At 50.9% G+C, this 237,801-nt stretch overlaps 13 protein-coding genes and 2 long non-coding RNA genes across 37 annotated transcripts; 7 read left to right on the forward strand and 8 right to left on the reverse strand.

The window, feature by feature from the left end:
- The first annotated feature begins 8,424 nt into the window (after positions 1 to 8,424).
- Positions 8,425 to 11,868, forward strand: MLN (motilin). Its single transcript, XM_064472461.1, is given in 5 exon segments — positions 8,425 to 8,541; positions 10,062 to 10,079; positions 10,082 to 10,177; positions 11,577 to 11,685; positions 11,810 to 11,868. Coding segments are annotated over 5 exon segments (399 nt in total).
- Positions 11,869 to 17,410: 5,542 nt separating this feature from the next.
- On the forward strand, positions 17,411 to 30,577 carry LEMD2 (LEM domain nuclear envelope protein 2). The gene is made up of 9 exons (XM_009500443.2): positions 17,411 to 19,141; positions 20,474 to 20,514; positions 21,213 to 21,288; positions 22,562 to 22,638; positions 23,289 to 23,368; positions 25,724 to 25,869; positions 26,898 to 26,999; positions 27,091 to 27,193; positions 28,346 to 30,577. The coding sequence occupies exons 1-9, from the start codon at positions 17,458 to 17,460 to the stop codon at positions 28,494 to 28,496; spliced, it is 2,460 nt and encodes an 819-aa protein (XP_009498738.2). The 5' UTR covers positions 17,411 to 17,457; the 3' UTR covers positions 28,497 to 30,577.
- A 6,550-nt stretch (positions 30,578 to 37,127) lies between these two features.
- IP6K3 (inositol hexakisphosphate kinase 3) lies at positions 37,128 to 52,192 on the forward strand. Of its 2 annotated transcripts, none has more exons than XM_064472418.1 (6): positions 37,128 to 37,289; positions 41,828 to 42,153; positions 47,094 to 47,316; positions 48,347 to 48,519; positions 49,216 to 49,391; positions 50,636 to 52,192. In XM_064472418.1, the coding sequence occupies exons 2-6, from the start codon at positions 41,955 to 41,957 to the stop codon at positions 51,104 to 51,106; spliced, it is 1,242 nt and encodes a 413-aa protein (XP_064328488.1). In that variant the 5' UTR covers positions 37,128 to 37,289; positions 41,828 to 41,954; the 3' UTR covers positions 51,107 to 52,192. The 2 variants fall into 2 exon arrangements, with proteins under 2 accessions (XP_064328488.1, XP_064328489.1); XM_064472419.1 differs by lacking the exon at positions 37,128 to 37,289 and adding an exon at positions 40,478 to 40,636.
- Positions 52,193 to 53,465: 1,273 nt separating this feature from the next.
- Positions 53,466 to 59,701, forward strand: LOC104053102 (ubiquinol-cytochrome c reductase complex assembly factor 2). Its single transcript, XM_064472402.1, has 4 exons — positions 53,466 to 53,659; positions 58,315 to 58,389; positions 58,731 to 58,800; positions 59,519 to 59,701. The coding sequence occupies exons 1-4, from the start codon at positions 53,522 to 53,524 to the stop codon at positions 59,611 to 59,613; spliced, it is 378 nt and encodes a 125-aa protein (XP_064328472.1). The 5' UTR covers positions 53,466 to 53,521; the 3' UTR covers positions 59,614 to 59,701.
- Positions 59,702 to 60,776: 1,075 nt separating this feature from the next.
- Positions 60,777 to 111,066, reverse strand: ITPR3 (inositol 1,4,5-trisphosphate receptor type 3). Of its 2 annotated transcripts, XM_064472399.1 has the most exons (59): positions 111,052 to 111,066; positions 103,337 to 103,803; positions 95,426 to 95,496; positions 91,346 to 91,467; positions 88,045 to 88,131; positions 87,724 to 87,882; positions 87,493 to 87,591; positions 87,284 to 87,367; positions 86,177 to 86,323; positions 85,698 to 85,793; positions 84,415 to 84,465; positions 83,679 to 83,821; positions 83,425 to 83,524; positions 82,970 to 83,130; positions 82,124 to 82,265; positions 81,718 to 81,879; positions 81,428 to 81,600; positions 81,181 to 81,300; positions 80,837 to 81,019; positions 80,501 to 80,752; positions 80,073 to 80,217; positions 79,769 to 79,916; positions 79,264 to 79,460; positions 78,984 to 79,113; positions 78,641 to 78,698; positions 78,267 to 78,432; positions 77,937 to 78,101; positions 77,653 to 77,721; positions 77,073 to 77,198; positions 76,775 to 76,897; positions 76,388 to 76,588; positions 75,767 to 76,018; positions 75,548 to 75,673; positions 75,106 to 75,231; positions 74,867 to 74,987; positions 73,935 to 74,119; positions 73,650 to 73,798; positions 73,362 to 73,470; positions 73,103 to 73,193; positions 72,694 to 72,863; positions 71,838 to 72,012; positions 71,571 to 71,755; positions 71,002 to 71,202; positions 70,464 to 70,574; positions 70,064 to 70,159; positions 69,700 to 69,801; positions 69,326 to 69,412; positions 68,532 to 68,642; positions 67,838 to 68,030; positions 66,720 to 66,845; positions 66,071 to 66,243; positions 65,792 to 65,956; positions 65,117 to 65,309; positions 64,496 to 64,591; positions 63,928 to 64,052; positions 63,497 to 63,662; positions 62,666 to 62,826; positions 62,015 to 62,176; positions 60,777 to 61,666 (listed from the first exon to the last, which is right to left on the reverse strand). In XM_064472399.1, exons 2-59 carry the CDS (start codon positions 103,423 to 103,425, stop codon positions 61,598 to 61,600), a joined length of 7,995 nt encoding a protein of 2,664 aa, XP_064328469.1. In that variant the 5' UTR covers positions 103,426 to 103,803; positions 111,052 to 111,066; the 3' UTR covers positions 60,777 to 61,597. The 2 variants fall into 2 exon arrangements, with proteins under 2 accessions (XP_064328469.1, XP_064328470.1); XM_064472400.1 differs by lacking the exon at positions 84,415 to 84,465.
- Positions 111,067 to 119,183: 8,117 nt separating this feature from the next.
- On the reverse strand, positions 119,184 to 126,789 carry LOC135316844 (uncharacterized). Its single transcript, XR_010376069.1, has 3 exons — positions 126,524 to 126,789; positions 120,932 to 121,664; positions 119,184 to 119,522 (listed from the first exon to the last, which is right to left on the reverse strand). It is a non-coding gene; the product is annotated as an uncharacterized LOC135316844 (long non-coding RNA).
- A 3,594-nt stretch (positions 126,790 to 130,383) lies between these two features.
- Positions 130,384 to 145,495, forward strand: BAK1 (BCL2 antagonist/killer 1). The gene is made up of 5 exons (XM_009504425.2): positions 130,384 to 130,496; positions 136,976 to 137,111; positions 137,250 to 137,393; positions 139,542 to 139,722; positions 139,918 to 145,495. The coding sequence occupies exons 1-5, from the start codon at positions 130,409 to 130,411 to the stop codon at positions 140,020 to 140,022; spliced, it is 654 nt and encodes a 217-aa protein (XP_009502720.2). The 5' UTR covers positions 130,384 to 130,408; the 3' UTR covers positions 140,023 to 145,495.
- On the reverse strand, positions 145,434 to 155,218 carry LOC135316843 (uncharacterized). The gene is made up of 2 exons (XR_010376068.1): positions 152,258 to 155,218; positions 145,434 to 149,898 (listed from the first exon to the last, which is right to left on the reverse strand). It is a non-coding gene; the product is annotated as an uncharacterized LOC135316843 (long non-coding RNA).
- A 45-nt stretch (positions 155,219 to 155,263) lies between these two features.
- APOBEC2 (apolipoprotein B mRNA editing enzyme catalytic subunit 2) lies at positions 155,264 to 176,577 on the forward strand. Its single transcript, XM_064471718.1, is given in 6 exon segments — positions 155,264 to 155,394; positions 157,018 to 157,224; positions 157,689 to 157,827; positions 167,580 to 167,740; positions 174,828 to 175,375; positions 175,950 to 176,577. Coding segments are annotated over 4 exon segments (1,014 nt in total). The 5' UTR covers positions 155,264 to 155,394; positions 157,018 to 157,051; the 3' UTR covers positions 175,369 to 175,375; positions 175,950 to 176,577.
- Positions 176,578 to 177,125: 548 nt separating this feature from the next.
- OARD1 (O-acyl-ADP-ribose deacylase 1) lies at positions 177,126 to 181,487 on the reverse strand. 4 transcript variants are annotated; one of them, XM_064471717.1, is made up of 6 exons: positions 181,468 to 181,487; positions 180,891 to 180,958; positions 180,206 to 180,350; positions 179,997 to 180,055; positions 178,911 to 179,023; positions 177,126 to 178,594 (listed from the first exon to the last, which is right to left on the reverse strand). In XM_064471717.1, exons 2-6 carry the CDS (start codon positions 180,924 to 180,926, stop codon positions 178,492 to 178,494), a joined length of 456 nt encoding a protein of 151 aa, XP_064327787.1. In that variant the 5' UTR covers positions 180,927 to 180,958; positions 181,468 to 181,487; the 3' UTR covers positions 177,126 to 178,491. The 4 variants fall into 4 exon arrangements, with proteins under 4 accessions (XP_064327787.1, XP_064327785.1, XP_064327784.1 ...); XM_064471715.1 differs by lacking the exon at positions 181,468 to 181,487 and adding an exon at positions 181,370 to 181,430; XM_064471714.1 differs by lacking the exon at positions 181,468 to 181,487 and adding an exon at positions 181,271 to 181,427.
- A 182-nt stretch (positions 181,488 to 181,669) lies between these two features.
- On the forward strand, positions 181,670 to 198,009 carry NFYA (nuclear transcription factor Y subunit alpha). Of its 12 annotated transcripts, none has more exons than XM_064471701.1 (10): positions 181,670 to 181,810; positions 184,942 to 185,063; positions 186,724 to 186,810; positions 189,080 to 189,226; positions 190,526 to 190,657; positions 191,315 to 191,420; positions 191,947 to 192,113; positions 192,919 to 193,092; positions 193,478 to 193,579; positions 194,395 to 198,009. In XM_064471701.1, the coding sequence occupies exons 2-10, from the start codon at positions 184,989 to 184,991 to the stop codon at positions 194,446 to 194,448; spliced, it is 1,044 nt and encodes a 347-aa protein (XP_064327771.1). In that variant the 5' UTR covers positions 181,670 to 181,810; positions 184,942 to 184,988; the 3' UTR covers positions 194,449 to 198,009. The 12 variants fall into 12 exon arrangements, with proteins under 12 accessions (XP_064327771.1, XP_064327774.1, XP_064327773.1 ...); XM_064471704.1 differs by having other exon boundaries at positions 186,724 to 186,807; XM_064471703.1 differs by having other exon boundaries at positions 186,727 to 186,810.
- A 4,765-nt stretch (positions 198,010 to 202,774) lies between these two features.
- Positions 202,775 to 215,593, reverse strand: LOC104049348 (triggering receptor expressed on myeloid cells 2). Of its 5 annotated transcripts, XM_064471940.1 has the most exons (5): positions 215,413 to 215,593; positions 212,437 to 212,781; positions 212,041 to 212,095; positions 204,928 to 205,031; positions 202,775 to 204,015 (listed from the first exon to the last, which is right to left on the reverse strand). In XM_064471940.1, the coding sequence occupies exons 1-5, from the start codon at positions 215,579 to 215,581 to the stop codon at positions 203,990 to 203,992; spliced, it is 699 nt and encodes a 232-aa protein (XP_064328010.1). In that variant the 5' UTR covers positions 215,582 to 215,593; the 3' UTR covers positions 202,775 to 203,989. The 5 variants fall into 5 exon arrangements, with proteins under 5 accessions (XP_064328010.1, XP_064328013.1, XP_064328012.1 ...); XM_064471943.1 differs by lacking the exons at positions 202,775 to 204,015; positions 204,928 to 205,031 and adding an exon at positions 205,038 to 205,894 and having other exon boundaries at positions 215,413 to 215,589; XM_064471942.1 differs by lacking the exons at positions 202,775 to 204,015; positions 204,928 to 205,031 and adding an exon at positions 207,898 to 208,581 and having other exon boundaries at positions 215,413 to 215,592.
- Positions 215,594 to 218,325: 2,732 nt separating this feature from the next.
- On the reverse strand, positions 218,326 to 222,589 carry LOC135316884 (CMRF35-like molecule 1). The gene is made up of 5 exons (XM_064471944.1): positions 221,766 to 222,589; positions 220,600 to 220,675; positions 219,731 to 219,846; positions 219,264 to 219,313; positions 218,326 to 218,817 (listed from the first exon to the last, which is right to left on the reverse strand). Exons 1-5 carry the CDS (start codon positions 221,968 to 221,970, stop codon positions 218,611 to 218,613), a joined length of 654 nt encoding a protein of 217 aa, XP_064328014.1. The 5' UTR covers positions 221,971 to 222,589; the 3' UTR covers positions 218,326 to 218,610.
- LOC135316977 (triggering receptor expressed on myeloid cells 1-like) lies at positions 222,332 to 225,610 on the reverse strand. Its single transcript, XM_064472462.1, has 4 exons — positions 225,149 to 225,610; positions 223,488 to 223,838; positions 222,793 to 223,113; positions 222,332 to 222,345 (listed from the first exon to the last, which is right to left on the reverse strand). Exons 1-4 carry the CDS (start codon positions 225,195 to 225,197, stop codon positions 222,332 to 222,334), a joined length of 735 nt encoding a protein of 244 aa, XP_064328532.1. The 5' UTR covers positions 225,198 to 225,610.
- Positions 225,611 to 228,178: 2,568 nt separating this feature from the next.
- On the reverse strand, positions 228,179 to 235,568 carry LOC135316883 (uncharacterized). Of its 3 annotated transcripts, none has more exons than XM_064471938.1 (7): positions 235,353 to 235,568; positions 233,692 to 234,042; positions 232,997 to 233,317; positions 231,970 to 232,299; positions 230,490 to 230,586; positions 229,355 to 229,477; positions 228,179 to 228,475 (listed from the first exon to the last, which is right to left on the reverse strand). In XM_064471938.1, exons 1-6 carry the CDS (start codon positions 235,399 to 235,401, stop codon positions 229,357 to 229,359), a joined length of 1,269 nt encoding a protein of 422 aa, XP_064328008.1. In that variant the 5' UTR covers positions 235,402 to 235,568; the 3' UTR covers positions 228,179 to 228,475; positions 229,355 to 229,356. The 3 variants fall into 3 exon arrangements, with proteins under 3 accessions (XP_064328008.1, XP_064328009.1, XP_064328006.1); XM_064471939.1 differs by lacking the exon at positions 228,179 to 228,475 and adding an exon at positions 228,482 to 229,027; XM_064471936.1 differs by lacking the exon at positions 228,179 to 228,475 and having other exon boundaries at positions 228,482 to 229,477.
- Positions 235,569 to 237,801: the final 2,233 nt, after the last annotated feature.

The following is a 237,801-nucleotide window of genomic DNA, read 5'->3' on the forward strand; positions in this document are numbered from 1 at the left end:
ATCCCTATAGGACCATGAACAGCCAACCTGGTGTTCCAGCTCCAAGAAAAGCCGGGTCCTGGTGGTACTTTGGGTCTCCCAGGGAGAAACCCTCACATCACTGCCCCGGCCATGCTCTCAGGCAGCTGAAGAGCCCCATCCGCTGTATTTTGCCCCATTTTGAGGCCCCTGCTCCTCTTGGTGGCAGCTGGGTGTCCTGCATTGGAATTCATTTTTGCCCTGTTCTTGCTGTCCCTGCTTTAAAGTCTTCTGGGGATTTGCTCCAGACCAAACGTGTCCTTTCCCTCCCTTTGCCCTTCATCCTATAATTGGATTCATTTCTTCCATCCAGCCCACACCGTGCTGCTCCCCATCCCTTTACATAATGACACTGGCTCCAGGCTGTGCCAAGCCCCGGCCCTTGGGGCTTGACCTGCAGCCACTGAAACCGGCGGAGGGGTTTGCACCGATTCCTATTGCACATTGCACCCCGCGTTGGTACGACGACCCTTTTCTTTTGCAGTTCCTGCTCCCTTCCCGTTTGCTGCCTCTTTTTCTTTTGCATGTGCAACGTGTGCTCCCTCCAGCCCCTGCATTGCTCGGGCAGTGGTTGCATCTCTGCATGAACCCCCTGAGCACGTGGTCCTACGGCGCGAGAGGCGGGATAGACGCAACAGCCCTGCACAGATGAGCAAAGCAGTGGCAGGATGGTCTGGAAAAAATGATTGATTTTTCCACTCCTTTCATTAATATTTATTCTCCTTAATTCCCAGTCTTTACTATTTAGCTCTCTAAAGCCTTTGTGGTTGAAAGGCTTTCACTGAGGTTGCTGTTCATCATCTAAGCAAAACATCCATGGATTAAATGGGCATTTTATCAAATTTGAGGCCTGTGCTGGAATCACATCTGCCTAGACAGGCCCAAATGTCTCTGCAGATCTTTCTGCTGTTGTCTGAGTTTCCCATTTGGTTTTCCTGGCTCCGTGTCCCAGCCGGGATGGATGTGCCGCTGCGTTTCACTCATCACCAAGTTTCTCCCCTGAGAAACTCTCACCAGTGAGCACACTGACTTGCCATGTGTGCTGCCTCTTTTTCACCCTGAAGGCATCCGACCCTGTTTCCTTGTTGCCTTGCAGAATGAATTGGTGTCTGAAAGTCTGAAAGGAGACAGAGCAGCAGCAAACTCTTCTCTCCTGTTGCAGATAAACTGCTGAGGGTTTCTGGAATGAGAAGGGTGACTCTCCTTTGAAAGTGCTGATAAATCCTGGGCATCCAGCATAATCCAGTCCACTGTATCAGGAAATCTCTTGGGAGCTGACAGCATTGAGCACAGCAATGCCTCTTCATGCTACAGTTCTCCCATGGGCAGATAATCTCCAACTGTGAATGCTGGAGGTTGGATCCTGACTGCTCTTACCCCCTTCTCAGCAAAACAACCGCTGCTGCCTGCCGCGAGACAGGGCTTACCTGCAAACTTCGTCTGCAGCGGTGACCGCAGGACCAAATTTTGCATCCCTTGTGTGAGCAAGAATATCATACATCGTCCTCCTGCTGATTTAACAGTGCAAGCAGCCCTGCAAAGCAGCGGTGTAATGCACTTCTTGGTGCCTTAGCATTTCGTCTTGCTATGCTTAACCTGATATACTGTTTGATACGGGAACAGTAGGGAGGGTAAAAGGAGGTAATAAGAAAATAAAAGGTCAGTGGGTGCCTGGTGTTTGTAAAGGCTAAATTGCTCTTTCATCAAACCTAATAAATATTCCCTGGGAGTGGGGTAGGGAGCTCCTTTTCTGAAATGCTAAGTGATTTCCCTGCCTCAGAGCCTCAGCCCAGGACTCAGGTTATCACATGCAGGCAGGGTTTGCCGTCGCCGGCTGCGGCTCCTCGCCTGCTCCGGGGTCACCGCCAGCCAAGCCCTGCGCCTGCAGAGTCCCGAGGGGCCGGGGCAGCGGGGTGCGAAGGGAGGGCAGCGGGGTGCGAAGGGAGGGCACCCAGGTGCGAGGGACGAGCCAGCCGCAGCCCCTCGCTGCGCATGAAACTGCATGTTTCTGCCATTCCTAAAAATATTCCTGAGCCTTACAGTGAAAACCCGGTGGTTTGGTTTTGAAAACCAAAATGGAAACAGATGAGATGCATCCCATCTTCTTTTCTCACCTCCTCTCCTTTCTCTCTGCACTTGTTCCAGATTGGGGAGAGAGTAGCAAAGGAGTGACCAAAAATGAAGAAAAACAAAGCAAGGAAACAGTATTTTCTTGTTTATTTTATTCCTTGTTTGAGAAACTAGAAAGTTTTTATAAACACAGAAATATGTTTTATATAAAAAAAGGGATTTTTTTAGACTTTTGTTTTTTAAAGTCTGATAGAAGATGATTGTTATGAGACAGGACACTTTGGCCAGTGCCTGTATCCTCCACCACTGGCAGAGAAGCTAAATCCATCCACACTACAGCCAGAAACATGTGCTTTCCTCTTTCTTTTGCCCTTCCATAGAGAAAACAAGGTAGCCGGCAGAATTTCCAGATGTCACCAATTTTGAGGTGTTCAGGACACCTCAGGCCTGGTTTCCCGAGAGGCATTACGGGGTGCAGCACTCATTTGTCACGCTTTAAATGCCTGTGGCAAGCTCTTGCAGGTGCATTGGAGGCCCAGAGGAGCTCAGTGAGCTGCCGAGGATGTAAATCGTCGTGGTGCCCCTGGGGATGGGTCTGCTGCGAAGATGCTGCTCCATCTGGGGTCTCTTGGGAGATGTTGGTGCTGAAGAGCTACAGAGCATTGCATTTGCAGGTGAAACTGAGATTGCCGCCTCTGAAGGGTGAGCAGTGGGATGCTCCCTACCCTCTGCTGCACATCCAAACCTTCACCTCCTTCCCCATGTCTGACCCGCAGCTTATCCAGAGCTCACTGCCATCAGCAAGAAGAGCCGCCAGTCTCTGGGTTAACTGTAGAAACCAGGCAGAGTGGGAGGAGAGAGAAACAACGCGAGACAAATTCCCATTAATCTAAAAGATCATTATTCGATGCTAGAACCAGGAGGGTGAACTGTTTTTGGGAGTCAGCAGGAGTTAAATCCTTGCTATCGATCCTCGCCCAGCCCGGCTGCGCAGCCGTGAATTGCCGTGAATTACACCGCCAAGCAGGGGGGAGAAATTGAAGTGGGCACCAGGCAAGCATGGGGGCGGGAGGGGGAGGTCTGCGCCCTTAAAATATTTATGCTGCAAATTAACATGTGTCTTAAGCCTGTGATTCTTCAAATATTTATCTAGCGTTAATATTTTGAAAACCGCATTAAAATTTGCCACTGGTGCTTTATTCGTTAGGAGCATTCGGCAGCCACAGACAGCAGCGCCTGCTAAATCTGTAATGTGTCCATGCAGAGACAGCAGCTGGAGGATGGTGCCTGGGCTGTGAGAAAGAGATTTCTGCTCCCACTTCCAAAGCAGGGAGCCTAAAATGAACTCCTTACCCACGTCAACTTCAGCTGTGTGACTGCAGAGGTTCAATTCAGCAGAGCATGCGCCACGTTTTTGACCCATCTGACTCCAAGCAAAAATAATTTAATGTGAGTGGGATGAGATAGATACCCCTGTGGGCAGCGGGAAGGGGAACTGGGGCTGGGGGACATGTTTTTTTTCCAAGCCTGATGGCTGCTGTGGGTCTGGTGGGGCTGTGAGAGCAAACTGGATGTGGGTGAAGCGATGTCCTTCCTTCTCATGTGCCAGCCTCACCCAAGGAGGTTGTCAGATACGGGGGAAGAGAGGGCGATCTGGCCCACCGTGGCTGTCAGGGCGAGTGCTTCAGCTCTGATGCTCACCCCCGAATTGGAAGCTTTGCTGGGGGACAGCAAGAGTGAGGCAGAGCGGCACTGCAGGATGTCAGCCCTTCACACTCTCCCCGTGTGCTCTCCGCCCGCTGCGTTAGCCTAGGGCTGAAACTCAGCTTCAGACGCGCGTTGGCTTCGCTCTCCTGTTTTTAATGCAACCCACTTGCCAAAATACCCCGAGCACAAAGCGACTTGGAGGGAGAAGTACAGGACATGGAGACAAATGCTCAGTGTCGCTGGCACAGGGAGCTCATTTACCCTTGATTCCTTGACATTGCAATTGATGCATGGCTTAATGGACTTTACTACTATTGCCAGTTTCCTGTTAAAATTACTCCCAGTTACAGCAAATGTTTAACTTTAGGTACCAGCGGAACCGCAAGCAGCTCCATTTTGTACACCATATTTTTGGTCAGCTTCTAACCTCTGCTGCAATTTTGCTTCATAAACCAAGGGGAGTTTCAGGGGGCCTGCAGACTGCAAACGGTTACAGGGACTGCAGCAGGACGGACTTTTTTTTTGCATTATAATGCTAGGGAGTGAGATTTCCAGCTGTGATTTTTATTTTCATTTATCCTCATTTTGCTTTGGCAACGGGGACATGCCAAAAGCTGCTTTTACGGCCTGAGCAAACCTCAAGCAAAAAAGTGCCTGTTGCTTCCACCCGCTCTGTGCTTCCACTGAAGAAGCCTTGGAGTCAAGTCCCTTATTTTCACCTCTCCGTTTCCTTTCCTTTTTGAGTACTCTTGCATAATTAAGAGGTGAAGCTGGAAGACAGCACCCAGCTAATACAGATATGATTGATTTTCATCTTCCCTTTTTATTTTAAAGTTTGTCCTTTCCAATCCAGAAAGCTTCATCGCAGATGGATGGGAAACCTGCCAGGCAGCCGCATTTTTGAGGTAAAAGGGGAAAAGACATGGGAAAGTTTAGTCCTTTGAAAAAGTGACCTTTCTTGGTAATTAATTTGTCACTTCCCACCACCATCTGCTGACTCGTCAGCTGCATCCATCATAACCACGCACAAAATACTGGAAAAGTCAATTAAAATGAGAACCGGTGTCAAATGGGCTCTGTGCAGATTCTTTAGCAAAGGAAGCGGCGGGGGCGGAATAACCTATGGTCTAACGTCCTTTCCATCAATGCACGTAAACGCGGTCCCAGGGAGCACAACTATGTTGACTTCTCTGGAAGTGTTAGAGCTAGGGCCACTTCACTGCCTGGTGCGAAGCTGGAGGAAATGCACAGGGATCTGGGAAGCCTCCAAGCAACTGCCACGTTTTGTCAGAAGGGGTTTGGCCCAAACTGAGCGTTACTGACTGCGGCGACAGCAGCAAGTGCCTTGTGAGGACCAGTGCTCAGTGCAGCGCGTACGCGGCGTATTGACTAGCTCCGGTGGACTAGGTGAGAAAAGTCATTTTACAGGCTTGGTAAAGTGCTTTTCCCCTTGTCTCCAGCAAATATTGGTGGTGCTTAGTTTCCAACCAGCCAGGCAGGAATGCCGCTGCACACCCCTGCTGTAACAACCCTTAAAGCCATTTGATGCAGGAGAATTTAATTGCTTCCCCAACTCACTTTTCTCCTCTTACATCTCGCCTGCTTTCGGCTGGTTGCTCTCAGGTTTCCTCACACGTAGCCACCCGTCTGTGAGAAGCACCAGGATGTTTCTGGCCTGATCCCAAACCCTCCAGCATCAGCACCTGTCTGATAGTCTTGGGAGATCAAAGATGAGATCTGACGCAAGCCACTTGCTCTCTCTGCACCTCATTTGTCTGCGGAGAGGTGTCCGTGCACAGTTTTGTGTCCCTGAGGGGGTTTAGTGTGTCCAGAACTGTGTGAGGTGCTCAGTTATGGTGGTAAAAGGGGCTACAGGAAGAATCAAAATGAACAGATAAATCCCCTGGACCACTTTGGTATCTCCCCACTCATCTGCTCAGTTTATAAAGCTTTTTGATGATAGATTTAGTATGTATAGTTGTATTTATTATTTTAATATTTAGCCCTAGATCCTGCCAGGGAATTTATTACCTTAAATCTATGCTTTGTGTAATGCTGGCGGGTCAACCTTCATTCTTCATTATGCTTGTTTTGTGGCAACATTGTTATTGTGATTTGTCCGTGTTACAGTAGAAATATAATTAAGATATAGGCATTGTTTTACCGTTGGTACCCTCACATCATGAACGCTTTATCCTGGAGGGCTCATGATCTGAAAAGACAAGCTGGGAAACAGGGATTTTCCCATCTCATAGCTGGGGAAACCAAGGCAGAGAGATTCCCCTGCCGGCTGTGGGACCCACCGAGAACAGCTGCCAGCCTGAAGACAGAAGCCTGGGGAGGGAGGAAAGGGGATCTTCCTGGAAATGAGAAACTCTGAAAAAGCCAATGCAGATAACAACGTTCCCTCTCCGGCAAACCCATTTCCAGGTTCGTCATGCCAGGTTCGTCAGCTCTGCTGGAAGCGTGGGCACCTGCGCAGGTAAGCGATCGCACAGCGGTGCCCGTACGCGTATGTAACGGGTGGGAAACCCAGCAGAGGCATCCAGGCGTGAGCAGGAGCAAGAGGAGGTCTGACCTCCAGCGTCCCCTGGCTGCGCTCGCCAAGCAGGGGCTTGGTCTCCGCTCCCGTTTGCAGGCTTGGTGGGGTGGGCACTTCATGGGTGCCCAGATAGGCACTGGTGTTGCCAGCGTGTGTTGGCTTCAGAGAGAGCTCTTATGAGAAAGAAGAAACAAAATCAATGCTGAAACAAGGGGAAAGGTGTTTTCTGCTTACCCCTCATTGTGGGAGCATCGATTCCACCAGCTCCTGCCTCCCCTCTTGTCGTGAGCACCCAGCAGACATCGAAGAGTACTGCAGAGGCGCAGGGAGCCCTGGGTGCCCTCTGCGCTCGGGAGCTGCTTCGAACAGACAGAAAACGAGTCACAGACAGTTCCTATTGACAGTAACGATTTGGTGGTTTTGGAAGATAAGCGTTCTGTCTTGTCACAGTGCTCACACCAGTACCAGGTGGATGTTCACCCCTCCTGCCCCCCAAATTGGCATTTCACCCCATTTTACACCGCAATAAGCAAAGCTGGGAAATGCTGCACCCAGCCCCATGTGACCACAGTACTTTGTTGTGGTGATGCTGAACTCCGGATCCTTCTGCTTTGTGCTTTCTCTTTGTAGCTGGGAAGTAAATTCACTAACAACAAAGTACATATCTGCCTGGAGAGGCATTGAGCTAGAGATCTCAGGGCTGAAAGACATGTCCTGCTTACAAAATAAGGAAGGGACATGGAGAAAAGACATTTTTTGACTGGAGTAATGTGTGGGGGTGTTCCTCCGGGGGAAGAGGGAGAGAATCAATTCACAAAGGGACAGTCAATAGAGATGAAGGAGGTGACTGGGTTTATTTCTTTGTATATGGAAGTATTTTGTTGCGGTGATAGAATAAATGACAAGGCACCAAAGAATGATGCTACTGAGATAACACCGTATTATCTGCACATATGCATATCAACGCACTCTATTACAAGGGGAGAGCCTCAGAAATCCTCTTCCGATCACCGCAGCAAATGGTACGTCTGGCTGGGTCACCCAGGGGGGTGTCCCAGTGCAGCTGATAGCTCTGATGACCCAGCGTGGGTGGGCAGGGGGCAGGTGGGACTGGTGCTGCCCTGAGCAGTGCCAAGGGAGAGGAGAGGGGCTGCAGCCGCCTTCGCTCGCCGTCAGCCCTCCCCTGGCCTGGCACACAGCGGAGGGATGTGACTGGCAAGTGCTATGGAAAGGGAATATTTATTAACTTCACCAGCCCTCAGTTCAATACTAGCTGATATTTATGGGAAATCTAATTTAGGGGTCAAATTTGGCCTAACAATGTCTTTTCAATAACGTCTAAGTGAAGAGGTTTCTGAAACTAATTAAGGATCAGGCTCCAATCAGGTAGAGTAGTTAAGCTGTGGGACCAGACTTCATTAAAGTAGTCCAGAGAGAGAATATTTTAATATTTAAAGAGAACATTTAATGTTTACGTAAGTCCTCTTCTGACATGAAGTCGCTGTTAAATCGCTTCAGAAGGTAGTTTTTAAAGCCCTTTATACCAGGGTCTTATGGAGTTGGGCTGGCAAATGCCCTTCCCAGCTCTCTTGGACCCAGTGAGGCTTATTAAAAGATTCAGTCCATCAAGGCAGGTTTTCAGGCATGTGGAATATGAAAACAAAATTTAACAAAACAGCTGTCTTAAGGTTTTTCTCTCTTACAGCATCACTCTGTCTCCCTTGCTGTCAGTGGGATTGATGGGAGCGTTTTGCTCTGGATGTGTGCGGGTCTTAAACCAGTACAGCTGGAGGGCTAAAGCTTGCAGAACAGAGGGAGTCTTTAACAGTACTGAAGGGCTGGGCTTGAAGTCTCTGGAGATATTGCTCAAGAACAAATCTGTTTACAGAAGAAGGTTTGAGAGGAGAATTGTCAGTCAAGACACTTCTATTCTCAGCTCAGGAGCAACTGGAAGAGTAAATATACTTCTGGTTAGCTGGTGGATAAATTAGATTGCAGCTGATCTAAAGCCAAAGGGATTTCTTGTCAAATGGTCCTCTCCACTGTCACCCTGGCATCTTCTTTCCTGTGTCATTCAGACTCTCATGATGGTTTCAAAGAAGGTGGTGGCCAGTTTGCTCTTGGCGTGCATGGTGTCTATGCTGGCTGAGCAGGCCGAAGGCTTCATGCCCTTTTTCACCCAGAGTGACTTCTGGAAAATGCAGGTAACACCAAGAAACGCACTGCAGGGGCTGGAGCCCTGAACAAACCAGGAAAGGTGTTTCTTCCTCCCTCATCCTCCAAGCTCTGCCTATTCACACTGTGCCACCATCATCCTCATCATCTGCCCCGTCTGTTCAAACAGGAGATACAATGATACTGGCAGTGCCTCACTTGTCCCAAAGTTAAGGGCTATGGGAGAGGGCAGAGACAGCTTTTAAGGTGTGAAACTAGAAGGAACAGCCTGGACTCCTTTACATAAGAACTAAAAGACCTGTGTGGGTTATCATCTGCAGCTAGTGGCTCTCATTTTCCCTTCCGCCGTGCTAGTGGCTGTAATTTTTATAGAGAAGCTGCAGCCTCCCATCACCATACTGATGGGTCTTTTTCTTGTAACAAATAATTAACTATCCTCCAGATTGTTGTCACCTCTGGGATGTGCAGAGAGGAGCGTGTTTTTTCTTTTGATGTGAAACTAATACTGTTGAAAGGTGTCAGGCGGGCAGGCTCAGCAACTGCATCTTCTTAAACACAGCCAAAGTGAGCTTCCCCCGCACAATACAACCCATTGATACTGGGGAGAAATGGTTTCCAACACCTATCCGCTTGCTGGATAGCAATTGCTTTTTGTGGGGAGTACAGTCATCCTTCAGTCTCCTTGAGGAAGATGATGGGGACCCATGCATCGATTGTTCGTGCACCACAACCCTTGTAGCTATGTGTCTGCTAGTGATTGAGGGTCTTCTAGATGTACGTGGGTGAAATCAGTCTTCCAGAGGCTGCCTCCTCTCCTCTGAGCATGCATCCAAACCAAAGCAAGCGCACAGCAAGCAGTTTGACACCGAGTACAGCCTTCGCTGCATTTTACATGTCTTGTCATGTCTGTCATATCCCAAAGCAACTTTGGCTTTTCTCTTTGGGCTGAGAAGAAAGGGAGGGTCCTGAAGCCAAGCTTAGCCCCATAAATGGGAAAGGACTGGCATTACAGACCTGCAAGAAAGGCTGGTAATACTTAAAGTCTGCACAGAGCTCTACATTTGCAATGAGGCTGTGCAGGCTTCTATTAAACTTCATTGCCACTGCCACAGGACCAGGACCTGGCCTCTGGAATAGCTCTGTAAGGTCAGTATACTTGGCTACCGCATCCTGCTGACAGTGTTGTCTTGCACAGATCAAAGGAGTCATCTACGAGTGTCATGTTTGCTACCGATCTTTACATGCAGTCCTGTAACCTGACCTTACACCCAACGTCGCAGCCTCTGCTGCATGTCAGAATTATGGTCCCCAAGGCCATGCTGACCGCAGCCGATGGGTCCCTTCCCAGTGAGCCGTGGCCCTGGGGAAGGATGCTGCGTTGGCTACAGGCAGCGGTTAGACCTCCAGTCCCACTGGCTTTGTGCCCACCTCCGCAGGCTCCTGGCTGCTGGGCATTACACTGTTGATATGGCACAGGGCGCGTTTGGTACCCGCACAATGCTGCATCCCAGCATCACTGCCCTGTCTGCTCTGTACTGTGAAGTTGCAGGAAAAGGAGGGGAACAAGGAGGGCAGAAGAAATCCCTGCCTGCTCTGCAGCAGCTGGAAGAGGAAGGCTTCTCTGAGCAATCCGGTGCAGATGTCAAAAAGGTCAAGACCACCCAGGTACATTGAACCATGTGACTCTAAGGAGCCCATGAGGACGCACAGGGGGACAAGTAGCCCAAGAGTTAGCCCACAGTGCCTGGCTACGGAGGAGTGTTTGGTGGTGCTGCGTGAGAAGACAGCAGTGTTATCAGGGAGATCCCAGTCAATATAAAGGAATACGCCCTGTTTCCCACCATCCCTGCCAGGCAACTGAACAAGGTTTGTACCTCCACCCTATAAATTACCTTGGACATTCAGCAGCCTGGTCACCCCTCAGACCTGCCTGGCTTCTCCCTTAGGAAAAGGGAAACAACACGAGGTCTGTCTTTGCCATTCAGTGAACACCAGTCAACTGCAAGTGAGGAATTTGCAGCTTTGCTTCAGCTCTGGGTTTAACTTGTCACTTTTTCACCCAGCTCCAGATTAGCTGCCTGGTGTCACCTCTGATCTCACAGTCCTCTGCACTGGCACTTTATTTATAAGCTCAGGCCCATACAGCTGCACCCCCCCAAAGTCTGTATACAGAGCAGAAAATTGCCAATTTTAGGGATTTAAGTGCCAGTCTAAGCCCTCAAAGGGATGCTTACCTGGTTAGCCAAGTCTGAAAATTGTGCTTTTCCACTTGAATATGGGGAACTCTTTGCCCTGTCCGTGGAGCTGCTCCTGCGGTGAGCTCAGCCATTCTCTCTGCCAGCAAAAGGAGCATGTATGTCCACCCCAAACTGTGGGGGAGACTGAATGGGACAGGCCGCGGGACTAGCTAGGCAGGAATTTGGCCAAGACACAGGTAAATGTGCAACTACTCTCGCAAAGGTGGTGCACCAACAATCAATAATAGGATTTAAACAGCAAGGATTCACAGTTCAAAGCATTAAATAACTGGCACATCCCAGTGTCTAACGCCACCCCCCCCTGCCCCCCGCTGCAACCACAAGCCCTCCTGTGCCTCCAGCCGTGACCGGAACAACTCTATTTACTGCGGGTACATCTGAGCCACAGCTGGCTCAAAGTCAGTCAGTCCGGAGGCAGGATGATGTCTCATCCTCAGTCTTCACTAAGGCAGGGTGCTTCAACAGCATCAGTAAAGCTGATGGCTTGAAGGGACAAGGTGTGAGATAGTGGAGGATTATAAGGTTCAGAAATTATTTTCTTCTTTACAGCCCCTGTTGCCAGGAGGTACCTTTATCTGTGTTTCTGAGTCAGCCCATAGATGATCCAATGCATGAAAACTTTGGCACTCTCAACAGCACAAGATTGCATTGACTTTAAAATGTTGCTTTTCCTCATATAAGGATCATCCCTTCAGATCAGCCCCAGACCCTCTACTGACTTGAGCAAAGTGGGGTCAAAGCAACCCAGCCTGCCTCCCTGTGCTCCCCTCAACGTTTCCTTCTGATTTCTCTGGCTTCCTCCACAGCTAGCTGTTCCTATCAAAGCCGGGATGTGGCTCACCGCAAGGCAGCTGGAAAAATACCAAGATGTCCTGGAGAAACCGCTAGCAGAGGTGTTACAGGACACCCCATATGGTACTGTCAGGAGGCTGATTTCTGCCTTGGGAATTCTGCCTTTCCCTCCTCTTACCAGCTCATCATCATGGAGATATTTATATTCCTCAGAAGGGCTTTTGTGTCATGTTTGCTCACTTTACAGAGTCCTCAGATACCCCAACCGCTCTCATGTACACGCTCTTCTTCTGGGAAGGTTATTAATTCTCTTAGGGTGCTGTCTGTGCCCTAGAGCTGATATTGACCGTTAGCAGCACTGCAACACTTCCCAGCAGCTCTCCTTGGAGCTGCTTCCCCCTTCCCTCCTCCTCCTCCCCAAAAGTCCTCAGTCTTCAGGGTGTAACTTCCATCTGAGCTCATAACGCAAACTACACCTGCAAGGCAGCTCAGCACCTGCAGTCAGACCTGAACACCTTGCTCTCTGCACAGGGGCTTAACACTAACAATTACAGCTAGAACTAGCTGCAATTCAAGGTGTCGAGCGCTCACAAATCCAGCCCTGGGCTTCGCTCTTAGTCTATTGGAATTACAAAAGGAAATATCCAGGGGCAGTATGTGATGCAGCTATTCCTGCCTGCAGACTTGTGGGGTGGTGGAATGGGTCTCACTAGTGTTATCCCTGGCCCTTTGTCTTGTCTGGGCTTAAAGGTCCCAAACAAGAGGGTCCCCCCATCCCTGTGGGAGTTGTTATTCCCCTTCGTGGTGCTGATTTCACTTTACCTTCTAGCTTTTTAGCTGGGGAGCTGAGGATAAGGAAACAATAAATAAAGCCTAGGAAAGACAGAATGACAAAATTAACGATACTTGTTCTTTCCTCTCTTTTCTTTTTAGTTGACTGATATCTGCAGAATCAGAAGAGAAAGCGATATAGTTTGCTAAAGCTAAGACTCCACTTACGTAAACGAAATCTGTAAAAGAGATTAACAACAAAATCTGAGGTGAGATAATAAAATGTGCAGTATAATTAAACGGAGGATTTGTGTCTTATTTTCTGCATGCCTCTCAGCCAGATGGCAAGCAGCAAGTGTGGGATAGAAGAGAGGGAGGGTTTCCAGTTCTAGAGAACATCACTGTCCTTCTGAGAAGTGCAAAGCATGTTGCAAATCCTGAGTAATTAATCTTTGTGGGCTAATAAGTTTTAGCCCGTCCTTTTAGCAATGAGGGAAACTGAGGCAAATATTTACCACATCTCCTAGCCAAACTGGTGACACAAGTGTAGGATGCGGAGTGCTGGGTGGGGGACCTGGGTGTCCCTAGCCAGGGTCCCTGCGCTGGATGCGGGAGGGCACTCTCCCACACTGCTGGGAGAAAGCGGGAGCCCTGATTTGCAGTTCCCACCTGCTCTCTTAACCCCCTCTTACTCACCCAGGCGATATAAATCTAAATAACATTGTGAGGAGCACCTCTCCCACAGCTATGGTGCGAACAGGCACAGCCTGGGTGAAACAAGGCAGAGCTCCGGCTTTATTTCTGCCTCTCAAACAGGCCTAGAGATGAAATCGTAATTCCACTTGAACATATTGCTCTCCATTTACATACCTTTGGCTTATTTTAGAGCCGCTCCTCTATATTGGCAGCAGGAAATCCAACATATGTAAAGTAAGGACGGATGAGATCAATGGTATGTATGTGAATATATCCAATTTCAATCCAATTTTATCCTCCCAACCTAACACAAATTCTGTTCTCACTGTGGCTCATTTAAATAGCTGTGTTTGTGCTAGAACAACACTCCTCAGTATGCTCTTTGCTGCAAGCCATCCCTTAGGAGGAAAGAAATCTCCCAATGTATAATGCAACATCCAGCATGGAGCGGATTCCAGCTATAACATTTTATTCAAAGGCATACTCCTAGTCCATGGACTGATCAGCTCAGCGTAACTCAAAGTTTGCAGGGATTATTGCTGAGGCAGGTTGAGCTATGAAATCACTATAAATGAGCCTGAGTGGTTGGAAGATAGAAAATAATACATTCCATTAGGCTGAAAGTGAAAGCAACTGCATGTACTGCTGGGCTAGAGGAGCTCAGCCAGTGCAAATCAGTCTGCAGTGGAGTGATATCCGTGGGAGATCTGGCATGGAAATCACCAGAGGAGCTGCGCCACATTTACACCAGTGTCCAGCAAGATCAGAGACAAGACTGTTTGCTTCAAAAGGGGCACTGTTGACTCATTCCTTCTGAAAGACCCAAACCTTTATCCCAGGTTTAAATTTGTCCTGCCATGGGGAAACAAGGAGGGTTTCCCCATGAAGGGCAAACTGCTCCAAAAAAACCCACATAAGCCCCGCTGCAGCTCAGAGCTGTCTCTAGAGCATTCCCTCTTGCCCAGCCCTTTCACTCAAGTGGTTTCTTGGGCTGACAGGTCCCCTGTGCCATCCGGGAAGGAACGCTACCCAGTGACAGCAAGAAAGTAAGTTAACATGAGCCTGTTGAATTTGCTTCCTGAACCATTTCCCACCAGGGTGATGGTGTGGCTGATGCTGCGGAGACTTCCCTAAGGAGACCCACAAGTGTGACTTTGCAGGGATATCACCCTCTGCTCTTATATTTTGAATCAGACAAGCTGCAGCAGCAAATGTCTGCTTTTACCCTGGCCATCGGTTGTGCCAATAGCTCTTCCCAGTTGACCCAGCTATAAATGAGCTCAGGGATGTATGGCTGGTTGTGACAGCAATCATGTGAAACCCCTGCCTTGTCCTGCAGCAACAACTGTGCCATCCAAATAGGCCCAAAGTGCAAGGGAGCCTTCAGCTTTTGGAAGTAAATTCCCTTCAGCCTCAGGGGCTCGAGCAGTGGGAAAGAAGCAGATATTCTTCTGATAGAAGGAGAATGTGGATGGGCCCCAACCATCCTCCCAGGCATGGCTCCCGCTGTCAGGGCTATATCTCTTGTTAAGGAGAAAAATGGTCTCCAAGTTGCAGGAGAGATCTGTGTCCCCAGTGCCCTGGAAGGCTGCTTTGGCAGCCAGCAGTCCCTAAATCCATGCCTGCAAGTAGGTAGGAAGATCTTGCTGCTCCAAAAACCAAACAAGATTTTTGTGGCAGGATGAGCAGCCAAACAGTCAGGGGAAAGAGGCAGGGAAAGGAGGAGAGAAAAGAATGAAATCAGGACTGACTTTCTAACCTAATAAGAAGCTTGCCAGACTGAGGACATGACATACGATCGGGAGGATGAGGAGCGGTGTTCTTGGGTCACACCTGTGCTGTGGCTGTGAGTGACAGGGTGTTAAATTGGCACAGTTGGCTTCCAAGTAAGATTTGACACTTCCCCTGGCGACATATTCAGGACTGTTGTCCAAATGCCATGGGATAAGAAGAGTGGGTGGGATGGCGGGGGTTTTCAGCAGCCCCTCTGTCAGGGATAGAAGGGTTCATCTGCTGCCTTTGCTTTTCAGGGTGCAGCACGGTCCCCTCTTCGGGCACCTTATAAAGATGGTGCAGATCTATTTCCACCTCTCTGCTTACACCAGTCCTTTCTTGATACTTCAAGAGAAGAAGCAGACGGCACGGCACGCCTGCTTTTCCCATTCGATATCTGAGTCACTGCCAGCAGACCTAAGGCAGCTTCTGGGCTAGCAGGGAAGGTGGAGGCTGTCCCCTCCTTGCTATCCCATCTTCCCACATCCAGATCAGGATATTTACAGCCAAGATATTCGAGAGCTGCGCCGTGGGCTGGGAAACTGGCTTTTCACAGCCGAGCAGCTCTAAGCATCACAGCCCATCTGCAGCATCAGCAGGCCTGGGCTCGCCCCAGCAGCCTTTGCTGCTGCCCAGAGCTGTGGGGATGACGAAGGGGCTGCAAAAAGCAGAAACTCCACCGTCAGCCTCATAGTTGGCAATGCGGGCAGGGTGATGGGAACAAATAGGTGCTTGTCCATGGGGCTACCGGCTCTGTCACGTCTGATAGTCAGAGGGCTGTCTTGTCCTGCTGCCTTCTCTGTGGTAGCCAGGTACCTTCCAGAGGAGGCAGGGATGCTCCCAAGGGTTGCCTTGCTAGGGGGAGGAAGGGACGGGGGTCATGGATTGCTCTCCACAAAGAAGAGGCATCTGTTCCTGCTGAGCATCGGAGCCACCAAGCTCCCTTCTGTGAAGGAATCACAGCTTTTCCCCATCCCTCCAGTTCTCAAACACCACTCCTGTGTTCTCCACTCTGAAGGTCATGCAACGAGGCTGCTGGGCCTAACTCTGTCCTGGTGTAACTTCCCTGACATCCAGAAACACAAGAACTTGAAGGATTGGCAGGGTTTTTTTGGTTGCTTTTGTGCTTTTTTTCCACAGCAAGATTAATTCACTTAATTCATAAGCTTGTATCAGCTCAGGCTTAGATGCCATCATGCACCTGCATGTCTAGGCAGAGCTTCTCCAGACGGAAAGCTGTGAACTTACAAAAACTGTGTTCTAAGAGCATACTCTAACTGTGTATTTACATTAGACACCACTCCAAATTATTAGCTGTCAGTTGTGCTTTCCTGCTAGCGAGCAGGGGAGGCTCAGCTTAACACGTTCACACTTCCCATCTGAACTGACTATGCTCTTTTAATGGGCTCCCTGGCCTCTACTAAGTGTATATTTGCTGTTGCCAACCCGATTAACAAATCTCAGCATCTTGTTGCTGCTTTGTTGCATAAATCAGGAAGAGTGAAGCAAGCTTTGCGTGATGCCCTAAACAAGAAGGACACGGCAGCAAAGTGAGCGTGAAAGGAGGGATATCTCTAAAGAAGTTTTTATGATGTAAAGGCACAGTTTAACATCTCCAGCCTCATGGCAGCAAGTGATGGGGGTCCACGCTGAGCTCTCCCGGAGCCCCCTCAGCTCCCACTTGCTGCGTGTCCCTCTCCTGTGGGACCGCCAAGTTTCCGCCATTCCAGTATCATCCGGCAACCATAAAAACGGCGATGCGCAGACAGCCCGCACGCATTCATCACTACTTTTTCATTATCTTTAATTAAATTCCAATATTACGCCACAGTATTTCAGCCACTTTCATTACTTTCTTTATAGGCGGCAGCAGGAAAAAGCAATTACTGTACATGAGGGCCTTGCCAAAATAAATTTTCAAGTCAATGCTTGGTTTTGCCTTTTTAGGCTGCAAAGTATGCAAGGAACCTCCTTCCCCGGCAAACATGCCGAGGACCCAGACCTGATCCTGCCGCAAGTGGTGGCAAAGCTCCAGCCCACTTGACGGGTGCCAGTTAAACAACTGTAACTTGGCAGTGATGAGAGGGATGAGGAAAACTTGTGTGTGGGGTGGCAGGTGGCGGGGAAAGACACTTCTTCCTCCTCATAAATGTCCCTAAAAATGTCAAAACATCAGTGTAGCTTGGTCAGAATGAGGTGAGAAGTGCTCAGCCCCCCTGTTTCCTCCCGAGCAGGGTCCCCCAGAGAGACGGGGCGGTGACACTGGCCGGCCCCAGGTGCTGAGGCTGCTTTTGCCCTTCGCGTTCCCCCTTTCTCCCCCCTTTCCCCTCTCCTGAGATGAGCAACAGCTCCCACCGGCATCATGCCCTCTCAGAGCGCCCCTGACCTCCCCAACATGGCGGAATCAACGACCCTGCCTTCACAAGATGGCAGGTACTAGCGGTTTCCCTCGACCTTCTCAATATGGCGCCCACTCCCCGTCTCCCTTATCAACATGGCGCCGGCCGTACGAACGGAGGAGCCTGCAAGAGCCCCGCATTTGCCCTTCCCAAGATGGCCGCCCGAAGCGGTGCGGGCGGGCCCCTCCCAAGATGGCGCCCTCGCGTCGCTGCTCGCACAGTGCTTCCGGTGGGGAATGTTGTGGGTGCCGCGGCCATGGCGGAGCTGACAGACGCGGAGCTTCGGAAGGAGCTGATGGCGCTCGGCTACCGGCCGGGGCCCATCACCGGCACCACCCGCAAGGTCTACGTTAAGAAGCTGGGCTGCCTGCGGGCCGAGGTGGCGGCGGCCAGGCGCAGGGGCCCCGGCGCGCCCCCGAGCCCGGCCCGCGCCCCCGCCAGGCCGCAGCAGGCCTCGCCTTCGCGGCAGCGCTCCGATTTCAGCTCCCTCGTCGGGGCCGTCCGCGACAGTGAGGAGGAGGATGAGGATGATGAGGAGGATGAGGAAGAGGAGGAAGGGGGGCAGCTGCCTGCGTCCCACTGGGGGGCGTCTGGGGAAGGTGGCGGGCTGTCCTGGGGGGACTCCCGGGGGTCCCCACCGGGCCGGGGCGGAGGGCTCGGCGCCAGGGCTGAGGGGGGCCTGTCCCGGGACGGCTTTGGGGGGCTGAGCTCCTCGGCGCAGTGGGGGGCGTCTGTAGAGAGAAGTGGGGGGGCCGGGCTGGGGTCATCCCTGCGTGGGCTTGGGGGGCTGAGCACCTCCTCCCAGTGGGACACGTCTGTAGAGAGAAGTGGGGGGCTTGGGACTGGGTTTGGGGAGCTGAGCCCCTCGTCCCAGTGGGACACGTCTATAGAGAGAAGTGGGGGGCTTGGGGCTGGGTCAAAGCCATCCCTCGATAGGTCTGGGGTGCTGAGCCCCACGTCCCAATGGGACACGACTGCAGAGAGAGGCAGGGGGCTCAGCACTGGGCTGGGGGCGTCCCTGGATGGGTATCGGGGGACAAGCTCAACGTCCCAATGGAACACGTTTACAGAGAGAAGTGAGGAGCTCAGTGCTGGGTCAGGGCCATCTCTGGATGGGTTTCGGGGCTCGGGCTCCTCGTTGCAATGGGGCACGTCAGCAGAGAGAAGTGGGGGGCTCAGCGCTGGGTTGAGGTCGTCCCTGGACAGGTTTCGGGGGTTGACCTCCACATCCCAGTGGGGCACGTCTGCAGAGAGGAGTGGGGGGCTTGATATCAGGGCTGGGTCAGGGACATCCCTGGATGGGGTTGGGGGGCTGAGCTCCACATCCCCCTGGGGTGCCTCTACAGGCAGGAGCGGGGCGCTCAGCTCCAAACCCCTTTCCAGCGATGAGAGTGGGGTTCTGAAGTCCAGGAGCCATTGGGGCATGTCGGGAGGAGGAATTGGGGGACAGAGCTCCCGAGCTCAGTGGGAGACAGCAGGTGAGAGGAGGGGGCTCTCTTCTAACAGCTCATGGAGGCAGGAAAGCGAGGTGACACCCAGCACCCACTGGGGCACCTCGATGGGACCTGGGGGGTTGAGTCACCAGTTTGGGAGAGGGAAAGAGGACTTGGCTTCCAGTGTTCGGAAGGAGGCAGACATGGGGCTGAACCCCAGCAGCCGGGGAGGGGGGTTGATCAGGCGGTTCCCATGGAGGGCTGCAAGCAATTCAGGGCTGGCCTCGGGGAGCCGGTGGGAAGCATCGGGAGCAGGACAGGGAATAACCTCCCGCACTCACTTGTTGCGGTCAGCCCCCAAGCAGCAGATGGAAGGAAAGGGTAAAGGCCTCGAATACTACCTCTCCCAGTTCCTTTGCCTCGCCAGCTTTGTGCTGCTCCTGATTTTTCTGGGCATCCTCACGGTGAAGATGATTGGGTCAGGCTGGCTTGACAGGAGAGAGAACTGTACGTGCACTGGTTTAATCCTGTTTTTAAACTTTATTCCTCACCTTTCTTTTCTGCTTTCCCTTTATTACTTCCATCACCGTCACATTTATCATTCTCATTGCTGTAACCTGACATTTCTGCTTCTGTCCCCATTTCCATTTCCCTTTGCCCATGGGAAACCTTGTTAGTCATGGAAAGTAAGTCAAGAGCATGCTTTTTTCCAAATGAGTTTGCCTCCGGTTCTTCAAAACCATGGGTTTTATGGAGAGTGACATTCCTGCTAGGCCAAGGATGTATTTTATGATTGTGTATTGTGTAACATAATGTCTGTGTAATTGCCCATTGTGTGTTTTTAATGTTAGTCTGTGCAAAGCACGGCCCTTCGTGGCCCTTATCCTGGCCACGTGAGAAGTACAGCAGTTGGTACTTTGGCACTTCAAGTGTGACGAAGCTTCAATGAGAAATGAAAGGGGGCTTCCCTGTCACCCAGTTTTTAAAGCAGAATTCCTCGGCTAGAGTACATGGAAACATTCTCATTTCATGGTTTTGAGCTGAAAGAAGGGTTTGGGATGTGGCTGGGAAGGTGCGAGTCCTGAAACTCGGCACACTGTGCTGTAGGTGTTTGTGCTTTGCATGGGCTGGGAAAGCTGTTTCCTGCTGTCTCAAAGTCTGGATAAAACTGTCCAATGTCATTGAATTTCTGATGCACCATTTACAACTTTGTTAGATATTTTGAAACCAATGGTATTTTGAAGCAAGAAATTTTGCAGCACACCTGCAAATAACTTTAAATTCTCAGGTAGTTAAGATTGCTAGAAAGTACTGTGTGGTGGATCAGTGGCTGGTGTATATCCAGTTGTCGGGGTGGGAGGATGCTCTTAAACCAGAGGCCATAATCTGCAGAGCTAACAGCTCCAACTAAAATAAATCCTCCGCTTTTGCCTTGAGGAGGCTTGATTTAAATCCTTGTTATCACCGTGATGTTTCAGGTGACCATGGCGTGCAGCGAATGGCATTACTAGATTGTAAAAGATCAGAGCAAAGCAGTGGATAGTAAAGGAGCATGAAACATCTAAAACAGGAGCTGTTGAAACATTCAGACCCCAGTTTTTACTCTGCAGCTGAACAGGGTTCATCACTTGCACCTGTTTTATTTGTTTTGCTTTCAGTGCTGCTTACCAAAGCAGTGCTTTGAATGTGTTATTTGGATAGCAAGGTACTGTGTAGTTGAGAGTAAAAATAGCAGAATCAGGCTTTAAAGTAGAGCCTTCTTTTAAAAAGATAAGTACTTTCTTGATCAAAGCTCTTGTTTTGTACTCAGCTAACTTGCCCTTCCCTTCTCTCTCGTAGTTAATCTCTTGCCTGTGGATTGTGACAAAAGAACGGATGATGTAAGCATCTATTTATTTATCTTTAAGTATTGTGGATAGGGGATTTTCACAGAAGATTAATTATTCTGGGTAACTTCCACCGATATCAGTATCACTGTAAAATTATTAGTTCTATCGTTTTACAGAAAAATTGTGACTTGATGAGTTGGAATTAATGGGCCAGATTGAATTAGGACTGTATATGAGCCTCTGAAAGATAAAAATTTAAATTCCCAATTATGTGAATCAATGTCTTTAATACTTGTAACAGAGCGGTGTTGGTTTGCCATAAAGCTGTGTTCAGCTTCAACAATGCAAGATTTAATCCAGCTAATTCCCTGAACTCCATCGTAAAGTGTCGGTACAGCCCTATTTCTTTTAATAATGTATTATTAGGAGAGAGGAAAATTTCATGTTGCGTTCAGACTTACAGTTAGTCTCCTGTGGGGTTCTGGAGGCAAAGAATCATCTCTGGTCGGTCAGAGGGGGTGCCTGGGCTGTGCCGCCAGGGCTATGGGCCGGGGGAGTCGGTGGCACTTTCAGGGGATGCGCCACAGAAACTGTAGGTCTTTGCTGCAGGTGTGTTTAATTTGAACTAGCGGTGCATGACTGAGCCAAACCCCACTGCTGGTGTTTTGGTTCAGTGTTTTTAGCTAGTCTGACCAGTGTCCTGTTGCTGCCGGTCTGTTCATGTTTTTTTACCTGTTTCTGACTTTCAGTTCTGTCAAGCTAAACAGAAGGACATAATAATGAACATGCTGCACGAGTTGTATAACTACTTGTCCATACAAGCTGGTAAGTTCCAATTGTCATTATAAAACACTTAGGAGCATTCAGCAAACTGCCTCTCCCAGCTGTCTGGGCATTTTTAACCTCAGTTTGAAGAGATGGGTTTATGGAACAGTCAGTTCCACTTGAAGAGCTCTGAGAAAGTCAGGTAATAAGAAAACAGAAAAAGCTGTGTTTATTTTTATTCTCAGTAGTGCTTAGCTAATGCACTCCTGTCACTGTGCTCTTGTGGAGTGGTCCTTATTTGCACTTGATATATTGGGAATTTGAGGTAGAAATATTCAGTTTTATGGTTCTTTTCTACCAGCGTCTTGAAATTGTCTTCAAGACACTCAGAGCCAGTAAGTGTAAGCTAACGTGTTCTTACAAATAAAGTTAAAGCGACTTACGAAATTGCCAGCTCTCTGCTGAAATGTGGCGGCTGATTATGTGAGCATCTCTATTTTTTTCTCAGTGCAGTGTAAGACTGGCTCTCCTAGCGGAGGAGCTCACCAAGCACAGTAGTTCGGCCAGTCTCTACTATGTGTGCGCAAATCTGGTCCATAACTAGTATTTTGTGATGGAGAAGCCTGCTAGAAATTCAGTGGATGAGTAGGAACTTGTTCAGCAAGATGTGTAACAGTGTTAATCAGTGAAAGTGCTGAAGTTCCATTTTCTAGATTTCAGACCTCAACAAGGCTGAAGCCTTTAGATACTTAAAGATACAGAAATTCTGTGATGCTTTCAAACCAGACTCTGGCACCTGCAGAATTTCCACCGGTTTTACATAGTCTCTTGCCACATTTGTTTAGTCAAATTTGTGAAGCAAGATTTAGAGGATTTAGTTTCTCGCCAGCATTTCTCTGCCTGGGTAATAGGTAAAGCTGCGATTTAGGCTCCTTAGAAGCTTTTTGAACACTGATCATTAACTCCAACCCTGCAGACTTTGATAACTGATGGAAGGAGCCTCTCTGCAGGGCGTTAGGTCAGAGAGGTGGTTATGTACTCTGCAAGGGGAAGAAACAGTATTTTTTTCCCCTCATTCTGTGCTGAGCAGCTCGCACACTGAAGCATGAGGTTTGATTGCCCTTATCCAACCTATATGCAGTGGCTGAGCATTTTATTAATAGTCATAATCTTATCTGCCTACAGTATAAATCTTACCTTGTAATCATTTTGCCCAGAGCTACAGCTGATTTTAAAGGATAGCACTTCCAGGTAGTTCAGTGTGTTTCTGTTCAAGGGCGTTTTTTTTTTTTTTCTTTTTAAACATTATTTCTATTTGACTTTTTCTACCCAGGTAATTTTGAATGTGGAAACCCTGAGAATCTAAAAAGCAAATGCATTTTGGTTAGTGAAGCGAAGGATCACGTGGTGGTGAGTAGGCTGTGAACAGCTATTGTTATAACATAGTGCTTAGTCTCTTATAAGGCAATAAATAATAGATACTAAAGCAATTTACCATCTGTTTTACTTCCTCATCCTGTTTTGATTCTTTCCCATATCTCTAGCTTCCCCCTTGGCCAGTCCTGTTCCCAGCAGTTCTTTTGAAAGTAATCTTCTCCTACATCTCTGATTCAGGCCCTGTAAATCTAACTTAATGGTTTGTTGTTTCACCATAGTCATCAGTCTTCTGAAACCAGAAATTTCCCTGGATTGAGGGCTGGGCAGGAGAGGGGTTTTTCTATACCCCAGAGTGTTGGAAGACAGACTGCTTTGATCTAGCATTCCATTTCTTTCATGGTAAACTGTCAGTAAGATTATGTTGTATTTAGTGGTTAGTCTTAACAGTCCGGGATATTGTTATTTTACAGGGTGTTTCATGCATCATCTACCATAGTCAGAAGACTTTAGTCCAGACAGACTTTCAGATTTAGTCCTCCTTCCTCCAGTTTGCAGAATTATGATTAGAATTAGCTTTGGGACAGACCGTATAGGATGAATTCTCCCACTACTGTAATGAAATAATGTTATTCAGTATTTTAAATGAATGGAGAACTAATCTTCTTATGGATTCTTTTGAACAGAATGTAACTGGTAGTCCCCCACAAAAGTTTGATGCTGCCTTGCACTGGATACTGAACAGCAACAAGGATTTGGGAATATGGTAAGTGGAAGCCCACTGGCTCAAAGTCATGTTTCGTGGTGTTGGCTGATGTGTAATTTGACATCCTCTGTGGCTGGCCCTAAAAGCTCCCGTACCTCGTTAGATTTCAGAAGATAATCTGGGCCTGGCTTTGTCAGTGTTTGCTAGGCAGGCTTCCAAATGAAAGTACAGCCCCGCAGCAAAAATCGGCAGCTGAGCTCATTCCTTGGGAGTCTGTCTCCCAGCCTTTGCACTGGGGGACATCGCGTTTGTGAACGCGCTGTCTTGCAGATGAGGCGTAAATCTGAGGTCAGGGCTGCTTATGGCTACCGAGTTATGTTGTTCTTCCTGCAAGCTTTAGGAGCTGGGGTCCTGGTGTCGTGCCCACGGTCCTGCGACTACTGTACTCTTGTTAAACTTGCCCGTATACTCACTTTTCCCAAGATACCTTTTCTTCAGTACAGTTAATTTAGACAGAGCTTCAATATTGTGTGGAGCTGCATCCTTTGGCCGAAAGGTTTATTGGACAGCAAAGCACTCTGCAGTAGGTAACATTACCCGTGCTTTGGGATCCTTTGGAGCAGGTCCCGGTAAGGAGGAGGGGAAAATGGATCGTCAAAGGGTATCTTTTGTTCAGTGTCAGTTGTCGTCTTGGCAGAACACACAATACACACTAAAATGAATGGTCTGACTGACTGTGTAGGGTGTTGGTCGGTCATCGGCGGGGCTTTTTTCTCTTGGGTGTCTCGGCTAGCAGTCTCTTCAATACACAAGAAATAGCAGAAATACTGTTTTTTCAGGTAAAATAATACATCATTCAGGCCATAACACAATGAAATACTGTTATCCAGAGTCCACTGGCATCGTTATCTTCCTCTGGGAAGTGTGGGCTGCCTCCAGTGTGTGTTAACTCTGAAGCCTAAGATTTGTTTGCATTTTAACATTGCTAAATGTATCTCTGATTAAATGAATTGTAACAGTAGTAACACTGGAATTGGTGGGCATAGTTTGTATGAATTCCCACTGCTCGATTTTTCTCTTTAAAAATTTCTGCAGCTGCTGCTCTGATCTAAGGATCAGACAGTGTCTGCAGCTTTGATTATTGGTGTGTGGCAAATTCCCAGGACAGGACATAGTTTCCTTCGTGGCATGTTTGGATTTGTAGGTGGGCTGGGATACACAGTTTTAAAATTCATATTTCTATACAGGAGCATTGCTCGTGTCAGGAGCCGTGTGATACAATATACTCCTAACTTTTATTTTCATAATTAGCAGCTCTGCCGGCTGTTCGCCGAATGGATCCACTTCCACGAAGTCTGCGTAGCGTGCAGAATGAGTGTTCAGCGTGCTTAAAAACCCGCAGGTGGCATTTTTAGCAAATGCTACATGAGATTATTTTTCTAGGTGCTAGTCTGAGAGGCATAACTGAAAATGAGCTCTGCACTGGGTGATTCTGCTGCATATTTTAAGTATTTTCATGGAATTTGGATTGTAAATAAGACAAGGGGGTGTGAAAAACCTGTGTGTCTCCAGCTACTGTACAATCCAGTAACCAAATACAAGCTGTCAGCAGTTTGTGAGCTGTGCACTAGTAAATTGAGAAAATGTCGTTGTCTAATAGGTTATTCATTGCAAACCTAGGATGAATTAGTGGCTTAAAAAAATAAAATCCCCTTTGCTCCAATTCCCCTGAATCTGATGGCTCTCACTTGGATTACTTGATGCCTGTTGGCTAAGAGTATCTAATAAGGACACCGCATCAGTGTAGATCTGTATATAAAGAAGTGAGTTAAAAGCATATCGGATAGCACAGCAGGTGCGTAGAAGTGATTTTGCAGGAGGATGTGTTATCGATTTTGCCATGAATGCTTTCTGAGGGTGTGTCTGCTTCTCGTCGCAGACACAGCTGATGCGTTGTCACTTTTCTAGCTAAACTGTTTATGCTCATCTGTACTGAGGAAAACAGCGCAACCTCCATGGACATTGGCAGTCTCCCTCAACTGCTCTCTCTGCAATTGCTGATGAGTGACTCAGTAAACATTTCCATTTCTCTGTGCTGGGAGGTGGGAATCCAATTTAAAGTTTAATCTTCTGCATGCTGAGAGGTGCTGTCAAGGAGTCTGCAGAGGGAGACTTCAGTTTACCAGTGGGAGTTCCAGCCCTGCTGCCTTTTCTAAAGCCATATCCATTCCTTGCTAAGCAGCCAGTCCCAAAATGTTCTGGAAAGGGGAGCTGCGAGGACACTGGTGTATTTGCTACTTGGTGTATAGAACAAGCTACTGCATCCGCAGTCTGTTTGTTCTCCCTGTCTTGATTAAAGACTGCAGCTGGAGTGTCTGCTCTGTTCTGTGAAGATTTTCTGCTTCTTCCCATTAGGTTGAAAGGCAGAGACCTTTCGGAACCGGTTACCACAGTGGAGGAAGTGTTCTGTCTTGAATCGGCCCATCCTCAGATGGGACTCGGCTGCCGTTTCCGTCGGGCAGTGGTCACTACCATTATGAACCTTTTCCTGTTTTTCTGGAGTAAGTCCTTGGTGTTGGTAATCGGCTTCTCCCCTTGTAGAGGTGAACCTGTGTGTGCACACATATTCTCCCAGCCACATGAAATTACTAACAGAGGTGAAATAAATCTGCTGATGAGTTAATTTCTAATTAACCTTTGTTCTGGCAGCACAGGGAGACCTGTAGACCTGCTCTTGTGCTGTGAGTGCTTAACACTTACTTTAAATCAGCGAGCTGATTAGCTATCTTGGTATTCCTCATTACTGTTGTCTGCAAAATAAGTATGTTTACCTAAAAGATTTCAGGTTTCTTTCTTTTCTTGCACTAAGCTGCAAAGTCTTTTAGCCTCTTTTATAATGACTTGTAGCATTTCAGTGTTAGAGGTTTTATTGGAATAGTCTGTCATGCCCCAGCTGAGACAGAGGTGTTACTGAGCAAGGCGATAACGAAAGATGAGTGGTGACTAGAAGAGTTTATAATCTAGCCAGGCAAAGTGGGGGTGAAAGGGGGTAGTTATGTTTATTGTAGAGACCGAGATACTAAAGTTAGCTCATGTTGTAACAGGGGCATTTGTCAGTGCTAAACCTTCAATATAGATCTCCTGAATTTTGGGCTGGTGCAGGAGCCCCAGGCTTTATTTCCTTATCAAGCAGCTATCTTCGGAGCAGTGGAGCTTGACAGTCTTCCTAAGTGATTATTGTGGGGGAGGCCTCTAGCAAAGAGATAGCTCTGGGACTTGGAGAATTGAAGCCCTGTGGTTGTGCTGAGACTTCTGGTGGAGGGGAAAAAAACTCTGTGATGAGGCCTTCCAACCACCTCTTCCCACATGCATGCCTGCTCTTCTGCTGCAGGTGTTGTCAGTACCAAGGCTTTTGTGGGGCACAGCTGCACTAGTGAACAAAATGAATTAATTGGGTTCAGTTCCAAGCAGCCCTGGGTATCAGGGAGTAAAAGCTGCCTCTGGGGAGGCACAGTGTCAGAAATTAAACTGCTAGCATCCAGCAAGTACACGTCTGTCAGTTATTGAATTCTGTTTGTTTTTATTCTAGGCCTGATAACTCTCTGGGGGATCCTGATCTTCCTTCGGTATCGCTGGCGGAAGATGGAGGAAGAGGAACAAGCCATGTATGAAATGGTGAAGAAGATCATAGGTAGGATCCAGTAGCTGTGTAAATGGAAGTAGCCCTGTTCTTCTCTCTGCGATTTTGAAGTCTCTCACCCTTTTGTCCTCTTGCCCTCCAGCTGTTGTCCAGGACCACTATAAGGAATGGGAACGGAATTTGGAACGTTACCCCTATGTCGGCATTTTCCATGTTCGGGACAGCCTCATCCCTCCTCAGAGCAGGTGAGCTTGAGTTTTATTCATTAAGGAGGGCTGTCAGCACGATGTTTCTCAGCTCAGCTAAAAACCGCAGTTACAGGGCAACGGACCGTGAGCAGACAATTGATGGGAAGCTGGACTGCGAGAAGAGTCCGTCTGGCCTTTCAGTTTATAGAGGATTTTGACATAATTCAGGCTATGTCTTAACCTGCTGCAGATTAATGTGACAGTCCCGGGGCTGATATTTTGTGCGGTCACACAGGTGTATTGCCATTGTTCTATCAAACAGTAATTGGATTTTGTTTTGCTTGGGCACGGAGCATCTGATTTTCTCTCCTTCATCTAATCTGTGTAGGTTGCGATCCTCTTTCTCAGCTGTCGTACCTTGTTCTCCAGACAGGTGCTGTGCTTTTCAGAACAAACCTTCCCATGAGTTGAATAGGGTACTGGGCTCTTCTGAAGTCGTTGTGTATGTTGCTGCCTGGAAAGTTAGCGGTTCGAGTTGGGCAGCTTTGAAAGGGGGATACAGTGAGATGGCTGGTCTCAGTGCTTTTTCAAAAAGGAATTGTGGCCGAGATAATTGCTCCACGGGTGGTGGGGCCAGAGGGCTGCAGCCTGGTTCCTGGTGGTTTACATGCCACTTCCTCCATCTCTGCAGGAATTTTTCTTGTGTTTTGGTTAAATGGAGCTTCTTTGTTCTCTTAAGGGCGCAGAACGTTACGTGTGCTACAAAGTCTTAAACATTCTCACCCTTTATCGGTCACAATACCACTTGTAGGAAAAGGAGTTATTTCAGCTGTTTTGAACTAATCTGCGTTGTGGTGCCCAGAATTACTAGACCCTGATACAAAACTGGGGTGAGCTCGTTTGTCCTCCGTGGTCTGAGATCTCTGCATGAAGGAAGGGTGAGGGCAATTTGCTATTAGAGTCCCTTTGCGATACAAAGTGAGCTTGAGGGTCTCATCCCCCTCCTGCCCCCAGGCAGGCCCTGTGTTTTCTTGTCCTGGCCTGAAATCACTTCTAAACCAGAATTCTGGTTTAATCTCCTTTGGTGTCTGCACAGGGAACAGGAGGCAGCTAGCAGTAGCTTGATCAGCAACAACAATTGCTGTAAGCAGGAAAGTACAATGAGGACATGATTCTAATTTATTTTCTTTTTATTGCTGTTTCTTGCAGAAAAAAAATGAAGCGGATCTGGGAGAAAGCTGTGGACTTTCTGGCTTCAAATGAGTCGCGGATTCAGACGGAGTCGCACAGAGTAGCAGGAGAAGATATGCTTGTGTGGAGGTGGACTCAGCCTTCTTATGTCTCGGATTCAGAGCACTGAAGAGGAGCAGAAGTTGAGCAACTGTTGATATGGACCTCTGCAAGGGGACAGTCCTTCCTCTGGTGGTGGGAAAGAGCAGGTCACGGTCCTATTCTCCTAGGGCTGGGGATTGCACGTATCTGTTTGCTCTTCTTTCTGAAAATCTTCACACACAAAAATTCAGGGCAATAATGTTGGCTTGGAAAGATGATGGGCTTGAGCTGGTGGGAAGCTAGAACTGCACCAAAGTTAGCCTTCCAGCAGATATCTGGCTTCCATGGGCAAGCAAACCGGAAACAACTTTTTTAAAAAGACAAAAAAAGCATAGCAAATATCGAGGGACTTAGGATCTCTCTGTCAAAGGTTAAGTGGGTTTTTTTTAAAATCTGACCTCAATCCTGCAAAGGCCAACTGGTGGTGATGTCCATCAGGGAACGTGGTTAAAGAAGATTAACATTTCCCATGGAAACATTAGGGTGGCAGTTAAGATGCATTTTGTTACAATTTGTTTTTATCAGTACAAAGGCAGCGATGAAAGCACTTGCTGCTTCCTAACGAGGAAAATGTTTGTGTCAGCTTCACCCTTTAAAAATGGGGAAGAGGGGGGAAAAGTCTGGTGAAGGTAGTCCTAGAGGGAGGGCAGTCTGACGTGCCTTGGTGGTTTGGGCTGGCTTGGGTGGGATGGAAGCGTGGTTGTAACCCTGTTATACTTTTTAAGTCTGCAGTCTGTGTGCTTTATGATTTCTGGGGGGTGGGGGGGAATTTGCGTGGAAAATAAAGGATATAGGAAGCTTCCAAAAGCTCTTTCTTGTGGCTACAGCCAAAGGGACTGCTTCAGGGGCTATTAGAGAGCAGCCTTGGGAAGGCTATTAGGGCTGACTGTACATGTTTATCCTGGGCAGCTGCAATGTGTGTGCCGTGTGTCAGAGCAGAGATGTACCGTGCGTGGAGTGTCAGCACAGGGATTGCCAAGTCAATGTTCCTGCAGCCTCACGATAGGTAAAAGGAGCAGCGATCAATCCTCTGTTCATGCTGCAGGCATCATATTTTGTATCTATAATCATTTGGTTACTTAAGTTTCTTTTTATGTCCAGCAGACAAGTGTTTGTTTCAAAGAAAATAGCACCAGTGTGTGGCAGTTTAGGCTAGGCAGAGATACTGCTAATCTGCTCTTCCCAATGTGGTTGAACAGCTGTCCAGCTCGCCACTAAGGCAGCAGGGACCAAAGTCATTCCTGGCATAAGCTAGTGAAACCCGCAGAGAGAAGCCAGCGTTGATCTGAACCCGTGTAACCAGTGGATGTCACTCTCCTTGGTATCACGGGTACAGTGCGAATGCTTGCGTTCGCCTCTGACGCCCGATGCACAGAGAGCTTCCCCTCCAGGCTCCGGGGTGCCTTGGGGCGGCTGCCGAAGCCCGGCTCCCCGCTTTGCAGGCTGGCGATGCCACGTGCAAAGCGGGGCTTCGTGCCACTCCCAGCTCGCCTCCTGGTATGACATCTGCGCGTCTCTGCCCCGCTGCTGCCTTCGGTGGGGTTTTCCACCCTGGCACCCCGCAGGCTGCTGCGGAAGGGCTGCAGAGGCTCCTTACGCTCCTCCTGCTCGTGGTCATCAGCTGAGTGAAGAGAGCACGTTCCTCCAGGAACAAAACACGGGGAGGTCTTTCCCATTAAATGGGAGATATCCTGCGTGGAGTTGACTCTTACCCCATATTTTCGGTTGCAAAGGTAGGGTTGTACAGACGAGGAAACTCGACAGCTCTCTTCCAGACAACGACCGGCTTCTTCCACTGTTAATAAAATAGGGGCTAAAGCCAAGACAGCCTTGTTTCCTTTAAAATGTTGTAACAAGATCATTAGTGCTGCCACAGAAATTTTTGCAAACACCGGTGCTTACATTCTTAAGCCTTTTTAAAATCTTTGTGGGGTTTGGGTTAGCTTTTTTTTTAACCATCCAAATCCAGAAGTGAAGAGTCAGACATTGCAGTCATCTTTTTGTATTAAACTTGGTTTTGTAGAATAAATTTCACTCGCTTGGTGCTGTTTATCATATGTCCAATTTAACTCTGTAAATCAATATATAAAATAAATTTATTACAAATAATTTGTTACCTTTATTTTTATTGAGGAGTCACAGATTGTTCCAAGTGCTTTCGCTCAGGCAGATCAAATAGATCCTGCGCCGGGGAGCTCACGGTTTCTAAGAATAAGACTGAAGACGGCGTGGGGATTGCATGTCAGCCTAACGAGACAACGTGGATCCTTGTGACACTCAGTGATCTTGGCGCAATAGCCAGCAGTCTCGAGTGTTTGGTTGCAAATTAAATCTGTGTTTTGGGAACAGTTGGCGTTAAGCAGAGGTGTGTATGAAAAGCAGTTAGCTTGTTTAGCTGCATTTTGAAGAGATTGACGGCTTGGAGGGTTGTGAAACTGTAAATATTAGCTTAGCGGGTTGATCAGTATTCCCGTGGCCCATAAAAAAGCAGTTATTTAAAGCAGGGAATGGGATGGTGCAATAAGTCTATGGTAACTGAGTTGGTGCCTCAAGCTTTGTGGGTTCTGCACTTGTCCTCTCAAAGGCAGATCCCTCGCACGCTGGGTGTCTGAAGTCAACAGCTGCTGCGGAAAATCTTGTCTCTGGTCCAAGCTGCCGATCCTGCGTGTTGTGGCATCCTGGGGCCGAGGTTAGCTCGTGTTTTTCGGGATGTGATGTGAGGTGCCAGGTGATGGGATGTAAGACTGGGACGTAATGAGGGTGTTGGATACAGGGATGGGTGTCCCTTCCTGCCCTTGCTCCCAGGCTGCTGCTTGTGACTGCACACATCGCTTCCCTCCTCGTGTCCCAAGGGTTAATAGGCTTTAAGGAAGGCTATTACAGAGCACTGTGAAAGGGGTGATATTTATGTCAAGGAAAAAGGCAAAAAGTCAAGTCTTAGACTATTCACCAGATCCCCAAGGTTTCCAAGGCTGCCTGGAGAGCAGAAGACACGTAAGTACATCTTGATGGCAAGTCTGCATTGTCTTTAGGGTCCATTTCCTTGAGTGTTTTCAATTCCTCCCTCACCTGAGTGTCAGTGACTCAGAACACGTACTGCCATGAGTTTTAACTTCTTCAGAGCCCTCTCCTGAAACAGCACGAGTAGTCCATGAATCATCGTTGCGTAACTTCTGTGGACGTGGTTGACTCACTCATGTTCAGTTAGAGAAATGTTTAATTAATCTCGTGATGCAGGTCTGGATGACAAAGGGGGAGGCTTCCGGCGGCACGGAAGGAGGTTGGCTCCGCGGCTGCTGTGGAAGTCGGTGGGAGCTGGCTGCCTCCTCTCTGGCGTTGGGTTGTTGCTAAGGTATGGGAACAAAAGGGAAGCAAGGCTGAATTCTCTCCTCTGAACCTGCATTCCTGTTCAGATGCTTTCACCCAGTCTAGGTTGCTAAGTTACAGCTGAAATATATTCAAGGTTAGGAAATAGTCTTCAGTTCGGTGTAATTACATGTGCCAGAGGATGTTTGCTTTCAACCAAGCTGCCATGATGTTTTCTGTGATAGTCTTCCCCCCGTGTCCCTTCTTTCATTTGCTATCTTGAGACCAGAGGAGCATAGTTTCGTGCCACGCTCGCTGCCAAGCTCCTGGTTGCTCTGTACAAGCTGTATTGATGAGTTCTGTGGTGGTAGCAGTTTTCCCAGAACTCCAGGTCCGTTCAAAGAAGACGGAATAGCTGGGTTCATCCCCCTGCCCTACTCCCCTTACAACTCGCATTCGCTCAACCCGAGTTGCTAACGTCCCCCTCCTTTCTTGCAAAGTATTAAGTTTCTATATATAAAATTCTCCAACGGTGGGCTGATAAAGCCATCGCATCCCCTTACTGTCAGAAAGGAAAATATGTACCAACAAGGAATCTAAAATAAAATTTGCCCTTTATCTTTTCATTTCCTGCTTCCATTTAAAGCTTTTCACATTAAATGTTTTGTCTCCTGCTGACATGACAGCTGATGCTGCGCCTTATTTATGGGGCGCAGAGTCAGGGCGCTGTGCCAGTTCTCCTGGAAAGATCAACGTGAATCCGAGAAGAAAAAGCACGGCCGGAGAGTCCTGCCCGAAAGCGCCTCCCTCCGGCACGTCCCTGTCTGAAGCAATCGCTCCCCAACGCCTCCCCTGGGGTTTCCACTTCATTCAACCTTCAAAGCACGGCCTCCAGGTAGGTGTTGTGGCAGGGTTTTGTGCAGGTTAGTGAACAGACCCTCGCTACAGCAGAGAGCAAGGTGAGAGTCCTGTCCCCACCTCCCTGCCCCTCAGAGAGCCGCCAGCGGCTGCAGGGCAGGCTCCAACGCGAGGACCAGACCTCTGCGCCAGCCTCAAAGTAGCACGTTATTTTTGTAGGGACGCTTCTGTAAGGCTGCTGAGGTCTGATGCAAAGCCCACGGGTGCCTTTGGGTTGGCTCTCCGAGCCGAGGAGACCCCCAGTGGAAACCTTGCTTGGCTTCGAGCTGGTCTCGCCCAGGGGCAGAGCGTGGCCTCTGAGCCGCGAGAGCCCCCTGTGCTCCCCCTTTCTCGGCTCCTGGCAGAGCAGCGGCTCCCTGGGGACGTGCTCTCGGGTGGCAGGAGGACACCGGAGCCCCCGCTGACCTCCCCTCTGACGGAGGAGAGCACCTGCCCTGTGTCGCTTCGTAGCGACCTGCTGTAGGGCTGGGTGTTTACATCACTGCTCCAAAACAGCTCCCAGCATCCAAACAGCAACAGCAGAGGAAAACACCCCAGGGTGGTGAGGAGCTGCTGGGGGGGCCGGGAGCAGGGCTGGGCTTGCAGGGCGCAGCTGAGCCAGCCCCACGTGAAACAGCTCGGAAATGGGTCTTGGGGGGAGTTCCCTGTGATCCCTGCAGGAGAGTAGCTCCTGCTTTGCTCCCAGCTGGGGTCCCAAAGGTGCCACCAGTAGCAAGGGCACCTCAACAAGGGGCTACGTGTGTCTGCCAGCCGGCGGGTGAGGCTCCAGCAGCACAAAGGACATTTCCAGCCTGGGGCTGGCTCAGGGCGAGGGAGGGACCCAGCCTGGCTGCCTGGCCTGGGGGTGGCTGTCCCGGTGTCACCGTGCCACGGCTGCAGCTCCCGTCTAGCACCGCTGCCCGAGAAGAGACGGGAGAATAAAACAGCAGCAACTAAATGAGGATGGTCTAAAGTGTTTTGAGATGCAGAGGGGAAAACCTGCACTGTTGGCACCTGTGCAGGAGGGGAAAGGATGGGTGCGGCACGAGAGATGCTGTCAGCTCTCTGCAGGTCCTCAGCAGTTTTTGTTGGTCTTCAGTTGCTTTTTCTTTAGTGTCCAAGGCAAGGCCAGTTTCACTCCAGATCTCCCACAGATACAAATTTAATCCTTTAGTATGAGAAGGGCCCTGCACGGGGGAGGGAGGGACGGACCCTGTCAGGGTGAGGCTCAGTACTGCTGAGCTTACCTTGGAGCTGCGGACAAGGCAGCCCTGGCTCTCTCGAGGCTCGGCCTCCGCTTTTATTAATGACAGCATGTCCACCTTGCCTCGAGTCCATGCTGGGCTTGGAGAGGTTCAGAGCTGAGGCTGCAGCTTGCAGGCTAGCCAAGGGTAATAATATCTTTGTGCCTGTAATTAGTTCCTAATTAGCATAGCTTTAATATGAGACAGAGTTGCTCTCCCCTTAGAGTGTGCTGCCTTTTACGAGAGGCTGAGTAATTGCCTCTGCGGCCATTCGGCAGCGGCAATCAGCCCGGCTGCCTGCGCGGGGACCCCGCAGCTGCTCACAGGCTCCGGCTCGGGCATCCTCCCTGCGCTTGTTTTAATGGAGCGATAACTGCAAAGGACATGTCTCCTGGCCCAGCAATACACCCGACATAAAAACGAGATTGCTTCAATTAACACATGCATTAAAATTACATTCGATATCCAGCAGGGCAGGCTTCTGCAAAGGAGAAAGGTGCGCGTCGGTGATGTGCTGCAGCAGCCGGACACCCGTGCTGGGCTCCCTGGGGCCATGGGGCAAAACCCGTGTGCTCGGTCCTGCCTCTGACTGAGCCCAAGGGACCACCCCAGCATGGTCCCAGCCCCCTCCTGCCAGCTCAATAATGATTAGATTTAAAGCCTGATGTGTCTGGGGATTGTATACTGGCTGTGCTTCTGTGGTCGGGGCCCTTGGGAGCGATGCGCTGTAGCGCGTGAAGGTGAGAATAAGGCATTTCGAGACTCGCTGCTTGCCCGTGCTACCCTGTGGCAGGCACGGCGAGGGGGAGCTGGCTTGGAGACCTGCCCTGCCCATCTGCTCTTGGAAAAGGGGAGAGGAAATGCCAAGACCAGCCCAGCTTGGGGGATGGCAGAAGGGCCATGGTTTAGGAGGCACAGTGGTGTTGGGTTGATGGTTGGACTTAATGATCTTAGAGGTCTTGTCCAACCTTAATGATTCTATAAGGGAGAAGCAGATGCTGGGAACCAGCATGTTCCTGCCGCTGGGATGGTCTGTGATGCTGAGCTGTGGCCCATGAACACCCTGTCCTGTGATGCTGAGCCCTTTCCAGACGTGCGGGAGAGCCAGCTGGTGCGTGCAGCGATCACCCCTGGCTTGCTGAAAGGCAAGAGGTGCTTCAGCCCTGGGACGCCTCTGGGCTGCGTCCCCTGTACCCCTGTCCCAGGAGAGCCAGGGGAGTTGGTGGTAAGCTGAGCAGGGACCACGGCCCAGGTGAGATGGGGAAGGCAGCAGCCGGGTCCGGATCTGCACCAGCATCCCCAGCTGTGACCGCAGCCCCAGGTCTGGGCTGGCCCTTCCTTTCTCTGCTGCCCCCTTAAACAGCACCTAAAGCCACTGAAATCCTCCATCTCTCACCAGGGGCACTTCATCAAGCGCAAGCTCTCCACAACCCCACAGCAGCGATGTTTAAGGATAACCTATAGCTCAGCTGCTGGGCTGAGGGGATGCGATCAGGGATGACAGGGCGGCGGGGGGAGGACGGGAGTGTGTTCCCTGCGGCTGAGCAAGGCACCCTGGCTGGAAAGGGCGCCCAGTCCCCCCCAGCCCTGTATGTTTTACTCCCAGCCTGTCCTTTCCCCTGGCCTCCAGCTGCTCCAGGGCCATCATGGTGCAGGCGACGCTGAGCAGAGCTGAATCGTGGCCGGGGGATGTTTCATCCCACTGCTGGAAGGCAGCGAGGTATTTCAGGGGAATTTACACCTTGAGTGTTTGATTTTTCTATTGCATTTTGCTGAGATTGGCCAATGGATTCGGAAGTTGTTGGTGGGGGCCGCACTGCGGCTGGCCTTGCAGAGCACCCGGGTCAGCTTTTTTTCCTTCAGAAACCAAGCTTTAAAAACAAACAAACAAACAAAAAATACAAACAAAAAAAACCCACAACAAACAAACAAACAAAAACAAAACAAAACAAAAAAATACCCCACACTTTCCTGGACTAAGATACCAGCATAAAGCAGAGTGAAGTCAGGGCTTGGGAATCAGGGTCTTTGTTTCATGCTTGTCTTTAATCTCAGCCTCTGGCCCTGACCATCAGTTCAATCCCTCTGGTCTTCATGAGCCTGTTTTTCTCCCCTCCAGTTAGTGAGAATTACCACATCCATCAATCGTTATCTCAACAGCGAGATTTTCTTCCCAACCTCCCGCCGTTTTGCTGCAAAGCCCTCCCAGTGCCTTCCCCATCGCAGCCGGCAGGGCCCCAGTCGTGGGCACTGGCTTGCTCACGTCCTCAGGTCGTTGTTGGGGACTGGGGGATCGGAGCGGGCACCACCCCCTGCTTGTCCTGGGGGTTGCTCGGACTGCGTGTGCTGCGTGATCAGGATGGGTTCTGTCTTCTTGGGTTGCATGGGGCTGGCACAGCATGTCCAGAGCACGCCTGCCCTCAGCGTGTGCCGGAGAGGACACTGGGCAAAGGGTGTTTGGAGGGGGTCTGGAGGGGGCTGGGGGGGCACACGCTGTCCTTGACTCACTGGAGGAGACAATTCGGCCCTGGCAGGAAGCTCCCTGGGATTTTTCCATTCCCCTACTGGTCCCAAAGCGCGGGGTGTCGTTTTTCTCTGCGCGATGCTGCTGGCAGGGCTGGGGCTGGGTGGCTGCGGGCTCTGCTCTTTGGGCATACCCTGGTCTTGCTCCGTGCCCTGCCACCCTTGGTATAAATAGCTTTGCTTTGCCAAATCCCTTTAGCTCAGCGGTTCAGTCTGTCCCGCAGCATCCCGGCTCCTCTCGCCACCTCCCTCCACCGATTGCAGCCCCTCTGCCCCATCCTCCCCTGCATCACCCCGCTGTGTTTTCCCCACTCAGGGAGCAAAGAGCCAGTGGATTTCATTGCTGGGAGCTCTGTGAAGCTGGTGTCTGTCCTGCTCCCACCGCCAGCCCCCGCCCTCTGCCTGCCGGGGAGCAGCTGGGCTCCCCGCCTTGCAGGGAGGTGATAAACACTGGGGGCCAAGCCGGGGTGGCTTTTGCAGGCAGTCTGGTGGAAAACAGACTGGAAAAAAGCAACACTTGTTTTCCTGGAGAGATGATTGCACAATAGAGCCGGAGTATGGCCACGCTTACATGGCCAGCCCCTTCTCCCTCCATCCTCTTGCACACGGGGTTTTGTTTTCCTTTAACGCCCAAGGGTGTCTCTCCCCCCTTTGAAGCTCAGCTGTCAGCTGGACATACCAGGCGCTTGCCAGCAGCGGCAGTCAGGTGATGGCCCAAATGTCCACGGGCTCCCCCTGCTCCCTCATTTCTCATTCTCGAGCCGCAACAAGAAGCAGCGAGAAACCCAGCCCAGGGATCACCCCGAGGCCACGCTCGCCGCCGAGCCCAGAGCAGCCACATACAGCAGCAGGTGAGGTCCAGGGGCGCTTCTGCATCAGCACCGGCCGCCTTCCGGGGCAGGATGAGTACGGGCAGGAGGAACAAGCACTTGATTTTGGAGAGCATGTGGGATATTTTAGGAAGGCTCCGAGCACAGCCGTGGCTTGCAGGGAGGGATGGGGGTAAGGGGTGAGGCAGCACCCGGAGGGCTGGTGCGAACCTCTGGAGCAGCCCAGGGTCTGGGGAAAATGGGCCTGGTGCCTTTCGGTTCTCTGTTGCGCTCCTGGCATCGCCAGAAAGTGCGGTGATGCTCGGCAAAAGGGTGGATGGTGTTTGGTGGTGTGAAAGGCAGAGATCAGGCAGGGCGGCGAGGGGACCCGTGCCTTTCCCACGGACGCGGCGGCACCGTATCCCCCCATCCCGTGGCACCGCTGGCTTCCTACCACAGTCCAAAGGCACGTTCCTGCGTCCCACCAGGAAGCCCAGCCCCGCCACTGCCCCACGCCGTCTCCTGATGCCCATGCCAGCCACGGGGGTGGGCAGGGGGCTGTCGGCAGCCTGCCAGCCCCAGACAATGCAACTCCCATCCCTCCCCATCGATCCTGCTGCTCCCCGCAAAGCAACCAAATAAATCCTTCAGTGCAGCAAACTGAATCTTTGCATCTTCTTCATGAGGGATGTGGGGACCCGACATCAACTTTACGAACATAATTTTCCTTCAGGAAAGGAAACGTAAGATAAAAGAGCGGAGGGTTTCTGCACGTAAGGATTTATGGCAGGACGGTTAGAGCTGGGTTTCTTGCGAGTTGCTGCCCTGCAACTATTTCTGACTTTGGCTGTGGTCAAGGGAAGAGCAGCAAAGGCAGATTTGAAGGTTCATTGAGGGTTGCAGCTTCCTTCCTGCCCATGCAAACAGCCCAGGTCTGCTTCGAGCCCTGCCAGGATGGGTGCTGAGCTGGAACCGGTAGGGTTTTCCTCATGGCCAAGGCGTTGTGGAGTTTGGAGGCACGAGGCCGTAAGGCTGAAGGGAAATGGGGCATTAGGGCTTTGCCCACACCTCGTTCTCAGGGGCTAGTGCTGGGTGCAGGGACTGGCTTTGAATCCAGGTTAGCTCAGGTACCAAGAGCTACAGACATGCAGATGTCTTCGAATTAACAGCTATATTATTTTCTTGCCTTTTAATAAAGAAAAAAAAAAAATTAGCAGCACCCTGCAGGGCTTGAAACCAACTTTGCAGCAGGGTTTGGGATGCTGCGGGGAGCTGGGTGCCCCCAGAGGTGAAGGTGCTGCCTGCAGTACACAACACTAAGAGCGTGGTCCCGTGCTGACAGAACACTTGTTTTTAAAGTGATTTTGCTTTTTAATATTCCAGACTATTCCTGCAAAGAGGACCCCAGGTGCTTACAAGGCTTTCCGCTAGGGCCAGGCTGGCTGCGTTCTGCCCCCAGCATGTCAGAGCCAGAGCCACAGCGTTTCTCCTTTGGATGGGGTGGAGTAGGAAGTAATTACGGATTAGATTATTTAATCTGCTTGATTTCTTTTGCCCGTGTTTAGAGCTGGGAAAAACTAACCTGTTTAGCTCAGATTCTTTTGACGTTTAGCCCTAAATGAGAGCAGGGCGGGGGGTACCTGGCAGCCAGTGCCCCTGGGAGCCCTGGCTTGGGCTCCCGGCAGAGCCCCGGTCTGGCTGGCGCCGATCACCCCGGCAGGGCCCCGGTACGTGCCCGCGATCGCTGCAAACGCAAGGCCGTGTCGGGCCAGTGGTGCGGCCGTGAGGCACTGGAAGGGAAGCTGGTGTGTTCTGGCAGTCACTGGGGAGAAGAGCCAGAGAGGTGCAGGTTTGCCGATGCTTTGAAGTGTCTCTTTTTTATTTCTGGAAAGGGGAGCTCTCTATACAGAGGAGCATTTTCCTTCCCCAATATTTTCTGACTCATCTTCATCTGCAGTGCCTGGGATACCTTTTTATGTTGGTTTTTTTTTTTTAAGCTAGAGGAAAAATATTCAAGGTTTCTGGTTTTGTTTTTGAGGATACAGATTTATCTGTAATTCCATGTATTTTTAGCAACGTAAATATCTTCTGGCATTCGCGATAACTTGAGCCGGCAGAAGTGATTTATTTCAAGAGTGTCTTGTTTCAGAGGAGCTCAGAGCAGCTCAGTAAGTGTTTGCGGTAACATTTATCGGCTCCGAATGGACGAGCTGCCTCAGAACAAAAACTAAATGAAAAGAGCCCCTTTCTCTTACTGCAAATCTTGCTCTGACTTTTGCTTAAGAGAAAACAGTAAGAGCCTTATCAATTTGTGGGGCTTTTTTCCCCCAACTCTCTTCACAATGCCAAGGTTGCCAGAATTGTAAGTGTGTTATGTCAACCGAGTTTCAGCCTTGGTCTGTCTCTGAAGCAATAAATACGGATTGAAATCATGTTGCACTCCCTGCTCCAAAGAGGTGTTATGACAAATCCGCTTGCTTTTTGCTTTTCTCCTTTTTTTAAGGAGGGGAGGAGAGGGAAAAAACCCAAAACACAACAAACCTACAGCTTTCAAGGGAGAAATCCTCTTTAAAAGTTGCCGCAACTTAACAAAATGCTAAATGCTTTTGTTAACTTCTAGAAAGGCTCTGAAGAGCTGCTTTCTTCCCCGGCTGAAAAGCACTCATCTAAGTGGCCTGGCTTTGTTCCCTCCTCGGTGGTACAGGCTGGTAATTGTAGAGTAGAAATTCCTCTCCAAAGAGTGCGGTGATGAAAGAATAGAGAAATGGAGGGGGGGAAACCCACCTTGGGGGAAGGTAAAGGAGCTGCTCAGTGTGTTTTGGAGGTAGGAGTGTTTCCTCTTGCCCTTCTCTGCCTTCAACCCACTTCATCCCACTCCTCCAGGCGAAAAACAAAACAGGCACCTGCGCCGAGTGCTTGTTTCTTGGGTGGTTTAATTGCAGCAGGAGGAGCGTGAAGGGGAGATTTAAGCAGCAGAGCTTTGGCTTTTTGTTGCAGGATGAGGAATAAGCTGCATTTTAGTGGTTAAAGCTCCGAGGTTGGGCTGTAAGTGCTAGCACTGGAGGAAAGGCTGAGCCTGCCCTCCTTGCAGAGGCCTGGGAGCAGCCTGGCAGCTGGCTGCCCGTGATGGGAAATTCCAGGTTTATTCCTGGCGTGAGCAGGGAGGTACCACCCTCCCTCTGCTATTCGGTGTCTCCTGGTCAAGGAGGTGCTGCCCCGGACCTGGCAAGGCTTGGGACTGGCAGAGGTGGGGTCGCACACACCCAGCAACACATCCTGGAGGCTTTGGTAGAGAGAAGGACCTTCCAAAGACATTATTATCTACTGCACTGGGTGAAAACTGGATCCAAAACTCCCACGTTGGAGGAGCAAGGAGAAGGTGACCCATGGTAAGAGGGGTGGGCAAACCAGGGCTCTGCACGCCCCTTTTGAGGGCTGCAGGAACATGGACCGGTCCTCAAAGGGATGATTTATTTTCTTTTTTTCCCCTACCCCTTTTAGTTTGGGGTCTGGAGCATCTTCCTCTGATTTTGCTGCCTTGATGGTATGAAGCCAGACTGCTTCTCCAGTGTAAACACCAGCTCAGCTGCCTTTTTGTCTTCTTCAGTGGCTGTGGGATTCCCCCAGAGCAAGACACATCCATGGGCTCATTGCAAAGAATAAAATGAAGGGGCGGGTGTTGTTGGGTGCTTGCAAGAGGAATCGGGGCAGTACAGCACAGATGTGGTCCATGCCTGTGCTTTTCCTACCTTACTGATTCAGAGCCAGGACTTGTTGCTGTCAAAATCAAGGAGGAATTTCCCGCAGGGACTAGAATCAGGACGGACCTGTTGTTGGTGCTCCCTTGGGCTTCAGCAGAGGGCAGGGCTGGAGAGCTCGGGGGAGCTGGCGCTTGGGTGCGAACCATCTCGGTGCTGGTTTGACACATCCCCGTGCCACATGTTAGCACGGTGGAGGAAACGCTCCTGTTAATGCTCTGGTGTTAAATGACAGGGAATGGCCCAAACTGAGGTTTCTTTAGAAGGTGCAGAAGACACTGTTAACCCCATCAGCAGCATTAAGAGGCAAGGGACTGCCCAAGGAGGTGAGCTTGCAGAGGCTTTATTAATAAACCTCCTTTGCAAGGAATGTCCTAGCTTGGGAAGGACTAAGACCATCATTAACACTGTCTCATAAGGCAAACTGGGGCTGTTTCACAGCAAGGGGTGTCATTAATACAGTATATTAATAACCTGGCATTACCGGTCCAAGGAATGCCCTGATCCAGCTGGTTTAACGAGGCCGCCACATTAACCTGATAGCTCTTCTCGATCATTCTCCTCTGCTTCTTTTGCCCCCAACCAGACTAAATTGGGTCTTTTCTGGACTCTGCATTTCAGGCTGGGGCTCCCTGCCAGCCCCTGGGTACCTAAAGATCTCATCCCACCCGGCTGCACCCTCGATGCCCCGCGGCGGGGCGGGCTGCGGGGGCACGCGAGGCCAGCCTGGGCTCCCAGCCCTGCCAGGATGCCGGCGCAGATGGTGGCTTTGCGGTGGCTCGTCCCCCTTTCTCACGCTCTCCCGCACCCTCTGTTTTGCAGACGCCGTCGGTGAGAACCCAGAGCCGGTGGTAACTGGCCCAGCGCAGAATGTGTCAAACCCCGCTTCTGATCCCCCATCGCTGCTGCTAAAGGGGAGCGAGCCCCCCTCCGCCTTTCGCCCAGCGCCATGGTGGGGCAGAGCCCCCTGGACCCCAGCGAGAGCAGGACCGCCATCCTCCTGGAGCCCTTCGTCCACCAGGTGGGCGGCCACGTGAGCGTGATGAAGTACGATGAGCACACCGTCTGCAAGCCCTTGGTCTCGCAGGAGCTGAGCTTCTACGAGTCGCTGCCCTTGGCCATGAGGCAGTTCACGCCCCAGTACAAAGGTAAGGGGAGGTGCTGGGGAAGGAGCTCCGGGCTGGCACCAGGATTAGTCCTGAGACCGGGATCGGGGCTAGCGGCAGCGCGGGAGGTACCGGCCGCCTCGGTCAGGCCGGGTCTGAGCTGCGGAGCCCCATCGCTTGTGCGGGTTTTGTTAGGCAAGGATGCTTCCCAGGTGAGAGTGTGCACAGGAGCAGGTCTGTGAGACTGGGAGGGTTTCCTGGGTCTCTGTGGCTGGGGGCGTCTCTGATGTCTAATCAGGGTTGAGGGCTGGCTGATGGCACCAGGAGATCCTCCCTTCTGCCCATCACTTTGCTGCCACGGTCGGCCTTGGTAACAGAGGGGAATCTCGTTACGTCAAATAGGGCTGAAATTGGTCTGTCCTTGAAGGGGACGGACATGAGAAGGTGCAGGCTGAGAGGGTGAACGTGATCCCATCCCAGGGAGCTGAGAGCCTGGGCAGTGCAGGAGTGGGACAGAGAGGGTAAGAAAAAACACAGAACACGGGGCAGGAATAGGATGGAGTTTCCCAACAGCGTTTGTTTTGAGGATTTTGCAGGTCATGGTCCCAGATAAGTTGGTCTGATGGCATGTGACTGGTGGCACTGAATAGGTGCAGGAAAGCAGGGACCAGGAGAGTCTCGATCAAAACAGTTTTCCCAAGATCTGACACATTATGGGCTCTGTTCAGTAGACCTTTGAATTAGCATCCCCTGATCAGAAAGGTTTTCTGCACCAGGAGCAGAGCTAAGGGTGCCTTTGTACCAAGTGCATGGCTCCATTGCCCCAGGACTTGGTTTTAGAGGTGGAAGTTTGTGTCAGAGGCAGAAATGTCGGTGAGGGCAAGGAAAGGGTCAGGGCTGGCACTAGCATGAGCTGGGGGAGAGATGGTCCTTGGGGGGACCATCAGCATGAAATACCAAGCCTGAAAAAACAGTTGGGGGACGTATCAAGCATCGCTTTTGCTGAGTGCTCTGCTTTAGCCAAGCCCTGCTCCCCGCAGCGCTCCAGCAAGCACTGGTCCCTGGAAAACCAGAGGCACGGACCACTTAAAAATCAAATCCAGGCAGGTGTCTTGCCATGCCACAAGCAAGACCTTCCCAAGACGGGGAAGGGCCTTCTGCCTGCCCCTCCACGTGGTGCCCCCCATCACTGCCCAGCCCCCTCGGCAGTTTCCCTGTCCCTATCTCTCTTCACCCTGAACCACATTCGCAGCCGAATATCTCAGCTCAGCTATTGAAAATCAACACTTAGTGTCTGGGTGGGGGGCGGGGTGTCCTAGCATTTTTTTTAAAGCCACCCTCCCTCCCTCCTTTTCTTATTCCTTCTCTATTTCTGCTTTTACTGCCAGACTTGTGCTGCTCATAAAGCTCCTGACCCTGGATTTTTGTGAGAGGCGAGAAGCTCAGCTGTCACGTAAAAACTTAAAATATCTTTTGGTCCTTCAGCGTTACAGAAAAGAGCTCGACGTGTCAGCCACAGTTTCGATGCGCTTCCAATCCAATCTCTCCCTTTCCCAGAAAGTCAGGGGCCTTTGTAGATTTATGGGACAATATTAAAAAGATGCTTAAGAATGAAAACAAGCCTTCCTCTAAGCAATTTTCTTTAGCAGGGGCCGGGGTTTGGTGCTAGAGAGCTGGGCCCTGCCCTGTCTCTCTGTAATGAAGATGTAAAGCAGCCTCAGCTTATCAGTTCAGGGGTGGCCTGGTTATTGCTACCTTTTAATCTGCTTTTTCTCTTCTATTGCAAGTCCCAGTGAGTTTTGCGATGAGGGGTAATTAAATAGCAATTCTTCTCCAATTTGGCATTGGGTGCACGCATTTTTTTATAACTTATAACTGTCCCAGCCCTGAATGCCAGGCGAATTAAGGAGCTGGAACATTTTCCCATGAGGGTGATGGGGAGAGATGAGCATCAGGGGGAATAATCCTGAGGTCTTCATCATCCAGTCACACGTGTCCATGTTCCTCATCTCTATTCTTAGGCTGCGGGGGGACGGCTCGAGGACCATTATGTAATGATGACATTATGTGCAACATTGATCAAATGTCATCATTCAAATCTATCACCAAGTTGGCTGCTTAAAAAATGTCTACCACTCACGTAACAATTTTGGGCAGGGTGGTGACCTTGGGATCAGCTTCCCCCCCCCGCCCCCGATCCCTTGCAAACCTCTGCCTGCCCCAAGCTGAGCTTGCAAGGTGATGCTGGACTTGTTTTCAAGCCCAGTTCTGCTCAGATTCCTATTGCACGTGGCAGTAAATAAATGCACTTGTAAATTTAAAAATAAATCCATGAGGATGGAGCTACATAGCAAACCGCTCCTGAGGATTGCTGGGATGCCACTAGCATGGTGACAGCACCTGTAAATACCCGCTGGCTGCCTCGCCGGCGCGGGACAGGAGGGGGATCGCAGCTTTGGTGGCACTAAAAGGCCAGCAAAGACAAGGACCGAAATACCCCTTTGCTCCCAATAGGCGTTTTCTGATTGCAGCAGAAGAGAAGGTTGGTAGCCGCGTGTCACAGATTTGTTTTGCACGCGGGGGTCGCGTGCAGCACATACGCAAAGCCCGTACGGAAGCGCACCGGGAGACAAAAGTAATTTTCAGGCTGAGACGTAGGTTTATGAAGGCAGAGTTTCCAGCTGGAAGGAGCGAGAGGATCACATTCCCTTGCAATTTAACGGCTCATCCTTGCCTTTGAAAATCTCCCCATTAATTTTCATATTAATGTAAGATACTTAAGAACTCTTAGTTTCGTGCTATATATAACATTTTTAGGGCCAGATTGTCAGCACTATGTAAATCAGCACAGCTCCATTGACTTGCAGATATGTAACTGGGACAGTTTTTAAGGTTACAGGCTGCTATAGCGCCGTAACTGAAGCGTAGCGCTAGATTTGGAATTGAGGACTCCGTTCGCCTCACAGTGACTTTTAAAAAATACAAAGGCTTTGATTTAGGCAAAAGATACAAAGGCTTTTTTTTCCTGCCTACCTCCCCTGAAAATTTAGAGCGGGCATCCAAGCTGATAGGAATTTCGCTTGCTCTCAGTTATCTGTAATATGGATTTTTTTATGAATGGGACTCAGCGAAAGACCGGGTGGGTAACGCTGGCACCTGAGGAAGACAGCGCTCCCTGTGCTCACCACAACCATGAGCAAAGGACTAAGATAGCTAAAAATATTCCTTACCCCCTAATTTAGGCTTCCATCCCCCCAGCTCCCTTAGAAAAGCAGCCTGTGTGTATTCCTCCCCCATTTCAGTGCAAGAATTAGCTGATTTAACTGAGCGTGCCACGACACGCTGTTCGGATTAATGCTGATTTTACAGCAAAAGGGAAGAGAAATGGCTGTGGTACCTGAGCAGAGGGGCCGGGCAGAGGGCGGGAGGGAAACGCATCCAAATACAGCTGGAGCTGCAGGGTTATGGGGTGCGGGACCTGGGGAGGGATGGGCACCCCGAGTCTAGCGGAGGTGGCTGCAGACACGCAGGGCTCCTGCAATTCAGGCGGTGAAAACCTCCCTCAGTCAGCAAAACTCAGCAGGCAGGACTCTGCGCGCACACAGAGAGGGCGAATCCTTGTGTCTGTTTACTTACTATAATCTCACTTTAAATGGAGGGAAGGGAGTTTGCATATTTATTTGCTTTGCTAGATTTGCTTGGGAAAACAGAGCTCCCTTGTTTGTTAAGCTGCCGAAAAGCATTTCCCCGCAGTGCCCGACAGACCAAGTGAGGGTACCCTGGGGACAGCTGGATAAAACCCAGCTTCGCGTCTTGCTAATGGGGGGTATCTTTCTAGTGACAAGTTTTGCTGGTCCAACAGCCTTGACCGTCCTCTTTTGGCTCTGCCTTACTGCAGCTAGACTTGAAAGCAGCAGGGTACGGCTCATGCGGCTGGCACCCCCTCTGAGACCCAAAGGGCGATGCTCTAAAAATGCCTCTGCTGCTTTGAGAGGCTCAGACAGCCCTGACCAGAGGGCTGCAGGAGCAGGACTGCGGTTACCAGCCTTCCCCAGAAAGGTCAGAGCTGTCTGGTATGTGAACCATGGCCATTCCTGCTCTGGCATTTGAGACACGGAGGCAGCCGTCCCCATGCCAGGGACGGGCTGAGGCTGGGCTAAATACGTGATGGACTGAATGGCATTTGAGCCCTGTGATTCCTGTTAGAGTCAGGGAAAATTGCAATGCTAAAAGACGCAATGTTTAAGCACTTACGGTGGAAACTAATAATCCCCGTTCACGGTCATGCCCCTCCTTGTGCACGAACACCAGACTTAGGAGGGTCAGGTGTCCCCCGCCAGCTGCTTGGGTGCTGGTCCTTGGTGCTTGGGGAAGGACGCGACCGTGACGATGTACGGGCATCACGAATGCAGGCAGCGCTGCCAGTCCAGAGCACATGCCTCTGCCCGTGCTCGGGGCGGCTCTCCAGTTAAAGGAAGCAGTTGGCTTCCTTTGGTTGTCTTTGGAAAATTCCTGGTCCCCAACCCTCCCTTTGCTTCCTGCCAATGAAAAGCATTTCTAACCTTGGCATTGTCTTAAAAAGTGAAACCTAAGTCCCTTGTTATAAATAAGCCAGGGGCTCCGGGTCCAACGCAGGGGTCTTTGCTGGGCCACTTGCAGCAGAGCAGAGCCTGGAGGGACAGAGGACAAAGGAACATGATGTTCAGAGGAGGCAGGTTCCAAGCCGAGCCTTGAAAGGAGGGATCATTAGAAAAGCCTGTGGCTGTTTTCCAGGGTCTCAGACTAATGCTGTTTATTGGGCCTCAAATCAGAGTGGGATCAGCGTGAGAAGCCACTAAAATACAAGGAGGCGGCTGCCCTGCTAAGCGCCAGCCCTCTCAGGAAGGCTGGACCACCTCGGGCTGGTGCTGATGGTGACCAAGCCTGTATGGTAGCCCATGGGCTGATCTCATTCTGGTTTGGTTTTCTCCCTTTTTGTCCAGGCGTTGTTTCTGTGCACCTCAAAAAGGACAGCCTCGGCAACCTGACCCTGATCGCCAGCCCCAGCCTGCAGGCGGAGAGCTGTGGCCGGCTGGATAACGCCATCGGCGACCCCTCGGTGACGATATGGCACAAATGCAAGTGGGCTGCCAGCACCGGCACTGGCAGCGAGCACGCGTTCGTCAAGTGGAGTCACACACAGCTCACCAAGACCTTCAAAGACAGGTGAGGGTCTGCTGCTCCCTGCAAATGTCCTCCTGATCCTTGCCTGATGCCTTGGGTAGGGTCTAACTGGGCTGGTTTTGGTGGCACAACTCTTGGTTTAAGGCAAAGTGAGCAAAAGCAACGCTCAGCCAAGGTGAAGAAAAGCAAAGCCCCTCTTGTTGGCTTCATGGTTCATCCCTTCCCCGGCTTGTGGATGGAACGGGGCAGATTTGGCCATCGCTGAGATGCTCTTGCTCAAATATATGCCTCAAATTCTGCTTTAAGCCTGTTTCCTCGGAGTGCAGCGTGCTCCAAAAGGAGGAGAGGCCCCAAGGGAACCGCCACCAAGCACACAGCACGTAACGGCCTTCTGCGGGTAACCAGCCAGAAGTAGCAGCCTCGAGGTGGTTTTGATCCTGTCCTAGTCCCAGGGGAGAGCTGTCTCTGAAAGGCATTGCAGCGCTTGCAAGCACACCCCGACCTCAGGGCTTGCAGAAGCTTTCCACAAGACATCTTTCATCTCAAACTGGTTCAGAAAAGGCCTAGGTCAGCTATGACTGAAGGGTGCAATATTGCTGCCGTGAAACCGCTGCCCTCGGCGTGATGGGAGTTGTTTTTTGGATGAGTGAGACCAAGGGGTGACCCTCCAAGGAGAACAAATCTCCTCGTTGCTCCCTCCCTGCTCAGAGCCAGCCCCGCTAAGCCAAGAATCATTCCCGTTCTTGGACAATTTGCCTCTGTTGGGCCCATTACATAGATAAATAGAGATTCCTGGTCATCGGCGCTATGAATGGCGCTTTTCATAGGAGCCAAGCACACTTTGAAATCATAATGAAAGAAATTACTGGCACCCAGCAACAACTGGCTTTCTGAAAACTACTTTTACGGAGTAACAAACGATCTCCACAGGTTGGACATGATGAAAATGTTTCCTTTCAGAGTCCCTGAAAATTTACCTTATCAAGTTTGAGGCTCTACAAAAGAGGAAGGGAGGGAATATTCTCTTCTGGAGCTTATAAACCAAACGTGTTCTTTTGTGTATTTTGTTTAGCTGCCCAGGGAAGGTGCTATTGAGGACAGACCTTCAGTACCACACAGATTCACTTTTGGAAGATGCAAACCGAAACCAGCCAGAAAGAAACAGCTACAACCCCTGGGGACTGCACTGTCACAGGCAGCACCTGAACCGCATGTCCTCCAAGCATAATGAGAACAAACTTCATCGTATCCTTTTTCCTCTCTCCCCTCCAGCGTAGTCTTGGCTAACGCTCATCATCGATGTATGTGTTATTGCAGGCAGTATGCAGAGTACGCATCCCTCCTCTGCCCAGTCCCTGGGAAAATACCGAATATACAGAATATAATTGCTCTGTTTTCTTCTCCCACTGTTCAGTTGCACTAGATGATCACTGTAGGTCCACTCCAACTGAAATACTCTATTCTATCCTAAAAAAATAAAAGAAAAAAAGAAACTATTTCCCATGACGGGTATTCAGTGTAAGTCAAGGATCCCCTTGGCATACATTTAAAAACACAACTATACAGGAATTAGCAGCTGCCTCGCCTTTTATTTTCCTATTACACTTCATTACCCACCAGTCATGTGAGTAATAGTTTAACAACTTCCCCCACACCCACTGGAGTGAGCCCGGCACTGAGGCAAGGTGTCGGATTGACAGCCCAGGGCTATCGTGTCACTAGAGAATGGAGCTGTTGGTGCTTTAATTGGTAGGACTGTACTACAGTAAATTAACTGAAATTGGCAGCAAGGAGCCTATAGCAATGACGCATTGGTAAAATTGGCTCAGAAAGTCTCATTACAGTTGTGAGCTATTATGGAGAGCATCAGCAGTTGCTCTGATTTAAGACCTCTTTCAATTAGAATTTAAAAGTATTGGGTTTCCCTTAACGCGTGTTCAGAGTTTCTATTGCTTGAAAATGTGGTATCAAAATACAGCTATCCCTGCATCCTGGACTTAAAGATGGGAACCCGGCAGCACGGCGATGATGCCTCGGAGGAGAAGAAAGCCCGGCACATCAAGAAGTGTGAACAAAGCACCTCTGCCTCTCTGGGCGTTCGCATCTGCGGGATGCAGGTAAGATGAAGCCTCGGTCCTTTTGGTGCGTGCCAGACACATGGCTTGAGACCAAGCTGGAAATCTAAAGGGGCTCTTTCCTTTGTTGGTGTAAGTTGAAGCAGTTTAATTCCCGTCTCCCTCCAAATACTGGCTGTAAGAACTGGCCGCTCGGCTGTGTGCCCTATCCTCAAAGAGGAGAGGACACTTAGGGAAGAGTATAGAGTATGGCACATACAGGGTAACCCTTGCCCATGTCCCCTCTTTGACTTCACATTTGGCTGCTTTCACAAGCGCCAGCTGCATGTGCACCACCCCACACCACTGCCACCAGCATGAGCAGCTGGAACCAGTTTACCCCAGCTGAGAATCTGCCTGTACATGAACACAGATTCCTCTCGTGCTCAGCTCTTGGCCGCTGCACAAAAACGAAAACCAAAAAAGCATCCCTTGCCCCGCTCAAGCCTTTGCAGGGCTGTCTCATCCTGTCGCCACAAGAGCGAGGGGTTTGTTTTGTGCTAAATATTACGGTTCCTCTTGCTCAAAATCGCTGCCCTTCTCCCTAGAATCCGCAACCACACATTTGTTTCACTCGCGCTTCTCAAGCAGGTTTCAAATCATTGTTCTGCTGTGCCTGAAGGATAATTATGACAATGGTGATTATAAAGCACGTATATAGCAGCGTAAACACTCGGTGTCAAAACCAGCGTCCCTTTCTGGTCTCTGACATCCTTCGCTTGAGCACATTATCCTTTAAATTACAACTGGCATGTGAGCTAATTCTGAACTTCCTCATTTCTTACTCGGTGTTACCAGAGCGTCACATACAAATTTCTGTCTACATCTTGTCTCCCTGTGTTTAAGAAAGCAAGACTATTGCTCCCCGTGCATTACGTATTGCGAGAAGGCACAAAGCTGGGGTATTCCTGTACTGCTGCAACCTCCTACCACAGCCAGAGGGAAAATGCTGTAAATCACTAGTGACAGGGCTATGACTTAGAGCTATCTGGGTTTCACAGAGGGGTAATTTATAGCCATACAACAAGCATCTACACTAGTGGTTTAAATTGAATAGTTTAAATCTCCAGAAAAGACAGGAGGTGGGATTCAGTGAGAAGCCTGCAGTACACTGCCGACGTTGCTGGACTGCAGAGGACCTGCGTCCCATTCCTCAGCTTGGGTCTGAACTTTTTAGATTAGGGTGAAATCCAGAGCTTTGGAAAAACTTTACAACTGAACCTGGATTGTTGCTCTCTTTCCTCAAGGTTTACCAAGCGGACACTGGCCATTTTCTCTGCAAGGATAAGTATTACGGCAGGAAACTCTCACCGGAGGGATTCAGGCAAACCTTGCGCCAGTTCCTGTGCAACGGTAACCACCTCCGAACAGATCTCCTGGAGCCCATCATCCTGCGGCTAAAAGCTCTGCTTTCTGTCATTAGGAAGCAGAGCTCTTACAGGTTCTACTCCAGCTCACTTCTCATCATTTATGATGGACAGGAGCACAAGGAGAACATGGCACCCTTGGATAACCACCTTCACTTCCAAAAAACAAACTGCACCACGTCACAGGGCACTCATCACTCCAGAGTTGACGTCCGCATGATAGACTTTGCCCACACCACTTTTAAAGGCTCCAAATGCAATCACACCACTTACGACGGGCCAGACCACGGCTATATTTTTGGCCTGGAGAATCTCATCAAAATCCTTCAGAATATCTCAGAAGGAAAATGACAAATCCTGCAAAATAGTCTGGATTTATTAGTGACCGATAGCCCTGAAAAGTACCACGCTGGGTCAGTTGTATGGGACCCTCACAGCTGCTGGACGTCACATGCTCGGTTTGGAATGAGAGCATGGGCAGCTTGCTAGGAAAGTGCAAAAAACGCTACGTGCTATTACTGAACTCAAGCGTAAAAAGCAAAGAGCTGAAAGAACCCGTTCTCTCTGCAATCAATCAGAAGATTTATTTTCCTTTCTTGTTTTACTGCTGTCCTTGATTTATTTGTGAGCCAAAAGAAAGCATTACTTGAAAGAGTCTTAATGATAAAATAGGACCTGCTCACCTCTACACTCACGAAGCCGAGCAGGCTAAGGAGATATTGTGCATTTGAGTGAGACTATTAAAATGAGCTGGCAGGTCTGAACAGATTGCAGCGTGACTTTCAACTCATGCTCAACGCCACGGGCTGAACGCAAAGACACAAGCAGGAGAGAAAAAAAAACCCGCACACCCTGACATTCACGCTCCACGTGCCCAGCGCTGCGAGACGGTCTGGTGTTCTCCGTACAGCGCGGGCGTACGAGATGCTGCAGGGGTTCTGCGCTGCTTAAGGTGTAAAAGCACGGGGACCTCAGACCAAGAACTGGACCTTGCAAAGGTTTAATATCCCTGCAGGATTATAACAGGGCATGTTTCAGAAACTTTCTAAGCAAGGGGCTCCGTAGGGGCTGGAAGTATGGGAATGCGACGATTCTGTCAGGTATCAGTCACAAAAAACATTCACATCAAGGTATTTTTGCTTAAAAAAATTTAAAAATTAAAAAAAAGTATAAGATTGAGTCAGGGACTAGACATTAAAGGTCACCCAGAAATTCTTTGATACAAATATTGTGTGTGTGTTTGGAAGAGAGAATAACAAAAGACTCAGAATAATGTTTACAGCTTTTGTGGACAGATTTTGTTATTACGGAACAAACATAATTCCTTCCTGCACGGTGTGGGAAACCTGAAAGAGAAGTCTTTACACAAGGAATAGAGGTACAGGACCCCATTACTGGGGAGTGGGGATATAAATAAAATTGTCTAAGTAACTCTCACCTGTTGCCCATCTCTTTTTCATTTCCACAGTGCCCTTACATTATGTTATCTTTTGTTTAGGGCTGTTATGTTTTGGAGAGAGCCGTTATTTCCACAGGTTTAACCACCAGATCTCAAGAGAGATCCCTTCACTTGTATTTTACTGCATACAGCTGGTGAATTGCTACAATTTATAGGTGGAAAATTTAAGTCGTCTGGCCCAGTTGCATGTTTTACTTGGCCTAAAGTCCATATGGGAAGACCTCATTATTTACTGGATATTGTTCAGTGTTGCATATTTCTTGCCCAGAAACTCAACTGAGTATAAAAAAAAGCCACAAACATCGCTTTGGTAGTGAAAGGCTTGAGTCATGGATTGCCTTGGCTCACACGCGTGCAGGGGTGGTCCTGTGATCAGCGCTAATTGTGGCCGGTAACAGCTCTGCTGACGGGGTTTACACAGACCCACCTCAGCACGTGCATTGCTGCTGGGCCTCTTGCTGGATGCGCGCACCGGGACGTCAGCTCTGAGCGTGGGGAAGGATGAAGAAGGGTTTAAGCATGACCCCAGCAGCTGAGCACGAGCCAGGCCCCCTCGTCAGCAGAGCCGAACGCCCGCCTTGGCCGCACGCCTCACCTGCCGCTGCTCCTGGGAAGAAAACAGCAACCTGTTGCTTACATAGTGATCGAAAGCATCCTGCTCCCTCCCCTTTTGCCCCTTATATATACAACCCTTATATATGAGCACATAACTGTCAAGTATTTAACCGTTTGCCTGCTGACAGGAGGGGCTCTAAGGCAGCATTCAACCTTAGGTACTCCACGTAGAGGAAGGGGTAAAAAAAAGGTAAGACTTTCTAGGTTTTAAACCGGCCAGAAGCCAAGCACTGAAGTAGCTATTGAGTGCTGTGCTGCTGGCTGCCTGTCCCGGGTGTTTGCAGCGCCGCAGGAGCAAGATCCCTTTGCCAGCAGCATGAAACATGAGGGTTGGCAGTGTGGGCAGCAATCCAGCAAACGAACGGGCACAGCCAGGCTGCTCATCACCTGCCTTTCCCAAACCCAGGGCGGGCCGTCAGCCCACCGGGGTGCTCGGGGCGCAGAGTCGCTCCCTCAGCCTCGTTCCTCTCGCGGCCTGGGCCTGCGGGGCCGCGCCCGGCCGTTCTCCCAGCCGCCACCGAAGGCGCCCCCGGGCATGGGGAGGGGGGTAAGGGGGATGGGGCAGCGCTGAGGGGCAGCGCCAACTCCCGCCCGCGCCCCGGAGCCGCACCGCGCATGCGCGGCCCCGCCGGGCCCCTCCGCCCTGCCGTAGGTCACGTGGGCCCCTCCCATGGCCGACGCCGCCGGCAGCGATGGCGGCCACCAGGTACCGGCGGTTCCTGAAGCTCTGCGAGGAGTGGCCGGTGGAGGAGACGAAGCGGCAGCGGGATTTGGGCGGTTTCCTACGGCAGCGGGTGGCGCAGGCCTTCCGTGAGGGGGAAAACACGCAGGTGAGGGCGCGGGGGCGGCCCGCTCGGGGCGGGGCCTGAGCGGTTTAGCGGTCAATGGGGCGGCTGCGGCGCTTTTGGGGCACAAACCCGGGGAGTTTGGCGCTGTCGCGGGGTTTCTTCCCGTCTCGGTGCTCGCTCGGTTGCAGTTGAGGAGAAGGATGTGCTTGTGGGGCGCCGGTGTTTTCCCGAAAAGCGGGTTCGTTCGCCCGGGTGTGCAAAACGCTCAACTCCACGCAGAGCGGGGGTATTTTATTCATTTAGTTTTTGTGCAAAGGTGGGTGCTCGGCGGTAACTCCCCAAAGCTAGCGCCCCGCACCGAGACACTACGAGGTATTTATACAGTTAAATGCGTCAGTTACAGCCAATATTCACAACCCCCCACTAATAATTGTTTAGTTTCTTTCTCATTTCACCTTAAAGGTATTTAAAGCTCCCTTTAAATGTACCACACATGCTCAGAGAGTCAGGGGCTTATTTGAGTAGGGGGTTTTCTGGCCTATGGGAGTGGTTTTTAGTATTATAATAAGGGTAGTTCACCTAAAAGGCACTTAGTTTTAGTTCATATCAACATCCCAATCACTTGTCCTCCTTGACTGTACGCTTTATCACCCAGCTTTTGGTGTCTTCTGAAGCGGGATGTTCTCTTTTATCAGTCTCTCAGTTCTTCTTCAAGGATATAGTAATAAAATAAATGCTTCCCTCTCTCTCACCTCCCTTCTCTGGCCGCCGCATTCTGTGTTGCCAGGTTCACATGGTTCATTGTTCTTACTAAGCAGAAAATTCCATCTTCTTTGGGATATCACTGGTAGTGAAACGGGCTTTCCCTGGGTCTCCGCAGAGCTTCCCTTGGGGCCCAGGACAGGCCAGTGTGTGAACACGCCGCTCGCCTTTGAAACACAGGCCTGAGTCAGCCCCAGTCAGCCACGTCGCTTCTTCCTCGCATAGGACAAGCTGTGGTGTATCCCCAGTTCTTGCACCGTTTATACTACGTGCTTCGGAGGACCCATTCCCAGGGTTATGGAAGCGGGATACAAAACACTGAATTTGCCAGCATTGTGCTGGAATCTAGTTAATTAGTGCATTTTGCTTACCGTGATGAGTAGTCAGGGGTCAGGTTAGGAAAGCTAAAGCCCTCATAGAATTAAATCTGGCCAGAGACCTCAAAGGCAACAAGAAAAGCTTCTGTAGGTATGTCGGTGATAAAAGGAAGGCTAGGGAAAATGTGGGCATTGGCCCTCTCTGGAAGGAAGTGGGAGACTTGGTTACTTGGGATATGGAGAAGGCTGAGGTACTCAACGGCTTTTTTGCCTCATTCTTCACTGGTAAGTGCGCAAGACATGCCACCTGAGTCCCAGAAGGCAAAGACAGGGACTGGGAGAATGAAAAGCCACCCACTGTAGGAGAAGATCAGGTTCGAGACTATCTAAGGAACCTGGAGTTGCACAAGTCCATGGGACCTGGTGAGATATATCCACAGGTCCTGAGGGTACTGGTGGGTGAAGTTGCTAAGCCACTGTCCGTCATATTTGAGAAGTTGTGGCAGTCCGGTGAAGTTCCCACTGACTGAAAAAGGGGAAACATAATCCCTGTTTTGAAAAAAGGAAAAAAGGAAGACCCAGGGAACTACAGACCAGTCAGTCTCACATCTGTGCCTGGCAAGATCATGGAGCAGATCCTCCTGGAAACTGTACTAAGGCACAGGGAAAATAAGGAGTGATTGGTGACAGCCAATGTGGCTTCACTAAGGGCAAATCGTACTTCACAAATTTGGTGACCTTCTACGATGGGGATACAGCATTAGTGGATAAGGGAAGAGCAACTGGCATCGTCTGTGTGGACTTGTGCAAAGCATTTGACACTGTCCCACATGACATCCTTGTCTCTAAATTGGACACACATGGATTTGATGGACGGACCACTCGGTGGATAAGGACTTGGCCGGATGGTCGCACTCAAAGACTTGTGATCAATGGCTTGATGTCCAAGTGGAGACCAGTGACGAGGGGTGTTCCTCAGGGGTTGGAACTGGGACTGGTGCTGTTTAACATCTTTGTCAGCAACATGGACAGCAAGATCAAGCGCACTCCCAGCAAGTTTGCTGATGACACAGAGCTGTGTGGTGCGGTTGACATGCTGGAGGATAGGGATGCTATCCAGAAGCACCTTGACAGTCTGGAGTGGTGGGCCCATGTGAAACTCATGAAGTTCAACAAGGCCAAGTGCAAGGTCCTGCACAGGGGTTGGGGCAATCCCCAGCACAAATACAGGCTGGGTGGAGAATGGATTGAGGGCAGTCCCGAGGAGGACTTGGGGGTGTGGGTTGGTGAGAAGCTCAGCATGACCCAGCAACGTGCACTTGCAGCCCAGAAAGCCAACCGTATCCTGGGCTGCATCAGAAGAAGCACGGCTAGCAGGTCAAGGGAGGTGATTAACCCCCTCTACCCCTCTCTCATGAGACCCCACCTGCAGTACTGTGTCCAGCTCTGGAGCCCCTAACATAAGAGGGGACATGGACCTGTTGGAGTGAGTCCAGAGGAGGCCACAAAGACAGTCCTCCGAAGACAGGGCTGGAGCACCTCTCCTGTGAAGACAGGCTGAGAGAGTTGGAGTTGTTCAGCCTGGCGACGAGGAGGCTACAGGGAGACTTTAGAGCAGCCTCCCAGTACCTGAAAAGGCCTGCAAGAAAGCTGGAGAGGGACTTTTTACAAGGGCATGTAGTGATAGGACAAGGGGTGATGGCTTTAAACTGGAAGAGGGTAGATTTAGGTTAGATACAGGGAAGAAATTCTTCACTCTGAGGGTGGTGAGGCACTGGAACAGGTTGCCCAGAGAAGTTGTGGATGCCCCATCCCTGGCAGGCTGGATGGGGCTTTGAGCCACCTGGTCTGGTGGAAGGTGTCCCTGCCCGTGGTAGGGGGGTTGGAACGAGATGATCTTTAAGGTCCCAAACCGTTCTGTGATCCTGTGGTTCTATGATAGGATGATAGTGCGATGCAGTGTGGAATATGTAGTGAAATGCAGCATTGCCTGGCAGTGTTAGGATGCAGCAGTTATAAAATCAGATTCCAGCTACAGCTGTAATTGTGTTGCAGGTTAGGCTTTGGTGCTGAAATAAATCAGAGAAGCTAATGCTTGACTTGGGCTGCAGACCTTTATAGGCTTGGAGGTGGTGCTGTGGAATGTAAATGTGCCCTTTCTTAGCATAAAAACATTGTTCCAGCTATGCGTTTTCTACTTCAAGGGGCCATTATAGGCACCTAATTCTGTATTGGTCACCAGAATAGTCTGCAGCAGAGATTTCAGAAAGTGCTTATTGCTTTTTCATATGCTCAGGACAGCTGAATATGCTGCACCAATTGGATACAAGATCCCAAAGCTGCCACTCATCTTGAAAATCTAAATTGATGCCTGCAGCACTGATGTCAATTTGTATGTATAAAGGCTTAATACAGCAAAGGGAAATGTACTGGCAGGCAGCAGGAGGAATGTGTGAGAAAAGAACTGGAACCATAAAGGAGGCTTTATCAGTCTAATGTCTGTTTTATTCACGTGGAGTAAGATTTGCTGATTTTACGGGGAGGGAGGAACTGTTTCTGCTACCCATTTAATAGCTATTTCTGCTTATCATTACTAAAACATTAGCAGGGACATTTGAAATGTGACCGCAGATAGGTTAAGCTGAAGATCACCTGCAGTGCGATGGTGCTTACTCTTGACAGTCTGTCTGTCCCTATATCCTCTCTCCTGCAGCTGCCATTACCTACTGAATAAGGAGAGCCTTTCCTTAGTTCTCCTAGTTTGTGCAGAGGAGGCATTACCCGCCCTGTGCTGAACCTGTGCCAGTGTCCCAAGGACAGATGAGCCGTGTCATTTTATCCTGACGTGTATCTGTGGATACTATTCTTGTTCATGTATCCGTTTTAATCATTTATGTTTGATGTCATCGAGCAGTAATGCAGCGTTCTGGTTGAGTTGGCCCTCATCGTAAAATAGGAAAACAAGATGATGTGCCATCCATGCTGCTAAATAGATGGCTCTGCAAGGCAGATGCACCTGTCCGAGGCACCTAGCAGAGGTTTAGGTATTAGCGAAATCTTTCCAACTTACTCGACCAAAATAGAAATCCATTTACCCTTCACAAGCTGTTCAGTGGCTTTCATGCTGCTTTTTCCTAATCAATTATAAACTATTTTTAGTCTGCACTGGGATTTTCTAACTTCCACCCTAGTGCGTCTTCCTATTTGAGATATCCTATCCTACTTCAGAATAAAACGGGCAGCAAAACAGGCCTTTGAGCAAGAAGTCTCGCAGATTTCATGGCAGAGGCCAATAAACATGAGAAGAAAACTGTCCAGCAATGTTCGCATTAACTGTGTATCCACAGTTGATCTGTCACATCTTTTGGGCAGAGTTTAAGGTAAATCCTGCAAATCATGTGCCTTGTTATTCTTGTAGGCCAAGCTGGTGAGAAGTGGAAGGGAAAGAAAACAATCTGCATTCTGGAGCAGCGTAATAGGGGTCACCAGCATCTTACATTGCACTGAGTAGTCACCTGAGCTGCTCCTTGACTGTCCTTCTCACAAGCCTTGAAACGAGGTGGTTTTTGCTATGGAGGTTTAAAATAAGACTTGTGTGATACTTTTACCCCTTTCCAGATTGCTGACCCTGAGACCTGTGACCAAATGTACGAGAGCTTAGTCAGAATCCACACCAACTACTACAAAAACAAGGTGAGCTTTGGCATTAGCCATCATCCTTCTTCTGGGGGGTGAGTCACCACCTACTGCAGTTGGCTGCCTCGTCTCAGCAGGGTTTCTGGGAATGTGTAGCAGACAAACGAGCGGTCAGGTGGGTGCAGCATTACCTGGTGCCTTTGGTCACTCTGGGAAAGCTGCAAACATCTTGGCCTCCGTGACATCTATGAACAATGCAGGTTCTTGGTATCTAGGAACAGAATTCTTAGAGCCTGTCCGAAAACGAGCTCAGACGTGACTCTGTGCTGACATTTGTAGCTGTTTTAATGCAGTAGATTAACATATTTTTCTCTCTCCTTAACTGCTCACTTTTGAAGTATCCACGCCTGAAAGAAACAAGCTTCACTGGACTGACAGTAGAAGATTGCAGGATGATACTAGCAACAGGTACCACTACTGTGCTTGATTTGCGAATAAGTCAGCGCAGGAGATGAAGTACGTTCTAGTCTTTCTGGTATTCACTGCATCGCTTACTTCTACTAAACACCTGTGACTAAAAGACAGACTGGGACTGCCATGCAAGTATATTAGGATGTTTAATGAAGAGTAAATTCAGGAATAATCGAGGAGATCTTCAGTAATCTATCAGGGGGGAAAAAAAAAAGATGGTATTTTGCACTGGGCAGGAACAGCAAAGGGTTTGCAAGGGCTCTTTGAGCTCAGATAGCAGAAGCTATGTGAAAGCAATGCACATTGGCTACATCATTCCAAAAATTCTCAGCTTCTGTTTCATCAGGTTCAAATTCCCTTCAGTATTTCTCCTTCTGTATTAGACTTAGAGAAAACAGGGTATGACGGTGCAGAAATACTCTCAGCTAGCTCATTTATTAAGTGCGATGTAGGAAGCTAGTGTGGTTTTGTTCTGCTCCAGTTCCTAACTTTGATTGCAGTGCGTGGAAACCGAATATTAGCTGTTAGTGATAAGGGACTCCCTGCAAAATTGATTGGAAGGGAAAACAAACCTGCCTCAGGCCCTGAAATAGAAATTCATTAAGATGAAAAGTCACAAAAGGAAAATACATGTAAGGCAAAGCTTTTATAAGAGGGCTTTCATTCCTTTGCTTTTCTTCCGCTTTCCCCATCTCTTTCCCCTCTCCTTTTGCAGACGTTCTGAAACAGATGGAAGACATGAAAAAAGGGACATGGAGAAAACTGCGAGAAAAGTTTTATGCCAAGAAACCTGAAGAGGACTCAAAGTGATAGGCTAACTCCCAGATTTTCCACTGTATGTATGTATGCCTAAAGCACTGTGTGTTGCCATGATGAATAAAACCATTTATTCCTCTTAGCAACAGCATTTTTGTTCAGACCTACACCTCACACCCTTCACTTTTAGTACCCCCTCTCTTTTTTCCTGAAAAATCTAGGACATAGCTTAGCATATGGAGCAATGTAGTGTAGAAGAAAGAACTTTGTGTTCTTTCTCTGTTAGACCAGATCCTTTGTGTTACGAGAAATGGAACAACCAGGAGATGCACACAGCGAGTAGGTACAACCGTGTTAGTTTTAAATTTGCTTGTGAAGATACCAACAGTGATGATGTGAAAATGTAGCTATGCTTGTGTTTCTGTGTTAGTGCTGGTAACAGTGAAATTGGGGGGGGAATATAACTTCAATAAACACATTTATTTTCCTTTTGAAAAGCCACAGCAGAGGACTGAGGGTGAGTTTACCATGGTGACAGTGGAGCAATGTACGAGTTTAGGTGCGATTTCAATCAAATGCTGCAGCAGTTTGTTGCTGGTCCAGCTAGCTATATACAGAGTTCCCTCAGCGTGAAGAGTCTGCATGGGTTACTGCATATCTGAGGGATAAAGACAAGTTTTAATGACATGTTGGTATATAGAGCCATAAACAAATTTCAGGTGTGATTAGTCCATTGCTGTGGCCTATTTTTATTCCTTTTTAAAGCTTTAATGCTTGCATCAGTGTCTATTCTTAGGAGGCAGGGGACTGTAGCTGGGGTGGCTACAGCACTGCTTGGCTCGGGAAGGATGAGTGTCTAGAGCACAGCTATGCCAGGACTCTGCTTGGCTTCAGGCAGCACCAACAGCTGCTCCTTTTTATGTATTTGAACAGTGTTTTCCTGGCAAGTAGTGAAAGAATTTGAAACTTTGCAGCAGGCTCTAATCCCGAGCTTCAGAAAAAAAGGCTTGTGTTCAAGGTAGTTCTTCGTGGTAGCATTCTTCTTCATCTTCTGCCTGGAGTGTTGTACTACATTTTAAACTATAACATCTGGAGCTGAGAACATTGGGTTGTAGAGCACCTTGGGTAATACAGCCCTGGTTTGGCTTCAGGTCTTCAAATTGTTCTGCATTGCTATTTGTAACAGCCCCGTTACATACCAGAGTGCACAGGAAGGGCGCTTTCTTTACCATGTTTAAGTTTTTATTATAACATGATTTTGTATTTAATTTAGTTAAGGCAATTTACACTTTAGTTCTTAAGTAACAGTAACAAAAAAAAAAAAGTAAAACATTACACCAGAGATGAAACTAAAACACAGGACACCCCTTCACAGTGAACTCCTGTAAACCTGCAGTCTCCTACCACTACTGCCCAGACATTCTTGGCCCACAGAAGGCAAAAGACTAGTTCGCCCTAGTACAAGCTTGGATACTCATCCTCATCTGGTGAGTTAAACTAACAAATCCATCTCCTTGAGTTTAGCTCCTCTTTACTGCACCTCAGTGATGAACAGAATTCTTTAAGTGGAGAGGGATCAGCGTGGAGCAGGTACAGCAAATACGATGGCCGGTTTGCAAAGATCCACATGTACAAGTGCCACTCTTGGAATAAGTTAAATATTGCAGCCCTACAGCTAGTTACACTACACCTGAGGTGGAGGCTGTCAGAATGTAGCACATGGAGATGAAGATACAACCCTCCACATCTGCAAAATAAAGAGTTATTGCAATGAGGAATAAAAATCCTGTATAATTTATCTTCCTACAAGGGCATTAGAGTAACATGTGGGTCCAGGTATCGTGAGGAATCCTGGCCAGTCCCTGGTTCCTGAATTGCTTACAAGTGCTCTACAGAAGATGGTGACTGTGAGCCCTTCTGCATGGTCCGTCTTTCTCTGACAGCGCTGTCCATGCATGGAACCCAGCAATAAGCAGCCTCGTTAGCTGATACACGTGTGTAGTCCCTCGGTGGGTGAAGCCGATGGTTCTTCTCCGTCTTAGTGGTTCATGGTATTCTGGACATCCACAAAGCCCATCCTTTGTCTGCGCTTCCGTTGCTCTGTCATCTAGAGTTCAAACAAGGACACAAGTGAGGGAGGCAACGAGGCCTGCTGCCTATGCACTAACGTGCTCCTCCAGTGCGTGACTCAGCAGCTGCTTTAAGCATCTGCCAGAAAACCCTGCGAGTTGGACTCTGGCTGATGAGGAAGTAAAGTATCAAAAAGCACTTGTCCCACATGTCCCCGACCACCCCAAAAAGAGCTGTGGGAGGCCTTTGCTTTGTATCTGAAGTTGTACTGGCTTGGGCTGGTTCTGCCTCCTGTTCCATGCAGTTGGCGTCTGTTTCGGTAAGGACAGGGGTTTCTACAGTCAGGTGTTCCTCAAGCGTTCCTATTTTTAAAAGTGGTTAGTACCTGTTCCTTCAGCTCATTCAGCTGGGAGGTGAGATGGGACACCAGTTTCATCGTGGTGTTGAGTTTGTCTTGAAGATTTCGGATCTCATTCTGTTCCCCTTCCCCTTCATTGCTGACCAGCGACATGGCTCGCATCCGGGGGAACCAGTCAAGGTTCTTATTCTGGAAAGGTGAAAAGGAGAATGGGAGTTGGAGAGGGTAGGATTTAACAGGAAAGGTGCCTGTACTTAAATTAAATTAAATAACTTCTCAGAGGCTTGTCTATCTTTGTAAATTTTCCGTACATAGTCCATTTCCAGCTTTTTTCTTAGAACCTTCTGGGCTCAATTCAGAAATGTTTTTCTTTTCTCCATTTCCTTTCGCTCCCTTCTTGCCTTGAAATCACCTTGAAGTCACACTCTCTACTGCTTGCTTCTGCCCTTGGTTCAATCCTTAAATACACAGTATGAAACATCAAATAGACAATGTGGTGTTGGCTGAGATTGCCAAGTGGAAATAACCAGCTAAGAACGAACTAAGGCACAATGATATTATTAAATATTTTCCAAAAGCTTCTCAAAACTGTTTTTCTTTGACAAGCCCGTTGTTCTCAAATATTTCCCCAGGGTAGGCATGTTGCAATAGGGAGAGAGCTGCCGAGAGGACACGTACCTTTATCATCTGCGCCACGTAACTCTCTGGCCCCGTGTAGTCTGTCTTGTTCTTCACTCGCACCAGCACTATGAAGTACAGGTAGTTCCACATGTTGTGCTCATATTTAATATGCTCCTCAAAGGACACTGTCTTATTGTCAAACTTGTCCCTTTCGAGTCCTGGGAAAGGCAGTCAAGAACAGAGACGGTGGAGGGAGGAGAAGGGAAGGAGTGAGCAAGCGAACAAATGTGAAAGGCGGTACAGATAATTGCATCCCCTCCCAGGTGTGACTTTCAAGAAGTGCTTTTAATAATTAGTTGGCATTTAGCACACAACGAGCATCCAAAATGGGGAAAATAACCCAGCTGTGTATTCAAGAGGCTTCTATTTAAAGCGCTACTAGCTGTGCTTCCTGCCTATATATCCCAATGCATAAAATGCACCCAGTGAATCTTTTAAGAAAAAAAAACCAGCTAGACTTATTGTGTTTTTCCTTTTTTTTTTTGGATGCTTTCCTATGACTGAAAGCATTCCTGAACACTTTCTGTATTTTATTTCCTTAGTAATATGCTGCTTTTTTCCCACTGGCTAAGTGATGGTCTCAGGAGTGATGGCTGCACAGTGACAAGAACTCCACAATGTGGCATTTTAGTTTAACACCTCGTTAACAGGTGATGAGGAACAGTACGGATGATTTCCCCTCTCAGTTTGCATCCTTTTTTAAGCCTCCTTACACAACAGTGACCCATCAATGACCAGAAACCAGCTGAAACTCCTTTTCTCCCCTCAACCTTGGAAGAGAGGAAGAGCTTTGGGGCAATTCCTATACTCTGCGGTCCCAGCACTCACCACATATGAAACAGGTGGTCTTCAGTATCTCTTCCTTCTTTTGCTTTTCGCTCCTCAGATCAGCAAAAGTGTCAATAATGACCCCAAAGATGAGGTTAAGGACGATTATAATGACAATAAAGAAGAAGAGGAGGTCGTAGACGACTCGCGCAGGAAACAGGGACTCCTGTAATGGACAAACGTGTGTCTGTTGCGCACCTTTCCTCTAGCCACTCCAACCCTGCTGCCTCCTTACGTGGCCGTGGGCTGAGGGCACCAGGTGAGGAGGAATAACAGGGATGTGATGGGGAAGAAAGGAGGAAAGCACTGGAGGACAGTGTGGGGGATAGAGCTGGACGTGTGACCGTTTCCAGGGAGGGAGGGCAGCTGCACAGCAGTATATGCAGCAGGGCTTAGCAGAAAAAGGGGTCCCATGAGCTTCCCAAACTCACATCCTTTGACGGCTTCCGCAGGATGTCACCCACGCCCCCGCCGTTCCTCAGGCCGTGGTTCAGGACAGTGACAATGCACATGAGCAGCGTGTCGCAGGCACGTTCCCACTGGTCAGCGTCTGTTTCTGGTGTAGCGGGAGGGGGAAATAAAAGCAAAAAGCTAGAGCACAGACAGGGCAGAAGTACCAGAGCATTGCAAAGAACCCCGAGCTGCGGCGGGTGACTCTTGCTGCAGTGATGCAGTGGCAAATCTCCTGGGAGCAGATGCTCGTGGGTCTCCTGACCAGCAACGTCTCAGCAGCTCCTCCAGCTTGCTTCTTGCTGTGGAGGTGTTTGGCTGAGCACTCCTGAAGCTCCCACTTTCTTTATGACTAAATTGAATCTACTTCAATATTTTTTATGCCAGGGTCAGTGAAAAATGTGCAGGCCTCTTGCCTACTGCATGCCAGAAAGTGGGTTGTTTGTTTCCAGCTTTGAAAAGCTAGGATTTTTCTGCGCTCACTGACAAACCAGGCAGCCAACCTCCCCTGCCGCTAACAGAGTTGACCTTTCTAATGAGCTCACTTACCTTCCAAAGCAGTGGGCACAGCAGAGCAGCTAATTTTGTCACCGCTGCATGACTCCATGAAGGTCTCCATATTCCTGTGCATCCCTAAGGGGTCATCTGCAAGTAAAAGAGACCACAGCCTCGTCAGAGCATCAGCGTGCCTTAGTAAAGCTCTTCACTGCTGTCACGGGTGCTTTTCAACTGCCTCTTCTTGCAGCTTTCAAGCTTCTTGGAAAAAAAAAAAACAACTTGCTTCGCATTCTCCTAGCCTTTTCTAGGCTTGAATCTTTTGCTCAAGTTTCAGTAAGACCTCTACAGTGCTAAACCTTCATTTGCAGCCATCCACCCCCTTCTCTGCACTCTCTCCTAGCCCCAAAACCCTGTGCTCTGCAGCACAAGGTCCCTTAGCACAGGCAGCCGTCTTCTCTGCTAGCCCCAGAACCAGTGCTGCCAGGAGTTTGCACCAAGGGTTAAAAAAGCCCCATGAGGCGCACACATACACACACACAGACAGACACGCGTGTGTTGGCGGTGGGGAGGAGCAGGGTCTCGTGCAATGGTCCAGCTGCAGAAGGGCACCCACCCTGCCTGGCCCCTCTCTAGCCCAAGCACGGCAGCCAACGAGGGCAAGGGCTGAACAACCTTTGGCTTTGCTGTCCGGCAGCCGGTCCACCTCCAGGATGAAGTCATCCTTCAGGAACAGGAAGCCCACGATGGAGAAGAGGTAGACGAGGATGAGAGCCAGGAGGGCTGTCAGCAGGATGGAGCGTCCATTCCGCGTCACGCTTTTGATGACATTAAACAAGGTCTCTTCCCGGTAGATCAAGTCAAACAGCTGAAAGGACCCAGGAGCAAATAAATGCCGTGGGGTACTTTTCTTGATAATACCTGGCCTACCTATATCCCCTTTTATCCTGAGATCTCGGATCACTCAGCAGACCTTGACTAACTTTCACATAAAGCATTTAAGTTTCCCAGGGAAGCAGAGAAGAATGAAGTGACTTGTGCACAGCAGGAGAGCCAAGAATAGGACACACACCCCCTGCCTCTGCCCTCACCAGCTCACGTTGTCTCCCAGCTGACCCAGATAAAGTACACAGTAGAGATTAGAAAGAGAGAAATAGCAAAAGACCAGGAGAGAGACAGTAATAGATACTGTCGGAAGGCAGAAAGATCGGCCTACGCAAAGATTAGAGCACAGTGAATTGTTCTCACTCCTGTTATCAATCAGCCCCTGAAAGGTGTCACAGGAACCTTCTAGCTTCTAACAGGGCAGACTGGCTACCTCTGTGCCCCACACATCTGCCTTTATTGTACCAGGATGCTGTAGAAGAGTTCGTGCACAAAGAGTCCCAGGACGCTCGTCAGGATGTAGCCAACATGGTAAAGAAACTCCACATCCATGATCATGGCCTTGTAGCCTCGGATGAAGGTCCCACGATTGCCCACGAAGCTCACCACAAACACAATCTTGTTGGTCAGCTGGGGAACAACCAGAAATGGGAGGGAGTGGGGTTTGCTGCACTTTATGAATGCAGAATGGCCTCCTGTGTCACGGGCTGCCTCGCTATTTTTTCCAGCACATGGAGAACTTACATTGAGAGCTCCCAGTATGTTCAGAGTGAGTCCAATCCCCAAGTAATAAATCGATCGCAAAATCAGTGCCACGAGGAGCGGTCTGACACCGTAGCGCTTAGTGAACAAGGCCATGATGGAGAAGCAGATCAGAATCCAGAAGAGCAGTGAGATCAGCGGGGAATCCAGGACTCCTAGGAAGGGAAGACCCACAGCAATTAAATGGCACGAGATCAAATCAGACACTGTGCTGCTGTCCAGACTGTCCAGAAAAACTAATGTGCTGATTATCAGAGGGAGGAGAGAAATTATGCTTGACTGCAAAGACTAGTATTGACCAAGATGGTTCTTACTGATATATTTTTCTGACATCTTTTACCCAGGATCTCAAACCCACTGTAAATGATGGAGGCTTTGCCTGCCAGCAGGTACATATTCTGTCATTGCTTCCCCAGGGAAAGCGACCCCGGGGAGAAGAGACTTTTCCCTGAGAAGGAAGCAGTGGGAGGGCAGGCAATTGAAATCTTGACTCAATCCCTTCCTTGGACCAGCAGAAAGGACTTGGGGCTTTAGGATTCAAAAGGAGACTGACGGTGGGGGGAAGTACAGGTAAGGAGACCAGTTCTGCTTATCTTCCACCGTGAGGAGCAGCAGATGCTGGGGCACTTACCCATGGAAGTGGCTTCAACATAGGGGTAGAAGAAAGCAATGATTATGTTGATGAAGACAGCCAGGTTGAAGGAAATACTTCCCCAGAGTGTCATTCTGCGGGAGAACCAGTACATCAGCGGCATGCCTGGAGGGAGAGGAGGCAGACACACAAATCTCAGCCAACCTTGTGCCAGCTGGGGAAGGCTCTGTCCTCCAAGGCATCCGAGGGGCTCGGCTCAGTGCAGCTAGCAGGTCTGGAGGGACCTTTGCCTCCTACTTCCTTCAAAACATTAATAAAAGCTCCCTCCTCATCTGCTGAAATAGGAGTGCAAGTTCAAAATGTTACTGCTCCCATTTCTTGGCTTCTTGGCCCTTTGACCTGCTCTGGCACCTTGGAATCAGTTTGGCTCCGTTCTCCTCCTCACCCTCCTCCCCATCGCCCACCTCCTTCAGCCTCGCCCCTCACGTCCTTCAAAACAACAGTGTCTTTGTGTTTTCAGAGCTGGTGCTCGGTCCCAGGGGAGACCCAGCCAGCTATTTCACATCCATACTGGAAACTTGTTTCCTGCCGAATTCCTACGATAATTTTGACTGGATCTGCAAGTGTTTTCAGAGCTACTCCTTAGCTGCATCACAGTATTTATAGTGTGAGTCTTTACTGAGCTCCTGTTATTTTAAGCCAGGATTTCCGTCCTGATGCAGCCCTGAAAGCACCTAAGCAGGTCTGCAGGCTTCAGAGCAACAAATTATACTTCCCATATGTAGCTGCTAGATTCTGGCTTAGGAGAAGGCAACTGAAAACAAATGAAGAGTGCTTTCCAGGGTAAAGCACCTGCAGGTGTAGTCCCAGGGAATGTGCTGTAAGATGCATTTCAGACTACTGAGGAACCGCACTAACAGGCATGGAGGAAATACACCTCTGAGGTCTTGATTAGCCTCTGCTCCCCGCAAACTGCCGAGTGTGTTGTGCTCCGTAGAGCAAGGGGCACAAGGAGCTCAGAGATGTGATTTCCAGTCTGCTGCCAGGGTTCACAGCCCTTTCAAAGGAGGGCTGCCTCCCATTTTCACAACAGGGGCTATTCGAAGTGCCTGTGCTGGCCGGGGGGAGCCTGAAGGGAAGGTCTGGTTTGCTCTTACTGCGCAGTTTCTTCTGCCATTCCATCTCGTTGTGGAGGAAGGATGACTGGTCGAAGAAATCACTGACTTTGCTGCCCTGCTCATCCTGCTCCGTGGTGGTGAAAAGCCTGTACTTGGTCTCCTTGGTGAGGAACTCGCAGATGCCAGGCACAGGGAAGATTATCTGCTCCATGCTTCGGTCCAGGCGCACAATCTGCAGGAACCAGGGCGAAGGGGAGGGCGCCGTCAGATCCTGCCCCTGCCACGCTTTGGTTTCCCCTTTCCTAGGCCCAGCTGTGCCTTCCCCTCCCCGCTCCCACTCCACCGGGATCCAAATATCACCGGCCACTCGCCTAATGCTACACATCGACCCAGCAAAGGCAGCTGTGCTGGAGGAAAGCTGAGAGCACGTGAACCCTCGCTGGCCCATCTGCAAGGAGACCCATGCCAACAAGCAAGGATGGGGCTGCCGAATCGGCTGCATCCCCGCTGCTGCTGGGGGACAAAGGAAGGGTCTGGGAGCTCATTCCCTCTGCTCCTCACGGGTTCTGCCAATGCCTCCAGCTCTCTGCAGAGCAAAAGGCCCATCTACTTCTTGCTGGCACAGGGATGGGAAGCTCCTAGTGCAAAATAACCTGGCACGAGGCAGCTGGAGCACCCGTGGGATCCACCGGCCATGTTGCACACTGGCAACCCAACAACTAACAAGTCTTGCCTCAATCTGGGACGTGTGTTTCTCATAATATGCCAGCGGGTCCTCCTCTTCTTCCTGGACTGGCGCCGTCGACTTCAGCATCTGCGTCAGCTGCTTGTTATTTAGGCTGAGCTGGGATGAGAGGAGAGGGAGAGAGGAGAGTGGCCTCAGCCAGGAGAGTCTGGTATAACTCTGCACTGACAACAGGATTCCTCAAAATCTACCAAAGCTGATGAGGTTTCAGGGAAAAGCAAATGAATTAAAGCTTCCTAAAGGGGTACAAGCTCTCCCTGAGGTGACAGACATTCGATTCCCTGCAATAACTACATCCAAATGCTGCTAATCCACAAATTACAAATCAATGCCCATAAAACCCCAGGGAAATCATATTACTGCTGAATCTCGTTCAGGATCTAAGGTACATGTGCAAGAAATGACAGCAAAGGACTCAGTCCTTCCTTTTCTGAAGGGAAGATAAGAAAGCGGGTACCAGTAGGACCTCACCGAGGCAGGCAGCCTGTCCCTGCTGCAAGCTGGACATCACCCTACAGCTGAGCCTTCCCTGGGGGACCTGGCAGAGCCCCACAAGTTGGCTCTCCACAGCTTGGTGTGCATGCCTTTGCACTGGCTGTTTTGGCTACAAGGGCACGGATATGTTTTTCTTTCTATAGTCCCCCTGGGAAATAGCAGAGCCCATCAAATCTTAAACAACAAAACCCAGGGTGGCTCTGCAAGGGTGGGAGACTGGCAGTCACTGGTCAGGGTCAGGTCGGGTCGGGGGGGGCTCTGCCTCCATTCCCAAGGCCTCTCCATACCATGGATGAGATGCCCTCCTCCTCCTCCTCCTGGATTCGCTTCACTGGCTTAAGGAGCTGCTGCAGAGACTTGTTGTGTCGGGACAGCTGGAAGAGGGACAGCGATAGCCGGGTCAGCAGGATGGTGAGCAGCCACCGGTGCACACAGGAGCGGGGCGTGGGGTGCTCAGGGGAGCGGGGCTGCTGGCAAACCTAGGGGCTGGCTTTTCACAAGAGCCAAAAGCACATTTCCCAGCCATCCCTCCCCAAGGAGGGCAGCCTGGCTGGAGGAAATGTAAATAAATACAGAGAAGAACATGCAAATTGATGAGTGGAAGCCCAGTGTGGTGTGGGGAGCCCAGCCTGGCAGGGACCCTGCTGTCACAGCTCAGTACCTGCAGCGCCAGTATATAAATATTGTGGCCGACTTCCCGTGGGGAAACCTCAGCGTTTTCACACTCCTCCTCCTGCAGATAGGCCTTCTTAATCACATCAACCTGGAAGGCAGCAGAGGGACAGTGAGCTTCTGCACATCTCCTTGCCTTGTTTTCCTCCTCCGGCCACAAATGGCTCTGGGAAAACCGCTAGACAAGGATGCTTGTGCAGAAGCGACGACCAGCAGTATGGCAGACGAGATGGTTACTGGACTGCAAACCAGAAACTGCATCAGAACCCGCAGGCAGAAGTCCAGCAATGGGCTGGGGCGAGGCTGGGGGCTCACTGGGGCAAGGCTGGGGGTGTTTCACTGGCAGCCCTTACCAGTTCCTGTGGGCGGAGGCTGATGAGGATCCGCTCGGCGTTTTCACTGTCGTGTCTGCTCTCCATGAGGGCCAAGAGGAGCTTGGAGGCATTGTCCTGGTGAGGAGAAACCCTTGCTGAGGGAATCTGTGCCCAGTTGCTGTGCAGGGCTTCAGAGGGGGAAGAAACCCCACCATGCCCCGGTCACCTGTAACTCCCCCATACTAGAGGCATCTGAGCCTCACATGGTGGAGATGCACCAGCCTGGTCCCACCAAGGCCACATGCTGCCACACCCAAGGACCTGACACGTGCACAGTCCCCGCTACAGCGGCCACCTCACCCCATGGCCACGCCAGCAACCCACGCAGTCAGTGATGCACACGTGCGCGCCCACCGTCCTAGCCTGAGGCTCTGCCTACCTTCAGCTGCAGGACCAGGTCCATCCGGTACTTGCAGAGAGGGCTGATGTCGTTAAGGATGAGGGCTGTGATGATGTCGATCCCATTGGACTCATGGGTCACGATGCAGCTCTGGGGGAGCAGTGCAAAGGGTTATCCCACAGATGCTGCCAGTCCTCCCAGCTTCGCCCTCCGACATAGCCCAGGTCTGAAACAGTGCTCTGCCTACAGCACTGACCCTGCCTGATTACCCCAGGAGCCCCAAAGCCCCCCATCTCCCTGGAAAAGGCACCGTTTGCACCACTACATTAATTCCCATTTGCTTCACCCTATTATCTAGCCAAGCAGTAGCTCATAACCCATGCAGCATCCCTGTGCACCCTGGCATCCTCTGCTCCCCACGTTCTGCTCCTGTTCACACCCTGAAACCAAAGGCTGGCCCTGTCCCCACTGCTTTCCCGCACATCCCCCTCAAATCCACTCTTGGACATCCCTGATCAGCAGTGAAACACCCCAGGTGTGCTGGGAATGACCTGGACCTGCAGGGATACCCACAGACCTGGTTCTCGTGACAGGGCCCCTGGCAGTACTCAGTCAGCGTCTCCAGGGTCTGGGTGATGAGGGCCACGTTGTACTCATTAATGTAGAGGCCCAGCAGCCCCAGCCCCCCCGTGGTGCTGCCACACATGATGTCGAGGAACTGCAGCGTCTCGCACACCAGGTTGTAGTTGGTCTTGTTGTTCTGGCACCGGAGGAAGTTCTGTCGAGTAAAGATTGCAGTTACAGGGCTGAGTGGCATCACTCTGATGGGGGGGATGTCCTGATCCCCCTCCCGACACCGCCTCCAGCTGCAGTTTGATGGACAGTTGGGCTGGGGCCACCCCTGTGACACACAGGCCTCCGAGAGCCGCGCTCAGTTCTGCGGACACAGTCGTGCCATGAACAGCTCTTTCCACAACACTAGAAGCTCTCCATAAGGGACGGTGCATTTGCAGATGGGGAAACTGAGGCATGGAGTAGCTGGTGCAATGGCTTTTTGGACCAAACTGGGGCAGAGCCCAGCCTTCCCACACCCCAGTTCTATGGCCTCTGACCTGACCCCCAAACCTAGCAGCCTCCGTAACCAACCTGCAGGTCCCGGTTGTGGTTCTCACAGAGCAGTTGCAGGAATCGCAGGATAGGCTCCATGATCAGGACCGTCACCCCCATTTCATTGTTCTGACCCTGCTCCCCGGTGTCATGGCCTTTCCGAAACCCTACGGCCATCGGGTATCGGGACGGGGTGCCAGGCATCAGGAAGGTGTCTCCTCGTCCTGGAAGGCAATCCAACCCCATCAGCATCGGGCTAGCCAACAGGACAGACGCCGGCTCCACTAAGGGAACACAGCTCCATACCTTTGCTGCCAGGGTCAGGCTCATCCTTGTCCTCACGAGGCTTGTTCCCGATGTCACTCATGTTCACAGACACCGTAGACTTGGTCTCCTGCTGTGCCTTCTTCATGCGGTCGTGCAAAACTTTGAAGAACTTCTCAGACTTCTTGTCGCTCGTCATGAGGTTATAAAAGGATTTCTGGGAGGAGGGGGGACAGTCGTTCAAGTCTCCATCGTGTGTTCCAAACTGTCCCTGCCTGCCCCTCTGATTTGGTAGCCTCCAGCACTCAAGACACTGTCTCAGAAAACCTGGTGAGCAGATTTATTTCCATGCTGCAACCCTGGACACCACAGTCCTCTTGGATTTACAGAGTTGGATCGTCCCCTACCGTTGTGCTCTCCTTTACTCTAGAAGCAGGGTTAGGGACAGAGCAAGCAGCAGTTACAGCAGCTCCACGCCTGGAACCCCACTAGGTTTTGCATGTACAATTAATCTGTGAGCTTCCCTCTGATAAAGGATTCAAGATAACCCACGAGTTATCACCGAAGAGCTGCCAGCCCCAAGCCATTTTAGCAATATCCGGCAGAGGGCATCAGCATTACTCCAGAAACAACCTGCAACAACCTGCCCCTTTCACAGCATCCAGCCACCGTGCTGGAAAACTCGAAACCGGACAGATTTCTGCAGCTCTTCCTCTGGATGGCCAGCAAACACATGCAACCAAACAGCATTTTGATAAAGCCCAGGGGCCAACCCAGGACAGAGGACTGCTCTGCACCCACATCTTCCGAGTGCTGGGGTGGTTACACTGCACGCATCAAACCGTGGCTGCCCAATCCCCCTGGGGCTGGCGCCCATCGCACGGCCGGGGCTCAGCACCTGGATCTCGGTGTTGCCTCCGTCCAGCAGCCGGATGGCAAGCAGGATGCTTTCTTGGAAGATCTTCTCGTTCTTGGTGTTCATGATGAGGTCAGCCACCAACTTGGTGGCCCCTTCTCGGTCCAGCCGGCACTGAACAGCAGCGATAGCAGACCAGTCCTGGTCTTGGCCTGCATGAGAGGACACGGACGGATGCAATGCTGTGGTAGTGCAGGAGAATGAGCACAGCTAAGTCACTGCCAGGGGCATCTCAGTCCCATCCCTTCATCTCCCCAAATCCTTTACTCCCATGGAGGTGGGAGCATGGCAACCAGCTACAGACCTAATCCCACCACAGCTCAGGAGCTGGGAATTCAAGGTATGTGTGAGCAGCGCAGAGACAGGGAAGGCACAGGAGAGGGGCACTCACCTCCCCCAGCAGCATCCACCATTTCCCCTTTGGAGCTGGACTTCTTGTTCTGCAGATAATTGTTCAGGAGCATTTTCCGCAGCAGGTTGCCCTGCCAAGACAAATAAACGTCATGAGTCTCCCAACATCAGGGCCAGCGCCAGAGCAGAATGAGGCTGAGCACTCATGACCAGCAGGAAGGGCACTGCCGGCCTGGAAAGTGGGGGCTGCACAGACGAGGAGCGGGACTGAGGACATGCCATGGGACCATGGTGCTCACCCTCTCACCGTACTTGTTCCTCTTCACCAGCATCTGCTGCAGCGTCCTCAGCACCTTGATGCACAGCTTCTCCTCTGTCTCCATGAGGTCCTTGGTGTGCTGCACCAGCCTGGCACACAGAGCCACCGTCACACAGCCGAGAGGGACAAGGGGATCCCTGAGGGAACCGTCCCCACCATCCCTCCAGGCTGCAGGCACACACTGGGATGCATAACCCACAAACGATGAAGGTCACCAGCCCTTCCCAGCACTCCCAGCACTCCCTGGGCAACTGCAAAGTATCCTCACTTGGACAGGAAACCTCCGCTTTCGCATCGCTGAAATGCCTCTGTCCCCTCCATGAAAAGCAGCTCTGGCCGGTGGAGAACATCCACCAGGACAGACAGCTCAGCCTCCACCAGTGGTTTCAGGCGATCCTCCAGGGCGTTGATGATGTCCTACAAGTCACAGCACACACCTTTAGGGTCAACGCGTGCCTAGGAGACACGAGCACGGGAGAGGGACCCCTGCAACGCCAGCGCCTTCTTGCTATCGTGCACTGGTCCCTGCCACCACCACCTCCCTGCCCCATACCTGCAGCTTCTCTATGATATTCTTGTAGTCCCACTGGTTGGGAGTGGTGGAGACGCGGGGGAAGGTCCGTGTGGCTGTTTTGTAGTTGGACGTGTTCCTCTGCACGGTGTTGGTGGAGCTGCTGTTGAGCAGGGAGCTGACATGGGCGTCCAGGTCCATGGGCAGCGCGATGGAGCGGCTCTTGGCTGCAGGAGACGGAGTCAGGGTTGGGGACAGCCACAACCCAGCCCATCCCATTGGCTGGGTCCTACCACACTGCCTTGGGCTGGGCACCCCTTCACCAGCTCTTCATTTGCAGCAGAGATGATTTGGGTTAAACACAAGAATAAACTCCTCTAGGCCAGCGAGGGGTGGAGTATTTCCATCCATCCCTCCCCACTGCAGCACAACATTGCCCACAGCCCCCCTCAGCCCAACGTAGGATGGAAAGAGGCACCACCTCTAGGTTTTGGTTGGGAAAGCCCAGTGTGGAGATGTTGTAAGCACCCTGCCTCAAATTACAAGGGAAATCCCCACCCAGTGTCAAACCAACTAATCCTTTCCACGTAGTGAGTCAGTGTTAACAACCCTTGTCCTGAGTCAGGCAGCCACAAGCAGGCTGAGGGCAAAGTCCTGGCAAGAGAAAACCACCATAAATGCTGGCTTTGTTTCCAGGCCCTTCACGAGCAGGGACACACCAGGGATCTCCCAACACAGCCCGGGCTTCGGTTATCCCCACGCCACCCTGATCACGCCTGGAGATGTAGCTCAGAAAAAGCACATCCTGGAGCCAAACCTCCCATTCCCATCTGGCAGCCTCTTGCCGGGGTGCCCTCCCAAGACCTGCAGTAGGGATGATGGCTCTTGCTCGCTGCCAGAGCAGAGTCAGCCAAGAGTATCTGCATCCTCCTGGTCAGTGGGGAACAGAGCATCGCTCTGGCACAGCTCCTTACCGACCATGGCCAGCGTGCGGATGCAGGCTTCCACCGAGCTCTTGTGCTGCTGCTGCAGCCAGGGGCACTCCAGCAGCCTCATGGTGGACTGCAGAAGCTGCACCACAATGGTCTGGTGGGTCTGAAGGAGAGAGCAGGCAGGTATGCGTCGCGCAAGGTGTGTCCAGACCATGTTTTGGGGGTCTCGATAAGCCGCTTTCTTCCCCCAGCCAACCCCTGTCCTTGCAGTGCCTTCTTACCTGCAACGAGGTGCTGTTCTCTGAGAAGGGGGAGCTGAAGAACGCATTAATGGTGTCCAGCACCACTGTCAGCACATACTTCTCCAGCGTAGGGTCTGGCAGGCGTTTCTCTCGCTTCTTGCACATCTGTGAGGAGAAGGGAGGATGCTGATGGCACCAGGCGAGGTGAGCACACGTCCAGGCTGGATGCTGCCAGCATACAGCACTGCTGGGACCTTGCTGAGCTGAAGCTGTGGCCAGTGACACAGCTCCTGGGTCTATGCCAGAGAGCCCTGACTGCTCCCCAGCTCCTAGTGTAGCAGCTACTCAAGTCCCCACGGTGCCCGTGGTCCCCACGTCTGGCTCCCCAGGCTTCAAGGGAGCCTCGGTGGCACCTGCCTGTACCCATCCAATACAGCAGCCATTGCTGCTGCTCTCCTCCCACCCAACCCGCCCCACGCACCCGGGCCATGTCCAGGGTGAAGTTTTCAAAAAGAGTCCAGATGTGGTTGCTGGTGTAGATTTCCTTCATCTCCACCTCTGTGTCCACGTAGCAGTGGTTGACAAAGTTCACATAGGCCATCTTCACCTGCCGGGGAGGTGGGGAGCAGGGGCACAGGCACCATCAGGAGAAGGCGATCAGTGCCAAGCCACTGCACCCTCCTCGCTGGACACCCCGTACCTCCGTGATGCAATCCTCATGTGTCACCACCCGCACCACGTCCTCCAAGGGCAACAGGGATGTGCACTTGATCTCTGTGTAGACGTTCTTGCCCTCGGCGCAGGCAGCCAGCAGGTCCACCAGCGAGATGTGGTACATCAGCGGGCTGTTCTCCTCCACCCCATCCCTGGCCGCTGTCATCATCTCCAGAAGGGTGGCCAGTGATGCCTTGTCATTGTAGAACACCACCACATCATCCCCGGCGTTGGTGAGCTGCAGAGAAGGGTCAGTGGTCACCACTCCAGAGAAGGAGGGTCAGAAACCTCACAAGGCAGAAAATGGTGTCCTCTGCAGCAGGACGATGAGAGGCAGCAGCTGGTAAAGGGTGAAATGGCCATGCATTTACAGGGAACACCAGGCATTTTTCACCAGGATAAAACATCACAGCTTGTGAGACTTCAAAATGGCTATTGGCTCTCGGACCTTGCATTAAGCTCCTGAAGATGTTTCCTACTCCAGGGAGAAGCCAGCGTGGCCAGGAAGGCTCTTCTTCAAGGAAGAAGCCGACTGTGCACCTCCCAGGAGCCATGCCCAGCTACACCCCATGCTCATGCCCCACAGGATGGGGGGAGAGGTGCTCACCTCAGTCATGATCATGTCCTGGCACTTCTTGACGTACTTGCCCTCAGCCTTGATGATGGTGTGCAAGAAGTCGAGGTACTGCACGTGGCGGCCGTGGGTGGCCACGCAGTGGATGAAGTGCTGTGGCACCGTCTCATTGATCTCTGAGCAGAGCTGGTAGTTGTTGAGGAAGATGTGCTGCATTGTCTCAGCCTCCAGGAGCTGCAGGACCAGGGGAGAAGAGTGAGGCCAGGGGGCTGCAAGGAAGAGCCTCCCTTCCTGCCCTGCCCCTTCCTCTCCCGGGGTCTCCTCCTGGCATTCGTATCTCTTGCTCTCAGCCTCAGGAGCCATACTGAAGTCCCTCCCTGTGCTGCTGCCCGCGACCACCCTTCAGTCCCCTCTCCTTACCCCTGGTGTCAGGAACAGGTTGAGGTGTTTGTGCAGCAGTGCCTGGTTTTCCTGATTGCCAGCACAAAACTTCTGCAGGAACTGGTGGGTGAATTTCAGGATCTCCATCATCTTGGCATCACCCTGAGGAAGGACAGAGAAGAGAAATACCCAGAGTTGGCGAGGGATGCAGAGCAGCAGCAGGCTGCTGCCCCTCCTTCCCCGCCCAGCTGCAGGACCCAGCCATGCAGGGGGGGTCTCTGCATCCCCCACCCCTTGCCCAGGGCACTTCAGGGCCAGCCAGCTTCTGCCCATCCACCTTCTCATATGGGATCTGCAGCAGATCCAGCATCACTTTGTGGGCATCCATGTTCTTCAGAAGGCGCTGCTGCTTCTTGCGCACTTGCTCTCCGACTCCGCACATCTTATTCAGCCGCTCCAAGATCTGGGGAGAGAAGGACCATGGCAGAGGAGAACTGAGCCTGGGAGCCCATCACGATGGCCACCAGGACCGGGGGCTTGCTTGCAATCCAGATGTGCCTTCCATAAACCCAGGTACTCCCTGCATAGCTCGCAAATCTTGGCACCCCCCCTCAGAAATCCCCCTTGCAGTGCCGTACAGAGAGCCCTTGGACCCGTCACCAACCCACTTCAGTCCCCCTGGTGCAAGGCTCACTTGCGAGCCCTGGGGACGGAACAGGGCTCCTCTTTATGCTGAGCTGGCAGGACAAGCCCAGGCTTGGACTTGTTTCTACTGAACCACAGGAGAGCTTGGAAATCCCTGCCATGATTCCACCCTTTCCCTTCTTGCTGGTGCACCCATGCCCTCCCCGGCCAGGCAGCCGTCGCTGGCCGTGCCCCCAGGAACAGCCCTGGGGACAGGATTCAGTCTTACTTACCCCCTTGACTATCTGATAGTTCTCGCTGCTCTTCTCTCCCGGAGCAATGACCTCTTCATCAGCAGCATGCTGTAAGGGGACACAAACAAGACTAGGGTCCCACTGCACCTCTCTAAAGCCTGGGGCATAACTACTCCCTCCAGGACTCTCCCTGACCCTCCTCTTCCAGGGAGAGGGATGCATGGCCCATCGAGAGGCATTAGGTGTTGGACTGAAGCAAGCTGCACCTCTGCCTCCCACTCCTCTCCTGCCCTGGTTCCCAGGGTCTTGCTCAGGGCTCTCACCTCTTTCTTCTCCTTCTTGTTCCCCTCCACCGTGCTGTCCCCTTTGCTGCTGCCCTTCTTGTCCACCCAGAGCTCTGATTTCTCCACCATAGTGCGGAGTTTGTCCAGCTCTGACTTGATCACCTTGTAGTTCTCGACATCCTGGGCTGAGATCAGGAGCTGAACCTGCAGCGACATTCCCAGGGGTTTCCAGTTTGGGGCAAAAACCCCATTCCCCTCCTATTCCAGGCCTCCATCCCAAGGAAAGGAGCCGAGACCCATCCCATGTCCTGCACCCACAGCCAAGTGCGGGCTTAGAAGTGCTCTAGAGCAGCATCCCACCAGGGTTACCTGTTTGAAAGTGTGCAAGACCTCCTGCCTCTGGCTGAAGTGCTTGAAGAGGAGCTGTAGGGAGCCAGAGATGAGCGGTGGGTAGTCGTGCATCGTCAGGTGGATCAGCACCCGCAGAAACATCCTCCCTCCCTCGTCATCCACCTCTAACATGCTGCTCGTCTTCCTGAAGCCAGGATGAAAGCGCTTGGCGTTAGCAGCCACCGGGGAGCTTGTGTGCACTCAGTCACCCCTCAGGGCTGGTGGGGACACTGCGTTAGCCTTTAGAGCCTCGTCTTCCTCATCACCTGCAGCTTTCAGCCTTGGCAGTATGGACAGGAGGGGAAGAGCCCTATGGCCAGGCTAACTATGCACCGGAGGGAGCAGGGACTCACCCCACACCGAACATGGCTTCTGCGTGCTCGCCGATCCGGTCCAGGTTCATGGCTGCAGCTGAAGGGAGAGGAAAGGGAGATGAAAGGGGGGTCCAACATGACCCCTGTGCATTGGCAGAAACCTGCAGGGACCAACCCGGCTCCCTGGCCCCTGCTCTGAGCATCCATGACAGACACAGGACACCTCGTCCCATCTGCACAAACTCCAATCCCCTCCGTGCTCCCTGCCAGCAGCAGTGGCAGATGGAGAGCTGCTGGAGCCGTCACCTCCATCACCCGCATGTCCCCAGCCTGTGGGGTTTGCTGAGTTGAAGCTGTACCAGGAGCAAAGTGGAAGAGTTACTTGTGGAGTCAAAGGCTGGAGCCGTCCCATCGGCCGCACTGTCCTGCATGGGGTAGACTTCCACAAACTCCTTCTTGAAGACGGAAAGCAGGTAGGAAATCCTGTAGTCCAGCCGCACGTTCAGGATGAACTGGCACCAGTGAAGAAGAAAGGAAAAGTGAGTGCCCTCTTCATGCCAGCTGTCTCTTTGCATCAGAAACCCACATCTTCCCCTCACCACCCCAGCCCACGGGTCCCACCCGCAGCTCCACAATGCTTCTCCCTCCCCACTGGCTCCAACCTGCAAGATCTCCAGGATCTTCAGCTTGGTCTCCATCACCACAATGTTCTCACTCTCAATGCTCCTCCCTCTGTCCACTTGCTCTGGGGCAGACCCAGCACTGAGGCTTGGAGGGCTGAAGATGGACTGTTTTCTGCTCAGCACCATGGTGGACATCATCTGCCCAACGCCCTGGATCGACCTCCGCACGTTCTTCCCTACAGAGGTGGCCACAGTGGGCAGAGTTAATGCAGATGGAAAGGGAGGCAGCAGAGGACCAATGGAAGGACCCACTTAGACTGCAAAATGCTCTAGATATTAATCAGAGAATAAGTAGGAGGGACTGGCCATTTTCTGGCATGGCCAAAGGCTCAACACCTCCTGTCTCCCAGTGCAGACCCAGCCAAAGGTTCCATGCCAGCAAACCAGCCACTGGTTTTCTTGTAGCTAAAACTGGAAAGCACTGGGCAGACCATGGAAAACACCCTCCTGCAAGACCATGCCTGCTTATGGAGCAGGGACTCACCCGTCACCTCATCGTTGTAGACTGCCTGCATCATCAGCTGGGGGTTTTGGACACAGTCGATGATGCCCAGCAGTGTCCGTGTCAGGCGCAGCAGCTCACTGAAGCTGTAGAAGCCGAAGTAGATGAGGTTGTGGGCAAGGCTGACGACCTGGGGAAGGACAAGGCAACTCCAGACCTTGCCGTGCTCAGGGCTGAGCAGGATGGGGAAGAGGGATGCCAGCGCAGCCACCCTCATTGCAGAGGCAGTTGCAGCCAAACTGTGCTGCATCCTGCAATGTGCCGGTGGCATCGGCAGGTCTCGCACCTCGAAGGTGAGCTTGTTCTTCTCCTCATTGGCGAAGGGCACCGCCTCGCTCACCACGTTGTTGAGGTAGTCCTCCACGAACTCCATGGTGCTCGCAAACTTGTTCTTCTTGTCGTCACGTGAGACGTTGAGGTTGGAGTCATAGCTGCGAGGGGAGATGGTGGGGGTGAGCTGAATGGCAGCAAGTCTCCTCGCACCCAGCCTGGAAGGAGCACTGTCCAGGCAGCTGGATGTCACAGCCAGAGGCGATGCTCAAGACTGTGATGGAGCCCACGTCCTTCTAAAGGCTGAGACCTGCCAGATTCCCTCCACAAATGCCCCTGTCCCAGTCCCTGCTAAAGCCAAGCCAGTCCCTACACAGGATGGGATCTGCCATCCCACCTCCTGTGCTGTCCCTCAAAGCTGCTGCGAGCCCCAGCGTGTCTCACTCTTTGATCGTGATGGCCGTGGGGATCTCGGTCCAGAGCCGTGCAAACTTCACGGGCATCACCAGCTCCTGGGGGTCCCTGTCCACGTGCACGTGTAACATGAGGTGGCAGAAGGATGCCCGGAGATCGAAGGGCAGCATCTCATCTGCCATGCAGAGGAAGATCAGGTCCACACCCAGCTGCTGGGAGATCTCCTTGATGGCCAAGTACTGGCGATCCAGGCACATGCGGGCAAAGAGCTTCAGCTGGTACCTGCCCGGGGATGACGGGGAGAGGGAGTGAGTATGTGCAACCCTTATGTCCTCACCTGGGGAGAAGATGCTATGGGATCATCACCTGTAGTAGCTGAGGACGTTCTCATCATGGGCATTGCCAGCCCTGGCCTCCTGCGCCAGCTGCCGGATGCTTTTCTCGTGGTGGTCGTTGTTCTTGTCTGTCCAGGTGAGCCAGACCTCCTCCTCCGAGTACTCGATGCTCAGGTACTCGTGGGTCTGGGACATCTCCTTCACCGGCCTCAGCCTAGGGCAGAAAAGGGGTAAAACTGGAGATGCTCCCATGGACAGGGAGCAGCTGCACCTCAAGGGGTGACAGGGCTTTTACCAGGCACGGTGGGAGCTGGTGGAAGGCAGGGCCAGGCACCAAACCCTGATCATAGAAAACCTCTCCCCTTGGCTACTCACTCGGTTTTGATGAGGATATCACTGTTCTTCGGGTCCAGCACACACTTGCAGATGAGCTCCTGGGTGACGGGGATGGCAATGTGGTTGGAGACACACAGGTCTGAGAGGTAGTCCAAAAACCTACAGGGCAGAGACAGCTCGCTGTGAAAGGGTGCTCCCCGGGGGCTCTTCCCACCTCTGATCGAGGCACATCGCACCCATCACACGGCGCAAAGCCTTTTGGGACGGGGCCTTTCCGGGCACGCACCGTGGCTCGCGGTTCTTGCGCACCAGGCTGACGAAGGTCTCCACCTCGGTCTTCGTGATGTGCTTCTCCAGCAGCTTGCGGTTGTTGTGCAGCAGGGCCGTGATGGTGTCCTCAGCCAGGATGTCGTAGCCAATCTGAGACTGCATCATGCCGAACTGCTTGGCAATGTGCTCCTGGAGCGGGCAGAGAGGTGTGAGCACTCAGGGCTACACGTCGGGCTCTGGCAACACCCCCTGCCCCACCAAGACCTCTTTGCAACATGTGGTAGGATGGGGGCTCCCCCCATGCACCTGGTTCTTGCGATAGTCCTCCTGGGAGTGCCGGAGCACGCGGTAGCACAGCCGAAACATGTACTGGTAGGGAGCGTTCTTCTGGTCTGACAGCTCTTCCAGCCGCACCAGTGGCCCTTCCCCGCCCTTGTCCTTGAAGGGGGCTTTCAGGATCCCAAAGATCTGCCCAAACACAGAGATGATAAGTGCCTTGTCCCCCTCCACACCTTCACCCCCCTGGCATGGCTGGACATCAGCCATTCTTGCCAGGAAGGCTTGGTGCACCACTGGGGCATGAGCTGGAGACCAGCTACACCTCTTCCGTGGGGGTTTCCAGATCCCTGGACTCCAGCATGGCCCTGCACAGTGCAGGACTTCGCCACAGGACCTCAGCCTCGCTCAGATGCAGGGCCCCAGGGCCACTCACCTGCTTCAGGATGTTCTGCTCCCGCATCAGCTTCTGCCGCTCCCGGTTGGGCTTGGTCACCACGATGTCCAGCACATTCTGGCCATTGTTGGGGACGTCGCTGACGAAAAACACCAAGTCCTCCAGCAGCTGGATCACAAACCTGCAAAGGGGCACGGTGCAACTGGGGCAGTGGGACTGTCCACCCACTCCACGCAGCTCACACAGACTCGGGTCCCTGCAATGATACCAGCCCATTTTGGATGGCCAAAGAGCCCACGTTCAAAGCTCAAAACCCTGCCAGGGAAGATGCTGGCTGATCCTCCCTCTCCCTGCTAGAGGTTAATAGCTGCCCTGAAGCAAGAGGTTTTACAGTCCCTACGGTTCCTAGGAAGCTACATGTGCCGGGGTAAATGTCAGGGGCCTTTGCTCATGATTCATGCCAGGGATTTTGCATTTAATGCCTCTGCCCCTTTAGTCGCCTTCGCGGGACCCGCGCGGGGCAGGCTGGCAGGGCGGAAGTGCCTCGCTCTGTCCCACGGGGATCTGTGTTTGCTCAGGAAGCACCAAGAACCCACCCACCTAAAAATAATACCGTGACTAACCCAGCTGCCCCTATCATGGGGCCACCTCTCAGCCCCTTGGATATTTTTCTAGCAGCAAAGGAGGGGCCGGAGCGGGGCTGCGGCGTTATCTGGTTTCCTCGCCAGACTCCTGGGAGAAGCAGGCGTGGATTTGGGTTGTGGGCAGGAAAGCAAGACAGCGCTGGCACCAAGACCCAGGCAGGGGCCCCATCCTGCAGCGATGCTGGACAGCCCTTGGAGGAGCCCAGCACGGCCCCATCTCCCAGGGGAAATTCCTTTTTACCTCCGGTCATTCTGGCTGAGAAAACCTTCGTTCATCTTCTCCACCACGTTGGCCAGCATCGAGCTGGCATCGTTAGCAAAGTCCAGGTCCCGGATCTCAGACACGGGCACGGAGACGATGGCAAAAGCTTCTTTGTCTTCTTTGGTGGGGCACGTGCCGAGCTGGGAAGCAACGGGGAAGCAGCACCACACAGTCAGGGCAATGCCAAGCATGTCCCCACCAGCTGCCACCAACCCGGGTGAAGTCAGTGACCCAGTTTGTCCCCACTGGAAGAACTGAGGTGGGCTCTAGGTCACTGGGATGGGCTCTAGGCTGGTGCCCAGCCAACCCCTCTGGATCATTGGGGTATTTCAGTCCCTGGGCAAAGCCTGGCTGCTGGGTGGGAAGGAGCACGCTAAGAGCTATTGGGGCACAGGGGATAAATCCACGCACGGGAAGAGGGAGTGGGGCCGTACCATGAGGCGAATGGGCCTCTCCTCATCGATGTCAATGGGCACGTTGGTGCTCTGGATCCAGGTGTTGGTGCAGAGGTGGCGCAGCCTCACGTAGGAGTTCCTGCAAATGGCACAGTGTCCTGGTGAGTGATCCCCACGCAGACACACCAGCACCCACCACTTCCCCAACACCTGGCAAAGCCAAAATTTCACACCACGTGATTAAGCCTCCCTTCTTTATTTCAATCCCTCCATGGCAACGCGTGCTCATGTACCGGGGGACGAAGGAGTCCGTCTTCTGCAGCGTGGTAGGGTCCAGCTCAAAGAGGGAGGCGATGTCGTTGCCGTGGGGCACAGCCACCAGCCGGTATTTGATCTTCTCCCCTGTGTTCCTGCGGCTGGCACGGCCGCTGCCCCCCTGCACCGGGGAAAGCAGCTTTGAGCCCGGCGTGGGGCAGTCGCCCTGCCGAGCCCAGCCTCCCTGCGCACACGGCATCGGAGGAGACACACAGCGGCTATGCTCAGAGCAGAAGCTTTTGCTCGGACGCCAGGCTGAGCCTCGCAGCGTGGAGACGCACGAGGAGCTGCAAGAGCACAAGCGCGGCGTGATGCACCTGAGCTACGAGGCCACCCCTTCTCCAAATCTCACCAACAGCAAAAAGAAAAAAAAACCCTGAAAGTCCAAATCTCTTTTCTACCAGCACTTCCCCGTGGCCTGGGGATCCAACATGCACTGGGACCCCTCCATCAGATTTTGGCATGGTCCTCTCGCAAGCGGAACACAAGGATGCTACTCTACAGTGCAGGGCGCAGGGATGCTCTGCTGGGCAGTGGGACAGCCTCCAGCCGCAGCCTCGGCACCAAGCGGGACCCGGCGGCGCGGCACGGGCACTGTCCCCGCAGCTGGTTCTGTTTCAGGGCATTTCCCTGCTTTCAGGCAGAGTCTAAGAGATGGCATGATTTCAGGCAGCGGCAGCAGCATTTCTGCTAGCGAGGCTGCACACAGCTCACCGTGGGCGCTGCTTTGGGCTCAGCCACGTCTCCTTTATAACTTGGGTTTTCCTGAAAAGTTAAAGAGGGAGATGAAAGACAGCTATCAGTCCTCCCACTCGGTCCCTCCAAAACCGTGAGCACGGGGTATTATCTCTATTCCTGCCTTCCTCGGTCACATCGCAGAGAGAGGAAACCTGCCCAGATGGGGCTGGAGGACGTGACCCATACCCAATGCACAGCGCTCCGTCCCTGAGGAGCGGGATGGGGTGAGCCCTGGAGAGCAGACCCAGGGCTCTGCGTTGCAGCAAGACGAGCTCTTGCTGAAAATCCCTCGAGGCCCCAGGCTGAGGTCTCAGTGAGCAGCACAAGCCAGGCAGCACCAGCCTGGGATGGAGATCATCCTGTGATCTTCTTTCCTCTGCAGAAGATGTCACCTGAGCATCTTTTGACTTAAAGCAGCCATTTCAGATGGCAATATTCAGACTCAGTACTTGCTATTTTCCATCCTGCCAGTGGTGGAACGGGCCCTGGGGGCTGCCTTTGTCTTCTCCAGCTAGGGAGCACCTTTTGCACAAGGTGCACCAAGATCCACCCCATACATCCCTGCTCCCCTGGCAGCAGGGTGTAACACTGTCTTTCCCTTGGTCCTGGCAGCTCATTTGTGTCATATAAACCACATTATCTAAGTGCGGAAACTTCTTTGTGCCTCTATCAGGAGGCCTTGAACTGACCTTGAATGGGTGGAAAGAAATTTGGCAAATGATGTTTCCAGGCCCAGATTTTGCCCACAACCTCTCCAGGCAAGGACAGCCCTGCGTGCTGCTGTGGGACAGAGGATGAGGATGGGCAAAACCTGATCAGGAAGAGCTAAACGTGGCAGGATGAATTATCTCCCGCTTCCATCTTACCAGGAGGTTGTGCAGGTACAGTCGCTCGGCCCAGAACGAGCAAATGGAGGAAAACCCCAGCCACCCCCTCCTGCCCGCCCAGGCCAGAAGAGGAGGGAGCCAGGAACAGCAATTTTGGCAAGCAAACCCCTGTACTGTGGGGTGGGGGATTTCAGGGGGGAAAGCCTAGCCCTGCAAATGCTCAAAGCCCCAGTGCCAATGCCTCCTGTGAGCAAGAAGGAGCCGCAAGAGGCCCAGGGCAGGACGGCTCCGAAAGCAAACTGGAGTGGGGCCAGTGGCAACCCTGGGCATCGCCGCTCTGCCTAAGGGCAGGTGGGCACTGCCTTTGCAAGGGACGGTACCAGCCTCTCGAGGGCAGGGCAGGTCCCTGCGTCCCTCTGCTCACCCCCTTACCTCCGCTGCCAGGTAGTTGCCTGTGGCGAGGTGCTTGAAGCGGTACAAGCCGTTCCAGTGCCCGGCTCCCCCTCGGCACGGGTCATGGTGGACCACCTGGGAGAGGCAGAGGAGAGCTCAGCCCGAGGCGTGCGGGGCTGCAGGGAACAGGACACCATTCCTGCCTCCGAGCCTCCGCTGACCCTCAGCAAACACGCTGGTGATAAGAGTCCCATCCTATCCCAAAGGTGGCCGCGAGCAAATGTACTCGGGATGCAGAGCTCAGACACTAGTGCCCATCCACCAGCAGCCACAGTTCCCAGTGCTCTCATGGAGCTCGGGCTTTGCAGTGGCTTTCACCAGGGCAGTCAGGCTACCAGAGGTAGAAATATAGAAACAAACATTACTTCTAGCGCCACCGTCCCCCGGTGAGAGTACAGCAACCCACAGGGGTACCCCAAAAGCCCAAGGACACCCACTCAAATCGCCTCTCTGCTCACCTCCACCTCCCACAGGGCGTTGGAGCTGGTGGCCGAGGTCGCTGACTGCCTCAGGGTGGTGCGGAGGAAGACGTGCAGTTTGCCTTTGTATTCGTCACAGGTCAGAAACTTCTCCTGCTCGGCATGGAACAGCCTCACCACATCCCCCTGGACCAGGACATGGTGGTGAGACCCAGGGACATGGCTTTCCTACAAGCCGACATATCTCCTCCTGTGACTCCCCACCCTGCAAAGGGGATGGGATTCCCCCCGTACGCAGTCCAGAGCAGAGCACAGCTCCCAGCCACAGCATGGCAGGGCCACAGGAGCCCGGGCGTTGCAGGGCACCATCAGCTCTTCCAGTCCTACCTACCTGAGCTGTGCTAAAACCTGCCTCTAGCAGCACAAATGCTCCTCCAAACCCAGGGGAGGGCACCTTGCGTGGGCATGGGGCACCCTGCACTCTGCAATGCCATCACTCCATTTATCACACAAGCCTCTCCTCTCTGCTTCCTTGCCCCGGGCTGTAAAATGGGTGCAAACCTACCACTTTACATCCCTGGAGTGGGCAGAAGCTCCGCTCACCAATGTGTTTAAAGCATTAACGCCCTGGGGAGGAGGATGCAGTGGATGCGGGAAGCCAGGGATAAGTGCGGCGCCTGGGGACAAGGGTCTGTAAGATCATAACAATCAATATCCATCCAGCTGCTTCCTGGAGGACCTCAGCCCCGAACAATAGCTCTGCAGGGAAAGTTCCTTTCCCAGGCAACAGCCAGCCCTGCTGCACATCTAAACAGCCGAAAATTGTCCTCTCAGCTAGAAGCCACTGCTGGCACTATGTATGCCTCGTATTGTCCTTGAGAGTCAATTTAATACAATAAGGCGGAGGGTAGTTTCACATCCCCCTGGGTACCTGCTGCCAGGAGATGCTAAAATATCCACTCTATCTTGCTGTTAAATTCTTCAAGTGATGAATTCCCCTAGAAATTAAGGTCCCCACGGCGGGATCTCTTTCCTCTGCCCTTGTTGCACAGCCAAACGGCCGCTCACATGTCCTGCCCCTGCAGGGGACCGGGGCTGGGTCCCCAGAGCCCACCGTGTCCCAGGCGGCCAAACCTCCTTCCTCACCCCTTTCAGCACTTCCTCCATGTGGTCGCGGAACTGCATGAAAAGGTTGATTTTCCAGCTGGTGTTACAATTGACTGAGTTCACCTAAGGAGCAAGAGAGCGAGGTCACGATCCCTGGCACAAGGAAATACGGGAAGAAAATGGAAAAAAAAAAAACTAGGCAAGGCCTAAAAGCCGGACCCTGCACAGGGAGCCCGGCCTCCCCGTACCTCCTTGCAGCCAGCGTTGTCAGCAAGCTCGTAGTTGCTGGCGTGCAGCGGCTGCCCGGCGTTGACAGGGTTCAGGATGACTTTGTCTCCCACGACTACCTGGGGAGCAAAACGGGAAAGGAGGGAGCGTGGATGAGACCAGGCGCCTGGTGGGGAGGCGAGCCCTGGCAGGCAGCACGCACGGTGCTTTCTGCACAGCTTAATCTGGGGACTTTTTGGCCCCAGGCTCACATTATCTCCATTGCTCCTCAGCTTCCAGAAGGGCTGGATGAAGAGCCAGGATCCCTCATTGCCGGTGGCATCCAGCGTCACCCGCATGGCGTTTTTCTCGAGCAGGGCCGGCAGCCGCTTGTTCACTGTCAGGTACTTGTTGCTTTTCATGTGGAGGAGCTGGAAAGGTGAACGGCAGGGTGAGCTGCGGCAGCCCGCCAGGGTCCCCAGGGCCGGTCATGGCCAGGAGCGATCCCACGAGCCCCTTCCCAGCAGCTGCCTGACGCAGACGTGCTGCATCTGTGCATCTCCCCCCACAACACATCAGCCAAGTGCTCGTACCTGTATGACGCTGCCGTATTTCACCACGTCGCCATGCACTTTCTTGTTCTCTGTCTCGTTCTGCTTCTGCTCCATCTGGGCTGCATGCTGAACACCAAAAGGAGAACAGCTGAGTGTAAGAGCACCCTTTTCACCCCCTGGAGCAGAGGGGCCACCTGCACCCGCAGCTATGGGGAGGCCAGGCCAGGCTTGGGATGCAACATCAGCATCCCTGTGTCACCCAGACAACATGGTCCAGAGCTGTAATATGGTCCTCAGCATCTGAGAGCTCAACCTGGGACCCTGGTGTGGCCCTGAGCAGCTCTATGAAGTCCATGTGAGCTTTAAATCGAGGACTTAAAAATAAGGACAGGGACAATAAGGCACTGAAATTCCCCAAGAGCCCCAGCAGGTCCCGTGGGGCAGCACCAACAGGGGACTCTGTGCTCAGGCCAGGCTGGGGCAAATGCACCCATCTCAGCTCCACTGCAGCAGGGCCGTGGGGACCAGGGGCTTCCCAGAGCGCAGAGACCAAAGAGCAAAAGGCTCCGTGCCGGTGGTGCCGTGCCTGGAGACGGCTGCAGGTCCAGACCTGCTGCAGCAGATGTGGCAGGATGGGTCCCCGCCAGCCAAGATGCCCTAAGAGGGTATTGCTCAGTACTGCTTGCAGCCCCCCTCTCCAAAACCACAGATGTTTTCTGTGTGGTGGCTCTAGCACTTGGAGGAGTGATGTTGACATACATGGAGCAAGGCAGGAACTTGCTCCCGCAGCAGATCTGTCTGGGAATGGCGAGGGTGTGCTGACAACCCCGGCGCCAGCCTGGGCAGCACCAAGCCAGTGTTACCCTGCAGCCAGGATGGGAAACAGCAGCAAGGGATGGAGCTGGGAGAGCATCTACCCTTTCCCATGCTATTTTTGCCCCCTTTCGCTTGAGAGCAGAAAGAATTGGGAAAAACAGCTGGAATGGTGGCTCCACGCCCTGCAGGAGGATGGGGGCAGGTGATTTGTCAATGCCTGAGCAGGTGATGCTGGGGCTTTCAATGTGACAAACTCTTTAGTCTTTTGAATGTTGCCACCACTTTAGATAAGTCCCCATCCCCACGCAGCTTTGGGTGCCACCCGGGGGATGTGAGCCCCGTGGTGGTGGCTGCTGCCATCAGGAAAACAAACCCATTGCCAAGAAACCCTGCGCTGATGAAGAGCTGGGAGTTTGACAACAACCCCATGGAGCAACACAGCTCTGGAGAGAGATCTGGCACCGTGGTGTGTCCTAAATCTGCGTCCAGATCTGAGCTCCTCCCTTGCCGAAAACCAGTGGGGCCAGGAGTGGGAACCACCTGCCCCGAGCACGCAAGCCCATGGGGTCGATGTTCCCAGCATGTCCCTTGGATGGGACGGGGTCTGTCCTCAAGCCACAGTGGGATGGGGATGTCAGGGGTGCACAAAGGAGTGGGCAGCCCAGGAGGGCGCAGGAAGGATGGGGAGACATGAGCAGAGTGGGAGGAAAGCCTCCACAGCATGTCTGCACTGCATCTGTCTGCACCTACGATTAGTCAGCGGTGTTTTTTAACACCGAGCCTTAAACCCACTTAAAAACAACGGCGCAAGAGCACAAGCTCAGAAAAGCAACAGTGGGCATCGCAAATGGCTGGGCAGGGATTCTCTGCTCAAGATCCAGGTTGCTTCTGCTTCAGGAAATTGTCTCTGTGGGTTGGAATATGTTTTCAGCCTGCAGAAGACGCTGATAAATTGCAGCCTGGAGTCCAGCGTCCTGCCAGGACTTCCAGCGGTTTCGCGGCAGCACGGGCAGAGTTTTGCAGAGCGCTCCCTCCCTGCCCGGGCTCCCCCAGCGCCCAGCTCCGGACGCGCGGGAGCGTTTGCCAAAAGAGCAACGCCAGGAGCCGCGGAAAGGAGCAAGGAAATGACAGAATCTCTTTAAGACAAACCTTAACCAAGTTGCAATCAATCAGGTTCAGAAATGAGCCTCTCTCTCCCGTCGTGGCCAGTACAGCTGTCGACATTACAAGTTACAGTCTAACTGGAGCAGGAAAATAGTATTTCCATACGCCAGCGACCACATACAGCTGGACATGTCAGGAGGCACTGACCCTGTCCCGGCATCTCCGAACCAAGCCAGGACGCCCTGTCCGGACACTGCATCAGACCTCACTCCCCAAAGGCAAAACTGGGGGACTTGTGGGGCCGGGGCTAGGCTTGAAACCTGACGAGATGATTTAATGAATCCCTCCTGAGCTTTGCTTTTATGAATCATCCTCAGGGCCTTGCCAGCTGTCTGAGGTGATTATGCAATGTTTAACATGGGCCTTTTCCAAACCTCATGGAAGTCAACAGGAGTCTTTCTCTTCCACAGCCCTTTGGAGCAGGTCCTGGCCGCAGCAGCTCCCTCCTCCGTGCCAGGCACCCCTGGGTGCTGCGGGGGTGCGGGGCTGTGCTTGCAGAGCACCTCTCCCTGCTCTGCCATGGGCTCCTCTGCAAAAGGCGCACCAGAAGGGCTGAGACAGCAAAAGCTGAGCACTGCAGCGACACTGGAAAAGCAGGTGGATGCCACCTCTCATCCCAAAAGCAGCATTGCCACCTTTCCTTCCTCTCCCTGCCTGCTCAGTCCCCTGGATCCTTCTCTGCAGGCCCTGGGACATCTCCCTTGCACTGGGAGCAACAAAATCATCTGTGGCTCCTTGGTCACTGCTGTATTCACCCTGCACCATCATGGTGTGGACCAAGCCTGGCTGTGCCACGCTTCCCAGGGCTCCCCACTGCGCCAAGGGCACATGCGCAGGCATGGCATGAAAGCTCTGTCAGGAGCCTGTGGCAGCATCCAAGGTTCAATTGCGTCTCACATCAGAGGCCAGGTAAGAGCATCGCATAAGAAGGGTAACCCAGGGTGCAGCACACATCCCTGGGGGCCAGCCCATCTGGGGACCACAACCCTCAGTCTTGCAGGTGCCAGCACAAACCACCTCACAGAGCTCCTATCTCAGCCCCCTTATTAGACACTATATGCCATGATTAATTAAGAGTTGATGGCTACAGGAGCTGTTCCTCTAGAAAAGGTGGCTGTGGCTAATGGTCCATGGTGAGAGGAGGGCGGTGGGGCAGGAGACAACATTGCTGAGCGGAGGGATACTGAGTACAGCCAAACCCGGGGCAGGCCCTGGCCTCCCATGCAGGCTGTTTTCAGGGAAGTAAAACATATTAGGATTCGCACCGTGAGAGGTTTGGGTGCCCAAACCCACGGGGACTGCCTGCTCTGGGGAGGACGGTCCCTCGTGCCCACTCCCTGCCCCGAGGAGCCCCGCTCACCTGGAGTTTCTGCAGCAGCACCACGTCAGCGATCTTCTCCTTGTCCTGCTTGGTTTGCTTGGCCTTCCAGTACTGCTTCTGGGCAGAGTAGCGGTTCATGGGACATACTTTGAAGAGGCAATCTGGGAGGAGAAGGCGGCAAGCATGAGGCTGCAGCAGCCACGCGGCCGCCAGCCACCAGTGTGTCCCCAGCAGGGCCAACGTCACCGAGGGGCAGGAGCGAGTGCTCCTCCAGGACACTGCTCCTGTCCCAGCAGCACCACTGGGAGATGGTCCTCCTAACCCACAACAACCCCGTCTGCTGCTGGGGGTCCAAGGGAGACCTGGCCAGGACTGGTGGAGGGTCATGTCACCTTGTAGTAGGTGGTGGACTAGCTTCAAATCAGGGTAAATAATGAGTCCAGGAGTGAATCCACTTCCAGGACTCATGATTAGAAATGTTCCCATCAGAAACAGCCATGCAATTTGGGATGGAAAACTTCAGGGGGAGAAAAAGTACTGATGAAACCCAGCTGTACCAAAGGAGGAGAGAACCCTGCCGGGGGGGAGGGAGGCCAGCAGGACGGGGGCACCGTGAGCGGACGTCTCCACGTCTCCCTTGTCACCCTGCCCGTCGGACACCCTGAGCCAGCGGGACCGCAGGCTGCTGCCCCACCACAGCCGTGCCATCAGGATATGCCGGTTTTGCAAACCCGCTGCTGTTCCCCTGTGACTGCTCACGCGGAGCCTCAATTCGCAGTGCTGGAAGCCGCCAGCAACTGCTCCTAAAATCTGTATGTCAACAGCTGCGTTTCAAGCCCTGAAAAACACTTTGGGGACCTGAAGGGCACAGGTTTTGCATCCCAGCTCCCCCAAACACTTGCAGCGTATCCATGCTCTGCAGATTGCCCCAGTTTGCCTGTTTTTCCTCAGGCTGTTGTGGTCGGGATGGGGGCGGAAAGTGCAGACACCCAGGTTCAGGCTTTGGGCACTGATGTACGGAGAGCAGATGTCTGGATGTGAGGAGGCACTTACATCTCCCAAACCCTCATTCAGGGCTGGAAGCTGTATGGGGTGAGCGCAGGAAGGGCTCTGCAGCCCAAATCACCTTAATTATGCCTGAAATAGCAGCCGAGAAACTTCAGACACAAAAATAAAATAAAATAAAAAAAAATCACTTCCATCTCTGGCCCCGGTCCCAAGTCTCTGGCAAGCACGTATTTATTTACCTGGGAGTGACGAACAAACAAGCGCAGAGCACAGTTCTCACCGGCTCGGGCTGCTGGGAAGAGGCCAAGTTTCACATTTCGCTTTACAGATCTATTTGCTAATGGCATATCCCATGCCAAGGAGGCCGTGACACCAGGGTTTTCATCAGGGACTGAGCAGAGCTGCTGCAATGCCTGGCTGCCTTCTCCCACTGCCTCCGAGCAGGGCTACAGAAACACTCGGGCCACCTGCAGCACCTTATATCGTTTTCATTAAATTGCTAATTAGGCTGCAAAAGAACCTGGTAGCAAGCGGAAACTGTGAGGGGAGCTAAGAAAAAAAACCAACACAGCTATTAAGACACAGGTGCAAATCAAACCCCTGGCTCCGAGCATGCCCTGCCCGGAGGGGCTGCCTGATACCCCCATCGCAGTACTAAGCCCTGTTTTGTAGGGAGGGAAACTGAGGCACGGAGTCATTTGCTCACAGAAAGTCTCCAGCAAAGCTTGCATTTGAAGCCAGAGATTTGGGAATCCAGGCCTAAGCACTGACAATTTTTTGCACGACCGATGGTGGGCGGAAAAGAGGGAAGCCGAGGAAAGCTCCCACGTCAGCACAGCCCGGCGAGAGCAGCCCAGCAGAACGATGCTTGGCCAACCTGCCACGGCCCAGCACGGCCACAGAGGCAGAACCTCCTGCAAACCCGCAGCGGGGGAAGCGGGGCGTTTCAGGCAGCAGCACGGCCGGGGGGTCTCGCTGCCCGCTCGCCTTGCAGCCACCCTGGCGCCTCCGCAGTGCAGGATGAAGCGTTTTATTTGCTTTTTTCCTGACGTGCCTGAACGCAGGGCTGGAAAGAGCCGGGGGGGTGGGGGGGTGGGAAGAAACCACAAAGAAAAAGCAAATAACTGAGAGGTACCAGGCACCTCTCGGAGGGCAGAGCCCCGGTATGACACGGGTGGCCGAGCCGGGGCGTCCCTCGCCGCAGGAACAGGGTCCTGGGTGGGTTTTGGCATTTCCAAAAAGCCATTTGGACCTGGCTCTGGGAGAAGAGTCCTGTTTCCTCAGCGGGAAGCTGAGATGGGCCCCGGCACGACCCGCGCGCGCCTCACTGCCACGCAGGATAGGGCAGGGTCCAGCCACAGGATATGGGGATGGCAACAGCGCGTGAAAGTCCTCTTAAGCCTTTTGCTGCTGCAGGGAAACAGCAGCAGCCCGTTGTTTTTACCTCCCTCACGGTGACAGCTATCAAGAAGGCAGACTGCTACTTTTCCGGTCATTAAAACAAGTGCCTGGATATCCTGATGGGGTTTACACGGAGCAGGGCTGAGTCTAGACCAGACCTTTGCCTGGAAAAGAGATTCAACACCCACCCATGCCCAGGCAGGGAGACGGCGCGGCTGCTGGGACAAGGCTTGCACCAGCCGCCCCGCAGCTGCTTCCAGCTCTTCCCATCCAGCCCCAGGTGAAAGTCCACCAATGTCTGGGAGCGGGATGGCTCCCCAGGCTGCCAGACGCCGGGGAGCTATCAGATGGCTTGTTAATTAGCCCCACATACAAATTAGTGGCAAAGGCTCCCATAGAGAGGCAGGTCACTGCTCGGGTGGGACCCCCATGGGGAAGGGTGCCTGCACAGCACCCCGCTGTGGGACGTTAAAGCCACCCTGAGAAAGAGGTGGAGGCACAAAACCAAGTGGGGAACCAATATTTTAAAAGATTTTTTTTTTAAAGGGGGACCTGAAATTACAGTAACTGGGATGAAAAGAACGGCTGCCCTAAGCCAAACCCCAAACCCAACAATGCAGTCGCTGCCTTGGGGAAATTTCACAGCTCTGTGTACGCTCCCCAGCTATCTGCGCCGTGCGCCGGGCACGCAAACCCAACCGGGACGCTCTTTGGGACACAGCCCTTCCTGTGCATTTTGCAGCGTGCCGAGCACACGGGGCAGCCAGGCACAAAACCAGCATTTCCCAGGCAGGTGCAGCGTAGGGCAGACGCGATACCCCGTGGCTGGGTGCAGCCGTTTGCTCCCGGGGAGCCCGAAGGTTGAGGGCACCTCACTGGCCGGCCCCAGGGCTTGCAAACAGGGGAAGCGGGAGCCACGAGCTGCTTTTCCCGGCAGCCCGTCCTGGCTTCTGCAGACCGTTTCCACAGGCCAGGAGCCGCCCCAGCTTCCACTGACTCATCCCCTTTTCCGCCCGGACCTGGCCGCTCCTGCCCACTCCTGCCCAGGGCTGCCCCTTGCCCAAACGGGAAATAATGAGCCGGCCTCAAGTGCTGGAGGAGATGATGCGGCCCAAAACGTGACGGCTGAGGACTGATCGGGATTTACCCTCTCTCCCTAAGCCCTACCTGCCTCATAAAAGGGAGGCTTAATCCCCTGGCTCTCTCTGAGGTGCAGCCAAGCACAGCACATGTAATTAGTGCTGAGCGATAACAGGCTGGCCTTGAGATAGTTTGCCTGTTGCAACTGCCCCTCTGTCTGTCCCTTCCTGTCCCTGGCTGCTCGTGGGTAGACACCCAGCTGCCAGCATCCCTAGGAATGCATTTTGGGATGGTTGGACCCACCTTTGCAAAGGATGGTTCCCAGCCACCCCCGCTCCTTAGGGCTCAGCTAAGGGACCATCCCACTATGGAGGTGGTTCCAATAAATGTCCCCAGAAGCAAACAGAGGAGGGTAGGTGGTTTGGCCAAGCCACAGAAACAAGGCTATGGAGGCTGTTCAAGAACCCTCCAGGCTCTGCTGCAAAGGATGAGCAGCACCTCCCAGCCCCAGGCTAGCTGGGATAGCTGGGACCCCGGTCCCCATCCCCGGCATGGATGCTCAGGGCCAGCATCGTCCCCGAGGCTGCTGATGGCAGTGTCGGGGCTGCCCCAGCCCGGCCCCAATCTCACCTCGAAATTTCTTGGGTGGGTTGTCCAGGTCACCAGCAGCCGGCTCCACCACGCACCGATCATCCACCAGCCTGCACGGGGACAAAAGTGGCAGCAGGGTGTCAGCAACACCGAGATGACAGCGGAGCCTGAGCGAGCAAAGCAGCTTCGCCACAAACCACAGGGCTGCGAGGGCAGACGCGCCACCGTCACCTGCCCCAAAGCGACAACATCAAAAGCTGCATCTCCTGTTTCCTACCCACTTGCACTCTGTGTGAGTATTTAGCACGACCACGCTCAGCTCCTGGAACAAGCAGCCGCTCTTGGGCACTTGCTCCAAGCACATCGCCCCTGCTTCCCCACCGCTCGCCATTTCTTTCACACGCGTTTTTCAACCCGGTCCCTTGGGGCAAACAGCAGCAGCTACAAACTGGCAGCAAAGAAACACGACGGTTCGTGTCAGCCGCGTTCCCTGGGCCTTTGCTCAGCGACCCATGCGGGAGGCTCTGACTCCTGCCGGAGCAAATCCCGCCTTGCCCAACTGAGCCGATCCACCCCCCCGGCACGGCGCACCGGCTGCGGCGTTATTTCACTGTTAACCTGGCAAAAATGTGATGAGTTCAACTTTCATTCAGTGGTCCTCCTCCAGCTGGGAGCTCACCCCGCCGGGACACAGAGGGAGGTGGCAGAGGCCCACCAAAACCAGTTATTAATTATTATCTGATCAGAGCAGGTGGATCTGCCCCTCAGCTGTGAAGAGCTTTGTGTCTCCTCCCTGCCTACCTCCTTGTTTTCCCAGCATCGAGCAAAATCCTGCAGGTTTGGCCTTGGGTGCCGAGGACAGATTTCGGGATGGATGGAATGTTACTTTTCAAAGTTACCGAGAGCAGTGAAGTATAACCCGGCACGAGGCTCTGCTCAGCCCCCAAAGCACGGAGGGACGAGCATCGCCCAAGGGGCTCACAGCGCTGGGGCCACCCAGAGCTCGTCTGCAAGGCTTTCAAGGGAACTCGGTGCTCCAGCGAGACAGGCTGTACCCGCTCGCCTGCTTTCTCCCAGCCTCTGTGAAGCGATGTACCGAGAGAAATTACACTCCTGCCCCGGGCGAGGAAGTGAGAAGCATGTTCCCACCTGCGGAGGCTGAATTCAGGCAGCGGGTGAGCGTGTGAGTGGATGCAGCAATGCACCCACAACACCATCCCAGGAGGGAGCATCCATCGTGGGGGCAGCTCGGTCCCTGCGACAGGAGGGAAGACGCAGCCTGGAGAAACGAGGCACGTGCACGTGGCACGGCAGCAAAGGGCACAGCAGAGCCCCTGCTGCCCCCTCTGCTCCCCAAGGGACTCTCAACCCCTCTCAACAAACCAAACAACCAAAACATTGCTGGAGATGGACACGGTGCGCTGCAAAGAGTTGGCAAAAGCAGCAGATATCCCATTTGCAGATCCAGCCTCCTTCCCCCAGTCTAGCCACTCTCCAGAGGAGGGGGAAATTCCTTTCAATAGCTTGGCAGAGAAGAATTTGGCCTCCGCGCTGATGGATTGGGACCCTAGGGACCCAGCGCTGCTGCATCCTTGGCAGCAGAGGCATGGGCTGGCAGGGTGCTCTGAACACCCAGCGCTGCTCCTGCCCCCGCCACTGGCTCCCTGCTCTCTTTAAAGGTCCCCAGGGTTGGAGGAGATTAAGCTGAGATTTCAAATAAAAGATAAATTGCTTTTCTCTCACACTTTTGGTGGCAGCGGAAGCCTGAAAACAATTAGCAAAGACCTAGAAGATTGTAAAAACAACCCAAAACCCTTGAGGTTGCAGTAAACACACAGTGTGCTCTTTGCTGGAAGGGGTTGCCTTGGCTTTGCAAACACTAGTGGCGGCAGTGTGGGGGGTTTGGGGCTCCCAACATGCAATACCTGTTCCATGGGCCACGACAGCAGGGAAGGAGACCGGTACGTTCCCAAGCTCCTGCAGGGCATGGCGCCTCGGGAGGGCAGGGAAGGAGGTAAAGAAGGGAAAAACCAGAGGAGAGCCAAGCCAGCTGTGGACAGGGCCTGTCTCACCCCACAGGCGATATGCAAAGCCTCAGCCCAGCCCCAGTGCCACTTGTAGGCAGTTTTGGTTTCTATTACTATTATTTTGATGGGGGATAGGGAGGAACAAACACTTTTGATGCGCCTGGGAGCAAAGACCACCAAGGGCTGAGCTCCCACCAACCCATGGGCCAGGCTCACGGAGTGAAGCACCGACCCTCGGCACATCCCCAGCACCCACCAGGGCCTACAAAAGCAGCGGGCCCAATTCATCTGTGCGCTTTAAAAAAATAAAAATCCTCCATTGCCATGCCTAGGGGTCTCTGAGGAAGTGCCTGACCTGGATGGCCCATTTTCAGTGCCGAAGTAAACAGCACGGGAACCTCCCACCCACACCAGCTCTGCCTGCAGCATTCCCCTGCCACTTCCCCGTCCCCGGCATTACTGCTCCACCAGGCAGGATTAGAGAGAGTGACCTGCCAGCTGGAAGTCTTAATTAGTTAATGATCTCAAGACAGTTTTAGCATCTTTAATCCTAGGTTTACATGCTCTCTGGGAATGCAGAGGGTTATTTTTATTAAACTGATACTCTGGACTAACATTCTTCAGCTTAAAATCACTGAAAATAAAAGGATTCTGACGGGGCGGACGTGAGTCACCTGGGTGACTGCTGGGGCCAGGACATGCTTCCACTAACAACCGGCATTACCGCAGCAGGATGGGGCAAATCAAAACTCCCTCTGCTATTAGAGCAGCAGGGACGCACGGGCACTCGCTGCCGCTCCGAGCTGCGGGGAGGACGCCGGGCACGTGGAGGGCAGCTTTCATTTCTCAGGTGTTAATGAGAAAATGGGCTGCTGGTGTCCGAGCACCTGGAGGAAGATCCTGACCAAAGCGGCAGGTTGGATGCACTGATGAAAAATTCACACTTTGCCTTTTTAAATTACCCACAGGGAGCACAAGGGGCTGGATCCTGCTCATCGATGAACCTGCTGCCTGCAGCCCAGCAAAGCGTGGGCAAGTATCTGCCTAGCTTTAAGCCGTGCAAGTCATCACCATGGTTCCAGTGGGGTTTTCTGCGTGCTGTAAAATATCGAGCACAAAGTGATTCCCTGGCCCGGGGCCAGCGCACTTGGCCTCGTGCGAGGCAGAGCCTTCGCCGGAGGTCAGGGGAAAAAAAGCAGCTCGTCCAGTGCTGCAATCCGCGGCGGTTGGACACCCCGAGCCTCCCCGGGGACCGCGGCCAGCTGCGGCTGACGTGGAGGAGCCGCTCCTGCAACGCGAACCTGGGCTGGGGAAGAGGAGGGAGTCTTCCCCGGCCGCGATACCGAGGGGAGCCCCAGCACGCCGTGGTCCTGGGATGCATGGGAAAGGAGTGCTCTGGGAGAAAGGGAGCCCCAACCCATGCAGGACCACCCCACTACAAAGCCCACCAACCCCTGCAGGTGAGGAAGAGGATGATGATGACGAGAGCTCGCTGTTGGGCATAGGCCCAGGTGAGCCCCTCTGGCTCTGGGGGCAGGATGGGCACCGAGCCTACAGGGCTTAATAAAAATAGAGTGAATGCAGGGCAGCCACAAAAATGCAGCTTCTCCCCCGCTGTCCCAGTGCTGGGAGGAGGAAGCCGCTCTTGGCCTCGCGTGCTTCTCCTCCCCGCAGAGACAAGTTCGTCCTGACCCAGCAGAGCTGGAGTTACCTTTTAACCAGCTGTGTTTCCCTGAACTGCTCCACCCTGCAAATCCACCTGCAATCACAATTACAGCTATTAAAGGTGTTATTTCATCTTAAACAGCCAACTGCCTTTCAGGGAGGTTTGCAACCAGCCATTTCCCTCTGCAAGTCCACAGTGCCAGTCCCCCAGTCCCCCAGTCAGTCCCGGAAGCCCCCAGGGGATGGCAGGGCCGGGGCAGCACACCCCCCTGGTGAGCACAGGCACCTGCACTGCATTTCTACTCCTCTCTGGTTCTGGCTGTTTGGTGTTGGCTTATCAGGGACACTGGATAAGTTGGGGACGCTCACGACAGCGGTGTCTGCCAGGGCTCACCGCATCACCCCGTCCATCACACTGGAGAAGGAAACAAATCAAGGTCTCCAAGCTCCGTTCCCTGCTTGGACACTGGTTTGCTTTCCCTGGATGATCCCCACAGGACATCCCACATCAGCACCTGTGCCCCCCTTTCCAGACCCAGACCCAGTCCCAAAAGTTCCCTCTCCCCAAGCACAGATCTCCCAGGAGTTACCAGCGATAGTCCCTAAGCAGCAAAGCAGACGCACGTACAAGCTCCCCGCAGTGGGGTGCCATGCCCTGGCAAAGGTGCTGCTCCGCACCCACCCCACATCCCTGACCCACGTGGCTGCTTTCGTCCCAAACTGTTTCCAGCTGCCATTTCCTTGGACACCTTTAACTTGCAGCAGCAAAGACATGAAGAAGTCAGGCAGCCTGCAGAGCCCTTCCCCACCACCCAGCCGTGACTAGCCTCGAATCAAGCCAAGAGGGAAGACCAAACCACCTTCAAGTCCCTGCATCTCACAAACTCCTCCTGGGCACTTTCCCATGTCCCCAAAACCAATTCTGGCATCCCTGATACTCCCATCCCATCCCCCCACCTCCCCTGAGGGACCGTGTCGCTCCCAGGGTGCTGAGCAGCACAGCGAGGGATGCGACCAGCAGCGTGGCTGCCCTCAGCCCAGTTCCCCAACACCTTGGGGTGCTGCTGCTTTACAGCAGCCAGCTCTCACCCAGCCTTCCCATGGGAATTCTTAAGTAACCTCCTCCTTTTGGGCTGTCTTTAGCGTTTTAGCTGGTTTGGGTATTTTGGCTCAGTGTTCCCCCACCTAGTCCAGCCCTTGAGCACACAGGAGTACTCCCCACCCTTCGGCGCGATGTTTTTCCTCCTTAAGAGCAAACGCCCACTGCAGAGAGGGTGTGCAGGAGGAAGGGTTTGTGCCCCGTGGCCTTCGACAGTGCGATTTGGGGGACTGGGAGCAGAGGAGGCTCAGCTGGGGATTGCAGGGCGCCTGCCTGCCCCCCCCCCCATCATCCTCAGCAAGTTCCTTATACAAAAGGGGGAAAGCACTTTAAATAAATTGAGGCTTAGTATTAATAAGGGACCTGCATCTTCTTCCTTGCAGCTTTTCAAGGCATCCCACTGAACATGGGACACTTGTCTGATAAGGGAAGTCTGATGCTGTGCGAGTGGCCAGTCCAGCCCCCAGGTACCCCCACGCACCCAGGGCTCAAGGGAAAGCTGCTGCTTTCGTGGCGGAGCTGCCAGGAGCCCGGCCAGCTCCTGCAAACGATGGCACCCAGTCCCTCTGAAGGCGAGGGTGGTGAGAGCAGCCAGTGTCCCATGTGCTGGCTCAGTCCTGGATGAGACCCTTCCCAGCCCATTTCCCCGCAGACCAAGGCAGGGCTCCCAGACCCGCTGCTTCGGGGCCAGACACCAGTGACAAAGCACTGGGATTAATGGGTTTAATGCGAAGTAAAAGCTGCAGCAGAGCCAGGCAGGAGGACGCATCCCCAGCGGGCACCCTGCCTCCTTCCCCACGCTCTCACCAGACACCCTTCCCCAGCCTCTCCAGGCATTTTGCCACTGTGGCCACAGAGAGCTCAGTGCAAGTGGCTCCAAACTCCGCTGCACCTCTCGCCAGTGGTGCATCCCGAGCACAGACAGAGCGAGCCCTTTGTGTCCTGCAGCACCTCCTGTAAGCACCACCGGCTTGGTATTTAGTTGACATTCACACCTGCATCAGCCAGGACACCCCAGAGACCCCAGCAGCGCGCTCAGGAGGAGCTCACTGCCCCGCCAGCGCGCTCGCACAGGGATGTCACGGCACCGGGGTACATCCCTTAACGTGACACTTGTGACCAGCACCTGGAGACACTCCGTATCATCCCATATAGACAGAGGATCCCACCGCAGACCCTCAGCGATCCCACAGCCAAACCCTGTCCCCCTGCGAGGAAGGATGGAGGGAGCATGTCTGGCAGGGTGCTCGAGTGGGGCTGGCAGAGCTATTTGACTTGCAAATGAGCTAAATAAGGTCCTAAGCTGTGGCAGGAGGGCTAGGGAGAAGCATTCACTGTGAGTCACCCAGTCCCTTATTGCAGGAGTGATTTAAGGTGTGGTTGGGTCTCCCAAGTCGCAGGACACAAGGGAAAACAATTTCAGAAGGCGTGAAACGACCCAGAGAAAGCAGAACACTGGGAAAGCAGGGTTGCCCAGCAAAAGCCACGCTCAGACCTGGGATAAGAGGCTCTCCAAGCAAGCCCTGCTTTTCAGATGCTTATAAGTAAGTCTAGAGAAGCACCCATCAAAAAGGGGGACCTGGGGATCAGAGGTGCAAAGGGATCAGAGGTGCAAAGAGTCTAAACACTTCTTAATTCAGCTCCTGGTGAGCCATTGGGATGCACTGCATGGGCTAATAACCAGTGTTGGGTCCCAGCGGAGCCTCCTCCAGACCCGATTTCACAGCCAGGCTGGATGGCCGCTCAGCGCTGAGCTGCCGAGTCTGCAGCCCCCGCCTCGGGACGGCTCTGGCACTGGGAGAGCGGGCCAGCTACAAGGAGACCTCTCCAAAAAGGACCATGGGGACGTCCTCCCACCCATCGAGGGAGGGTTGGCCACACACAGGCTGCATCCTGCACACGCAGGACCTTCTGCCCAACAGTGTCTAGTTGCACACACAGGGATTTCGTGCCCAGGTCTGCACCCAGAGGACCATTTCTGGGCAGCACCCCACAGCCAGTTGGAGGAAGGCTTCGGCGCGCATTAACCCAGAGGCTGCGTGTGCCCAGCGGTGGGTGCGCGAACACGTGTAGGCGAAGGTATGTACATCTCCGGTTATACATAGGCATGTGGGAACAAGTGCATTCATCACAGATTATAGAGCCGGGCAGCTCCTGCCCCAGGAATCCCATCCAAGTCAGCATTCCTGGCTGAGCTCAGCCTCTCCTACATGCAGCATGGGGCTGGTGTGCTGGCACAGACCCACGTCCACCCGCTTGGGGCTGCGGGCAAGATTTGGGTCCCTGGTTCAGGGTAAAGAAAACACCCACCCGTGCCCAGGGGCATCCAGCGGCCCTGCCAGAGCCCTCACCACAGCCGGGACACAGCCTTTTCCCATGCCACAGGGCAAACACTCCCGGCAGGATCGAGCAGCCAGCGGATGGAGACGGGCATCTCTGAAGTCTTGGCCTGGCTTTGCCCAGGTCTCGTCTCCGCAAGGCTCCCTCCCTCAGGCTGTGAGATCCCCTCGCCCATGCTGACACATCCAGCAGGGCTGTAAGGAGTCACCTCAGCCTGGACCTGGCAGTGCCCTGGTCCCCCCCAGCCCAGAGCAGCACTTGGTGGCCATCGGCACCCGTGTGTTGGTGACCCTGCAGTGATTCCCACAGATCACTGGGTGCGTGGGACCCCGAGGGGGGGACAGCTAGAGCCATCGCTGCCTGTCCCAGGGGACGGCAGCCTTCAGCCACTCCGGACGGGGCTGGAAGCACTTAATCACCCCATGTCCCAGGAGGGATCGAGGCTGCCTGAGCCACCCCGCTCAGCCACACGCACAACCCCTTCCTAACCCCACCAACTCCTCATGCTGCTTAAGCTCATTTAATCTCCCTGGGGAGATGATGCAGGAGAAACAGCTTCTGGCCACAGCTGCCGGAGAGGGTGGGCTGCAGGGTCCCTCCAGGGCCACATCCTGTCCCCAGCAGCGACCAGAGCCAGAGGAGAGCCTGGAGGGACACAGCCTCCCCTCCCCAGCACCTGTGCCCATCTTTGCCATAGCACCCAGAGCTTTTCAGCCCCTTTTCCCACCGGGCTCAGGCTCAGCACCACCTTCCCTTCCCATCCCGCCACGGTGACCAGCTGCCCCCAGGACCGGGCAGGCACGGGAACATCTCACTCACCCCAAAGTGCTGATGAAGCCATTGACGGAGCCCTCAGCGTACAGGGAGACGATGTCCCCGATGTGCAGAAAACTTGACATCTCATTCATGGTTGCCTTCGACCCCGCGCAGCGCCGCTTCTTCCCGAAGTCACCTTCCCGTGCCGAAATCCACCATGGGGCGAGCAGAGCTTGGAGGGGGGGACCTTGCTCTGGGTTTGGGGGGGCTTATCCCAGCCTGGCTTTCGCTGGCTCCCTGCGAGCGGCGAAGGGGAGCGGGACGGCAGCGAGAGCCCCGCGCGCAACTTTTACATGTGCTGTGCAGGAAGGGAGCCAGGGGAGCCGGGCAGCCGCGGGCGTGCAGCGAGGAGGAGGAGGAGGAGGAGGAGAAAAAGGAGGTTGGGGGGGGGGGGGGGGATGAAGCTCAGTTAGAGGTTTGCATGAGGTCTGTCCGGCTGTCCGTGTCTCCGTCTCTGCACAGCTTTCTACCTGCAGCCAATGGAGAGCAATCAGGAAGTCCTGCTCGAAAAAGCATGCAAGCATGCAAATATTTTTGGCCTGGGAGGAGAATTGGAGCTGCCGGGGCGGGGGGGGGGGGGCGGGGGGGGGGGGGGAGATGCCCAAAAAGAAGCCCCACCCTCTGCACCCCGCCTCCTGCCTTGACGAACGTGGAGTGGGGGGGCCCACACCCCACTGCCTTTGAGTGGCCCCCCCGACCCACCCACAGCTGCCACCCATGTGTGTCCCCCCATCTCACCTCACCACAGCCAGCCCCTGGCCCAGGGTGCTCGGACCCCACACCCCAGGACAGAGACCCCAGCTTGGTCTCCCCACCTTGCCCTTCTTCACAATGTGGAAAGGCACGGGGTGCTTTCTTGGGAGCGATGGGGGCTGTGGGGTGTTCTCCCACACCGAGGCAGAGCAGTGGGCACAGCGAGCCAGCAGCGAGTGCAGCCCCTCTCGGTATCCATCAGCAAAAGCGAGCGACCGATGCAGTTGGGATGTACCTACTCCCCCCAGCCCCCTGCACCCTCCCGCACATGGCAGAGGGAAACTGAGGCCTCCGGCTCCTGCACCCAGCCCCTGCCCCACACAGCCCCTCTCCTGCCACCCCACGTTCTTCTCTCGCCGATTGCTTCATCCCCTTCCTTGCTTTGCAGCAGGATCAGACACCAGGAGCCGCAGCCCTCCACCCCTGCTCCTACACCCCAAGAGCCACCCTTCGGCCAGCACTTTGCCCAGCCCAGGGCAGGCACAGGCATCCTGCACCACCCTGAGCAGGGAAAGCCCCAGGTGAGGACAAGGCGGCTCTCGCTGGATTTTGCTGCCCCAGGCGAGCACTTGTGGCTTCCTGAAGCCCAGCTGCCTCCTGCCAGCGTGCCGCTCCCAAGCTGGACCAGTTCATCCCAGCTTCGCCTCTCGCCACCCCTGTCCCTCTCCTGCCCCCGCTCCGTCACCCAAACCCTCACACTGCTCAATGCACAAGCTTTGCCCCTGCACCCTCAAACCAGGGCGACGCCCCAGCTGCCATCCCCAGCCCTGTCCAGCCTGACAGTGCTGCGGGGGTCACCCAGCACCCATCGCTGCTGCACCCGGCCCACCCATCAGCACCAGGAGCCGTGAGCAGGAAGGAGCACCCCCACCCGCTGAAGCCCACCCAGTCCCTGCAGCCCATCAGGAGCCTTTCCTCAGTCAACCCAACTCCACAGGGCCAGGGTAGCAGCTCCAGCCTCCCAGTATAACACTGGTGGAAAAGGACCACATCCTCAGAGCATCTTCTGGACAGCAGAAGTGCCCTAGTTCCTCACTTTAATTAAAACTTGCCTGCTGTAAAAACAATATTGGAAGGAAAAAAAAAAAAGCATGATGCTTTTCTCATTTATTTCCCTCCTGTCCTCTTTTCTCGCAAACAAACACACAGGTTTCAGGAATATAAACCTTGCCCTAAATAGTGATTTTTTTTTCCACTAGGAAACGGACAGGTCCCCTGGCAGAACAAAGGGAAAAAAATTAGTGCAATTCCTCCGGGGGAGATGTGAATTCAGGTCCATCAGGATTAGCTGCGTTTTCAGCACAGGACAAATTTAGAAGCCTTTATCTCAGGGCAACAGAGGGGGAAAAGAGAAGATCATAAGAAAAAAAAAAAAAAAAAACAACCTTGCTGCTGTTAAAAGCAAATGAAGGTTTCACAACAGGAGCTCAAAAAAAGCCCCCAAGGAATCAAAGACCAAAACTTTGTGCACACATCAGCCGCTCTGAACTACGGCGCGAGCAGCATCTCAGCCGAGGGCACCGCAGTGTGCTCGTGCCCACACCGGTTCCACCAGCCTTGCTGGGCACAGCTGGGCAGACACCACCTCTCCCAGCCTGGCCCAAACCGGCTTTCCCATGCGCCCGTCCTCCCCTGACCCCAGGGACGGCTCATGCTTGCAGAGCGCCAAGCAGTAAAAATCATCTGGAAGTGCAAAAAACCCATCACGATAAACAAACAGCCATCTGGCTGGGTTTTTCCCACCCAGGAGAACGGGGAGCAGCAAGACAAAACCACTTGAAGTCTCCTTCCCATCCCAGTGCAGGAGGCAGCCCCCTCCCTGCGCTCGGGGCGGTGGAAACCACATCCAGCCCGTGCTCAGGGCTGAACGTCCCAGCTCAGCTCAGTTGAGGATGAGGAACCTAAAATGTTTCAGGGGTGCACCCCTGCCTGCCCTGCACCCTGGGGATGGTGGCATTATGTCTCCCTGACTTCAAATCCTCTCCGGATGGAGCTGGGATGGATGAAACCCTCCCCATCGTCCGGCCCTGGGAGGGCAAAGCACACTTCCAGCTCCCTGGCCAAGCAGCTGGGACACGACAGCTCTGCCCCTGTGGTGGGCACAATTAGGGACCCCCAGCGCCTGCCAGCCAATGTTTGCAGAGCTTGGGCAGCAGCACGGACAGGTGGCTTCTAGGAAGAAAAAGTGCCTTCCTCCTGTGTCTCAGTCACTCTCAGCTGCCCCCAACATAGCCATGACCACACTGAGCCATCACGCTGCCCACCCTGTGCACCCTGACTCTGTGCAGGGTCTCTGGGCTGCCCCCAGCCGCAGGGACATCTTGTGCCTGGGGTCAGACCCCAAAATACTTGAGGAGCTGTAAACAGCGTGCAGCCCTCAGGTGAGCGAGCAACCCTGGCTGTGGGGATGCTCATAGACACACGCAGCAGGGCGGCCACCTCGCTGTGCCAGTGCTCACTCCCCCAGGCCCTGGGGAGATAGAGGAGTTAAAAATAAGAGCGTTTCCTTCCTTACCCCCTACTTCAAGCCACGTGATAAATAAAAACTGGGAGTTTCTGCCTCCTAGAGAGGAAGCGGCTGCAAAGAGGCAGCCGGTGAGTCAGTCCAGCAGCCGTCATCCCCATCCCTAAGGCACAGCCTCCATCTCTGGCAGGGCTGGAGCCACATTCCTTTCACATGTTGAAATTGCTCCTTTGCAGGCAATTGCTCCAACTGCAGGGCCACCTCCCTCCCCCGGCCCCCCAGCCCTGTCCACAGGACACTCCTTTGGCAAAAGCTCCCCTCTACCTGCACACCCTTCCCACGATGGCTCTTGGCAGCGAGCACCCCCCAACCTGGCTTCCCAACCATGCCACAGCCCTCCGACAGGACCACAGCCCCCCAGGCCTGGACAGGAGCCTGGCTGCAGCTCAAGTTTGTCCAGATGCTTTGGGAGCAAATATATCGCTGATGGAGAGGATGGCGAGCAGGGAAGCTGGCTGGGGAGGCAGACGGGTTAGTGGTACCCAAGCAGCATCCTTGCACTCTGTCAGGTCCCCATCTGGCTTTTGCACGAGCCTCCTTGGGCACCCAGAATAAATGCCGGGAACTCATGGGTGAAGCCACTTGGAAGAGAGCAGCAAAAAAATAACTGTAGCCTTCTTTGTTTGGGGAGGAGGAAGAGAGACACTCAGTCCCTTGTCTGTGAGCAGAGCAGGGAGCAGGAAGGCTCTGCTGACAGTTGCACATAAGAGGGGGATTCTTTAGCCAGGAGGCGAGTTTGCCCCTTCGCCTTGCTGGCTCCGGGTGCGCCCTGACCCCGCTGCTGCCTATGGAACTAGCACAAAGGCTGTCGGGGCTCTGTATGGTGCTTTTCACACTGCTGCACCATCCTCCCACCCCAGCCACCCCACAGAGAGCAGCAGAGTTGAGCCAGGACTGACTCCAGGCTACAGCTATCAAAAAAAATAAAAAAAAAGAAAAAAGTGGTGACGGGGGCTTATTTTAATGTTGGGTTTGCTTCTGGGTGAGGATTTCAGAGCCCAGACTATGCCACTGAAAAAAAATTGCTCCTTGGTGCAGAAGATGCTACGTGCATCTGCAGTGATGAGGGTTAGACCCCAAACCTGCTTTGCTTGAGCTGCAAACCCAAACCCCAAACCTTCCCCCCAGCAGCCATTTCAAAGGTGACCCAAGGTCTGCGGGGGCAGAGCTGAAACCTCCTCGTGTTACTTCATTAACCGATAGAGACGAGGGCCAGTTCCCTCCTGCCTGTCCCATCTGTGCCTCCGCTCGCGCCTGGCCGTCTCCGACTGTGGCTGTGCCAACAGTCTCACGGGAGCAGCCACACTCCCCCAAAATAGCTCTCAGACTGGATGACTTTGGCCCACATCCTCAAAGGTATTGAGGCTCCGGGTTACCTCGGAGAACCTGAGCCGCCGTCCGCGCAGGGGTGGCAGGACATGGCCTAGGAAGGAGAAGACACTGGTGCACACGTGGTTCCCCTTGGACCGACCCTCACCGTGCACGGGAGGATGCCCACACGCTGGTCCTACCCCGACATGACAGAAAGGAGAGAGGAGGCCGTAAAAAAAATAGGGCAAAATAGAGCATTTCCTCCAGTCCCACGCTTGCTCCTTGCCCACCCTCCTGCCCCCATGTCCAAGCCCACGGGTGGGTGCATCCCACCCCGAGGATGGGCAGGGCGAGCAGCGGGAGATGGGAAGAGAGGAAGGACCCCCCCCCGCCCTCCCTCCCTGAGAAGGGTTAAGCGACGCTCGCATTGAAGACACTTTGTACTTGGATTTAAAAATACAGCCAAAGCCCCGGTGGCTCAGCTCCGTGCAAGTTGCAGGTATATTTCCACACTTGAGCCAATAACCTTCCCCGAAGGAAATTTAGGCTTTTTATGATTAAAAGGGGAAAAAATAATAGTGGGGAATTAAATATAGTACAGAACGAGAGAACAATTAGCAGTTGCCGTTAGCGACACCGGGCCAAGTTTGGGACAAACGCTGTGGTTGTCTGGAGAACAGCCGGGCTGGGGACAGCCACTGGCACGGCCAGGAGATACGGGAATGGGCCGGGTGCTTGGGGCAGGGAGGGACTCTCGGTCCTTGGCAGGTGGCCCTCGGGAGCCCAGACCCATGCCAGCAGCCTGCCAGCACTGGCCACACCTCATGGGCATGATTTCCCCCCCCCCGCCACCTTCACTTTATCAAAAGCAAATGGAAGTGTTTGCACAGGCTTGTAGCTTCCCTAATAAGCAAACACAGGTTAATTTTGGAGTGGAGCAGGGGCTGGGGCTGCCAGCCATACCCTTGCCATGGGACAGGGTGGCAGCCAGTGGCAGGGACAGAACGGGCGAGGGAAGAGCCCCATGCCCCATTCCCATCCCTTCTGGGGCATTGCCCAAGAGAATCTGCATTGCACAACCCTCCCTGGCTCGGCTGGGCATCCACTGCCCTGCACGTTCCTGATGGCCTGTGTGCAGCTACCATGCAAACTCCTCCACAGTTGCACAACCATTTTTCTCCAAATTAGCCAATTTTTTACCCACTACAGTCATGCCCACGTGAGAGCATCACTAACGGCTTTGCTGGCTCATCTCCAAGGGCACACGCTAAATCCCAGGCAAAGCCTCCTGTTATTTCCCCAAGCCCTCCTCGCTCCTGCACTTCAGGGCAGGGACCCAGACTAGGCTGCCTCGCACGGTCCCCATCGGCGGGCAGATTTTCAAGAGCAGCCAGCAGCTCCATTGTAACCCTGAGCACTGCTGGAATCAGACCACACCAGGGTGTCTCAGCCCCTGGGAAATCTGGAGGGATCCACTGCAAACCAAGCTCCAGCACAGAGGAGCCAGCGGCACAGCCTCTTCTTTCAATGGCTCTTTTGGAGATGGATTACCATGCTGAGCAGCGTTTCCTCTGCCTCCAAGTGGACCACGCAGGCCCTCTTGCCTGGCTTGTGGTCAACGCGCAGCGATGAATGAACAACACATCTTATCGGAGAACAGACGGGAAATGCACTCCAGCTACAGCCCGGGATGGGCACGCTGCCCACCTCCGCGCGCTGCCAGCGGCAGGACAGGCTCCAGCTCCATCCCGCCACATCCAAGCTAGGGACGGGGATGCTCCGCTGAGCTGGGTTTAAACAGGGTGCACTACTGCACCCAGTCCGGCTCCTCTTGGGGTGGGTCCGGTCTGAAGGGTGCAGGGAGATGTGGGCACATCACAAAGAGGAGAAGGGACAGAGCACAGGGGAGCTGGCTTCCCACTACAGACCTGTCCTGCCCTGGCCTCCATTTCTCCCTGTAAAGTTTCATATAAAATGGCTGATCTGAGGTTCTTCCCTCCTCCCCGGCTTTTTGAGACACGTTAGTGCCAATCAGCCTAATTACAGTCTTCGCTGAGATAACCACATGCTTTCCTGCTGAATGACAGGCTGGGTTACCATGTGGCTCAGGGCCAGGACCAGCTGCCTCCTGTCTGGGCCAGGCCACCGCCTCCATCACAGCGGTCGCATCCCCGAGGGATGGGGGGGACAAGCAGGCGCTGCTCCCCCCCCGGCGAGGGTGTGCTGAGAACAGGAGCATGCAGGCAGCCCTGCCTGCAGGAGCCCAGCCGCCGCAGCCCGCGCTTGCAGTTGGTTTTATGGGCTCCCTTAATGTGACAATGAAAGGAAACACGCTGCGAGCGTGGCCGGGCTGCTACACGGGTGTTACAGCTCCGAGATCAAAGGAGATGCTCGGGGCGAACCGGGCGATGCTGCAGCGCAGGCAGCTGTGTGCCCTGTGGGAGGGGGGTCCCACACTGCGCTGTACCCCCTTCCTAGCACTATGAGTGAGGGGTGCCCCGGGCACCCGGCACAGCCTGCTGCCACCTCAAACGGGGGCCCAGCTACAGCGCAGGATTCTGGGAGAGTTTCTGTGCAGGCAGCACGGCGAGGGCTGGGTCTGCACGTGGGGTCTCCCCGTGCTCCCAGCTGGGGTCAGAGCACCCCCATCACGGGGGGACACAGGTGCTCCATACAGCAAGTCCCACGCGGGGCTCGGTACCCTTTAGCGTGGGGCTCCCAGCACGGACACTCTGGGGGGAGGCGAGGGTGAGGAGCAGGGCTCTGCCCCCGCCCCGGGCAGGGAGGCTGCATACGAACCGAGCTAAGCCTGGCCTGGGGCAGCAAAACATCCACAGCAGGAGCACGGGGTGGGACCGGCTGCCAGGGCTGGACATACAGGGGCACCCTCAGAGACAGCCAGCACCCAAGTTACACCAGCCCAGGCTGCAAAACACGTTTTTGCTTTCATCCCAGGGGAGCTGCGTGCTCCCTCTCCTCTCGTCCAGGCTCCGCACAGCATGGGGGAAGCAAACCCAGCACGGGGGGAGCACCTTCCAGGCTCACACCCCTCTTGCATATGCCCCAGTACAGCAAACCCCCAATGCCCCAGCTGCTTTACCAAAGACCCCCCCGCAGCGTGAGTACTCACAGTGCAGGACCCACCGCGGTCAGGCACCGCAGACCCCATCGGCCCGGAGCTGCATCAGCCCAGGCTGCCAGGAGGAAATTCCAACCCCCCCGGCCCCATGGGAAATGCCCCCCTGGCTCCCTCCCCTTTAAAGGCTCCCCACCCACCGCTGCAATTAAGGGCTGGGGTGGGCTCACTTAGGTGTTGCTGGACCAGAGAATGGGGCTTTTCAGTTTCTTCCTGCTTAAAATTTACTCAGCAAAGAGAGAAAGGAAAGATGGGGGGTGCAGTAGCGGTGCCTCATCAGACACGTTTCCACCTCGCAGGGATGGATGTCGCAGGTGAGGGACGTCCTTGCTCCCAAACCCATCTCATCATGCTGGAGGGTGAAGAGAGGCTGGATGCAAACCCCAGCAGCAATCGGCTTTGTGGTTGACAAAGCCCTGCGGTGGGTCCAAAAGCTTCTGGGGAGGAAACAGTCCAAACAACACCAGGCGGGTTGATAATAACCAGCCTGAGATCTGATTTCAAGGGACTGGCCGTATCCAGTTCTGAGAATAACACTTGCTGGGTGTGATCAAGGGAGCGCCGGGCTTGGCGAGAGCAGGAGAAAGTTGGCTGCTCTGTCGGCTTCTCGCCCAGCACGGCCACGTGCATCGGTCCAGCCCGAGTTCCTGCAGCAGGATACATGCAGAAGCAGTGCTGGAAGACCCGGACATCCTCGTGTCCTGGAGATCAGTGTGCACCTCCTTGGGATGAGTCACGCTGCTGTGCCAGCGCTGTTCGTTAGACAACTTCCACCAGCACAGAGGAATGCACTGAACAAAGACCCAAAATCCCTGTTTGTTGTAGAGGGAAGAGTTAGTCATGCTTGTGCTCCATGCTGCTGAGTCACCCAGCAGCCACGGAGCCGTGGGATAAGGGACTGGAGAGGGTGGGAGCGACTGTTTACTGACTTTACATGTAAATCAATCAGGAGGTTGTGATGATGCCGTAAACCAAGACAGTCACAAGCTGAGAGGGAAGAGGAATGGTTGGGCAGAGTTTATAGCTGTTAAAGAAAAGAAAAAAGGAATCATAGAGGTATTTTATTTGCAGGACTGGAGCTGGCTTTAAAAATTATAGGTAACATTATATTGCGTTTTATATACCACCAACAGACCCAAAAGCTCTTTTATATGCTGCGGCAGATGCAGCTCCTTCCTGCCTGATTCAGAACAGCAGCTGGGCCACGATTTCTGAAGGCATCAGCATCTCGGCTGGGGCTGCGGAAAGGCAGCTGTAACTGGGCAGCTGATGGCTTGAAAACCCATCCAGGCAGTCCCCGGAGCAGTGCTAGTTCAGCACAGCTAATGAACAGCCCATGCAGAGCCAGGATGCAATTGCTTTCTTGGATTTTTAGACTGCGACACAAAGCTTGTTTGTGGTGGTAAAGCGGAGTTTTCTTTATCATGGACACCAGCTTAACATCTAGCATTTAATTTTAAAACCAAAGGCTCAAGTCTCCAATGACTGATGTTTCCTTTGATCAAAATCATGGCTCTGGCAGGCGAAATGCCCCAACGCCGCTGGGAGGGAGACGTGAGCAGCACGCAGCCGCTTCGCAGCGCCTGGCACGGCCCCGTGCAGGACACGCTGGCTGGAAATGCTGCGCTGGATTTCTCCGGTGAGGTCAGGCCACCAGTTTTTGTTCCTTGTCCTGGCTAAGAGCATCTCTGGGGCTCTGCCGGCAGCGTGCTGGGGTTTGCCCGGGTCTCTGCTGCTTCACCCAAGGCATCCCTCTGGGAGGGCTATGGACGGGTGCAAATAGAAAATAGGCATATCTGTAGCCTACACCCACAAAAGGATTTGAATCACTCTTGAACATAAAGCAGGAACTATATCTGCTTGTAAAAGTAGCCCCTGCTTCCATGCGCTCAGCCCATGACATGGGAATTTCCTACCCGCGGCCGTCTCGGCTGCTTGCCTCCAGAGCTTGAATCATTTCTCTCATTGGACGCAGAAGTCGGAGGATTTCCTTGAAAATAGAGTCTTTGTTTGGCAAATATTTCTCCCATCTGGTCCTGGGCTGTGAGCGCTCTTTGTTGATTAAATGACAATCTCTTTCTCAGCCAGCGCGATACCATCAGCAGAGAGAGAGGACTTCTGAGGCCCGTCTGAATTGCCAGGGAAGGGCCCGTGCCTGTGCAGACGCCCTGCGTGGAGGAAGTGCTGCGTGTGTTAGAGAACAGGTTTGTTTTTTAAAAAATACCAGGCTACATCCTTAGCGGTTTCAAATTTGGGGCACAGAACGTTGAGCTCTTCTGTGATATTAGAGTACCTGAAATAACAGGAGCTTAGGCTGGAGGCGATCTCCTAGAACCTCCCAGCCGCCATCATAATACAAATGGGTCGTAATAAAAAATAAATTAGTGTGAGTCCACAGAAGCCAGCAGAGCTCTATCCCTTTCAGGGGCTGAGGATCCAGATGAATATTTCATCTAAAACATTCTATTATGTTGGCTCATATCATTGTAATATCCGAGTGTCTCACATTTGTAATGCAACTTTACAACAGCTTTGTGAGACCTGGAAATCTCAGATTGAAAATTATTTCAGGCACCGGCCGTCTATTTTACTCCGTGTTGGTGCAGCATCTTGCACAAGGGAATCCATGACTAGGGCTTCGTGGTGCTCCTGAAGACGCAGAATAAGCAGAGCACGACCACGTGTCTCAGGACACCGTTGCCCCGAAGCGCAGGGCGATGCAGGATATTGGACTGAGCCTCCCAGTGCCAGAGCGGTCCCGCTGGCCCATCCTCCTCCGCAGCTGGAAGGGCCGCAGCAGCCAGAGCACTCCAGCACTGGATCATCATCTTCTGTCAATGCATGGGAAGACAACAAGGTTTGCAGAGGCTTTGCTATCTCACAGGGTTTGTGAGCAGCCTCGCTTGCTCTAGCACCACATCAGTGTTTGTAAACAACCTTCTTAAAATACGCCAAGCAGGATGTGGGAGCGTCACGTGAACCAGCAGCTTCTTGTCAAGGCAACGGGCCCAACTCTGCCCTCAAAGGGTAGAGCAGAATAACTCACCAAGCTCATTTCTACCAGCCGGCCCCGAGCATCGCCAAGGACAGCTCAGCATAGGCATCTCCACTTCCCACCTACGCAGTGGGAACAGCACAGGGACAAGGACCGTGCTGACCAGGGATGCTCAGATGCTATGGAAATGACTTGCTCCCTCTGCCAGACCTAATTTAGCAGACGACACCAGCTGCTTCCCAAAGAGGTGCACATAACCCTGAAACAAGCTGCTATGAAATGACTCAGCCAAGGCAAACCCTTCCCCCTAACACCTTGTGCTGGTGTTTGACCTATGACCTGGCAAAGGGAGATTGCTAATAATACCTGCATTTTATATAGCACTTTTCTTCGGGAAATCTCACAGTTTTACACAGAAGTATTTGGAGCTCAAGGCTTCTAAGGATGTGTCAAGGACAGAGAGTTTTGGTACCCAGGAAGGCAACTTGGGAAGGATCTATCGCCAGGACAGAGCTGCTAAACCAATCTAGTAAGAAAGCAGTGATGGCTGTGGTTAATTTGCCATTGATAGGGTCCAGAATAAACACCCCAGAGGTCTAGTAAACATCCCAGGGAGGGAGTTTTCTCTTTCACAGCTGTGGTTTCAGGTTAGCCAGAAGAGTTTAGATGCTACAGCCCCATTTTATGATGTGCCCCAGAGACTGGCAGGAGCACAAGATGTCTGTGAGAGCAGCTCATGCCATGCCAGGCGGAGAGCCCCATCCCAGTGTAGGAGGACCGAACTCTGGCACTGCAGCCAAAGCAAGTGCCCAACCCTCAGGGAAGTCCATGGAGGGAACCAGCGAGGCCTCACATGCTGGGGACAGCTCAGAAATAGCCCCAAGCTGCGCAGAGGAACGCCTGGGGAGAGCTGGTGTGTACACTGCAGGCTTTGTCTCAGGCAGGTCGGCTGGGTGTGTGCTTCCTGGCATACAATTCCCAGATTAGCAGGAGCCGGGCTGCCAGCGGCTCCTCCGGCCCGGCTGTGAATGAGCTGCTCGGGGCTGGGAACCGCTGCCGAGGTCAGTGGTTCAAGCACCCGGAGCTGGCGAATGGCTCAGGGAGGAGGCAGGGGATGGGACGAGGCGAGGATGCGGGGATGGGACATCTCCCTCCATGCACCCAAAGGAAAATGAAGGGGCAGGGGGGCACTTCTCCACCCTGTGGAGACAAGACATCCCCCCCGACTCCTCTCCGATACCTCTATAAGAGGTTGGCTTTGTTTTTCAGCCCCAGGGGATGGAGGCCACCACTGGCCAAACTAGACAAGGCAATCTCAGTGCCCCTTTTGCAGCGGATGGGGATCAGAGGCAAAGACTTGTCTCTTCTTACTCCAAAATTAATAAATAAAAACCTTAAAAGCCACAGAGAATAACTAATGTGGAAAACATGAAAAAGCTGGAGAGTGGAAGGATTGGGAAAGGATAAAAAGTAATTCAACACAGAACTGTTTAGTAAGGGAAAATGAATAATCAGAGGGAGAAGTGAGAACAATTTATTCACACTAAATGCTTAATCTAAAAAAAAACCCAAACAAACAAAAAATCCCCCAAAAACCAAAAAACCAAACCAAAGCTAGGCTGTGCCAGCGTGTGGGGTGAGACTCACGGGTCCTTCCCAAGGAGCAGGAAAGGAGAAAGCAAAAAGGGAAACGTGGTATCTTCATTAAAAAGCAACATAGGGACAAGAAGAGGAAAAAGCTGGAGCTGAGGATCTCTTTGGGACAGGCCTAAGCCTGGCTGATACCGGGTTGGGGAGCAAAGAGGAAGCATCAGTCTCTCCTCTGGGAGGGCTGCCGATGTGGGGTGGTCTGTCGGGGGCTGCTCCCCACCTCTACCGGGAGCTGCATCTAGAGACGGAAAAGGATGCACGTCTCGGGGCCTGAAGCGGCTGATGCAGAGCGGCACTGCCTCCCAGCAGCCCTGCCGCCCGCTCCCACGGCATGACGGGGCTCCTGGCGTGGCCCCGTGCCCCAAAACCAGCTCTTCCCTTCCATTACCTGCAGCTGCTGGGCAGCGCAGGGCCCTGGGGCACGGGGCTGTGGGCACCTCCGGCATCTCTCGCTATGAGAGCCAGACCCATACCGGCACGTTGCAGCCATTAGCATGGAGCAAGGCTGCTCCAGCACCCCATGGCACCCAGCTGCTTGCACCCCTCCAGCCTCCAGCCCCATTTACTCCCTCAGGGAAGCTGGACACCAGCGACTCCCTGCTGACTACAGCTCTGGGAGCCATGCCAGGCATGCCCCTGCCTTCATCTGCCTGTGAAGACTACGCTTATGAATCGGTGTCTGTTTGCAGACGCCCCCTCAGAGGCTGAAAGGATCTACTGTGCAGGATCTCAGGATCAGACCCACGCCCTGGAGCTCATGGCAGACGGGTTCAGACAGAGAGGCATCCCTGTTAAACCCTGGGTGCTCTCCTAAATGCTCAAAGCCTGAGCCTACCCACACACTGCAGAGTGAGGTGGCTGCAGAGCGAGCTGAGCACAGAAGAAAAGAAAAAAAATTAACCAAGCAAACAACCCAGTAAAACTCCTGGCCCACACGGCGTGAGACAAAGAAACCGCCTCCACACTCCATTTTCCAATGGTATTTTGGAGTTTCCCAACCCCCCTGTTGCAGCTACTCAAGACAAGACAATACATCTGGTCTTTGGATGAGGGAGAAGATGGGATTCTGCAAAGTGACCCCAACGCACGTGTGCCTGGTGGGCAGTGAGGGCAGGCAGCCCCCCCAGCACCCCCTTCCCACCTCCCAGACATGCTCTTCCTGTGCCTGGAGCGGAGGAAGTTGCTTTTTCCTCTCTCCCGGGCTGTCCCTGCCTTCAGGAGGAGCGTGCTGGCGTTCAGTTGCTCTTGGCTCACACCAGGAGTGGTAACCAGCACCCAGAGCTGCCTTCGCAGAGCCAGGCTTGGAAACTCCCCATGCTTCCCCCCCACGGGGACGGAGGGATTCCATAACCAGTGGTTTGGTTTGCCCAGACCCCTCGTCAGCCCAGATTTCAGAGGCATTTAGAAATATGCCCCTGATGATGTGGTGCTTTGGAGGGGAGGAGTTGGTATGCAATCTCTTTTATGAAAGGGGAAACTGAGGCAGGGAGTGCAGAGCCAGTCTTCTCAAAGCGGGGACTTAAAACTGGGCTTATTTAATAAATAGCCTCACTAAAACATGCTGGTTTTTTCTGCAGAAGCCACCAGCTTTGCTAAAATGGATTTATGGGCCTGACACTATGCAATTTTAAGCATATTTTGCTTAAAACCGAGTGCCTTGCCTGTGGTCCCACAATTGCTTGGTGAAGGAGACACAAATACAGCTGTGACCACAGAGCACCATGGCGGCACATGGAGCCAAGAGATGTCCTGTGTCAGGGCACCGATGGCATTTTTCTCTTCTAGACTGACCTCAGCCTCTTCCAGGCGTTCCTGCTCTGCTTGCTGCCAGCTCTACCCAGCTTCTCCCAAAGCAGCCCATGGCTTCTCCTGCTCTGTCTTCAGAAAACCTCAGTTAGAGAAAGGAATATGTCAGAGACGCAGCAAATCGGAATAACGCTCTCAATGTGTCCTCACAGCCAGGGATCGACCCCAGATGCTGACCGCTCGGCCACACCACCACAGACCTGCAGGACCTTATAAGCAGGTTGTCCCAAGCTTCTTCCCTGCAGAGAGTTCTGCTGCCACGCTTGAGCGCTCTCTATGCAGACACGGCAAGGATCTGAGAGTCTGCTCAGGGTGCTTGTGGGAGCCCCATGCTTCGGGGCTCACACCCAGGACATGATGGGTTAGATTTTTTTTTACCCGATTGGGAAAAACACCCAGGAGACCATGGTGTGCCTCCCAGAGGGAAGGGATGGGAGCTCTATTATTTGAAATATTTCAAATCCAGTGGGCAAAGTTGGAGGCAGTGGTTTGGACAGAACAATTCTGTGCTGGGGACAAAGGTGAAAAGGAGGAAGGTCTGGCAGTCCCTTCCCTCCCCTCTTGCTGGAGCCCATACTATGGCACTCAGCTCCCACACAGATTTATCAGCCTTCTGATAGATACTTGCAGTCACAGAACCTCCCCCCTCTCTTCCCGTATTTATACAACAGACTATCAGAAGGTGTATTTATGAGTTATTTTGTCCTAAACAGATTATAGCTTGACAGCTCTTCCAATGCCTGAAAAACATAAGCTGGCTTATGTTGGCTTCTTTGGACACAGCAAACAGACGGTTTGATTAACGTCCAACATGCTCCAATAGCTATTACAGGAACAAGGCCCGGATCTGTTGTGGGTTTTTTAATCAATTTGATAAATCTGGTGCATGTGAGAAAGCGCTTTGCCTGAAGCCTCATATTCTCTTTTCATCCAGAGCTCAGAGACAGCACATCCATGATAAACTCGGCCTGGAGGCACCCATGGCGTTGGCACAGAGGCTGCGCTCCGCGGGGAGCTGGGACGTGGCAGCTCCGACCTCGGCCCCCGGGCGCTTGGCACTGCCACCGCCTGCATCCTCCCACCCAGCCCGACTGGGAGAGGTGTCTTGCCTCCCCCAGCAACCCCAGAGGGAACCAGGAGGAAACTCTGTGAATAAAACCTGATGAACAACAGGGGGTTCGCTGTTCCTTTTCTGCAATCGCTCTCTGTACCACGGCATCCCTGGAGAGCCGTCGCACCCTGTGAGCCGGCTGCTGCTGAGCCGGGCAAGCTGGACCAGCTCCCTCCCGCCAGCGAGCAGCGGGGCGGTGATGCTCCAGGGCAGCACGGGGAGCGGAGAGCAGCTTTCCCCTAGTCACATCCTCCGGACAGTTAAGCAGCGCTGCGGCGAGCTGGACCGCGGCAGGGGCGGCGGGTGCGTGCTGCCGGCTCCCCAGCCGGGGCTCACGGCCGGCCGGCGCGACCCACCGCCACCCACGCTACAGCAGCCCCGGGGCCGGGGCCGGGGTCCTGCATTCGCCGAGGGTTTGCGGGAGGCGAGCCTGCCCACTCCGGCAGCACCCGCGCTGCGTGGGGCGACCGGACCTGCAGGCTAACGGAAAGCCTCTTTGGCCCGTGCAGAGATTGTCCCCCGACGCCCCCCATCCTCCTGTCCCCACCGTCCCCTGCTCCCCGCAGCCTGGACCCAGGGCGGCCTCGCACGCACCCACGGGTGTCCGTGTCACCCCGCTGGGTTAGCCGGGCTCGGCTCGGTTGGAAGTCGGAGAGTGCCATCTGGTGCTTCGAGGAAATTTCTCTCCCCGGCAGGTTTCCGCAGCTCTGCTGAAGGGCTGGGGGGAGCCAGCGGGGGGTTCTGCTCCCACCCTTGTCGGGAGAGAGCGGAGGAGCTCGCCTCTCCACCGGGGCCACGTCAGAGGGCTCTGCAGGCAGGAGGGGGACAACCAATGATGCAGGTCTTCAAAAGAGACTCCTCTCTGCTTTCCAGCTCCATCAAACTTCCCGGGGCATGAGGCTGCTGAGAGAAAAAAAAAAAAAACCCAAAAGATTGTGTCAGAGTGGACAAAATGTCTCTGCTCGACAGCTTGATTCTGATGTAACGCTAATTCCAGTAGCTGCTCTTGAAAAAACCTCTACCTCTTCTTCCCCCCGCCCCCTCCAATTTATCCAGAGATCTCAGAGTGCTTCATGCAACTCCTGACACAGATGGGAAACTGAGGCAAGCCGGGGAAAACGTTGGCCCCGGGTCACGTAGGGAGGGAGTGACAAAACCCAGCTGACATCTGGTCTCCAGGCTCCCACGCCCTAACTGTTGACTTCGCTCTTGTCTCCTGTATTTTGCCAGGCAGCAGCAGGATCTGTAGCATGGTTATGCTGTATAGAAAGGAAATCTATTAAAGAAACCCAGCTTTTAAACAGCTTCAGGCAGCTCCCCAGGCTACTGTTAAAACCCTGCTCTGGAGTCCCTCTTTGCTGTCTGGAACAAAATACTGACCATTTCTCAAAAAGCTGATTTAATGCACTGCACCATCCAGCAGAGAGGGGGCCTAATTTGTCTTGTATCTACGTGCTGCACCATTCACACCCCACACCCACACTCGGGCAGAACAGCTTTATTAAACCACCAACCTGTCCGCCACCCCAGCTACTTCCTGCAGCTCTACCAGGTCCTGCATCTTTTTCAGCACCTCTCAGAGCCCTGACCGAGCAGCTGGAGCCTCTGCTCTGCTGCAGGTTTGTTTCTCTGCTGCAAACCTGCTCTGATTATGTTGTCTGGATTGGAGACGCCCATCCTGTTCCATCTGTGGTCTCCTCTGGGCTTGCTCAAGCTGTCTAGCAGATATCTGGAGAAACCACTGGCATCCCTGACCTGACCCTCATCTCAGATGAAGACCTAGTCTGCAGGGGCATCTCTTACTCTACCTTGGATCACATGTTAGGGAGATCCAGGAGGTATTAGAACAGGATTGGTAGGGATGGCAAGATAATTTTGCACATACAGCTTGTTCCAGGACTGTTCGGTAATCAGTTACTCCAATTAAGCAACCACAGTCACAGTGGGGGTCTGTAAGAAGACCAGGAAGGGAACCCCAAAGGCCTGGCTCTTGCTGCTATCCCTATTTCACTCCCATCCATCCCATCTCAGCAAACGCCCCAGTGCCACATGCTGCCCATCACTGACCAGCAGCATCCCGAGACCATTCCCTGTTCAGCTGGAAAGGACCACGGAGGTACAGAGGAACTTCAGAGACACCCCTGAAAGCCCACAGCCTGTGATGCAGTAGTGCCTTGGCAGTGCCAGGGATGAGTTTTAGCATAGCCCACACTAATCTTTTCTAAGGCCTGGGGCACTTAGATCTGCCTGCACATAGATCCTATTCAGGAGGAATCACCGCCTTAGCCCATGCTCCATGTCCTTTCACCAACCTTATATGAAGTCCATCGATGTCTGTTTATGTTGAAGAGCCTGTTCCACTGGGACAGCTCTGCTTTCGGGGATCCTGCACCCTCATCTGCTGTTTAAAACAAGCCTAGAGAACACAGTGACTCCCCAGAGCTGTCACCTCCCTTCCTACACGTGGTCCTTGGTGCGGCAATCAAACGTGCCCCCAGTGGAGTGTCTCAAAGAGGATATCGTGCCGGGTCCAGATCCTTCAGTACCAGCAAAGCAAACGGACATATTGCCAGGCACACTGGGCATTGAATTGAGTGGGCAACTGGCTGAACTGCCCCAGCCCCTCCCATCCCCTGGGCAATTTTCAGTGCTCTCTGCCCTGGCCCTTGGGTACTCTCCCCAGTGATCCGACTGCCTCGGCAACCCACCTGGTTGGTCTTCTCCAACACACAGCTTTGACGCCAACGTTTAGCCAGCAGACAGCGTGCAGCACTAGCCCCAAGGCTTATACCCAAAAGGCAGCATATAGACTGGCAGAAGGGCTCCTCAGGACTTCTCCCACCAGCTATCTGCCCCAGGCAGCCTTTGAGTCATCAGGGATTGGGAGGGGGTGGGATTTCCTTTCTCTCTGAGCTGTCCTCTCGCCTTTCAGGAGCTGCTTTTTCTCCCATTCAGCATCAAAGTCCACAGAAAATATCTGCCCCGGGGCTTGCGCCGCAGGTAACATCATCACCATCAGCACCCAGACCTTGAAGGAGCCCATCCCTGGAATCAAAGCACAGTTAGGTGTGTTCACACAAAGGCCAGCAGGACCAGCATTGCAATTTCTGACCCTCTTGCAGCAACGCTAACGCAGCTGGATCTTGCTGCATCCTTTGTCACCAGCCTAGAGAGGCCGAGGGCTGTAACTGGGGTTTCTGGTGGGTGCCACAGTCCATACAGAGCTGCCTGGGGACCTTTGGGGAGGTAAGAGCAGCACTAGGAATGGAGCCTGCCTGCTGTGGATGCAGGATGCCCTGAAGCTGTTTAGGTTCTGGAAGCCAACTGCAGCCTTGCTGCAAACACCGGGCTCATTTTGGTGTTTTAAGGAAGTAAGGGGAAAATGGGGTTTTATAAAATCCAAATGAGCAGCTGTTTATAAAGTCCAAACAAGCAGCGTTCTGCAAAACACCGGCTGCTCGGGATCTGGCAAGACCGATGCAGCCAAGCAGGCTTCTCCCTACCCCTCCAGGCTATCCGTGCCTATGAGGACACGCTCCCTCGATAGGGACACTGAAGCAAGCCAGGACTTTGGCACCACGTCACCCCCCCACCCCAATGCTTAATGTCTCCAGAGCTTTGTCACCAAAAGCTTCTGGCATGGCTGTCCCCTCCTCGCTGGCCACCCCGCTGCCTGCACGCTGCCGGGCTGGGCTGCCGGCAGGAGCGTCCACCGTGTCACCAGCCTCCACCAGCTCTGTGTCGCGGGTGTTCAACGACGGGCAGCTTCTGCTCGTGCTGCTCCCCAGGGAGCCGGCGAGGCTGAGCGCCGCCAGCTGCCCCAGCAGCGGCTCCATGCTCTCCCCCTTGGCATCTCCCTCGGCACCCTCCCAGGGCTCCCAGCATGGAACTGGGCTGCCAGCTGCCCTGGGCTGCTGCTGCCCCCAACGGCACCCAGCTCTTGCCCCTCCACTCTGGGCTCCTGTGTCCCCCGCATGCTTCGCGGGAGCCCAAAGAGACTCCTGAGGAGCTGGAGCAGGGAGGAACGGCTGGGAGCCCGGGTGGCCGACGGGGCATCCATCGGTGCCAGAGCTGGCAGCTGGTGGCTCAACGGCTCAGAACTGGATTTGAATCAAACAGCCCCAAACCGCCCGGAACTCAGAGCTGTGACACTAAGGCAGTGACAGGGGTGTGAAACGAGGCTGGGGGGAACAGACAGGGGACAAGACGGCACCCAGAAGGGCAAGAAATGCACAGCCCAGGGCTGGGAGGGAGATACAGACCAAGCAGAACCCAGGGCTGGTGGAGAAAAGGAGCCCCAAAAAGCAAAGCCTCCCTTCTACCCCCAGTGACTGGTTCTTGCAGCATCCCCACCTCTGCCGGGGTTTGACCTAGCCCTGAATTTTCACATCAGCAAGGGAGGGCAGGAGGAAGGGGGAAGGCTCGTGAAAACATACGAGAACTCCTCCAGCAGTGCAGTACTGTGGCCAAAGAATGATAAAAAACCACTATTTCTGCCGGCAGTAGCAGAGGAAACGGCTTTTAAAGCAGCGTCTGCGTTTGCCATCGCAATATGATACATTCATGACAATAATGGCAGGAACCGAAACAGCAGCAAACTCAAGGACCCGTTTCCCAACCTCAGGCACATTTCCAATGCCTGTTTTCCTAGTTCCACAGCCTTGGGCAGGGGCATGAATTTCCCTGCAATGTTCCTGTGCCCGACAGAGCCATGCTACAGCTGCAGTAATGCTGGCATAAAGCTGCTCTCTCTGGTTTAACATACCCCTTGCAGAGGCATGCTGGTAGGAGTTCAGCTTCACTTCTAGGCTAGGAGTTTCTCCTGGCTGACTCTGCCAGTGTCTGCTCATCCTTGGCTCAGCTAGTCCACAAGCTGCTGGCTGCAAGAAGGGTTTTTTCCCTCCCCCCAAAAACCCCCTCATCTAAACCTGCTGCATCATCATGACTGGTTGAAACTGAGATTCTCCCACCCTCCTGTTTCCTTTCCTCAGTGAGCACAGGTCACAGCTCCTGCAAAACACCACAAAAAGTGTGTTTTCACATCAGCCCCTTGCTCTTGCTTGCACAAGAGGGCTGGGGATGCACAGGTGAGCGCAGCTCCCTTCCCAGCAGCAGCACAGATTTAGACTACAGCAACAAATTGGTGAAACCACATCCTAAAACGCCACACGAATCCTGAAACCAGAGGCTCCTTCTCTGCAGCTGCTGTGCACCTCTTATTTACACCAGCAAATATATCTCTTTATTTACACCAGCAAAAGGGGCTGCCGGTGGAAGCAGGGAACGTTTCACATCAGCGATCGCAAAGCCAGTGCAGCACAACCAGCTGGGAATTTCTTCCCTATTGCCTCAACATTTTAAAACCACTGCAATAGCAAGGCAGGCTGTCTGCACCAGCAGAGCCACACGCAGGAATCAGACCATTCATCAAATGATCACCTAAATGCTTGCCAGCGTCATTTCTTGATGTCCATATGGGCCATTCCCATAACAGAGCTGGTGCTTTCAAACTAATTTCCCTTTATCCCTGGTATCTCCCTGCCTCTTTAACACTCTCCAGCAGTCGTTGGCAGACATTGCCATACGCATTCTTCCTGCCCACCACACCTCAGTCCCCACAAGCTCCTTGCTGTACTTGCTGTGGGCACAGGGGAGTTGTCCAAGCCTCCTGCACAGCTTATTTTCCACTACTTTTGCTGCTCGTGATTAGAATCAGCTACAAATATCATACACCCGGTGCTCACCCAGTACCACTTTCCCGGCTGATTTTCTACAGCCATGGCACAGAGGTGTAACGCAACGTGTTTGAGGTGGAAGAGAAGCGGTTTGCAAAAAGGAAGAAGGATGTTGGATGACACAAGCTTTTGCAAAAGTTCTCACCTGCACTGCCGCCTAATGAGGTAATGCTAAGGGATGCTAAATCTGAAATGGTGGTGAGGCCCAGGAACAGCCCAGATTGATGTAACGTGGTGGAGGGAAGTACAGGATTCATCCTGCTGCAGCCGGCACATCCCAGTCAGCCTGCGCTCGTATTCACCCTAAAATGTGGGCACACATCACGCAGGCTGTGGGCAAGAACAGCCACCAGCACAGATCAGCAGGGGCACTGGGATAACCCAGAGGTAGGGACATTCAGACCCAAACAACCCCCACTGCTACATTCACCACCAAAACTCACCCCAAGGCTCAGCGCAGAACGAAGGTTGGTGGTGGGACCTCGAGCCCCCGCGGACTATGGGTTCCTCTGTGAGCACACACTGGGAAGAAGGCAGACCCCTTGCTACCAGGCTGATGGGGACAGTCCCCGTTAGCTGTTTCCTCACCTTCCTCTGCCCCGTGGTTAGTTCTACCCCTCTGAAAGGCTGGAGCACACTTCTCCTGGCCCCAGCACACCTCTCCCTGCCCCTGGCCCCCACCATCACTGCAGGTATCTTTTGCTTCACCCTCCACAACCTGCTTTTCATTGCTGTCGATGCAGGTACCGCCCTCAGACAGGCCTTCCAAGGCCCTGTCCCCAGCAGCCCACACCTCCAAGGGGAGAGGACATCTCTGGAGCCAGAGCAGGGCTCTCTGCACCCACAGGCCCATTTTCCCCAGCAAAGCTCATCCAAGAAGTCAAAGATTCAAAAAATCTCTCTGTTCGGCTCCCGGGCAGGGAGCATCCCACAGGGCATGTCGCTTCAGGGCAATGGTAACATTGGACAGACAGGTAATTTGATGATTAGCAGATAGGCATTTGGTCTGGTCCCAAACCCCTGCTTATCTGGCATTTTCAGCGCCAACAGTGAGGTCCCTAGCAGTCTCCCAAGGAGCCAGGGGAGGGAAAAGCAGCTGGAGCAGCTTGCTGAGCCTCCAGCAAAGCTGTCTTGCCCTCAAGGGTAAATCATGCCATTTCCTCCAGCCACTGAATTTAGGATTTTTCCCAACCTCAGGGGATTTAAATCTCCTAAGTCACTTGGTGTGAACCATCTTTGCCACCCCCGGCTTTTTTTCTGGTGGATCAACACAGAAGTTTCCTACTAGAAACCAGAAATACTCTGAAAAGGACTCTAACAGGGCTCCTGGCCCTACCTGCCGGGGAACCTGACAGAGGGCAAACCAGTCGTGCTGAGAAGCCGCAGCTTTAATAAAAAGGTCAGAAAGTAACTGGGGAACCCACGCAGAAGCCGAAGGCTCCCGGAGAATCGTGGCGAGGAGGGTGCTGGGGTGTGCTCTGCCACCCCCGCACCGCTGGGCTCCGCAAAGCGGCCCCCAACCCTGCTCCCAGCAAACCCGCATCCAGGCCATGCCCCGGCCTCACCCCGACCCCCGGCGCCCCCCGAGGAGCCCCGGGCCCCGCCGCGGTGCTCGGCGCTGCACAGAGCCGCACCGAGCCGTTTTCCCACGCTCCGGCCGGGGAAGGTGCCTCTAGAGGGAGCTGAGCCCCGTCGGCGCCTGCATCTATGGTCTGGGTTGGGTTTCTTTTTTTTTTTTTTTTTTTTTTTTTTTTTGTTTCTCTTCTCTCTTCTTTTCCCTCCTCCTCCCCGGCCCTGCTCGCTTCCTTCCCCCGCGCCGCGCTCCGGGGAGGAGGCAGGAAAGGAGGCGGCGGGGATGGAGCAGCCACCCGCCGGGATGCGTTAGCTCCCCGGGACAGCCCGACCTGCCTGGTCCCCGCCGGGACGCGGTGAGTAACGGGAGGAACCCCCTCCTGTCCCCCCCCAAAGCCTCCCCCGGGATGGGTTATCTCTATCCACCGGGCCCGGGCGGGCGGTGCGGAGGGTGCCGTGAGCCCGGGCAGGGATGCACCGGGAGCCCCGGGGTGCCGGAGGGCTCCGGGGGTGCCCGGCGAGGCGGGAGGGGTGGGCAGAGCCGCAGGGCCTCATCCTGCACCGCCCGGTGAGCAAGGTTAAAGTACGCAGGGATACCTCAGCAAGCCGCACTCCGGGGTGTGCCATAGCCGGGCCAGGGCTGAAAGGTCACCTTCTGAGCTGGTCGTTGCCCCAAAGGGGGAATAGTGCCTTTTTAATAATATTTTCTCCTGCTGTTTTTTTTTTCCCCGCCCCTTGCGAGGCCGCAGCGGTGACAGCCGCACCCGGCATCCCCCTGCCAGGGCTCAGTGTAGGGATTCAGGGTCAACAGGGTCGTGTGGGCTGTTGGTGGGAAGAGCTGTGCCACGCTGAGACCGGGGTGACATCCGTTTCACCCCCTTCTGGGCTGTGACCTCGGACACGGGCATGGCACGCGTGGCTTTGCAGGCTCGCCTGCACGGCTGCCTGCAGAGTTTCCCGCCCAGCAGCATCAGGGACCTCCGGGACACGGGTGCATGGGGTTTTGGGGGGACCCTGGCTGCAATGTCTGCTGGGGCTTGTGGGCCAGCTGGACCCTGGTGCCATGCTGGGCGGGTAAACACCAAACTGGGCAAACTCACCTGTTTGCTCTTCTAAGTCAGGCTGGGAGGAGCAGGGCTGGTTCTGCACTGGCCGTGCAGGGCACAGGAGCCTTGTGGGGTCGCTGCCCTGGAGAGGGTTAGCTGCCCTTCATGCCGCATGATGGAATCACTCTCATGCGGATGCCCAGGGCCAGACCCGTGAAATGCTCATCCCAGAGGATGCCCCACACATTTCCTGGAACAGGATCTTCATAACATGTGGAGGGGTGACTTCAGAGCCCCATAGCTGAGCTTGTTCATAGGGATTATGGCTGCTCCTGCAAATCTTCTCCCCTCCTGCAGCTTCAATTCTGCCTCTCCATCTCTCTCTGGCCCAGTACCACTATCTTTACCCAGGCAGAAAAGTTGGGAGAAGTGGTGAATGTGTCATAAAGGCACACAGAAAATGTGTCAGAGACCTTTAAGCAAAGGAGATGAGGGTGAAATGAGAAACAGCTGAGGCAAAGGTCTTTTTTTTTTTTTTTTTAAATTAGGGAAGCCTGGCAGGTTCTAGGAAGGCTGATTGTTTGCATGGCATGTGCTCATTTATAAAGATAAGACTCCTGTGCCATCTTGGAGGTCTTGCTAAATCCACATCCTAGCTGCTGCCTGCTGCTTTTAACCCTTTATGGTCTCCTACAAGAGTGAAAGGTCAAGGTGGAGCTGAATCTTTTAACAGCTGCTGGGAGTCAGACACTGGTCCCAGTAACTTGCAGCCTCTTCCAAGCCCTGTCTTGAGTCCTGGAAAGCCCTCATTTTCTGCAGCCTTGGGCTGTCTTTAAGTAGATGGGTGTCATATCCTCCTTTGTGCTCCTCCCTGCTCTCCTCCAGCATGGTATTCTCTCTCATAACAAAGGGGCAACAGTGCAAATCAAAGGGGCATTTGGCTGGGAAGCAGGAGGAACGTAGGCAGCAGCGCTCTTGATACTGGAGGGGATGGTCTGAGATGCTTTGACCCCCAGCAGAGACTGGCAGTGAGCTGTCTTGGGCATTCGCTTGGTTTGCAGGAGTGGGAGTTCAGGGTCTTCCCCTGGGAGCAGGTTGGGGACCGGCAGCACGCTGGCAGGGATGTAGCTGCCAGTCCCAGATGCACGTGTGTGTGCAAAAGGGCTGCCGTGTCCCGTGTTGCAAGAGAAGAAAGCGCTGCAAGAAACTAAATTGAGAAGGAAACTGAAAATGAAAGTTCCTCTTAAATGATGGCCACAGTCGCAGCCTGCCACTTCCTAAGGGTTTGCCAGAGGGCAAGTGGCAAGTGTGAAGTGACGAGCTGCTTCTTGGGCACCGGACTCCTGTGCTCACCAGCCATCCTTCATACGGAGCAGTCAGGTCTGCATCAGAAATTCCCCGTTACTCACGGCTGAGGTCTGGGTCAGAGGCAGTGGGTTGATGTGAAACGCAACCGGTTGCACCTATGACCAAACTGTAAAAGCTCCGGAGGCAGCTGAACTCCTTGGCTGGATGCATCTGCATCCTCCCCAGCGCTTGGCACAGCCTCGGCTTGTAGCAGCATGAAGTACAGTCAAAATTCGTACCACTTTGCTTACCCATGAACTCCAGAGAGCTGCTCTGAGCCTGGTCTTGCTTGCCCTTGAAAGTCACTGAGGCCTTCCTATGCAAGGTGGGCTGCAGCTGGAGCCTTGCTAAGCGCCCGAGGAGAGGCTGGGGATGGCAGCGGAGGAAGCGCAGGAGGACTTCCTCTGTGGAGGAGGGGATGGGGGCACGTTCATCCGCTCCAAGCACTCCCTGAGCTGTCTCCACCTCATTCCAGAGCAGAGAAGAGCAAGGAGAGGAGCAGCTCTGGAGCCCAGGTCTCTGCTCATCTGGGCAAGTGGGAGCCAGCTCTCCTCCCAGCTGCACCCTCTGTCCCAACTGCTGATTCTCGTTGCATTTTCAGCTTTTCCTTGTATGGGGATGTTTGAGGTTGGGGAGGAAAAGGGAAATCCTGTCCTCGGAGGCGCGTAGGAAAAACCAGCATCTCCATCTGTGTGTCACTGCAGCTCAGGCTCCCTGAATGCAGCTGGCTTTCTATCCCAGTTCTATTTGATGGCTGAGAAGCTTTGCATTTCCAGGCCCCCATCCCCACCTTGACTGCAGGCGGTACTTCACATAACTGCTTATGGCCTCAAGTTACTTTTTCTTCTGAATAATCTTCAGTGTGAGGTTTTAAGCTGGGACCGTGTGTTGCTCTTATTTATCCATAACCAGACCTTTTTAGAATTTTTGCCCCAGATACAATTTAAACTTCTGGGTGTGGATGTGTCTTCATGAATTTAGACCAGGTGCAAATCAGAAAACCCACAAGTTTAGCCCTGAAGTGTGGCCTGGGAACATGTACTGGCATGCCAGGCGACAGGCTAGGACCTGCAGTGATCTGCCTCTAACCCTGACGGTAACTGCGTGGCCTCACTTCCTTCTCTGCAAAAACCAGGGGGTGAGGTCGGCGAGCAGAGGGGTAGGGGAGCTGCGATGAGCCCTGAACTGCAGGTCTGGGTTTAGGATACCTGTGAAGTTCAGGGGCATTATGAGCCGTGCATTGGTTCTCATTTAATGTTCTTACTCCGAGAGGAGCTCAGAGGACATAGAGAACAGGGGGAATTAGAGCCTCTGGATATAGGAAAACAGAGACCTTATCTCTTGTAGAAGTTGTGGAAAACAAGTCGGAGGTGCTTGCAGGAGAAGTCGGCAGTGCCGCTGCAGCTCCCCACAGGAGCCGCGGCAGCTCGGTGTGGTCGCAGGTTGGTTTGCTCTTGCCGCGCTCTGAACCGTCGTGGCGGCAGGTCGGGGTAGCAGCATTTCGGTAGCAGCGCAGCCCCACGGCTCGGCTCTCAGACACGTTCTGCAGGTGCAGCCGGGCAGTCGTAGAGCCCATCGTGCTGTGATTTTGTTTTGCTTTCATCCCAGCGTGAAGCCACGGCAGATGCTGCTGGTGTCTGGGCTGACTGAGAGCCGGCGCAGCCTGTGGCACTGGCTGAGCGGGTCAGAGGATGGCTGGCAGGTTTCCAGGCAGGGTGGGGAGGTAGTGAATTGGGGTAGGAAGCTGGGTGCCTTTCCTCTGCTGGCATCTGGCTGTCTGCAAGCACGTTACTGAGAAGAGTCGGGAAGAGAGGAGAAATGTAGCCAAGGGACTTGGTGTGGCCGGGAATAAGGGAGCGAGCATGCTGGGGAGGGAGGAGCCAGGTTGCTGGCAGAGATAAAAGCGGGCAGCATTGCTCCTCCGAGCACTTGGCTCAGCCAAAGGGGTTTCCTAAGGTTGGCCTGGGAGGTGTGTGAGGGAGCAAGGAGCCACGAGGCTCCAGTGTCCCTGCTGGCTGCTCATAACCTGGCTCACTTACTGTCTCTCATTGTTCCAGGTAAAGCTGACGCTTCCAAGCATCTCTCTGCAATGGCCTCAGGGAACGACGGTGACCCACCGAGGGCCCATGGACGCTGGGAAAGCCGTGGGCGCAGGCTGTCACAAGAGCTCAACTCAGGTAAAAAGGTTGCTGTGATATTCAGGGAAGGAAGCATTTTCAACACAATCTTTCTTCCCCCCCCGCTGTTCTGTTTCTTTGAAAAGATGGTTTTTTTCATACCCCCAGGGCCCTTTGCAAGACTGGGATAACAAATCAGTTCCGTAAAGCTATGCTGAACCGAACTGGGAGAGCACGTGCTCAATGCTTTTGGGAGATGCTTGGCATTGGATTAGCGTGGTGGGCAGCACGGCGTCCTTCAAAGGCACTGAGAAAATAGCATGCAGGGGGCTGCTGGACTGGGTACGCTGGCAGCTCTGTGCAGGCAGGCTGAGGCAGGCACAGCGGGGTGCCACAGGGCACAGGGGTCAGGGCGTGGGGCAGATCACCCTGACGGGCTGCGAGACGTACGGCTGGTGCCTGGTGTCGTTTATTTTCCCTTCCCTAAGCACAAGAGAGCGAAAGGTGCTTGATACTTAAAACACACAGAAGAACACGTCTTGCTGAGCAGTGCTTGGCCACAGGCAGTTGGTTTCAGTCTTGCTGCACTGGCTGCTGGATGAAATCAGGTCTCCGGTGTGCCTTGGCATAGCAGCGGTGAAAAGTTACAGCTCACCGACAGTCAGAAGCAGTTGAGTCCTTTGCTCGTGTGTGCTGAGCCCAGCAGACTGTGTAATTGCGTTTCACAGGAACGGGTGAAATTGGGAAAGGGGCTGAAAGGAACCCAGGAAGAACCTCAGCTCCCGTTTCATCCCAAAATGATAAAATGCCACTGCACAGAAAGCTGTTAAACATGCGTGACTTCTTAACCTGTTTTGCAGGTGGACTTGTAAATAAGGCTGAGTCACTGCAGCTCTGTCAATACTGGAGATTAGAACCTATACCCAACTATTTGTGTATTAGAGCTCAAATGCAGCTCAGAGCTGGTTTATTGGCCTGTTGATGCTATTTATACTCTGGTATCGCCTGGACTCCTCTTCGTCTCGGAGTACCATTTGTGGTAGACCCTGCATGAATACACTGGAAGAAAAAACACCCTGTCCTTCCTTTATCAAAGTCTACAATGTATGAAAATAAATAAATAAGAGCAGTTGTTTACGTATGCTGATTTCCTGTTGAGGCCAATGAGATGCTGATGTGAAAACCAGTTCAGGATCAGGCCCTGAACTCTAACCACACCGTTTTACAGTCACGCTTCCTGTACGCCTGCAAACACTTACTGGCAGTACCGGCATCCCTCTGCTTCCCAAAACTCAGGGGGGTCCATCTGGAATTTGGAGGTGGGGTCTCTGCACGCCTCTCAGGCAGAAGCCTCATAGACTCCAGTGGAAGCAGAAATGTGCAGCTTCCACCAACACGTGCTACGGGATTACAGGGCGGAAGAAGGCTTTTGTCAACAGGTATTAAGCCTGGTTTTCGTTTAGGGCTCACTTGCTCTGTTTGTTTATCTTTGGATGCGGTAGGAAGTGAAGAGGTTTATTTTCTGCTCAAGGATTTGCTTGAGCATTGTTCTGAGCCCTTGTTGTACCAGCCATTGCTTAGGGCATGGACGATGTGCTGCTGTTTCTGTCTAGGCTGGGTGGCAATTTGCATTTGTGGTGTTTTTAGGGCGTTGTAAATGAAGGCAGGAGCTTCAAACTCCTGGCTGTACGTAACGAAGAGGAGGAGCAACTTAGCTCATGAAGAGTCATGTGAAGGGCAGCTAACATTGCAGAAGGAAGGGTGAGAGGCCCAACACCAATAGCGCTGAGCTGAGTTCAGGCAACAGGGCTCATACTTCAGAAAATTAACCTTGCGCTCCTTCAGTTCTTATCTGCAACATGGGAGTGGCAGTGCCTCCTCCTTCGGACGTGCTGCCAGGGTACGCACCCAGCTATGGGAATGGTTTGGACACATCGAGGCTCAGATCTGTGGGACAAGCCACGGACGTGGCTGTCCTCACACTTGCAGGTAACCATACGAAATGCAGCTCAGCTCCCCTGCGCTGCAGAGGGGCTCGTCCACGTGATGAAAATACTGTTTACATGGTCACGCTTGGCTCCTGTGCGGACCACGTTAGCTGGAATCCCAAAGCACTTTGTCGAGAAAGGTGATGTGTTGTTATATCCGCTTATTACTACTAGGCAAATGGAGAAAGCTTCGGTGCAAGTCTCTGCAAGGGTGTCCAAGGTGTCACGGTTGTGCTCGGAAAGCCCAGCCACCCTGACTCACAGTTCGCAGAGTCAGATTGGCAACTGTTCGTGTCCTCAGATTACCTGGGCTTTCTCATCTGTCTGTGTTTAATACTCACATAACATACCAAGAGAGGTGTGAGGTTTGGTCCTTGGTTGTTTGTCTTAGCTCCGGACTTGACATTGCGTGTGAAGCAAGTCATGAACTGATAAATAGTTGCTTAGGGATGTTAGTCATGCATCTGTGAACATCCCCGTGTCTTCATCTCCAAGACCACCTGCAAAATGAGTAAGAAAAATGTGTCCTGCCTGTTTAAGCCTGGGTTCTTGTACATCCTGTAGAGCAACCAAAGCCATTTAAACATGCTTTTCTCTTGTCTGGTGCCCGTGCAGTTCCTGTCTCCAGCACAGACACGGAGAATTGGACTTCCCTGTTGAACTACATCTCCCATCAATGTGTCATTTCTGGTTTGTTTTTTTTAAAAAAGTGATCCTTCTGATGGCTGTGCTGGGAAATAACTCTGCTCTGGAATTGCCTCGTGACTCCTTTGTTCTGGCCTTCAAAGGATGCCCCAAAAAATCTTCTGTGAAGAACTTGGTGGGGCCGAGGGACACACCTTGCCAGAGCTGAGATGCCCACCCATCTCAGGCGCATCCCGCTGAGCACTGGGCCCAGCCTCCCTTTGCAGTTCAGTAGATCAGCAAATATGGGACAGGGCTCAGCTTGGGCAGCGAAGTACCAGAGCAAAACCTTGCTGCAGCCCCCAGCCCTTGCTGCAAGCCTGTAACTCTGGGTGCGTTGGTGGGACACCACTGAACATAATTAAAGCAGATTTCTTGAGTCCGGTCCGGACTCTGGACCAGAGAATCTCCCCTACTGACAGATTAATTTCTACCTTAAAACCAAGGGTGTTTGCCCATCAGCTCTGCAGGGTGGCTGTCTGAGAGTATCGCTCCTCTTTTGGGTAGGAAGAGATTTGTTCTAAAGAGCATAATAAGGGGAAGGGCTTTGTGCTGTGCAGATGTCTCTGGGGATGGCATTTGTTTGCCATTTCCCTGGCTAGAAGCTCCGCTCTCCCATGCAAGCTCTGCAGGGTTATGCCAGGATGATTCAGCGTCAGGTTGATCAGCCTTTGGTCCTGGATGGCATTGCTATGGACAGGCGATAGGTTTCACCAAGGGCTGCCTTGCCTGGTGGAAGCTAGCCCAAATCCATGAACACAGATACTGCTCATCCAAGACTTGAATTGCAACTACCATGAGGTGGAGTCAAGCTTCTCCTCGAGGCACAAATCTCCAGAGACCATTTGTGGTTCCCCAGAGCTGACTTCCCCCTTTGGAGCCAGTTGCTGTTTCCAGGCTGGATGTCTCCCTCTGTGCAAACAGATGCACCTCTTTGTGTAGTTACTGCCTGGCTCCTGAGCTCAAAAGGGAAGCTGCCAGGTTGCGTCTGTCATTACAGTCCGTAGAAAGGCTATTTAATTTAGTTGTAACAAGGTCTGATGGATAACTTTGGTGAGACCTGCCAGTTTCTATCGTAGCACAGCTGCTCCCCAGGAGATAGGGACGGTGAGAAACAAAGGATCTTGCACAGAAATGCAGATGTTGCACGTTTGAGACTGGCTGGGATCTGGTCAGTGTTGTCTATGGTGTGGCTCCAGGCAAGAGGCAGTTGGGGTAGGTCTGGTCTAGATGCTGAAGGTGCTCTGGGGACCGAGGGCGGCAGGGTGTCTGCTTCATGCGGCAGAAGTGGAGCAGTGTCGGGGTTCACAGCAGCTCATGAGCCCCCTAACGTGGTCCCACAGGTTGGCCAAAGATCCCAGAGGAGCTCCAAACCACTCTCCTCCTCTGTGCTGCTGGTACTGGGAGTCCACAAGGCAAGTCTTGAGTCAGATTGTCTTCCTTTTGAGTGGGAGAGACCCAGAGATGGTCCCAGTGGGTGCTGTGGGCTGACACCGGCGGGGAAAACGATGTACATTCTCCTGTCCTTGTGTCACTAAAAGTAGCGCCTGGGGTAATTAAAGCCAGGGATCTTTTTTCAGTACGCTTATTTTCTTACTTGTTCTTGCGGTGTGTTTACACTGCTTTTCGCTGAAACTGTGAGTCAGTCGGTTTCGTTTTCTGGCTCTCGGTGGAGCGGTCACTGGCTCCCCTGCTGCCTCTAAAAGGTGGGATTTGTTTAACAGTAAATAAACCTGTTCCTGCAAAACAAAAAACAATCCCTGAAAACGCAGCAACCAGGGCTTGTCATTTCCCTTCACCTTTATTTATCCAACCTGAACTCGGTATAACCTGAGTCTCTGCACGACAGGTCCTCTCCCTTCCCCGCACCCTATCCGGGGCTTGGCCCATCTCCCCAGAGCCCCACGCGGGCCGTGTAGATGTGACCAGCCAGAAAAACTCTGTGATGAGTAGTGTGGCATGTTTTGGAGACTTGGATACAGGGTTTTATGGAGCAGTGTTGCCAGGACAGCTGTGTCCACCAGGCCAGGTCCTCACGTCCCAGCCCTGGGACACTGCTCCGGTGGGAGCATCTCTGATTTCCAGTGGCCAGAGAAATGCATGGCCAGTCTGGTGGGTGGATATACCGGGGTGCTGGGAAAGGGCTTTATCTGGGTCGGCTGCAGTGAGCTGTGCTGCTGCTAGACAGGGTTGCTGGTGCAGATGTGCTGCTGCGTGTCACCAGCACACCTTGCAGGACAATCGCCTGAAGGCATGGGTCTGCAGCGTCCTGCGTTTCTGATGTTGCCCCAAGTAGCCCATTTACCTGGGCTCTGCGCCTCGTTTAGTGTCTGTGAATCTCCACCCTGAATGGTGACAGCCTGTCAAAGGAGCAGGGCTCTGATCCATCCATACCATTTCTGTCCCCTACAAATTTTGCATCTTAGAAAAGAAACTGGGAAGAACCACGTTACCGGGACCTTAGGGCCAGCTCCCCCGAGCCCGGCGGGGTGGCTGAGCTGGGCTCCCAGCTGTTTGGGACCCAGTGCTCTGGCCCAGATTGCTTCTCGAGCCAGCCGAAACTGCGCTCTAATCAAAGGCATCCCGTGACAGACCGGGTACTTTCCCCAGGAGCAATGTAACCCATGTGATAAGGTATCGGTCACCATGGTACCTATGGCACTGAAATGCCTCGCCGGGGGCTCGCTGCTCTGGAGGGGGCAGGTCCCGGCCATGTCCAGACCCTCGCTCTTCCCCGAGCAGTGCAGACACAGGGGAAATGTGTGCGGCTCTTGAGCCGTTTGCAGACGGGCACACGCTTGTTGACGCCGGTTGTTTCTGACTCGCCTCCTGCTCGCGCGGAGCCGGGTCGGTTTTCGCGCGCTGCCGGGGCCGGGTGACGTTACTGCACGGGCGCATTCCCCCGCTGAACCCCGAATACCTGGCGTGCCGAGCCCTGCTTGTTTACAAGAGCAGGGGAAGGAAGCTGTGGCACCCAAAACCAACCCCAGCCTCCCCCCACAGCAGCCCCTGTTTGCCTCCTGCCCAGCTGCAGCCTCCCGCTTGCTGTGCAACGGGCTTATTGCTTCCACGGGTATTTGTTAGCAAAGCAGGGGATTTGGGTGTCTGCTTTCACACACCGTGCTGGAGCAGGCATTCAGTTCAAACTTACCACCTGGCTGTTCATCTGCTTTCAGGCACAGGATGGGGAGTCACCTCTCTGGGCTACAGTTTAGGAGTTATTCAAATGCTCCTCTCCTTTCTCTTCCTGCCAGCAGCCCATGCAGAAATTGCAAACCCTGCCCTGGCATTGCCGCTGCCGGGCCGACGGGTGTATGTGAGACCAGTGATGTGTGATTGAATCAGCAAGGAATTATACTAAAATGACCAATTTAACTTTTGCTCACCATGTCATTGCTGATGCCGCACAAAGGCTCAATCGTTGGTGACACTGAAAAACAAAACTCTTTGCTGAGGGTTGATGAGCAGCGCTAGACTGAGCTTTGCCTCCAGTTTGGGTTTGGATCTGAGATTCCTGAAGTTGTTTGTGCTGAGCAATGCCCTTACTGAGAGGTGCTGTCACGTGGAGAGAGCTGCCAAGCACAAGCACTTGAACATCTGGTTTGTGTTGTGACAGTCCTGTAGCTGTCTCTTGCCAAAAATGGATTCAAAAGGTGGGCTTGTGCCCCTAAGAACAAAGACTGGCTTCAGAATTAGTTTTCTGAGAATTAATTTATGTTGGATTCTTTTTGTTTTATTGTAAAAGGCCAGTGTTAATACAAACAGCAAAAATTTAGGCTGAAAATGGAGGAGTGGTCTCTTTTCAACTTGGGAAAGGGGGAAGATGAGTATCTCCCTTGACTTTTCTTCCTCTTGTCCCTCTCTCAGAAGACCAGGTGGCAAAGGAGACGGAGGAGGTGTTTCGGAGCTATGCCTTCTATCGCCACCAACAGGAGAGAGAGGAGAGAGGGGAGGAAGTGCCCATGGACCCAGAGATCGTGGAGATCCAGCAGGAACTGGGCAGGTAAAACTCTGACACCAACCGTACGCATGTCCCTCAACCCATCCTGAGCCAGGCGTTTACGGACCCACCCCTTCGTCCTGCTTACCGGTCTTGCTGGGAAGGCAGACCCATCCATAATGCCGTCTTCCCTCTTGGCAGCACTGGGAGCATGGTGGGAAGGCGCCTGGCCATCATCGGTGACGACATTAACGAGCGGTACGACGTGGAGTTTCGCTACATGCTGAAGTCTTTGCAGCCCACCAAGGAGAACGCCTATGAGTACTTCACCAGAATAGCCTCCAGGTAAGGCCACCGGCTCCCTCGGGTGGGCTGGATGCCTTCTGCTAGAGGACATCAGGGAAGGAAAGGCCGGATGGGGCGCAGTCAGTTAAAGCCGTGCCCGCACCCCCGAGCAGCCGCCCGCCCCAGCTCTGCCCCAGCACACACACTCTGTCAGATCAAGCTTCACCCGCCATCCCTGGGCTGAGCTCCCAACAACTCACCGTGACTGTTCCTGTGTTTTCTGCCTGTCTGCTCTTGCTCCTGTGCACTGTTTGGACAGTCTTCACCTGACAATCATCTCCGAGTCCTTGCACAAGCTGAGCAGCATCAGAAAGTCTGGGGGTCGTGCCTGGGAAGCGTGGCCCGTGCATCAGTAGCCAAGCGAATGTCCCAGCTCCCCTTCAGGGGTGCAGCCAGCCCTGGACCAAGGCAGACCTGCTGCTGGTCCCACTGCCGCTAGCTTGGCAGCTGGGAAGTCCTGATGGGTCAGGCTTTCCAGAGGCACAAAGCAAACACAGCTGCAGGCTGTGGGGATGGGCAGGTACTCGCTGCCTTTGGTGTGGTCCAGGACATGGAACAGGATCAGACTAACTCAGGATGGGGGATGCTCTGCAGGCTTGCAGAGCCTGCAGCAGCCATCTCGTGCGGGCGATGCACGCCCAGCTCTCCCACGTAAAGCACAGCAACAGGGTGACGAGTGAAGACAAACACCTGGACAACATTTTGCCCTGACTGCATGAGGTACAGGATCGAGGTGGCCGTCAAGGGGTTCAGTCCTCACCCCTCTCTCTCTGTAGGGAAACCAAAACTCTCTGCATATTAAATGGTTTACCCAGGGTCATGCAGAAGACCTCTGGCAGAGCCAGGAGAGAAGCTGGGGTCTCTGCGTTCCCGGGTCCCCGTCTTCCGTCGCTCTTCTGAGCGCGCCTGGCTCCAGCACAGCCCCGTCCCCTGCACCCTCCGCTCGGCGTTTGTTGTCTAACTGCCTCTCTTCTGTCCTCTTCCTGCTCCCCTGTCCTTGGGAAGCCACGCTGCGCTGTTTTCACCGCTTTGCCAGCCTGAGGCGGTTAACGCACCGCGAACAGGTAAATTAACCTCTGTCCCTCTCTTTGTGCTGTCTGTTCCTTCCCAGGCTCTAACTTCCCTCTCCCTCGTGGCGGCTCCGCACCAAGGCCCTGCAGAGCAGACACGGTTCCCTTCGGCTGTGCAGACAGGGCCCGCCAGGAACAGGGCACAAGATTAAAACACAGGGCCTGAGTCTGCTCTTTTTAATTTTTTTTCCTTCTTGCTTGCTTGCTGGAAACCAGGAAAAACACCTTCAAAAACTGGTCTAGCTAAATCAGCGCCAGACCTGCAGACAGGGATGCAGTTTGTGCCCACAGCAACCAAAACCTGGGTCAGGGGCAGTAGGCGTTGACTAGGCACGTTTTAGAGCTTCCCCAGCCCCTGGGAGTGTCAGTCTAAGGCAAGATCAGATCAGGTTTTGGACTTGGAGGGATTTGTCTATGCAGGAAAAGGGAAAATCCTGTTGTAACATGCTTTATCCTCAGATATATTTAAACTTCCTTACCTGCAGGCACAAGCAAGGGATGCTTTGGGACAGGTGGGTGGTAGTTCCTGCTCCTGGCTGCATGTGTAGCAGCTGAGCTGGCTGCAGCTTACAGCAGCCTACACCAATTCCAGCCTACCTTGTATAATCACCTTGCACATGAAAACACAGGACCTAAAGGCAGCTGATGTGCCCTGAGTTCAGGTGGAGACCTGAGGGAAAGGCAGGATGGGCAGGAAGGTGGCAGGTCAACAACCACCATCCCAAAGCTTCCACTTCTAGCAATTCAGAGCCTGTAGCTGTGTAGAACGGATTTGGGAATTTCCTTTTCCCTAGGACATCCCTAACCCACCTGGCTGAGGCAAACAGCGGTTGTGGCCGAGTCCGTGTTTGTTCTGCTCTGAAAGCACATCCTGGTTATCGGAGGCCACGTGTCACTTAGCCACAAAACGACTACGTTGCCTGTGCGGCTGCAACGTACCTCGAGGACTAGCGCAGCATCCCAGCCCTGCCCTGCAACCGGCGCTGCTCGAGAGCCTGTGGCCTGGGATGCAGAGACTAGGCAGGTCTGAGCCAGCTGTAGCAGTGACTTAACCAGACTGTCATCGGCTTTGTTTCAGCTTGTTTGAGAGCGGCATTAACTGGGGCCGGGTGATCGCGCTGCTGGGCTTTGGCTACCGCATGGCCATCCACGTCTACCAGCACGGCATACCGGGTTTCCTCCGCCGGATCGCCCGCTACGTTGCGGAGTTCATGCTCCAGAACCGCATCGCCCAGTGGATCGCCCAGCAGGGAGGATGGGTGAGCCAGCGGGAGCGTGAGGCTGATCCAGGGGGATTTGGGGGCGAGGGGAGGCAGCTGTGCTCCAGCCAGTGAAGGGTGCAGCCTGGAGACTATGGCACTGCTGAGGTTGGTTGGGTCACCCAGGTGCAGGCAGAGCAGCAACCTGGCCCAGGCAGATCTAACATGCTCTGGTTATTCTCTGTTTCCCGTTAGGTGGCTGCACTCGACCTGGACAATGTTTACATGAAGTACATGCTGGTGGTGGTGGCCCTGGTCATGGTGGGGCATTTAGTGGTACGACGCTTCTTCAGACCCTGACTGACATGGGGGCAGAGGCTGGGGGCGGTCTGGCCAAGCTCTCTCTCAAATCTCTGCCCTGCATTGACATCTCCCAAGAGAGAGGGGGATTCAAGGAACCTCTGAGAGAGAGAGCAGCTTGGACCTGTGACCCTCCCACTACCAGGGTCTCTGCCATCTGTGGATACACCACCAGGAGCTATGGAGAGAAGTGGGGTGGGTGGGGGGCGGGGGAAGGTTCAACTTTGCTCTCTGTTTTATGCCTTGCTTAGCTGCTGAGGACAGAGCATCACTGTGATCCTAGCACTCCTAGCATGCGGCAGTGAGACAGAACAGGCTCCTCTGGAGTCATGAGTCTGAAGGAACAATTGCCTTGGTGTAATAATGCCAGTGTGTGCGAGCACACGGGGCTTGTCCGCTCCTTGGGGCAGGTGCAGAGCTCCCCTGTTGCTAATGGCTCTAGCCTAAACCATGCCTGCATTTGAAGAGGGATTGCAGCCTTGGCTGCTGCAATTGTCTGTAAGTCACTGGAGGGGCAAGCCAGCATTGGAAAGCCCAAGGTGGGGCTTGCTTTCACCTTCCCTCTGTTCCTGAGCCCGAGCCCTTGAGCCTTCTCTTTCCTTTTAACAAGCATCCCTACCCCTTTTTTAAAGAAACACACTGACTACCTGTCCTCTGACAGTCAATGGTAACACCTGGCAGTGCTGGCAGGCAGGTTTTCCCTGCTGCAGCCTGACCTGGAGACCTGCACCTCTCCCCTGGCTGATGCAGGTGCTGGGGTGCAGCCTCGCAGCCCTCCGTGTGCTCAAAGGCTGCATGCCAGCAGACCTAGGAAGCACCAGCGGCTTTCCAAACACTAAAAAGCTGTGGGGTGACTGATGGTCAGTGTAGGCAGCCCGCCTGCCAGCCTTCCCTCCAGTTCTGCTGGGGGCTTCCATTCAGTAGACTTGGGTGCTGGCAAATGAGCAGCCCAGGTGAGACCAGTTGGTCTCCCTTGCTCTCAGTGGGAGGCACTGGAGTTGCACCCCGTTCCTGCATCAGCTCTTTACCTTCCGAGCTCAGCTGGGCAGGATGGTGCAGACGTGCCCTGGTTAAGCCCAGGGCTACAGTGTTTTATAGCTGCCCAGACAGCAGGGCCAGCCTCTTCTGGGCACAGCATCTTTAGGAACTGACTTGACCTCATTCCGTTTGTGACTAATGCTCCACTCTCCCATCCCAAATCTTTGTGATTTTGTGATTTTTGCAGAACGGGGAGAGTCCCAGTGTGGACTGCATGGTTTAGCTCTGTTGGTCTTACTCCAGATGACTGTAAGGCTTGAAACTGTGACTGGCCCTGTCTGAGCCAAACTCACCCTATTCCAGCATTACCCATCTCAGGTGCACCAGCCAGGGGGGTGGAGCCAAGGGACCTTGGAGGTAGGAAATGACCAGTGGTCCTATGTCTGGGCTCCTCTCCTAATGCAGACAGCCCTTCTAGGCTGGAACCTGGGACAATGGGAGTAGCAAAACCGTAGCCCTTAAGAAGTCTGAGCCCCCCACCCTCTGGGGCCTTTGCACGATGGCTGAAACAGGGAACTTGCCTGGTATTGCTACTGCAAAACAGGTGGGTGACCACAACTGGCAGGGCTCGGACTCGTCTCTGTGGCACGAGGATCACTTGCAGCCCTGCCTGGTGTCACCTTCTGCAGTGACCACCATGAGAGCCCAAGGAGGGTCAGAGTGATCTTGAGATCAGCCCATCCATAACAAAGACCCACTGAAGCAAAGGTGTTCCTGACAGACATCTGTCTAACCTATTTTTAAAACCCTCCAGTATTGCCTCCCCATATCACTGATTCTTACCTTAATCTTTACATTCAGATAGATTTTTTGCTCAATATCTATCCCTTGCTGCAGTTTCAGCTTGTTATTACATGTCCTGTCCAAGCACAGAGACAGGACACATTACAACCTTTCTCCCTGCAGCTGCAGAGGCTTAGCAGGACCAGCCATAATTTTATAACACTTACGCCCCTCATGTCCCCGCCTCTTGACATAGGAATAGCGAACCTTTCAGCCTGTTTCCATATCAGGGTCTTCCTGTGCCTACCATTTTGACCCTGACTCTTTCTGCAGTATCCTTTTCCCTGGTGGAACGCCCTGGATTGCGCTTATAGAAAGGCATTAAAATATTTGTGATAATGTTCCTCTTCTATATATCTCTGATTTGGTTGCTTTATTTGTTTTATCTGTGCTGAGCAGCACCAACCTCCAGTGTGTTGTCTACGCTCAGGTTTTGGGGCCACGCTGACTCTCTCTGAGCAGCTGAATGCCCACCTAGTTCATCTATCCCTTTGCAAGCGCATTTCTTTGCATTTATCCACACACAACTTCATTTACCATCGTGCCAGCTGCTCACCCATCTCGAGCAGATCTTGAGATTTCCTCAAGATCTCAAGACTGTTCTCTGGTGTGAAGCAGTCTAATCAACTTAGTGTCATCTGCAGTTTCCCATCCCCACACCTCACCTTCTTCTCTGGGTGAAAACACCACCAGATGGAGCCTTTTTGCCACGATGAAAATAAACTACTAATTGTCATTTTCCTTTTCTCTTAATCAGCCACATTATTGACATGTCACCATCCTCTAGGCCAGTTCTCTGGTTTGGTTGTGTCTCCAGCAGGACTTTTTCAGAGAACCTTGGAAAGAAAAGAGTATATCAGCTTTTATTCACTACTTCACTGACACACTCCAAGAACTCTAACAGATTGGAGAGAGCTTTTGCTTGCACGGAAAGCCATGCTGCTTGTAATTTATTCTCAGCTTCCAGATAAGGTGTTTCACCTTGCAAACCAAATTCAGCTGTAAGGCCAGCAGACTTTAAATAAAGACCATTTTTCAGCTATATGGTAGATGACCAAGCCTTAGCAATGCCTGCGATACCAGGACAGAGAAGTTTTAAAATAGGTGCTGTAGTAATGGGAAGTTTCCATTTTATCTGTTTTCTCAGGGGATTTGTAGGGAAGATTGTCTCAGGATATCAGCATATTTTCTCCCTCTGTCACTGGTTACCAAGTGGAAAAAAGCTTGAACTGGGACTGTGAATGGGTGACTGGTCTGTAGTACTGTGTCCTGTCACTGGATGGCAACAGCATTGCAGGCACAGCCACCTGGGTGCTGCTCCGAGGGCAGAGGGGCCGAGCTCCCACCAAAGGGGAAAACCCCCCTTCCAGGTCCCCCTCTTTGTCCAGGTGACCTCGGTATCCATCAGCTGTGGTCCGCACACCCAGAGCCGTGGTGTGCACCACGCTCTGACCCATAGCAAAGGCAGGCATCACTGGTTTGTACTGGGCTGCTGTTGGGGAAAGTGTAAGTGCTTTAGGGGGGCAGAAACAGGCTAAAGCAGGGTTGGATTTGCTGGGCTCAAAGCAGACCAAGATGAGGAGGCTTGGCCATCCCCAGAAGCTCTTTGTAGGGTTGGTGGGCCCTCTCTAGAGAGCTGCAGCAGGTATCTACCTCGAAGCCCCACTCGGCAGAGTTTGGGCAGGGGGCCTGGACAAGGTGCACAGGCCACCTTGACTATATGCAGAAGGCTTTTTGCTCTGGGACTGGCAGTGCCAGGAGCCATTAATAATAATAAAAAGTACATCTCTGCTGTAGAAGTAAGAGCTCTAAATAAAACTATGTTCTTAGAATACCCCAAACTTGCTCACAGGGCTGAATCAGCCAGTTTATTCTGCAGGGTTAAAGCCCTGATCAACTACATTATTTTTTAACCAGTGTAAACTTTGTTTAACCACCCACCCAGTCACATACTGGACCTTGTACCAAAGCAAGCTCACCTAATGCACTGAACGGCAGGCTCTCCCTGCTGCCACCTTCCTGGCCACCATGGTGCTACTGGGGATGACTGCCCCCAGGGCTTTGGCTTCTTTCCCCGGAGAGCAAGGGAAACCGAGGTGGGAAGCCCTCAATGGGAAAGTGAGGGCAGAAGATGAGGAGAAGGCTCTGCCATGGCTGTTCACAGGAGAGGATTGTTCACTGAACCATTTGGGTTGGAAGGAAGGTGTCACTCCCGCTCAAAGCAGGGCTACCTAAATCACTGCAGGGTTTGGCAGACAGCTGCTGAGCAAGGATGCCATTTTTCTAACACCAGAGATGCAAGCTGGGGTTGTATCTGAGGAAGGACCAGCTCTCGGTGATGCCTACAACTTAGCTGCACCTACTGGCAGCAGTGCCTGCCTGGTCTGCTCACGCCTCGACTGGGTAGGGAGAGGAACCAAGGAAAGGCTTATGCTATTCCCTTCTCCACCCAGCCCCTGGACCAACAGATGGGACGGTTTCAGCATCGCAGTGCTCAGTGAAGGCTGAGATGCACCCCAGAAGTAGCGAAGAGGGGCGCGAGCTGTACAGCAGCAGTGCCAGTCCCCAGGGCTGGAGGAGCCATACGTGGATGCAAGGCAGGGCAGCTGATCGCAGCCCCACTCGAGGCCACAAGCTCCGCACTGTGGTTCCTTGTGTCTCTCTGCTGGCTCCCTACATAGCAAGGGGCGCAGAGAGGAAAGGGGGGGGGTTCCTTTTGGTGAGGGTTTCTTTGTGCGAATGGCTACCCCAGGAGAGGTGTTAAGGGGACACAGCACGGGGAGTTGTCCAGACAGAAAACTCTTGGTTCAGACAGAAGCACTTGCGTTCGGGAGGGTGGGCAGAGGAATTTAAATCAGAGTGTTATAATGGGTGCATAGAAGAAGGGGGAGAGTCTGAAAGAAGAGTCTCATTTACTGACCCCATCCAAGAGCACCTTTTACTCCCACCCTCTCCCAGCTCTTTCCCTCTGGGTGGGGGAATCTGCCTGAGCTATTAGTTTGCTTGTCAGAACCACCTCTCCCTTCTAGCCCTTCCTCGTGCTGCAAGCCTCTCCCTGAGCCACCCCTGCCAAACACCAGCTGCAGCAGGGTTCGGGCTGGCAGGGGCCAGCACTGCCCCAGAGAGACCAGTCTCTTCATGGTCAGGACTGGGGGCAGCCTTCTGTGAAGCTCTGTGTGATGGGTTTTACACATATACTTGAAACCACACTATTAATTCTGGTTCTTCCTTGCCTTTTTCACAGTATCAAAGCACACGGTGTTTTACACAGCTCCTTCCCCCATCCCTCCAGGAAGCCCCAGTCTCTCCCAGCACTGCAGGAAGGGGACGGGGTATATGACGGAGAATAAAGCATGTTTTGCACTGACTCTGGAGGGAAGGGACTGGTAAATACCTTTTCTTTCCAAGGGGAGGAGGAGAGGAAGACCACAGGTTGTCCCAGTAGCAGCAGGAAAATGGGGAATGGGGAAATGAGTTCTGTTTGCAGGGCAGCCTTTCCCCAGTGCAGGTCATCTTGAAATGGCAGGCAAAGGGTCTGCGTGGAACATGGTGCGTTGCTTTTACATGAAAAAATATTTCTTTCACATATATTCTTTTTAAAAATGATGTAATATATATGAAAATAAAAATGGTACATGCAGTGCAAACGCTTTTCCTGGCTGTGTTGAGGGTTTTCTTCCAGAAGCTGTATTCCTTTGCAGGGTGCTCTGGGTAGCTCTCGGGTGCCTTATAGGTTCCTCTGCACAAATTTGCACAAGCTACTTAGTCTCACTTGCCCCATTAGTTTAGGGATACCCAGCCTTCTTACACTTTTTCTCACATGAAGAGCTAGAGAGGGAGAGAAATTTGTTGCTGAAGCTTGCTTTGCCATCCCTGAGAAATAGTGCCTTTACAGCAGATACTGCAGGGATGAAGAAGAGACTGCTGTGGTAATCTGTGGTCTGATCTGCTGCTCCACCTGCCCAGAAGTTAAGGATCTTCTCTCTGATGTGTCCACACCTCCCTAGCAAGAAACAATAAGGATAGGAGATTGCAAAGGAAAAATCCATTACAGAGAAGTACAACAAGATTCTCATCTGCCATAAAACACTCCAGCAAATGAAAGGGAAATGTGTGTTCTTATCGGAAAAGCCCTACACACACAAGACGGGGACATGCTGCCACTTCCCTGTATTGGGATGACAGCAATACCTCCTGCTAGCTAACAGCTCTAGCTGGCTGCAGAGAGAAGTCGCATTGCTAAGGGGAACTAGGGTTAGCACAAAGATGGGAAACCAGAGCTCCTGCAACAGCCGCTATCCTGGGCCACCTTTCCCAAATGCCAGCCCAGATCCCCAGGCTGTGCCACTTGCAGCTGCTCTCTTTTCACATGCCAAGACAGGACAAGCTTGTACCAAGCTGCCTTTTATTGTTCCCTTTCCTGCACTGCTCTCCTGTGCTCAGAGACAAACCTTGCTGCTCACCTGACTTTTCACCGCTGGCAGGGCCAGTCTGGATGCCAGCTCCCACCAGCCATTCCTCCTGGCACTGCCAGAGCTCCAGCAGCGTCTGTAATAGGTAGAGAAGAAGTTGATGGGTTAGGGGGACAGGATGCTTTAACACCACTGCAGGGTGGGGGGGAGGTGTGACAGCTGGGGCCTTGTGCCTTGTTAATGAGCACACGGCTCACTAATAAGCATGGATATACCCCACCTGTGCTAATGCCCCAGCCATCCCCACCTGCAGCCACTTCTGCTGATGCCTTCCCACCTCCAGCACTGCTCACTACAGCCCTCGCTTTTGGGGCTGGGAGGACGCGTCCCTTGGAGCCCCGGTCTCCTGGTCACTGGTTGCGGTGGGAGACACTGAGCCCAGGGCAGCCCCCGTGACTGCGGTGGGGCAGGGGGGATGTTGTCTCCATCAGTCCTTGCTGATGAACATGGAGCATCCTTCCAGTTTCCCTGTCCCCACCCTCAATATATATCTGTTGTTCTGGCTGAGGAAAGGAGTGGGGTGGGCAGTGGCAGGGTTTATGGTTACTGTAGGACTCTGCAGTAACCATGAACAGAGGTGGCTTTACAACGGGGGCGGCTCTGCCTTGTCAGCCTGCCAGAAGAGCACAGCTGTCATCATTCAGCCAGCTTAGTGACAAATCCAAGCGGCTCCACAGCTCCCATCCGCTGCTCTGTCCCACCCCACGTCATTGCAAACAAACCTGTCTATCCAGCAGAGCAACGACGGCCTCGTGCCATTACCCTTCACGCACCCTGGGTGCCTGGATTCACAGTTTCTACCTCTGAATGCCAGTCAGTTAAAATGAGGGAGGAGAGACAGAGGGCGGGATGCCTGCCAGGATGGTGTGGGACCAGAAGGTGCCGGAGGGGCTGAACCCAGGCCATGCCCATTTTCTGCAGAATTAATCCTGGGGAATGTGTATGAGACTGTCGGGAGAAGGAGAGGAGATGAAGGCTCTGGTAATAAATTGCTGTAGGAAGAGTGGGGGCCCAGGCTTTCCACACAGTTCGCCAGTAGCAGATTAAGCATTGGAATCTAAATAAATATTTACCCTCCAGTTCCTGGTTTCTATAAATAGCCGTATGACACAGCTGCCCGTTGGTACTTTGGGATAGCTGCAGTGAGATTCGAGCAAGATGAGAGTACTCCCAGCCACGCAGTCTTGCGCATACCTGGCTGACCTGGCGCTCTGCGCACAAACACACACTGCTGAAGCTCTGTCCCTTGCTGTCGTTGCCTCTCTGTGCAAGCAAAGGTTAAACTTTTAACAAAAGATAAATGGCCCTAATTAAAGACCCAGCTGCTCCTGTAATCCACTTTGTGTCCTGCCCCAAAACCAGATCAAGCTCCTAATTAAATTACCAAAAAAAAAAAAAAAATTAAGGCCACAATATTATTGAAGTACTTGCCTTTGGCCATTCAAACAGAATTGACCCTAAACCAGAATCCAAGATCTGGTAGCAATCTAGATGTGGTATTTGAGACAAGTACCTTATCTCTAAAACTGGGTCAAACTCTGAACCACCCGGAGTTTTGCAGAAATAAGGGTTTTTCTAGTGAATTTCCAGGACAGGAAATAAGAGTGGGCAGGAGCTGGGAAATCACACTTGTTTTTATCATCTTAATTTTTTAAATAAAAATCCTTCGCTCCCAGGCAGGTTTCCTTCATTTGGCATGTGTTTGAAGATTCTCAGCCCCTGGCTAAGATTCAGCACGCTGTCATTACAATGTCAGGGACACGCTTCCTCCCGAGGGCTCGTTCACATCCATTCACCTCACGCATCATTTCTACCACTGATATCTGGGATTCCACATGGGACCAGGCTGCATTGACACCAATGAATTGAAGGAAACAGGCTTTTATCTTCCAGCTGGAAGGGGAACACGTGCAGCAGTGAAACCCCATGATTGACATGAACCGGCACTAGCACCTCTGACAGCAGCAGTGCCTTTGTGGCAGCGCTGTCAGAATAGGTTGCAGCAGTTTACTAAGCCAGTGGTTTCTTTTTTCCATCCTGTGAATTGGCAGCCAGACATGAGGTTTCTTCTCCAGTTGATTCCTCATTCCCAGATCTCCCTGACTTTCCCTGAACAATCTCCATGAATCGTAGCGGTCTGGGCAAATTCAAGAGAAGACAACCCTGGAGGCACGTCTATCTGTTACACCATGGGATGAGGTGAGCTTGTTCCAGCAGGCATGACCACTCTCATCCGTATGAATTTGGGCTCTGCTCTGCTTTCCTGGCAGTCGTACAGCTTTCTGGATCAAAGCTGGAGTCTGTCCAGATATCAAGAGCTCTGGCAGAGCAATTTCATGTCTGCATTCAATATACCATTTAGACATAACCTTATCATCCGATGGCTGTGGGGAATACTGCAGTAGTTGATGCCCTTGGATGGATCACTGCTGTAAAAAGAAGAACCTCTTCTATTAAAGTTAGAAGACCTGATTCAGCACAAAGAAAGCAATAAATTCCATTTTCTACTTACACCAGTCATTGAAGGAAACCAAACCGTAACACTGCCTTTACACAAGTCACATTTCTAATTCAGAACTCCCTCTCTCCAAAAATGCCCTCACATTTGCTTGAACCATGTCTCTGCCCATCAACGTGTTCACCAGAATAGTCCAGGGAAGTACTCTGGCATTTACCATGTGCGGATGGTGCTTCTCGGGGGGGATTTACACCCTTGATTTAGGTGGGGTTGTTGTACACTTACTCTGCAGAACCTGGGCCAAAGGTCAGAAAGCTGAAATTGGATGAGGTCTATATGGCTCAGATAACACCCTCTTTGAACTCTATGGCAACACACGAGATGTTTCACAACCCTTTTTTTCCTTGTGATCTTCTTGCAAAAATCTGGCCAAACAATGGCAACAGATGTAATACCATGGCTCAGCTGCATTTCCTTAAAAATAAACCAATCCTACCATCAAGGCACCAAGCAGCAAAGCTTTGCCAAGGCAGCAGGACAGCTTTCTAAGAAGAAATGAGTCATTTTTAGCAGCTGGCACATACCCATAAAGACAGAAAAATTCTGGCACTCTACAGCTTGTTCAGACTTCGAGCCTCGCCTTTAAAGCAATTCAGAGATGCTCGTTTTGTCGTTTGCAAGCAGCGTTACTCCTGCTGCACCCCCATCTTTGTCACTCCTCGATGCAGATGTTGTCAGGGGAAAGCGCGACTGCGCATCGCTCCCAGCGGAAGCGTTGCCGGTGGGATGGTTGGGATGGTTGCTTCATCCCTTCTAGACTTTGCAGCTGGCAACTCCTCTGCTGTGAATGGAAAAAACCACACTCCTGCAGAGGCTTCTGCTGTGACCAGTTTGTGTGGGCCATCACGTCAGGGTTAAAGCCACCACAGTAAGAACCAACCCCAACTGCCGAGACCTTAAAAGCCACCAGAGAAGGGCACGAGGAACAGAGACTGTGATCCGCTTGCTGTCTGTACCTGGAAGGTGCTTAGATGTGAAGCATCTGTCCTCCTTCACAACCGGCTGCAGCCTTCTGGAAAGGGTGCTGCAAGAGGCAGTATTCACTTTGCTCACACGTCTCTACATCTGGGAAAAAATTAAAGAAAAAAAGACAGCCTAGTAATGACTCACTAACAAAACACCAAACGGGGGTCCTAAACGAGAATAACACCAAGGGTAGAGCTGTTAACTCGAGAAAAGGATGCGCGCTCCAGAACAAATAAATGAAACCCCCCACCTTTTGTCATATCTTCCAAATGTTGTGGTTTCTCTTCCTTTAAAAATACCTTTGTTTTCTGCAGAATCTTTACCGTGATTTTCCCTTTGCTAGGAATTCCCTCTGGGCCCTGTGTTCTTTCACCTTTTCACTTTCTGTTTCTGCTATGACTGAAGAAACATGGAAAAAACCCATAGTTTTTTCTCCTCACAAAAACTTCTCCAAGCATTGTTTTGATGCATTTTGACAGACTCATGGTTCTCAGAAAAAATATTTAGACCAAAAAGAAGCAGTCACTGCAGTTTTCCCTCCTAGTATAAAGGGCATTTCCATTAAAAGGACAACAAAAATATTTTGATACAAGTTTCTCAGCCAATTTAATCTTGGCCTGAACTGAAAAAATGTCAATAAATGCAGATTTAGAGATAATGTAACTTCCCAGGTCATGTGGAAGCCTTGAATTAATAAATTAGGGTGGAAAACTCCTTCTACTGAAAATCCAAGGCAACCGATCCCTTTCTTCTTCATAATCACCAGCAATAAAAGCCTTGCAGGCTGGCTAATGCCTTCCCTAATACCTAGACAAGGCTTGTTTCCAGGTTTTGTGCTTCCTGAGCAAGCCACGGCCTTGACAGACCCCCCCAGACCTGGAAGGGCCCTTGGGAAGGACCCTGATCTCTCGCTGCCAGCTCCGCAGTGCTGCATTAGCAGGGGGGAAGGTAAGTTATAAACCAGAGCCCGGAGGCTGAGTTAGCCGGGGCGTGCGCAGGGCAGGGTTGGGCCATCCTCCAGCAGCGAGGGGCATCCACTCTACGGGAGTTCACCATTCAGTGCCGGTTGCTGGCGCTTGTCTTAGTTTCCCAGTTCACTGCCTGAACCGCCCGGGCGGGGAAGTGTCTGAGAACTTTTCTTATAGTTGCAGAAAACACAGCTAAGGGTCCAGAGGTCATCTGCTGCTTTTTTAAGACCTCAGGTTGGTACGTGCTGCCCCTCTGTTTCTGGCTTTCCTCTGAAAGTACCAGCAGGAAAACCCTCTCCCCCTTTTTTTTTTCGTAACTAGTGAACATCACACCCTTACTACAAAGCTTTGCCTGGCTGGAAACCTGCACCAGTGTAATTTAGGGCACATCAGCACATGAAAGTGAACTTGATTTAAGTGAGAGCATCACTTGAAACCACAATAGCTTTTCTCAATTAACTCTGCATGTAGGAAAGACCTTGAAACGCATTATGAACTGCTATATTAAGGCATTATAAAATCCTTTGTGGAGACTATTACTCTGGCTCACTTTGAACTTGATACCCCAATCTGACATTAATACAAAGGTTGCGATCATGACTTAGTAAGAATAACTAAGCGGCTGAGTTGTGATAACAATTAACCCACTGCAGCACAACACCCTGCCACTGACCCTGTACCATTTCTGCAGCTTCTTTTTTTTCCTGAAGCAAGGGCTGAGTCCTCTGAGACAAAAAGCTAGCCCTCTCTGCACATCCCCGAGCACCGCTCTCGCGCTGCCAGAAGCCCAGCACCCCACCACGTGCCACGCAATACGAATGGATGGCATGGCACGGCGAGGTCAGGGATACCGGGGTTACGTGTGCTCTTGCTGATCTGACGGCTGCAGGTCAAAATCACTGCTACCAAGTACTCCAGTAACGCAGGTATTGCTGGTCACGGTAGTTGAAGGCAAAATATTTTGTGTCTCATTAGTGCCGGGCTGGGTGTGTGTATGTGGTTAATTAAAGAGGCTCAGCCAGAGGGTGGTAATTTGTTAAGCCGTATAACTTAATTGCTCGCAATCATCTGCCTATCCCCACACTAAGCTTCTCCTAACATGAAAGAAGGCGTTGAACTGTGTCCGTTGGAATTTATTCTTTTGGCCACTGAGGTGCAACTTCTGTGTGCAGATAAGACCGAACCGTTCCCCTTACGGTTATCACAGGCGGGCAGCTCTGTACGGCAGCCCTCAGCGGCTCTGCTACTGACAAACAGCAGGCCTGTTGGAACCCCCGGTACTCAAAATTTACCTCGAAACTCAGCCTGACCTTTCAGCTCACAGCTGGCCGCAAACGGAGCCCCGCGGGACGCAGAGACCCCAGCCGTGGGGGAGCCGGCCAGCCCCATGGGCGGCAGCAGGGAGCTGGGGCGCGCCTCGTCCTCCCTGCGGGCAGAGAGAAATCAAAGGCTGAGCCCTAAAAAATTAACCAGCCTTTTCTGCTATTCACCTCACGTCAGAGTTGTTCCTGTGATTAGCTGTGATCAGCCAGGGCCGAGGCAGGATCTTGTGCCTTACAGAAGAGCCAGTGCCCCTGCGCATCCAGAGCCAGCAGCGTCCTGCAGGCAGTACGTTTTAACACACTGAAAACTGGACTTTAATCCTAAGAAAGACCTTCTTTTAAAATTCCCTCTAGTGGAGACAGGGTGGAAATTCAAGCTGCAAGGTTCAGCTCACTGAGCAATCCACATCCGCGTTTCGAGGGGCTGTGGGCTCTTGCCCTGGCCCGCTCGGGGCCACCTCAGCCCACATGGAAAAAAACCCCAAGTGTTAAGTTGGAAAATCCTATATTATTTCATAGTATCCAGAATTTTTATTTCAACATAACCGAAAACTTATAAAGACAAGGTTTTATTCATTAGAAATAAGACATGGGGATTTTTTAAAATGGCTTTTCATCCTGAAAAATGAAATATTTTATTTTGCAGTGTCAAGGCTGGCAGGTTCGAGTTGTTCGGAGGATGGTGGCTGCCAGGAAGGTTCCTCCCCAGCCACCGCCGCGTCATTTGCGGCAGCTCGGTGAGCACACTCATGCTCTCATCAGCGGCAGACAAACCAGGACGACTTTATTGCCGATGTAAATCAGAGAAGCTCTGGTGGCTTCTGAGGAGCGTTGGCGATTTATGCCAGGAGCTGACCTGGCACCTCTATTTTCTAAACTAGGGCAGATTGAAATATGCTGTTTTTCAATAATATATTCAGGCTAACAGGGCTTTTATATTTGGGCAATTAATCTTGCATAGACCGAAAACCTCTTGGGACAACGTGCAAAGGTTGCTAAGAAGAGGAAAACAAACACACTTGTGTAACTCAGTTCTCCCATGTCTTTTCTTTCATGAAAACACACTGCAGTGATCTGAAACCCAGCAGTAATATTACTTTAATAATCAGAAGCATACCAAAACATAGTATAGAAATGATCTTACTAAGAGGTAGTATTACCTCACCTTGTATTACTGTAAAATGATTCAAACCAGAAATATTGAGACATAAATCTGTGGTAACAGAGGAAAACCAATACTGTGCGAGAGAAAGTCTTTCCGGTTTATTGCAGGGCTGCTCCCCCCCGCAGCACGCCTTCACGTACAGAAGCGGAGGCCTGGGGCGTGCACACACGCTTGTCTCGGAGTGTTCGTGCACGTGCTCGTACTATATTTAAAATCACTCCTGGTCCCAGTACTGATGCCTGGTCAGTGCCACCAGAGACCCTTCCCAAACCTGATCCTTGTCTTTCTGTGCCCCCTCCCGTCGTCTCTTCTGCCTACCCGCCCAGCAGCCCCGCTGCCACCCGCCAGCGTCTTCAGCTTCATCGTTGCCTGGTCAGCACCGCAGCAGATGCTATTCAGAAGTCCAGACCAGTGACAGGGGTACCACGTCATCTCGCTTAGGAAGCAGGCATCTGCCCAGGCAATGGCATCCAGCCTGCTGTGATTCACTCCCGCCAAATCTGTCACATATTATCCCATTTTCCATGTACCTCCATGTCTTCACTTCTCCCTCTCTTTGCTCTAAAGCTCAAGTAAGACTCACACATGAATTTTAGGCCTGTAATCGCCTCTGCTATTTTTTTCCTCTTTGCATTTCCTGTTCCCCAGTCACGCAGCATCAGCCCCAGCTTCCCAGATCTACCGAGATCCTTGTCATTTGACCCTTAGTTTTTAGTTCTTCCAGCATATTGGACTCCAAAAGGGCCTGGGAATACAACTGCTATACGCCAAGCAAACCAGCAATCACGGTTTTGTGCTCAAGGCCAGGGAAGGAAATAACTACCACCTACAGAACTGCCTGCTCTCTGACCAAGTTGCCAAAGCCTGGCGAAGGCAACGCCACCCACCATCCGCAGGGCGACCACTTCAGTGGAGAAGTGACTGACCGCAATGGAAACCATCCAGTCGCGTACAGTAGCTGCATCGTTGCGTGACAGAAGTTTCCAATCGCAAATAGCAACAGACTCAGAAAGGACATGCAGGTGGCTACTGCTTGATTAATGTGGGCTGCATCTGTTATTTCAAAGTGGCAATTACACTATATAAACACACCACTGCAACAGCAGGGCATTGATTTATGCTAGCTGAAAATCTGTCCCTTAACACTGGTTTTTTTTTTCTTTCTTTCTCCTCCCACAAAAAAATAATTTCCTCTGAGCCCAATAAAACAGAAGATCTCGGTGGTTCTATGTTATAACAGTAATACCGCATTCTGCTAGGAACCAGCAATTCTGCCTCTGGCCATGAAATTCAGGTAATGACCCATAACTGAAGTAAATTAGTGTTTAATTTCCCATCCCTTGCAGACAGCTTACTAATGGAAATTGATTTCTAGCTTTTTTCTTTTTCATTTAACATGCTTGTGTAATGTCTTTATTTTAGATTCAAGTGGTTTCCAGCGAATTTTAGCCAAAAGGCTAGTGTACAGGCGACCACCGAAAGCATCTGGTTAATCAACGTTGCGTTAAACGGTGCAGAGGGACCGGCGTGGCAGGGACATCCTTGTACACGCAGCAGGTTCCTTCTGCCCTGCGCTCACGGCCGTGGACACGCTCTGGGACAGATCCTCAGACAGACCGAATCAGCAGAGCTCACACCCGGGTAACACGCACAGAAGTCCTACTCTTATGGACCTCATCCCTTGTGCACAAGCTCTTATACAATTACCACGTTCATTTGTACGTGACACACTTTAATTTATACTTTGGCATGCCCAGTGCGCTCCCCGACAGATAAAAGGGTGCTTCTCTGTCCCATGCAGCCACCCCCTGACCTACACACGAGATGCTTGTCCTCAGACCAAGCCAAGAGCCTCAGATGTCACAGCTCGGTGCTGTCTGGACCCAGAAGCCAGCCCTGCCTTCCACACCGTTGCTCAAGCACCACCAAATCCCCTGTAATTCTTGCCCAGACGTGGGCTCTCTTGTGTAATCTCATACAGCCACCGGCGCACGCACACACACACCCTTTTTCCTCCTATTTGGGTAAAACTCAGCCGACAATTTCTTCATTGTAGAGCAGCACCAGCCTTAGAGACAGAATCTGGCCTTGGATGTCCAACCCTTTTTCTTTGCAAGGGAGAGAAAGGCAGTAAGAGACGGTAAGGCTTTTACAACTCCTTCCCCGTTAAGTTATAACAGCTGTGAGACAAAATAAGGTGTTATCAGTGTGATGTTATTTTCAACCCTCGGTTACTTCTGCGTTCATCAGGTTAGTCTGGCGACTACAAAGGAGTTGGGAAGAGGTAAAAATCTACTTTTCCCATTTTACTTTTCTGAAGTGCTGTGGAGGAACCAGAACGCAGCTGTTGCTGTTTTATACTTTAAAAGCAGGACTAACAGCTATTATTTTTCTCAGTGTTCGGTTGATTTTCTGGTTCCATAGACACTTTAATAGCACTATAAATTGTCTGGTAAAGGAACTGTTAGTTAGAGATGGTGTCTGGGCTATTTGTTCCTTATTGATGTATAAATTGGCTTGTACTGCTGGCATGCGTTTCTAAAGACGAATGCTTTGTAGCACGACGATAATAATAACAATTAGCGTAGGATGTAGGAAAGTGTTAATTATGAATTAAAATCCCAAGCAGAGATGCCTGCGTAGATCAGTTGTCTCCTCGTGCTCCCCGTTTCCCTGGGGAGTGCTCAGAGTGCCGGGGACATTTCCCCGGGTGAGGGAATCTTCCGTGCCTGCTTCCCTCTCCTCGCACGGCTAAAACCCGCTCTTTCCCAAGCGCGTTTGCCCAGGTGCATTTTGCGTTTCTGCCGACAGCACAAAACCGCTGTGCTCCTGGCGACTCCCATGTGTTATCCCCCATGAATGCTAACTGGGGTTCAGTTCCTTAATGGATCGAAAAGGAAGGTGAACGCAGAGACCAAAGGAAGGACAGAAGAGTGGCAGGTTCAGAGCTCTACAGAGAATAACGGCAAGGGAAGATACGGCACAGAGAATGAAATGCTAGATGTTATCCTTACCACAGCTGTCCTGTGTGGGAGCATAACGTAATTACTAAAGTAAATGTTCCTTCCTTTTATGCAAGAGGAAGACCGTGAGCAAATTAAGAAACTACTCTTGTGCCTCAGCTTACCTGCTTACAGAGGTGAGAATCCACCGCTGCCTGCTCGGGCTGCAGGGAGGATTCAGCAAGGTTCACTGAGCACTTAAAATTTGCTGTAAGGATGTTGCCTTGTTATAGACCTCATTTAAAATATAAATCCATGGTGAAAAATTAGATGAAGTCAGAATGGATGGGGTTTTCTGGGCCTGATCTGTCTGGGTTTTCATATTCAGAATATCATGCGGAGGAGAGATAACAGCTCTGCTGAGATGCGTAGTCTCCGTGAACGTACACTGAAGTCTGTGTGCTGTCTGATGGGCATTCGGAGGAGGAATGATAAAAGTAACTGCAGTCTTCTAAGAATATAACCACCCTAGCTGAACCCCGCCACACGAATATTGTAACAAGCCATGAAATAGCAGGGGGAGTCACTCTGGGTAGACCAAGGGATAAAATGTAACAATGACATAAATAATTTCCCCAATTTCAGAGATGGGGAGATGGGTAGAGGGCAGCCAGCAGTGGAGCTGAATACAATATTCAATACTTACCTTCTGCCTTAGAGACTAAAGTGGAATATGGGCAATTAGAGAAAGAGCCTGAAAGATCAAAGTAGGAAAAAATGTCCTTTTAAGGTTATAATCGATTATTGTTTTTAACTTACAGCAGGCAAAAGGCTACTTCAAGCCACCGAGGAAGGATGTGGGCTCATGCTGTTGGTTTTACTGTCCTGCCTCATGTTGGAGGTTTGCTTGGCTGGTTCATTAATCGAAAAGGAATACCTGTTTGGTACGAGAAGCTGAAAAAACCTTCATGGTGTCCACCCCGCAAAATATTCCCTATTGCTTGGACTGTCCTGTATACTGGCATGGGGTAAGTTCTGCATACCGCTCCCTCTCTCGTCCTGCTATGTCTGATACACAGAGGAGCAGTCATTTCAAACCCTTCCCTTTGCTGTTGGGATAGCCCTTGCACCTGAATCAGCAGGGCACGTCAGGTACGTTTATCCCCAGCCGATGAAGTACAGCCTGAGCCAAATTCCGGGCTGGGTTCCTCAGATTCACGCTGCAGGCAATGCTTTTGGCCAGGGGGACAGCCCCTGCTCACCTTTGTAAACACATCCTAAAAACAGCTGCTGCCCTGGGGAAGTCGTACGAGCCGTGCAGGTATGAGACAGGCGACGGGTTTGAGAGTAGTGAGGGACATGGATGCGGCCGTTGTGCAAATATGTCTGTCCTGCAAATCCCTGTCACAACAGGGATGTTGTACAGGAAAAGCCTTTGTCTGTATTAGGGATTTACTCACTGCAGAACACTAATGTGCTTCCCTCTTCACAGCTACGCCTCCTACCTGATCTGGAACGATCTGGGCGGCTGCAGCAGCAAAGCTATCATCCCGCTTGGCCTCTACGGGGCTCAGCTGGTCCTGAACTGGGCTTGGCCTCCCTTCTTCTTCGGTGCACGTAACCTGAAGATGGTAATGTATCTGGCCATCCATTCATCTGCTGGAGACTTGTTTGCCAGCATCCTTGCCACATGGATTTTGGGGTTGTTCGGAGGTTTTCTAACTAGCATTATGCAATTGTAAAGACAGTTATAAGAAGAGCTTTTGCTCGGATGTAGTTCACACGGCACGTGGTTCTAGGCAATGGTATCAGTCCCTTCCACCCCTCACCCTGCTCTTGCCATGCAGATAGCCGGCCCGACCAGAGCAGGGTGGGAGATCAGGGACTCAGTAGTCCAGCTGCTGCATCTCCTAGTTAAGGATTTGGGGTTACAGATAAGTCCTTCTGGGAGTCACACCCTGCTCCGGCAAGCGGCAAAGTTAGCATCCCTGGGGGGGCACATTAGCTGTGAGCGGCTTATCGAGCAAATAGAATGCACTGTGCAGTGTAGAGCCTGTTGAGGGGATATGCACGAAGGTAAGGCACGGCAGAGGTGGGAACTGTGGTATATTCAAAAAGCACTTACCTGAGGTGCCAAGGCCCAGAGGTGGCGGAGGTGCAGGGTGGGACTTATGTCCCCATCTGAATTTTGTCGCTCTGTGGATGAAAGGTACATTTAGAAAGTTTGTTCAGTGGCAATAGCTATCGGTACTAACACAAGCGCGTTTCTGATCTCTCTGCATTGGCATTATCAGCAGAAGGGGACACTGATCATCATAAACAGTGTGTTAATCTGCAGAACTCGATAATGAACAGAAAAAAATTAGCATTAGTCTCGGCTCCTGGTGTGGTACATTCAGATCTCACTGATTGGAGTTCAGAGCCAAGGTCCTGGGGTTTAGGATCAGTCTAGGTGATGTTTCAGTGCTAAACCTCCACCGTTCCTATTCCCTCCCACCACGTTTAGCAGGACAGTTTATAGTCATGCTGCGGGTTCCCAAGAGTGAGCACCAGAGTCATTGTCTTCTCTCTGCTCCAGGCACTGATTGCCATCCTGTGCTTGGACGGCCTGGTGATAGGCACGATGTGCTCCTGGTACCGCATTAACAAGATAGCAACGCTGCTGATGGTGCCTTACCTGGGCTGGCTGGCCATGGCAACTTGTCTCACAATCCACATCTGGAAGGACAACCCTGAGGAAAAACATGGAAAGAGAGAATAAGAGCAGGACAGAAATGAAGGCATTCGGTGAAACTAAACTATGCTGATGTGAACCAAGATCTAATAATCTGGGGGATTCATTTTGGGACAGGCATGAAAACATGCCTCATCCTCCCACCTTCGTCATGGTGTGTAAAAGAAAGGTTTGCACCATGCACCCCTATGCTCCTTTAAAGTAACCATGCATCCGTAACCTGGGAACTATTTTTCCCAGCACTCTTGAGTTTGGGGCTACAGCTCTATGGTGACCTTAATGCTATCAGGTCAAATTCCATTAGCCAAATTAGGATCTCATGATACCAGCGTAACCCGGAGTATCAATCCCGGACACCCCTCAAAACTGCTACCATTTCCCCAGAGCACAGAACTTGTTCACACACGTGGTAAATCCCATCTCCTCTTCTGGGACCAAACAAAAATGCCCTTCACTCACACACACCAATTTTTAAGAACTAACTTGATTTTTTTTGCTATTTGTGCTGTTGCTTCATTTTCATGATTCACCTGGTTTGTGCTTTATACCATTAACTTTTTATCTGTCAGCTACTGAGCAAGGAGTAATCTGTCTTGTTCTGCTAGTGAAAGGAGACTGGGCACTTTGACTTCTATTTGTGGAGTATCACGCTTCTTGAGTTTCATGCTCCGAGATAAAGCAACAATGATTAGAATGCAAGTGCTTCTCCCAAGAGGAAATTTCTCTTTTCCGCCTCTGTGTGCTATTCCTCATCAGAAAAGAAAAACAAACATCAGTGCCTTTGAAAAAAAATATTTGAAATGTTGTTGGTTTGTTGGTTTGGTTTTTTCTCCTAAGTAGAGAAACACAAGAGCCCTTGTGAAATGTAAGAACTTGCTCACGCTGCCTTGAAGGTTGTAACGTGATTGGCAAAAAGCCCCACGTGCAGTCTGTCAGGTGCAGTACAGGTATCTCATCCCAGCGTCTTTCCATTCCTGAATGTTATTAATCAGGAAAGGTTAAACTACAAGTAGTTCCAGAGAAATGGGACCAAGCCACGGCAGAATCGGACACAAAAGGTGCACCAACTAGCTCTTGTCCGTCCTTTATTGTGGCCCTTGCCTCTGGTAGATCTGTCCCTTAGATGTTGCTGTACACAGAGAATATTTACAATTATTTTTTAATTGATAGAAGCAGTGTACATGAAGAAAAGTGGTAAGTGTGTCTTCTTTCTGGCAGCTGGCTGTAGATTAAGGTGGGTGGGTATACTTGCAAAGGGTGGGGTAGGGGGGCTTAGCTGGGGATGTAAAATAAATTGTATTTGCTTTTAATAAAACCAAGCCACTTTTGTTTGGATAATAAATAAATCCAAGTTATTCTTATTTTACTGGTTTGGTACCAGGTTTGCAAAAGCTCAGGGGAATCTGTCTGGAGTCCTTGGCTTGTGCTCTGGCTCCAAAGGGAAGCGGATGGGCAGCGAGGCTCTGCAGGGCTCCGGCGGCCAGACTCATTCCCGGCTGCACGTTAGGAGTAAATGGGCTGTGTGGGTTTCGAGCCTAAAGGTCCCAAAGGTTCCTTCAGCTGGGGCACTTGCACGGTGCAGACACGCTCCCCTGGGGATGCATCCCCGGGACAGGCTCCTCCATTACACTTCACCCACAGCTTTAAGGTAAGGGAGCTAATTCTTGCGTTTGGGGTCCTTCCTGAGTCTCGCCAAGCCTGATTTTTAGACATGCGGAATGTTCCCGGGTCCAACTCATGTAAATGGCAGAACTGGGTGCTCGGTGGGACTGAAAGCTGGGGCCAAGAGAAGCAAACACCAGTAGCTGAGCGCAGTTGAAATTTGCAGTATCTTTTTAAAATTTGGTCATATCTCTTGTTCTGCTGTTTTGAGCCCCTCCATTATTTTTCCCTTCTAGCTACAGGACACCTTTATACAGGACTGCTGCTGCAAGCATATTGCTGTAATCTCCCGAGTAAAAGCTGCATAAGAAGAGGCCATTGAATAGATTGGCTGTAAGCAGGGGTAGGGCTATAAAGCATGAGCACTGCAAGCAGCACTAGAAAGATCATAAGCTACTTTAAAAAAAGTCCTATACATTTCAGGGCTTTATATAACTGTATGTTACCACTGAGCTTATTTACAGTGACGCCTCGCCTGTGTCTTCCAGAAAGCCACATGCCAAAGGATAGGAAGACATAAATTATTTCTTCCTAAAAAGAAGCTAATATCTGGGCTAGAGATTCAATTCAGCGGAGTTAAGAATGATTTAGGGTGCCTGAACATCATTATGCCTGTCCTTTCCCAGTTAGCAGGGCAAAGCCACGAGGAATAGTGAAGAGCAGAGCCACCTAGTGAGGCCAGGAGGGATAAAGCAAGTCTTTGCAGCGATCTCTGCTTTTGAAAAGGGGAAAAGTATTCTTTAAATCACATTTACGTTGGTATCTGACTCCAGATCTGGTTCAGACCTGCCACGTTTTAATAGCATTTCCCCATTAAATATATGGATACATACTTGATCAGCTTTCATACATTAGTCCTTTCCTCTTCTACACATTTATTTTCCTGCAGGTAAAGGAAAATCTGGAATTAAGAGTAATAGATTTTTTTTTGATCTTTTCATGTTTGCTCTCCCCATTTTCCCAACTGGGGCGAGTAGCTGACTTGCTCTTGTCTTCATTTCGGTTCCTCTTCCTTCCAGTCCACCTATAAATGCACCAATAGCTTCCCTTTGCTACTTGCATTTCCTTGCAGGCAGCAAAAATAGCAAACGTTCCTACGTGTAATATACATAATAGCTTGAAATCAATTGACAAAGTTAAATTCAGCAAAGCACCCTCTTGTATTAATATTTAAAGCATCATTTAGTATATTTGCTATTTAAACAGATACACTAAACGCCCTTGCGTAAAAATAACTTTAATGACATTCCAAAGTCGGCCATCTAGAAAATATCTTAGTTATATTGTGCAGTGCAGACCAAAACCAGCCTCCGCCTCTGCGGATCTAGGGGGGCCCTGGTGTCCCATTAGTGCTGCGTAACGGGGCTCGTGCTCCTGGTCACGCGGTGGCTGGAAGGAGCACGTGGCCACGCAGCCCTTGTCTGGAGCCATCGCGGTGTTACAGACAGCCCAAAGGGAAGAGGCGAAAACCAACCCAGAGAGGTGCTGGAAATTCGAAGCGTGGCTCGGAACCTGGCTTGCTAAAACCAGCAGCGTTTTGCCTCTGAGTGAGAAAGGGGATTTCACCTGACACCTGCTGTGTGTGAGCTCAGGGCTCGCCTGCCTGCCACACACCACCTCCCTGAGGGGCCCTCTTTCCCAGCGGGTCCAGAAGGAACACGGGGAAGTTTTGCTTCTGCCAGCATTAACCAGGCGGCAGGCAGGCTGGATCACCTTCGCAGGCACGTAAGGTGTTTGCCCAGCCTCCCCAAAATTAGCTTATGGAATAGATACCATGTCCCACCCAGCGTCAGGAATATTCATAACCCTCGGTGGGACATGTCGCGGTCTACATGATTCAAGCAGTGACTCAGACAAAGACCATGCCTTCGTGACAGCTTTCACGGGGTCATGGCATTTAGAGAGAAGAGCCACCTCTCAGATCACCATGTCTAACGATGATCCCCCCTCTTCAAACTTCAGCCAGTCTTTCCAGAAAGACGCATTTGATATTAAACTGATCGTTACACTTGATCTTAGCCCAAAGGGCACATCCCCTGGCTGCTGGATACACAATATTTGTGCATAAACAAGAAACCTTTCTGCCTTTCAGTCCAGCCTCTTTTCCTAAGCCTTGCCTCATTCAATAATTTACCAGCTGTTCCAGAAAACACTCTGGCTTCAGCAGTAAGGAACTTTGATTGATTTGCTGATGTCTGGAGCTATGTTAAAATATAGAGTCAAATGCTAGGGAGGATTTGCTGCTCTGTGCATGTAAACTTCAGAGAGCTCACTACGGGCCAGCAGCTCTCCCCACCGCCCCTTTGTTAGCACGGGGTGGTGCAGAATATAAATTCCTGGGGCTTTGAGCACCTGCAGCATGGTGGGGGCTGACCTTTCCCTTGAACTGCTCCCACTAAAACTGCAGCAGAAGCCCAGCAGGAAGGAGGCTGTGCTGCTTGGAGCTGTCATTAGCTACCAGTTGGGCTCTGAATTAATCGGACAGCCAGCAGCGCCTGCCAACCAAACAGACTCCTTCCCAGCTCTACAGCAGTGTGGTAATGGGTGTGCGAGGGTTGGGGATCACAGGCAAGAGAGGCCCCGGCTTTAGCTGTGAAGATGAGGCAGGCAAGGCGGTGAGAGCATCACTTATCTCTGCCTGCACCACGGCTCATGTCAGCTCTGGTGTAGCGCCTTCCATGGGGAGCCACCACCCTGCCCAGAGGGACGCAGGCACCGTCCAGGTCCAACCCGTGGGATGCTGCAGCGGCCGACACCAGCCCCTTCTTTTAAATCTTGGCATCGTGATCCTGCAGTGGGCGGAGAGGGTCAGGTGAGAGCCTACAGGGGCCGAGGGAAGGAAAGCTGCCTCTGCACATCACTGTCAGAGTGTTTATTTATTTATCACGTAACGGTAGTTACAGCTGGAAAAAGCAGGAGGGGGATTGCTGCCAGACAATGTATCTAGGGAGATGTTTTGTTAGTGCCACCAGCTGTCCCCTTGGAATAGAGAGCACGTCTGAGCCATGACTCACGCAGCCAGTGTCTTATTTCACTCTCCCATCTATCCAAAAATGTTCCTCCAGCCCAAGAATGCAATAAAAGCCTCCATTTCCTGGCAAGGACTTTCACAGCCAGGTCTCTTCTACTGCCCCTTTGTGATCAGGGAAGAAAAACAGCCATTTTAACTTCGGGAAAGTAACTCCTGCTGCAATTAGAGGAACAGCAGATGACCTGCCTGGGAGATAGGTCAAGGGAATACAGTACTCTCTATGTGAGACACTTATTTAAGACGGGGAAAATGTGTTTCAGATTGTTCAGATATGCTTCTAAAGTCAGTGGAGAAACTCTTCTGGACTTGGATGGATGCAGGATCAGACCTTAATATCCAGTACTCCAGCAAAGCCAGAAAACTTCTCCTAGAACAGGCTGTCACCTCAGCCCTGCCTTGCTGGCTGTCACCTGCGCTGGCAGCGTTCGCATCCAGGCAGCTCTTCAAATCCGACTGCAGGGAGGTCTGCTCCTCCCCGTTACTTCATCTAGCCCTGCTTAGGCGCTCTGGCCTCCATGCCCCAGCACAGTGAAGCCAGGCCTTTTAAAATAGAGGGAGACAGACTGCCAGATGCTGCAGGACACATCTGTCACGGGATGGAGAAGGGGCTCAGGCAGGAAACCACAGCTTGGGCTTGTGCCACCGAAATGGAGCCGCTCAAAGGCCGATCCTGTGGCTGCGGGGCAGGGCTGTGGCCACTCCACTGGGGGTTTCCCCACACAGGGTGCAGCTGCTGAAGAGGATCACCTACGAGGGAAGAGTCCGCACCTACCGGCTGCATCCAGTGTGTGGGGAGAGGCCACGGGGCTCTGCTGGAAATGAGCGTGGTTTGGCCCTTGCTGTGGGGGAGCAAACGGGGAGAGGCAGGGGGCTGATCCTCATTCTCCCTGTGTGAGACCCGACGTGCGTGCAGATCTCCTGTGCCTCTTCCGTGGCCGAACAGCGTTTCCGCTGTGCAGGGCTCGCCGAGCTGAACAACATTCGTAATAACCCATTGAATCAGTGGGGAGATGAGCAGGGTGGAGGGAAGCCTCAAGAAAAATGCTGGTTGGCAAGTGCAATGATTTTAGTTAACCGAAGTCCCATTGGGAGGTCCTTACGGGAGGCTAGTTGCACCCCTGGCACCTCTCAGCACCCATGTCCCAGCTCCTCCTCTGAACTAACTGATGGAAAACAATTCCCATCACTGGCTTCTGTCATTAGGCCCACGCACTCACGCTCTCGCACACATGCGCGCGCTTCAGGGGAGCTAGGGTCACTTAAAACCAACCGAACAAAATTGATCAAAGCTTTGATTCCTATGGCTCTAACGCAACATGTCAGATTGACAGCAACTCGGTGGCGTCCCTTTATATTTTTGGTGCAGGCAGACGCTGCAGGGGGGTGGATCATGACTATGTAGTGCACTGCCCTAGATGGAGCTGCGGAGCAGCTGGGGAAGGGCCCGATGGAGGTAGAGTCTCAGCACCACATTCCCGAGATTAGATTAGAGCTCAGCCCTGAACCCTGCAGAGGGGCCACACCAGTGAAAGCTAAAGGCTGCAGGAAAGATGGGACCCTAGCTGTCAAGAGCTTCCAAAAATAAAGAAAAGTGGGTCAGAGGGACTGAACAGGGTCTGTGAATGCTTCTTTAAAGCATGAGGGTAAGAAGGAAACAAGCTGTCACTCATCAAGAGAGGATTCCCATCCCCAAAAACACTGCCTGAAATGTCAAAGGTGAGAGTAATTGGACAGGGGAGTTGGAATTTGAGCATCGTTACTATGCAAGAGGAAAAACACTACACCTGCCCTCCAGGAAAGTATTTTAAGCTTAAAAATAAATAAAATTCTGCACCATAAAAATGAAAGATATATTTTCCACGGATAGGATGTCTTGGAACTTGTCAAATCCTTGATTGCGCTGTTGTCACAATACTCTCCATGCCAGCTGTGTCAGTCATCAAATAAACAACTTCTCATCACTAGCAAACAGTGTGGGAGTAAAAGCGGGGGGGCCTCTGTCCCCAGAACGACCGCATTTCAGTGATGTCACTAATAAAAAGCTACAAAGGATTTTGTAGCACAGAAAGGCAGGCTGTTGTTAGCATGGGGGCTGGAAAGAGTAGCCAGAATAAATGATCTGTGATAATCTATTATTTATTATCTATGATAAAATTATCTGCTCAACGGCATATATTTATTTCACTTTTTGATAGCGCAGACCCCTCTAAAGTTGTAAAGAGCTGACTACAACAGTATCACAAAGGCTGACTTTGGCCTGAAAGGAGGTATTCACACCTATTTAATTTCTACAGAATACGGTTTATCCTCCTCAACCTAAGAGCAGGGTTTCCGCTAAGTACAGACTGAATACTTACTCAAATACAGCTTAATATTTCATATTTACCCAAATCTTCATGACAGTGGGTTCTGAATTAAGTGCGGAAGCCAAGATACTGGAGATTTGATTTCTAATATGCTTTGGCCAAAAACTGAGTTTTACACAGTTACGCATTTTCCATTTACTTTCACCCTCATGGCATAGCGGGATTAGTCTCTGAGAAAAATCTTACTCAGGTTTTCATTAGGCTTGGCTGACATGGGATTTATACAAACTTTAAATGATTTAAATTTAGAGGGAGAAATTGGAAGAATTTCACATAATCTTGAAGGAAAAAAAAAAAGACAAAGCCCCCCCCAGCCCAAACATATAAAACTCCTTTTAGAGCTTATGTGAAAGCTACATTACCCCCGTGTATCCTTCTAAGCCTGATGCAGTGCCCAGCAGCCCAAACATCCCAAACTTGTGTCAGTAAAATCCTTATAGTCCTCCTCATTTCTCTTTGTATGAAAGGCAGATTCCAAACCCACACTAGCTCAGGCAAATCCCAGGAAGTACCTCACCAGAGCGTCTCCAGTACCCTGTCCTTGGCACGCTGCTGATACCAGTCCCAGTTACCGCACACCCGCTTCACTTCCCATCACACCTCCACCAGGGGCTCTCATCTGTTCGGTTCTTTGGCTCCAGTGCAATCGCTCCTTCAACATCTGCATCCTCTGCAGAAGCAAAGGTGAAAGAAAAAAAGAAATGTTGCAAGAATCACTGAGGGCAGCAGTTTTCAAATGCTTACTCCTACCTAGCTCTGCCGTCGCTGCCTGTACACCGGGCACTTCTCAAGCATTCAGGCAACAGAGAGAAAAAATACAGAACAAGGGGCAGATGCTCAGTGCACACACGTGGAATAGCCCTGCACCAAAAATACTGCCCCACCGTGAATCGCAAGGCTGACTTTAAAATATCTGGGAGAAGGTTCTGGTTTGCATTTACTCCGGTACATCTGACACCAACTTTGACAAGCACCTTCAACTTCACCCTGTTCAGCTCCTGTTTTCAGTGCTCCTGCATGGAGAAGCAGGGTGGAGGGAAAGGTAAGTCTCCTGCTCCTCTGAGCACGCCTGCTGTTACGCTCCAGGCGGCCCATGAGGCCAAATCCACCACCAGTGAGGATTTTTCAGGAAACCATGGGGGGACTGCCCCTTTCCCCTCTTGCCTGAGCCAAAACAGTGGTCCTTCAAGGTCAGCAACATAAAAAACTGGCAAAAGAAGGTAGTTGGAGAAGCTGCCAGTGCTGCACCTCGCCAGCTATCTGTCACGCTAGTGGATAAATAGATACTTCTGCTTCCAGGATTTTCCATCCATTGCTTAACCCGCCCACCGTGAAGTCGTCACTTAATTTTAAATTAAAAGGGGAGCAAGAGGGATTGTTAAAAAGACCTAGAGAAAGCAAGGGAAGGAGGTGACATCTGAGAGCCCTGGGTCATCCTACTCCATCCAGCCTCTATCGTTGCTGCTTTGTTCCATATTTAGCTCCTGACAACTGTGCCTAGTGCAGGAACTCCCAGCTCTGTTTTTTCCTCTTCCCTCTGCTGTCTCCTCTCCCATACAGCTCTCAGAAGTTGCTCTTTCTTTTTCCTAGAGGCCATAACTTAATACCCCTGTACTCAAGAAGATGGCAGAAAAGCAGGAGGAGCCCAGCAACACCCAGAATGGCGAACCTGACAACGCAGAAGAGGGCGAGGAAAAAAAGAAGAAGAAGTTGAAGCGGGAAGACCTGCCACCGTTTGAAATTGTGACAGGGTAAGAGGTTTAGATATAAATATGAGGGTGCAAGAGAGCAAAGTGGGGATGTTCAAAGGTCTCTGCCTCAGCTCTTCTGTTGGGTAATTAAAGCCGGTATCTTCAGCCAGAGCACTTCTGAGTATTCTTAAACGACGTAAGTATGGCTTTCATTATTGCGGGATTTTGTTACAAGTTTCACTGAGTTTTAGAGAGGACGGGTTCACACCAGGCAGGCAGACCGATCTGTTTTATACAAGCGGGTCTGTTTCTGTAGTGCTGACTGATTCCCTTACAGTGCAAGTAGTCCCACTGACTGCAATGGGATCACTTGGCTGATATCAGGATGGAAGGTATCGGCCCTTGATGAGCACTGAACATTGATTTCTTGGTGTGATCAATGGCTCTTGTCTGAAAGTTTCTCTGTCTGTGGATTAGGAAAAATACCCTTGCTATGGCTGATTTGCTTTATGGACCTAAGGGATAGATTTTTCACGAGAGCTAAAAGTCCATATTTTAAAGGGCTCCACACCCACAGCTGGAACCTGACTTTCAAAAAAAGCCTAACTCACAGAAAGGCACCAAAACAAGAGGCAGTTTTCAAGACAGCAAAGCAGCAAGCAGCTCCTTTTGCTCCAGTGAGCATGGCCTTTGTAAAAGGCAGATATAACAGAGATCATCTAGGAAGCTGAACTCTGTCAGACATAACGGACAGCTGCAACAAGGGGGAAAAAAGTGTGTAATCTGCTATCTCTAAGCATTTCAAAACGCACATTGTAGCAGTAGCAAGATGCCCTATATAGTTCCTCCCTCTGGTCTCCCTTAGCCATCACCAAGGCAGTGTTCCCAGAGTGTAAACCAAAACCATGATTTCTTCCAGCTGCTTGAATGAAAAGCACAGAGCAGACTCTTAAAACCCCCCTTGGAACCCTTCTGGCTGCGGCACAGTAACTGGTAAGAAAGATTTTTAAAAAAATTGAAAAAAATTGGGCTGGTATCTCTGAAAACAATGCATGCGGCAGGACGGCACTAGTGTCTGATCTCAGGTAATTGGGTTATACCCCTGCACGGGGCTGAAAAAAACATTTTCTTCTTGAAATATGTTTTTCTGAAAAATCAGTTCTTGGGCTGGGGTTGTTCACAGCCTTTGGTCTCTGTCCTAGCCAATCACAGAAATAATACACGTCTGCTAGAGCAGTGACTTTTTAGAAAAGCACATCCCTCTGCTAGGAACGGAGCTAAGACACCAAAAATGGTTTATATAAGCTATGGGACCAACACCACATATGGCAACAACTTCTAGACATTTAAGACATGCACTAAGATCAATCTCAATGAGGAAATCAGATTTTTCAGCCTTAGAACACTCGATTTGCAGTTAGAAATCTTCAGACTTCCTTGCTAACCCCAACGACCTGGATAGGAATCAGTGAGCTCATCATGGGTGAAAAATACTTTCTTGGTGTCATCCTGTAATGAAATTATCTGATGAAATTACAAGGGTCTTGCAGAATTTGTCAGGACTTTCCGCTCCAGAAAGGCAGCAGCAAGAGTGTGAGGGATGCCATGTGCTTGCAGAGGGAAAGGTGTAACAACAGGAACTTAACCTGCTGGGGCTGAGGAGTGAGCCGCGCTGCTGGAGCTGCACCGGGGCAGAGGTACCAGAGTAAGAGCGGCAGGTGAGGCAAGGAAGCCTCGAGTTCAAGTCTGTGCTATGGTATCTACATATGTTAAGCTGGTACCAACTGATTTTCCCATTCTATATGCTGGTACCAAGCAAGACGAGTTTCTGAACTGAGAGTACGTAGGCATTTGGTGAGGGAGCTGTCAGTATGCAAGTATTTATACCATCCTCATCACGATACTATTTGGAAAGTGCTTATAAATATCTGGTGAATTCCTGTAGGAATCATGACCAGATCTCCTCTGATTATTAGTTTATGACTCATATGCTGACTATTGAAGGTGAGAATGAGGAAGCAAAGCAGAAATCCTAAAGGACCCTGAAAATCCAGAAATTTTTACTTTCATTTTAAGAAGTACCCCATGAGTTCAGACTGTGCCTCAAGCCAGTATGATTGCTGTTTGGATTTTTCTAATTATTTACGGATTTTAAGACAATAAAGCCAGTTATATGAATTATGAGAAAACACATAACTGCAGCTGTGGAAACACTTAAATTCAATTACACTGCATCTCAGTTTTAGCCCTTGGATTAGGGGCATTTTAAGACGCACAGCCAAGTTTTCAAGCTGTTGCTTATAGCTCTAAGGAGTCTGGCTTACACAGAAAATACTGGGAACCTAATCACTCTGTTTACGAATATTAACCCCTTTTTTTTTTGTCAACATTTGGCTCAACACAGTCCTGGATAAATACAAGTCCCATCTGTGTACGTTTCTTGACATTTAAGTAGACACATTTATTTACACTTTCCCCAGGCTGTAAATGAGGCTCCTTCAAGCCCTGGTAAATCCTTGGTTCCTGTTAACAGTTGATCATTACAGACGTTCTATAATCAATGAGCCCAGCATGAGGGTGTTTATTTGTGAACACTTGTCAAGGAGCGAGCAAAAGGACACTGTTTTATCAGCTCAAATAACCTAAGTCCATAGTATAAATAGTCATTGAACAAATATGTAAGTCTAAAGAATATGTTCTACTAGTTTACAGCATTTTTCAGATAATCCCACATTTTTATTCTCTCGTTAGAAGTTATAATTCCCTTCTTCCGCCCAGCATGCAACAGCACTGGGGTCATGCTGGGCAGCTGCTCCATTCCCCCAGCCTACCTTATTTCAGCAAATTTAAAAGCACGTTATCTGTTCAGTCCAGTAGCTTTCTTACAGATTGAGGTTTCAGCCTCAATGGGTAAAATAGGGATAATATTAACATTTGTACACCACCCGTCATTCAAACATGGGAAAATAGGCTTGCCAGGAATTAGTCGTTTACTCAGGAACCGTCAGGAAGCTATTCAAAGCTAGACCTGAGTTAACAAAGTTGGCTGTTTCTTGTAGTAGTTGACACAGCTATTTCAGGGATGCATTTTGATGCTCAGTTGTTGGGAAAGAGTTTTAATCTTCCCAAATAAACAATACAATTACAGTATTTCACTTTGCAATAAATGATGAGCGTCACCTGCCAAGCATGCTGTAACTCAGAAGTGATATGCTGTGTATGGCATTTAAGTATGTATGCAGTCTTCCGGTACATACGGTTTGTTCTTGCCCATTCTTTCACCGCTGAATCACTCGCTTTAGGGCTTTCCAGTTACTCGGAGGGCCAGCGACACCTCGCCCAAGTCCCCACTGCTGGGAAGAGTCCCATAGCAAGGACTAGGCTAAACCCTGTCAAGACAGAAGTCTAGAATTCACGCTTGTGCCGAAATGTCCTCCCTGCTCTGGTTTACGTGGGATTAAGCAGATTCTTGCTAACTAAAACACACAGCCCATTGGTTGCCTCTGTACCCATGATCAGCAAATTTTCCATGCTCTCAGCCAGCTACTTACTGACTTGGAAAACGCCCTTAGCTTTGTTTATATTCTTTATCGGAAACTTATTAATTAAGCTGATGCCTATTCCATGTTGCTAGGAGGACAGATTTAGGTGAACATCCCAGATAATCCTAGACAGACGCCAAGATGATAAGCAATAAAATCCGTCTGGAAGGCCTGACTAAATACGCCACTGAGTCAATACATCCTGGAACGGATCGCTGCCGTTCATCAAAACATACAGACTCAATCTCATCACTGATGTAACCGCTCTGCAGTCAAGACAGTTAAATCAGGAATGAACTTCCATGTGACTCTGATGTGCTACATTTAAATACATGATGTTATTTTAAAACAACCTACTGTAGCCTTACAAACTTAGCTCTGAAACAAGGCAACGGGTGTCTTATGTCAGACCCAACATAGCTGGACTTCAAAGAAATCATTAACTAAAGAATCATTGAATCATTAACCATTCATTATGTAGGCTATAAAGCAGGAAGTGATTTTTTTTTTGTCTCAAAGAACAAGAGAAAGGAGTTTGGGGAATAAGAGACACTACGCTAAATTAGAGTCTGATAATCCTCTAATAAAATCAGTGAAAATTTTGCAATTCATCTTAAAGAAAATGAGACTCGCTCTAACAGGCAGCTTTCAGTTATCTAACGTAAGGGAACAGAGGTCAAAATGCTACAAAAAGGAAGTTAAAGTAGTCTTTCCGGGTACTTTAGAACTTGTATAAATCAGCACAAGTTTCCCTTACCTAGGCTTGTGCAAACTCTCAGTGTAAACCAGAGCACCATAGACCAAATCACAGCAAACCAGCGAGATTTATTTGCTCATTAATCAACACAGAAGTCTGTACCCACACCACTGCTTCCCATCCCTCATTAATACTCTGCCAGCTAAAACAGGAATAGCATGGAAGGCTCCCAAACAGGCTTTTCTATTGTTTAAGTCCCATCCTGTGCAGGTCTCATTTAAGTAGGATTGAAGAATGTAAGGGTTTAATTACACTGTTTAAGCAGCAGCTGAAAACCTGCTTCTAGTAAAATTTCTAAAGCCAAACTCTAAAATTCCACTGTCATGCATCGATGATATATGAGAAGAATTACGGTGGTCCTTAACTGACAGCAACAGTAGATATTCCCGGCATAGACATGATTCTAGGAACAACCTTGTTTCGACTCGAACATCTTGTTGCATTTGGGAGACTAATGATCTTCCTCTCTCAGCACACAGTGCACCAGCGCCAACCTAACCCCACCAACTCTCGCACCATCTGGCCAGTATAGTACACTCATATTCCCAGTGACCTTGTTCATCTGTAAAATCTTGCTCTTGGGAAATCCAAAACAGAAGTGGGAACTACAACTCCAGGCCTTTTACTGCGAATCTGCGTAGCAGACCCAAATGGACCTTAGATACTACTGTAGCGCCATAAAAACATTAGATCTAGAGGGTGTTCTTTTATGTTTTAACTTTTTCAAAAGCCAAAAATGCCACAGGACTTTGTCAGCAAGAAAATACACATACTGAAATTTCCAAAACTTTGTAAGTGGAATTAAACATTTATGGAAACCTGTATTTAAACTTTTAAAACAACTCAGCTAAAGAAGTTTGACAATCGCTGTAATTTACTCTGAGTTATGTATTTAGACAGCACACTATTTCCAATTCTTATCTAAGCAAGAAGCCGTTTGCTTACCGCATGTCGTGTAATATTTGCAGGCAGGTATTACATGAAGAACTCTTACGTGCCTGTCCCCTGGTCTTTCTGTTCAAACATTCCTGTTCCCATCCCTCTGATCCGCACCCGCTGTTTGGGGTGTTCCATGCAGTCCTGGCAAAGCCTTATCCATTGCGCTCTATAGAAAGACATCTACTAATTTTTAAAGGCATCAGATCCAGCTCCTTACAGTCCTTATTCCTGACCTGCAGCCTTCCCACATGCTCACTGCGGCCCATACCAGCATGTCCCACTAGCGAATTTCCAGTACATTGGCTCGTGGTTCCCACATTACTGAGCGAGCACGACACACCGACATTGATTCTCTCCACTCGTTTCCATACCCTTCACTTCCACTCTCTCCGGAGACATCTTGCGAGATGTTGCATCACAAATTGTTCTTCCCTCTTGGCAGAACGACATTTTGCTGCTTACTCCTGCAGCCTCGTTTCTCTCCCCAATTAAAATTTCTGAAAGTCTGAGAACCCTGACCTTTGCTCAGTGTACCCCCTGGAGAGGCCTGACATTATAATCTGACTGTAGATGAGACAGGGATGAATGAGACACTTACTGTTTTACAAAGATTCATTATTGCCTCACGGGGAACATCAAGGTTATAGGTGCACCTAAAGCTCAGATGAGGGGAGTACAACATGCCAGGTGATTACTAGTGTGTAATAAATGAAGTGTTGTGTTACTCCTTTTCATTATTTCACTTTGGCTACTCTGTGCAGTCTTCACTCCCATCCTCTGTAGCATTTAGCAGGTCACAAGGCATGTTGTCAGCAACATCCTTTTCATCTTCCCACCTAACATCCTTCAAGTACTAGCTCTTGTACTGAAGTGCTCCACAGTTAGATGTTATGGAGGGCGATGAGGAAAGCCTGGTCCTCCATCAGAAAATAAGAGGTAGGGGACGGTGCAACCTTCCTTTTTCACCTCTTCAGTCAGCAATGCATAAAAGCCATATGCAGTATTTTAAGGGACCAATTTTAACTTCCCTAAATGACAGCAGTCTACCTTCTCTGCGTGAAAGAGGACTGCAAACACATTACTCGCCGTGATGACTCACTTTGGATTACGCTCATTTAGAAACCCAGAATGGAAGAGGCGCACAACATTAAAAAAAAAAGGTATCTGAAGTTTATCAGTGGTACCCTGGAGACAGCTATCGAATTTCAGTGGGAAACCTCACAGCAAAGTTAGATTTGATCTCAGGTATTTTATTAAACCAAAGTCACAACATAATCCTACTGAACGTGAGTATTCAACTGATACTGGAGGAGTAAAGCTAGAACATGTAAAAACTGCAACTAGTCAGTCACGCTTGCCTCTCCTCAGAGGAGATCCAGCCCGCAAACGCACTGGGGGTAAAACGTTAATTAGCAATGCCAGAGTTATCATCCCAACAACGTAGGACAACCGATCCTGCAGATTAACATTGCAACACCACACTGAAAGAACTATATTAACAGCCTAGAAAACAGTAGAACAGTTCGGTCTACAGGTGCATTAAGACTGGGAAAATGCAATTGTAAATATCATAGTCTCGAGAAGTGCACTTCAGAAGGAAGTTTCTCTTCAAATACCTCAATGCAGGTACCACAGATTCCCAGTACAAGTTTGTTAAAATGAAGTGAAAAAGACTAGGTAGTGAGAATGGGCCTGGAAGCCTCACCACACAGCAAAACTAGCCAAGTTTCTTGTAATTTTTAATGTATTTTTACCCTCCTATGAAAAGGCATCTCCTTTTAATACTTGGAGAAATACAGCCATCATAGATGCAGCGACTTGTCCAAGATCAAGCGGGAACTAAACCAATCCTATAGTAATGCTTTGTTATCTGCCTCTAAGATGTTTCTCTCCTCTCCATTCTTTTTAGGGAGCGTCTCCCAGCCATATTTTTCAAATTCCAGTTCAGGAACGTGGAATACAGCTCAGGCAGGAACAAAACCTTCCTGTGTTATGTTCTCGAGACCCAAGGCAAAGAGTCAGTGACGTCTCGGGGTTACCTGGAAGATGAGCATGCAGCCGCCCATGCAGAAATGGCTTTTTTCAACACGATTTTACCCAAGTGCGAATCAAGCCTCCGCTACAACATCACCTGGTACGTCTCCTCCAGCCCCTGCGTGACCTGTGCTGATCGGATAACCGAGACCCTAAAGAAGAACAAGAACCTGCGTCTGACAATCATGGTAGGGCGCCTCTTCATGTGGGAAGATCCAGAAATGCAGGCTGCCCTGAAGAAAATGAAGTCAGCTGGCTGCAAGCTGAGGATTATGAAGCCTCAAGACTTTGAGTATGTCTGGCAGAACTTTGTGGAACAGGAGGAAGGAGAGGAAGCAAAGGCTTTCGTGCCATGGGAGGACATTCAAGAGAACTTCCAGTATTATGAGGAAAAGTTGGCCGAGATTTTGCACTGAAGCTCACGTGAGTGAGGATTTCCACTTGGTCACCCAGCTCCTTGTATTAGTATTACAGACGCCTCTTTTATTCTTCAGGTTCTTAAAGTTGAAACCAGAGCCAATTTCAGTTACTGTTGCTCTCACGTGTACCTGGCTGGGTTTGCCTGTACCTGAATATCAAAAATAATCCCAGGCAGTAACTTACCCCTTCAAGGGCTGTAACGCTACAGCAGGCTCCTGCACAGCAGACACAGGAGGGACTTAGAGCTTTTTCTTTTTTTCCTCCTCAGAGCAAACACCTCCAGGCATAGTGAAGAAAAAGGTACTAGGGTCACTAGGTGCAAGAGTAGTACCTCGTTGTTCCCCATATGCATAATATCCAGGACATGTGGAAATAGTGAGAGGAATGGAGAGAAAAGGGGATTTCCCCCACCCCCCCGAAGTCTAACCCTCCAGAAAAAGCTCCAACCACTAAAGTAAAAGTCATCACTGCAGAACTCCCTTCCTTCTTTTTAAAGGGGTACTAAAGAGTCACCTATTTAAGCCATAAAACATGAAAGCATCTGAAGCTTCTAACGTGTCCCTTTCTCTTCCCCCAGGACCCATTCAGAGAAGACCTATGAAGAGATGCAACAGACTCGGACATCTGGGACACTCCTGCTTTCCAAAGCTTTGATTCCAGCAGGGTGAAGCACCAACTTCTGGAAGACTAGGCCGAATGGACTACACAACAGTATACAACACAGATCTTTGGTGTTTGGGATTTTTTTGGTTTATTTTGTTCCTCCCCCCCCGCCCCAAACCAACCCATGCTGCCTCTGCCGATAGCAAAAAAGGCAGCAACATACCGCGTGGTTAAAGCCTTGAGTGAAACGGCTTGCAGTGGAAAGGAAAAGGGAAGACCGTAGGCCTCACAACCTGGGACTAATTTACGAGAAAAGATCTTAGAACAAAGCTGCCGCTTAGATATATGCATTTAGAAAGTACGTACTTCATAAATGTTAAAAAGGATTTAAGATTAGAAAAAGGTTTCCTTCTTCCATCTTCCTCAATAATCAGAGCTGTGTTTTAAATTAAGGCTAACTGGTCTATTCTAAATTATGATGGAGCCTTAAGTACTCGATTTCAAACACATCAAATACCTTCTCCCCTTGTACAATGACATTTGTGATATAAAACTGGGAAAAGCAAAATGAAATAAAATTGGAAATCACTGCAAGAGCTATAGCACTGTTTATTCCTTCTTCTCTATTTGCAAGAGGTCCTAAATTTAATCTGACAAGTGAGACACCCTGGGACAGCCACGTATGAAGTATCTCGTAGCTGAAGTGCAGCATGGTGAGAAGGGAGAGTTACTATATGCCAAAAAAATTTAAAGAGTACATACAAGTGTGGGAGACAGAGAAAGAGAATATGGGCAGATCGCTTTCCATATAAGGCACAGACCAAACCAGGGTCACAGGGACACTCACCAGCTGGGGAACCGAGTCAGGGTTTGCTCTTCCAATCAGTTCTTCATGCTGGTTTCTCCTGCACTCTCACAAGCTGGAATGGTGCTACACATGCACGCACACAGAACTGCTGCCCGCACCTGTCTAATACCTCCATCAACTGCACTGAACTCTGGCATAAATTTTCAAGGCAGGGAAAAAAAAAGTGGTGATGAGAACACCTCTGTGGAGCCACAGTGGGTTTCATCTCTTTGCCACTAGATTTAAAAAACAAACAAGCGTAAGCACTAAATGACAATAAGCAGTCTTGACATCCACTCTTGATCAGTTTAATACTCAAAGTTCCTATTTGTCTGAGTTTATTTTCTTTTTCCAGTTGTGTATTTAGCTACAGCAATTATCCACCAAAAACAAGTTTACAAAGGATGGTCAACAAACAGGGAGAGCAATAATACAAAGCTCTTAAAGACACAAACAGGATTTGCAGATCTGCATCAGCAAAGAAACCACACAACACAGATTAACTCACAAGGCACAGAACAGAAAACCCTCCCCCCACCCAATTCATAGCGAAAACCAATTAGGAACCCTACAGAACGCTGAAAATTTCTTAACTGCTATGTCATTTAGGTTTATTCAAGGTATATGGCATTTTATGAGAGAAATTAAAAAGATTTGCCATTATGGGAGGGTGGGGAAAACCAAACAAAGGAAACACAGAGCATATGACAGTTCTTCAGCACTGGAATCAAACTTTCAAAAATCAAGTGCTTAACAATGATCTGATAAACTAAGCATGTTACCGATTTGCTTTCGCTATTGGTGCCATCAAACTACAAATACAGTAAAAAAGAAAGACAAAAACCAAACCCTAAACTCCATACTATGACTTTTTACCGCACATCATTCACATGAATGGATTCTCAGAAAAGAGCTCTGCAGACTATACCGATTATACAGTATAAAACGCACCCACAAGGTGCCTTTACACATCTCCGGCGTTCCCCTTCAAACCCCATCCTCCCTCCAGAATACAGCCACAACACATATAGACAGGCGTGTTTGTCAAAAGGACCGTGCTCTGATCTGACAGCAGAGTACTGAAGAGCTAGTTACTTAATGTTGACAGCATGGTTCTTAGTGAGTACTGTCACATAACAAAAAATTCTGTTTGTGGCCAGAAGGTAGAAATTAAATTTTTAATCCTGTAACAAACAGATTAAGTAAACCACAGGCCAGATACGCACGTTGCAAAACTTTTAAAAAAACAAACCCTAAGCGACAGGGCTCCACAGCTCATCATTATCAACCGTAACTACAAACTAACAAATACCTAAGCAAGACACAGCTCCAATTTCACTCTGCACAGGGACTGTCAGCTTTAAGTAGAAACTCTAGTGCAGGCAGGTGCTCCGTGGAGGACCAGTGACATCTGGTGGCTTGCTGGGAGAGATTGGGAACCCCCAGCGCCCCTGCCTCTTCACAGGCTCCCTGAACACTGCTGGCCAAATTTACTGCTCTGAAGCTTTTTTTGTTGTTGTTGTGGTTGTTACAAGCCACTGCCACTGACAACACGAGTGAGCTACGCTCACACGAAGCACATGCTCAGCATGCAGCTTCCCCCCTCATCAGTGAGCAGGTTTCCACTTCTGAAATCAAGGGAAATGGGGCTCTCCTGAAACTCTCTTGCTCACAGACTGTAAACTGTGATCTTTATATCTGTGTCTTCAAACACTTCTCCAAGTATTGCTGAAACTTTATTCCAATCCAGGCGGTCAAGTCCACATCCAATCCTGGAAAATAAGACATCAAGACAGCTGTAACTACATTTTTTGGAGCATACTATGAACAACTAGCTCTTCAGACAGCTACAACTGTATGTGGCTCTAACTCAGCTTACCATAAATCAACATAGTGGAGTTAAAATAAGGAAACAAGCAACTCTATGTTTTGCTATCATTTAAATGCACTAGGAAATGCAAATTTCATTTCCAGAATTAAACAGAACAGTTGGATACCTGAACTCTCATTTCATGGCAGGGAATCTCTCAAACATCCTTCTCCACGAGAAATGCTGAAGTATTCACATCGCATAACTAATTTTCTTACCTAGGCATGGAAATGTCAGTAACTCCATTGTTTAGACAGTGAGCTTTCATGGCTTCTAAACTCTTTCGCATATTCTCATACGTCGGTTTGTGAGAAACTTTCTTCTTCGTAATCTAAGCATAAATGTAAAGGGTCAGTTGTGCCTTTGGTGTGATCACTGCAAGCTTTTTTTTAAATAAAAAAAAAAACAACCACCACAAAACAACCAACACATTCCACTACACTCTGAAACTGCACACCCAGACTTGCTACTGTGAAGGTGTGCTGGTTTTGGCTGGGTAATTTTCTTCGCGGCAGCCAGCGCGGGGCTGTGGTTTGGGTTTGCGCTGGACGCAGCGCTGATACCCCGGGATGGTTTCGTTCCAGCTGAGCAGGGCTCGCACAGAGCCGAGGCCTTTTCTGCCTCTCACCCACCAGTGAGGGGCTGGGGGGGCACAAGGGGCTGGGAGGGGACACGGCCGGGACAGTGACGCCAACTGACCCCAGGGCTGTCCCACACCGTGCGGCATCGTGCTCAGCGCACAGAGCTGGGGGAGGAGGAGGGGGATGCAGTGAAGGCATTTGTCTTCCCAAGTCACCATCACGCGTGATGGAGCCCTGCTGCCCTGGGGATGGCTGAGCACCTGCCTGCTGAGGGGAAGGAGTGAACGAATTAATTGCTTTGCTTTCCTTGTGCTTTACCTATTTTACCTATTTTGCTTTACCTATTAAACCATCTTTATTCCAAATCCATGAGTTTTCTCGCTCTTACTCTTCCAATTCTTTCCCCATCCCAACACGGGGGAGTAAGCAAGCAGCTGTGTGTGGCTGAGCTGCCGGCTGGGGTTAAACCATGATGGAACAGAAAAAGAACTGTGTTTCACAACTTAAAATAGTATAATTTAGCAGCTAGCTCTGTCAATTTAAAGTTTAAATACACATGCACAAGAGAGCTTGGCTTCTCCTCAAGTAGCAGTACTTGAGTAATACACCTCACACCTCTTACCTAGAGGAGCATACTCAAAAAACGCACAACTATTAAAGCCCTCATCATCATATCTGATACAATTTAGTTACAGGGAAGTGCCTGAGTAATATCCCCCTTACCAGGTAGTAAATATATCGGTCCTCTCTTTGGAGAACTGCCACCTCCCCAGTTTTCTTTTCTAAAGTGAAGAAATGAAGAAGGTATTTTTAAAAGTTACACTCCACTACATGATCCCCCCTGCACCCCAAGTAGTTTGGAATCCCCTTACTGCTGGAAATCAAGGTTTTCCCTTCAGCTCCTGCATGTCCACCCCACGTGTATCACTCACGTTGATCCAACAGCTCTTGTACGCCTCCAAACTTTTTCTTAAAAAGAACAGCTATGCCTGCACCCATGCGACAGTCCTCGCTGATGCAATGAGCCAATGAGTCCGTCTGGGGGCATGAGAAAAGGTCCCCCTTAACACACTTGATCTGGAGAACAACACAAGCAGAAGGGGAAATAAAAATAAGCTGAGTGCAGACGCAGGTAAGAGAATACTCAGGTAACGGGGAATTTGGCAAGCCTGTACAGTAATGAGTGTAAGGCATCAAGCTTAAGATGCAGTTCACAAGTAAATGAGTTGGCCTGAATTATGAACCCAACAGATAACTACCTTTTCTACATGATCAGTTGAGAGTATCACATGCCAGCTCAGCAGTTAGTTTTACAAAATCAATGCTTAAAAAGCAAGCTTATGTAATAGTACAACTGGCTTAGGGCGCACCTTCACCACGCTACCGCTGTGCCAGTGCTGGATATCACCATTTAGTTAAGCAGGTAAGCTCTGTGCTGTCATATTAATACCCTCATTGCTAACATATGCACAAAAGCACAAGAAATTTAGCAATATCAGCCACTTTCCTCCAAAAAGCTACATGGTACAGCCAGCTGTCATGTTATTATGGTGACAGGAAGGTATCTCTAGAGACACACATCACAGCAGTAGCCCAGATAACTCATTTTCTACGCACTCTCTCCTCCTGATCCTTGGAGAAGTGGGTGGCCATGGTAACGTGGGCTACGGTGAAGACTCCTGCAGCTGGAAAGACGACAGAGAGAAAAACAACAGTTATTAGGAATCCCAAACTAGGCAATAAGCTGGTGTACCAGGTGCAAAACTGAGCCTACTTTGTCTATGGGACAGCTCAGACAATCAAGACACCTCCTGAGAAAAGGAGGCCGGTACCCCCAAGCAGCGCGGTGCAAGCTGCCCTGCTGCAGCCCCACAGCTCCAGCCCATGAGGTGCCTGCAGGCCCCAGTCCAGGGTCACCACACCACCAGCAGCCACAGGCCTTCCATCTTATTCCGAGTCACCCCTGCCCCTTCAGGAAACCCTCCAGCAGCCCGCACCCGCGGACGCGGTGTGAAGAACGAGCGACCGGGCCGGTGCTTTGGCCACGAAGAGCCTCCCCAGCTTCCCCCACATCTGCTCCGCCACGGCAGCCCTACCGCCACGCAAACATGGCGGCCGCTCTCGCCCCTCTAGGCGGGCTGGAGGAACGCCCTCTCTATGGTACTCGCCCAGAACATTCCGAAGCCGACCCTACCGTCTCTTCGGCGCGTGCGCAAAACGCTCAAATGAGGAGCCTAGAGGAAAGAGGCGGAGCTACAGTCGGCGCTTGCGCATTGCTGGCGGCGGCAGCCCCGGAAGGCGCGCGCACCGCCTGGAGCGCAGGCGCAGTAACCGCGGCTGGGCAGGGCGCAGGGGGGCGGGGTCATCCGGGGCGGGCGCGGCCGTGCGCCTGCGCCGCCCGCGCCCGCCCCCTCCCTTCCCTTTGTTCGGGGTTGGACGCCATTTTGCGCGGCGGCTGAGTGGAGGCGCTGATTGGGTTTCGGGGACCGGTAGCGGAGCCAATCAGCGCGGGACCCGAACCGGGGGAGCGAGGCACGGTGAGTGCGAGCAGCCAATATGGAGCCCCCGAGCGCCGGCCCCAGCGCCGGGATTGGCGGGGCCGAGTGACCAGTCAGGAGGCCGCTCGCAGGGCCGGGGCCGGCCGGCCGGGCGCCGGGGGAGGCGAGGGGACGAGGCCCGGCTCCGGGGAGGGGGGGTACCGGGAGGAGAGGGGCTGAGGGCGCCGGGCCTCGGGGCGGGCGAAGCCCACCGAGAGGCGCGGGCGCGGGGCCGAGGGTAGCAGCGGTGGAGAAGGGCGCGGCCGCAGCCTGGGCGGCTGAGGGGAGGCGGGCGGCGGGCCCGGCCTCCCGTGGCGGGGACAGGCCTTGCCCGTGTGGGGCCGCTGGGACGGGAGCCGGTAGGGCCCCGCCCTCCACCGGCCGGGCGGGCGGGGGGAGCGGAGCGGGCGAGCCTCCCCGCCGGCCCTGCTGACAGATGGGCCGCGGGCAGGCCGGGCTGCCCCTCCTCCTCCTCCCCCTCCTCCCCGCCTTGCCCGGGGGAGGTGGGAGGAAGCCGCCGAGTGTGCGCCGAGCGCGGATCGCTGCCCCCCCTTCCTCCTCCCCGGGGTTGCCAGCGGCGCCGGGGTGAAGTGAAGCCGGGTGTTGCACGGTCACCCTCCCGCCTTCCCCCGAACGCACCTGGACGCCAAATGTCGCCAGCCACGTCCTCCTCTGCGAGGAGGAGCCGCCCTTCTTGCGGGAGCGAGGGGCCCCGGTGCTGCCTTGCTTTCTCCGCCCTGAGCTGCAGGGTATTGCCTCGCCCGCCTGAGCACAGCGTGCTCTGCCCGCCGGGAAGGGCCCCAGGAGGTCCGAGCTTTCTGCGGTTAAATAAAGACGTGAACTCCTTGAAAGACATGTACGTTTGGTGAGGAGGTCGGGAACACGAGTTGGGTACCGCGTGTTTTATTCTGCCAAACAGCGGGAGATAAGGTTGTGGCCAGTCTGTGCTGTTCAGTTAAACCCCGTCTTTGGCTTTGCGCGGGTGTCTGTCCTTCCCTGGTGTCCCTGGAGGGCAGCGATCATCCGGGTGGATTGACAGGGTCTGCCCTAGAAACTCCTGCCAATTTAGCGACGTTGCTTCAGGGTGCAACACGTTTTAAAATGATGCTTTTGCACTAGCGCAACCCCTAGCGCTGTTTAGCACGCTGGTTTGTTCTTAGCGTAGCTTATTTGCCAAGAGAACTGCTGTTGATGTAGCTTCTGTAGCCTCATATGTATATATATGCGGATATGAATATATACTGCTAGAACTAGAACACTTAAGTCATTCTCAGTGGAGAGAAGGGCCTAGTGAGGAGGAGCCGGCTGGTGAGATCAGCTGTGGGAGGAGTGTGCCGCTGAAGTAGTATCACCGGTCTTCAAAATTTAACTTGGATATAGTAACGCTTGTGCTCTGTTTTAATGAAGTAATCCCTTGGAGGGCTGCGATCCAGCACATGTAAAATCTCCTGTTTGTAGCTTGGGCTTGCCACAGCTGGTGCAGAGAGTTAGGGTTACGGTGCTGCTAATATTTTAAGTAAACAACACGGGGGCTCGATACAGGGGTCTGTGAAAGAGTATTTCCAAGTAGAGGTATGCCTGCGCGTCATCGTTGGTGTTGAAGCCAGAGAACTTTTGGCAAATACCGTTTACTGGCAGCCTGTGCTTGCTATTGCAATACTTCCCTGAAGAATGAAATGTGGGAGGTAATTTCTGCCCTAAACACCTCTGGGCCTGTCAGAAAGCACGTACAGACTGCAGAATTGAAATGAGAACCTTGGTAGGCAGTATCATCTTCAGAAAGGATGTTTATCTTCTTTTATTCTGGCAGGGTGTGAAAAACGGTTACTAAATGGGCCAAGGGTAGAGTTAAAATTGCAGTAAAATGTAGTGCCTTTCAGTGCTGTGACTCAGATTATCTTTGTGGTCTCCAGGGTTAGCATCATTGCATCCTTACTCTGAAAAAAAGATCTGATAAGGACTGAGAAGGTTCTTAAATCATTATGGCGGAGTATTAAGCCCCCTGTAACGAGTGAGCTCCTGGTCTGTCATGATACATACTGGTTAATCGCTTATTTTTGTAGGTAAGCAACATTTGGTGTTAACATTCAGGAAAACAACAACATGTAAAATATTGCATGTTTTCTTAGGTCACGGTGAGGAGTAAGTTGATGAAAAAATGAAGTGTTATTAAGATAAATGCAAGACACCGAAGTAAAAAGGATGTTTCAAAGGTAAAGAGCAGGAAGTGTGAGAGGCGTCATTACAGCAGTAACCACAGCAACAGTTACAGTTAAAGTTGTGAATAAGTTTTGCATGCATGTCTTTGAAAAGTGAAGGGATTTGATTTTTTGTTGCTTTAGATTTCGAAGATCAAAGTTATAGGCTGCTTTTCTACTAATGTAGCAGGTGCTTGTTCAGTCGTAGCATAAATCAAATACCTCATTAAAAGTAATAGTAAGAATTCTTCCCTTGTTGATAACTCAGAAGAAATGTGAGGGAGAAAGGAGGTAATGGAACTAAGTGTTTTATTTCAACAGTGTGTTCTTCATATGTGTAGGCAAGGGTCCAAGAAATGAGCAGCAGTAAAAGGATGGGAGCAGTAAGAAGTCTGCTGGCTATTTTAAAAACACATGAAAGCAGGAAGAGAAGAAAGAGATGAAGAGGGAGTGCTGCGTAGTTGGGGAAGGAAAGACAGTTTTGCTTAGCTTTGCTGAATTCTTGAAATGTAGTTTGGTTTTACACCTAAACTTGGTGCTCTGTGAGTTGTTTAGTGGTAATGCCCTTCTCCTCCACCCATATGCAGTGCAGGCAATTGTCCAGCCCAGAATACTCAGACTCGAGGGGTAAAACGAAGAGAAACAGGTTCATAGCTACTATTTGATTCACTGAAGATAATGACAGAACTGAGATTGAGATACTCTTTGCTTCTCGGTCACGTTATGTGTTTTTGAAATTACAGTTCTGTTTCGTTAATCAATGAAAGTAAGGTGACGTTATGAAGGAGGTAGGTCCTTGATTAAACAGCGGCTCTTACCGTGTGATTCTGACCTCGGTGTCAGCAGGTGGATTGCTTTTCAGCTATTGTAAGATAATACTAGTCTTCAAACCTTGGGAGAGTAATCACATGCTTTTTTAACTTGTCTTGCCAGATACGCAGGCTAAGGTGTGCCTTTTAACGGATCGGAACTGAAGCACTATGGAGCAGTACACCGCGAATAGTAACAGTTCCACGGAGCAGATCGTTGTGCAAGCTGGGCAGATTCAGCAGCAGGTATGGAAAGTGATAACAGGTGAGCTGGCTTTGCCAGCGCTGAGTTACAAATCGTTTTGTACTTTTCAGAGCTTCACAGAACCAGCAAGATGCTTCTTGATGCTGTCTGGATATGTGTTTACCTGACTTCTGATCAGTGGTCAGTGATCTGACTTGACTTGAAGTCAGAGTAAATATGTTGTTTTAAAAAAATACTTATTATTAAATTAAAATTGCAGGCATACAAGTTACCAGATCTCAGGGTAGCAGGGAGTTTGCAAACTGGTAATGACACGAGGAGAATAACAAACCCTCTTTGAAAATGGAGGACACGGAATATTAATACAGACAGTTGTCCACAAGGAACAATGTAGGTTCCTCCCAAAACTGAAATAGTTTTTGTTCAAGCCCACGGAGGCTTTCTCAAAAGAAGTATTTCTTGAGATCCTTTGAGAACTACAGGTGGATCAAAACGAACACATAGTTCAGGAGTTGCAACAAAACATGTAGCTTTGGATGAATTAGTCTGTTCCAGAAAGAAGTTTCTAGTTAATGTTACAATGTGCAGATGAGTAGGGCTGGGGTTTTTTTAAGGACTTAGAGATATTTACTGTTGTTAAGCTTCACCCATTCAGATATAGTAATGCATTTTCAGATGAGTTGTGCTGGTGCTGAATTTTTGTTGCAGCTTATGTTCGTTCTAGTTCAGGGCAAGAGGAGTTTCTTAGCTTGTCATGGAAATTAATGAGCCACTGGATTATGTTTTCAGTGAGAGATGCTTTCCTTTGTCATCACCATCGACCAGCTTCTCCCATTGAATTTACCTGAAGTCACCTTTGAGTCAGAACAAGATTGTATTTGAGGTTAAAAAATTATATATTAAGAATTATCAAAAATACCTGTTTCCAGCAGATAACCAAAGATATATCTAGTTTTATTGACACTTTGTAGGTAAAAGGGAGGTAAAAACTTACCTTGGCTTGTTTCTTTTTTAGTACATGCTCTTAAAGCTTGTGTTGTATTTGACATGAAATGTTTTTCTAAAATAAATTTTTTTAACAGGTTTGTCATAGGGCAGCTTTTAGTAGAGAGATGTCCTTCATCTCCCAAATGCTAACACAGTTAACGCAGATTATTTTGGGACTCTTACTAAAGAGGCTAAAGATAGAAAAGACTTTGATTTAACTGCTCTTGCAACCTCGTAAGATTTTCCTTCAAGGTCAGTGGAGGGAAGACATTGGTGCAGGGGTGACACAGATGAAGCTTAGACTGTAGTCACCTGTGCTGCTGTTCTGTGCAGAAAGGAATTTATGGCCTTTATTGTAGCTAACAAGTCTGACAAAAATCTGGAACCCCTTCACAGTAAGAAACCGGGGCGGTGAAAGGAAACATTAAGTAGAAAGGCAGCAGCTTAAAACACTGAAGCTGAGATTCTGAATTCTGCAAAATAATCTCTCATGTTCTTTGTAAGTGATTTTTGTTCAGGATATTGAAGCCTGTCAGTATCATATGCAGTTTTGTTGGTATTCCATTCTTAGTTCTGCTAAACGGATCCACATTCCTTATGTTCCGAGAGCAGCGCGTATGAATTTTACATTCGCCCTCTTCCAGCAAAGTGTCGTCGTCTCTTGTCAGAGCTGTGCATTTCCATGTTTCAAGCTATTCCTGTTCCTATTCCCAGCAGCAGGGTGGTGTCACTGCTGTCCAGCTGCAGACTGAGGCCCAGGTGGCATCCGCCTCAGGCCAGCAAGTCCAGACCCTCCAGGTAGTGGTGATCTCTCTAATTGTGTTTGTGAGCACTGCATGACTCTCACCATCGCCACATATCTAATGCTGTGTTTTTTCCAGAGTTCGAAATAGGAACAGGAAAATTTGTTAGCAGTAGTATCTGTGCTTTACGCTAGCTGTAGGGTTTTCCATGAAGAGCATGGGATTACAGTTTTTCATCGGGTCTCAGGTGCATGCCGGAAACCCCAGTGCCTTCCTGAATTCCTGCTGCCAAAATGGGACTGAAAGTGATTGAAATGGGACTTAAAAGGAAAAAACACCAAGATGAGGAAGTAATAGCCAAGAGATGTAACCCAAAGATTTCCTGTAGTTGCAAGGAGATTAGAATTCTGATATCCACTGTGAGGCATTCTGTGTCTTCACCACATGAAAGAAAGACAGAGGTGGTGGGTGACCTGTGAGCTTGAGGAGTGAAACTTTCTTATCTGTGATTAAAAACAGCACCTGGGGGCAATATTGGCCTCTGCAGGGTTGAGACATCTGATTTCTTAGTTATGTGTGAACAGCACAGGGAAACCCAGGAGAAGTATCTATCCTAACAGTAAATACACCACAAATCGGAAACAAATGCAAGGTTATTTCAAACCCCGATTTGTTTCAATGTGAAGTATTTTCTCTCTTGCAAACCTCATTTCATTAGCTCACATAGGAGGCTTTTAAACGAGTTGATAAACCCTGGATACTCGTAGTTTAGTAGTGCATTTTTCACTCAGTATTTTGGTTTTGTTTGTTTTTTAATTCTTCAGAGGAGGAGAGTTCCAAGAGGCTAGATTGGTCTTGCCAGGTGTAAAGTTGAACACAGCATTTTTTATGTTCTGAGTTAAATTATGAAAAGCTGGCTGCCTTGAATTGCTTGGGTCACTGTGGCCTCCTGGTCATCGTTATGTGCCCTCCCCCTTTTTTTTTTTGTTTGGCTTGCTCTAATACATTAACAAGAATCCTGGAATGTATCACTTTTCTGCTTATTGGATATTGTACTGCTGACTGGGCTTCTCTGTGGCTGACACGAGCATGCTTATCTCTCCCTCTGTGTTGTAATTCAAAACAAGCACTACCAGTTTTTCTTAGGGGCTCGTTACAAGGTAGAGGAACAGAACAGTGTCGCGAGGGTATTAGGTGACCTGTAAAGTCACAATATTCTATGCAGGGCATTGATCACTGAGGTACAACTGTGGTTCTTCCCGTAGTTCAAATTCCCAAAGGTATTTGAACTATGCAAAGTGACGCTTTTTTTACGTAGTTCAGTATGTGCTGAAAATCTGCACTGATGATGAGTCTGGTATTCTACAGTGGTTGGAGAGCGAGCTTTCGCTATTGCACATTCTGGAAATTTACAGGTAGAAAACCCAAGAACTCAGTGACTTTTTATCGTGTTGTGTTGCTCTTGTTTCTAAACAACTCAGCGTGGTAAAGAGTGATTCCCTCATTCCTAAGACTCATTTCACATTTAAGCTGTGGAGGTACGGCATTTTCAGACATATATTTTGGGGAATTTGGGAACTTAGCAGGTAAAGGTGGTTAAACAGAGAGGTTTTCCCCTTGTTTTTCTTTTCATTGGCACTTTTTCCTAGTGACCAGAGACATATCTGGTCTAAGAGTCCAGAGACTCTTATGCAGAATTTACAAATCCATTGTCAGCCTTGTTGGTCCAAGAAGCGGCTGCTGTTCATTTTCTTTCACTCTTCCTTATTGAACTACATTTTGTGTTGTTATAATTTCACTTAATAACCATGAAAAGATTCTCTAAGAACATCATGTGCTATATCAGTTAGGAAATGGAAATGTAAGCATGTAGTTGGAGAGAGCTGAAGCTACTTCAGAATCTGTCAGAATAGCTTATTTAGAGCTTTTTCTCATTAGGAACCCCAATTAAAGATTAGTAACGGTGATGTGGATAATGAATTTTCTTTTGTTACACTTTGCTCTCGGGCTGTGCATGAAAGTAGTTATTGTGTCTGAAAAATTTAGCCATGCTTTTCATGCTTTATTGCGATTAGACTTGCAAGTTTTGGTTAGACTGCAACAGGAAAAAATAATTAACTAAATCCACTAGCCATCACGGAAGAAGTTTTAGAAACTAAAGATGCTTGATGCTGATTATGAACCCAGGTTAGTGACTGTTGCTCAGGTTCTCTGGTCACCGCATTAAAATAGGTAAGCATTTAGCCTCATGCGGTAGCCATTTCAGTTTCTGGCTTCAAATCACCAGACTTTTCATTGTTCTGTTTGTTTTTTCTGCTGTTTCCTAGGTCCAGGGTCAACCACTAATGGTACAAGTAAGCGGAGGTCAGCTGATCACGTCGACTGGCCAGCCGATCATGGTGCAGGCTGTGCCCGGAGGTCAGGGCCAGACAATCATGCAAGTCCCGGTTTCTGGAACGCAGGGGCTGCAGCAGGTGAGATAATCCTAATTTTATTTAAGATAAATTGCAGAGAATGAACTGTGGTGTTCTCACCTTGTCAGATAGTACATTTGCCTCGGCACTCTGAAAGTATTAACTGGGCAAAGATGATTGTTCTCCAGCTGTGGATCTGGCAGTGAGCTGCGTGTTAAGAACGCACGGAAAATTCTTTGTGTATTTGATTTTTGTATTTTATGGGGTGGTGCAAACCTTTTTAAACGTAGTCCATTAAAATACAACTGGAGTTTGGGGGTTTTTGTTTGTTTGTTTTATACTTACTTTAGCTGGCCCTTACAGTATAGTTGGTGATCTGGTGCCTACTCAATTTATGGCTCAGAAAGAGGTTTTTTATATAGCTATTTATTTAAGAAAGCTTCTTGAAAATAACTCTTGTGCTTGAGTTCATCTAATATGTGATGGCTGAAGGTGAATTTAAGCATTTCCATTTCACAGAGGTAATACTGTAGAAGGTATAGAAGATGGATTTTATTAGAAGCAATTATTTTGAAATATTTGTCTGAAAGACAGTTTTTAATTTTAAACAGGTGCTCGAAGCGTGTTCCTCAAAAGCAAAGGGAAGAACTGTTACAGTGACATAACAAAAGTGTGCTAGTGATTTGAGAATGGGGTTTAGGGATCAAGGTCAGCACAGTCCAGGAAGGCACATGATGTCTTGGTATTTTGAGAGGTTTATTTAGTGTTCATTTAAAATTTCTTTTGTTGAAAAACAATTTATTTTGTGTTAGGCTCTTTACAGTCTGTCTGTTGGAGGAAAATCCATAACTGGGTTTTTAAGCACAAGCTTCAAACCATATTCCAGTTCCTCTTTTTTTTAATCTAAGAAATGTTCCACATTGGTGGAAAGACTTCTCTGCAAAGCTGAGGACAACTTTTATATATATCCAGTAGTACTTCTGAATGTTGGATAATTAACACTCTACAGATATCTTAAATCTTAGTCCTCTTGTTTTTTTTCATTCACCTGAGTATTATTATTCCTAGTTTCATGTGAATAATTTCTTTTGACTGTTTTATTGTATAAGCAGTGGAGAAGTGCTAGCGCGTAATGCCAGTAGTATGTTATGTTTTCTCTATTCTGTATGGTTTTGACTTTATGTCACAGGGAGGAATAAATAAAAACTCTTCATGTGAAAGTGGAAAAAGAGAAGAATCAGTGCTTTCGTTTTCTTTGCAACAGTAAATCATCCTCAGAGATGATTTGGTAATGCTGAGGCCAAGGAGGGAGAAATAAGAGGCGTAGTTAATGTTCCTTTCTGACTCTTTCTTCCACAGATTCAGTTGGTCCAGCCAGGTCAGATTCAGATTCAAGGTGGGCAGGCTGTGCAGGTACAGGGGCAGCAGGGCCAGACCCAGCAGATCATTATACAGCAGCCACAGACTGCAGTTACTGCTGGCCAGACACAGGTAACTGCACCAGCATGAAAGGGTTTTCTTGAGAGAAATAGGAAGAGAAACTTTCCAAATGACTTAAGGTGTGGTTAAGTAAAAAAAGGAAAAAAAAAACCCAAATGAGGAATTATTAATATTGAGGAGAACTTGAGAATAAATTTCATATTTTTGTAGTATTTTCATACATAACTCTGGGGCAGAATAAATAGCTTGCATGTTTTTATCCATTGTGTTTCTGTATTTTACTGGTTCATGGTTGTTTTTGTCTATTAGTTGAAATTTGAAAACATCAAGTATTGCTAATTTCAAACTTGCGCCATTTTGTGAAGTAGTCTAGTCATATCTGGGCTTTCTGCTGATCCTTTTGTTTAGGACCAAAATTAAATTTCTGAGCAGAATAATTCTTCCTCTAATGTATTCATAGTGAGACAGGAAACCTAAAACTTGTTTGTTTCAATATTAAGTACTACAGCGTTAGGTGAAGTGTTATGTGTGCTTTAGGTGTTTTATCTACAGTTCAATTGGTTTGTGCTCCATCCTATTTCTTGATGCTGGTAATAAAGCAAAAGAAATAGATGCCCAAAACACCTTAAGCACCAAGTGTTAATTCAGGAATTGTAAAATTTGAAAAATAAGCAGTTTGTAAAGTTACTGTTTCTTTGTTTTGTTTAGACCCAGCAACAAATAGCAGTTCAAGGACAACAGGTAGCACAAGCAGCTGAAGGCCAGACCATAGTCTATCAGCCGGTTAATGCTGATGGAACTATTCTCCAACAAGGTATGAGCTTTGGTGTGAAAAAGAGTCAGGACTTCTTAATATCGCTTCGATAGGTTTTTATTGCCTTGTAATTATTGTCAGAGAAAACACTGAGTTGCAACGCTAGTAGTGTTGCGAGTGCTGTGATACGAATTGTTGGCAGAGTGAATGGAAGGAGAGATGCTCACGTTGTTATACAGGAATTCGGCCTGCGGCTCTTTCCCCAGAAACATAAAATATGGTTCTTTTCTTTGGCAAGGGCTATTAGAATAGAAACACCTAAGTTTGCTTTTACACCTTAGGGTACATTATCTCTTATCTGACACTGGGATTACTGTGCAGGTACAAATGCAGACAATACGAAGTATAAGGGGCAGAGATGGAATTTAGTGAATAACTTGCAATGCTTTTCTAAATCTTTTTGCATGTTATGGAAGGATGAATGAGTAAAACAGAAGTGGGACTAATGGTGTTCCCTTCTTTTTGTGTGCGTGTTTTTGGGTTTTTTCTTTTTTTTTTTTTTCTTTTGTGTTTTATTTTCTTAAAGTTACAGTCCCTGTTACAGGCATGATCACCATTCCAGCAGCCAGTTTGGCTGGAGCGCAAATTGTCCAAACAGGAGCCAACACCAATACAACCAGTAGTGGGCAAGGGACGGTCACAGTGACGCTGCCGGTTGCTGGAAATGTTGTCAATTCAGGTGGAATGGTTATGGTATGTATTTAACTTTCTGTTGGTTGTCTTAAAGGTTGAGGTTTAAGATGTCTGTACGCAAGCTGTTGTCTGAGATTCATGTCACCTTAATATGTTCAGTCTTCTCAGTAGCTACCATTGGTTTAAAGTTTAAACAATGTGTTTTCAGTTTCAATGGCCTGTGTCCTATTGTGGTCTATGTGTTCTGTACTTTCTTGCTCCCACAGCCGATTATTGAGATCAGAAATCTAGAAAATGAAATTCAAAATAAGCTGTTCACTGATAAATAGAGGTTTAAAAATACTGAATCAACTATTGTTTTTCTGGAGAATTCCTTAGTATTTGTTCTTCTGATTCATAAGAAGGCTTTTTTTGCCAATTCTTATTTCTTTGTAGTGTGATATCTTTCAACGTGAATTTTATTGTTCGTCCCCACTAGGTGTCAGCAGCTCTGCAAGTAATATTTGCTTAAGAAATGCTCTGAAATTATCATATAAATTAAATAAGTGATAACCAAAAAGAAAGGGAAGCAATGGGCATGTCCTGTATGCTTAATTGTACAAGAAGCAGTAACATGGTCATAGAATTGTATATTGAATTGAAATTTTACCATTATCAGAAAAAAACCCAAGCAGAACTGATATGTAATTGATTTGTTTAAATTTGTTCTGCAGTTTGAGAACAACTTTATTACTCCTTTCAGTTTAAGTAGGTGCATTATCTGAACAAAACCCAAACACTTTCCACTTTAACTTTTTTTTAATTACCTTTTTTCATTCACTTTGTGTTCTGAGCTGGAAGTACTAAAAACGTCTTCTCTGCACAGATGGTGCCTGGAGCTGGATCAGTACCAGCTCTCCAGAGAATACCTTTGCCTGGTGCAGAAATGCTGGAAGAAGAGCCCCTCTATGTAAATGCCAAGCAATATCACCGGATCCTCAAGAGGAGGCAGGCACGTGCTAAGCTTGAAGCAGAGGGAAAAATTCCCAAAGAAAGAAGGGTGAGAATATAACTCCGATCTAATACAGGGTTGCTCCGTGAGAAACGCACAGAAAACCCCCGGTGCTGGAAAACGAGGACTGGAATCTTAGTCGTCTTAGATTTTTTGTTTGTTTGGTTGGTTTGTGTATTTTTTTTTGTTCATGAGCTACATCAGAGTAGTTTCTTTTTTAAGTCACTTGGTGGCAGTCCTCCTTCCTTTGCATGCTTTTTATTGTTGAATATGTATGTAGCTGTATTACAAATGGGCATTTACTGGAAACGCAATCTTCAGGGAAGGGTGAGGAATGGATAGGCTTTTCTAGCAGTCAGGAACTTACCCTGCTGAAAGAACTGAACCAGAAATAGCAGGCTGGTCCCTCATTACTTCTTTCATATTGTTGCAGAAATATTTGCATGAATCTCGGCATCGTCATGCCATGGCTAGGAAGCGGGGAGAAGGTGGACGTTTCTTCTCACCAAAGGAAAAAGACAGCCCTCATATGCAGGCAAGTAGAATTTTGTCTGTTCTTTGGAACTGCCTCTTTCAGTTTTTTCTGAATACACTTTAGAGGTGTCTTTGTACTGTTTTGTTTGTTCTTTTTTGGGGCTAGGCTGCTGACCTTTGTCCCTCTCAGCCTTTGACTTTATTTCAGGCATTGTAAAGAAACCTTCGGTCTCACTTTTTGTAGACAGCAACTGTCTATTTGCCTTGAGTAATAAAATGATAATAATATTGATAGAAATGTATTCACTTTGTTTTACAGAGAATGCTTGTATTTGTTTGTCCTAAGAAATAATCTTTGCAGCCTTTCTGGTTGCATACCATAAGCATTTTTTTTAGGACATGAATTAAAGATGGAGACACCTTATCTTACATCTGATGGAAAACTAAAAAAATGAGAATTTCTGATTCTTAGCTGCACATTGATTTACATTAAAAGTGCAAGACAGGTTTTCGAAGGAGGGGACACAGAGTAGAACTAGCTAATTCTGTTATTGATTAGTGCTTTAAAGCAGTCCTGTGGCTTTAGCAGAAGGGTATTGCTTATTCTGAAGTGGAGTCCTTCCCAAATACTAGACCAGTACTAGGTCTTCCCTATTACCAGAAACAGCACATTACTAAGAACTGTTAGGATTTATATATCTCATTCTCTTACGCTGGCCTGTAAAACCCAGGAAAAATATGACATGTTTAGAGATCAAGGGGTGGGGGGAGCAGGAGTATCTCGAGTATCTCCTCTTGATAGGGTTGTACATGATTCTCTCTGCTGTTACAGAAAACTGTTGAAGTTACATCATGGTATGTATTTTGAATCTGTAGGATCCAACTCAGGCCAATGAAGAAGCAATGACACAGATGATCAGAGTCTCCTAACCACTGCTTAAAGAAAAAAAAATAACTGAATAGAATTCCCGTCCCTTCTGCAAGCCTGTCCTACCTTTCCAGTGTATCAAGCAAGTCTTTTAGTGGGACAATCGCCATATCACAGCCTACCCTTTTCTACAGAACAAGCACCATGTTTTCAGTATGTGGTTGAGATTTTAACTGCAGGTGACTCAACAAATAGAAACTTACCGACTTCCTTGGTATACTCTTCTGATCCAGCGCACGGATTTTGGAGTCTGACTGCTCATGTCGGTTTGTTTATTTTTTTCCTTCTTTTAAACATCTCTTGCATTGATTGGCCATGGGTGAGAGTGTGCCACTGACTCGGTGATCAGCAATAACTCTGGCATGACGAAGCAGGGCCAGCAAAGACCTCTTGGAGTTACGGCCCTTCTCTACAGAGACATAATCCAGTTTATAGCAACCAGCACTGACCTGGCTGCACCACAGTACTTCGTTTTCCCAGCAGAGACTTGTTATTTACATCCAGTCCTTAGCCCTGTGGACGTTATTGTCAACTGAAAGGTTCCCTGTTGTTGCATCTGCACTTCTGACACTGGCAGAAACTGAAGGGGGTTCTTCTAAGTTCCACCTTGTAAAATATGTAAGCAGCAAGCTCTCTTCTGGGAAAAGTTCAGCCTTCCAGTCACAATGATAGAAATGTTTCAAGATTATTACAGGACTTGATATATTGTGTATCTGCTCCAAGAAGTAAGGGGGAGAGGGTGATCTGGGGATAAGGATTTAAATAGTAAAAGCAATCTCTTGGTGTTTTTTGGTATGTTTATTGCCAGTGGTTGCTAGTATAAAAAGGATTAAAACTTCTAAGTGAGTCTCTTCCAAAGGATTTCTTTTTCTAATCTTCCTTCTAACTTGCAAGTCCAGTGCATGGTTCCTCCAAAAGAAATAAAATCTGCAGTCTTGGAGTGACAGCACTTGACCATCTTTGTGACAGTGTTTCTTAAGGTCTGCTCTAAATCAGTTCTACAATCCTCTCATTCTATACAGAGTGAGGGATTGTTTTGTGACAGCGGAAGCATAGGGCAACTCAACTCAGCTCATCCTGAGGTAACTGAAGGACTGTTAAACAAATGAAGGCAGATATGGATGAACCTTTTGGGCTTTTTATAGACTATCCTCTTTAGATTAAAAAAAAAAAAGTGGCACTTAATGAAAGAGGAGTACTTACATTTTAAAAAAAGGATTTTTTTTCATGACCTGTTGCTGGCTCCTGGCTGAGTACCTTGACAAGACGTCTCTTTATCTTTAATTCCATAGCTCATTACAGATTTTAAGCTTGCTCCATTCTTATGGGTTTGCAATTTGGCCATTGAAGCTGCAGTTCATAAGCATTTTAACAGGTAATACTTGCATCTTTCCATGCCTGTCTCCTCCCATCCTGAATGAGTTTCACAGGCTCTCTGTGTATTACCTGCATGTTATAGTCCCATCTCTTCCAATTTCTGTGTTCTGTAAAACATAAAACTGCATCATGGCAGTTAAGCATGGGATTGGAAATACTGCCAGGCATTGTTATTGAGGGAGGTGATTATGAACCTGAATAGGTAAAGGAGCTGAGGGTGGGCTGTTTTTGAGGAAAGCATCCAAGGATGGGAGAAACTGGTTTAAGGTCAGTGAACTCTGCTTTCAGGTGACAAAAGAAGTAAATGAAACTTGAAAAATACAACCCATATTATCTCCCTCCTATGTTTTCCCTATTTACTGAAAGCGTATGACTAAATGCAAAATGGAGGACAAATTAGCAAGTTGTAGAACGCTGGGAGGATACAAGAAAACAGATCCTATTTACTCTGGATGAAAGGGGAAAAATACTAGACCTAAGAGTATGAGAAGATGGAAAAGGATGCGAGAGGAGGGAGCAGAAATGTGGAGAAATGTTACATTCTACATTACTAGCAGGCAGTCTTAGAGGAAAAGTATGACTGTCTAGACACAAAGGATGATGATGTTTAGGTCAGCCATCTGTGGAGGTGTGTGTAGCTAGTGAAAGAACGAAAAAGAAATGCAGATTTGGTATTTGTAGTTAGGCAGCTGGGTTTTCTTAAATGGGGGTTAGTTAATTTCCTTTCTGAATTTTTAGTTCCATGTTCTTACCGTTACCACAGCTGATGTGGTAAACTGAAGCTGAGAAAGAAACTGTTCGACGGGCAGTGACACCTGCAGCTATGGGAGGAGGTGGCCTCGTTCTTGACATGCAAATAAATCTTCTTCCTTCCCATTTTGTCTTAAATTATATTAGTCACCTAACACTCTGCTCACAAATTTTACATTAGGATTTTTTTCTAATGGTTCAAAAGGCATTTGTTTACCTCTGATTGATGGCATCTTTGGTACCTTTGGTTGCTTCTGCCTTAAAATGCTTGGCCAATTAGAGCATGGTGCTTATTGTCTTCAGTTGGCAACTATAAAATCCTCACCTAGCATTTCTGTGAGGTCACCCATTTCAGGAAATATGTAGCTCTCTTCTAGTGAAGGAATAATAAAAAAATTTGCTTTAGTTGAATTTGCAGCATTATTGTAAATATTTTTTTAGATCATCTGTACATTTTGTCAGTGGAGCATTCATATGCTGGAGCAACATTTCTGTGCTGGAGTAACACAGCCTCTCCGTAACGCTTCTGCTCTTCAACTGATGGTTAATCTCTGGAGACCCCCCTCTGAGAGTTAGAAGTTAGGGAAGCAAGATTATTGCTGATATATGTATTTTTTTTTAATGAATAATTACTTCTTTTCTTGAAGAACTTGTAAACTTCTTCAAAGCAACTAGAACTTTTTTTCCCAATGAGCCCTTCATATATAGGTTCTCTGATCCGTTGTTGTAGAATGTGTATTAAGACCTATGGATTTGTGTTATATAGGAAGTCTTATCGTTAATACTTTAAATAGTGATGTGAAAGCCTGAGTGCTACTGTCATACCTTTCATTTGCTTTAGGTTATGTGTATTCATTTCTAAAAGTAGTGTTTGCTTAGTGAGATTGGAGTTATCGGTCAACACCATGTTACCAAAAAAGTCTGCTTTATTTTCCTGGGTAAATTTGTTAAATTGGAGACATCATCAGGTTCAAACCTCTCTAGTAATTAAATGAGAATTCTTTCTGGATTGGCTATACTTGAGCAAAAACTCCACTTCTGGAGTGTATAAAAGAGTGGGTGAGGATAAAAGATGAGGCTTGAGGAGAACAAGAAATGTGGTTGATTGACCCAGAGAGCACTGGAGCAGCAAACCGATCAAAAAAACAGTTTTATGAGTGTGAAGAATGGGATGTGGAAAATGGTCCTCAAGTGATGCTAAATGGCTTTAAGACCTTGCATGTTAAAGGGGGGTGGGGGAGAAAATCTTTTCTTTGTGAATGGGTGTGGGAGGGTACTGAAATTAATGTAATGTAAGGCAAAGTTTGTATATAGTTAAAAGTTTATAATTTTTTTTATATGATGCATTTTTTCAAGTGTATTTTGGTCTTTAATAGATGCAATTGTAAGTACTGTGTACACTATCCAGCTAATAAAAATTTATAAACTGAGAACAAGCTTTGTCTCTGTTTTTCAGACCTTTTGCTCTTTTCAGTCAAGTGGCAGCAGTGACATGGAGTGGTGAGGAGGGAGCAGTGAGGGCTGGCGGTGGTTTTAGTGCCTCTGAGAAACGCCTAGGCAGCTGGCGAGCTTTCCTGCCCTCCGTGAAAGCAGGGAGGAGAAGGGGTCAGCTCTGCCTTGGGGGATGGTTAGGTGTGCCTGCTGCACTTGTGCCCTGTGGGGAAGGGCCCTGACATCTTGGTGTTCATCTTTGCTCCATCCCCATCCTGCCATCTTCCTGCCTGAGGGGACTGCGCTGCCTGCCCTTGGGGCCTGGCTGCTGGAGTGCTGGAAGCTGATTGGCTGAGGGACACTGGGGTGACTGACCTTGGGTGTTTATTGGATGGGTGTTGCTCTGGGGCACCTCTGATTGGCTGGTGGAGAGGGCCTCCATCTTACCCTGCCACTCTTCCTCACAGGCTGAGGTAGCGCCTCAAGATGGCGGCTGTAGGGTGCAGGAGCTCGATTGTTTTGAGGAAAGGCTGCAGGAAGGATGAAAGAAGGCCTTGCCTTTCAGCTCTGAGCCCAGGGAAGCTGCTGTGACCCTCTAGGAGTGGGGAAGTGGCCACGCTGAGGTAGGGGAGGGAAGGAAGGCTGCTTTGAGCTGGCCAACGTTGCTTTTGTGTGTCCTTCAAGTGTGGGGAAAACATTCTATGGGCCTGGGCTGGGAGGAAAAGGATGTGTGGCAATTATTGCTTCAAAGAAAAATTACCATTCTAATCATTAAGGGAAATATGCCTAGTAGTCACACTAGGTCTCTTTCATTGCTAGCCAGCTCCCATGTATCTGTTGGCATAATGCTCAGCATGCCTCGGTGACGTTTCAGTCTGTGCATGCTTGCTGCAGGATTCATTGCATTGAGTAATTATCCCAGAAAGGCCATGCAGAAGAATCCAGTGATTATAGAGAAGCTGCCCTGAAGCACGGGGAGTGTCCTATGGGTGCAGCCATGGAATCTCTACAGGGTTGCCTAAGTGTAAGAGATGACAGTCCATGTTACCCAAAGATTAATATGTCCGTCTTTCTAAAGACATTCATTCCTTTATGTTCTTGGTTATGTTCCAGAGGGGCAGTTTCTTCTTGTCCCCAAATGCCCAAGTATCATGGTATTATCTTTTTTGGCCGATATGACTGAATGGACACCCTTAGAAAGAGCTTATTTCTTGTGTTTTGGCACAAAAGGAAGTTTTAAGAGGATTGGGCAGGCTTTGAAAGGTTTAAGAGATAGTTTCCATGTCTGCCTGCTAATCCCTCTCAGGCATGCTGTTTCCTCCACGCATGCTGCTCAGGAACTCTCAACAGTGTTGTAAGTTAAACATTCAATACGGTAACATAAGTACTTTCATCAAGGCCGAGGTCCTGCGCTGTTAGTATTGTTGAAACAGTTCCTGTGTATGTTTACGGTTTACAAAGCTCTTTGGGTTAAAAGCAGCCATATAGATAAGCAAAACATTATGTTCTGCCTATTTTTTTTCCTGTATTCTTGGCATAGGCACTCTCTTAGAAGGGAGACACTGAACTTCACAGGTTTTTGTGGCTATATGCTATGTTCTTGAAAGAACAGTAGTCGCTACCACAGCTCTGGGGCCTGGTTTTGCCCTCACTGGTACAAAAGCATCTCTCTACTATCAGAGGTTGAAACTACACGTGAATATTGTTACCTGGTAACAAACAGAACAAAAAAGGCAAAGTTTTACCACCAAAAGTTATTGTTTTTCTTCCTCCTGCAGTGGATGTCTTAATGGTGTTTTCCAAATGAACCAACTCGGTGACAACTTTACACTATCCATAAAACAGCTTGGAAATACTGGATGAGTGTGTGTTTAGCGACACTGGAGTGGTCCCAGAGCTTCAATGGTAAACTGAACTTCTAATGGCAGTTATAATGGGGCATAACCATACCGACTAAGTTAACTGCCTAATTAGGGGCTATGGTGTCCCCATAGCTGAGATGGAAGTTTCTCCAGCAGGCAGTTCAGAGCATCCAGTTAGGTTCTGCTGTTTGAATATATCTTCTGAAGATACCTCTTTGCCCTTTGCTGAATGTACAGGATCTGGCCTCCTAAGTCAAGACACTGTTATGCGCTGCAAAGCCCCCACAGGGTGGCAGTCAGAGTGGGTCCTGAAGAAAGCTGGCCTGGTTTTCTGTCACTGCATTGCTGGCAGTTCTGCAGTCACGACGAAATGCAGGAATGCTGGAAGTGTGATTGTTAGCAAATAGAGCAGAATAAATCCTCAAGGACCTCACAGCTGAAGATTTGCAAATGCAAAAGAGCATGAAGGGCAGTGGCCCAAGGGGAGTAAGCAGGTGTTGTAGGCCCGGAGGGAATGCCCTCAGCACATAATACGTTATCTGATTACAAAGCCACTCAGATATTGATTTTTATAGCTTTTTGCTTTTAATTTGAAATTTTTTTCAATTTTGTAACAAGAACAGGAGCAGACTAAAGTGTTCCCTCACTTTAGAGACAAGTTCCTCTCTCTGCTAATCTTGAGTGAGTCGTGGTTGCCAGGATCTTGCCCTTTATTGTTTAGTTTTACTTTCTGGTCATCAGTATTTTGCAATTGCTGGGCATCGGAGAGAAATAAGGCAGGAAGCTGAGAACAATTGAACAGGTATTCTACAGTGACTTGAATCAATGAAATTTTGTACTACTGATGTGAAGTGAATAGGGTTGGCAGGTGCTGCGTTTTCTCTTTCTTTAGGTTCTTCATGCAATGACACTTCACTGATTCTTTATACTTGGAGGAGTTAGAGGCAATTTTTTGTTCCAAAAATGTTCTCATGTTTCAGTTACTTCCAGAGGAAGGGGAAAGCATGAATGAGCCAGCTTCGTTTTGTCTAGCAGGGCACACCTTGGTTACTGTAGTTTTGAGCTCAAGCAGTATACCCAAAATTCAGTTTGTTTTTCCATTTTGCTTTCTGTGGGGCTTTCAAGACACAGAGCAGAACTGTATGGTTTACAGAGTGGGTAATAAAACATCATCCTTTTCATCTCTGCCTTGTGATCAAACCTCCATGGCTTCTTATGCGTATGGCAAATTTTACCCAATTTGCAAAACTGCTACAGGAAAGCACTTATGTGGCATAGTACTATGATGACTGTAGCATAGAGGATAATTTATAATTTATGATATGATTTTTATGTTCTTACAATACACTTAGGGCATGAGCTCTTTGCAGTGAACAGGAGGTAACAGGCAAAGGTGCCAGCAGTGAGTCATATGGATGTTCATTTACTCCCTATTAGAGATGAAAATGGTCCTCTTAGTGTTTACTGCTTTTGGAGTGAGACAAAGAAGAAATAAGTAACTATTTCAGCATAGGCTGCAGATAATGTTTAGATTTGGAGTGAGTTTTAACTAGATGTCCTGTAGAAGGACAGAGGAGATGTCTAGAGGCACTGGAATGGAATGTATTGACTAATAACCTCAGTCTTAGGAAAGACTCCTGTCCTCTTACATCCTGTCAGCTGCACCCTGCCCATCTGAACACCCAGTTCCTAGAATGCTGCAACTTTATCTCCTGCTACCGTCAAACGAAAGATAAGCTGGGAGGACTTGTGAAACATTAGCCAGATACACATCTATACCACTAATCAACAGCCACCAGAGAACTAGGTCACTAACTAGCTCTCTCTGTCAGGCTTATCTGAAGACATTACCAGGTTTCTAATGTCCCAGATGTCCAGGGGCTGCTTGTACATAAGTTAGACCATTCCTGAATGTGGTTCCTCAGCCAAACATAGCAGAAGTAGATTGGGTGGGCTGCTGATGCTTTTAAAACTTAACTACCAAATATACAGATTTAAACTGGGTTTTATGATAATTCTTCCTTCATTGTAGGCAACGCAGGTTACTAGCCAATTTCCATCATTTGCACAGAAGTAAAATGCCTGTAAGACATTACAAATTTAGATTTGAGAATATTTCTTACGTCTTTATTTTAAATCAGCGAGTTACATGTTTACATTTTGTGACAGAAGACTGATGCCATCCTAGAGATAAATCCCTAGAAACACCCTCAAATTCATTATATGATAGTAGATAATCTTCAGCTTCGTAGGCAGATAAAAGTGTATACCAGTAAGCCTCTGTATTTAGTTATTTAACTTATATTACTTTAGCATCTGAAGCCCCCAGAACTTTCACTGTATATGCCATTGCACCCAGGTGAGGAATTTGGGCATATGAAGTTTTAGGTCCTTTGAAAGAGTCAAAGAGGCTAAACAAGGAGTGGAATTTGTGTATTGAAGCCTATTACGTTAACCATTCGTGTTTTCTGTTGAGTATCGTTTCAGACCTTAACGGTATTTTCCCAAACTAACACTTTTGAGACCTCAAAAATGACCCAAAGCACAAAGGTGTCAGTCATTAATTCTTTCTAGAGTTGGTCAATGCAGTGATGACATAAGAAAAAAAGGAAATAACTGTATGTAAGCACAGAAAATGGGAAGTTGGGTAGGAAGTCAAGACTGCAATCTTACAAGCCTGTTTAGGAAGCCAGAAGTTTGTTTCTTCAGCTGTTAAGTTTTATTCTAGTTTTCTTTTCAGAGAATTTGCAATAGAGGGACAAAATAGTCTCAGATATAATGGCAAAAAACCTGCTATCATGTAGACACATCAGACCAGTCAACAGAATTTCCTCTTCCGCTCCCCCTGCATCTCTCTTCTCCCCCCCTCCCCACCCCACCCCAAATTGTGCAAGCACTCACAGGCGGAGTGGAGTTTATACAATTCATGGATGTCTTCTCTGCCTTTTCTCATTCCTTTCCTCCCGTGCCACCCAGTACCAAAGTTGGGGTCTTCTTCAATGTCAATACCAAAAAATTATAGCCGTTTTTGTATCATATTCAGCACCCTTGGGCCCAACTCACAGAATGAAGATGAAAATCTCAGTCAGATTAATTTTGGGATTTATCCATGATCCCTAATAAATGTTTGCACATATAACCATGGTAACAGGATTCAGTAGTTTGATCAAAATGTGTGTAATTTACAATAAAGACAAGCTAGATTTATACTGTAGCATAGGCGTGTCATAATAAATAAATAAAGAACTTTGGGTGTCAGTTATGCACCTGTGTGTTTGAGCCAAAGACATTTTATACTATAACATAAATATTTTTCAACAAGACCCTTGTTTACTAAAACATGTCAAGTGCATTACTTGCCTTTCTGAAGTCTGTGAGACAACTCAAATGTTTAAAATAAAGTAGATCCTTTACCACTTTGCTGACTTGGATCTTATCAGAGTGGGCAATAATTAACATTTTATATACGAGTATTTATGTGAGCTGTTGAAGTTGTAAATCTAAAAGGAAGCATCGTGTTCCCCTATCTCACAGCCCTTGTTGACTGTGGCACTGTATCAGTTGCTACCAGAGAGAGCCAGTTTCCTGTCTTTGGGCTTATAGTTGCCTGTTGTTTAAAAACAGAGCAATTTAGAAAAATTTAGAAAAAAGCAGATATACCATAGTCTTCCACTATATTTGCCAACCAATAGCTGAATTGTGATGCTGTACTATGAGAAAAGCGCAGTTATTTTTTCAGAGAAGGTTTGTGCATCCATGTGCCTTATTCTTTCACCTGTTTCCTGCCTTGCATCCCAGATGTATCCAGCTTCAGCAACTGTTACAAATGGATTGTTTCTAACACCAAAATTCTGCGAATAAGGCTAAGGCTTTGTGCAGCTTTGTTTAGTGGACCTGTTTTTCTCTTTTTCCAGTTCCAGAGTGCGGAGTTGTGGCTCTGAAGGTAACACTAGCATATTACCCAGACCCTGAGGAAACTGAATTGCCTGGTGGTTCGTGAGCATGGAAGAAAACTTCTGGTGAAGGCTGTATGTTGACATATACAACATCTTCAAGCTTCATTTGAGGTTGGTACCTTATGACAGCATATATTGTACTAGAATTCAGTTCCCCATCTGGCATTCTACTTGCTTTGTTTCTTCCATCCTTCTGAGAAACCACAAAGAATGAGAAATTAAAAAGAAATTAAGCATTCTTTTGCTTCTGAATATTAGTCCTTAATTCATCTACAACCACAAATATTTTCTCCCTGTAGCATGAAACTGGAGAAGAGGGGAAGGATGCATAAGAAAATGGAATGTGTGCTCAGAGAAGTTTAGAAAACTTCTCTTACACAAAACCACTTCCTCAGATTTAAGTGGCTAGGTAGAAAGGTGTAGCAACAGTTCACACACTAAATATTTAAGGCTACCGCAACTGGCAAAGTTTTCCATTGATGAGAACCTTTGGTGATGTTACTGAAGGTTCAAGGCTAGTTAATTATCAAAATTATATATTTGTTATTACATTATTCTACTATAAACAAAAATATGCAGAAGGGCTATGACTTACTCAAATAACTGAGTTAGGTTGTGTCTGCTTTGCAACAAGATGTCAGACAATCAACAAATACAGACAGCTAGCTTTAGTCTGCTAGCCTGAGAGGATGCTGTGCGGATGCTGTATGCTTTATAACCCCCATGAGCAGTGAACAAGGAGCCAGTGTCTCTGCACAAGGGATGCCAAACAAAGCACCAGGAATGTGGGATTTCTGATGATATCTTACTTGCAGTGCTGTTTGGCTGAAAGAAGAATGTCTGCCAAAGTCCATCCCTTTTCCTGCCATGAAAGACAGAATCTCCTTTGAGTGTAAAACCACACCTTTATCTTTTAATTTTAAAAATCCCTACCCCCACTATCCCTTCCCTGCGATTGAACTCACATCTTGCATTTCACTCTCAGCTCAGTCTCATTGCCTCACTGGACAATGACTGCTGTGAACAGACCTTCCTTACATTCAGGGTGGTGGGGTGACAAGAAGTAGGGGCAGAAAAACTAGACGAGAGGATTAGGGAGCTTTACCTGCCCTTTTCCTTCTGATGTAAGTGGTGACAAGGAGTATAACAGTAGCAATCAAATCAGTTGTAGGCAGGAAGGAACTCAGCACCATGAGAGCATAGAGAGTCCTGCAGGGAAAAGCATGATAGCTCCATTACTATTTACAGCACCAGAGGTGACTAGGTTAATTTGGGAGGGGATTGTATGTGTTTGAAAATGGATTATGGCTCCAGGATAAAAATTCAGCATGCAAATATTACCCCTGCTGTCTCTAAACAATCATGGTTCCATGAGGTCAGTACTGATCTACAGCCACAGAGGATCCATCCCAGTGTATTTTCTTTGGCACTTGACAAGCCTGGGGAACACTAGGAGCTTGAATTCTCTTCCTGCAGTCATTTGCAGTGCTACCAGAGTTCAAAGGCATCCCTCATGAGGATGCAGTAGCCCTTCTCGTGGTCTGTCTTCGATCAGGATCATTAATAGGGTCACCGTTGTTCAGGTGTGGTAGTAACTTTTGTCTGACATGCTATGTTGTTTAGCTGGGATTGATCTTAGGCTGGTCTGCTTGTACAAAAGGCAGAGTCATTGTGGTATTGCATGGCCCTATATAGTTGTCCCTTTTTTAACCAGGTGAAAAGTAAGAACACAGTCAAACTGAGCTTCTTCAGTAGAAGCCTCACCTAGTGCTCCTGAAACTGATAGGAACCTTGTACAGCTTTTCATGGGACCTGGGGAGGTTGGACCAAACTCTCTAGGGGAGAAGGGGAAGCCCATTTGTGTGTGTATGTGTGCGCGTGCACATGCTTCAGGTGTTCACCACACTATTCCTCAAATCCTCCAGTGCATCCAGAATGCTATGCTTAGAGTCTGGGAGTCTTTGTTTTTCACATCTGATCCTTATTGCTGTCATCTGTGGGGTTGGCAGCATCCCCCTTCTTAGTGGGAAATGAGATGGTGTCTAAATCTGCATCCTGATTCCAGTTTTCCCCTGGAAAAAAAGCAAAAGCAGGTGATTCTCCCACATCAACCCACCCCTGGTGACTTTTTCTCATGCTAAAGAGCCCTGCTTTGCAGGTTTGTAGAACAGTCCAGAGTTAGTGCTTGCTTGTTAGCTATGAAATTGTGAAGTTGCGCAAGAAAATTCGTCCTGTGCTATTGACGAATAAAAGAAAGTTAGTTAATGCAGCTGAATCACAGGAATGGGATCAACCAGTTCTTCAGGTAGGAGCTGGGAGTTTTGTTCAGGTTGTTGCACAGTACAGTGTATCTAAGTGAAAACATCAAGCGTAGGCCCAGCCAGAGAGCTAGTAGTAAGTAGCTAGTAGGACAAGGACAGACGTACTGTGATTCTAGTTGTCCTCCCTTTGGGTTGTGTTCCTCTGGTGTTTTTTCATTCTTGCAAAATATTTGATACTTGATTATGTGATGCCTTGGAAAGCCTACTTATTCAATGATTATATCATGTGCAGAGGGACAAATGAGATTTGGTTTCTGCTTTCCTTACAAATTTGGGTCCTGTGATAGATCAAAGGGAAAGGACAGCTCCTGCAGGAGACAAGTTTTGTAGAAGGTATAGACCAGCCATGAAAATTCATCCCATTTTAGAGAATGATATGAAAACTGAACTTGCTTATTTGGGCACTTGTATGCTGTTAGAAAGAAAGGAAGCATCTTAGAAAAGAGATGCTTCATGTGATTCCCCTACACACTTTTCAGCATGTCAGAAAAATCTAGGAATAGCTTCCACTATCTTCTGGTTTTTTGCCTCCCGTACTGGCCAAAAGCAGAAAAGGAAGTAAAGTGTTAGAACAAATACAGAGGTTTACTAACGAGCAGTGGCAGAGAGATTAACTCAGGTAGAAATGCAAGAAAAGATTCAGGTTGCTTAGAGTCTGTTTCATCTGCTGATGTAAATGTAAAATTTCATTAGTCAGTGAAGCCAAGCCAGACTCCCTCCACCAGGTGGCTGCAATTTTTTTATACCATAAGTATATATCAAAAATCTGTTTTAAAAAAAGAAATTCAGGAATTCTCTGTGTCTCAGGAAGTTTCCAGGCTCAGAAGAGAGCTCTTTAACATTAACCTGTAATCTTTCTTGTCAAGTGGTAAGAAATTGCTGACGTTTAGAAGATAATTAATTCTTTGATTAATTCACCCAGAACTTCCAGCACGATCCTATTCAGTAGTTTGTTTCTCCCCTGGAAATGGCTCTCAAGATGATACTCTCCCGAGTCATTACGTCGGAGCTTTCTCAGCCACACTCTAATCATTTTCCATGAGAAGTCATTCATCATTTCAGTCCTTCCCACTTTAACAATACTTTGATCAGAGTTACCTCTGATAATAGGTTGACATCTAATTTGGGTCACCATTTTGTACCAAATAAAATGTTGAAGTTTCCTGATTTGACTGTCACAGAACAGGAGCAGTGGAGGGACAGGGAGCTCTTTTGTTTTGTTTTTTTTTTTTTGCAAATAGCCTTACAAGTTCTACAGAAAATAAGAGTGGTGATTCATTAGAGGGAGAAAAGACAGGAAAAAACAATACCCATGGCAGTGTACATCTCACCCAACTAAGGAGCAGAGCCAACGTCAGCACAAAGGGAAGACAAGGGAATAATGAGCCCCAGTCTGAGGATGGTGGTCACTGGGGATGAGGTCAGAGTGGCAAATGGGAAATTGGGATTACTGCTGTCCTCTCTGCACATGGGCTGTATCAGCTTCCAGGGCTGTTACAGCTGTCAAATTCCACAGGTGATGGGACGTGAAGCCACCTCAGCATATTTCTAACACCTCGTACGTGTGTTCAAGTTTAACATGGTGTTGCTCCATCTGACAAGTCTTCTACAAGAGTTATCAAAGCTTTTCTGTGTGAAAGGTTTCTGTGACTGTAAAACACTTTTAACAGAATGGAAAATTTTGTGCAAAAGCAAGTATTGTTTTTTTAGTTTTCAACAATTTACTTGAAACATTTCTGTCCCAAACCATTTATTTTTGATTAATACAGTCCTACAAAATTGTATTCATGGTTTTTGATGGCAATCCATAAAATATTTTCTTTTTTTTTCCTTTGAAACTTTTTTATTTCATATGGCAAAAGTAATTTCCTTTCCATTTTTGCCTCTAGATACATATAGGTACATATTGTGGTCCTATATTGAGCTATATAATAGGGTTTTACCCTGTCCTTGATAACCTCTAGTGGGGATCTCTGTGTCTAGATACATCATGTTTTGCTGTGAAACAAAAATGGAAATGACGCATCATTCCTGATTTAGTTTGGCTGTCTGCCACCTGGCGCACTGTTGACCTCATAGCTCACCCTCAAGTGAAACTGCCATCTGTATCCTTTGCAGCAGAATATTCTTCAGATCACCCCACACCCCACACGGATATGTGTCAGAATTCTCTCTTCGAAGGGCTGTTCTGATCACAGAAAAGCAGCCACATCCTAAGTCTATCCGGTCAACTGAATGATGCAGTGCATGGTTAATGTTAATCCTTTCTTTTAAAGGGGAACTCAAAGGCTAAGACTAGACAAGATTTTCCTGACAGCTCCTTGCACCAAAATTTCTTCTCCTATAAATTCGCATGCATGTCATATGAGCAGTCAGCTCTGAAGGACTCTCCCTCTGCATGCAGAAACACTTGCATGTCCTTTCCTGCCATACATGATCTGTCCAAAGAAAGAAGACAATAATGCTACAACTAGTCACAGCTCAGTATGCCAGTTTTACCTCCATTATACCACTGGGACTCTCGCGCTGGGCCTCCGAGAAAAGTAATTTAACTCTGCAGGTCTGCCTAAATAAACATCTATGCTTAGCCTTAGTGCCACTACCCTTTTTCCATTGTTATTCCTATTGTTCCTCTCAGTGGACTCAGTATTTATTTGCAGTAAGAAAGCAAACAGCAGCTAGCCTGTCTATAACACTACTCACAATCCCTGATCCAAGAGGTATTGGCAGAAAGCAACAAACACAGACTTTTTCCTCCCCAAATGCTAAGGGATTTCAGACTAAGAACTTTGCAATAGTGGGAAAGGTCTCAGAGGGCCAAAGATTGCCAGATGTCTCACCATGAAGTGCAGTTTCCAGACAAAATACAGAACTACTACAAACAAAAATGGGAACCCAAAAGTTTATATGATTAAAATAAGCAAATTTCAGGCTGAACATTTCCTTCCCTCACTGACTTCTGAGAATTGCATTCTGTGCCTGGCTGTAGATGGCCTGAATAAAAAGTGCACAAGCAAATTACTGTGCAATGCAACAGCACAGAAAGCATTATGTTCCTAGGAAAAATGAGGAGTTTCTGAGCCTTACCTGGTAGTGCCAGCAAGAGCAGCAGGGCTGGAACACACACACACACACCCCCCCATCCTGAAGTAGGAAGGGGTTTAGGGCATAGAGGGAAAAAGTGTATCCTAGAGTTTCTTTATTACTGAGAAATTCTCTGTTGCAGAGGAAGCTAACTTGCTGTGTTTCTTGCAGTTGTCTGCTGCCAGTCTGGAATTGCTGAGAATATCTTTTAGCAATATATTTAGCAATCAGGCTGTGTGGCTGAAAAAGAAATAGGCAATTTCAGTCTCTAGTGCTACCTCGGTATACTGCAGAGCAGCTTCCAGTTGGATGTGTTTGTCCTTGCTGCTGCTTTGCGCTTACATGTAAGTTTTATATCCCTCATACTCAAAGCCCTTGAATAGTGGTGGAGAACCAGCACTGTGTCCCTGGCATCACAGAGGCAGTGGATGGCCCTGCCTGAGGTCTCTCAACAGGAGAGACAGGAACTGGAATTGGGACCCAGATCCCCTGGTTAGAGCTGCGATTCCCTTGTTTCATAGCACGTCTAGCTGTGCACGACAGTACCATCTGGGCATACTGAAGCTAGGTTTGTGTCAGTAGAGCTGCAGTGGTGTGCGACTGTATGCTCTAATTTACCCTCTGGAAATACAGGAAATTAGTTTAGGCAGACTACAAGCATGCATAGCCTGATCTGGTTTTGGGATCTGAGCTGCTGTTTCTGCATGATGCTAAATGGAGCTGCCTGTATGTGCCAGCCTGCCCAGCTGGCTCATACCCTTTCTGTACTTCATAACCAGGCCAGCATGTTCTAAGTGTTACCTCTTCTCCAGGTGATGTATTGTGATCTGGTGCACTGCAGCTCTCTATCACACATCCACATTAAGTCAGATAATCAGTTTGATTTTATTTAGCTTTGCAGGCAGTGCAGGGAAAAGAAGTGTGAAAGCCCTTGGGTTTGGGGTCTTCCTGGGAGAGCTAAATGCATCTTCGCTTTGGAGAGTGATGGGCTATGATCACATGTCAGTAACATCCCCTTGAGAGGGCAGAAAAAATACAGGGAGACCTTCAAAGAGACAGTTCATTCTTTGTTTGCAAAATCACTTGAGAAATGACAAAGCAAGTTCAGAGCTGCGTGTAGACTTCACATCCCTTTCTGTTATGTTCTGCAGTTCCTTACACCTTTCCACAGTGACTGTTCACCAAGGACCCACACTGTCCAAGGGAATCTTTGGGAGCTAGTCTTCATCACCTTGGAAAGCCAGAATCCCTCACCTAGTAATGCTCTGAGATGACATGAAGTTGATGGGTCTCAGTTCAGACCCTGGTGGAATGATACTGGGGATGAGTATCTGGAATAACTCTGCCTGGTGGTGTGGTGCAGCTACTGGCAGTGACTGGAGATGATAGCAGAGCACTGCATTGCGAGAAGTGTGTCAAAAGCTTCAGTCTTTAGACAGTGAAATCTCAGTTAAAAAGCTGATTTCTAGGCAAGTAGTAATATTAGCTTTCAGTACAAATCATCTAGTTCTGGTTATATTTCATGCTTTTGGGGGAAGCGTTTGAGCGTTTTTTAGAGACATGTATGATGCCTTGAAAAAAGCTGTTAGTTCTTTAACACTCATCTTCAGTGAATCAGGAGAAGTTTCTTGGGGATTTGAGACAGAACCATGTCTTTCCATTTTTACATTATGTGGATGTGTTTGTGAATGTGTTACCTGAACTTCTATTTGTGTTCAGTGGTGTATCTGTAAGTTTCATTCATAACAAAGCACTTGCAGTAGCTGTATAGAGCAGCAAAGTTTTTTCTGGCCTAAGAATGAGCTGGGGGAAAACTGAGCAGAGCTCTCTCACCTTTACCATGCCTGGGGAAGCACCTCTGCATATAGATAAGTCTGAGTTGGCTCTCTTGACAGAAAGACTTCATATTCCTCCTTTCCCCCTGGCCCTCAGTCCCATTCTCTTCCATTAGGTTCAGGTGTTACTGGCAGCAACTCTTCAGTTCAGTTGTGTTGGAAAAAGTTGGTCAGTGCCAACGGGAAGAAGTGGTAGATGGTGACATTCCCTCTGTAGAGCGACAGCTTCATTGATACCTATGCTTAGTAGGCAATCCTTTTCTTACAGCAGGTGGCAAAGCTTTGCCTGCAAATGCTTGATCTTTATTTCCTGTGGATTCCCTTTGGTTTAGCTCTAAGCAGTGCTCTCCCAGGAGGGGCTGATTCCATCGTGTGCATGGTCACCAGTGAAAGGGAGGACCTGCTGCTCATTCAAGTTTGGGTTCTTCTCTGTTCCTCTGTTCTTCCTACTGTTGCCAATGATAAAGATCAGCACAGCCGCCATGAACTTAGTAACCAGGAATCCAGCAATGATATAGAAGACAGTGAGATCAGCTTCAGGAGGGGTGCTATGAGGAACCATAAATACAACAATAAAGCTTATCCATGAAGGGGGTGGTTCAACCTTTAAAGAATCTCTTGTCGTATACAAGGTGAAAATGGAAAACACCTCCTGCAACAGGCAGTCGCTGCCTGTGCACAGCAGATCCTGGGAGGTCAGAACAACTATAATGGGTTTTAACTGCAAGACCTCTCATACGGATGAATTATGGTCTGCAGGGGTGGGTTTGCTTGGCACCGAAGCACTGCATTTTCTGGATTAGGATAAAGCTGCTGTTTAGAACCACACAGCAGCTCTGAGAATTGTCATGGATTAGGAAGAGGTAGAGAATATTCCTGCGGTGGTATTCCTCTCAGCTTCAAATGGGGTTGCCAGTGCTAATCTGCCTTAGTCCTCGGAAGACTAGAGATCACAGCATGAGGAGTTTTCTGGCTTACCTGGAGATGCTCTGCACAGCACTAGGCTCCTCTGGCATCTGAGTCTCCAGGACAGCTGATGATAGAAACAGAACAGTTCAGTCTGCAGAAGTTTCTGGGTGATATTCATTGGTGTCACCCCAGCTATGCACAGATAACCAAGGTGAGATAGGGCACTGGGCTGTGTGCCAGGAGATTAGTCTGGGTAGCAATAAGGGGATGATGTGTCAGAAGTCCTGTAACGGCAAGATCATGTTGCTGTAAATCAGCAGCTAAAAAGAGACAAGGAAACACAGTACCTCCTTAGAGTAAGACAAAAGCAGATGTTTACTAAAGTGAGACCTTGGCATCTGCAGACACACGTGAAATTTAAGTAGGAGCTCAGGAACTCATGAAACTCAGAGCCCCAGGGCATACCTGTCAGCACTTCCACTTGCACCTTCCTTAAGCTGTTTGTTTCTCCCAGGTAGTCAGTTTTGCACTGGTACAACCCAGCATCCTGCTTCTTGAGTTGCTTCATGGTCACTGTCAGGATTCCTTCACGGACATTGTCACTGATGGAGGTGGTGCCATTCCTTTTCTTTAGGAATGGCAGCCAGAAGCGTCGGGCACTCACCACATGTTGGCACTCAGTCTCGTCGATCTGCTTGCACCAGCTCTTTTCTCGCCACCGCTGCTGCCAGGGGTTATAGGTGCAGTTGACAGAAATGGTGCCCCCCTCCATTCCGTACACCACAGTGACATTCTCTACAGCACAAGATGCTAGGAGAGGAGGAGGAAGTGGTGAGCCAACTCTCCTGCATATATATCCCTTACCATTATGTTTGTGCTAAACATCATTTTCCTTTTTTACAACTCTCGTGACGACTGCTGTCAACTGTAGGGCTGTCACCTGTCTGCTTCCCCCATGAAAGCACAGTGTGCTCAGATGCAAAGCCTTGGTTCAGACTTTCTTGAAAGGTGTCTGTAGTGAACCCTCTGACTGATATGTTATTTGGCTCTTGCCAGGCAGCGAGAGCCAAATTGTGGGTAGGGGACTGAGGGAACAGGACATATCAGCTTCATTAATATTTGCAGATTTTCTGAAGCTCAGGAAAGTTTGGTCCTTGCCTTCCCTTCTGGTCCTCTGGTGAATGCTCTGGATTGCAGTCTGGAGCTCAACTGTATCACACTTTCTGTATTCATTGGGCTCCTGCCCAGTAAGGGCAAGCAGTTTGCCAGCATTATTAAGGGATTAAATGCAAACTTGCGTTTTCCTGTGGTCCTGAGAAGCATGAAGCTGGGCATTCAGGTAGATTGAGTTGCATCAGGAAAGCTGTATTGATTTTTAAAAGCTCTTTTTACAAGGCGGCTCATAAAAACATAGCTTGACCCAATAATGACAAATTGCTTCTGTGTCACTCCTATTAGTCTAGTCTTGCTGTAACACCCCTGCTTTGCAGCATCCCACCTGCTTACTTGCATACAGCTGCAGCAAGGCAGCTTGCTTCAAGTTTTGGCCTTGAGCTTGGCCCTTCCACATGTGTTCATAAATGCGTAGTCTCTGGAGTACCCTCTGCTGCGGAAGGGTCCTGTGCGGTAAATGCCCATGAAGTTTATCCCCATTTTAAGGCTCTTTATACAGCCAGAGAGAAGCAACACAGCCCTGGAAAATGCTAGAATCAAAGTGACACCTACAAACCCGTGTCCAGCTAGCTGTTTAGGAGGTTACTTCTTAATCCCACTCCTAATTTCTAAACCCAGGGATTTAGCAATTTTTTTTCACCCTGTCTTTTAATATTCTACTATTTTTAATCATGTTGACAACTGGTCTTTGGCCGCTTGCCTTGGCTTTTTTAGCCGTAGTTCCTTTTTCCTAATTTCCATTCCTCTTTATGGCAGGCAAAGGCAGAAGGGACAGTCTGAGCTATTAATATTTCCAGAGAGAAGTGCAGTGTAGAAATCTATTTCTAGTGAAAAAATTTAGAGGTGTTTCTGCTTCAATCAAAATTCACACAAAACACAGTGCCTTCTGTGAAACTGTAAGTAATGATATAACAGAAGTAAATTAAAAATAGGCTTTTGTGAGTACTTTGTGTTGGCTGAGCCTTTTAATTAAACTTCTTAAAATAATTTCAACCATTCTGAGTGAATTGTAAACTAAAAAAACCTGAAGGTCTTTCAGGCTTGACTACAAGAAAGCATAAAAATGGAGGTGCTCTCCAAGTACCCAACACCTACAAGTCTTTATTCTGATGTGTTGCTCCACTCAGTTGTTCCAGTCAAGGTGTACCTCACCACATGTCCAGTCCAGTCCTGTGCAATGCCTCTAAACATTTTAACTCCCTCTCCTATTTCTCTTGTGGACCCCTCCTCACCCACAGTTTTGCCCCTTCGGTTCCTGGAATGGCCCCAGGGTTTTGGTTTTGTTTTAAATAGAAACAGCATCGCAAAAAATCTCTTGATCAGAATTGTGGCATTCAAAGATTTGCTGATGCCCCTGGGGAGAACTTTGTGTCATTATCTTTTCAACCGATTCTGCTGATAGATACTATTTGTCTTCCTTCCTCCCTTATTGTGTGCAACTGAAATAAGTATAGTGGACTTTTTTCCAAAATCATTCAGAATTTTGAGACAGGTTTCTGTGCTCCCAAAGCCTGAATCTGTTGCCTTTCTATGCACTGCTGCAAGTATTGGATCTCCAAAGTGTGACTGGAGAGAAAAGGCTGCCAGCTGGGAGCACCAGCTGGGTCTTGTGCCTTGTTTTTCATTTCAGATGAACATTGCTTTCCAAGCTGAAAATAGTCAAGTGCCCAAGATTTCACAGATGCCCCCTTCACTGAGGTTTTTTTTCCTCCTCTTGAACCCTAGCTGCTGCAATTTACATTCAAAGCCCTACAAAGCAAGCATATAGGATTTTGCATTTTAACATTTCACACAAGGCACACAAGACTTCTGCCAGCAGTGTTTCCTGTTCTGACTCAGAAGGATCCCTGAGAGAAAAGCTGAGCACTTGGATCACCGCTGGCCCTTTGTTAAATTAAGGAAAAAGCACAAACCCCAAGGAAGGCGTCTGACATCCCTGCAATATCACTGGGGAGGAAGAGTAGAGTGCAGAACACACTGCAGTGCTCCCGGTTCCCTCTGCTTGCATTGCATTGGACCTTGCAGTGTACAGACAGGCAGTACAACTCTTTATCCTTAATAAGTGTTTGTATTGGTCTTTGAAAGAACCGCATGCTGCAATGAAGATGCCTTTGCATCAGGAAAAAGCTGCTGTGTTTTAAGACCTATGCAAACTTTTCCCATAGCATTATCAGTAATCTCATACAAGGTGCAGGTGGAGACTAAGTTTTGCACCAATCCTTTACCCTATCTGTTAATTGAAACCCAAGGCTATGTACACTTTCTTACCTGACAAGAAGACCAAGAAGATAAGGTGCATGAGCTTCTCCATGACAGCTGAGCAGAGAAGGGGACAAGAGAGGAGTCTGGAGAAAAGTGAAAAGGGCTCTTGCCCAATAGCAGTTTGCTTTTCTCCCCTCCTGCTCTGCCGGAAGGAATGAGCACAGGAACTTGGCATCTTTTTTGTCCTGCATATTGAGCAATTCACCAGGGATGGGCATTTCTCTCGTGAGCTGAAAATTTAGGCATCAGCATTGCCCACTCAGAGTCACAATTTAGTCTAGACAGCCTGAAAGAGAGCATCATGTGATGGCCTGAAACCATGGTACTGGGAGTCCTTCTCAGCTCAGCAATGGTGCCTGTCCACCAGAGCAGGCTTTACATGCAAGCTTTGCAAGGGATGAATTTCTGGAAAGCCAAAAAGGAAAGTGTGGCTCTCATCAAGACTCTGAAAGTAGCTCAGTCAGCATCATGAGGGTGAAGGGAGGGCAAGGACATAATCTTGGGGTTTATTGTCAGGGGAAAGGGGGTTTAGAAGAGCCTGTGCATGAAGCATTCCTATCTACCATATAACCGAGGACAGGAAGACAAGAACACTGTGCTGGGTGAAGCCGTGAGGTGCTTTTGGTGAGCAAACCAGACATCTTTAATTTGTACCTAGCAGAAAGGCCTAAGATCAAGGCATGGGGCCATTGAATCAGAGCCCATTAGTGCCATACTGATGCAGTAGTTCTGGACTGCAGCTAGGGAGCCTCCTACAGCATTAGCAAACTGGTAGGCTGTGGATGGGTGGCTGGTTTTTTCTTTTTTGAATTTATTTACTTGGAGATCTTCCATGCAAGTACAAATAGACTTTAGCTTCTTAACTTGTGTGCTTATCTGCTTCTTAACAGGCAGATAAACCCACAGGTCTCTTCATTCATAAATGTGCCTTCTTTTTCTTTCTTCTAATTAGTGTTTAAGAAAATGGTACCTTACAGCATCCAAAAACTCTCTGTGAGGCTTACTGATTGCAGTTTTTGTTCATTCCTGCTCCAGTGAGCACAAATCTGGATTCTCTTTGGTCAGAAGCAACTGTCTCCTGTCTCCCTCTTGAACTCAGTTGTTTTCTACTATAACTCTTCCACTGTTTGACCGAGTGTAACTGACTGAACAGTAAATAGTTAGGGGAGTCTTGGCTGAATGAACTATTTTCTCTTGATGAAGACATCAAATCTTGATTTCTATGGTGTAGCCAAAAAAATAAGCTAGAAGTAGGCATGCTGGTTTGTATTGGTCTTCCAAAGAACTTACCAAGAACCAGCTGTACTGGTGACTAGACTGGGAAGAGCTCTTTAAAGTACAGCACAGTGCTGCAAAAGAACATACCTACACCTGAGATGAGCTGGATAGTGATTCCTGAAGACATGCAAAGATGCCTCATAAGAATGAAGGTGAGAGACCAAGTGCACTGGAAAAACGTGTTTGATGTTTTATGGTGTGATTATTCAGGATAGCAGGGTTTGATGAGGTCCCAGCTAGCAGAGGGTTCCTGTGGCAGCTTTTAGAAATTGCCAACCTGCATCATAGCTTCACTGGAGATCCACAAATATACCGTGTGTCTGGCTTACTTGGACATTTACATCTGTAAATAATCCACTCGCAATTACCATTGTGTCCCCCCTGTTATATCAGCTGATGTTGGGACCGACCCGCTTACGCTCATACTCCTTCCCCTGCTCTCTGTGTCGTACTTCCTGCTGCTTCTTGGCACAGCCTACCGGTGTCTTGCTCTGTGCTAAGGACCTTCCTCCTTCAGCAGCAGGGCTCGTCCTTGCCGTTAGCGCAGCCAGGCCAATTCCGTTCAAAAGCGTCCCAGTGCCCTGCCCTCCCCTCCAGTGCAATACCACATGCTGCTCCCTTCTTTCCTTTCTCCGGAAAGACTCCTTTTTGGTCCTCCCTGCTTGTCTTGATTCCACGCTGCCTTGGTTCAAGCAGCAAGTCTGTGTGTTCTTGGGGAAGAGAGGGTGTGAGGCATCAGGGCAGCCAGGTGGTGCTGAACAAAGTCAGGGCCTTGGATTAGGGGGTGGTGAAAGGACAGGGCAGCGTGCACATGCTCCACATGGGAAGCCACGCCTGAAACTTCAGATTTCAGCTGCTGCTTCGTTCTGTGTTCAATGTACAGGCCTCAAAGGCCGCATAAAAACGCTGTGGCTGTGGATGGCCCTGAGAGCAAATCCAGCGCTGAGGCTTGGGAATAACTGACTTGTCTAGAAGGTGCAGTGTTGGAGGCTCTTGCTAGTGTAAGCCTCAGCAGCCGCACAGAATCCCTCCCACAGCCCTCTGCCCTCTGTGAAGGGACACTTGTACGTGCACTCAGAAGCGACATCACCTCCGTTCCCTCCTACCCCCAACATGCCACTGTGCACGCTCTGTTTCTTGACCTGAAGCTGAACATTTTGCTTTAGTCCGAAAGCCTCTTACTATCTTACTTCTTACCTGAGCAGAGTGATGACTTTAGGTTATAGGGGAATTTGCATTAAGTCTCAAAATGTCTACGTGTTACTTCTGTGCCCCGTTACTGTTTGGTAGCTGCAAGACCTTCTGGTGCTCAGGTTCACACAGCACAGTCGTCAGTTTGCAAAGTTTGCAACGCAGCATATCATCGGGTTGCAATACACCCTCAAGCCGTTGGCCTTCCGGGAGACGCCGGTTCTGCTTATGCTGACGGCCCAGTGCTCGTAACCCCCGCCCATTACATGGCAAATGGCCCCGGTCACAGCAAGGTTAGACGTTTATCCCTACGTCGCTGGCATGGGTTTGCTTGGCCGTGGTAGGAGCAGGATAGAGTTTGTACCGGTGAAGAGAGTTGAAATACCAACCCCACCCACGACCAGAGGAATATTGCTCCTTTTCAAAAGGTCAGTCTTCCACGGCTGCCTCTCTAAAAGAGTCTGCGTTTTACTGGAATTGAAGAAAGCAGATGCGTAAGGGATCCTGAGAATTACCCAGCACGTCTGTCTGACCTGAGAGGATCTGCACACTTGGGGCAAAATGCTCTCCTGGCCTCTAACAGGAGGGAAGGCTTAAGATGCATAGGCAACATAGACACGGCAGCGGAAGCATAGACCTTTCCCCAGTGTCCATCCACACACCTCCTCCTCCCCGTTCCCACTTTGTATTCCAGTTCTTTTCTCCCGTTTCTGGACTGTTTGGGGATTCTGTGCTTCACCTCTTGTCGTTCATCGGCAACTGCTTGAGTGCAATGGTAGCATATTCCACGTTTTCCTCTTCGGGTTTCCTGTGAGTCTGATTTGGTTCAGCATTGCAGTAGAGAGGATCCTCAGGGCTGAGTTGGGATTTAAAGTTCAGGGTAACATATTTTAGGTCTGTGCTGTCATGACTGGGACTTTCCATTCTTTCAGTGCTGTCAGGCTATGAAAAGAAAGGGAAAACCCTTGTTCATATGATGCCGTGCCAGGCCACAGCTGTTATCGGAAGAACAGGATTCTCCCAGGAGGAGAGGAGAGGCCATGTAAAAACTTACCTTTGGGCATGACTGAGGTGGAAGAAGAGAGGACTCTTTCCTTCATCCCCTCCCCTCGAGACAGGTTACAACCCCATCGTTTCACCTTGGCTTCTAGTCTTGGAGCAATTTCTCAGAGATTACTAGAATTTGCTCCACTGTGGTTTAGAGTTTCCTTACGTGAATTACGCCCCTCTCTCTCCACTGGGAACATTCCTCTCCCTGGTGACATTCAATCCCATTTCCCCTCCTGCTCACAGCCAGAAATGAGCAGCAGGGTCCTCATCAGCCAGCTCCTCACAGACTATTGGTAAGGCAGTCAGGTGCCACATGGGAAATGGATCGTCTCCCTTACCTGTGCTATGTCCTCTGGTTTGTCATAGATGTCCTCTGCTTGTCTGGGACCTTTGGAATGAGCCAAAAGCAGAGGCGTTAGAAGCAGAGAAGTCCATGAAGTGCCTGGGCGTTGCCTATGCTTCAGGGTTGTTGGGGAAGGCTGTGGGATCGCCCAGCGGTGGCAGCAGTGGCTGTGCCAGTGGGACACATCTACCCTGAACTGGTGAAGACATTGCTGTCACTCTAGTTCTCCTCTACCATGGTAGGAGGTGCCCTGTGCAGAGCCTGGAGGAGCATAGGTTTGACTTACTGTGAGAGGAGATGGCAGCAAGGAGCCTGCCTTGAGGCTTCTCAGGCTGCCCCTGCCTTATCCTCTCCCGGGCACTGTGAGGTGGGAATAAGCTCGGCTGGAGCAGAAAAGTGAAGGCCAGAGAAGGCCCTGTTCAGCACAGACTAGAGCACGAGGCATCACCAGCCTCCACATACCTCTTCTCTTGAGCTGCTTGCGCCGCCTGATACACAGCGTGATCGAGGTGATCAGTGCCAGGATGAAGAGGACGCTCAGGACCCCAGAGAGTAGGTTGAAGATGTTTACAGCTGAGCTGAAGCCAGGGGAGCAGATGAGTTAGCAGCGTTAGATGGTAGCACAGCGTGATGCTGGCGCAGCCCGTTACCAAACAGTGACCAAAAAAGGGGCAGGAATAGCTTTTATGCCCGTGGAAGGAGGGTCTGGTTCTCCTGCAGAAATGCTATCTTGATTTCTCTACGTGGCTGTGCCTTCCGAGCTTTTCCTAAAGTACTCCCTGTGCTGTAAAAACAAGCCGCCGTTGAGAGCTGAGAGCACAACTCCAGGCTCTCTGGAGCAGGTACTGCCTTCTGCTCCTCTGCGTTGCTGCACCTGGCACACTGGAGCTGATGTGCGATTGTACCCTTAGGTGCTGCTGTGGTGTTGATGACAGCAGACGTCCAAAGGAAGAAAATCCTTTACCTCTTAGGGCCTGGTCGAGACAGGCAAAGTCGAGACAGAAGGGCTTAGGGGCAGAATCAGGGGGTTTCTGTTGCCACAAAGAGCAGAGCCCAAAGATATAAGGGTGAAAAAGTAGGTAGGCATGTACATTCCAGAAGGGTGCGATACGATTTTATCAATATCTGCTTCTTCCTTTGTGATTACGCTTAGGGCAGAGCTGGAAGAGGAGAGGCCACCTTTGGCAGGATGTCTGTCATACCTTAATTTTCTGTGAGCAGGAGCCTTCAGAGTGCCCAAGAGTGCCTGGGCAGTGAGACAGGTGTGTTGTGGGCGAGACATTACTAACTCTTGCCTGTGTTCAAACTCAGTGACTTCCCCTAGGCCTTACCTCTGTGCTGGGCTGTCGCCAGAAGGGGTTGAGTGATTGGGGCCTGCAGAACCTGTCAAAGTTGGTCCAGCCGATACTGCAATGACAAACGTGAAGAGGAGACCAGTCACTACAGGGCTGCTTTGCATTTACCACCTCCATTTCCCGGCCACTGTTACACGGGTAGAAAGCCACTCCCGCGGTGACACCCAGCACAGACAAGCTGCCCAGGCCGTAAGCTGTGCCATCAAGCCGTGCTGGCATCAGGCAAAGCCAGGTGAGGATCAAAAGGTGGGAGGGAAGGAGGAGGGAGGGAGGGGTGAGGAGCTCAGCAGGAGCCCCGCTCTGCGTGTACCACCGCAACACGTGGAGGGGGAAGCGCTGCAAGTGCAAGCAGATATGCTCTATGGCAGAGATCTTCAGGCAGCAACGAAGCACTTGACGACTCTGTGCTGAAGCAGGCAGGGGCTTGTGAAAAGTGAGCAAAGAGCATTGCCTGTGAAGGACTCGTCTGGAAGAATTGTTCCAGGACGGTTTCTGTGCACAGGGGAGGTTGTGTGTGCAGGAGCCTGCTCGCTCTGAGCCTGGGTTCAGTGGCATGTGTCGGGATTTTCACCTAGAGAATGAGGCCGTCCCCTCTCCCCTCCTGGATTGCCATATCCCTTCCGCGCTGCTCTGCCAAACTCCAGACAGAGAGGCCATAGCACGGTGCCAGTCTGCCATGAGCAGGCGCCAAAGCGTTGCCACTTTGTGTTAAACCACTGTGCTGGAAGGAAAGGTAGAAGCTTCAGACCTTAAAACTAGGGCTGTAAAGGTCGTCCTCTGGGCAACCACATGGGAAGGTCTCAATAGTCTTTGGAAGGCAAGGCATGAGTTGCTGTAAAGGGACAGAACTGGCATCATGAGGATGAGTGGCAGAAACACCTCTGTGAGGATGACTGAAGCTGCTCTTGCGTAAAAGAGAGGTAAGCCAGCCCATGCATGTGGTTCAGTTCTGAGGCCTGTTGCTCTTCCAGAGCATGGTTAGTGTGAGAAGGTACGATGATGTGGGGTTTGGGCAGGGAAACGCAGCCAGGTGTAGGGCGGGAGGTGGTGTAAGCTGGGCAGTGCAGAGACTAGAGGGAGAGAGCAGGAAAGTGCATCTGGAATGTTGAAGCCACCACGTTTCCCTACAGGTCAGGACTCACCGTTAGAAATACTGAGCGTAACCTCCACCATTCGGAAAAGGTGCAGCTGTTCATAAAGCGCACACCAGTACACGCCGGAGTCCCGTGCCTGCACGTCCTCCATGGTGATGGTGACAATCCCCCGCTGGCTGTCGTCCTGGATCGTGACTCTGCCTTGCTGGGGTGCCCTGAGGTACCCTGAAGGCTTTGAAATCGTGTTGACCATGGCAGTACATGCTTGCTGAGCTCCCTCTTTGCACCAGGCTTTGTTCAGAGCCCCATAGTGCTGGGCGCTGTACTTACACTGGACAGAGACATTGCCTGACTCCTTGGCTGTGTATCGTTGGAGCCCTGGAAAAGAGCCGGCACGCCTGGTGAGATGCCAATGCAGGCCCAGCAGCACCCCTTTGCCAGCCCTGGAATAGATGCTGTGGGCTGAGCAGTCCCTGGGTGTCCTTCTCCCTCCAGAGACGAGGAGCAGAAGGGGGCTGGAGGCAGATTCCTGGCGCAGAGGTGAGTCACAGCTTGGGAGGGGTCCTGTCCCTCCCCTTCCTTTGGTTGCCCAGGGACGGCGTGGCCACAGGCGCTCAGCCTGTAGGCTCTGGGAGGCAAGGACCAGGGAGGGGTGGCCGGTGCGGGGCCAGAGCCAGAGCAATGGCTGGCTGTGGGGGAGGTCTCCAGCAGTGGGCCGCGTGGGCCAGCAAGTGCTGAGCTGGGGAAGGTGCTGCTGGAGCCGCTGGCTCGTGGCTGTGGGAAGCAGTTGTGACGAGTGGCCCCGTTTGTGGGAGGTGACGGGAACGTGGCGGGAGTCTCTGCTGGGAGCAGGCAGAGCACGAAGGGCCAGGCCTGAGCTTTGGCTCCGAGGGGCAGGCACCAGCGTGTCCGGCAGAGAGAGAGGCAGGCAGGGAGAGATGGGCGCGAGCTGTGCGGCGGCAGCGCTGGGCTTCTCCCTGCTCCGAGGTGTGGTGTGGGACGGGAGGGGGAACAGGCAGGGGAGGTGGGGCTGAAATCTGCCAACAGCCACGCTTGGCTGCCAGTAGGTACTCACTCTTGGACACCGAGAGCTTGACCCCCATTATAGGGGTGAGGGGACCACCTCTGGAGAGTGCACACCAGTACAGGCCGGTGTCGTGGGCCTGCAGCTTCTGCATGGTGATGGTGACAGTCCTCTGCCTGGTGCGATCCCAGACCAATGTTCTGCCTTCCAGGTCTTTATTGTTCCGACGTGCTGAAGGGTAACCTGTCCTCGCCACGACGTTACACTCAGTGCGACCTTGTGTTCGACACCAGGTTTTTGTATCTGTGCCGTAGCCGTGGGTGCTGTACGGGCACTGCACAGAGAGACTGTCCAACTCGTACCGGTGCAACTCTGCGAAAGAGCACATGCGGTCGCTGAGCGGCGAGCGGTGGGCACACGGGCATCCGCCCCCCGGCCTGAGCTGGGCAGCGGGGCCAACCTGTGCCCTGGGGCAAGTCCGTCATGGGCGGCCGTCAGGCAGGGCAGGGGTGAGGTAGGGCAGGACAAGAGGGAGCGGGGAGGCTGCAGGGCCAGCGAGTGTGTGGGTCTCCTTTAGAGCGTGCTGGTGTGAGCGGGGAAGGTGGGGAGCGAGGCTGGGGAGGGTGAGTGTCTGTGGGGTTTGGGGGCAGCCGCTCAGCTGTGTGGTCAAGGGGAGACAGAACGGGGGAGGGAATGATGCTGCTTTCTGACAAGACTTGTTTTTGTGTGGGGAAAAAGGTACTCACCCTTGAAAACAATCAGAGAGATTGTTTTTAGAAGATAATATAGGTCGGGGTAGTGAGGGTAAGCACAGGAGTATATGCCTGAGTCCTCTGCCTGGAGGTTGACCATGGTGATGGATACGGTGTGATTCAGGGGATAGTCCTCTATTGTAACTTTCCCATTTGTGGCCCGGGTCACAGACGGGTATTGGCTTGATACGGTCGTCTCCACTAAGGGCTCCCATTTGTCACCTCTCAGGCGGCACCAGGCTTTTGGGTGCTGGTAGTTTCTCTGTGCTGTGTAAGGACAGTGGATATAGAGAGTGCTTCCTTCTGATAATCTCTCCACAGCATCGGTTGTTTGGGCATGGAGACCTGTAAATATGAGATGTGGTGGTGGAGAGGAACCTGATGCAGGGCTGCCCACACACTCCTGATGCACACTGGGGGAATCTCTGCCTCTGACGTTCCTCCATGGGCACTTGTGTCAGGAGGGTCTCCAGAAACCACGACCCATTTCCCCTGCTAAATTCATCAGCTTGGCAATGGGAAGGTTGATTTCTGGTGATCAGTGCTGAGATGTGAGCTGGGACTGCAGCTGCGATTTGAAACCCACAGACGTGTGCGTGTAGAGGGGTTGGACCTTGAAGGCTGATTGGAGCCGTGCGTGTCGCAGTGCTTGGAGGTGCCCCCGCAGCCCACCCGCTGTTCCCGCCCCTGGCCTGAGGTGAAGTGGAGGCCAAGCCCTCCCCACGCAGGGGGTGGCAGTGCTGGGGCTCAGGCGCCCCTCAGGAGCCGGGTGGCTGCCTGTGCGGGATGTGGGGCTGGGACAGAGGGAAGGAGCAAGGGCAGTGTGTGCTGGGGACAAAATGCTTGAGCGGTGTCTGGGCCTGAGCTTGCCCCAGCAGCCCGCAGCCCCTCCATGCCACGTCCTACGAGGATGCTCAGTGACGCGGGGGCGCGAGGCTGTGCTGGGCGCAGGGCTGCCCAGGCACCCCACATAGGCAGTCCCTGCTCTGAAGGGTCCATCCATTGGCCCTGAGAGGTGCTGCTGAAGAGCTGGGCGAAAGCTAGCGCTTGCTGGGGGAGATGAAGAGAGTGGGGGAGAGGAGCGAGGCCCGTGTAGGGGCAGCTCTGCCCAGAGCACGTCTGTGCCAGAGAGACGGTGCGAGCGCTCTGCACGCACAGCCCCGCATGGGTCGGGCACCGAGAGGCAAACAAGCCTTTGCGGAGGGAAACAAGAACCTGGTGACTGTCCTGCCTTGCTTCCCCAACCTCCCACATGCTGGAAGGTTTGTGGTTTCTGCTGGGGTGTCAGGGGAGGCAGGTGGGCGCCCCCGGACAGCTCTGTCCTGACCCAGGGCTGCAATCGGAGGAGCGGCGCGGGGCCAGGCAGTGCGATGGGAAATGGTGAGCGGGGGAGGCGGCGGGGCTGCTTTGGAGTGTGGAGCTCTCTGCTCCCAGGGTGGTTTGTGCTGAGAGGCTGGAGGAGCGAGACGTGCGGTGGTGGGAACTGGGGCTGCCCCTTCCCTCCCCATGCCTGCCAGGAGTTGCTCAGCTCAGAGTGCGGCCGGTGTTGTGTTTCCCCCCGCTGTGGAGCTGCAGAGGCAGCGGGAAGCGGGGCAGGGTGTCCCTCTGCCCCTGGGTGCGTGGGAAGCCTGAGGCACGGCCAGCCCTTCTCTTACCTGGGACCCAGAGCGGCAGCAGGAGGAGGACTCTCAGCTCCACGGCCATCGTCAAGCCCAGGGAAGGGGCATTGCTGGGGGCTGCCCAGCGTGTCCCGTTCAAAAGTGTCTGCCTCGCGAGCCCTCCCGCATCGCAGTGACGCTGCTGGAGGAAGTGCCTGAGCTCTTGCTTTCCAACGGAAATCCTTCACCCCGTTCTGCAGCAACACTGATATTAAGATAATTTCGAGTGCGTTTGGGGAAGTGTCTGAGAGCAGAGCTTGGCCCGTCCTGATGGCAAAGGCCCTTTGCTGCTCTCGCCTGGCCATTGTCACGCTCTGCCCTGACGCCAGTGGCAGCGGGGCGCTCCTTTGGCTGTCCGGAGCCACGGAGGCTGGAGCAGGACCTTTGCCATGGCCCAGCCCTTCTCTGTGGGTTCCCAAGGTGTCCCGTACCTAGCCCCTTGTTGCAAAGTCGTCTCAAAGCCAGGGTGGCAATGCCTCCAGGGCTGTGTCTGCAGGGACACTCCCACAGGCCATGCATTCTTCAACAAGGACGCCTTGAAGGCGCGGGAGCAGGCTGTCCCCATGTGCTGTAAGACAAACCGGTGGGGAAGGCAACTGGCGTGGCTGAACAGGGAGGTCTTTGCTAGCACTCCCATCCTCTGTCTGATGCGGAGGGGAGAGGTGCCACCGAGGACAAGGGAAAAGCTGAGCTACTAAATGCCTTTTTTTCCTCTGTCTTTAACTGTCAGACCATTTGTCCCCAGGGTAATCAGCCTCCTGAGCTGGAAGGCAGGGATGGGGAGCGGAATAAACCCTCCGTAATGCAGGAGGAAGCAGTTTATGACCTGCAGAGCCACCTGGACACTCACAAGCCTATGGGGCCAGACAGGATCCACGCGAGAGCACTGAGGGAGCTGGCGGAGGAGCTCATCAAGCCACTCTCCATCATTTATCAGCAGTGGTGGGTAACAGGGGAGGTGCCAGATGACCGGAGCTTGCCAGTGTGGCGCTCATCTACCAGAAGGTCTGGAAGGAGGATCCAGTGAAGTACAGGTCTGTCAGCCTGGTGGGTGAGGGAAAGGCTGTGGATGTTGTGCGCCTGCACTTGAGCAAAGCCTTTGACAGTGTCTCCCGCAGCATCCTCCTAGAGAAGCTGGTGGCTGCTGGCTTAGTCAGGTGTACTCTTTGCTGCGTAAAAAACTGCCTGTCTGTCTGGCCGAGCCCAGAGAGTGGTGGTGAATGGAGCTAAACCCAGTTGGTGGCTGGTCACAAGCCGTGTTCCCCAGGGCTCAGTTTTGGGGCCAGTCTTGTTTAATGTCTTTATCCATGATGTGGCTGAGGGGATGGAGTGCGTCCTCAGTAAGATTGCTGACAGCCGGCTGAACATGAGCCAGCAGTGTGCTCAGGTGGCCAAGAAGGCCAATGGCGTCCTGGCTTGGATCAGCAACAGTGTGGCCAGCAGGAGCAGGGAGGTGATGGTTCCGCTGTGCTCGACACTGGTGAGCCCCACCTGAAGTACTGTGTGCAGGTTTGGGCCCCTCAGGACAAGAAGGACATTGAGGTGCTGGAGCGTGTCCAGAGAAGGGCAACAAAGTTGGTGAAGGGTCGAGAGAACAAGTCTTATGAGGAGTGGCTGAGGGAACTGGGGTTGTTTAGTCTGGAGAAGAGAAGGCTGAGGGGAGACCTTATCGCTCTCTACAACTACCTGAAAGGAGGTTGTAGCGAGGAGGGTTCGGTCTCTTCTCCCTAGTAACAAGCGATAGGACGAGAGGAAATGGTCTCAAGCTGCGCCAGGGGAAGTTTAGGTTGGACGTTAGGAAAAAATTCTTCACCGAAAGGGTTGTCAGGCATTGGAAGAGGCTGCCAGGGGAGGTGGTGGAGTCTTCATCCCAGGAGGTTTTTAAAAGAAGAGTTGATGTGGTACTTGAGGATATTGTTTAGTGGTGGACTTGTCAGTGATAAGTTAGCGGCTGGACTCGATGATCTTAAGGGTCTTTTCCAACCTTAACGATTCTATGATTCTATAAGTTTGCAGATGACACCAAGATGGGCGGGAGCGTTGATCTGCGTGAGGGTAGGAAGGCTCTGCAGAGGGACCTGGACAGGCCGCATCGATGGGCTGAGCTCAGCTGTATGAGGTTTAACAAGGCCGAGTGCCGGGTCCTGCCCTTGGGTCACACCAACCCCAGGCAGCGCCCCAGGCCTGGGGCAGAGGGGCTGGAAAGAGCCCGGCGGAGAAGGCCCTGGGGGTGCTGTCTGACAGCCAGCTGGGCATGAGCCAGCAGTGCCCAGGTGGCCAAGGAGGCCACCAGCCCCCAGGCTTGTGTCAGCACTGGTGTGGCCAGCAGGAGCTGGGCAGGGATGGGGCCCCTGTGCTCGGCACTGGGGAGGCCCCACCTCGAATGCTGGGCTCAGGTTTGGGCCCCTCGGAACAAGCAGGACCCTGAGGGGCTGGAGCGTGTCCAGAGAAGGGCAGCGGGGCTGGGGCAGGGTCTGGAGCACAAGTGTGCTGGGGGGCGGCTGAGGGGGCTGGTGGGGTTTAGCCTGGAGAAGAGGAGGCTGTGTGGAGCCCTTCTCGCTCTCTGCAGCTGCCTGAGAGGGGCTGGAGTGAGGGGGGGGCTGGTCTCTGCTCCCAGGTCACCAGTGACAGGACGAGAGGAAACGGCCTCAAGCTGCGTGAGGAGAGGCTCAGTTTGGCTATTAGGAAACACGTCTTTACTGCAAGAGTGGTCAGGCATTGGAAGAGGCTGCCCAGAGAGGAGGGGGAGTCACCATCCCTGGGGGTATTTAAACATCGTGTAGATGTAGCACTTGGGGACATGGTTTAGGAGGCCTAGGGGTGTTGCGTTGATGGCTGGACTTGCTGATCCGAGAGGTCTTTTCCAACCTTAATAATCCCATGATTCTATGTTTGTGATCCCCGATCCCCACCACCGCGGCCATTCCCTTGTGCCCTGTGCTCTGCCATGCACAGAGCCCTCGTGGTGCCTCCCTCCAGAGTGCCCCGCTGGAGAAACCAGACCAGATCCACTTGCCTTTTGCACGTTTTATTTCCTGTGGGGCACCCTCGCAGAGCCCTGGCGCAGGGGCCCGTGTGGAGGCCGAGAGGGTTTGCCAATGCCTGTGGGAAGTGCAGGCGCTGTGGGGTGAGAGCCTGCGCTGTTGCAGCAGCGGGGCCGCTCCCAGCTGGGACCTGGCAGTGCAGGAGAGCTGGTGGCAGCGGCCAGCCTGGCTGCGAGGGCAGCTCCCGGCAGGGGATGGTGCTCGTGGGCTCCTCCAGCCCGCCGCTCTCCTCTGCTGCTCCAAAGGGGCTGAGGAGGGGAGGCTGCTGGCTGGACTCTTGCTGGGAAGGGTAGAAAGAGGAGGAGGACGAGAGCATTAATTGAGGCAGTAGGAAGCTGTTTTCTCCCCTCTCTCCCACTCCCCTTTGACTCTGCTCTCTTCCGTGGCAGAAGATATTTAAGGGCTGGCCTCAGGTGAGGCTGGCAGGGTGGCAGCAGGTGGTAGCTTGTGCTGTGGCTTGCTGGAAGAGACTGCTTCAGCCTGGGGCACAGAGGTGCTTTTGGCAGGGAGTGTCACATGAGCTCTTGTCACAACTGCCTCCCCTCCTGGTGTCTCCGGCCGCGGGCGGGAGGAGGGAAAAGCCGTTCCTGAAATGTCTGTTAGCCTGGATGGGTTCATACTTGAGTCCAGCAAGGGGAAAAGAAGGCTGGTGTTTCCTGAAGGGGGTAAACACTTCCTGTGCCTTGCAGAATGATAGGAATATTCCTGGACCTGGGCACAGATTGCCTGGTCGTACAGAGTGTCCCCTGAGCCTTGTGAGAGGGAGGCTTTGTGTAGTTGGAGGTACGGAGTGCTGTGGTGGGAGGAGTTGCATTTCAGAAATTCAAGAGACCTTGGGGAAAAGAGGGGAAACCTGACTCTATATAGCAGAGGGTTTTTTTCCCCAGGCCCCTTCCCCCCTCTCTTCCTTGCGCTTTTCTCACCGCTGTGCTCAAGGGCAGCGTCTCAGTGTGTCTGTTGGTGTCTGTTGGTGTCTTACCCATTTCATTGCTTCTCGGAATGGGATTCAATCCCATGAAGTTGCCCCAGTGGAAAAGCTTTGGTGGGAAGGGACTTGCTTGGGTTTTGGCTGAAAGCCCTCATGAGTTGTACCCCCACCAGGCAGGGCGTTCCCTTTCAGGAGGTGACTGTACTTTTGCACTGTGATTTTGCTGCTTACTGTCATCTGGGCGCCTTCACGGTGGAGTTCCTCTTCCTCCTTCTCACGAGGAACACTAGGATCACTACTGCCAGGGTCTTGCTGGTCACGATAGCAACGCCAGGCCAAAGGATGATCTGGAACCTAGAAGAAAAGAATAAATATTCCAAACCCCCAACCCAAAAGAAAGAAACAAATGCACAGAAGCAGCAGAATTGATGCAGAGAGATGGAGGGCTTCCCCAGGGAGGGCAAGGATTTCATAGGACACACGTGCTTTGATCATTCGTAAGGGAAATCCAGCAGGAATTCTTATTTAAGGGAGGCTGAAATGACTGGAAGAAGGGAGGTGAATCTGTCGCCAGCAGAATTCTTCAGACGTCAGTTTAGCATTATGAAAGGCTGGTCTCTCCAAACCGAGGGGAGCTGGATACTGCAGATTGCCTTTGAGATATCCTCACAGAGAAAACTCTGAAAGGAGCAAATTTAACAGTTACTCTCAATGAAGAAGAGAGAGAAATGGAAAGAGTGTGGCGATTTTTACACGGTATCTAAGTAGTGTGAAGACTCATTGCTCCGTGCTCTCATGATGCGAAGAGGATGGACAAAGATGTCAGTTACGCCATAACTAAAGCAAAAGAGCTACAGATCCTCCTGTTTTGGGGCCTCGGTTCCCTGTAAAGACCAGGAGATTTTTCTTTATCCAGATTGAGTTTATTACATTTCAAGGTTTTGGGGGTTTTTTTTCTCCTTTGTTTTCACCTTGGGGGAGGTAGAGAGGTGCCCAGCCACATCCTCCACCTGGCGATATTTCTGGCAGAGGACCTTTGCAGCCACGTTCATTTCTTTTGCCAAGCGTGGTGAAACCACAGTTATTCTATCCTTTTCTGCTTGCTACTTTCTAGACAGAGGAATGGGGTTTTTTTGCCCCGTAACATCACAGCTTCTTAGTCACCTTTTGTGAAGGACTTCCTCAAGTAGTTCAGTATCTGTGAGATGAATTAGATGAGCAACTTCCCTCATACTTGTGTGCTGCTAAAGGAAGGGGATTCTTTTGCCACCTCGTGACAGAGAAGACGGACCCTGCTCTCTTCTACCCTGTAGTGCCCAGACTGGCCTGTGCTGCCCCTCTCCCCTGGCAGCAGGGGACAGCTCACCCGTTTTGTTTTACTTCTTCCTCATTACCAGTAGTTGTCTCAGTGGCGTATGAGGGAGTCACTGGAGACGGGGAAGAAAAGATGTTTGGTGTTTCATCTGCAAGTGAAATGCATTCAGAGAAAGGGTTGACCTCTGTCAATGAAGGAGAGAGCGCAAAGCAGAATGGCCAGGCAAGTGTGCAGCTGCTGAGGTGGTGCTCTGGCTGGAGTATCTCTACAGGCACGGTGAAGGGATGTTAAGTCCAGCGGAACTAATACAAGACTTGAATAACTCTTGCCTGTGTTCAAACTCAGTGACTTCCCCTAGGCCTTACCTCGGTGCTGGGCTGTCGCCAGAAGGGGTTGAGGGAGTGGTGCCTGCAGAACCTGGCAAAGTTGGTCCAGCCGATACTGCAATGACAAACGTGAAGAGGAGACCAGTCACTACAGGGCTGCTTTGCATTTACCACCTCCATTTCCCGGCCACTGTTACACGGGTATAAAGCCACTCCCGCGGTGACACCCAGTGCAGACAAGCTGCCCAGGCCGTAAGCTGTGCCATCAAGCCGTGCTGGCATCAGGCAAAGCCAGGTGAGGATCAAAAGGTGGGAGGGAAGGAGGAGGGAGGGAGGGGTGAGGAGCTCAGCAGGAGCCCCGCTCTGCGTGTACCACCGCAACACGTGGAGGGGGAAGCGCTGCAAGTGCAAGCAGATATGCTCTATGGCAGAGATCTTCAGGCAGCAACGAAGCACTTGACGACTCTGTGCTGAAGCAGGCAGGGGCTTGTGAAAAGTGAGCAAAGAGCATTGCCTGTGAAGGACTCGTCTGGAAGAATTGTTCCAGGACGGTTTCTGTGCACAGGGGAGGTTGTGTGTGCAGGAGCCTGCTCGCTCTGAGCCTGGGTTCAGTGGCATGTGTCGGGATTTTCACCTAGAGAATGAGGCCGTCCCCTCTCCCCTCCTGGATTGCCATATCCCTTCCGCACTGCTCTGCCAAACTCCAGACAGAGAGGCCATAGCACGGTGCCAGTCTGCCACGAGCAGGCGCCAAAGCGTTACCACTTTGTGTTAAACCACTGTGCTGGAAGGAAAGGTAGAAGCTTCAGACCTTAAAACTAGGGGTGTAAAGGTCGTCCTCTGGGCAACCACATGGGAAGGTCTCAATAGTCTTTGGAAGGCAAGGCATGAGTTGCTGTAAAGGGACAGAACTGGCATCATGAGGATGAGTGGCAGAAACACCTCTGTGAGGATGACTGAAGCTGCTCTTGCGTAAAAGAGAGGTAAGCCAGCCCATGCATGTGGTTCAGTTCTGAGGCCTGTTGCTCTTCCAGAGCATGGTTAGTGTGAGAAGGTACGATGATGTGGGGTTTGGGCAGGGAAACGCAGCCAGGTGTAGGGCGGGAGGTGGTGTAAGCTGGGCAGTGCAGAGACTAGAGGGAGAGAGCAGGAAAGTGCATCTGGAATGTTGAAGCCACCACGTTTCCCTACAGGTCAGGACTCACCGTTAGAAATACTGAGCGTAACCTCCACCATTCGGAAAAGGTGCAGCTGTTCATAAAGCGCACACCAGTACACGCCGGAGTCCCGTGCCTGCACGTCCTCCATGGTGATGGTGACAATCCCCCGCTGGCTGTCGTCCTGGATCGTGACTCTGCCTTGCTGGGGTGCCCTGAGGTACCCTGAAGGCTTTGAAATCGTGTTGACCATGGCAGTACATGCTTGCTGAGCTCCCTCTTTGCACCAGGCTTTGTTCAGAGCCCCATAGTGCTGGGCGCTGTACTGACACTGGACAGAGACATTGCCTGACTCCTTGGCTGTGTATCGTTGGAGCCCTGGAAAAGAGCCGGCACGCCTGGTGAGATGCCAATGCAGGCCCAGCAGCACCCCTTTGCCAGCCCTGGAATAGGTGCTGTGGGCTGAGCGGTCCCTGGGTGTCCTTCTCCCTCCAGAGACGAGGAGCAGAAGGGGGCTGGAGGCAGATTCCTGGCGCAGAGGTGAGTCACAGCTTGGGAGGGGTCCTGTCCCTCCCCTTCCTTTGGTTGCCCAGGGACGGCGTGGCCACAGGCGCTCAGCCTGTAGGCTCTGGGAGGCAAGGACCAGGGAGGGGTGGCCGGTGCGGGGCCAGAGCCAGAGCAATGGCTGGCCGTGGGGGAGGTCTCCAGCAGTGGGCCGCGTGGGCCAGCAAGTGCTGAGCTGGGGAAGGTGCTGCTGGAGCCGCTGGCTCGTGGCTGTGGGAAGCAGTTGTGACGAGTGGCCCCGTTTGTGGGAGGTGACGGGAACGTGGCAGGAGTCTCTGCTGGGAGCAGGCAGAGCACGAAGGGCCAGGCCTGAGCTTTGGCTCCGAGGGGCAGGCGCCAGCGTGTCCGGCAGAGAGAGAGGCAGGCAGGGAGAGATGGGCGCGAGCTGTGCGGCGGCAGCGCTGGGCTTCTCCCTGCTCCGAGGTGTGGTGCGGGACGGGAGGGGGAACAGGCAGGGGAGGTGGGGCTGAAATCTGCCAACAGCCACGCTTGGCTGCCAGTAGGTACTCACTCTTGGACACCGAGAGCTTGACCCCCATTATAGGGGTGAGGGGACCGCCTCTGGAGAGTGCACACCAGTACAGGCCGGTGTCGTGGGCCTGCAGCTTCTGCATGGTGATGGTGACAGTCCTCTGCCTGGTGCGATCCCAGACCAATGTTCTGCCTTCCAGGTCTTTATTGTTCCGACGTGCTGAAGGGTAACCTGTCCTCGCCACGACGTTACACTCAGTCTGACCTTGTGTTCGACACCAGGTTTTTGTATCTGTGCCGTAGCCGTGGGTGCTGTACGGGCACTGCACAGAGAGACTGTCCAACTCGTACCGGTGCAACTCTGCGAAAGAGCACATGCGGTCGCTGAGCGGCGAGCGGTGGGCACACGGGCATCCGCCCCCCGGCCTGAGCTGGGCAGCGGGGCCAACCTGTGCCCTGGGGCAAGTCCGTCATGGGCGGCCGTCAGGCAGGGCAGGGGTGAGGTAGGGCAGGACAAGAGGGAGCGGGGAGGCTGCAGGGCCAGCGAGTGTGTGGGTCTCCTTTAGAGCGTGCTGGTGTGAGCGGGGAAGGTGGGGAGCGAGGCTGGGGAGGGTGAGTGTCTGTGGGGTTTGGGGGCAGCCGCTCAGCTGTGTGGTCAAGGGGAGACAGAACGGGGGAGGGAATGATGCTGCTTTCTGACAAGACTTGTTTTTGTGTGGGGAAAAAGGTACTCACCCTTGAAAACAATCAGAGAGATTGTTTTTAGAAGATAATATAGGTCGGGGTAGTGAGGGTAAGCACAGGAGTATATGCCTGAGTCCTCTGCCTGGAGGTTGACCATGGTGATGGACACGGTGTGATTCAGGGGATAGTCCTCTATTGTAACTTTCCCATTTGTGGCCCGGGTCACAGACGGGTATTGGCTTGATACGGTCGTCTCCACTAAGGGCTCCCATTTGTCACCTCTCAGGCGGCACCAGGCTTTTGGGTGCTGGTAGTTTCTCTGTGCTGTGTAAGGACAGTGGATATAGAGAGTGCTTCCTTCTGATAATCTCTCCACAGCATCGGTTGTTTGGGCATGGAGACCTGTAAATATGAGATGTGGTGGTGGAGAGGAACCTGATGCAGGGCTGCCCACACACTCCTGATGCACACTGGGGGAATCTCTGCCTCTGACGTTCCTCCATGGGCACTTGTGTCAGGAGGGTCTCCAGAAACCACGACCCATTTCCCCTGCTAAATTCATCAGCTTGGCAATGGGAAGGTTGATTTCTGGTGATCAGTGCTGAGATGTGAGCTGGGACTGCAGCTGCGATTTGAAACCCACAGACGTGTGCGTGTAGAGGGGTTGGACCTTGAAGGCTGATTGGAGCCGTGCGTGGCGCAGTGCTTGGAGGTGCCCCCGCAGCCCACCCGCTGTTCCCGCCCCTGGCCTGAGGTGAAGTGGAGGCCAAGCCCTCCCCACGCAGGGGGTGGCAGTGCTGGGGCTCAGGCGCCCCTCAGGAGCCGGGTGGCTGCCTGTGCGGGATGTGGGGCTGGGACAGAGGGAAGGAGCAAGGGCAGTGTGTGCTGGGGACAAAATGCTTGAGCGGTGTCTGGGCCTGAGCTTGCCCCAGCAGCCCGCAGCCCCTCCATGCCACGTCCTACGAGGATGCTCAGTGACGCGGGGGCGCGAGGCTGTGCTGGGCGCAGGGCTGCCCAGGCACCCCACATAGGCAGTCCCTGCTCTGAAGGGTCCATCCATTGGCCCTGAGAGGTGCTGCTGAAGAGCTGGGCGAAAGCTAGCGCTTGCTGGGGGAGATGAAGAGAGTGGGGGAGAGGAGCGAGGCCCGTGTAGGGGCAGCTCTGCCCAGAGCACGTCTGTGCCAGAGAGACGGTGCGAGCGCTCTGCACGCACAGCCCCGCATGGGTCGGGCACCGAGAGGCAAACAAGCCTTTGCGGAGGGAAACAAGAACCTGGTGACTGTCCTGCCTTGCTTCCCCAACCTCCCACATGCTGGAAGGTTTGTGGTTTCTGCTGGGGTGTCAGGGGAGGCAGGTGGGCGCCCCCGGACAGCTCTGTCCTGACCCAGGGCTGCAATCGGAGGAGCGGCGCGGGGCCAGGCAGTGCGATGGGAAATGGTGAGCGGGGGAGGCGGCGGGGCTGCTTTGGAGTGTGGAGCTCTCTGCTCCCAGGGTGGTTTGTGCTGAGAGGCTGGAGGAGCGAGACGTGCGGTGGTGGGAACTGGGGCTGCCCCTTCCCTCCCCATGCCTGCCAGGAGTTGCTCAGCTCAGAGTGCGGCCGGTGTTGTGTTTCCCCCCGCTGTGGAGCTGCAGAGGCAGCGGGAAGCGGGGCAGGGTGTCCCTCTGCCCCTGGGTGCGTGGGAAGCCTGAGGCACAGCCAGCCCTTCTCTTACCTGGGACCCAGAGCGGCAGCAGGAGGAGGACTCTCAGCTCCACGGCCATCGTCAAGCCCAGGGAAGGGGCATTGCTGGGGGCTGCCCAGCGTGTCCCGTTCAAAAGTGTCTGCCTCGCGAGCCCTCCCGCATCGCAGTGACGCTGCTGGAGGAAGTGCCTGAGCTCTTGCTTTCCAACGGAAATCCTTCACCCCGTTCTGCAGCAACACTGATATTAAGATAATTTCGAGTGCGTTTGGGGAAGTGTCTGAGAGCAGAGCTTGGCCCGTCCTGATGGCAAGGGCCCTTTGCTGCTCTCGCCTGGCCATTGTCACGCTCTGCCCTGACGCCAGTGGCAGCGGGGCGCTCCTTTGGCTGTCCGGAGCCACGGAGGCTGGAGCAGGACCTTTGCCATGGCCCAGCCCTTCTCTGTGGGTTCCCAAGGTGTCCCGTACCTAGCCCCTTGTTGCAAAGTCGTCTCAAAGCCAGGGTGGCAATGCCTCCAGGGCTGTGTCTGCAGGGACACTCCCACAGGCCATGCATTCTTCAACAAGGACGCCTTGAAGGCGCGGGAGCAGGCTGTCCCCATGTGCTGTAAGACAAACCGGTGGGGAAGGCAACTGGCGTGGCTAAACAGGGAGGTCTTTGCTAGCACTCCCATCCTCTGTCTGATGCGGAGGGGAGAGGTGCCACCGAGGACAAGGGAAAAGCTGAGCTACTAAATGCCTTTTTTTCCTCTGTCTTTAACTGTCAGACCATTTGTCCCCAGGGTAATCAGCCTCCTGAGCTGGAAGGCAGGGATGGGGAGCGGAATAAACCCTCCGTAATGCAGGAGGAAGCAGTTTATGACCTGCAGAGCCACCTGGACACTCACAAGCCTATGGGGCCAGACAGGATCCACGCGAGAGCACTGAGGGAGCTGGCGGAGGAGCTCATCAAGCCACTCTCCATCATTTATCAGCAGTGGTGGGTAACAGGGGAGGTGCCAGATGACCGGAGCTTGCCAGTGTGGCGCTCATCTACCAGAAGGTCTGGAAGGAGGATCCAGGGAAGTACAGGTCTGTCAGCCTGGTGGGTGAGGGAAAGGCTGTGGATGTTGTGCGCCTGCACTTGAGCAAAGCCTTTGACAGTGTCTCCCGCAGCATCCTCCTAGAGAAGCTGGTGGCTGCTGGCTTAGTCAGGTGTACTCTTTGCTGCGTAAAAAACTGCCTGTCTGTCTGGCCGAGCCCAGAGAGTGGTGGTGAATGGAGCTAAACCCAGTTGGTGGCTGGTCACAAGCCGTGTTCCCCAGGGCTCAGTTTTGGGGCCAGTCTTGTTTAATGTCTTTATCCATGATGTGGCTGAGGGGATGGAGTGCGTCCTCAGTAAGATTGCTGACAGCCGGCTGAACATGAGCCAGCAGTGTGCTCAGGTGGCCAAGAAGGCCAATGGCGTCCTGGCTTGGATCAGCAACAGTGTGGCCAGCAGGAGCAGGGAGGTGATGGTTCCGCTGTGCTCGACACTGGTGAGCCCCACCTGAAGTACTGTGTGCAGGTTTGGGCCCCTCAGGACAAGAAGGACATTGAGGTGCTGGAGCGTGTCCAGAGAAGGGCAACAAAGTTGGTGAAGGGTCGAGAGAACAAGTCTTATGAGGAGTGGCTGAGGGAACTGGGGTTGTTTAGTCTGGAGAAGAGAAGGCTGAGGGGAGACCTTATCGCTCTCTACAACTACCTGAAAGGAGGTTGTAGCGAGGAGGGGTCGGTCTCTTCTCCCTAGTAATAAGCGATAGGACGAGAGGAAATGGTCTCAAGCTGCGCCAGGGGAAGTTTAGGTTGGATGTTAGGAAAAACTTCTTCACCGAAAGGGTTGTCAGGCATAGGAAGAGGCTGCCCGGGGAGGTGGTGGAGTCTCCATCCCAGGAGGTATTTAAAAGAAGAGTTGATGTGGTACTTGAGGATATTGTTTAGTGGTGGACTTGTCAGTGATAAGTTAGCGGCTGGACTCGATGATCTTAAGGGTCTTTTCCAACCTTAACGATTCTATGATTCTATAAGTTTGCAGATGACACCAAGATGGGCGGGAGCGTTGATCTGCGTGAGGGTAGGAAGGCTCTGCAGAGGGACCTGGACAGGCCGCATCGATGGGCTGAGCTCAGCTGTATGAGGTTTAACAAGGCCGAGTGCCGGGTCCTGCCCTTGGGTCACACCAACCCCATGCAATGCTGCAGGCCTGGGGCAGAGGGGCTGGAAAGAGCCCGGCGGAGAAGGCCCTGGGGGTGCTGTCTGACAGCCGGCTGGGCATGAGCCAGCAGTGCCCAGGTGGCCAAGGAGGCCACCAGCCCCCGGGCTTGTGTCAGCACTGGTGTGGCCAGCAGGAGCTGGGCAGGGATGGGGCCCCTGTGCTCGGCCCTGGGGAGGCCCTACCTCGAATGCTGGGCTCAGGTTTGGGCCCCTCGGAACAAGCAGGACCCTGAGGGGCTGGAGCGTGTCCA

Source organism: Phalacrocorax carbo, chromosome 23 (assembly GCF_963921805.1).
Source record: "Phalacrocorax carbo chromosome 23, bPhaCar2.1, whole genome shotgun sequence".
In the NCBI taxonomy this organism is placed as follows: domain Eukaryota; kingdom Metazoa; phylum Chordata; class Aves; order Suliformes; family Phalacrocoracidae; genus Phalacrocorax; species Phalacrocorax carbo.

Excerpts from the sequence above, each read along its gene's own strand:
- OARD1 (XM_064471714.1), bottom strand. The coding sequence starts at position 181,346 with ATGTGGGGGAAGCTGGGGAGGCTCTTCGTGGCCAAAGCACCGGCCCGG. Across the intron at positions 180,959-181,270 it reads TCTTCACACCGCGTCCGCGG|CTGCAGGAGTCTTCACCGTA; the intron begins GTGCGGGCTGCT and ends TCGTCTTTCCAG. Across the intron at positions 180,056-180,205 it reads ACAAGAGCTGTTGGATCAAC|AAAAGAAAACTGGGGAGGTG; the intron begins GTGAGTGATACA and ends TCTTCACTTTAG.
- LEMD2 (XM_009500443.2), top strand. The coding sequence starts at position 17,458 with ATGGCGGAGCTGACAGACGCGGAGCTTCGGAAGGAGCTGATGGCGCTC. Across the intron at positions 19,142-20,473 it reads GCTTGACAGGAGAGAGAACT|TTAATCTCTTGCCTGTGGAT; the intron begins GTACGTGCACTG and ends TCTCTCTCGTAG. Across the intron at positions 22,639-23,288 it reads AAGCGAAGGATCACGTGGTG|AATGTAACTGGTAGTCCCCC; the intron begins GTGAGTAGGCTG and ends TCTTTTGAACAG.
- LOC135316884 (XM_064471944.1), bottom strand. The coding sequence starts at position 221,970 with ATGGTCAACACGATTTCAAAGCCTTCAGGGTACCTCAGGGCACCCCAG. Across the intron at positions 220,676-221,765 it reads TACGCTCAGTATTTCTAACG|TATCGGCTGGACCAACTTTG; the intron begins GTGAGTCCTGAC and ends TTGTCATTGCAG. Across the intron at positions 219,847-220,599 it reads GGCGACAGCCCAGCACAGAG|CTCAGCTGTAAACATCTTCA; the intron begins GTAAGGCCTAGG and ends CCCTGGCTTCAG.
- NFYA (XM_064471701.1), top strand. The coding sequence starts at position 184,989 with ATGGAGCAGTACACCGCGAATAGTAACAGTTCCACGGAGCAGATCGTT. Across the intron at positions 189,227-190,525 it reads GAACGCAGGGGCTGCAGCAG|ATTCAGTTGGTCCAGCCAGG; the intron begins GTGAGATAATCC and ends TTTCTTCCACAG. Across the intron at positions 190,658-191,314 it reads TTACTGCTGGCCAGACACAG|ACCCAGCAACAAATAGCAGT; the intron begins GTAACTGCACCA and ends TGTTTTGTTTAG.
- LOC104049348 (XM_064471940.1), bottom strand. The coding sequence starts at position 215,581 with ATGCCAAGTTCCTGTGCTCATTCCTTCCGGCAGAGCAGGAGGGGAGAA. Across the intron at positions 212,096-212,436 it reads GCAAGTGGAAGTGCTGACAG|CTGTCCTGGAGACTCAGATG; the intron begins GTATGCCCTGGG and ends TTCTATCATCAG. Across the intron at positions 204,016-204,927 it reads CATCAGAAGGAAAAGGGCAG|AAGGATGGAAGAAACAAAGC; the intron begins GTAAAGCTCCCT and ends GTGGTTTCTCAG.
- LOC135316977 (XM_064472462.1), bottom strand. The coding sequence starts at position 225,197 with ATGGCCGTGGAGCTGAGAGTCCTCCTCCTGCTGCCGCTCTGGGTCCCA. Across the intron at positions 223,839-225,148 it reads GCTGCCGCTCTGGGTCCCAG|GTCTCCATGCCCAAACAACC; the intron begins GTAAGAGAAGGG and ends TCATATTTACAG. Across the intron at positions 223,114-223,487 it reads CTCTCTGATTGTTTTCAAGG|AGTTGCACCGGTACGAGTTG; the intron begins GTGAGTACCTTT and ends GCTCTTTCGCAG.
- LOC104053102 (XM_064472402.1), top strand. The coding sequence starts at position 53,522 with ATGGCGGCCACCAGGTACCGGCGGTTCCTGAAGCTCTGCGAGGAGTGG. Across the intron at positions 58,390-58,730 it reads CCAACTACTACAAAAACAAG|TATCCACGCCTGAAAGAAAC; the intron begins GTGAGCTTTGGC and ends TCACTTTTGAAG. Across the intron at positions 58,801-59,518 it reads CAGGATGATACTAGCAACAG|ACGTTCTGAAACAGATGGAA; the intron begins GTACCACTACTG and ends CTCCTTTTGCAG.
- BAK1 (XM_009504425.2), top strand. The coding sequence starts at position 130,409 with ATGGCCTCAGGGAACGACGGTGACCCACCGAGGGCCCATGGACGCTGG. Across the intron at positions 130,497-136,975 it reads GTCACAAGAGCTCAACTCAG|AAGACCAGGTGGCAAAGGAG; the intron begins GTAAAAAGGTTG and ends TCCCTCTCTCAG. Across the intron at positions 139,723-139,917 it reads TCGCCCAGCAGGGAGGATGG|GTGGCTGCACTCGACCTGGA; the intron begins GTGAGCCAGCGG and ends GTTTCCCGTTAG.
- LOC135316883 (XM_064471938.1), bottom strand. The coding sequence starts at position 235,401 with ATGGCCGTGGAGCTGAGAGTCCTCCTCCTGCTGCCGCTCTGGGTCCCA. Across the intron at positions 234,043-235,352 it reads GCTGCCGCTCTGGGTCCCAG|GTCTCCATGCCCAAACAACC; the intron begins GTAAGAGAAGGG and ends TCATATTTACAG. Across the intron at positions 230,587-231,969 it reads TACGCTCAGTATTTCTAACG|ATGAAACACCAAACATCTTT; the intron begins GTGAGTCCTGAC and ends TTTCACTTGCAG.
- ITPR3 (XM_064472399.1), bottom strand. The coding sequence starts at position 103,425 with ATGAATGAGATGTCAAGTTTTCTGCACATCGGGGACATCGTCTCCCTG. Across the intron at positions 74,120-74,866 it reads CCGCACGCTGGCCATGGTCG|CCAAGAGCCGCTCCATCGCG; the intron begins GTAAGGAGCTGT and ends CGTCTCCTGCAG. Across the intron at positions 63,663-63,927 it reads TGCGGAAGCCGTCAAAGGAT|GAGTCCCTGTTTCCTGCGCG; the intron begins GTGAGTTTGGGA and ends TGTCCATTACAG.
- IP6K3 (XM_064472418.1), top strand. The coding sequence starts at position 41,955 with ATGGTGGGGCAGAGCCCCCTGGACCCCAGCGAGAGCAGGACCGCCATC. Across the intron at positions 42,154-47,093 it reads GTTCACGCCCCAGTACAAAG|GCGTTGTTTCTGTGCACCTC; the intron begins GTAAGGGGAGGT and ends CTTTTTGTCCAG. Across the intron at positions 48,520-49,215 it reads TAATGAGAACAAACTTCATC|AGTTTCTATTGCTTGAAAAT; the intron begins GTATCCTTTTTC and ends ACGCGTGTTCAG.